Raw genomic sequence first — 288358 nt, 5'->3', positions numbered from 1 at the left:
AAAAAAATGTAGGCATGTATAATGTAAAAGGACCCATCGAAATTTCACACATAAATTCAAGTACAATGCAGTAATTGTAATTACCAGTTTATTATAATGCATAATAAAACCTCAGTGAATGAATGGAACTTCCGTTCAGTCTGAACTTGATTCTTGGTTGAGCCGATAATTATCCAAGTTCATTTAAATTTAATCCCTTCATCCGTATATTTGTCTCTGTAATTAAAGACATCCGACCAGAGTACGCGCTTATGAATATCGCAAGTGAAAATGAATTTCTGAAACCCAAAGGTGATTCGTAATAACAACATTATCAAGGACCTTATCCTACGTAAATTCAGGGAAAAATCGAGAAATTAATAGGATGTATTCCAACATTCCATTTTTCTAACAACATGAAGAAATCTTTTTATTTTCGTTTTTTTTTTCCTTATCCAAAAATATATGTCAATATACCTTAAACTCAAATAGGCGGAAACCATGTTTGCATATTTTCTATGATCATTTATACTAAGTTCCCTTTTCCATATAAATGAATGTATGAGGCTTTCTTTTGGCATAACAGAAGAAAAAATATTAAGTTCATTAACTTTCATTATCCAATTATTTGCTCTATGTGTTAGCCAAAAGCTCAAAGTACACCAAAAACCTAAATTCACTACAAAACAAAATTGATTTTTTTATCAATTCCATAATACTGTTCTTTGTAATTGATTATTAATCTCTTTTGTTCACATCTATGAAAATGGGTGTTTGTATCCAAAAGTTGATCAAATTTCATTTAGGATTCTTGTCTATCCGAAATTATAGAATTCAGTTGATTTTAAATTAACTGAACATTTAATTCCCGGGTTTTGCCTCAATGAAACATCCGTCTTGTCTGAATCTTTCACAATCGGAATAATCACCCAAGTTCATGGGAAAATAATCCATTCATCCGTGTCATTGTTGAGTTAATTAAAGGCATTCGATTTACTTGAACACTGACTAAAATCGAGATCAACCATATCTTCCTTTCCATCCCAATACAATACTTTACCTAATGTCAAATTGAGTCAAGTGACAACTACTTTCATAACAATAATAATTGAATCAAATATTATAAAATCACACAAATATGATTTGCTATTTATTTTTAGATAATTCTTTGATATAATTTGCTTTGATATTTTTGTTGTTTTCGCTCATTTCTCTATAACTTAACTTTAAAAAAATTTGGGTCACGTAACTTGGTTACGTAATAAAACCATATAAATTAAACCCGCATTTTATTCAAAACTGAGTAAATTACACATGTTTCCAAGTAAAATTGTACCTTCCTAAATAGATACTAAATGTTTATATTTGATAGTTCCTTTATTCTTAGGAATTTACAGATTCGCACTGAAATTTAATTTATGAATGAAATCATGGTTCTCAAACTCAGTCAATCAAATATTATATCGATCTAACATTCTTATGAATCTAATGCGAAGTATTTTAAATTTTAATGAAATTGATAAAATTTAAATGAAATTCTATAAAATTGACTTCTCCTCTCCTCACTTTAATTCCATATTTTACCCAATAATAAACAAATGTTCTGAATTCAGTTTTTTCTGAGTATTTGTAAAATAAATTTTGAATTATTATGCTAAAATTAAAATTTTCGTTTTTAAAATGAATGCACCTGCTCAAGTTTGAGCAATATTTGCATTATGCATTTTGCATCTTGCAAAAATGTTTACCGTTGGATAAATATTGAAACTATTCACACCATTTGTGCAAATATTTCGCAAAGGAAGCAAACAAAATCCTGGCATAAACGAGTCGCACGACAGCGATTTTGGCTCGTGCCATTGAATCGTCTATTGTTTGCATTGTTGTCGCGGGCGTAAATTATCAACAACGACGTAAACAATTATCTCTCAATGTCAACAATACAGGTTCAACGTCACAGGGGGAGAGAACGAATTTGGGGGGAGGAAGCGAGTACGAGAATGAGCGTGGGAACGTGAGAAACGGAGAGAGAGAAGGGAAGTTGACTGATAAGAGATTGCATATAAGTTGAGACACCCGCAACGAAAATCATATCATTCAATATTCAATCCAGTCATCTGATCTACAATTCGAACTATATATTTGCATCTTCCAAAGCTTACTGGAAAGATCATCATCAAATATGGCCTACGCCACCGCATATGCTTTTCCTCCACAAAGTTCAGCACCTAATTTCACCGGATTTGCACCACCAAGATGCGACAGCATGACATCTCAGCCAATTCACGGCATGGTTCCAAATGGACATCAAGCGGCATTTTTCAACCCTCATCACGGCATGGGACCGCTTCGCAACAGACAGAATCTTCAGGAACAAGTTTACCTCAATCAAGCTGCAGGTAAAAGTCAATATTTCCAGCAACATCATTCTGGGCTCGACTTCAATTTCCAAAATCAATACTTTGGTTATGGCCAAGCAAGCAACACTCCAAAAATCTTGTCTTGCAAATGGATTATCAAAGGCAACAAAGGTGATGAAAACTGCGTAACATGCGATCAAGAGTTTTACAGCATGACTCATTTAGTCGACCACGTCACCGTAGACCACGTTGGAGGTCACGATCAAACCGACCACACCTGTCATTGGAAGGATTGCCAAAGAGAGAAGGGATTCCAGGCAAAATACAAACTTGTTAATCACATAAGAGTTCACACAGGTGAAAAGCCGTTTGTTTGTCTTTATCCCAATTGTGGCAAAGTCTTCGCAAGAAGCGAAAATCTCAAAATCCACAAGCGCACTCATACTGGAGAGAAACCTTTTGTTTGTCCATTTGATGGATGTGATAGACGATTTGCAAATAGCTCCGACCGCAAAAAGCACACTTACACTCACTCAACTTCCAAACCATATGGCTGCCGAGTTCCTGGATGCAAGAAAACCTACACTCATCCGAGCTCTCTCCGAAAGCACATCAAGATGCACGAAGCTGAAGGAACAGTAGTACCTCCGGAAAGTGACGGCAGCGATTCAGCAGTTACTTCACCAACATCCAGTAACGGATCCTCTGAAAATAACAATAATTTGTATCGACACGAAACATCCCCAAGATCAAATGAAAGTGGAATGGGTTCATCGCCATCGCCACATTCGCCAACCAGTCCAGAACAGGCTCCTCCCAACGTTGATCTTGCTCGAGAATTCGTTTATGCTGCCGCTCCAATCAAGTATGAACAGACTATCACTCCACCACCGTCATCGTCCAATGCCGAAGATTTAACCCAACTACAAACAGAAACTATCGCCATGGAACGAACAAACTCTTATGAAAGGAACCCCGCTAGTCCACCTCCAGCCAAGAGACAGTGCATGCCACCTAATGTAAGCCTGGCACCGTGTTCATCAACTGCATTCAATGCGGCTCAACTGAGCCAATCAGGAATATTTCAAGAAAATAAAAGTTTGTTTTATCCGATTCCAACAATTGCTGAAACACAACCAGAATCAACATTCCGTACTTCACCCCCAATCAGCGCTCCCTCGGCTTCTGGATATTTCTACCAAGCACCAATGTACTCACACCAATTGAATATGCTTCCTCTTCAGCAAAATGTATTCGGGGGACCAAAGCCCGAAACCCAAAACACATCAAATCTTTACGATATCTTTGCACAACCACCGTCCCAGTATTATTGAGGAATTCATTAGACATAGTATTTCCAAATTTAACATCGTCCTATTTATTACTGACAATCATATAAATCACTTTGTATTTCGGTGCCTATCAAATATTGCACGCAATGTTTTGTTCTGTTGCATTTTATATCCTGTACATATTTGTAAAATAAAAATTAAACGATCAATATTTAGAGAATTATTTATATTCGATAGTGGAATTTATATTTTGAGTCTTTAACTTTGCAAGCAGGAATAGTTCTAGAATATATGTCTCCGGGTAAATCACTCGTAAATTCCCACGCTGTTACTGTAATTTTGCTAGTGTTTGCTCCGACTATTTCTTATCGAAGTACACAGAACAGCACTTTGAAAACATCAGTGTAAAGGTGAAGATATCTCAGTCAGTGATAAGAAACAATAATATAAAGACAAGGAAGGTAGGATTGTTTATGCGAAATCACTTTGCACGAAGACTTACTAGTTCCCTAGCGATTATCTGTACATCGACCATAAATTAATTATACACACTATAATGCTCCGAAACCATATAAGTCTTAAAACAAATTACTTGAAAATGCCCAATACCTCATTGAATCATTTTTGTTGACTTGACGATCAACAATTGCTTAGTTTAGTCTGTTTTATATAACATCATATATTATCACATTTCAAGTATAACACTTTTCTTCCGAGTCACCACTACGCCTCTTCTTCAAAGGAAACCTTTGTTAATTAAATGCTCGTTGCAACAGGTAAACAAGAGGGTAGTTTTACCCATTACGAAGTTAACACGACTTTGCTTTCACTGAATTCTATAACTTGGTTACATAAATTATAACCCTTGTTATTTCTTATCATGAAATTTTAAAAATAAAGCTTTGAACTTCAGTTGAAGTATTGACCAACAGATAAGATTCTCTTAAAATTGATAACGAATATAAATCAGCGAATGTTTCCAAACTGACAACATCACCAAATAACAAAATAGACACGATTGATTGCGGCAATGTCAGCAAAATGGCAGCAAGCCAAATGTAGAACCAAACATCACGAGAATGTGAATATCAGATGTCATATAAATGAATGTCCGTGAAGTAAAATGAAGAGCAAAGGTTGGGTTGAAATATTAGCCCTGTAGGAAACATAAAAAAAGCTATAGTATTCTAGCGGTCTTTTTTCGGCACTCCGGAAGTATTTGTACCAAGATGACGCACAACCTTAACAACCCTGTCCCGGTACACATACTATGTTCAGGTTGTGCGCCATCGTAGTACGAATACTTCGGGAGCACCCCTTTTTTCACTTTGGGTAGAGAAAATTGAAATCGATTGGTTAGCAGACATAGCCGATTTTTTCACATAAACAGCAGCAACTATTTTTACAAAGCGATAAATTGGAAGTGAAAACCCCGATAAATATCAATAATTGAAGCATCATATTGGAATGTTGCATGCTCGTCTTTTCCCCATTAAATCAGATTCACAGATTTAATTGTGGCTGTGTTTTTTTTTAAAAAGCAAAAGTTTTTCCGTGTTATCATTCTATTGTTTGTTTATGATAGCAATCAGTGGCCGTAAATAGAATCGGAAATCAGTGATAAGGCATTCATGCACGCGCTGGAGGCTGATATTTTCGTCAACACCTTTGACCACAATATTTCAACAAGGACAAGAATTACAATTGGTTTTGAAAGTTTTCAGTTTGTTTAAATGCTGCGTTTGAACCAGCAAAACAAATAAATAAAGATAATCTGTTTTTGGTACAAAATTTGATTCAAGGATGCTGGTATGACCTGTAAGAGTTTATTTCAACTTGCTAAATGAGATCATATTTGTTTTGTTTAGTTTTAATTTAAAACAAGATTTAAAAAGAACTATTTCAAATCACACCATTCGACCAAACACCAGAGAAAAAAATTTATATCAATATCCCCAATAAGTTGCTATAGCAAAAAGAATTGTCGAATTTGCTGTTGACACATTTTCGGAAAAATAGTTGGAGCATACATAAACTATTTGCAAATTTTCGTATATCCAAATAACGCACGAAAGTTACGCGAACAACACACGCTATGTTTACATTCTTACGGCAGGTGAGTAATGTACACAAAGAACGTAAACATTTTATCTCAATGTCAACAACGCAAATTCTACGCCGAGTAACAGAAAGCGGAAGGAATGACGTGAGAAAGTTGGAAGTGGATGAAGAAATGATAAGAGTTTGTATATAAGGTCAAATAAATATCTCGACCGCATCATTACATCGCTTCCGAGCCAAATAATTTGAAAAATATTATTCGCTTATGCAACCCGCTTACTCATACTCTGTCCCACAACCCAGAGTATACCGGGTGTGTCAATGTATCGCCAACGACCTTTTTACAAGTATACCAATCAACCGTTTTAACGAACATTTCAGTTGTGAGCAACAAAGTAATTTACGGTAACCGAATTCGTGGTTTAATAGAGATTTGACTGGAAATCGATATAAGCGTTTTCAACAATAATCCATCATTATCAACATCATTTTTCCAGTAGTAAAATATATTGTTTGTGTCTATATAGTTTTTCTTTTTAGCGAAGTTTATTGTTGCCGTAAGGACTTTTAGTAAAATATAACTCAATCTCAGAGAATGATAACCAATGTAGGGTGCTCCTGAAGTATGTGCACCAAGATGTCGCATAACCTGAACCCTAACCTGGTACACAACCTGAGTTCAGGAGGTGCGCCATCTTGGTGCGCATACTCCAGGAGGTCCCAATGTTGCCCACGAAATTATTCCCACGCTGTTTCTTCGAATGCATCCAATATCTTATCAAAAGGGAATATCAAAAATACTTTTCAACTTTATCCAGAGTGCCGATAAATAGATAAGTTTATCTTAGTTTGCGATAAGAATAAAATGCTTGATTTTTTTGACCTACATGCGTATTAGAAATCTCTGGCACCATGTTGATTCACTCATGCCTTTGTTCAGCTATCTTATTGAATGAGTGGGCATATTATATACAGCTAATACAATATTCATTCAAGTGTTGTACATACAAAACCAATCGATTTTATAGAGATGTCGAGCAATTTGTCAGCAAAATTAGAGGCAAATGTAATTGCAAATAACAATAATTTCACAAAGTCATTCACACTTTGTGCCCAATAAATTCAAAGTGAAAAACCATCTATATTTAAATGTTGCATGTTTATGACTATTATATTATATTCTCTTCGTTTTTCTCATTAAAATCAGAGACTTTGAAATTCCACAGAATATTTTGTAATATGGGTTTCAATTTCCAAAGACAAAATTTATTCTGTCAAGCAAGAAATGAAATTCCCACGCTCTTCCGTCTTATCATTCTATTGCTTGTTTATGATAGCAATCAGTGGTCGGAAGTAGAATCGGAAATTAGTGATAAGGCATTCAGGCACGCGCTGGAGGCTGATATCTTCGACAACACTTTTGACCACAATATCTCAACATAGTATTACAATTGGTTTTAAAAGTTTTCAGTTTGTTTAAATGCTGCGTTTGAACCAGCAAAACAAATAAATAAAGATAATCTGCTTTTGTATTTTGGTACAATGTTTGACTCAATGATGCTGGTATGACCTGTTAAGAGTTAATTTCAACTTGCTAAATGAGATCATATTTGTTTTGTTTAGTTTCAGTTTAAAACAAGATTCAAAAGAACTATTTCGAATCACACCATTCGACTTAACAGAGGCGAAAATTTATATCAATATCCCCAATAAGTTGCTATAGCAAAAAGGATTGTCGAATTTGCTGTTAACATATTTTCGGAAAAATAATTGAAGCCTACATAAACTGTTTGCAAGTTTTCGTATATCCAAATAACCCACAAAAGTCACGCGAACAACCCACGCTATGTTTACATTTTTACAACTTTCTTACGGCTTATGCAAGCACTTGCTCATATTCTATAACAAAACCAAGACTTGAAAAACAGAAAAACGAATAAAACACATGGAAAAGGTGATAGGAAGACCGACAAGTGTTGAAACCATACAAAAAAAATTAGTACGAGAATTATGTGACTGAGCCTGTGCGGAAATGCGAATGGCAATTATAACATCATTATAACATAAGGGATTAGCAGCCGTTTTGCTTAGTAAACAAAGCTGAAAATAAAACAACAAACATAAAACTTAGTTTCGCGCGCTGCTTCTTGTGTAGCAAAAGCTGCTAATTCCCCATTTGATATTTCCACTGTTCGGCCTATATGTCAAATGACGACAAAGAGTATAGTTGAAAAATACCTTGGAAATGGCCAAGCTAACAACAAACCAAAAAGCTTGTCGTGCAAGTGGATTATGAAAGACAGCAAGAGTTATGAAAACTGCGTAACATGCGATCAAGAGTTTTACAGCATGACTCATTTAGTCGATCACGTCACTGTAGACCATGTTGGAGGTCACGATCAAATGGACCACACTTGTCACTGGAAGGATTGCAAAAGAGAGAAGAGATTCCAAGGCAAGAACAAACTTGTTTATCACATAAGAGTTCACACAGGTGAAAAGCCGTTTGCTTGTCTTCATCCCAATTGCGGCAAAGTATTCGCAAGAATTGAAAATTTCAAAAACCACAAGCGCACTCATACTGGAGAGAAACCATTCGTTTGCCCATTTGATGGATGTGATAGGCGATTTGCAAGCAGCTCCGGACGCAAAAAACACATTCGCGTTCATTCACCTTCTAAACCATATGGATGCCGAGTTCCTGGATGCAAGAAAACCCACACTCACTCAAGGTCTCTCCGAAAGCACACCAAGATGCACGAAGATGAAGTAACAGCAATACCTTCAAAAAGTGACGACAGCGATTCAGCAGTTACCTTGCCAATATCAAGCAATGAATCCAAAAATAACAGTAATTTGTATCGTCACGAAACCTCCCCAAGATCAACTGAAAGTGGAATGGATTCTTCGACATCACCACATTCTTCAACCAGTCCAGAACAGGCTCCTCCCAACGTTGATCTTGCTCGAGAATTCGGCTATTCTGCTGCTCCAATCAAGTATGAACAGACTATCACTCCACGAACGTCATCGTCCTGTGCCGAAGATTTAACGGAACTACAAACAGAAACTATCGCCATGGAACGAACAAACTCGTTTAAAAGAAATCCCGCCAGTCCACCTCCAGCCAAGAGGCAATGCATGCCACCTGATCTCAGCCTTGCATCGTGTTCGCCAACTTCATTGAACGCGCCACAAACGAGTCAATCTGGTATATCTCAAGGATATAACCAATCGAATGTGCTTTCTCTTCAGCAAAATGTATTCCGGGAATCACCACCAGAAACTCAAAACATACCAAATCTTTATGATTTGTTTGCACAGCCACCTTCCCAAAATTATTAAAGAACTCAATTAAATAGACATGGTATTTTCATATTTAACATCGTTTTTGATTACCGACAATTATTTAAAAAGTTTTTATCCATTTTTTGAACACAATACATTGTTGTATTTTTTATCCTGTGCATATTTGTAAAATATAAACCAGACATCAAATATTTCGAGATTATTCATATTTAATAATGCAATATCAGAATATTACAACCTTGAGGCGGGAAAATTAAGAAATAGTTTTATAATATGTTCGCTCACTTCACTAGCAAATTCACATGCATTTCACTATTGTTGGCTTAGAAAATTTCCTATCACAGCACTATTCTGAAGTTCAGTGATTGTGTAAATAAAATATATTTCAGGTAATAATAACAAACAATAGTATATACTTTAAAACAAGGCGATGGGATTTTCCGTGTGACATCTCTTTGCACGAAGACTCACGAACATTGACCAATTTACCAGCAGCGGTTTATATGTACATTGACCAGAAAGAGGCTTATGTAAAGTTCTTCGAAATCATATAATTCAAATGCTCTTTGCATCAATTATTAGAATGTTTATAAACACTGAATTGACAAAAACAGAAAAAATATGAAAAATATAAAGTCATTAATTGTACATTGAAAATTCACAAGCGAAGTTTACATGTAGAACATTCAGGTGAGCGCAAGTGGTCTAAAATATACAGATGTGACAGTGCCCATGCGGAAATGCGAATGCCAATTATAATATCTGCGTCAATGTTTCTCAAACTTTTAAAGCCGCGCCCCCTTTTTAGAATTGTCAACTCTCGCGTTGCACCTAAAAATAACTAGCTTATAATAAGCTACAAATAACAGATATGGCAAAAGTAGGCTTGCACGTAATTGACAAAAATCAATTCCGTAATTACGGCCAAATCGATTACGTAATGACCCCGTAATTGCGATATTTTTTTCACACTTTTAAACCTATCATAACAACCAATTTAATCCACTTCTATTCCGAATGGGACATCGACAGTTTAGGCCGCGAGCCGAGGACATTTATCTTTCAGTTTCGTAGCGCACATAAGGTAACTACCTGAAAATGATTTTAAAATGTTCCTTAGAAATTTAGTAACAAATATTGCCTTGTTCCCACTTACAAAAGTTGCACGTTTTACAGAAAATACACTTTTACCACAATAAATATGTGTTACCATCTGTCCTACTTTCTCTGCTTATTCGGTATCATGGGCCAATGAACGCAGACATCTGCATGACGTAACAATCGAATTAGTCAGCTGTAGGTGAAAACCCAGTGGTCGGATGAATATCAGATGTACTACTACTGCTTGCTTTTGCGTTGAGTAGCCTTTCCATAGTTTTTTCAGTTATTATTAGTTCAGTTATTCCAAGGAGGTGTTGAAAAGTATAAGTAAGATATTAAACACTTGTATATCCTTACCATAAATAGCAATTTTAGTTGAGCACTAGCTCATAAGACGTTGTTGAATAGGTACGGTGCGGTAATTCCAAGGAAGGCTAGACTTAGAATAATATGTCACAAACAACGATATTTTCTGGCTTGCATGAAATGTTTATGATTAATTTAATGACTCTTCTTGACTATTCAGCAGACTTATACTGCTATATAGGCCACAGCATATTTGGAAATAGAAATTAATGGCTGTTTCTGTAATGCACGGTTGTGTGAAAGAGAAGAAAATAATCAATTTTACTAATGTCGGTTGGTCTAAATCTAAATTTATAGAGTCGACAAGAACCTGGGAAGCAATGATACGGTAAGTTATGCCGGAGTGGAAAGAAAGTAGCATTGGAAACGATTGAGAGGTGAGAAATCGAGTTGTAGACAGACAGTTGATGTTTTAAAATATAGTCTAGGCCTATAGTCCATATTCATACTGTCATAGGGCATTTCAGACTGTGATATATCAAAATTTAGTGTAGATATAGTCTAGTAATGGTATGCAAACACTGCTGGACTGTAGTACATACGCTCATTGAGTACATCAGATAAAATGCATTATTTATTCAAGGTATTAGTTAGTATTTAGTGGTATTTTTACACTCATGCTGTTCCAAATATGATTTTCTTCCTCATTTTAGATACTGTACGACAAAAGAAGACGGCAATGTTCCACCAATCCGACCTAATGCAGGCTCTAATCCCTGCTGCTATAAAATGGATTAAACAAGAAGTCTTGAAGCGTAAAGGTATATGAGAATCATAATAGTTGCAAACAGCTTAGATGGGCTATTCATATTGAAATACTTTAGCACTTTTCTGCAATTGGAACTGCCCATTAAACTCATGTTGGAGACTTCATTGTGGTTTTCAATTCATATTTTCTCAACTATGAAGATCTTTTGAGGTTAACGAGGCATTAATAAATAAAGCTGAGGAATTTGTTTGTTCACTGTATGAAGAGGATATGAAGAATGTAAATGATACCAGGGCACGTCTATTTAACACTGGCAAACATAAGGATTATACCCAACAATGATTCACTGAAGAAGCATGTGGCCCTCAAATCAGTTCTTGAGTTGGCAAACTGCAAGTGTAAAAAAAATAGTCAAAATAATTTATGCAAGTGTGCCAAAATCAACTTAAATTGCACAGATTTTTGTTTTTGTATTGACTGCAAAATCACAGTACACTTATAGAGGAAAAGTCGATTTTCAAGATAGTGGATTTCGAAAACAATTCAGAAGAAAGTGAATTAGATATTGCAGTTGATTTTTATCATTTATCAGTAGTATCATTTATTTTTTTCGAACATTTGTTAGTGTCGTAGTCCTGTTTCTAGAAATAATATTGCCTTTGTTCAAATACATAACCACATAAACTAAAAAAAGACTTATTGTAATATTTCTGTTCACTATGTTATGTACATATTGTACAATTTTCTTGACTTTTCTGGTAAATTTCTAAGTGAGAAATAACTGATTTATTTGTGTTTTCGTGCTCACGATGTTAATTTGTGACTTCATTGCTTAAAAATAAATACGTTTGATAGCTTCTATAAAATGGATGTAGCTTTTTATGCTCTTCTTGTTGTAAACTGCTTGTGGGTATTACATAAAATTTATTCGCTAATGTGAATCAGCGTTGTTGGTGTCGCTGCTTTCGAGGTCACTCGCCACTCCTGTCACACAATTAAAGTATTTTTTGTTGTTGGTTACACGTATGTCATATTTTTCATAATCTACCTAATAAATTATGATTGACTGAGGAAGTCCGATTTTGGTCAGGCAAAACATTACAGGAATACATTTGTGTTAGTGTGCTGTAGGGCTCTCGAATTGCATAGTTCTTATGTATGTGTTGTGAACTTATGGTTATTGAATTTCCGGGAACCTCTTATATTCAATTTCGCATCAGGATTGTGGAACAAGCTGTAATGCGTTCAGTATGTTCATTTTCACACTAAACTGAAGGATTTATTTAGTTACCAGATGTGCGCTACGAAACTCATTTTCTGGGCGTTTTCAAAGCTTCGTCTCACGGCCCATATCCGTTGTAAGGATCTACAAGAGTTTAATAACTTACTTATACATTTTTCAACAACGTCTTAGCATAACTTAACTAATAATAACTAAACAGGGCTATGGAAAGGCTGCCCAACTCAACGCAAGGTCGAGCAGTAATAACTAATATTCATCCGCTCGCTAACAGCTGATTCGATTCAATTGTTACGTCATGCAGAAGTCATTGTTCATTGTCGAAAATGTAGAGAATATAGGACAGATCGTAGCACAGATTTCTTGTAGTAAAAGCGTCTTTTCCGTAAAACGTGCAACTTTTGGAAGTGGGAACAAGGCAATATTTGTTACTACATTTTTAAGGAACATTTTTAAATCATTTTCAGGTAGTTACCTGATGTGCGCTACGAAACTCACTTTCTAGGCGTTTTTCATGGCCTCGGCTCGCGGCCTAGTTGGGACAGTTTGGTTTTCATATTTTCGCCAGTACTACACGCCGGCGACAAATGCTAAAGACAAATATCAAGGAGTGAATTCAAAATTAATTTTATTCTGATTTTTATCTTTTGTGTTAGCTTTGATTTTCCTTTATCAACTTTATCACCCAATTTTATGCGATCAATTTTATCATTACCAACACTGGTAAGTGGTAATATATTTATGAAATGATAGTTGACTTTTTTAAAATCGTATTAACGTATTAATACGAGTTTCGTATTAAATAAAAATTCCAGGTTTCTAATTTATAAATCAACGACGAGCGTATTCTCTCGTTTGATTATACTTGCGCTTGCCTCGCAACGAAGACTTGTTATTGTACCGTTTTTTTACATTATCCGACTTTACTACCTAGTTAGCATTTTATAATAATTATTGATGCCGACTTATTGACGATATTCCGATTACCATGCTTCATTTTACATTAAATCATTTCGCGGCCTAAATGTTATAACATTATTTGCGATAAATTTAGATCAAATATTAATTATTTGCGCATAATTTAAATACCGTACTTATATGACATGCCTTCTCCGAAAATACAAAGTTATATCGCAAAACAATGCATTTGGTGACATTTATTTTGCACTCTCGAAAATATTAATTTACCTTTCTAACTCAAGTCGACAATCCTATCGGCTAAGATTGACACAAGTTTGGCCGAGTGCCGGTGGTATTTGAGTCGACGATAAATCAAAATAAGTTGCCGCATTTGGCAAAGACTTAAAGATATTGTAAAGACTTATTTGGCCGAAATAGTGCGAGGCATTGTGAAAACAAGGCCAAGTCCGGACAGATATATAACGATAAAAGCGGTAACAGAACATCAAGATTTTGTAATAGAAAATGGATCTCGCGCAGAATGAACATGGGAAATCCCGACATTTAGTTGTTTCTCTGCTGTCTGAATCGCTTTACCGATGCCGAAAAGACTAAGTTGCGTTGGTTCATTGCGCAATTTCTCTCTCCGTCGTCATATTGCTGTTTGATAAGCGCGACATCAATTATCACGGCATTTACAAATAGACCATGTTTGGTAAGTTGTCTCTTACATTCTTTAGTCATTTCACCCGAAGAAGTTGAAACCAGGTGTGTTGGCGTCCATCGGTCTCAACACAATTCTATCCCATATCTACGCTTAATATGTACATTTGCCATGCTAGATAAGTTGATAATAGGTTAGTAAATGGCAACGCGTTATGCCTTCTCCATCTGCGTAACAAGAGAGATAAAAACGGCTGCGAATACCGGAACTCTAACTTCTTCTACCGATTAAACTTTAATTTTTTACAATCGACGGAATTGACTGCCCGTAAAGAGAGCTCGTTTCAATCGCGAAAGCGCTCCACCAATAATTACGAATTTACGTAATTCGTAACTTCGCTTCCGTAACTCGAAATAATTCCGTAATTCCGTAAATCCGTAAATTACGTGCAAGCCTAGGCAAAAGTATATTTTATTTTAAAAATAGTTAAAAATACGTAGATGGAACGTAAATATCTAAAATAAAGACATGTAAATATCAAAAATAGTGCGGGAAATGTTCAAATCTAACAAATATTTTTATTTTTAATTAGTTCCACCCCGCCCGGTTGAGAATCACGGACCTAAGTGATTAGCTGCCGTTTTGTTCATGAAACAAATACATTCAATTGGTTTGAGTACATTGGTGCTTGGTAGAAATATCCAGGAGCCGAAGGAGCGCTAATTGGAGGTGATGTCCGGAAGGTTGATTCTGGTTGTGTTTCAGCAATTGTTGGAATCGGATAAAACGAAACCTTATTTCCTTGAAATATACCTGATTGGCTCAGTTGTGTCGCGTAAAATGCAGTTGACGAACACGGTGCCAGGCTGACATTAGGTGACATGCATTGCCTCTTGGCTGGAGGTGGACTAGCGGGGTTTCTTTCATAAGAGTTTGTTCGTTCCATGGCGATAGTTTTTGTTTGTAGTTGGATTAAATCTTCGGCATTGGACGATGAAGGTGGTGGTGTGATAGTCTGTTCATAATTGATTGAAGCAGCAGCATAACCGAATTCTCGAGCAAGATCAACGTTGGGAGGCGCCTGTTCTCGACAGGTTGGCCAATGTGGCGATGGAGAAGAATCCATTCCACTTTCATTTGATCTTGGGGATGTTTCGAGACGATACAAATTTTTGTTATTTCCAGAGGGTCCGTTACTGGATGTTGGTGAAGTAACTGCTGAATCGCTGCCGTCACTTTCCGGAGGTACTACTGTTCCTTCAGCTTCGTGCATCTTGATGTGCTTTCGGAGAGAGCTCGGATGAGTGTAGGTTTTCTTGCATCCAGGAACTCGGCAGCCATATGGTTTGGAAGTTGAGTGAGTGTAAGTGTGCTTTTTGCGGTCGGAGCTATTTGCAAATCGTCTATCACATCCATCAAATGGGCAAACGAATGGTTTCTCTCCAGTATGAGTGCGCTTGTGGATTTTGAAATTTTCACTTCTTGCGAATACTTTGCCGCAATTGGGATAAAGACAAAGAAATGGTTTTTCACCTGTGTGAACTCTAATGTGATTAACAAGTTTGTATTTTGCTTGGAATCCCTTCTCTCGTTGGCAATCCTTCCAGTGACAAGTGTGGTCGGTTTGATCGTGACCTCCAACATGGTCTACAGTGACGTGGTCGACTAAATGAGTCATGCTGTAAAACTCTTGATCACATGTTACGCAGTTTTTATCACCTTTGTTGCCTTTGATAATCCACTTGCAAGACAAGATTTTTGGATTGATGCTAGCTTGACCATAACCAAAGTATTGATTTTGAAAGTTGAAGTCCAGGCCAGAATGATGTTGCTGGAAATATTGACTTTTACCTGTAGCTTGATTAAGGTAAACTTGTTCATGAAGATTCTGCCTGTTGCGAAGCGGTCCCATGCCGTGGTGAGGGTTGAAAAATGCCGCTTGATGTCCATTTGGAACCATGCCGTGAATTGGCTGAGATGTCATACTGTCGCATCTTGGTGGTGCAAATCCGGTGAAATTAGATGCTGAACTTTGTGGAGGAAAGGCATATGCGGTGGCGTAGGCCATATTTGATGATGATCTTTTCACTAAGCTTTGGAAGATGCAAATATATAGTTCGAATAGTAGATCAGATAAAAGGATTGAATATTGAATGATATGATTTTCGTTGCGGGTGTCTCATCTTATATGCAATCTCTTATCAGTCAACTTCCCTTTTCTCTCTCCGTTTCCCACGTTTCCACGCTCATTCCCGTACTCATTTCCTCCCCCCAAGTTCGTTCTCTCCCCCTGTGACGTTGAACCTGTATTGTTGACATTGAGAGATAATTGTTTGCGTCGTTGTTGATAATTTACGCCCGCGACAACAATGCAAACAATAGACGACTCAAAGGCACGAGCCAAAATCGTTGTCGTGTGACTCGTTTATGCCAGGATTTTGTTTGCTTCCTTTGAGAAATATTTGCACAAATGGTGTGAATAGTTTCAATATTTATCCAACATATTTGTCAGGTGCATGTTGTACATAACGCAAATATTGCTCAAACTTGAACAGGTTCATTCATATTACAAACGAATAATTTGAATTTTAGCATTTCAATTCAGAATTTATTTCAAAAATATTCTAAAAAAAACTCGAAAGTAAGATTATTTGTTCACTCATGTGTGAAATATGAGAATAAATGAAGAGAGGCGAAAACAATTCCATACAATGTATATCCTTCATTAAAATTTGAAATACTTCGCATTCGATTCATAGGATTATTAAATTTAGGTTCAAATCTAAGATATCCTAAAAATAAAGGAACGATCAAATATAAACATCTAGTATCTACATAGGCTGATACAAACAAATTCACTTACACATGTCTAATTCACTTAGTTCTAGATAAAATGCGTATTCCGCAATTTTTAATATGGATTTATGTCGCTTCCGAAGTATGTGCATCAAGATGGCCCAAACTTGAACATAGTATGTGTATCAGGTTAGGTTTATCAGATTGTCCACCACCTTGGTGCACATACTACGGAAGCGCCGGATTCATTACGTACCCAACTTCACTTTAAAAATTATGTTATGAAGACAAGAAAACTACTAAAATAAGAAACGGAAATAAAAAGCAAAATATGTTTTTTCGATTTTATTTATTTTTCGATTTAATTATAATTGTTATGAAAATGGTTTCTTGTCTTCTCACTCGATTAATTTTCGACGTCATAAAAAAGTAATATTGTATAAGGATAGAAACGAAGATATGAGTGATCCTAATTTTAGTTTCAGTTTTTAAAGTTTGTTAGAAATAATTTTAACTAAAAAATAATTGATGTTAAATTATTAGGCTTCAACTATCCAGAAAATTTAATTAATGCAATAATGATACGGATGAATGGATTATTTGTATCTGCTTATGTGAGATACCATATTGCGAAATTGGGCGCTCCCGAAGTATGTGCACTAAGATGGCGCACAACCTGAACCCTAACCTGGTACACATACTAAATTCAGCTTGTGCGCCATCTTGGTGCACATACTTCTGGAGATCCCAAAATTGTACCAGATTGCAAGCTCATGTTATGCGCATTAATGAGAATTTGCCGAAAGAGATGGAAAATGTAACTTTAAGTTACCTCTACGATCAGATACGAAAGACTACCAATTTTATTTTCAAATTTCCGCATTATTTGTCGATACTAATAAAATCAAAGTGCGAAGAAAACTACTAAAACAAAAATAGTCGTCTTTAACAAGTTATATGGCGCCCCAGAAAAAAATATGAGAAAGTATGAATGATCATAGAAATGTGCACATATATAGGAACCGCCTATTCATGTTTAAGGTATACTGACAAATATTTTTGGATAAAAAAAATGGTAAAAATGAATAAGATTTTTCATATTGTTAGCAAATATGAATGTTGGAATAGCGATTTAGCGAATTAGGGTCGGAGAAGGTTTTTGATAAAGTTGTTAGTACAAATCACCTTTGAGTTTCAGAAATTCATTTTCACATGCGATATTCATCAGCGGGTACTCTGATCGGATGTCTTTAATTACAGAGATAAAGATACGGATGAATGGATTAAATATAAATGAACTTGGATAATTATCTGCTCAACCAAGAATAAAGTTCAGACTGAACGGAAGTTCTATTCATTATGCAATACAATAAACTGGTAATTACAACTTATGCATTGTGCTTGAATCCATGTGTGAAATTTCTATAAGTCCTTTTACATTATGATTACATTTTTTTTTTTGGAATTTTTAATGCAAAAGGATAAAGACGTTTTAATGCTCGTGGAATGAATGTTATTTGCTATTTCAGTTATAAATATCGTAAATTCAATTTAAAGTAATTTAAATAGGCTTTTACGAGTACTCGCAATTTTGGTTTTATTATATTTTCACAAAGAATTTTAATAAAAACTTTTTCTTCTATCTCGCTGAAGATAGATCCTTAAGCTATTGTTCACGTCGTTTTTTTATTATATTAGCAGCTCACGACATCAGTGCAAAAAATATACGATTCAGTGGCACGAGCCAAAATTGTTATGATGTGACTTAGTTATACGTAGATTTCGTTTGCTCCCTTAACGCAAAAGGTATGAATTATTTATATTTTTGTCCATTGCTTCAATGTTATTTTTCATATTCGCAGCAGCGTTCAAGTAAATCGGATGCCTTTAATTAACGCAACGATACGGATGAATGGATTATTTCCCCATGAATTTGGGTAATTAACCCGATAGTGAAAGATTTATACCAAACGGAAGTTTTATTGAGGCAAAACCCGGCAATTAAATGTTCAATTTCTGTCAATTTGAAACCAGTTGGGGCAAGCCGAAAATTAGTCCTTTAGTACCTTCAGTAATATTAAATCGAGTTGCTCTTTGATAGACACAAATCCCGACAAAAATTTAAACTAAATTTTGAAATCGAAATTGGTGGAATTTTGGAAATAACATAAGCGTATGCAAATTAGAAAAAAAGTTCAACAGTGGTCGTATAGCAACCTTTATATATGAAATTAGCAAGAAGCCAGGACCTGGTTATATACATAATTTATACTAGTGGTAGATTGTGGAAGTTTTTCGACTGAAAAAAAATTCAGTATTAGATATGATTATGGCCTCATCAAAAAGATTTTTAGAAAATGGGAAAGTTGATACATATTTCATCCTATTTGGTACTTCTAACTCCGTATCTGCTCAACCAGGAATCCGTTTCAAATAATATAGACCACGAAATATTTCCCACGATGTTTCTTCCATCGCATACAATATCTTATCAATAGGTAATATCAGAAATACCTTTCAACTTCATCCAAACTGCTGATAAATAGATAAATAGCATATCTTATTTTGCGATAAAACTAGAAAAAACTAAATTAAATTTTCTATCACACGCGTATTTGAAATGTCACCCATCTTGATTCACTTATGCCTATATTCACTTATTTTATTGAATGAGTGGGCTTGCTAACGCGATATACATATAATTCAAATTATTCATATACAACCAGCTCATATACAGCCAACTAAATATACAAATTAAACTAAAGTCATATGTATAGTCTGCTCAATTTACATTCACATTTAATTCAAGTGATGTACAGACAAAATCGATCGATTTCTTATAGATGTAACGGAGTTTGTCAGCAAAATTCCATACAAATGTAAAGCCAAGTAACAAGGCTTGTACCGGGTGTTATATGAAAAGTTGGGACGGATTTCGATTTTTGCAAAGTTTGTTGTGAAATATTGGCATCAAAAAATTTTCTCCCTTCGAGTGATGAAAAGTCAGCTAGCGGGAAAATATAAACAGTAACAGTAATTTTATGAAGCCATCCACGTGTACACTTCGAGTCCATGTAAAAAATCAATCAATAATTAGGATGAACTGCATTTGAATGTTGTATGTTTTACATATGTATAGGGTGTTCATAAAGTCTTAACATTTTTTAAAATTGCCAAGAAAAATTATTAATACCATATATTGTTTTGGTCCTCACAGATGTATTAAATGATGTAAAAATATATACTTGAACAATTACTGATTAAAAACACAGCAAAACCTAGTTAAGATATCTTGAGAACTGACTTATTAACATAATTGTAATTGTAAAGGGACTTTATGGACACCTTGTATATATATTATTTTTCGTCGTTTTCACATTAAAATCATTTCAAAATCCCACAAATTTTATTGTAACTATACTATTCAATTTCAGGCGACAAATTTATTCTGTCAAGCAAAAAAATTTCCACGCTCTCCCTTCTTGTCATTCTATTGTTTGTTTATTATAGCAATCAGTGGTCGGAAGTAAAATCGGAAATCAGTGATAAAGCATTCAGGCACGCGCTGGAGGCTAATATTTCCGACAATGCTTTTGACTACAATATTTCAACAAGAACGAGAATCGCAATTGATTTTAAAAGTGTTAGTTTTACATGCTTTGGTTTTTAAACCAGCAATGAACACGAATACAAAAATCTGTTTGGAACCTCCACACAAATTCTTTGCCTCGTTTCAACTCAGTCTGTGATAACGGATGATCGTTTATTTCACCTGGTTGTTTTACAAGGTTGAACCAAAAGATTTAAGATTACATCGTTCGAATGAAAAAAAGATCACCAATTCACATCAATAACTTAAAAAAGGGGCTGTAGCTATTTGACAATTTTTCGCGACAGCAGTACATAACCCGTTTGTAAATTTGCGTATAGACATATTCAAATAACTCAGGCAAGTCACATGACCAACACACGCTATATTTACATTCTCACGAAGGTGAATATTGTAAACAAAGAACGTAAACAATTATATCTCAATGTCAACAACGCAAATTCAACGTCGAATAACTGAAAGGAGAGAAAGCGGAAGGAATGACGTGAGAAAGTTAGAAATGAAAGAGGAAGAAAAAATGGTAAGAGTTTGTATATAAGGTCAAATAAGATTCTCTGCGGTATCATTACATCATTTCCGAGCAAATCAATTGGGGACATATTATGGCTTATACATAGGCTTACCATACAGCCCGCTTTAGGCGGGACAGTCCCGCTTTTTAGCGTTGTGTCCCGCCGTCCCGACAAGTCAGCCAAAAGTCCCGCTTTGGCGTTCAGCCATTCAGCATAATACACGTACATGTTTTCGTTACTGTTGTTTCTGTGTAGCGCAACGCTCGCCTATACTTACTGAAGGTGAATGTGTTTGTTTTCCACTAACATTGTCAGCAAACGCATTGCAAGTAAAACTAATACTAATCAGTCTGAATTCGTATACGAATTATTTGTAATTCTTTAACGTCAATTCCCTTCTCGAACTGAACCCAATATTTGGACAGAGAATATGCGCATGAACTCTCGATGACAATAGGGTCAATGGAATGAAGACAACCGGGATAGCTTTAAATGTAGGTCTATGTAGTAAAATCGGAAACTGTAAGTGTAAACTTACAAAATAACAGCTGAGGGGTCGTTGTCTTTGGGGGCGTCCCGATTTGAAGTTACAAAAATATGGTAACCCTACATATATATACAACACAGCTCAGATTTGGTTATACCGAATTATTCACTGATTCGCCAGCAACGCTTTTGTCAGGAAACCGTTTTCAACGAACATGTGTCACGGTTAGATAGATGTTGTTACCGTGGTTGTAGAATGAATCAGAAGACTCAAAGGTTCCGGATTGGTTGTTTATTGTACGGCAATTCCAATATCAAACTTAAAACAACATAAACAGACAATACAACAAAATATAACTAAGGAACCGAAAACACGACCGCCCGCCAGCGCGGCAGCCGGAGGAGAAAGATCGAAAGACAGTTTTTGCCTCACATGTAGTGAGTGGTCGGAGTCCAAATCCGACAAAACAGCATTAAATAAATGTCAACATAACAGTCTATAAACATAAATATATATATATACACAAAACATAAACGCGGACACTTTAGTCCGCGACAGAGCCCTATTCTTGTTCAGAATGAAACTCAACAAGTTTTATTCTAAAAAAAAAAACTCCTACCCTAAATGTGAAACAGATATAAAAACTGCACTAATTTGAATTCAAAATTCACCAAATATCTAATTTTTAAAAACGTCTGTACCCCATCCCTTCAAACTAGAGGCATATACCAGAGAAGTTCTAACATGGTAGCACAAGTTGAAGAAAATCAAAGTTATCACGAATGAAATGGAACATGTTATGTTAAGTCGCCTTCAAACGCAGCCAGCATAAACATAGCCTAACTCAGATAGTTTTCATTCTGTATCCATGCGTTCGTCATCTCAGCAATTTGGGGGAAAATGTTCCCTCCTAGACTTACTCCTCCCCGCAGGGATCCCGCTCCGATATGCAACGGCTACTGGCCCATATTGACCACAAACAAAGGGATTCTAACGGCCCAGGGATCCACCACTGCAGGCAACACACACAATCCCATATCCAAAAACTGGTCACCAAAGTCCAGCCAGCCCCAACCACCGCCTGCATATCGAGCCACCATCATCACCCGAAATCTCACCCATAAAAACATTGTTCTACACCAAGGGGGGACAATTTCATTTTTTAACCTCTGCTGCAACTCGGAACACACACAGTCTTTCCACCACTCATCATTTTCGCCCGCCATATCGAGCTCACATGAACAAAACAGTCCATGAAATATTCTTGCAGTTCTTGTCAGCCAATTCCACTATTTCGATCTGACCTTGCTCTGTTCTTATCCATAAAAGGCCATTGTCACACTGTTTCCGGCACACAATTTCTCTGTGCTGAAAGTCGCTTCCTTTTCTGTTCTTCGAAATTGCCGTCAACAAAACTGTCCAAATCCTGGCGTGCTCGCCATTGTCACGGACCAAGATGTTGCTACCGTGGTTGTAGAATGAATCAGAATACTCAAAGGTTCCGGATTGGTTGTTTATTGTACGGCAATTCCAATATCAAACTTAAAACAACATAAACAGACAATACAACAAAATACAACTAAGGGACCGAAAACACGACCGCCTGCCAGCGCGGCAGCCGGAGAAGAGAGATCGAAAGACAGTTTTTGCCTCACATGTAGTGAGTGGTCGGAGTCCAAATCCGACAAAACAGCATAAATGTCAACATAACAGTCTATAAACATAAAAATATATATATACACAAAACATAAACGCAGACACTTAAGTCCGCGACACATGTGAGTCTTGAGCAGCATTATAATTTGTGTCATAATAGAAATTGACTATAAATGTGAATGGTTTACTGACGTTGACGGTAGCAACGAATCACTATGGAACCAGCAATTTTGTGCAGGTATTGAGGATAGGATAGGATTTACATATTTGGCTAATCACAGGTAAACAGATCACACTAATGCCTACCGGAAGGCCGACTAAGTCTGCAACTGGAATGAGGCGGGTGGCAGATCATTTAAATAACATAAAATAATGGCGGTCCAATTGTTGAACCCTGTGGCACCCCGCAGTTAGTATATATAACCAATTTAAACGTGTATTCTCCATTCTATATATATTAATGGCGTACTCTCAAGTTTGATGCGACGAGGTTGAATGTATTCCTCTGAATACTCCAATGACGTAGGCCTACCCTAGTTCTCGAAGTAGAATATCGTGCTCGAAAGTCTCATAAGCTCTTACGAGGTCTAAGAAAACAGAACAACCGACTTTGTTTTCACTCTTCTCTATTACCAATTTTTGAGTCCAGCTTAGCTATCTTCACAAAGCGGAAGTCAAGGCACATTCCGGCTTGTCAGCTAACGACTTTGTGAAAACTTTTCAACGATATAATTTCCCCTCCATATTTATATATATATCTGAAGCTAAGAATGCCTCATGCACTGAATTGGTCGACCAATACTATATTTTGTGAACGTATTTTCTAGCTGGAGCGATCGGTCTTATATAGCGAAAAAGTCGGTTCATAATTTGGTTCCAGTCCTGAAAATCTTAGTATCAAACTGTCTAATTGTTCGTAATCTATATATAAGATGCCAGGAGCTCTAATTTTGATTGAAAAGTGAAATCAAATTCTGAGAAAAGATCACAATTCAGAGGGGAAATTAGCTCAGCACCAAATCGAAATTTTATAAATTTGATCATTAAACGGTACTCCCGTAGTATGTGAACCAAGATGGCGGACACCGGAACGTAGTATGTGTACCAGGTTGGGGTTAGGCCATAATTTCAGGTACAAATACTACGGGAGTCACTTGGCTGGTCCCAAACTCGTAATAAAACTAAAATGAGGAAAATTGGAACAAAATTAATACCTCGCCCCAATCTGGAAAACATACCTACCATGTTCAGGTGTCCGCCATCTCGGTTCCCATACTACAGGGGTGCCCTTAAAACCCAAGATAGAATCCAAAGTACATGTGACAATGCATAAGAACTTTTTAATGATATCAAAAACTTTCTATTCCCCATCAATTCCCTATATTTACAAAGTACATATGACAATGCATAAGAACTTTTTAATGACATCTAAAACTCTCTATTCCCCATCAATTCCCTATATTTACAAAGTACATATGACAATGCAGACAATGCATAAGAACTTTTTAATGACATCAAAAACTCTCTATTCCCCATCAATTCCCTATATTTACAAAGTACATATGACAATGCATAAAAAAACTTTCTGTTTCCCATCAATTCCCTATATTTACACATTCCGAAAGATTCGTGATGGATTGAATTAAAATGAGCCATGAAATGATTGAAACAAAAAAAAACATAATACTCAAATGCGTGCAAGAGTCTTAACAGAATGTAACCAATGTTCAATTTTTTATTTGTGTCATCATCATTTTGAAATTTTTCGAAGAATACTACTGCTTACAGAGCAAATGCTAATTTTTTTTCACAAATGAAGGTCCTGTTTACAGTGTAACCTTGTAGCGAAATTAAGACAGGTATTAAATTTAAAATGGGTACTCCCAAAGTATGTGAATCAAGATAATAATAGGCCATAACTTCAGATACAAATACCACGTGAGTCACTTGTCTAGTCCCCGAACTCGTATTAGAACTAAAATGAGGAAAATTGGAATAAAATTAAGGCCTAACCCTAACCTGGTACACATACAGTACTACGTTCCGGTGTCCGCCATCTTGGTTCACATACTTGGGGAGTACCTAAGAATGATATAGATATGTTTTTTCATGTGCCAACTCTAAGAATGCGAAAAGAAATGCTGCGAGTACTATGAGTGCAGTTATCAAATAGAAAATAGTGGAATTACCACAGCATAGGTTCTTTGACATAGAAAGAAAAACTGTGCCCAAAATAACAAAAACAATGTTTTTTATGAAAGCAAAACGCTTTCTTTGAAGATTGACATTCCAAATTAACTATGATTTTAATCCATGATGAAATGCATAAAAACCTAAACGAGTAAAATAAGTTATTTATTGTCTATAATTGAGGTTAGCGATTTTGAAACAATTACTAAAAACATGATCCTCACACAGGTATACACACAATACATGATATGCCCAGGTAAAATGATCAATCTAATCTAAGAGCGTGTACTATACATCAAACGAAATATCAAGCAAACTTCACAAACACAAAAACACGGTCATATAACCGTTATTTTTCTCCCGTCTCATTTAGGAGTTAAAATACAGAAAATGACTGATTTTTCATATGCAGTGTATATGCTTGTCTAATACAGAAATGAAAATTACTATTATGGCCATTTAAAAAAATTCGAATCCACATGGAAAAAATTATATAAGTATATAATGTAAAAGCATGTAGTCAAGAATAGCTTTATTTCAACAATAAAACCTATCACATATACTAATGATATTTCCAATTGTTACAATGATTGTTACTTTTCTATATCAGAGCCCAGGATATGGATATTTGACCTCAAAACCAGGACCACAAAATTGATCTTAGCACCATGTGCTTACGTCTTCCAACCTGCTTCTAGTATTCATCAAGAGGCTCCTGTTTTACTACAACTCCAGTTAAGTTCTTTCTAACATCTCTTTTCTTGTAAGTGTAACACCTGGCATCAGCAAGAGCATTTTGCAGCAACTGAGAAGTTAGTTCTTTTGTAACATAAATCAGCACACAGGCACGTTTGTTTGCCAATACATCAGTAAATGCAGAGGCTTTGGTCACTTTTTCATCATCATAACACATCCACCTTCCAAATACTTTACAATAAGTGAAATAATGTTCTGTCTTCTGCGTTGGATCATCAACAATAACGGAAGCCAGGAAATAGCGTACATTGCAATATGCCCATTCGTCGGGGTAATGTACACTCGCATCAGTGAAGCTTTCATTTTTTTCAATTGTAACAATCAAATTATCAGGCATTTCTACAGGTTTCACTTTTGTCATTATGTTACATTGAGTGCATTGCATGGTGCACGTTATCATTAGGTCCTCTAGCTTTTCATTCTTTTTAGTCGGCGATACAGCCCAGTGATATGATTCACAGTTATTAATGCAACTGCAAGACTCTTTTTGCAGTTTAATTGTAAATCTAGATTTGGCATCGCTAGAATTGTGATGTGCTCTTTCATCAGATATGATTTCCCCTATCAAATCACTGATGTATACCTCAGGGTTGCCCTCTTCCTCCCCAATATTCAATTCTTCTTTGTGTAACACGAGTTCAAATGCTTTTATTGGAGAACCTTCGGGGCTACAGATGGCTCGTTGTGTGAAAGATAACATCCTGCAAAAGTAACATCTATCACTACTTTTACATAACTTCTTGACAACAGTAGCAAGACCAGTTTGTAGTAATGCTTGTAGGACAGCATTAATGCACGAATCCTTTCCATCATTAATTAATTGCCTGCACCTAAATAAAGCGACAAATCCATCTTCTCTCGTTCTTGGTGTCTCTTTTTTGGCAGTTGATCCATTCACCTTAATTTCATTATGATTTCTGTTAGTATCCAATTCTTGTGAATTTGCTGTCTTACAGTCGCCATACTCATATACTTGAGCATTAGGATTAGAAAGTAGAATGTTACAATCTGCTGTTTTCTCCGTGTAGATCAGTATGCAAGCACCTTTGTCGCTAAAAGCTTTGGACGCGTCTGCAACATTCGAAGAATTCTCAAAATATGAAATCCACATGTGTTTTACCCTCACATATGTGAAATATGAGTCGCCATCAGATACATCCTCTTCACAGACTACAGAACTTAACTGGTAAACTTTGCCTTTAACCATCAAAACTTCAGGATACCTAGTAGGGAAACCTGCATCTAATGTTATGACTAAATTGCCATGGGATGATGTCGGCCAAGATTTCGACAATTTCATACATTCACGGCATGATTTGTACTGAACTGGAAACAAATTGACGACATTCTGATTCAAGGTATGTTTGGAACATGTACGAGTCTCTGCATTGATACTTCTCACCCAAAAAGAATCTCGGACTGATTTTCCAGAATGAAATTTATCTTCATGTGAGATGAAATCATCGAGAAGCTTTTGAAAATATTTTACCGGATTATTTGAACAGCCTTCAAACTTGTTTTTCAAAAGAGTGAATTCAAACATTGAGAGAGGCACTGAATTACCACTTCGAAAGAACCTATTTTTCAAGGAGCAAAATCTACAATATAGACAAGCGTGGAATGCAGGACAAAGTGCAACACCTCCAGTTTCTAATTTGGTAGATAGCAAACTTCGCAAAACAGACACCATCCAACTGTTATTTTCTTTTTCTAAAAGTGGGGAAGCATCAGGAGCTTTCCCATCCAACTTTTTCGAAACATTGTCAGGTTTCTCAGGAGTGTTACTCTTTCGATTAGTTGTGGCAACATCGGTTTTTGTTGCTTCTTTGGCAAGGGACGACGTATCTGGTTTTGTCAAAGAACCTGTCAAAAATGAGTGATAACTTCAGTCACTATTATTATACGATAATAGTAGTCAGTAAAAAGGATGTAGAAAATTCATTGAAATTTTGTGCAATCAATAGTAGAAATGGCTAATTAACTAATGGATAATAATAGATTTACAATTACAGATTTACATGATTTTTTATTTTTTGGGGGGGGGGGGTCTTATTGGGTCACTATTCTTTTTCCATTTTTTCTGGGGTCGCCCATTTTTTGCATATGAGTCTTCTCAGCAGCGTAGAGTCTTATTGGGCCACTATGCTTTTTTCATTCTTTCTGGGGTCACCCATTTTTTGCATATGAGTCTTCTCAGCAGTGTTCACTCTAAGGAAATTATGAGTGCGAAAGTGCTTCACAGTTGAAAAAAAAGTGCGAAAGTTCTCAGACACGATTTGTGTAAACCTCATATCTGGATTGATATATTTTATAATGAATACGTGCCAAAGTGTCTGTCAATCATCTTATTTAATTCGACTTTGTACTGCCAGTTGGAATTTGTCTTTATTCTTTTAAAAAAACATGGTTCAGTGCATGGAACATTACTCCCTATTTATGCCAGATATCAGTACTTCAAAACGAAAACTGCTACCATGAGATGAAGTGATTGATTTATGACCCTTAGGTTTTGCCAATTCAAAAAAATTCACCCCAGACTGGAAAACACAGCTGTTAACTAATGGATTAAAGACCACAATTGAAGATTCTTATTGGAGGCTATGTGGAAAAAGTGAAAAACTACTTTTTTAGTGCTGAAAATAGGCTTCATCCTACTTGCGAGGTAGACTTATATTTTATTAACCGGAAATACCGTAATAATGTTTAAAATAAGGATAGGATTTACATATTTATCAGAGGTGGGGTGGCGAGCGTATTACTAACGCCTCTTCCTGAGCCACACCACTGTGCCAGTGCTAATCATACAATTACTTTGCATGCTAAACATCTTCAGGGTGTATTATATATCTGGGTTAAGATTATCTCAGAATATAAGAACTCTTGACAGTTGATATTATTTTAAATGAGGATGACACTTGTTGTAGTTTGGAGCCGCTCTGATTATTAATTATGGCTATGTAAACACACAAAAATTCATGGTGAAAAACGATCGCATAAAATGAGCCCACAGATATCTTGAAATAAATAAAAGTAATAGCCCTATAGCACCAACAACAATCTTTAACCACTAAAAATTTTGAAGCTATTGGGCAAATGTTTTAACTCGAGATATACAACAGGTGACACCGACTTAGTATGGACATATGCCCTAGCCCTGACATGGGCGAACTACGGCTTGCGGTCCAGATCCTGCACGCTGGTTAAATCAATTTGCGATTAAATTCAGTTTTGGCACATGGCTTATTGTTTGCTTTTGTAACACTGTAAATATTCACAAATGAACTTTTTACATCACACTTACATGGGTGAAATTTTTGTTCCCTAGTCCAAAAACCTTGCCTACCATTGCCCTAACCCAGTGGTTCTCAAACTTTTTTTGCTCGCGGCGCACTTAGAAAATTAAAAAAAATCGCGACACACTTGTAAAAATAAAGCTTAGCTTTGAGCAATTTTTTTCTGCTAATTGTAATGTGTGTGCCTATTTGGAGAAACAATTGAAATTCCGTTGTTCCCATTTCTGCTTTGAATTTCAGTCAAAGCAGGAAACCTACGTCCACAGAGTCATGGAGATGCAAATGGCTAGATTATTTTAATAGATTTGGACCGATGATAGAATAAAATTTGTAAGCAGATCGCCAAAACAACATGGTGGAAGGTGGACGTTTTGTTTACAAATACATTATAACTAGGGCTGGGCATTTTCAAAACATATCTATGGATAAATGGATTTAGGAAAAACAAATGAAATACTAACAAATAAGTACTTTCATGGTTCAAAATTTATAGAATCTATCAAAAAATGTATATATTGGTACAGGTACTACTACTATGGTGGCCCATCGTTGACACGCGTAAAAATTGAAAAAAAAAAGGAAAAATAAAATAAAAAACTCAAAATAGAAGTAAAAATAAAAAAAATAGTTGTGGAAAAACATAAAAAAAATTAAAAAAAAAATATAAATAAAATTAAAAATAAAAATGAAATGAAAAAAAGCAAAAAAAAAAATTTTTCAAATAAAAAGGTTCGCGGCCCATCGTTGTAACGCATTTTTATTTTGAGAAAATTTGCTTCTGCTTGGGACCAACGTTGGCATGCATAATCCTACGCGCACAAACGGTGTTCCCTGGGTTTCTAACTCACTACTGATTTTCTTAAGCGATATTCAATAAATTCAACACGTAAATGTTCTAAAAGTTCTCCATGCTACAAGTTCCACTAGAAGTAATATATTTATAATAATGAAGAATATAAAATAGAGTACGAAAATTCGGAAAATTTGTGTTTATGTGTAGAAGGTAATTGAATTGGAGAATGCTGCTCAACTGCTCAATTGTCCGGACACTCTTGCGATACCGGTACCGTCTGACCGTACCTGTACTGTACTCATGCAATCACTCATGAAACGAATGGGAGATACGGATAGTCTAGCTAGTAGAATATAGTGAATCGAGAGATGGATTGAGCGCAGCCAGTTACAGGTTGTACATACAGGCATACATAGCCGTATCGTACCGATCCAGACAAATGATAAATCGCGCGGGCTCAACCATTTATTTCAATCTATCCCTCGATTCACCATATTCTTCTAGAGCTAGACTATCCGTATCTCCCACTCGTTTCATGAGTGACTGTATGCTGGGTACCGGGTATGATCAGACGGTATCGCACGAGTGTCCGGGCAACTGAGCATTTAAGCAGCATTCTCCAATTCAATTACCTTTTACACATAAAAACAAATTTCTCGAATTTTCGTATTCAATTCTATATTCTCTTATCATTATTTTAAATATATACATATTACTTTTAGTTGAACTTGTATCATGTAGAATTTATAGAACATCTGCATATTGAATTTATTGAATATTGTTCAACGTTGTTGAACGACAACGACAACGTGGCGGCCCATCGTTGTCAACCTTTTTATTCACGTTTTTTTTTTTAAATTTATTTTTGCTTTTTTTTACTCCGTTTTTATTTTATTTTCGTTTTTTTTTTTTAATTTTTTTTTTTGCAATTTAGTTTTTTTTTTCAGTTTTTTTATGTTTTTTCACAAATATTTTTTTATTTTACTTTTATTTTAAGTTATTTATTTTTTTTTTTTCAATTTTACACGTGACAACGATGGGCCACCATATACTACTACACTGAGACAAAGTTCACTTATAATGATCAGTAATATAATTAGTACTTTATTTTTTCCCCATACTAAAAATACACTTTATACCAGTGGTTCTCAAACGGTGGGTCGCGGCCCACACATGGGGGGCGTAGACAATTTTTTTAGGGGGCGTGAAGCTGATTAAAAATAAAAATAATTGTTAAATTTAATCGTGCCTTATTGATTAATTGACTTATTTTGGATGTTTACATTTTTTCATTGTTTAGAGATTGCGATTCCATCCACGTATTTTCAATGTGTATTTAGAATAAAACATACTTTCGCCTTACTATTTGTTATCTGAACATATAGAATAGCTTATCGTTAGCTAGTTATTTTTGAGGTGGGACGGGAGACTTACCATATTCAAAAAAGGCGACTTAAAAGTTTGAGAACCACTGCTTTATTTGAACAATATGACAAAGAAACCTGAATATGGCATTTCAGGGTGGAGGAAGGTGCGATAAACCAATACTGGCTAGCGAGCAGCGACACACAATGAACATAAAAATATTTGCCTAACTTGGCATTGCGGATGGTTACTCATTCTTAATTAGTAAATAGGGATGGGCAATGTAGAATAATTTACTATTCTAGAATATTCTAGAATAGTTAAATCGAATCCAGAATACCGAATCCTATTCTATTTTCATACTTATTCGAATAGTGGGAATTCCCACAATGCTGGATTTAGATGTTAAAAAATTGTAAATGTATTACTATAAATGTATAATTTATTTGGAAATGTCCTGAACATTGGATTCCATTTGATACTAAACAAGCATTTCCCAGGACAATAAAATTTAGGAAAATTACAATATTTTTTGCCTTCAAATGTTCAAATAATCCCTAAATACTGAAATGCTAGATTAAGACACGCTTTATACACTTTAATAATAAGCGGTTAAATACAAAAATATGAAACGGCGTTAAATAATTTTCATTGTTAGTCTGCCGAGTATACTAAAACATACCCGCTGAGAATAATTAGGTGTAGGACCAGCGTGTGGCCACTGCAACCTATGCGGCCGTTGTAAAATATTAAATTTAACCACTATCAATCAAAATCAACTTTTTATTTCTGTGCGAGCAAGACTTGCAAAACAAAGTTCCCGTAAACGCGATTTCGTAGTTAGTTATTAGGTAATAACATCTAAAGACTAATTCCTTTTCTATGATTATCATTACATAGCATTATCTACCCAGACTTGGCCTTATTTAAACTCAATAGGTCACTATCTTCGCCAGATGCGGCAACTTTTTTTTAAGTTTATCGGCGACTGAAATACTACAGACACTCGATCAAACGTGCGTCTATCTTGAACGGTAGGAACGGGCGGAAAAATATGTAATCTTTTGAAAGTGAAATTCAAATGTGACAGATTTTCGCGTATTGCAAAATAACTTTGCATTTCGGAAAATGGTGTACTTAGTTATTTCGTACTTAGTTATTAGGTAATAACTTTTAAAGACGAATTCATTTTCTATGATTATCGTTACATATCATTATCTACACAGACTTGGCCCTAATTAAACTCAATACGTCACTATCTTAGCCAGATAATGCAACTTTTTTTAAAATTTATCAGCGACGAAAATTCTACAGACACTCGATCAAACGTGCGTCTATCTTGAACGAGAGGAACGGACCGAAAAAAATGTAATGTTTTGAGAGTGAAATTTAAATGGGACAGATTTTCGCGTATTGCGATATAACTTTTGTATTTCGGAAAATGGTGTAATACAATTCGTAAATAATATTTGATCTAAATTATTCGAAAGCAATGTTATAACATTTAACGCCTGGCTTTTGGTTTACATGCATCATTTTTTGGGAAAACTCGCAACTCGCGAGATATCATTTAATGTAAAATGAAGCAAGGTACGTCTGTAAACAATTAAAGATTGTTGCAATCAGATTATCGGAATATTGCTAGTAAGTCGGCACAAATATTTATTAATATTATACGTTGGCTATTAGCAAATCAGTAAAACGCAAAAATGGTGCAATAACGAGTCTTCGCCGTGAGGTATATTTCGCCGACTTCTTGTCCTGAATATGCCGATTGAGATAACAGTGTTTGATGTTTACCGATTTTACGAGCAGACGCAAGTTATATTAAATGAGAGAGATTTCCACGCGAGAAAAAACGCTCGTGAGATTTCCAAGCGAGAAAAAACGCTCGTCTTTAATTGATAAATTAGAAACCCGAAATACAAAAATTGACGCTTGGCGCCTCAGAGGCGGAAACCGAATCCTGTTATCGAATCCCGTTGGATTCGAATACTTTGGGATTCGAATCCTCCGGATTCGGTATTCTATATTGCCCATCCCTATTAGTAAAAGAAATAGAGCACTCCAGAAGTATTTGTACCAATATGGAGGTGAATAATTTTGTTCACCTATTTTACATCAAGCTGTGTAAATGGACTGAAACCTACTGGCAGGGGGCATATTCGCATGGCCAACAGACAGTCCCGGGCCTCGTAATAGAATTGATAAACAAGGAAAATCTGGATAAAATTATGGCCTAACCCTAACCTGGTACACATACTGTGGGAGTACCAAAAATAAACATAAATAACTCACTTTCATGCAGTGTCAGATTGCTGTTGAGTGTTAACATCTTTTCTTCAGTGTGGACCAACACATGCTTTTCTAATTCCTCAATAGTTTTGAAGACTTTGTTTTCCAGAGAGCAGTCTTTCCATAAACATTTTAAAGGTTCTTTCATGTCTTTTACTCTACCAAGATGGTGACCTATTAAATGCTCAATACTATCTTCGATAATAGAAAATTTTCTGTGACAGATCACATTCTGCTCCTGTGTGCTGTTTTTTCCTCTCATCATGAAGCGAACGACCCACATGCATGTGAATCGATAAAAGCTTAAAGCAACTGGTGTTAGCTCCGAATTTCCACTGGTTTTTACAGCTGTAACAGCAACACTAGGTGTAATTTTAATTGTTTGTTTCGTAATGGTAGGTTTTGGAGAATCTTTTGAATCCGAGCAAATTCTTTTTGGCTTTGATTGATTTTTTTGAGGCTTGCTGGGTTTTCGTTTCCGTTTTTTCAATAAAAACTCCTCGTCACTACTATCAGCATCGTCGGAATCTGAATAAATTTAAATCAGTATCATACATGAGAAAATGTTTCTAATCTTCTGCTATAATTTAATCGTCTCATGCAAAAAACATAATTTGATAAATAAAATTGCAATAATTATAAATATATATAAAAGCAAACTAGCACTGGCATGACAAAATGCTCTTTAACCCTTACTGTGCGGTGGGCACGTATACGTACCAGCGACAAAACTCGCTAGATCGTGGCGGGTACTCTAAGTTACCCATTGTTTTATTTAGCAATCGGTCGCAAACTGTTGGTCTAGTTTTTCCGGGTTTTAGTTTATTGATAAGAAGTCGTCTTCGAGTTTAACATAAGCGACTGTAAACCTCGCTTTCGTTTACGACGGGAATTTTATTTGCGGCGGAACGAGGGAGTGTTTTTGAAATTTATGCAAATTTCAGTGTTTTTTGGGTGGTAATAGAAGACATATTATCCCTTCCATCTACCAAAGTATTTTGAGTTAGATCACGATATTGCTACAGCAACATTATGCTATTGTTTGCCAACCACGAAGCGGTAACAGTAAAGGATTTAGCGAATATTTCTATTTTTTATCACGGTTTGAAGTTTCAACTCCCAAGAAAAAAAAAATGCGTTTTTTTCCATCCGGTTTGTGACTCAGACCACCACTTTTAAAAAAACTTTTTTTTTCAATCGCCAATTGCAAGCTCTTTAAATAAGCTTTCCAACGAGCGTTAACGAGCACTAACAACGTTAGTGGGCAGCAGAGGATCATTAGGTTTCGTTAGTCGATCGATTAGTTGTGGGGGTACAAATGCATAAAATCGGCGTAGCAAATACGATTATTTAATAAAAAATAAAAATCGCATGGAAAGGGTTAATGTGCAGCAAGTTTAATAGTGGAAACCTAAATAGACTTTCAAATTTCAATGTGAACTTGCGGAACGGAACACTGATATAGTGGCAGAGTCCTAGATTGCTACAGACACCTGATTGAAATAGAGATATAAAGCAGTTCACAAGGTTGATTGACTGATATAAACGTTGAATGATATTTGCGGGCCAGAAGAGTAGAGCGCACGCAATGGGCCACTACCAGAGTACCAGTATGTATAACTATGATACCAGTATAATAAAATTGTTAGAAATAAACATGTGCTTTAACTGTGACAATGATGTAATGATTGGCTGTGTCTAGAACGCCCCCAAAAAACGGGCCTTAATCGAGAGCCGCGGGTTAGGAACCATTGATGTCACCTATTCAATGTCAAATAATATTACAAGTTACCATATATACCTGTGCTATCTTTATCTTTTTTCTCGTTATAACTCTCATCAGATGAATTGTCATCATCATCTACACTACTTTTGTCCTCGATTGGTGAAAATGGAGAAATAACGGTGTGAAATTTTAGGTGATCCTAAATCAAAAAAAGTGAGTTGACCCATTATGTGTTTCATAAACAAACATTATTGTTAAAATTCAACCCAGCGATTAAACAAAAAATGGAAAATACACAAATAATGCCAAAGTTAAGGCTTTGCAACGCAAAGGGGTTGGAATTACTTGCATGTACCAAAAACTGAATTACTCGTTTTGCGGGCCGCATATGATCATACAAAATTGGCAGTTCCCTGCTGACCAGACAATTTTTCCCTATGGGCCGCAGTTTGCACGCCCCCCCCCCCCCCCCCCGATTTAGCCTATTATGAAAAGTGTGATTGATAGGTCAACATGACCAGGAAAGCAGCATAATGTTAGAGATTAGTAGAATAAGATATTTATATTTATCATATAGAACAATACTGTTATGTCTGCAAATCAATTCCTAATCATTTCATCTTACGAACTGCGTGCAATCAAGTTATCCATTCATAGTATATTCAGTCTGCAGAGTGCAGGGTTAGGACTTCAATTTAACCATTAATCTGAGCATCTTGTGTGTTAGTTTGCGTAATTGGGTTGGGATGCAAGGAGTGGGATTTATCGAATGCGATTCAAAAAAGACAAGGAATTTTGTCACACATGAACAATATGGAAGTTTTTAAGAAAGAATGCATAAAATTAGCATAGCAATGACTGTAACTAGAATCTCTATATATAAATATATATTTAAAAATGCATCACAAACCTTAAATTCATTTCTTGTGTTGTAATGTGAAACACTTCGCTTGGAACAATTTTCCCAACAACACACATATCCTCTTGTCCCGCATCGAGCATGGCTATCAAGTAAATGCTCAATCAATTCATCCGGTGAATCGAAATTTTCTTTACATATTCCTTTCGAACCAAGTTTCCATCTACATAACAAAACGCTATCCAGAGCCTCCAATTTGATGTTGTTATCGAGAGCAGGAGGAGTACAGTAATCTGTAATTGTGCCAGTCTCCTTCATCATAAACGGGTCAAGTGTAACAGCCCCCTTTGAAGCAGCCTTATCAGTTTGGTCACTTTTTCCTTTTTTCGGTGCAGTTTTTTTAGCATTCTTCGATTTAGATACTCGAGATGGAGCACGACCGCCTTTGCTCATGATGAAATATAAATAAAAGATCTGAAACAAGAAAATGATTTTTCTCCAATGAAATGGAATTGGTATAAAACTTAGGTTTGAAAAAAACAGTTAGGTTTGAGTATCATTCAATGCCAGAATGCTGTGACAGATGTTGGCTATAGCGCCGAGTTGCCTTTGGTGTTAAAATTAAATTGTTACTGATGGGTCCAAGTTTAATTTCTGATTTATATATCAGTATTCCTATTCAACTGTTGGAAGTCAAAGCAACAGCGCAAATTGAATTCAGTCAAGTCAAGTCTGTAAGTCTTCAAAGTGCAAGTCAAGTTTTAAAAAAGACAAAAAAAATTAAATCCACTGAAACCCCCTCACCAGAAGCAACCATCTTTCAGACTTTACTAATCAAGAATCTGAAAATCATGTAAATTGTCATCTGTGACTGTATTCGAAACTGCTCAAACTAGGCTAATATATCAAAATGTCTTATTGCAGCTTTGGTTTAATTATTATGTTTGTTGAAACAATTTACTTGTAATGACTAGTAAATAAACTAGTTTTGTAATGATTGCGGTGTTTGAATGTTTGTTATTTGGAAAGCCATTTATACATTATTGATTGATATACATTATTGTGGCATTATGGTGTCCTGCAAGTCATTGGTGCCATAATTCTATGGACCTGCCCAGATTCATAATATTCATATGACCTATCAACATATCAACTTACAGTTCTAAATTGCCGATAAGTATACATATTTCTCTTTACACTCATACTTAATTATTAATTTTTTGTCATTGGTGCTATATCAGTATATAGTAAGTTTATTTTGATTTTCCGTTACAACAAAACAAACAAATTTACACAAAATCAGAAAAATAGGCAAAATCTAAAAAGATTTAAGACATGTCCACCAGACTTATAACCCAAAACAACAGATTCAGACTTTGAAGTAATTTTGATAAATACAGAAATACCGTACACTAAAAAAATTTGGGTGTATGACAAGTACTTGCAGACTTGAGTGTGGATTTTGAACACACAACTGTACAATTTTTTATATATTGTAACTATACAATAAAACCTCAAAAATAAAGAGTAGTGTAGAGTAGGTACACAAACAGACAAACAAGCTATCCAACAACTGGTACCGGTTTCAAGGCATTTGATAGTATTGACCATGACATATTACTAGCTAAATTGAATAATATTGTTAGAGGTCAGAGATATAATTGGTTTAAAAGCTACTTATCAGAAAGGAAACGAGTAGATAATGATGTGGCATCCAGCACATACTCTAATCTGACTGTAGGCACACTGCAAGGTTATTTATATTATGTGATACCGTCACTGCTCAAGGATAGGATAGGATTTACATATTTATCCCGGGGGAGAGGAAAACCGATAAGACGGCTTAATCATATGGCGAACCACGGCCTCTCGTACCAGTCCAAATTGGGTATGGGATTATTTAGCCAGTTATTTGTTTTCGGAAGCATGGACAGATGGACTTGATGGTGGAGGAAGCCGTAACCGACCAGCGGAAGCCGTGAACCACCCTACGGCGGCGAGGAGTCCAGCAATCCTCTCGCACATGACCATCCCCGCATGGGATCCGAACCTGCGATCCCACGAAGGGTAATCAGAGATGCGGTGGCGAGCGTATTCCTAACGCTTAGCACGATGCGCCACACCGCCGAGGGTGTATTTATGTCCAAATTTTAAAGTTTAGTATTATTTATTTAGTCTATTTTGTGTGGTGTTATATCGTATTTATATATGTTGTCTTGTCTTACAAACTCCCTTGGATAGGATAGGATTTACATATTTATCCCAGGGGAGAGGAAAGCCGATAAGACAGCTTATCCATATGGCGAACCACAGCCTCTCGTCCGGTTACCATTCCAAGTCGGGTATGGGATTAGTTAGTTATACTGTATTGTTTGTTTTCGGAAGCATGGACTTGGTGGTGGAGGAAGCCGTAACCGACCAGCGGTTACGTGAACCACCCAACGACGGCGAGGAGTCCAGCAATCCTCTCGCACATAACCATCCCTGCATGAGAATCGAACCTGCGAACCCACGCAGAGTAATTAGAGGTGCGGTGGCGAGCGTATTCCCAACGCTTAACCCGTTGAGTCACACCGCCGCGCCTAGTTTTGTATACTCCACCCTTACCCCTATTACCACACCCACCCACACTCCTTGCACAACTGTCTGTATAAGGGACCATATTATATGTATTCGATTTACTTCATTTTTGAAAAATTTCAAAGGGTACCGGTACCGGTATGCATGCTGCACGTTCGTGTTTTAGGCCAGTACGGTATGGCCTTGTGCATACATCCCGTCTTCAGTAACGACAATCTATCTACGCTTTTGTTGCTTTTACGAGATAAATAAACATACATACATACCAGTATCTGAATGAAAACGTGCGGTACCGGTAATCTATGATTAACCAATCACTGCTATTTTCTGACTAACTCTATCAGTCTATTCATCATGTCATCAGTTACCGTACCTACTTTGTTTGTGATACTGGTACCGGTAATAAAATTTTCTCTATGACAATAGGTCAATGCCGGAGTTGATTAATAACATATCATCTGCCGATATTTATCACAATGATCTATGTACAATTTCTGTACAGTTTCAACTACAGCATTCCAGTTTTGCGTAATCAAATATGATACGGGTACGCACGCATATGGCATAACGAACTCTTCCGTTCCTTTCCCGCGCTTCGACCGACACAGCGCAAGCTCTTCTTTGCGCGGTATTGAAAAAGCAGTTCGATCGCAGTATATATTTACGGTTTGATGCGAACTATAGGTCTCAGCGCAAATTTAGGATGTTGGCCTGGCTCAACAATTTTTGCATATGTCAATCCTAACCCCTATCTGACTACGTCACCGAAAAATTACGTCATTCCGACGTCACAGTGGTGTAATAAGGCCCACCGAAGTATGCGGATGGTCGTCCAAAACGCGCAGACGATAACCCGAAATCGAGCAAGCTATTTCTCTCGTTTTCTCGTCGCAACGATCACGACAGGAGAGAGATCGCCGGCTTTAGCAAGTTCTTATCGTCGGCGCAGATGCCATTTCGGGCGATCGTAATTTTTCTCTGGCACTCCCTATGACGCGATGGTGACGTCGTAGTGACGTAATTTTTGGATGGCATAGAGGGTTAGGAATAACATGTGCAAAAATCGTTATGCTACGCCCACTGGAAGTACTTGTGGTACTAAACTATACTAGACCCGGTTACGGTTCATGTCGGGTACCGTGTGGTATTAGTCAACCAGTTATTTGTTTTCTGAAGCATGGATTTGATGGTAGAGGAAGCCGTAACCGACCAGCGATTACATGAACCACCCAAAGCGACGAGGAGTCCAGCAATCCTCTCGCGCATAACCATTCCACATAGGATTCGAACCTGCAATAACTATAGTAACAATCCCAGACTATTTCCTGTTTACAGAAGCTCATTATTGCGCCATAGGGAGTAAACTTTCCCACGGGTTTTGAGGATAAGGATATTAGAGATTCCTGTTTCTTTTTCTACTCTGCAGTGAGGATACTACTCTTCGAGTACTGCGACCGCTCGTTTAATATTGCGAATACAATTTAATATTAGCTTTGGATTTAGTTTGTCTCATAGATGCCTTTTTTGTGCAATCATTCGTATTAATTTAGCTTAAGACAGATTATATTTAGTTTTGGCTATTATTGCTTGTTATTATGAATGGTATTTTATTCTACTGCTAATTTGTGGTATATTCGTGTCTTCATAAATTGTCCTTGGCCTTCAGGTTACTTCGCTGTAGCAACATTTAATAGTTTGTGGATTTTGATAAATAGGATTCTGTCGCCCCTCTATATTTATACGTACTATTTTAGGTATAGGGCTGCGCAGTGATGTGCTGGAAAATTCGTAACAACCAGAACGCAACTGATTAGTGAAAATGTATTATATTTACAGGATGTCCACATACGCTTTCCCCGAGTTGTGTTTTTTTCTCTCCTAAAAATAGCATATTTTCATAAAGTTCATCGTCAGGTAAAACTTGAAATTTATCCAGCAAACCAGATACATTTTTACTCAGACAGTTTTTTAAGCGCGATTGTAAACCTTGCCTGGTTAATGTAGTTTTAGATTTTAATTATATTTTCAAAATATATTGCTAGAATAGACGACACTAAATCAGTTGTCATTACTTTTTAATAACAGCTGTTTGATTAATGTTAAATAAAATGTTGTTTTTGAAGCGTTCAACCTGTCGGCACACGCCGGGACTTGGAAAATATTATAATTATAAAGTATGGACGTTTTCCCGAACTTTGGCACAAGAAATTTTTCCTTACAGTTTACTTTTGCAAAAAAATGTACGCTTATTTTGAAAGTCTTTTCGAAGTGTTAGCTACCTTATCACTCTCAACCTTCCAATCCTCGGGCCACTACCTTCCTATACCGGTACTCGACCCACTGCCTATCTCCTTCAAGTCTCCAACCGCTGCCTTATCTCCCTAACCACTGTCCCACCACCCCCAAACCTTTCTATTCTCGACCCACTGCCTTATCTCTGTCCCACTGCCCTATATCTCTCGAACTCCCTATACTCCACCCACTACCTAACCCCCTCTCCTTGACCCACTGCTCTAACTTCCCAACTATTCTACCCTCGACCTATCTACTATCTCAAACTATCTATCTCAAACACGGTGCTTCCCCACGCTCCGATTGTCACACCCAACCTTGTTTGCTTGCGATTATGCGCACTCTCAGATTTTATACGGCTCAAGTATGCCAATGAGATGATCGAAGCGTACGTCGACGAAACAAGCCTTTTATAATGACGCATTCGCGATATATTATTCTAGGTATATTTGAATATAAAACAAACGTATAGCTTCAGTAAGTGTAAATGTTGACAAAAATGTTTGAAATCTTCTTATTTACATCATTTGCCAGGCCATTTAAATGCAAGCTGCATTGCTGCAATCCCAAATGGTAATCAATCACCATAATTGTTAGCTTGGAAACTTGCTACTTGTCAGGCCACCGATGTTCATAGGAGTGAAAGCCCGACTAAAGCTATTTTGAACACCTGTGCCCACTCTACGTGGAACTGAGCAATACTAAACAACGGCCTCACCCAAGGAATCAGTCTTGTCTTGTTCGGACCCTCACGCAATTCAAATAAGCAGTCACTGGCAACACCTGCGAATGTGACGACAAAAGCTGAAAGGGACGACGAAAGCTACAGCAACGGACAAATGAATACAATAATTCGGAATCCACTGATTGGCAGAAAATAAGTTTACTAAGCTACTGGAAAATAGTTTACCACACTCCACGAACCCAGAATTGAATAAAAAGCGAGGCTTACTTATTCGGTCATAAGAAGTGGAGATATGTACTGACAAGAAACAGAAAACGTCACTGGTTAATTCTTGCGGGCAATAACCGGCGGCAGTTTAAACATTATACGAATTAGCATCTTCGACAAGACATGCGAAGGCCGAAACACGCTAGCCGTTTTCAAGATGTTCGGCATTTTAAAAGCCGAAACTATTGAAACTAAGCTCAGACTTAACAGGAAAAACAGATATATACATCAACTTGACATAAACTGAACAGTAAAACAACCTAACTGTGACATGAGTGTGTTATCCTCCATTCAATTATCTGGGGGCGGGTTTGCAGGTTTGAATTCCGTGAAGGACAACCAGTGATGAGCTAAAAAAGTCGTCTGCGGAAGCTTACAGACATTTTCGTCTGGCCTAAGATAAAGTCGAAGACCTAAAATATGTCTGTGTAAAATGACAACTATATACTGTATATTTTTAGCAATTCAATACAAATCTTAATCAAAAATACCTTGCAGTGTTCTTAATAATATTCACAACGAGAATATCGGTCAGAGACCGAAAACTTATCGATCGAAAGTTAGGGGATCATCAAAACAACGCTCTTACTCCATAGTGACACCTTGGGTCCCATCACTAATTAATTAATAACTCGCTAATTATACGACATAATTCATTCAAAATCAATAGGCTTCTGGTACGACATATGATGAATGCACATGCAAAATCTGGAGCAGATTCAATCTCGCTTTCGTGAGATATCGCGTGCATCTAACAGCCAGACAGACAAATACCTATCAACATACTTACCGATTAAAATCGATAAGTAATAAGCATGAGAAATGTTATATTTGTAAGGTATGGAGAAAAGTTTCCTGAGTCCAAAGGTCGCGAATGCAAAATATTTAACAACAGCAACGGCGCTCCGGTGCCTTCCGGCTACAGATCATCTGTGGGGCTGCGTATGAAACCCAGCGGTGGTTGTGCACACGGTTAGTTCGGATAACTATAATTATTATTTGCATATCGGATATATCTGTATATATATATATTTTTTTTTTTCCCGTTAATCGGCCAGTTACTGCTAATTGTTCGAGAATAGATTTCACTAGATTAATGCGCTAGATAGGAACCAAAACCAAAATGTATCCACAAGCCGCGTAGGATAGGACTGAAGTCTTCCACCACCGACAAAGTCCAATCGATCATGCAGTATTGGCGTGGATTCTAGTTCCGAACCATAACACGCCCACATTTTTTTCGACAATATATTGAATTCCCAAATCCAAAAACGGTAACGGCTACAGAACCATACAATGGTGATGTGCACGTCCTTTACAGCGTTGTTTATACTTCCAAGCTAACTTCATTAAGCGAATGGGCACTTGCATTATACAATAATCACATATATGTTTGGCGTCTTCGGTGAGAAGTATAAATAAAAGTTGTTATAATATGCTCTGAGTCTGGGGAATGTCAGTCGCCACTAAACCAAAAAAGGACTGTAGGTCTATAGTAGCCTGCGAAAGCTATTTACGCTATAATGTGGTAGACTTCACAACAACACCGCGTCACTTGATTACAGTATCAATAGTTTTAATTCATACACACAAGGCGCATCCGGCTATAAGACTCGACGGGCTTTAAAGCCATATCGGTACTCATCTGAGTGCAGAAAATGAAGAACTACCTAAACATGCGTTAAGACTTAGGCGAACTATTATGGTGAGTGATCAATTCCTGAGAAAAAAAAAATGAATTGGAAGTGCGCCTTATGGTCCGTGAATACGGCGGAATTTGTGACAGAAGAGGAACAAAGGTAGCCTATTTCTTTAAAGATGACGATGGGTTAAGATTAGGACTGGGCATTTCGAATAGATTCGAATAGTAAATGATTTGATTCGGTTTAGAGCAAAATTTCGAATTGCTACCATCTTGTTTTTTTCTTCCCACCAATGGTCGAGGCGAATTTCCCAGTTTTTTTTATCGAAGCCATATTTTTTCAATGCTATTTTGACATATGACTATTTTCTTTGATGGATTATTGGAGAACAAGTGTTTTTTCATTGTGCGTACACGCTCAGTAATCTGTCCAAGTGATATATTCTACGTTTCTAATAATTCATTTGTTGACAGGACCAATGGCAATGAAAAAGTCATAATTTTCATTGACTACCAAGTATTCGAAATTCGATTCGAGAAAAATTTTCGATTCGATTCTGGAATCATCAGATATTCGAAAATACCCAGCCCTAGTTAAGATATGTGCGCCTACACTAACGATTGTCGGTTTCTTTATTTTTTCGGATACCCAATTTTAGGAACATAATCTACAAAAGCGAATCTAATGAGAACCGTTAAAAATGAATTGACGTTATCAAATATTTTGCATGTTGTACATAAGTTTTATATATATATATACTTGAAAATGCGTTTCGACAGATTATATTTTCTCTGAATTATAATGTCTTTTGACCACTGAATGCTAATAGAATGTTAAACGCCTTGTAACGAACCAGGAAAACCTGGTGCTATGCTAGTATGATGCATTTGGTGACACTATAGATTTCTAGTATTTGTACTTCTATTTCGGCTCAATCAAAAATAATTTTCATGAATGAACATGGTCCTTCCTGGTCCTTGGATGAGATATTGAAAATGGAATTGGAAGTGGAATCACCAACATTAAGTACATTGGCTACAATATTCCGCAACCATTCGTACCAGCTTCGTAGTGGATATCAAATACGTAAACAAAATTTAATTTAATAGCAAAGTTTTATCGTTTAACAACATAATAACTCTCGTATTGTGAATCGTAAGTCTTCCTTTTGTTGCGTGCTTTTAACGAATAACAAGAACCTATGTCCTGCAGAGACTACATCACTTTTTATTTATGTCTACCTTTATTTCTATTTTAGAACTTTAAATAAATAGGATAGGGACAAGCCCCTTCTGAGTCGGACAAAGAAATGAGCATGCTATTGTTGCTACATTTCAAATACATAGTCGAAAAAGTTTATAAATCGTAGTGTTATAGTGTATGTGATTCTATGCGAACTAGCATTCGCCGCTTCGTATCAAATATAAATAACATTTAGTTGTATGGGGTTGTTTCAGCATTTTTTTAAACATTTGCAATGCACCAGGACTTTTGTTAGCTTACATTTGCGTGTCGGCAGTTCAGGAGAGACATATGAGCTATCCAAAACGACGGATAAAACAATAAAAAAATGACTTTTAAAAATATGCAAAAATCTTACCTTCGTTAGCCAAGGTATGATTGCACGAAATTGAAAATAGTGCTGGAATGTATTCACTGTGCAATCCTGCCGAATTCTACCAGAATACGATTAGGTCTTATCTTAACGAGCCGTTGATATAAAACCACAATATTACCCCACTAACAAGCGTCTTGAATAAAGAAAATCATCTGCGAACAGAACACAACATTTCCGGAACATCGTATGATCAAGGTTTTATATTTCATAAACATGTTCTCATGTCATTCTATTTCAAACTAGGAACATTTATTTCTTCTGTGATCTCGAAATATTCACAAATGTTACAACAGTAAAATCTGCACGGGGTAGGACTAGAGAAGCGCAAAGCCGGATTTATTTACTTTGGTACTCACGAAGGATGTGAACCAAGATGGCGGACACCGGAACGTAGTATGTGTACCAGGTTATGGTTAGGCCATAATTTTATTCCAATATTTCTTATTTTAGTTCTATTACGAGTTCAGGGATTAGCCAATTGACTCCCGTAGTATTTGTATATGAAATTATGGCCTAACCCTAACCTGGTACACATACTGCGTTCCGGTGTCCGCCATCTTGGTTGACATACTTTGAGAGTACCTTTATTTTAAACATTTAATTTATTTATAGTATCATTCTCCTAAGGTCGTAGAATACAAGGTATGATTCTGAATGCAGTAATAGATCACGAAACATACATAAAATGGACTATAATAGGACTCTGTATTAGGCACTACAATCATACATATACATATACTAATTACAATAAATGTGTAAACATGAACATAAATGGGTTTAATTCACGCGAGAATGAACAAGAAAATAGTAAAAGCAGAGTTCAAATCTAATTAAGGTGTGAATCTAATATGGCGTGACGTTGCACTTCAGAAAAGTGACAAAGTAACTGTAGTTGTTGTTGTAAGCAGAATAATTCGATTGAGACAAAATTTAGGACTTGTCGCAGCTCTCTCCCTCGTCGTCGTTGTCAAGTTCACCGTACCTGAAAGTTTAAAGTATTTATTGCTTCATTGTGACCCAACAGCATAATACAAGCAATTAGTTGAGACTACCTTCTTCTATGTGTATTTATACTGTTTTTCTATGTTCATTACAATATTTATAATCTACCAAGAGCAGAATTTGATATGGGCTTGAATTTTTAGATATGAAAAATAGTCCGATTTCATAATATTTGTTGAATGTGAATTCAACTTACTTTTCCGCAGCTTGCCTCCATTTTGGAACGTCTACGTCTCTCCACTTGATGTAATTTTTCTCCCAGTCTTTGATATATTTGCAAGACTTTACCGAACACGACGCTTTTTTGACCTCAACCTATAAAGAAAGTTTTATGGACTAACGAGGGCATTTACTCGCTTCTGAGTGTAAATTTTGGTTAAATTTTTTATTTCACTCGAGTAAATATTGTGATACTTATGATTATACTTGTGATTATCATCATAGGTGCTTCCAGGCACTTGGACGCCAGTACTTAGAGCGACAACTAAGCTACTTTCGATAAGCTTATATATATATATCGCAAATCTTCAACCTGCCAACCCGCGACACCAACGTAAAAATAGTAAGTAATAGTGATTATAACCATTCATAACGCATTTATTGCACGCATTTACCTTCGGGCATATATCGTCCGACATCAGGTATGTCACTGCTTCAGACCAGATAGCCATACTTCTCGAAAAAAGTTTGGGTTTCACTTCCATCTTCTCAGAAATAACAAATGTTTCCATGTTCTCCAAAGTAAAGGGTGTCCAGGAGTCCACGGAGGACGGTTTGGCTGTAGGACCATCATCAGGATTTCTAAATTCATGTTTATTTGTACATAATACACTAAAAATCAATTATGGAACAAGCAACTGTTTAACACTGTCTAATGAACCGCCCTTGGTATAGCAATGTAAGCGAATACTTAAACTGTAATGCCGCGATTATGGCATTGATTTTCGAATTCCTATTTCAAGCAACTTTCCTTCACTTTTTCCTTCACTACTTGGGTTTTTGAAGCTCGCTATAGGAGAATGATAAAGGCATATATATTTAAAATTGGTTTTAAATTGTCTGATCACTACCAGCCCAAATCAACGTTTATGATTTAGTTGATATAATCAATTATTTAGCTATTGATTTGCAACCAGTTTTGGAAGATTGCCATAGCTTGAGAATTATGCGATGGCTAAATAGGACCACAAAGATATAGAACTGAACAAGAATTTCAAATTGAATATAACGCCAATACAGAAAAGAATTATACTAACCCAGAATGTGCAAAATTTGAAACCATTCGCAGATAATTGGCTGAAATATTCCTAGTCGAGCTCGTGTATAGTTCTGTCAAAATGAGAGGCATCCCAAGTAAATAACTTTGATCGTCACCATGAATCGGCATTCCTTCTAAAATTGACGGTCTTCCAGGTGCCATAGTAGATACATGAGCTTGGAATTTGTAGAAATAACTGTGAAGTTAAAAGGCATCGTGGTTAAAAGTATATATTTCAAACCAGTTGTGTGCGAGGTGGTCTTGTGGCTGATGGGATGGACAACGGTAGCTTGACATTGCATACAAACGATCCCAGCTCCAGTGCCCACCACCTAACTCAGGTTGTTTGAAATAGCCCATGCAGGTTTAATGGCATAAAAAATGCATTCTAACTGAAATCGGCTAAGCTTTGAACAGGGTGAAGGCGGGAAAACATATATCTATATCGTGAAAGAACAATATAAAGTAAGTTTCTATTCTTACGTTTTGGCACCTTCCGTAGTTGCTCTATTCGCAAAAGCGACGGCAGGTCCAATGTAACTGTAGTCATTTACAAGATTCAGGTATCCTTTCTGCAGTGCATTCAATTCGTCGGTCTCCGAAGAGGCTCTGATAAAATAACCATTTGTTAAGTTAAATGTTTTTCTTACAAATTACTGCTCTGTAGGTTTTCTTTCCGTCGAATCGTTTACATAGAAGTATTGATTGAATAGTTACAAATCAGGTTGCAACCGCTATATACTGAGATCTTTGTCGTAAGTATATACTTACACAGCTGATAGCGGAATATGTTATTACCAATCGTTCTACTTTTAGATGAGGGTTCGGAACCTTGTTTTCAACGAACATATATATATATATTAAATATTCGCCCACTCTGATATTTCCAAAATTTTTTATTGGCTTTATTTCTTTAATCTATCTCCACAAATTTGATTATGATTTTCTGTTTTGCTAATTGTCGATCTATACGGATAATAATTGTTAACTACTAACCGTTGACGAATTATGTTAATTTGTTACAATAATAAAAACAACTCACCTGTACTCAAAACTTAGAAAATTAACCAAGGTCTCGGGAGCACAGTGAAAATAGCTGTTGCTGGAGAATTCATGTCTGATAATATCATAGAGTGTTATGTTGTCGTCCAGTCCGTTCACCCATTTTCCAGCTTCGTTTTCAACCACACCAATCATGATATCGTACCTTAGATAAGAATTAAAAAATATCAAGTAGTTTGCTTTTATATATACTTATAGTTTATACAGTTCTTCTTACAGCCTTACAAGTATTTCACAGGGGGTGATAGGGAAATCAAATCATTGTTGGGATGTGACGGTTCCTAGCAGATCTTCTTATAAATCCATTATCCACAAATCGTTCGAAACGAGTATAACATTAGTCCTAACGTGCGGAAAAAAGATCACAATACCATCAAAACTTCAATAAATTGAACAGGAACGTAACATCATTTACAATGTAAAGTATTGTGAAAAAAGAATAGGCACATTAGCGTATCTCAATGAGTGATGTTTGTATGTCACTATATCACCTATATTTTCGGCGTGCTTAACCTACTTTTCGGCGAAGTATGCATTACCCCAACGGTATACAACAAATCTCCAAATAGGTAGCAAATTTGATAATCGTACCGTGATAAAAGTCCTTCTGAATCATTGGCAGAAAAATAATGGTTATCTCGTATTGGCCCGAAAGTCCTATTGTCTTTCCTTTCAAACGCGAGTTCACCAGCTTTTGTAATCAGTTTCACTGTATCCAAGTCTATTAAACAGTTCACAGAATCTTCTTCGCATTCAGAACGATCTATTTAAATAATAAATTTTTATTGAGTGTGTTTGTTAGTTTTTTTAAATAGAGTTTAATTGTTCAATATTTTACCTTCGTATAACGAACGTTCAATAGGCGAAAATGTAATACTGTATTTTACATTCCTGTATAATGAAGACGGATGTTTGGGAATGAACTACGTTAACAAGTATGGGTTTGATAACAAGAGTCAACGCACAACGGATGTGTGGAGAATTAACACGAAATAAAAAATCTTGCGCCAAATGTTTCATCAAATTTTCTTACCCGCGCCGACACCATGCTTTAATTAATACCACCATCCATATAATAGCTTTATACATATATGTACTTTACAAATAGTTAACAAAAACTTTACCGAGTTTAACTAAGGGCGCAAATATAACGGAACCCACCTATTAACTTTTGCAAAATATCTCCCTGTACTGCAATTTCTGCTGCCTCGTCATTGTAAAACATTGTTCCCTGTTTTGCCACACCACTTTGTAAAACGACTTTTTGAAAGAGATCCTTGTTTGTAGGATTGAGCATCTAGATAAGATAAAAAGACATCAGAGATATTTTTTGTTATTTGTATTCGATATGTAACGTAATACGTATGTCTTACGTTGGTTACTAATGTGTATACGTTAGTTCTCTCGTTCTGTCGTATGACGCTCTCACGTTGTGCGTTTGTACATTATCGTCTCGTATTTTCATTTTGTTACTTTATTCATTATATTCATTCCGTATATATTGCTTCACTTGCACTGCATATGTATCTAAGTACATCTGAGTTTACTTGTATCCGAACACTTGTAATACACTAGAGCACCGTTGTAGCGGTGTTGATATTTCTGACTGATTTATGTGTATATTGGGACAACAGAATAGCCGAGTATTTCGCCTGTATTCCAAAGACATTTCGATAGTCGTTAGCGAGGAAGACGGTCTTTTTCTACACTGTCGATCGCCGTCGCCTTTAACCCTCGCTACGTTACAGATACCGTAACTTGTTTATACGCTCAACTCAAGAATCAACAGCAGCGGCCTAAAATGTACCCTTACCTGCGCAGAGACACTCTCGGCTCCAGATGAAAATCCTAGTAGTGTGATTTGTCTAGGATCGCCACCGAATTGCTCCACATATTTTTTCACCCATTGAATCGCAACCTTTTGGTCATACAAGCCGAAATTTCCTGGAATAAAGTAAACTCCACAGTTTTCATTTGTTCACCATGCCAAATATGTGTATCTAATTGAAGAGAGCAAAGCCTATAAATGTGGAACAGAGTTTATGATTTGGTAGTTGATAGGGTAGTTCCGGGGTGGACAAGATTTTAATTTAACCGCAATCAACAAATTCCTTCCTATCTAAAACATCAAAATTTGGTTTACGTTTGGATGTGGCATCATCAGGCGGGCCAGATTGAATCACCCAACGGGCCGGATTTGGCCCGCGGGCCGTCTTTTGACCATGTCTGGGCTAGATGATTTACTCATTCCCGTCACGGACAGGGGAATTGGATTGAACATTCAAAGTTAATGCGGAAGTCAAACGAATCAAAATTAATCATTTAAGTTTTCAATACAACTATGTTGAAAAACGAATCTTACCTTTGATACGTTCGTCCCCAGAACTTAGAAAACCAAGAACGCCAGTACGATAATTAACAACGATGACAATAGCAGATCCATATCTAGCAAGAACGCGCCCATCAATACCTCGGCCTGAAAAAATACAAATTTTCAACCGTTACGTGTCGATAATATTTGACAACCTCCGATTGCTCCGTTTTTATGTATATGAAAATAATTCCATTAATTCATTTTGTGGTGGTATAATCTGTTTGTTGTAATTGTGACCAAATCCAAACTTTTTCCGTTTAATTTATATACGCATTTTTCTTTATAACATTACAAATATAGCCCGCAGTGTGAAAAAATTATGTTGTATGTGTGTAAAAATGATTTTTCGTTCGTTTCGTTCCAAAAAGTATATACACCATCCCTAGCAATTAAGACGAAGAGAAATATTTCATTCAAATTATGCAAACTCCAAATATGGCACCATCAATCGCCAGGCCCGGGAAATATCCTATCAGGCAAAAAATTTTATTGTACTGAATCTATCTGTCAGATATTGAAGTTATAATTTTTTTTAGATTACTTGCTGCATAAGTGAATTCCTCTCCCTGAAAAGCAATGATGACGGGAAGATCTGTGTGGAACAGGAGTTCGTCTTTAGCTGCCCATGTTGTTGTGGTCTCAGCGCTCGTAGTAGATGCTACTCTTTCCTCCGATGGTGGTACTTCGCTATGATGCACCTCTTCCCCAGAAGCAACATATTCATCGTATTCCATATGCTCCCCAGATCCAGAACCACTTTCCCATTCTACGTCGCGCTTTTTGCGGTAAGACTCAATAGGAGTTTGTTGTGACGTCACAAAGACGGTTCGTCGGAGCGGAACGTAAACATCAAGATACAAGCAATCTTCACTGTATTTATGGCCATTTTCATAATAATCTGAATATAGAAAAAAATTCTTAGACACGAAAAAAACATATCGTTTTACAATACTGTTGTTTGTTACTGTTGTTTGAGGATATTGTTATCGTAGTTGTTAGGAAAATTGTTTTCCGCGTCATTGCGTTTATTTTTTTCTTAGGTTTAATTCGACGGGAACCGACATTTCATCCATTTTTAACTTTATTAAACTTGAGTAATACAATTGTACTTCCTATAGGCGTCGTCTAAACAATAGTCAAAAAAGGCACACTGGCTTACTTGCTTTTTGGAGTGGGCCTAGTTTTGCATTGAATTTGGAGAGAAGCGGCCTCAAGCTTTTTCAAATAAGACTATAATGCAAGAACTCCCAACTAACGTTTTAGTGATACAGTACATGAACGGTAATTTTCAAAGAACAACTCACGATACATTTACGCCATTTCTTACGAATTGTTATAAATACGTATTTCAAACAAATATAATGTTCGTACAGATTTTATATTTTCAATATGGATGTACAAGGACTCCGTCACTTCACTTATACTAAATTCTTATTCAATACTAGGGCTGGGAATTTTAGAGAAAACACTTTAACCGTTAACCGGGTAAAATTAACCGGTTAACCGCCGCGTGACGTTTGACGTAATAATTATAATTTCAGCTTGTTACGTCACAATGGTTATAAAGCAATTTCGCGTGGTCCTATCCCGGTATCGCTCAAAATTATTCACCAATCGAGATAGTTTCATGATTCCTCTGCTGCAAAAGATAGGCATCGTGGTACGGGCATGTGGAAATATTTTAGAAAACCCTATTCCGTTGTTAAACTCATTTATGTGACAAATTTTTAGTGTTCGATGTGCAAATTCTACTTCGAGATATATATATCATAAGAAAAACGCCATCAACTGCACACTTGTTGTATGATTTTGCAATGAAATCGTGAACAACATATTTCGAAATCGACCGAAAACTGATTCTGAATTTATCATTGTAAATTTTCATTATCAGCAACCTTGGTGCTTCGCCAGTGGCGGCGCGTCAATAGGGCCAACCGGGGCAATGCCCCGGTTGTTTTTTCGGTATAATAAAAAATATTCGAAAAATACCTCAATATCGATTGCACAGACTGTCTACACTAGCCATATTCTCCCGACATGGTTCATTTTTCGCTCGCAAAGCCTTCGCCGAACGTCGACGGGGCGACGCCGATTTTGCCCTGGTTGCTAATTGTATATCGTATTCTCTCTTTTATCTTCCACTCGCCACGTTTGTCTCGTTTGTTTTCTGTTTCTTTTACTAAATCATCGGGGCTAGCCCCGAAATTATGACGACACAATGCTGACGTTTCTTACAACAACGTGTTGACATATTCACGCATAACTTCTCGTTCGTTGGTTGCTTGAAGAGTTGATAGTTTCTTCGCCTCCGTTTTTGTCGCTTGTTTCGCTATTTGAATCAGTTAGAGACCTTTAGTCCATTTGCTTTCGATTTTCCACATTCCTTTTGAGCTCCTCACTTCTTTCCGGCTTCGCATTTCTTAGCCTTAGACCTCATAATGAATAAGGTTGATGCACTACTTCGCACTCCGTTTTCGCAGCTGCCGCTGGAACAAAAATTAGAGGTACAACGTCCTGGGCCTTATCAACCAAAAAATTGTTCACTGGAACAATCCCATGACGGAGGAAAGCGTCGGCGTACATTCTGCGCAGAAACTTGGTATAAAAAAACACGAATGGTTGTGTTACAGCGAGGACAAAAATGCACTTTTTTGTTTTTATTGCCTACTTTTTGCTACCGCCCGTGACTCACGTTGGTGTAAATTTGGTTTTAGAGATCTTAAACATCTTTCCGAGCGTGCCAGGGATCATCAATCTTCTATGGAGCATCTGGACAATGCAGTAAAATACCGAACATTCGGAAATGTTAATATTGCAGCACAGTTGGATGAAGGACGCGCGGTTTCTATTCGTCGGCATAACCAAAACGTCGAGAAAAACCGCCATGTTCTCGGTCGATTGATAGATGTTTCATTGGTTCATAGAAGTTCATTGGTTGTCACGAGCTGTCCCTCCGTGGACACGATGAACGAGCTGGCTCTTCTAGTAGAGGGGTATTTTTGGATATGGTGGAATACACCGCATCCCTAGATACAGTATTGAGAGATCATCTTGATGCCGCAACTGTTTCGAAAGGGACATCTAAGGATATCCAAAATGATTTGCTCGACTCAATGTATAAAATTTATTTACAACATTTGGCTCTGGAAATTGAGAATTGCCAGTTCCTTTCGATTCAGTCTGACGAGACAACTGACATCACGTGCGTTTCCCAACTGGCTGTGATTTTTCGGTTTGTGAAAGATGGTAAACCTACCGAGAGATTTCACAGCTTTGTACCAATCGTTGATCGCACGGCTTGCGGGATATCGTCTGTACTGAAAGAAGTGTTACAGCCTTACAACGCGAAGTCAAAATTGATAGCTCAAACTTATGACGGCGCGGCAGTCATGAGTGGGTCGAAACATGGTGTTCAAGTTTATATAAAAGAAGATTTTCCTCATGCGCATTTTTTACATTGTTATGCACACCAATTTAACCTCGTTATTAAAAATATGTGTCTTGATACCCCTCTCGTCCGTATATTTTTTGCAAATGTTTCGGGGTTTTCTTCATTTTTTTCCGTTTCCCCGAAGCGCTCTGACCTCCTTCGCCAGATATGTATCCGCCGTCTCCCAGCGTGTGCACCAACACGTTGGAACTTCCAATCACGCGTGGTGCAGGGCGTGTCCGAAATTAGGTCTGAGCTCATTGAGTGTTTCAATGGCATTCAGAGCTCTCCGGTTTGGGACGAACGCTCTGTGAGGGAGGCGGCAGGTCTAAAGCGTCTGCTAGAACAGGGGTTCTCAAACTTTTGATGTCGTGGAGCCCTTGAAATTGTTGACTATTATTCACGGAGCCCCAAAATAAATGTTAAAATTGTAACTTCCAGATTTATATTCTTGAGCAAGTTAAAAGTACTTTACTCAATTTAAATGCTGAACCTTTTTTAATAGAGTTAATACAAGCCATAAATATATCTAAATTTCAAACATAAATTATATATACTAAAGCTGTAAATTTGACACTTGACAAACATACTAATAAATTCGGGTTCGAGTCTTTTCCCTTTTGACATTTTTGGAAGACTTAAAAGGCCGCTAATAATGTGCGCGATTGCATTTTGTTACAATCGCCGATTTTTTCCTCAGCATGGCGGCGTGTATTTGAACCTACAATCTTTACACCGGTGTTTATTCTCCCTAAATCCAAAATTGCCCTCGGCATATATATACATGTATTGTTACACAATGACGACGTTCATTGCTTTTTTGTTCTCGTGGGGAATTATGAGTTCAATGTGAAAAATATGTTACCATTTTATAGTCATCGGCGACGAACTGCTGAAAATAATAATTAATGAAGAGGTAGATCCGCAACTCAAATTTCTCGATTGAAAAGCGGCATTCCAAAATATTAAAACTTAAAATGAAAGTTCACACGTTTGGTTTCAGCAGACTCACCTCAGATTGAAAACGCTTTTATAGACATAGTAAATCACAAAATTTGCTGTTATGTTAGATTTTCATCGTAGTAACTGCGAAATCGTCATTTGTGCGTGCGTCAATTGTGCGTGCGATGTACCTTTTTTACCCATTTTGAAACTGCCGACGGAGCCGCACGCAATCAATTGTGCGCGCGATCCGCGATGTATCTTTTTTCATTCTGAAACTACCAACGTAGCCGAATGCAATAAAATAAATTTCATTTGTTCGTATTTTGCCCAGACATTGTGATTTTTTAAACGGCGATATCTTGCTTAATAATAATCTCAAGTACGGAAGAACAAATCAAGTTTGACAAATCCCAAGATCGCAAATATACGACTCCAATTTATTTATAGTTGGCAGTTTATCACATATTTTATGTTATTAGAATAGTATTCTTTCATTTTAGTAATCCTAATAGTAATCTCGAATCAAAGGTGAATAAAGATGAGCACAATTACATTATAACAATGAGACACTTTAAATGCTCGCATCGGTCATGGATTGAATATTTTACGCAACAGAAATCTCTTCATCCGTTTTTTAATCGCGAATGTTGCGCAGAAATTGAACCACCTCTCTCTTAAGAATCCTGGCTGCGCTCCTGCTTATAGATAATGTCATTTTTTAATTCCGTCTCTTTGCCATATTTCGAGGCTATATTGTTGTTAGATTTTATCAAAGCTGTTATTTCTTCTTTGAACAATTACAAAATTAGTCAGTATTTTGAAAAGTAATCGAATAGCTCGCGGAGCCCCTGGGTTTCTCTCGCGGAGCCCTGGGGCTCCGTACGGAGCACTTTGAGAACCTATGTGCTAGAAGATGGTCAGTTTTCATTTTTTCTCGCTTTTTTCCTCACAATATTCTATCACGTGGATGTATTATACGGCGCATTGCAGTCAAGGCTAATGGAGGGAGCGTCTGTGCAGTCGTGTATTTCAGACTTCTGCGATGCTGTATCTCGTATCCGGGAAACAATAAAATACGACGACACATGGAGTGCTTCTTTACGCCGCGGGCAAACAACGCAGCGTTTGATTTTGTCTGCAAAGGAATGCTGTGACATTCTGGTGAATCAAATAGGCGATCGTCTGCGCACTGAACACCTTGCCGCGTTCTCTTTGATGAACCCCAAAAATGTTTCAAAATTTGCACGTCAATTTCCCATCCATTTGTTGGCTACTGTCTCCAAATTTTTCCCCATGATAAACGTGGGTAAATTGGAAAATGAATTGCGATGTATATACACCAATCAAACTTTTTTGAACATCACATCAACTTGCGCGCTCTATGGGTTCCTCATAGATAACACTCTAGTAACTACCTTTGCGGCGTCTGCAAAATTTCTGGACATCATTTTAACGACGCCTATTTCTTCCGCCGACGCAGAGCGAACATTCAGCACGCTGAAGCGTATTAAAACGTATCTCAGAAACACAATGAAGCAAGATAGATTAAATTCCTTGGCTGTTTTATCCATTCACAGAGACGTTATTTCTGGGATGCATGACTTTAATCAGCGCGTTATTGAGCATTTTGCTTCCAAGAAACCGCGGCGTGTTGCATATATGTTCAAGCAGTAGAAGTCTAGCAGCATATATATCTATGAGTGAGCGACGCATGTCCTTATCTTTGCATTAGCTTTCCTTTCTTCATAGTAACGTTTTAAACCTTATTTTAGGTTTTGTCTGCTTTCCCGAAGTTTCTGTTAATATGTCATTGTATTTATCTGGGTAAATATTGCCTTTCCTTTTGAAAGAGGTTTCAAAATAAACTATGTCTATATTTATTAATCCCTTGACTTGGACCGGTTTTAAAGACACTTATCGTTAAAAATTGTCGCTTTTGCCGATTGGTTGTTACCGATGGAATGGTTTTTATACTCATAAAATGATGGGAGAACTTACAGCGCTCATCCTGTCCCCGTAGATGGGGGTGACTTGGTCCCGCAGTAGCTTGCCCCGGTTGTCAAAATGACCACGCGCCGCCACTGGTGCTTCCATTATTTTTCACATTTATTGATTCCTTACCCACACAGTTAGTAATATTTTTTTGAATTAAACGCCGCAAGAGATAAATTTGCGATGACGTAATCATATTTGACGATATTGTGCGGTATGAAGATGGTTTGTACCTGAGATGTCAGTTAACGGTTAAAATAAAAAATAACCGTTAGCCATCTGAAATCGGTTAACCGGTTAACCATTCCCAGTCCTATTCAATACTTATACACAGAAAGCGCTTGTTTTCGAACATTATATTATACTATAAATAAGCTATTTCAATAAATATAAGGCTCGAACAATAAGGCTCGATCATATTTATAACCATTATATATGTATGATTCGGTACTCTACTCTTCGGTACTATATGTATATATATATATATTCTGGTAATTTGTAACCGCCTGCCGTAACTTGAGAAGCACAGATTTCATTTTTATTTGAACTCAAAGGTAAGTTATTGAAATTCAGAGATCCATAACAGACGATTTTAAAGTTATTTTTCCAACGTATTAAGATTAGGGTGTGCCGAATTAGTAAATCTTGCCCATCCGGCTGATTTGTACTCATTGAAGTGAGACATTATCAGAAGGCGACGATGTCGCTTGAGATAAGTAGGCTACCATAAATGCGCGGAATCCCTTGTTTGTCTTTAAACATTCGAAATTGAAATTGGCTCATATTGCAATAAATTCTGCAATTGAGTTTACACGATGCAATCATTTACTTATTGTGGCCATGCTGGAGTCGAAATCTATAAAAGATATCAAATTTATGCGAGGTTACGCAAATTTTTTTTTTATTGCTGAATTGAATCAACGATAAATAATAGTTTTATTCCCTCCATTGGAGTTTACAAAATGAGTAGGCTACATTTACATGTGATATAAGTGGGTCGGACACCCTGAAAATTTAATATGGGTGTTAAAGCTATAATTATATATATATGATTTAGATTCAGATATTTCATTTCTATCGTGCAAGAATCTGACGTCAAATGCGGCTTCTTGAAAGCTATGAAGATTTATGAAACTCTTTATAAACTTCTTGAGATTATATAATATATATATATATATATATTGGTATATATTAATGAGTGCGAAGAAGGCGCACAAAAACAATATCAATTGGATATTCAAAGTTTTATTCTGAACAATGTGAATGATTGTTCAATGTTGAACTTGTTTTAAATGAGAAAAATCGAACCTGCAGAGGGTTGAGGACATGAAGGACCAGTCGCATAGGCCGTCACATCTAATCCATCTATTTTGTCCAGCATAGTTGGTTTCTCAAATCTTTCTGCCGTAGCGTATTTTATTCCACGAAACATCGCGACGTTGTATTGAGATGTTCCGTAAAACCCTCCCATGTTGATGTTCTCTGATGGGTAGCCTAGAATTTCCACACCTCCGTCAAACTCAAAGGAATTGAACTTGGCTGCTGCTTTTAGCATATCTAAATATCCGAGTAAATATGAAACAATAATCAATGTTAATTAGTTACGCAAAAGTAAACAGTGAAAATAATACATAGCAAATAAATATAGCATACTTTTTGCAATCTATGGCTACGAATTTTTTTTATAGGTTCTGAAGTTTGGTACAACCAAAATATTAATTCTTAGAATGTCGTGATTATCAGCGAACTAGATTTGTTATTAGAACCGTAGGTTCGGAATGATTTTCTGAAATTACCTGTTTACAGTGAGCTCGATACAAAAAAGAAACTGTTCTAAATTTCGAATTCCCATCACTGACCGAAACCTATGTTTTCGCACTATGTTTGAAGTCTCGAAAAAAGTTTAAACAAGATACTGATCATGGCTCAGAACAGAAATTGTTAATTTGTGATTGTGAGATATATATTATTACACATATTTGGGCACTACTGGGTCATTGCGGTCACATATATATTATGCATATACATATCGAAATGTTGGGGAAAGGTGATGTATACTGATTGGAAATTGTGTAACCATTGTATTCATTATGTAGTTAAAAAATTTCAAATGATACTAGTTAATAAAGATAATAATTACATGATATCACATTAAACTATTAGTTTATTCAAATTTATTATTTTTATTCTGCCTACCTTCGTATGATACTTTAGGAGGTTCGATCAACATTGGATCAATGTCATTTGCTGTTAAAAAATAAAACCCGGGTGAGGTATAAAATATACATTGTAACAGTAAACAATAAAACAGCAGGGTAAGGGCGGGGAGGGGAGAAGGAGCATGAGAGAACAAGAAGGATTTGAAGTAAAAAAGTAATTAGAGCTATATATACCTGATATGAATGTACCGCACATCAGAATCACTGCAAGCAGCTTCGCAAATCCAGACATGATTTTTTTTATTTATAGCCAAATTATGGCAACTTTATTTTCTTCCTAAATCACAATCACAAAAAATATTTCGTCGATGGACAAATGATATAGCACACTCTTCAGAACAACGACAAAAAATGAAGTGGCTTAAGATTCCCTTTAATGAGGCCTAGATAGCGTGAGAGGATGAGTGTTTTACATAGAAGTTTAGCGCACCGTTACATGGGGGCGTAACAATAATCCTCAATGCTGATATGCTTATTCATGTGCACTCAATAGAGTATGTTGTCATATCAAATGAATGGAACTTGACCGTTAAATAATCTAATCGCGGTTGGGTGTTACTCCATGAAATAATAATAATGATAAACTCGTTGTCATAACAGTCCACTTACTGTCTAAAAGGGGTGTCATTTGCACTCGTTCAATATGTACATTGTTATATTCTGTTAATTTGTTTTTCGAGTGGGGAAAGACAATTACAATGATGTTTTGAGCTTTTTCACAAAACACGTTCAAAGGATTTAGCTGTACACAAATCTTTAATTGACCTGGCTAATTGGTAAATACACTCAAAAAACAATCCACGGAAATTTTGTGCTTTTCACACAAAAAACAAAGAAATTCTTTTTAAGAAATTAAAGCCCCAATTTTATTCTGTTAATGAAAGTATTTAATAACGAAAGCTATCTAAGGACAGAAACGGTTCGTGGCCCCTAAACACGTAACCCACTGAACCTATAACATAAACTGAAATGTTAGCTAACGGTATATGAATCCATGCTCAGACGAGACAGATTGTTTTTATAAACAAGAAGCATAAAGAGACAATGTATAACGTATAAGAAAAAGTTGAAATGATTTCGTTCGACAAAAAAAGAAATCGTATAAAATCAATATGTGATGTAAGGAACGAAAAGCAACATTTAATCGTGATTCGTGGGTACCAATTTTCCGCGTTGGCCGTTACCTATCTGAAATTCGCTGGCCTAGTTAAATTTTCACTCACAGCTAACTTTGCTATTTTGAACGAGCTTTTCGAAATATAACGATATGTGGTAAACGCTAGCTACGATCGTGAGTTGCATCAGAGATGACATTGCTGTGTTGCTATCACCAACAATATGGTGCAATAATATACAATATCATCATGAATTTTAACTTAAAAATAAATGAAACAGGAAAAAATACGTTATGTATCTAATGATGAAAAATACTGAGAAGGGGAGCTGCAGAAAATTTCACGTTTCATGACCTATAGGTGCTTTCATGAGCTTTTACGAGAGGGTATATCGTCGATCGCTCCTTGCTACAGATGTTACTAAACTTTGAAACTGACGTCATATTTGCTTTTTTTTCCCTACAATCACGACGTATTTGAAAATATGTGTCTTTATTAACAGTTAATTATAATATATTCACAAGAAGGAATGGTCCAATGAATTAACAGAACAAAAATTAACTGGCAATCTACTTTTACCATTTTATAGAAGGTGCAGAAATATTATATGACGAAGTGAAATTAAATGGCGACGGCTCTGTCTTCACGCATGTAGCTCTCGCGGTACGCTAAACACGTGACATCAACCCCGCGAAAAATCAAGGCCTCAGTTGTTCAGAGCCAAGACAGCTAGAGGATTGATTGTTTGTTGTGTTGTTTCGTAGGGCGTTTGTATTTTGTTTTTCATTTGGTATACTTATAGAGCATTATATTATCGTCTTGGTTATGGCTTCTATGACTGGTTTCGATGATCCTGGAGTTTTCTTCAGCGATAATTTTGGAGGTCAATCTGAGGATCAAACTGATAACAGACATGTTCAGAGAACGCTGATAAAAAAGAAATTGAGGGATTTCTTGAGAGAATTTCATGTTACAATTGAAGGCGGAGTCACCTATGCTTACAGGTATTATGATGAACATTTACCTTTTTGATGGGGTTACTAGAATATCTGAATATGTTATTCTGGTTATTACGGTATTTCATACAGACATAAGTTATGATAAATATGTAAATCCTATCCAAATGCTTGAATGCCTCAATCTTAAAGATTTTTTGCTTTATCACTTTTCTGTCTGTCTGTTTGTGCAATTGCAATACCGGTATTGTATTTGTTATGTAAACATTGAACAAGTACTAATTGTTAACACTCTGATACTGCATTGTAAACCTGCCATTTCTGCATTTACATTTGAAAGCTTAGTCATTGTAGCATTACCGACACCGTAATATAAAAAATTTTGCTAACATTCTAACATTTGTAATTAAGACTCGTAGCTGTATGCAGGTATGAGTAGATGGGTGAATTGGGTATTTATAACAGCCAGAATAAATGTATGTCCCATCCTCTAACTAAATCTTATCCTAATGCAGTAATGCAGTAATGACTGAATGATAAATGAAAATAGCTATTTGGATATAGGCATGGATCTATTTTACATTTGCAGATTTGATCAAATGAAAAAAATCAATTAAGTTATACTGAAATAACAAATTCCCAGTCATTTATCATGTCAATTAGTGATTAATACGGTTGTATGTCCTAATTTCTGCCACAGTCGGATTCAAATCTTTATTTGTTTCAGAGATCAACTAAAAAGAAATTACAATCTTGGAGAATATTGGGTCGAAGTTGATCTTGGTCACTTGGCGTCTTATGATGATGACTTAGCAGATTGTTTGATGAAACAACCCGTCGAATATCATCCTTTGGTATAAAAGATTTACTTAACTATTTCAATTTGGCAAATTAAAGATATAAAAAAAATATGAAACTGATGGCTATCATCTCACCTGGTGTAATAAATTCAGCATGCGATGCCAAACTGGGAAAAGTTTCCTCCTTCCAGAAAAGTACCTTTTTAAATAACGGTGGCCCAAATACATATGAAAACACTTAATTGTTTATCACTGCTCATTGTCAAGCAATAGTAAATTTTTAAAGACACATGACTGAGATGGGGCGTTTATATATAATATAGCCTACATTAATACTGTGTTCATTGAGAATCGAATTTTGATTTCAATCTTGACTCAATTATTAATATTTCCAATTTTTTCACATATTCACATTATCATACTAGCTAAAGTGAAAAAGCATCATTATAGGTTTCTTTAAACTTTGGACATCTTTAATAAAGCTGAGAATATTTAAACTTTGTCTTTCTCTTGAATGGCTGGAGGTAACAAGAATATGAGACTTAAGTTTAATGCAGCAATTTTGCTTATTATTTTTATTCTGTCAATTGTAGTTGATATCAAATTTAGAATACTATATTTTTTCTCATATATATCACTGTGTGTGTTCACCTTATTTAGTTTGAACAAGCTGCAAAGGAAATTGCTGATGAAGTCACTCGACCACGACCAGAGGGGGAAGAAGTTGTTCATGCGGTACAAGTACTTCTACAATCAACGGCAATTCCAACTTCTGTTCGAAGCTTGAAGGTATTGAAATATTGAGGTTTACTCAGCATGAACTCATATCAACAGCCTTTTTGAATATTTATAAAACTTTTTTAAGAGTTATGTCAAAGATATGAACAAAACTATGGGTTCAAACTAGACTCTTAATAAATTTTAAATTCAATAGATTTATTTAATCATCTTCATTAAATGTCATTATTCACTTATTGTTCTTCTCAGTATGTTTTCCACTACTTGAAAAGTATGACAATATTTGCTCTGTCTATCATGTTTTCAATCGATTGAAACTGTATATAATATTAGCTGTATTTTGACAACACTTTGTCATATCTTTGCAGGCTGACCAGATGTCAAAGCTTGTCAAAGTCCCAGGAATCATTGTTTCAGCGACAGCTATTCGAGCAAAAGCGATTAAACTTGGCCTCCAATGTCGATCATGTCGAGCCACAATAAATGATGTTATAGTGAAACCTGGTTTTGAAGGATATAGTTTACCAAGAAAATGCGTAACGTCAGTGAATATTTTAGTTATTGCATTTTTCTTTTTGATGCTATATATATGCCATTCGGTATTACCCTGTGATACAAAAGCTATGCTTTGGCGTCAATGTTTGATTGCTCATCATTCTTCTAACATTGGACTGGGATGGCATCCTATTCTACACTTTCCAAAGTTGGGAGTCTAAGTTCTCATATCTCAAAGTCTGAACGAATTGAAAGAAAATTAACTTAGAACTAGTTCATACTTTATTCATTAAATTTCAGTAGTTAGTAACTCATTTTCAATTTTTTTACATCAGCGAGGCACAAGGAAGAGAACCCTGTCCACTCGATCCATTTTTCATTGTTCCTGAGAAATGTGAATGTGTTGATTTTCAAACCTTGAAGCTTCAAGAAGCACCAGATGCCGTACCACAGGTGAATAAGCTAAAGCAGATAGTCTACAAGATACATATTTGATTATTATATTTTCTACACATTTATTTGTTCCACCATCACCACCTATTTCTTCAACAGCAGTCTGCCAAGAATAGTGTTTTTTCATTGCCTGTAACAGGTCAAACTAAAGACTACAGTAGGCCTGATTATATGTTTACCTATTAAGGCTATTCCGGCGAACCACAAGTATTTGATTACAGTTATAATCAATCATTTCGTAGGAAGTTAATCAAATTTTGATTCTTTAATCAGATTTATCTGTTGATTTATATCCAATTTCTGAAATTTTATGGGATAAAATTTTTATTATATATATGCAGTACATACAGTTGCTCCACTCAACATCTCAGTATCATAATTTTGAGTTACTCATGGACATGCAATCGAGAGTGCAAAGTAATTTCTAAAACCACTTCGTTATTTTCGAATTAATCTGACTCACACTGGACTGGGTTAAATGAACATGATATTAACAGCTAGTGTGTCTCGACTCTTTTTTTTCACAACCCTAAAAAACTAGGTAATTGTGAAATAGGCAATAATTTAGGCATCCGGTTAAATTAGAATGCAATTTTTTGTAAAACATATTTTTACAGGGTGAAATGCCAAGACACCTGCAACTATATATTGACCGCTACCTCTGTGACAAAGTTGTGCCAGGAAATAAAGTGACTGTGATTGGAATATATGCCATACGAGGATCATCTACAAGTGTATCATCAAAATCAGTAAGTTTGTGTCTGAATAAAATTTATTCAAAATGTGTAGTGTTTTTTTTTAACTATCAATGTAACAAATTCCCCAGAAATACCAATAACTTCCCGGTTTGGTAATAACTAATAAGTTTATAATAAGATCATTAGTACTGCATGGTTGGCAATGTCATTAAAGATTGGGTACTCCAGTAGTGTGTCTACCAGTCACCATGTTAGGGTTAGGCCATGATTTTATTCCGATTTTCCTTATTTTAGTTCTATTATGGATTCGTGGACTAACTGTGCTAGCCAAGTGAATATACCCTTTGACCATCGGCTTCAGTTCCTTTACATAACTTGATGTAAAGTAGGCGAACAAAGTTAGTTACGTCCATATTGGTACACACACATCCGGAGCGCTAAAGATTGTATATATTAATTCGTTTCTTATTGTCTTATTAAACCGGATCTGACCAGTTTAAGCTGGAATAATGTACTTACCGGTAAATAAGGATATATTTTAGTGTTTTCAATAAAAGCCAAAATCTGTTTTGTTCACTGCTCTTATTTTCAACCATTTATACCTCTTCACAATCATAGAAAAACATGAAAGCGAGAGGTGTTGGTGTCGGTATCAGGACACCATATCTTCGAGTGTTGGGTGTTGAGGCTACTGCTGGAGCAACTGGACACAAAATGGGGACTTCACTTACTGCTGAGGAAGAAGAAAATATCAGACGATTGACACAAAATCCCAACATATACGATGTTATCAGTCGGTCGATCGCTCCATCAATCTTCGGAAGTGATGGTAAGTTTGCACTTGTAATAAGAACAAGAAGGAATGTTATTTGTTCTTGTGATGCAAAAACTTTTAAATGTATCAGGAATAGGAAGCTTAGTCAGCTTTGTACATCCAGTACTAAATGATTTTTTGGAGTGTGTTTGGAGTATTTTCATTATTAGGCCTCAAGTATTTTGCTGACCTGTACTGAATTTGGGTTCTAGTCAACAATCCCGTAGTATGTGCAACAAGATGGCGGACACCTGAACATAGTATGTGTACCAGGTTAGGGTTATACCATAATTTTATTCCAATTTTTCTTATTTGAGTTCTGGTGTCCGCCATCTTGGTGCATATACTATGGGAGCGCTGAGTTTTTAATACTGAATCCTTTATCGTACTACCAATCTTGTTAAGTTTTCTAATCATTATAAAATAGTTACAATGAACCAAAACTGAAGAGGCCCATCTAGTTGTAAATTCTAACCATCATTTTTTTCATCATAGATATGAAGAAAGCCATAGCTTGTCTTCTGTTTGGTGGATCTCGTAAACGACTTCCTGATGGATTGACGAGAAGAGGAGATATAAACTTATTGATGTTAGGAGATCCTGGAACAGCTAAATCTCAGCTTCTGAAATTTGTGGAACAAGTATCACCTATTGCAGTAAGTTATAATCATTGTGATATCAGTATTTTTGTTGTAACTTGTATGCTCATCTGTTTTGATGAAATCGCCTTTATTTTGTTGACTGTTGCTAGGTGGTTTATTCCAACATACTAATGAGGATTAAGGGGAGAGGGAGATCCCAATTATAAATACGAATATCCTCGCATATAAGACGACCCCTTAAAAAAACAGCACTAAAACAGTGAATTCATAAAAATTTGCATTAAAGCCGACCCTACTCGCTCCTTTTAAAATTTCTTAATTCCAGGTCTACACGTCTGGAAAGGGAAGCAGTGCTGCAGGATTAACCGCTTCTGTAATAAAAGACCCGAGCACAGTGAGTTGCATAATCTATCACACCCCTGTTACTTTTTACTGGTTCGGTAAACATATTGAGTTTCAATCATGTGCGGTAAATTTGATCGCCAATTTGACTTGTGGAGTTGATTAATTTGAAATCTTTGTTTTGCAGATGTAATTATATATATATGTAAGCCATTGGACGGGTAATAATCCGACCGAATGTGATTATGTTGAATTGACTGTTATGTTTTCAGTAATCTACTATTTAATGTTTTTATTTTGCAGAGAAATTTTGTGATGGAAGGTGGTGCAATGGTTCTCGCAGATGGGGGTGTTGTATGCATTGATGAATTTGATAAAATGAGAGAGGATGATCGTGTTGCTATCCACGAAGCCATGGAACAGCAGACTATCTCCATTGCGAAGGTTGGAATGTATACGACATTATTTGCAACAATTGTTAATCATATTTACGCATAATTTCTATTTGATTGGTATTGCAAAATGTTTTAGTTTTATATCTAATATTATATGCTGGTTCGGTGTAGTTATTAGTTACTGAGAATTTTAACTTTATTATTTATCGATCTTGATCGGTAAGTATGTTGATAGGTATTTGTCTGTTTGTTTGTTTGTCTGATAGATACATGCAATATCTCACGAAAGCGAGGTTGAATCTGCTCCAAACTTTGCATATGCATTCATATCTCGGACCAGAAGCCTATTGATTTTGGATGAATTATGTCGTATAATTAGCGAGTTATTAATTAATAAGTGACGAAGAGATCTAGATTTTTGCAAAGCGAGAGAACGTGTATGACCTGGATTTTTTGAGGCGAGAGCGTGCATGTGCTGAGTGTTTGTGTGCGATGCGCAAGTTTCCATCGAGAAAGTTTCCACGCTATTGAGTCTGAGCGATGGATACACATACACTTGTCACACCACTAAAACGATAAATCGGCGATCTCTGATCGCTATCTCATTTGGTAATTACTCCATTCAAACTATAGTGCGAATTTGTAAAGTTAAATTGTCATTATTATGCCTTCAGTTGGGTATATTTCTAGATCAGCAGATTTGTATCCAGTGTTCCGCTACCCACGACAGTTCACAATCAAATACCTTTTAGGTTTGCCGCTATTATCAAACTTGCTATACTCTCGAAGATCATATTGTTTTGCTATTATTAGATTTGCTTTTATATATATATTTATAGTTTGTACAATTCTTCTTCTTGTAGTCTTACAACTTACAAGTATTGCACAGGTGTTTCTCGAACCTCTGGATTGTTTTATTTAGTTCCTCTCCACCAAAAAGATTGAAAACCACTGTTCTAGATATTAATGCCACCAATGAATAATTCAACCAATATCTTATCTACGCAGGCTGGCATCACAACAACCCTCAACTCTCGTTGCTCTGTACTGGCTGCTGCAAACTCAGTTTATGGACGATGGGATGATACAAAAGGAGCACAAAACATCGATTTTATGCCGACAATCTTGTCCAGATTTGACATGATTTTTATTGTGAAAGATCAACATGATCAAGCTAGAGATATTGTAAGATTATTTATTTTGTTATAAAACTTAGTTATTCATGGGTTTTATATGAGATTTTGTAATGGTTCTGAGAGAGAACGGCCACTAACATACTGAATATGATATAGTTTTTCCTTACACACCTCTTTTGCTCCAAACAAGACCCTTACAAATAGCCATTGATATGTGATGATCCGTAAGGAGTTAACTTTAAATTTGGAGAATCCTGAATCTACCCATTTGCATACATAGCCCATTGGTTACATTTTGGGTGAGACAGAAGGCACAGCATTTGAATCTGCGATGCCGGGTCATTGCGCTGCCAAAAGGCGGCAAATTACACATAATTGACATGACTAAACTATCTGAGATGTAAATTTGTGAGAACCTGATACTTTTGTAAAATTTATAGGACCTTTACATGCGCACGATTCACACAGATTGTTCGAAATATCTTTCAAAATCTAAAAAAGGATATAAAAACCTTCGAAAAAAATTTATTTGGATGTTCAGTTTTTTGTATGAATGTCCCACCTTATTTTAGTTGTAATGGCATATTAATCATTTTCATTCAAGACACTTGCTAAGCATGTAATGGGAGTTCATATGACTGCACAAACTGCCAAACAAACAGCAACAGAAGGTGAAATCAATCTGCAAACATTGAAGAAATATATTGCTTATGCAAGAAAGTAAGATAACTAAATAAATTCATCTATATTTTCAAATGAAGAATATAAGAATTTGGGAGAAGCGGTGCTGTAAGAAAGACACATAGCATGGGTTGTTGTAGCTTGATGTGATTAAGCACAGTATAGCTAAGGCATGTGACCTCTTAGGGGGTCAAAGCACATCTGTATTTAATTAGGACTAAGATTTTCGCTACCAGTGTTGTCTCAGTGTTTGTTTGAATTTTGTTTACTATGTGATCAATATACTTGTCAATATCATTTGCTTCCTAAAAAGCGCCACTGTGTAGTTTTATGTTTGCTTCATGCATACTAGAACAATGACATTGATGGTCGTCAACGGGAGGAAGAGTAATTCCTGACATTGTGGGTGAGGGATGACATGGACCTCTTTCTTAATGTCCAATGGTTATCACCTCAAGATGTTAGGTTACAAGTCATTATTTTAGGTACTCCTGTAGTGTGTGTACCAGTTTAGGGTTAGGCCATAATTTTATTCCTATTTTACCAGTTTTAGTTTTATTACGAGTTCTGGAACTGTCTGTGTTAGCCAAGTGTATATACTATATACCCCCTTTTTACAGCTTGATGTAAAATAGGCGACCAAAATTAGTTACCTCCATATTGGTACACACACTTCTGGAGTGCCTCCTTTTAATTTTCCTGAATATTTAAGTTTATTGATTTAGAAAATGAAATTCAAATTTTCACTATTTTATTTCAGTAAATGTGGTCCACGATTGTCGGCCTCGGCATGTGAAAAACTAAAAAATCGTTATGTTCTGATGAGAGCGGGAGCCCATTCACATGAAATGGAAACTGAAAAGAAGACATCTATACCAATCACAGTAAGTGCAAATATTGTTATAAGGCTGTCCATGAAGTCCCTTTACAATTTCAATTTTGTTGTGAAGTCATTTCTCAATATATCTTAACCAGGTTTGTTGTTTTAATCAGCAATTGTTCCAAGTATTTTTACTTCATTTAATACTTCTGTGACGGCCAAATCAATATATGGTATCAATAAATTCCCGTTGCAATTTCAAAACATTTTAAGACTTTATCGACACCCTATATATTGAAACTGCTTTTCCGGTTTTATTCCATCAAAAAAAATTCAACTTTTCAACAGGTTCGTCAATTGGAAGCCATTGTTCGAATTTCAGAATCTCTCGCAAAGATGCGTTTGGCTCCATTTGCTGGTGAAGCTGAAGTGGACGAAGCTTTGAGATTGTTTCAGGTAATTGTGATGACTCGCTTAAAAATTACCGGAAACATTGGTTGCGCAAAACTTAGTCTCGGGCAACGTACCCAGTGTCACTTGTTGCACACTAACACTAATATACGTCTTTTCAGTAGACTAATTTATTGCCTCGTGTTTGGTAATGGAAACAATGTTTATACAGAACTTAACATCGAGCCTGATAGTTCCGAGTCTTCTGCTGCACACTAACACAAGATAGCTTGGCATTTTTCATTCGAGTCCAGTTTTTTTTTAACTCCCATCTTTTTCTGCAGAAATTCAAAATAAAATGAGTTGACGGGGTATTTCTAACATTCTATTAGATAATGCTTGCATATGCCAAAGTTTTCATTATCAAAATTTACTTTCCTTGGAAGTTAAAAGCTGAAATTGGAATTTTATTCAACTAAGAGAAACAAACTCAAAATATTTTTAGTCAAGTCAAAAGTTTTTTTCAACTTCAAGAGTCTTGGAAAATTCACAGGCTTGCTAAATAATATTACGGCATTTACAAATTTGATTTTCATTCAGGTTTCCACTCTTGACGCTGCAACGACTGGAAACTTAGCTGGAGTGGAAGGTTTCACATCTGATGCGGATCACGAAATGTTGAATAGAATTGAAAAACAAATAAAACGAAGATTTGTCATTGGATCGCAAGTATCAGAATATGCCATCGTACAAGATTTCACCAAACAGGTATGTACCCGGTTGGGACATAATATTTTATTCAAATTTTCCTCATTTTGGTTTTATTACGAGTTCGGGGACTAGCCAAGTCACTCCCGTAGTATTTGTACCTGAAATTATATCCTAACCCTAAACTGGTACACATACTACTTTTCGGTGTCCGCCATTACTGTTCACATACTACATGAGTACCAAATATTCAACAACACAAGGCATATTGCAGGCCATGTTATGCATGTGTACGTACATAAAGATCTATTTTTCGTGCATGGGGGCAGTGTTTTTGAAAAGCTTCACGCGAGTGCCACTTTGCTACACTTGTAGGACTGCCCCACTGTTTTGAGGGTTGATATAAATTGCAATAAGTTGACATAAGCCTATGAAAAGTAATTGAGTGATTTGTTCTGGGTAAGGATAGTATAGATATAACAATACTTTGATTGGCCGGAAGGTTAGAGCATTCTTATGAAGTAAGATTTATTATACTATAGATTATCAATTACTATTGATTGATTGATGAAAGGGCGGTACAATATTTTTGAGGGACTGTTTTGAAAAATGAATGATTCAAAGTTTATCTCAGTACTAATTTCCCTAAATTTGACTGACACTATGTGTTACTAACTGATATAGTATTTTATTTTTCATATGACCTGAAACATTGATTTACATTTTCAGAAATATCCTGAGCGTGCAATATACAAGGTATTGCAACTGATGATAAAACGTGGAGAAATACAACACCGAATGCAGAGAAAAATGATGTTTAGAGTCAAATAAGTGTTTTTGTGAATCTACCACTCTGTTGCCGGAAATTGTCATGTTCCAATCTTAGAAATCATGTTGTTTATATTTGTAAATATATTGAGTTTGTGCATTTCGTATATTGGTGTGACCTCGTATCATTGGAAACCGGTTTGGTCATTGCGGTTCAAACTTAGCCGTGGTCTGTTCGTTTTTTTTGCTAAAGCGATAATGAGATAGCTGTTATTTGTTAACATAATCTAACATCTTTGAATAGTTCAAAAATTTCGCATATTCGCGAGATCGACATGTGTAGGGTTAGTGACTGGTGTTTGATAAGGGTTGATGCTTTTCCCTGCATAAATTTGTGTATATTTCAGTTAAACGACTGCTCTTCGTCAGTACCTATTATTCACCTCTATACCAACTTGCACCATCCTGTGTAGTTTCAATAGCTCTTGGCAATGCAGAAGCTGCTTGCACATTGGTTTTGCTAAAGTCACTGTTACCTCTTCGTGATTGCACATGTGGGGAAATATTTGCTAAGCCGGGTGCGCTGCTTGCATTGCTATCAATATCCTAGTTCTTTTCGTATTGTACAGAACTATAGCTAGAAAAGAGGCTTTACAAGAAGTAGTAACCCTCGCATATCTCGTCAGTTTTATGGCTACTCCCATAGTATGTGCACCAAGATGACTGGAGCGTAGCATGCGTACCAGGTTAGGCCATACTTTCAGGTACAAATCTTTTGGAGGTATTAGTCCTGCAAATTTCCAGTGCACTGACAAAGCTTATCACTTAAATTCTAATAGAGTGAACATTTTACCACACCTCAATTTATATTCTGTACCAATGGTATCATTTGCTCTACCTTATTTAGTAATCAGTTTCTTATGCAGTCTGCTGAACAAACAACTTATTGCCAAGAAAAAAAACTTGGAACAGGAAATATTTTTTAAAAATCTCTTGGCAGATAAGAGAGAAACGCATGCAGAAAGAAGTGTTTTCTGAAATACATGGGCCCATACAGCGTATGAGGTATGACAAGCCAAGAAAACAACACTTTCAGCACTCTCGGACAAAGCACAAAAGCCAAAAAATATTTATGTGTGCCGAAAGGAGTATTTTTTGACACACGTAGGCCCATACAGCACATGACAAAATTCGCAAGTTGTGATAAATATATTCAGTGATACAAAAAACGTTGATAATATATATTGCACAGTGATGAAGTATATAATGCATTCAATTCAATCTGCTTCATTGAAGAGTGAGGGAAACCAATACCATCGTTGTCTATCAGGTGACTGATCATCCACCCAGGCCATTCCTTCTCTGACAAGATGCTCGAGAATATGCTGGGATCTTTCACCTTTCCAAGATAACGATTTCTCAATGTGGGCACAGTTGACTTTGCCATGGTTCTGAGAAGAATATCAATTAAGCTGAGCAACTTTCCTAATTAACACAAGTCTGGTAGAATCTAACTTGCTTAGATGAGTTATTTGTTACCTAGCATCTTGAGGTAACGACCATTGAACATTAAGAAAGAGGTTCAGATCATCCCTCACCCACAATGACAGGAATTTTATTCTGCTTCCTTTCGACGACCGTCAGTGTCATTGTAACAGAATGCGTATGCAGACTTGAAACTACACAGCGGCGCTTTTTTCAGAAGCCAAAAAAGAAAAAAAGTTCTATTCATTTTTACCTGTTGGGCAGATTCTAGCACAGCAGTGTGATCCATATTCAGTTCACCTGGGACAGACTGGACCATACATTTCGTTCCATGTCCTAAAATTGCGAATCCACTACCGAACGCCTAAAAAAATGATTTATATTGAAACTTGTGATATGTGTGAAATACTTGATAATCGAAAGCATTCGAATTATACCTTCAATTTCTTAATTGCAGTGACTATATCCTCTTGAGTTACATCTTGGCCATACTTTCCTCTACTCTTCAGAAGTCTAGAATGTTAAGATAACATATTTAAAAACCTTTCAAACAATGTCTGAATAATAAAAGTTTGCTTATGGTATATATGGGCCGCAGCAGTCTTGAGTAATGAACGAATTGAATTAATGTATTATGTTCCACAACATCTTGAGGTAATGATCACTAGACATTAAGAAAGAGGTCTGACCACCCCTCACCCACAATGACATGGATTTTTTCTCTTTCCTTTCGACGACCAACAATATCATTGTCCACGATGACTAAAAAGTCAGCAGTAGACTACACAGTGGTGCTTTTTTGGGAAGGTATCAAGGTTAGTAAAACGTTATAATTACAAATACAGACCTGTGATGTAATTCATGTAAAGTCATAATGCCTCCATTTTTCGGTCTTGTAGCGATGCACACTTCTATGGCTTGAATACCTATTTCATAATAAAAATCTCCAACGCCAAGCATTTCAGACCAAAAGCCTTTACTGGAAGCAAGTGGATCAACCTGTAAAATTGGATAGAGATTAATAATGTACTTATTTGAGTAAAAGTTATCAACTGTTAAATATAGAAAGCATACCCCAATTGCTGCACACATTTGTTGAAACTGATGTCTGAAAGTAGGATTCTTTCGGATTTCCTACAACAAAAACAGAATATTGAAACAAAATTGAAAAATTACCAAAAACCATCATATTGACAAGTTTCTTACTTCTTTGTGCTTCGCTGCAAATTCTTCCAAATTGTTATGGAAAGCTTCAAGCTGGTTGCTTAATTGCTGAAGCTGTTGTGCAGCGAGCTCATTGCCACGCTCCTTGTATTTTGCATCCGCAAGCTTTTTCTTCGTTATGGCTCCAGCTCCTACGCCACGACGGCGCATGATTTTAGTTTTTCGAGTCACACAAAATTAAACATATTACTAGCAGTAACTAAATGATTCAAGAGTGAACATAATATAAATAATTGTGAACTGAACTTTGGGTATTGATATAGAATAACAAGTGATTCAATAAATTGAAACAAGCGTCGACAGTATTAATTAGTTTAGTATTTGAAAAACATGATTACCCATTGTTTGAGAAACAATTAAATTAAAACTAAGTACTAAATTACTTATGCAGTGCAAAGTGACTTACGGGAAAAATAAGCAGCAACAAAACTACAATAACAACATAAATAAGCATTTGTCTGAGATTGCAAACTACAGAACGAACCAAATCAATTATTTTCAAATTATTGTCTCCGTTTGAACACAAAACAAATTGAGTAATTAGTTCAAGATAAATAGCGGCAAAAGTAACAAGATATAACTGTGTTCTGTCTATATTTCTGTATTTAGATATTGCAATAAATGTCTGAATGTGGGAAAATGATTTTCTTTGTGCTGGTAACTAAAATGAAAATATCTACATGGATTATTGAACCAAAAAACAATAATAGACACTTGCTAACAATAATACTAATTCTGATGGATGGAGAAATTATTCGTAAAGCCAGTCACTTTCACAACTTTTATAGTCTGAAAGTTCAGCGTCCTTAAACCAAAGCTTGATTTCTTTGTTTGCAGAATCAACCGCATCTGATCCATGACAAATGTTTCGCCCCACATGTATGCAATAGTCACCCCTGATGGTTCCTGGCAAAGATTTCGCTGGATCTGTCTCTCCAAGCATTACTCTTCCAGTTTTAACCACGCCCAAGCCTTCCCAAACCATAGCAACAACGGGCCCCGAACCCATGTACTTTACAAGACCGGGAAAAAAAGGTTTCTTGCTTAAATCAGCGTAATGTTCTTCAAGATGAGCCTGGCTTGCTTGAATCATTTTCATAGCAACCAATTTGAAGCCTTTTTCTTCAAATCTCTGAATGATTTTACCCACAAGTCCACGTTGGACACCATCGGGCTTAATAGCAATGAATGTTCTTTCGGTATTTGACATTTTATTTTTTGCAGGCTTCTTCCAGAACAGATAACCAAAAATTAACTGAAGAGTAACTATCATCAGGGGAACTAAAAACGATGCCTACCTCGTGAGTGGAGGGACAACACTAGAAGGCTGAAGGAAGAAACGGATGAAGTGGAAGAAAAGCGGAAGTTGGAGTGTTCCCAAAGGTGAAAAATTAAAAAACACTAAAAAGCTGAACACTAAAAGGAAGAAGTGGATGAAATTTCTTCCGACGGCTGGTGAGGTGGTTGAAGACACTAAAAAGCTGAACACTAAAAGGAAGAAGTGGATGAAATTTCTTCCGAAGGCTGGTGAGGTGGTTGAAGACACTAAAAAGCTGAACACTAAAAGGAAGAAGTCGATGAAATTTCTTCCGACGGCTGGTGAGGTGGTTGAAGACACTAAAAAGCTGAACACTAAAAGGAGGAAGTGGATGAAATTTCTTCCGACGGCTGGTGAGGTGGTTGAAGTCACTAAAAAGCTGAACACTAAAAGGAAGAAGTGGATGAAATTTCCTCCGACGGCTGGTGAGGTGGTTGAAGTCACTAAAAAGCTGAACACTAAAAGGAAGAAGTGGATGAAATTTCTTCCGACGGCTGGTGAGGTGGTTGAAGTCACTAAAAAGCTGAACACTAAAAGGAAGAAGTGGATGAAATTTCCTCCGACGGCTGGTGAGGTGGTTGAAGACACTAAAAAGCTGAACACTAAAAGGAAGGAGTGGATGAAATTTCTTCCGACGGCTGGTGAGGTGGTTGAAGTCACTAAAAAGCTGAACACTAAAAGGAAGAAGTGGATGAAATTTCTTCCGACGGCTGGTGAGGTGGTTGAAGACACTAAAAAGCTGAACACTAAAAGGAGGAAGTGGATGAAATTTCCTCCGACGGCTGGTGAGATGGTTGAAGACACTAAAAAGCTGAACACTAAAAGGAGGAAGTGGATGAAATTTCTTCCGACGGCTGGTGAGGTGGTTGAAGACACTAAAAAGCTGAACACTAAAAGGAAGAAGTGGATGAAATTTCTTCCGACGGCTGGTGAGGTGGTTGAAGTCACTAAAAAGCTGAACACTAAAAGGAGGAAGTGGATGAAATTCCTTCCGACGGCTGGTGAGGTGGTTGAAGTCACTAAAAAGCTGAACACTAAAAGGAAGAAGTGGATGAAATTTCTTCCGACGGCTGGTGAGGTGGTTGAAGACACTAAAAAGCTGAACACTAAAAGGAAGAAGTGGATGAAATTTCTTCCGACGGCTGGTGAGATGGTTGAAGACACTAAAAAGCTGAACACTAAAAGGAGGAAGTGGATGAAATTTCTTCCGACGGCTGGTGAGGTGGTTGAAGACACTAAAAAGCTGAACACTAAAAGGAAGAAGTGGATGAAATTTCTTCCGACGGCTGGTAAGGTGGTTGAAGTCACTAAAAAGCTGAACACTAAAAGGAGGAAGTGGATGAAATTTCTTCCGACGGCTGGTGAGGTGGTTGAAGTCACTAAAAAGCTGAACACTAAAAGGAAGAAGTGGATGAAATTTCCTCCGACGGCTGGTGAGGTGGTTGAAGTCACTAAAAAGCTGAACACTAAAAGGAAGAAGTGGATGAAATTTCTTCCGACGGCTGGTAAGGTGGTTGAAGTCACTAAAAAGCTGAACACTAAAAGGAGGAAGTGGATGAAATTTCTTCCGACGGCTGGTGAGGTGGTTGAAGTCACTAAAAAGCTGAACACTAAAAGGAAGAAGTCGATGAAATTTCTTCCGACGGCTGGTGAGGTGGTTGAAGTCACTAAAAAGCTGAACACTAAAAGGAAGAAGTGGATGAAATTTCCTCCGACGGCTGGTGAGGTGGTTGAAGTCACTAAAAAGCTGAACACTAAAAGGAAGAAGTGGATGAAATTTCTTCCGACGGCTGGTGAGGTGGTTGAAGTCACTAAAAAGCTGAACACTAAAAGGAAGAAGTGGATGAAATTTCTTCCGACGGCTGGTGAGGTGGTTGAAGACACCAAAAAGCTGAACACTAAAAGGAGGAAGTGGATGAAATTTCCTCCGACGGCTGGTGAGGTGGTTGAAGACACTAAAAAGCTGAACACTAAAAGGAAGAAGTGGATGAAATTTCTTCCGACGGCTGGTGAGGTGGTTGAAGACACTAAAAAGCTGAACACTAAAAGGAGGAAGTGGATGAAATTTCCTCCGACGGCTGCTGAGCTGGTTGAAGACACTAAAAAGCTGAACACTAAAAGGAAGAAGTGGATGAAATTTCTTTCGACGAATAATGAGGTGGTTGAAATAACTAAAAAGCTGAACACTAAAAGGAAGAAGTGGTTTAAATTTCTTCCGACGAATAATGAGGTGGTTGAAGTCACTAAAAGTGACGTTTTACATCGGTTTCTATTCGCATGAGATCACAAATTTTCATCGACATAAGTCTTGTGCCGCAAGGACGATAATAATTGCTTTTTTGCTCTCGCACAGAACTCTGAGTTATTATATTCATCACCGGCGAGATGATAAATAAAGAAGTGAATCCGTAACCTAACTTATCAAGATTAAAAATTGGGCAATATAAAATACTAAAAATAAAACGGAGAACACTATAAGTTTTGTTTTAGGATGGCCGGCGACAGGGTAAATTTTTTTTTATGTTTTTATTGCAATTGCAGCCGTCGGAAGAAATTTCATCCACTTCTTCCTTTTAGTGTTCAGCTTTTTAGTGTCTTCAACCACCTCACCAGCCGTCGGAGGAAATTTCATCCACTTCCTCCTTTTAGTGTTCAGCTTTTTAGTGTCTTCAACCACCTCACCAGCCGTCGGAAGAAATTTCATTCACTTCTTCCTTTTAGTGTTCAGCTTTTTAGTGACTTCAACCACCTCACCAGCCTTCGGAAGAAACTTCATCCACTTCCTCCTTTTAGTGTTCAGCTTTTTAGTGTCTTCAACCACCTCACCAGCCGTCGGAGGAAATTTCATCCACTTCCTCCTTTTAGTGTTCAGCTTTTTAGTGTCTTCAACCACCTCACCAGCCGTCGGAAGAAATTTCATCCACTTCTTCCTTTTAGTGTTCAGCTTTTTAGTGTCTTCAACCACCTCACCAGCCGTCGGAGGAAATTTCATCCACTTCCTCTTTTTAGTGTTCAGCTTTTTAGTGTCTTCAACCACCTCACCAGCCGTCGGAAGAAATTTCATTCACTTCTTCATTTTAGTGTTCAGCTTTTTAGTGTTTTTTAATTTTTCACCTTTGGGAACACTCTAACTTCCGCTTTTCTTCCACTTCATCCGTTTCTTCCTTCAGCCTTTTAGTGTTGTCCTGAGTGGAGCGTTGAAAGGAAAGAGTTTGCCGTGTGACGCTCAACGTGGACGTCTGTCTCCATACCGCTTTGTGTGGTTGAATTTTTTTTTCGCTCCATGTTAAAAATCATAATAAACGTATTGAACAACTTATTTTTATTCAAAAGTTTGCAATTTTTTTAAAAATTTAAAATGAAATCTATCTATCTTATACCTTTTAGAAAACCAGGCAATTCTACAACAGGTATTCCCTTTTACACCATACACTAACCAAATATTATAAATACATATTTAAAATAGTGAATATGAGGGAGCTGACTCTGATGATCGTATTATCGAAAGTCTATACCGGAAAACTTTGCATATGTTATTGTATATCTTTTCATTGTTACTATTGCACTTTTTTTTTTGTTCTGGTTGACGAAAATAAATCTCTCTCTCTCTCTATCAATGTTCATTCGGCCGTGTCATTACGTAACTTCGAAGTTGCGCAACAATTTCACTTGTCATTCTCAGATTTTATTTTTCGATCTTGGTTTGTACATTTTCATGATACAGTGATAGTAGTTTCTGAAATCCATGAGTTTTGACAAATGTGTTGGATTCAACGTAGGCGATGAGGATTTCAATTACTTATTCTGTTATCGGAATCTTTCCATATGTCGACATCTCAAAGCAAAGACACATAAGTATAAGTTTATTTATATTCATAATCAGCATAAAAGACGATAAAAATAATTATAAAAAAAACATAATAATTAAGGAATCGGGAAAGCGAACAAAACCCTACGTTTTCATGATAGTAGTTCCTGAAATCAGAATGTGTTAGATTCAAAGTAGGCCATGAGGATTTCAATTCTGCAATTAGGCTACTTATTCTGTTATAGGAACCTTTCCATATGTCGACATCTCAAGGCAAAGACACATAAGTAGCCTATAAGATTATTATTATTCATAATCAGCAAAAAAAAAACGATAAAAATAATCATAAAAACAAAATAATTAAAGAATCGGGAAAGCTGGAAAGCGAACAAAACCCTAAGTAAGGTTTAAAACGCATAGATTATAGAATAAAACTGTAAAAAGTGTTGTAATACCTGAATACAGTATTAGCCTACATGTTCGTTCTAGGTTTGCTCAAAGCGTATATATAATACAAGCGAGGCAACGCTAAGGCAATGGACGCCATCTTGTGCCTATTGTTCTCGGTCATCTAACAGGTGCCTTACGAAAAGTTTGTACACTTATTATTGAAACATATTGTACCTATTATTTTCACTAATATTTTAGGTAAAATGTTTCTGTGTTTGCCAAATTGACTTAAATTGTCTTTGAAGACAAGTATACCGGTTGCAGGGTTGCTAGTTGGGGTCTGGTATAGTTTAGTGCCACATGAACTTCTAGTTGGCCTGGCTCAACAGTTTTTGCATTTGTCATTCCTAACCCCCACCTGACTATGTCACCGAAAAATTACGTCATTGTGACGTCACAGTGGCGTAATAAGGCCCACCAAAGTATGTGGATGGTCGTCCAAAACGCACATAAATCGAGCAAGCTATTTCTCTTGCCTTCTCGTCGCAACGATCACGATATGAGAAAGATATCCGACGTCGTTATCGGTGCCGCAGATGCCATTTCGGGCGATCGTAAATATACTTTGGCAAACTCTATGACGTGATGGTGACGTCGTAGTGACTTAATTTTTTGGATGGCATAGTCAGGTGAGGGTTAGGATTAACATATGCAAAATTCGTTATGCTACGCCCACTAGAAGTACTTGAACTAAACTATACTAGTCCCGCAGGGGTTGCTTTCGGAGTAAGTCTGTAAGTTGGCCATTCGAATCATCATCATAATTAACCATTTAAAGATGGCGTTCCTTATGACGTCACAGATGAAAAGTTGTATTCATTCGTCGAAATTACCGACAGACTCAACTTCGCTTCAATGACCGTTTCTATTTTTGGTTAATATTTTTCTTCTGTCAAGCTCCATAATGCCCTACTGCACAGCTTTAGCTAAAAAAACAAATGACATTGTGGGATTGTTGCGGAGACATTTTAAAGCGTCAAATTCACGTATCACTATAAAATCTTTGAAAAAATGATCAAAAATGGTTCTACGTCGTGTTTGTGGTCAAATTCAACGCAATAAAAAGTTTTTTATTTTTAATTGCTGTTATATTGCTGCTATATTCAGGTAGCATGTAGCTTAAAGTTCAAAACCCACCCTTCAATTTCATTCTAGCTCTTATAACAGCTGACTTATTCGATTCGGTAAAACAACACAGTGAAAATTTTCTATTTGACTCCATCGTTTTGTGTTTCCCAAATATGGTACAAGTTATGGCGTCCATGAACTTGTTTAACATTAGGCAAGTTGGTTGTCGGCCGTTAGGTTTCCTCACCCAAGACAAGATTCTGCATCTGGAACAAATAGGTACATAAACTAGCTAACTCAGAGGCTGTGGTTCATGGTATTATTACTGTATTAAGCTGTCTTTTGGACTTCCCCCCCCCCCTCAAGATTAATGTTTGGATCCTATAATGGGCTTTCTCCCCCTCTTAAGGGTCAACTTGAGATCTTATCCTATACCGATTTTTTTGCAATGTTCATCAAAGATCAAACCAGATTCATCAGTCCATTAGGTACAGTCAGTCAGTGCTTTCATCATATAAAACTAAAGACTGAAAGATATATTTCTATGATGCTAACCTACACTTAACGGTATATACCATACTGATATAATATAATGAAGTAATATAGACTATACAGCTATTTAATCCTATAACCCTTGATTTGTTATTTTTCTCAGTTTTGTAATAATTGCCATATTGACCATGGCAGCACAAATGAAAATAATAAACAAGGCATTCCAAATTGATGATAAAGATATTCTGGATTATATTGAAAGTGTCTTAGAAAATGGTGCATCAGATTTCGATTCAAGTGACGACGTCTTCGAAGCTGTAGGTGAAATTTTGAGAGAATCGTGTATCGGTGCTAATGGTGATATCGACCAGAAAGTTTTAAATGTGTGTGAGCAGATTTACTCAACACTTTCCATTAATGATGATGAAGTTACAAATGGAGTCATTCGTCTCGATGCCCCCGTGCATTTGGCATCGATGGCAGAAGCAAACTTGGAAGATCAAAATTCTGCTAGTATTTGGTTGGCCAGACCTGACAATAAATCATTTGTAGACTTGAAAAAATTAGAGAAAGCTGAATCTAAAATTAAGCAAAAGCAAGACAAGAAATCTGAAAAAGCATCAATCGAAAAGTCCTCTTCAAGTAATCAATTGAATGAAGCAACTACGAGTCAATTAAGAAGTCGAAGGGAAAATAAAAGCGAGGTTGCAGGGACAAATAAAGTTGTCGATTTACACATTGAGAATTTTGATATTGCATTCGGAGCAAAAGTTTTACTGGAAAATGCGGATCTTCATGTTGCCGCTGGAAGAAGGTATGGACTGGTTGGCAGAAACGGAGTTGGCAAAACTACTCTTTTGAAAATGATGTCCACAAGAAATTTACATTTCCCATCTCATTTCTCTGTTCTTCATGTTGAACAAGAAGTGGTTGGCGATGACACCAATGCTATTCAAAGCGTATTAGAATCTGATACGGTTCGTGAAAGTTTACTTAAAGAAGAAAAGGAAATTCATTCAAAACTTGATTTACATCCAAGTGATGCTGCTCAATTGAACACAAGATTATCTGAAATATGGGCAAAATTATCTGAAATCGAGGCGGACAAAGCACCAATGCGAGCAGCTGTAATTTTAACTGGTTTGGGTTTCACAACCGATATGCAAAAAATGACAACTAAGGAGTTTTCTGGGGGGTGGAGAATGAGACTCGCCCTTGCTCGTGCACTTTTTGCTAAACCCGACTTGTTACTCCTTGATGAACCTACGAACATGTTGGACATTAGAGCCATTATGTGGCTAGAAGATTACTTACAAACTTGGCAATCAACTGTTATTGTTGTTTCTCACGACAGAAGTTTCCTAAATAGTGTCGCTACTGATATTTTGCACATGTACAATAAAAAATTAACAGTTTTTCGTGGCAATTTCGAACAGTTTATTGTAACCAAAGACGAAAAAATGAAAAATCTACAAAAAGAATATGATGCACAAAAACAATATCGGGATCATATTCAAATATTCATTGATAGATTCCGTTACAATGCAAATCGTGCTTCTCAAGTCCAAAGTAAATTGAAACTTCTTGAAAAACTACCGAAACTTGAGCCAATCGAAAAAGAAACTGACGCAGTTATGCGATTCCATGAATTAGATGAACGAGTAAATGGAACTATGATTCGATTGGACGAAGTTTCTTTTCATTATGTACCTGAGAAGGAAGTGTTTTCTGGTGTTGATATTTCTGCAAGTATTGACAGCAGAATTTGTATTGTAGGAGAGAATGGCTCTGGTAAATCAACACTCTTAAAACTGCTTATCGAAGAAAATGAACCAAAAAAGGGATTGAGGCATTCACACAGAAGTTTACGATTGGGGTATTTTAGTCAGCACCATGTGGATATGCTTGAAATGGATCTTAATTCCGTCGAACTGATGGAATCTAGATTTCCTGGTAAGAATATTGAAGAATACAGAGGACAACTCGGACGGTATGGCATCACTGGAGATCTTGCCTTACGTTCTGTACAAAGTTTATCAGGAGGACAGAAGAGCAGACTTGCTTTTGCGATTATGACAATGACAAGACCAAACTTTTTCATTCTTGACGAACCGACAAATCATTTAGACATGGAAACTATCGAGGCACTTGGAAAAGCACTTAATAAATTTAAAGGCGGTGTAATTCTCGTATCTCACGATGAACGATTGATTAGTATAGTTTGTAAAGAATTATGGTTATGCGGTGATAAACGTGTCACTTGTATAAAAGGTGGCTTTGAAGAATATAAAGAAATGCTTGAAAAAGAGTTTAAAAGATTAGGAATCAAACAATAATGTGATATACGTGAAAGGGCATACACCATAGTAGGAAATATCATCACTTATAAAATATTATTTGTGCAATTTCCTGATCATAGTTTTGATGAACTGTGATATTTGAACTAACCACAGGTCATATTAGATCAATGCTAACGGATTAAAATGTGCTATAACCTATAAGGACATGCAGCAGAAATCTACCACCTGAAAATAATGTAAATATGGTGTAGGGTGTGTAACGCAAATGAGAAATGTATTCAATGTTCCCAAAAACATGATTGTGTCAACCATTATGAGTTTTTCAAGCATAGTCATATTCTGTATAGGTCCATTTTTGGGTCTTCTGGCAATGCATTTACCGTAGCTAATTTCTGAAATGCTACTATTTGCAAAATTATTGATTTGTATATTATTACATAAAATGCTATGGCAACCTTGTCATAGAAACCCAGTCTTGTCATCCTTCATTATAAAAGTATCTGTAATTGTGGTGCGCTATGTAATTCGAATGCAAAGTTTTGCTGCTTAGCTTTTTTTGACAATAAAAATACTTGGATTTGAACCAATTTGGAATGTTTTTCAATAATTATATATCAGTTTGGATTGCTGTTATTTGCAATACATGTTTGATCCTACATAGTACATTCTGTTCTGTATCTACAGAGGATTTGTATGCTTTCTTGTTTTTTCAAATCTATGAATGTAACATTGTAATGATGTATTATTGCTTTAAAGTTATGCTGTACTATTTATTTCAATTAGAGTAGACAAATTAGGGTATTGTATTCAAATGAATAATATATTACAAATTATTTATCATGTGATGGCTCTCTTTTATTGTGACCCCTTGTATTACAACTGCATATTTGAACTTGTAATTTATGAAAAAAGAGTCCTAAATTTACATTCATTGTTATGGTGTTACAAATATTGAATTTATTGTTTCTCATTGATCCCAATTATCCGTACCTACCCATAGCAAGTTTTATCGGATGCCGGGGCTTCTAGCTCCGTATCAGCAACAAAATTTGTGGAACAGTTTTCGACACCTGAAATCAAGACTGCCACAGTGATAATAATATGCTCCAACTATTTGAATTACATACTTTGCTTCCATGCCTTCGCTGCTAATTAAGTGAGCCAATTATATATTTGAATCATGTGACTAATTATATCCAATCAAATGCCAGTAGTTAAGTGAAACTTTGTTTTATTTTAGTTAGGTGCCATAATATATTAAAATTTTCCATTTCGCAGCTAACATTACATGTGTGCCTTTTTTGCTGAACTATTGTTTGGTATGTTGTCTGCATATATGACCTCTTCCTTTGAAATAAAATCTATCTGATTATGAATTGTACTTTTCAGATGTGGGGATATAAAATTTAGCATTCAACTTAAGGGCACCTAAGTGTTTGAGACGGTATGGATTATTTATCGTGTTGTTTTGTCGAGAAAGATTCGCTTTACAGCAGGTCAAACTTCCATCCTTTGCATCTACATTCAGACAAAGTAAAATGGATGACTGCATTTGGGAGGTATCACCTTTTTAAATAACTTCAGTATTCGAGTCAAAATAAGATAAATATATTGATGTCTGTATCGATTACCGTAACTTGTTTAATAATCAAGTGTAATAACCACAGCATAATTCTATTCAGTTTCAGTAAGAAACACTCAGGGTTCAGTCTCTTTTCACCCTGATCGAGTTTGCGTCAACTTGCTTTTAAGCATGTGTTTCAGGATTCAAAACTGTAGGGAGTGATCAAGGTTTAAAAAGATTTGTTTAACATGCCCATAGTTTCTCTCAGAAAAAACAGCCGCTCGAACCCATAAACATTCGCGGATACTATTTTTTTGGGACTGGAAATTTTCTGGTCCACGTTGTGGTAGTAACACTGATTGAGATCACCACACACCACTATACTAATAAGGAGCAAAGATGTTTATTAATGCCAACTTAGTTAGAACAATTTGCTACAGATAATAATTATCATGAGAAAAATGGGTTGCGATTTGCAATTTTAATATAATGATTTAATACGAAATTCAAGAATCTTTTTCAATTTGGAAGAAAGTTTACTAATCCAAGCCTTTCACACACCTTTCTTGTTTCATGATTTACTTCTAAGAGTTCATTCTGCTGTCTGCTTAATCAATTATGTTCACTGAATGTCGGTTTAGGAACTTTGAACATGACAGAGCATAATCTCTCAATTTCTGGGAAGTATCAGAAATTTTCTTTCATATGTATTACTAGTCATTAGGGAGTAGTTACCATATCTTATACCAACTGTTTTTCAACACATTCAAAGGTCCGATTCCTCCAGCTTAATTGTGTCATTGTGCCCGAAGCGAAATGCTCATCATTCTTATCAAGACAAGTTATTTGTTGTTTTACACCTGGATCACCACCCGGAAATATACCCAAGTCCATCTGTTGAAATTGATGAGAATGTGAGAAAACAAGAAGAGATTGGTAAGTTTATTACACAGTGTCTGCAATCTTTTCACTCAAACTTCTGGAAGCATTTTGTTATCGATATACAAGGAAACTAATTTTATAAACACCTCAATCATTTATCTTGATAGGAGAGAAAATAAGGCCTTCACAGTTAACAAGCAAACAATGTTTGGTATTGTTGCAGCAGTTGACATTGCATTGCTTTTCACTTTGTGTAAGGTTAGCTTCAACTTTGTTCTAACTTTATTTTCGTGTATCATGTAACTCTATAAACTGGTCAACTATTGGAAAACTCCACCCAGAGTCTTATCTTTGTGAATAATTATGAATATCCTCACCCCGTCCTATTTCCAATAATATCTCATAGGTCATGTTGTTGTTCTAAGATTAGATCTTTCAAAATTATCCTAAGTGATATAACAAGGTCCTGCTGCACACTAACACAAATATATTTCTGTGACGATTCGTCTGACCAAGGTCAGACTTCTTAAGACATACATAGTTCAACTGTTGAACTATATTTGTCTGAAGAAGTCTGACCCGTCAGACGAAACGTTACAGAAATATATTTATGTCTGAAGAAGTCTGACCTAGGTCAGACGAAACGTTACAGAAAAACATTTGTGTTAGTGTGCAGCAAGACTCTTGAATCACTTAGGATAGTTATCTTTACTCTTGCTGCAGCATCCTTGCATTATATGCATACGGATCCGCCAACACAAAAGCATAGAAGAAGGATAAGTAGTTAGTCTCGCAGAAACCAAATCATTAGCAATAGTTTCAAAATTAACTTTGCTTTTTTACAGTTCCTTGCTTTCGACTTACTTTTATACTACACAGTCAATATTTAATAACATCTTTTTTTTCTAGTATTAATATCATCAGGAGAATTTCATCAATATTATGGAATTTCGAAAGAATCTACAGAATTATGTATTGCACAAATACCAGTATTTCCTTTGTCGCGAGTTATAATCTCTGCGAGAAATGAAAATACTTTCAACTGGGCAAATGATAAGGGCTTTGAAAGGGGTAAGTTGTATTTGAAGGTGCCCTCACATTTATTCGTGACAGTTACTGTTAAATAAAACTTATTTACCTTGACTGCTGTGGTGCTCTCATTCATTTATTCACCATGATAGTATTGCATTGTTTCAACAATTCTTATGTTGGTATATGTAAACTTGCTAATATTGAAATGAGGTTCTTCAATCTGTCAATTCACTAACATTCTCCTCTGTAATTCTTTATAGTGTCAGTAGCTCTTGACACTTCAGTGGTTGCCTACAGATCACCTCCTCTGTATCTGAGTGAGTGTGCTTGACCCTGTATCAAGTGAGATCATAGAAAGAAACTGGATTCGGATTCCAAATTTTCGGATTTCAAACTGCTTCGCGTCAGAATCTGAATATTGTATTTGTCTGAATCTCATACTTTCAATGGTGATAATAGGAGTCAATTATTGGTACAGAAACTGAAAGAACATTCAAGTTCATTAAACAAGGCTTGAACACATCAAAATTTTTATTATTGCAACACATTGCAACTCTATCACAACGGGGGAATAGTGTCAGACTAATATTTTTTTCACAGGATTGATGATTTCTGGAACACATCATAAAAGTCTCCTTGCAAGACGTGGAGATCAGTTTCTTGCATCACCACAGAAAACATTCGGGGATGATGAATCAGTTACGCTACTTCATTTTCAAAACCTGGTCACTCTAGAATGCTACCCGGTCAAACAAGGATATATTCATGCTGGCACTGAAGTTATCATTTCAGAAGGTTACCAGGTAAATTCATTTTTCATACATCGCTCAATTGCGCCTTTCGCTCCAAATAATGCCTCATATATGTCAATGATATCTAACTACATATAGGGAGTTACTATTATTTTGATGGACTGGAGGATTCAGATTAAGATTCAGCATTGCCTTCCAAATTTATTAAACCCTAGATGAGGTGGGACATGGGATTTGAACCAGAGATGTGTAATCGGTACTCCCGTAGTATGTGTACCAGGATAGGCCATAGTTATATCCCGATTTCCCTTATTTTAGTTTTATTACGAGTTCGTGGACTGTCTGTGTTGTTAGTGTTAGGCTTCAGTCACTTTACACAACTTGATTTAAAGTAGGCGAACAAAATTAGTTACCTCCATATTGGTACATATACTTCTGGAGCGCCGTGTAATCTGCAGTGCTTACTCTGTCAAGTCTCTCTCTCTAATTTATTTTATAACTCAAATGGTGCTATTTTATTTATTTTAAGGATAAAATGATTGAAATCAACACTACAAAATCAAAGGGTGGATTGAGATTGATGTTGGCAACAGAACAACATTTACAAGGAATATCTTCAACTAAAAAGTTTGATCAACAATGTGAGGTTCTGTGCAGGTTTGTGATCCAAGCAATGATAAAAACTTGATTATAGTGGGTAATATTGTTATGCTGGCTTTAAATGAGACTTTCATAAGTGGCACGACATTGGTTGCCCTTTCATGGCTAAGGTATGGAATTCATTTTTTTGTATTTTATTGTGCTTGTTTCCCTAAATGGAAAATAAAAAAAACAATTGATTGATTACTCTGTGGTCTATATAAGTTTATTGTATATATTCCATGAGAGAGGAATACAGGTGAGACAGCCTAATTTTATGTTATTTTATGTTTATGTTGTGTGTTCTAGAACCTCAATATGTTAGATAAATAGATGTGTTGTTATTATATATTTCAGGGAAGAAACTGCACAAGATTTAAATATAGAAGATGGTGATTTTATTGTTCTTAACATTTCGTTTCCACAACAAAAAAGAGAAGTGGAGAATGATTTTTTAACTCTTAACATTGATGATGAAAACTCACAGGTTTACTTACTTCTTACTGCTGTTACTATATTATTTATTCAATATATTAAGTTTTGTTCAGAGAGAGAGAGAGATTTATTATTTTGTTGAAAACAAAAAACAAACAGTCATCGATACGAAAAAAATACATAACTCAAATAAAATTGCTTTGGTATTGACAAGAGGGAACGATACGACCATGAGGTCATCGAGGTCAACTCCCACAAACAAGGCTCCTAGAAAAAGGGGGTTTTGTTTTGAAAGGAACAGAATCTTTACAGTTAGTCATAATAAATGGCCCACGCAACGTATCACACCATGATTAAATTTATGATTTCTAGTTCTAAACCAGGGGTGTGCAACCTTTTTCGCAGGCGGGCCAAATATCAATAACTGAGTGAAACCGCGGGCCACACCGTCATTTAACATGGGCTTTCTATTAGTTGCAGGCACAAAATAGCTCATTTTAGAAATAAATATATTACCGAAAAGTGCCATATTTGAAGCCATTACTCTTTTAAAATGTGGAAAGTTTTCTTGGTGTTTTCGGTAAGATTCATTTCCAGATAATTTTCTGTCAAATCTTATTCAGTTGATAGGCTAGAACCAAAACTCATTTAGCCTTTCTATCTATAGAATATTAATTTTATTTAAACTGCTTTTCAGTTGCCTAATCTTCAATTGCCCGTTCTTACAAATTCATTAGCGTCTGCTCCGCATTTCCTTGAATTGTTTGCTGCTCAGCAAAGGACAGATTTGTGAATTGCGTTGTTCGCCTCGCTGTCAGGGCGCTGTAGCGTCACAGGCATAGATAATAAATTGAATTTGGATATAAGCTTTGCAACGAAAGAGGAACTGGATCCAACTAAATTTCAAAACTAGTTTAGCTGGCCGCGCACCATTCAAAAGTGACACTTCTCCGCGGGCCGCACAATTTCCTCTTGCGGGCCGCACTTTGCACACCCCTGTTCTAAATCATGAAACAAACAAAAAAGGAGAGAACTCACACTTTCCTTAACATCTCGAAAGTAATTTCGTACCATATTTCAACAATAATGTTCTTACAAAATTATATGATATATCTTCATACTTACAAGGGACAGATTGATGATTAGTTTTCTGATAAAGTTATTGCAAATAGCAAATTGAAAGATTTTGCAGTACGGAGTATTACATTGATAGCAGTATAGAAAATATTAGTCAGGTTTAGGTTTTTTGTTGATATGCATGACATTAGGAAATATTGATGTTTCAGGCCTTTGAGTACTGTTCACTTCATATTAATATTGTCAAAATGGTCGACCCAAGTTTAGATATATTTTTATTTCTAACTAGATATGCTATGGCGTGCAATTTGTACTGTGTGAGAAATAACAGTTGACATATTGTGTTATTTATTACCAAATTCGTTACATGATATCCATTATCAGATATGAATCTTTTTTTCAGGACGAGGGAGAATATTTTTCTATAGATATGCCTCGTGGCAATAAAGAACAACAGGTAGTTGTTTGCTTCAAAACTTACTGTTTCTACGAATCTGAATAGCTTTACCTAGTTATTTATTATGGAGGAACTTTACAACCATTTCTCATGAATTGACTTTGTGTTAATCAATGTTACAGCTATGTGTTTATATCCAATAGTGGTAATAGTGGTAATAGATTGAACCTAGGAAGAGGAGATGCAGCTTTAATGTTGCCATTTTCTTGTTTTTGAAGGTTACTCAAAATGAGCATGCCATTTGTCGTCTACGTGTTTGTCAGAACCATCCTGCGAATATATTTTCTTCAAAAGATGTCATAGATTTGAAACAGGACGCATTATATTTGAGTTCCCTGCTTTGGTTCAATATGACATCTTTCCGTGGCAAGAATTTGGATAAGGCAACAGTAGAGGTGGGCAGTGTATTTTTGAATGTCATTTTTATAATAAAAAGTGAGAGTGATATAATTATTGTTCCTCTGTTAAATTATAGAATAGGATTTACATATTTATTCCGGGTGGAGGGGGAGAGGAAAGCCGATGATTCGGCTCAATCATATGGCGAACCACGGCCTCTCGTCCGGTTACCAGTCCATATCGAGTATGGGATTAGTTAGCCAGTTATTTGTTTCAGATGCATGGACTTGATTGTGGACTAAGCCGTAACTGACCAGCGGTTACATGAACCAACCTACTGGGGCGAGGAGTCCAGCAACCCTCTCAAACATAATTTTCACAGCATGGGATTCGAACCCACGCAGGGTATTCAGAAGTGAGGTGCGAGCGTACTCCTAACTGTCAGCACCCTGCGCCATATTAATTATTATCAGATATAGGAATGAACTGCATAAATTGGTTGATAACCCTTTTTCACAAAAAGTATTTATTTTTTATTACCAAATTATTCTGTTCAGTCTTAATAAAACATTCTTTTCCCCAGTGTAGTGAATGTATGATTTCATGGCATTTTTATTTTATATTCAATTTACAAATTAGTTGGAAATCTCAAAGCTTTACACAAACATTATTCTTGACCTGCTTATTCAAAAAAAAATTATTTGTTTGATTCGATATTAGTATACTGTTTCACAGATCAAACCTTTAGTCAACGATCCTCCATTTGCAAAAGAAATTCATCTTTCATTGATTCTATCGCCAACATATTCTCCTGGAGCTCAATTTGACAACACTCTGGTGAAACATTTGTCATCAACGAGAATCTTAAAGCTAAATGATGTGATTTGTATAAAAACTCAAGGTAATTCTAAGTGATTCAAGAGTTCCAATCCTCAGACATACATAGTTCTACTATCAGTCACCTGCTGTCATTTAATCATGAATTTGCCGATTTTATTGAATATTCAACATACACGGTTCTACCATGATTGTTTAAATATGCATGCAACTGCTTTTCTTGTTATAGTTGAACTATGTAGGCTATGTCTGAGGAAGCTTGATTATGGTCAGATGAAACGTTACAGAAATATATTTGTGTTAGTGTGCAGCAAGACTCTTAAGTCACTTAGGATTGTTATCTCTACTCTTGCTACAGCATCCTTGCAATATATGCATACGGATCGACTGGCACAAAAGCATAGAAGACGGATAAGTAGTTAGTCTCGCAGAAACCAAATCATTGGTGTTAATTTTAGTGTTTCAAATTTTTATATTAAGTAATGTTAAGCAGGTATATGTGTGACCATGCTGCTATATCGTTGCTCAAGGAAGAACGGCATTACTTTTTACTTCAAGCCATAAGATGAAATTTGACAATAATCATGGTCATAGGAAACTTGAAGGTTTCTTTATGATAAGGTGAACCATGGCTTTTTGCCTAATTACTAGTGTAAGTCAAGTGTGAGAATAGTAATCCAGTTCAATTATGCATGATTGGTGAATGAAGCCCTTCTTGACCTCCGGTTCGTTTAAAGATATTATTGCTGCAAGTTGTTATGTTTCACTAATAGTCAGATGTAATCAGACAGAGGGCTGTGTTCGGCCATATTATCGAGACTATTTGTTGGCTTTCATCTCCCCTTCATTGATATGATGAGAGCAATTCTGTCACGCATTTATTCATTACCATCTTTACGCCAATTCAATTTATGTTATCATGATATTACTTTATTAAAAATTGTTTTCAGGTAATTCAGACTTCTTGTGTGAATGTACAGCCAAAGATGCAAGGTTTGATTATTTTTTTATCTCCGTGTATATCAAGTTTATTCCTTGTTCTTGCAACATTTAGAGTTTTTTACTTATTGCATTATCCCTGCCTCACCATTGTCGGCGCTCCACTGGTGTGTGTAACAATATGGAGGTAACTAATTTTGTTTGCCCATTTCACCTCGAGTTGTGTAAAGGGGCTGAAACCTATGGACAGGAACTCATAATAGAACTAAAATAGGAAAAATGGGAATAAAATTATGGCCTAACCCTAACCTGGTACACACACTACGGAAGTGCCCCATTGTCAGTACTTGGTGTTTGAATATTCATAACAGATTGACCCACAGATTGTTGTTGTTGAAGAAGTTTGCCTTTTTCTGCAATTGATGAACCAAACAGTTTAAAATTTTCAATACCAACCGAACGAGAGGCCGTGGTTCATCATATGATTAAGCTGTCTTATCTGCTGTCCTCTCCCCGGAATAAACATGTAAATCCTGTCCTATCTTTTTGACTCGTGCGTCGTGCCCATATATTTGCGCATTACTCCCTGGTCACAAGTGCTTTCATATTGTTTATTACCAGGTGCTCAGCACTATATTACAAAGTTATGAAACTTGAAGGAAAAGAGGAAAACAATTCACAAATATATTATCAAGTCAATGTCAAGAACACTGCACTGTATCAGGTATTATCAACATAGACTTGTTCATTTGATAGCTCTGCATTTGGCTTCAATTCTCGATAGTTTAAGTAGGCACAAGATAGATATACTGGGTGTCCATAAAGTCCTTTTACAATTTCAAGTTTGTTATGAAGTCAGTTCTCAATATATCTTGACCAGGTTTGTTGTTTTTTAATCAGTAGTTGTTACGGTAAGTATTTTTACTTCATTTCCTTCCAGTGAAGGTCAAAACAGTGTATGGTATCGAAAAATTGCCTTTTCAATTAAAAAAATTTATGGCTATGTAATATTGTCTTTTTCTGAATAATAAATTATCATCATTATGGGATGTAATTTATTTATATATATATATTGTAAAAACCTAATGGCATCCTCTCTGCAAGCTTATTGGTGTGTCTGCTTGAGGAATAATCTTTTGCAGACAGAATGTTCAAGAAAGGATAATAATTAATCGAAATTATTTTGGGGAAATAGAAGAAAACAAGATGGCTAAATTATATAATGAACAATGGTTATGCAAAAGTCCTGACCCTGAGTTGTACTAACCCCATCACTTTAAAGTTAGGGATGAACCAAGCCATATTAAACATTCAAAGTAGTTAGAATTGAATGGGATTTAACTATCTTCGCATGGGATTCAAACCTGCGAACCTACTTGGAGTTTTAAGAGGTACGATTGCGAGCGCATTCCTACTGCTTAGCATGATGCGCCCCACCGCCTTTTGTTGCCATTTGACAACATGCCATGCATTTCTTAATCCCAGATATACCATTTCCCACCTGGTTTATGAGAATGTAGTAGATTTTTTCCAAAATGATAATGTATGCTTATTGCCTTTAGGATGGAACCACGAACAGTTTTGTTCCGAGATTAATGGCTGAATCAATAAATGCAGACTATCCATTGGGATTATCAAATTATGTTGAAACATTGAAAGATATCTTGTCACCGTACATTGCGCAAGAAATGTGAGTCTTGGTTATTTATTTATTCGAAATATCTGTTGTTGCCATGGTTACATTGCTTGTCAGTGATTGATGTTGTTTTTTCAACCGAGCGAAGCCATAACAGAAACTAGAGTTACTGAAATGCTTTTATTCGTCATTTTTATTATTATGTGATGCTTAGGGTAAGTTTTTAACAATAGACAAATTTAGTGTCACTGTCAGGCATTTCAATGCTGTTACGACTCTCTCTTCACCCTGAAATATCATTTTATATTTTATTCTACATTATGCATGTATTATGTATGAAAGCATAATACCGCTAAATGAAAGTGAAACTAACTATTTACACTTATTATTGCAATTGTTAAAATTGCTTTTCTTTTTAGGGACAGTTCGGTTGCCACTGTTCTCTTGTCAGGAGGGCCAGGCAGTGGTAAATGGAGTGTTGTGTCCACTGTTGCTCAATTACTCAATATACATGTGATGAAGATAAGTTGTCATGACCTAATGTCAGATTCGAGTGGAGCTACAGACGCAAAAATTAACACGGCAATACAGAGAGGTGGATTCTTTTTTTGTTTCAGAAGTTACAAATTCCAAACAAAGTTTATACTAGTAGCATTTTGAACATGAGCATGCCCATAAAGATGAGAGTCTTTACTTTATTCTTCACTCTTTGCTAATGATGTTGGGACGGCAAGTTTGTCTACAATTCCTAAATGATAGTCATTGACTCATTAATATGTTACATGTAGGGAACATGCCATATTCTATTTTTTTATAATGTCAAAATTTAATTTGAGTCTATTTATTGTTTCATTAAAATTTCAAATGCAACAATACATTTTTAAACGAAAATATTATGAATTATTTCCAAAAACATTATATCTGTTACTTTATCGAAAAGCACCGGTTCTGAATGTATTCGAAAATTTTATTCGTTCCATGGCAAATGACAATTTAAACATTTCTGTTAAACTTTTCGATATATTTATTTCAGCTGTTTTATACTCTCCTTGCATAATTGTCTTAAATTCTATCGAGTGTATTGGAAGGGATACTGAGACAGGTCAAGCTGATCACAGAGTGTGTTCAGGTCTACAAAATGCAATTGAAAGCTTGAAATCAGACGACTTAGCTGTTGCTGTTGTTGCAATAACATCAAATGTGAAAGGAATGGTTCCAAAAATTAGATCCTTGTTTCTTCACCAAGTAAGACTACGTTTGTATATTGCGACTCATAAATAATGTCGTATTTGAATTACCGCCTTGTTACCACATTTCAACACTTCAGTTGTCAAATTTTGTTACCCCCGTTATTGCTTCTTTAATCAGTTACAAAATTAGCTAAGTCAGTTCTAAGTCATTTTAATAAGTGAACGAATATCTCGTGGCAATTCCTGTGGTGCACTTGGAGAACATAATTGGAATAGACAATCTACACAGTTGAAGGGGCTAATTATTAATTTTGAATTATTTCAAGATGAAAACGAGAGACCAATGATTTGAGAACCCCTGCTTTACACTAACAACAATTTTATTTGAGCTATTAGATTTTTTATCTCTACAAGATTATTGTAATTTACAGGTTGAAATAAATTCATTGTCTGAAAAAGAGAGGAGAGCAACATTACAGCAACTTATTACCATGACGCCATCTGGAAAAGACATCGATATTCAATGGATTGCGAAGCATACAGTAGTATGATATATTTTATACTTTGAAATAAATAAATAAAATTTATAGGATTACTTTCATTTTTTAGCCTTGACATCAGTGTTCACTATTAGCGCACTTTTTTGCGAAAATTGCGAAGCACTTTCGCAACTTTTTTTAGGGACTGCGAAATAGCACTTTTTTCCGATTTTGAAGAGAAATAGCACTTTTTTCCGATTTTGAAGAGAAATAGCACTTTTTTTCTGATTCCGAATGGAATAAAAATTCAAAGTTAACAAATATTTTCGAGTATTAAGTTGACAAATAAGTAACATACTAGTACTTTTATAACTCAATTCTGCATATCATAACGATATTTACCGGAATTCTAACCATTGAGATGCAGACATAGGAGATAAAGCTTTTGCATAAACGGCAAAATTCTTGTTTATAATATGATTATTATACAAGCACACCGATTCCGCTTCTCCCGCAAAAAACGCTTCCGTGATTGAAACCAGATGTTGGAATAATACGCAGTGCGTTTCTTTGAACGAGAGTGGTCATGTGACTATCAATGATATCGATGAATTCAAAATGACTATGAAAGTGTTAGGTGTTATGGTCACTTTGGATGAATTGTGACCAAACTGCACAATTTTCAAATCAGACGAAACTTTTAGCAGCATGTCACAGATTTGCAAAATCACCAAATTCACAAAATAACATTAAGTGCCATTTTATTGTAATCACAATGTTGAAAGGACGTGGCATTTTCCGGAACTTTGCGATATTTACACAACTATTTCTCATTGATATGCGAGGTTGGGTGGGCAAAATTCAATATTTTTTTGAATCGAATATTTTTAAGGAGTACCGAATAAACGTGGTGTAAACATTAAAAAATCGGCAACAAAGCCTTTTTACTGGTTAATTACGTTGTAATCGCTAATTGTTCTTGTCACCGATCGTTTTGGCGGCGATATCCAGGTTTTGGGTAATCTATATTCCCGCCCTCTCTTTTTTACAAATATGAATTCTTGTGGGTCGGCGGACATCGAAGTTTTATATTTCGGGTTTACCCGTTCGTTCACATCGGCAACAGCTGTTGACATTGAGGACTCAAATTAACATTTGCGTTGGCTTTAATATTACCTATCAAGATTTGTAAATTTACCGTCCTAATTTTATGCGAATGGTAATATTATTGTCCATACCGTGATGCAGATATTTATTAAGACGATAATTAACTTTCTCATGTATTTCTATGGTGATAAACTTCGCAAGTCTGAAATTGTGCCAATCCTGAATATTGATTTAAAATAGTGATTGAATAATTCGGCATTTCTGCGTGGTCATAAGACGAGATGACGTTAATGAACAGCACTTTTTTTACAGGATATTTTACGAATGCGACTTAATGCTAAAAAGATTGGGCTCGAGTGCTTTTTTTTTTGAGTGCTCGAGTGCCTAATAGAGGTCAGGCGCTAGTTGTAACTAATTCCCTCAAGTTTCAACGTGTTTTCAACAAAACAATACCCCGGCGATAATTATAGCTAAAATGTTACCGAGCAATTCACAATTTTATTTATGGAATTTGCAAATTCACCAGTTTCTTGACGATTTTGATATTGTCACGCCCTAATTATTAGTGCAAAAATACTCCCCTTTTTCCGCGGCGGTTTGAGGGTTCTTTGTTCCATTCTTCAGAAAGTTCTGACACGGGGGAGATAGAATACTGAATCCGGAGGGTTGAATCCCTGTCCACTTACTGGTGATTTTCCGTTTTGAAATGCGTGAAACATTCTCTATTTTAAATTAAATGACGTTTCGCGGACGAGTTCTCCCCGTTCCAGCGTTCCAGACGTTAGTTAGACGATAGATAAAACATTAGATTAATAATTTTCGTGACTCTCCGTTTTCGAAAATACAAAGTTATATCGCAAAAAATGCGTTATGATACATTTGGAATGAAACATTATTTACGGTTAATTCAGATCATATTTTACTCTTCATTCAAAATACAGTTGTATCTCGAAAAATGTGTTTTGTTACATTTAAAATAAAACCTTTTTGCGATTAATTTAGATCAAATTTTACCTTTCACGGCAACCCGTTTCCGAAAATACAAAGTTATATCACAAAAAAATGCGTTTTGTTACATTTATTTTGCATTTCCAATAAAATACATATTTTCCCTAATTAAGGTCGTCGATGAATCTGTTCCTGTCGTTCAAGCTCGACACACGTTTGGACGAGTGTGGGGCGGTTTTTTGGTCGACGATAAATTAAAAAGTTGCCACACGTTATTTGTATAACGATAATAACTGAAAATTAAGATTTTATAATAGAAGTGAATTTGTCTCAAGATGGTATTTTACGATTCCTGCCCACAGAAAATAAACACGCTGACAGGCTTGGTTATGATTGATATTCGTTTAATTTATTTTACACTATCAATAAACGCGCCACACCAATTGCGACCATATAAATTGCAGTCGCATCGGTATGGACTGTATGTTTTTGGCGCTCTCACATTAATAATAATTTTCAACAAAACAATACCCCGACGGTCATTAAAGCTGAATTCGTTACCGAATAATTCACAATTTTATTTACGAAATTTGCAATTTCAAGATCTCACTTGACGATTTTGATGATGTCATGCCCTAATTATTACTGCTTAAATGCCTCAAAATACAACAAATGTAATCATTTTCGACGATAACAGGCGCAACAATTCGTAAACGAGCCGTTATAACGAAACTCGCGATTGATTTTACCTCTCTCTTGTTTACAATTTTAACATCCCGCCGGCCATGTATGGTCGAATAAAATGTTCACATATTCGAAACATGACTTGGCCACGGATGGAAGGGATCACTAAAGAGCTAATAGAAAGTACATACGCGAGGGTATGATATTAATATCGAGAATATTTGTGAGCATATCACAGGGCGGAAATATTTTGCACCCGGCTGTTTGTTGGCAGAACAACGATACGCTAAAGTTAATTGATCGAATACAGGGAAGTATTTATTTATCATATACTTGCGAACATCGAGGTTTTGGCGGAATTGTACGATCATGTTGTCTTTCTTAAATAATAACTTTTTCAATAAATGTTCATTTTTCTTTTGCGTCTTTATTATATGTCGGGTTTTCATTTATTTTAAATTCGAAATTGTCCGAAATACTCCAACAGGTGTATAAGTACAATAATAATAGTACTTACCAGGAAAGTTTAATAAACACGATGTGTAAAGGGCGTCGTAACTCCCGTTTATTATAAAAAATTTTACATTCTGCTTAAAAAACAACGCACGTAACTCTCGCGACCAAATCTTTTTGTTTTGTATGGCATCGTCTTGGCGACGAATTTATTGCCGACTGAATTTTAATTGTGTTTTAGGATAAGTTATTTTCTGTTTGTTGGTTTCTAAACTTCACAAACTTGGGTAGCAATTACTATTAATGTGAGATTTGTGCATATAAACGATTGAATATCGCGACTGGATGTCCGATATCTGAGAATGCGTAATTCTTTTTCAACATTATTTTTCAGGATATCAGCGGTCATGTGGTCGAATAAAAATTATTTATCAAATGGATTGGTATTTCGAGACACTCTCAAAATTATTTGGGATCCACTATCATATCATTCGTTTATTTTTTATATTCATGTTTTTCTCAAGAATCACCCTTTATATTTAGTGTACCTTAGCAAAAGAAAACTCTTTGGTGTCATCGTTCCTATTAGTGTAATTGCAATATATGGAAACCTCGCAAGTGGCGTTGTGATGCGAATATTTGATACTAGGTCAGCAGCATTACAAAGAGTGCTATTTATGAATGCTGAAAGTACATGACATTACTAAACATTTTGCCAATATATGATGTTTTCTGCCCGATTTAAACTAACTCGCATGCAAACCAAGGCATGTCGACATATAAAAATTACTTGTCTTTGGGTAAGCTCTGAAATAGTATAATATAAATGTAAATGAGAAATTAGGTCACGCTAGCTCACGAAACGGAGGATTTTCAAAGTGATCTTGTGTAATATTTCGGAGAAAAAAGTTTGAAAGAGTAGGTCAACCTATCTCCTAAAACAGGGTAATATATAATAATCTTGCAGTAATATTTTCGGAGGGAACGTAGGTTAACCTATCTTTCAAAACAGTGGGTGGCGACTTTCAAAGTGGTTCAAAATCACAAATTAATATTTATCAGATTAGGTTTAGGGGTAAATCGAAAAGTTGAATTTCCAGCGCACCTAACCCTAATTAGTTGATTGCTATTATATTTGGGGGGGGGGGATTTATTTTGCACGGGATTTGTACAAACGATCCACCCTGTAACTAATATGGTTTCCAGCCTGCCTCGTGTCTGTTAGATGGAAGGAGTAACAAATGTGAAGTCTTTGCTGTTTACGCGAGTAAGCAACTGACACCGTGATACATTGCATGAAAGTTTTGTCAGGGCAGGTGTTAGCAGATGTCATTTCGTTGCCGATGAATTCGCTTGTTTTGATTAAACACAAATTCGCTTAAAGGGAACTGGAAAAGGCTTCTCTTTAATTCATAATATTAACCGGAGGAGCGCTTTTTCGAGTATCTATGCCGTTTTAAATGGGTTATATGGAAGGCTAGGGCACCTAACTTGTTAAAATCGGCAAAAGCACTTTCGCACTTTTTTTTTCGACTGCGAAGCACTTTCGCACTCATAATTTGCTTAGAGTTAACACTGCTTGACATAGCATTGCTCATTTTAATATTTTCAAATAAATACGGAAAAGGTTTGGATTGAGATTTGTTGGATATAATTATAATATTCTGGCCATAGGTATCCTATAACCAGGCCTATGAAGTCGAGGTTCGTTGGTTTCATTAATCAGTTTTATTGAAATTCGAACAATTAAAATCTCCATCGACCTGGAGCAATTCGGCCTGGTAAAATGGCCAGAAATTTGATGTTGTGTGGATTTTTATCTCTGCAATCATGCTATCTTGATTTTAAATGTTATGGGTCAACCCATGTACGCTCATCAATGATATATCAGTGAAGGCACACTCTGGAATGACTTCGGTACGATGTTCATATCGAAATAGTTGAACAATAAAATAATTTGTCCAATGGTTCTAAACATATTCATTAACCTACAACAGTATTCTGCAATGTTTTTATATAATACTTTGTTTTCAAACAGGGATTTACTTATGCAGAGTTATGGGAATTGCTTAGAAAAGCAAATGAAAACGCAAGAGAGAGAATTACATCTGAATGGTAGGTTAATTAACAGTATGGTAGCCAATTGAATAGGGTTAGGGTTGCTATATCGAGGGCAATTATCAAAATCAAATACTTCCAATATTTTTGAAATTTATTTGGTAATGTTTTATTTTAGAATATTAAATATTTAGAGTGAATTTTGGTCATTATTCATATTAAATTTTGTATTCTCCGAACTGTTTCATTTGTGTATATTTCCTTTGCTCATATCATACCAGAGCACTTTTGAGTGCATGAATATTTTATATTTAGGAATTGATTTGTCTTAGTTATTGCAGCAAAGTTTTAAAATTATTACATTTGTTTTTTTAATGTAATCTTTATGCTTTATATGAACGTTATATGAATGAAAAAATCACAACCTAAAAATATTGATTTCATTCAGTGCAATTGGGAGTCGTTTGAGTTGGATAGACGAAATGAGTATCTGTGCTGCAGGAATAACGACACAACATTGTGATTTTACTTGTGCACTTCAATCAATGCAGTCTCAACGTGCAGATATCATTGGTGTACCAAAGGTATTTTTAAGGCCCATTTCATTTACAACTTTAAGAATATACTTTTTACTTTTTATAGAATATGGCAGTACCTTTTATAGAATTCTTTAACAATTTACAGCCCATGGTTATAGGAATTTTGGATCAATTCTGTTCAAATAGAGTTCCCAAACCACAACCCGTGAGCCAATTACGGCCCGCCAAACTTAACTTGAATAGTTCAGCAGCATGTGTATATTCGTGACAATTCAATTATATCGGTATATTAATTATATGTGTCTCTATCGGCCCCTCGCGGTAGCTCTCTTCTCCTGGCCCGCGAATATCCTTCTGCTTCTAATTTTGGCCCCCGCTCAATCAACTTTGGGGAGTAACCACTGAGATAGAGAATCATTTACATTATGGTGGTCCCTGTGGTTTGGCTAATCTGACCATTTTTGGGGGCTCATTTTACTGATGTGGTTGTTTGGAAGTATCAAATGTGTTCGGAGTTTTGCTTTTTATGCTGATGTCGGATTCCTATTTTCAAACTGCCAACATTCGATGGCCAAAACTTGTGAATCATAGAAATAGAGGCTTGTATAAAGTTTTTGTGGAAAGGGCGATTTTCTGAATTACTTGATGTAATTTTTCTCTGGTATGAGTCTTTTAATTGACCATTTCTCTTCACCTTCAATAAATTTATTGGAAATGAAATACTTCATTGAGTTTTATTCTCAATCAAGTAAATCTGATTTGCAGATCCCAGATGTGAAGTGGGAGGACATTGGTGGACTAGAAGAAGTGAAAAATAACATCAAAGATACGATTCAACTTCCACTTCAACATCCAGAGTTAGTTGCATCAGGTCTACGACGATCTGGAATCCTGTTATACGGTCCACCTGGTACGGGGAAGACATTACTCGCCAAGGCAGTTGCTACACAATGTTCATTGAGCTTTCTAAGTGTGAAAGGTATGCGGCGGAAGACAAGAGAGCAATGCTCAAATATATGGACACTAAAGTCGGTACCAGTATGATAAGGCCTGGGAGCACAGGGTTAACTGTAAAATCAATATGGAATAAAAAGTGTTCCCCTTCAATTAAAATCTGAGAGGAAATTTGAAAACAAAATGAAATTGATGGCCTTGTAGCAATTTTATTTTATCTTTAATTACTGGAAATTTGAAATCAATCAATCCATTATTTTTTTATCCGAACGTGGCCTTATACCAGCAGTTACTGATATCTAAAGATATGTAATGAGCCGCTAATATTCGGAAGGACAGAAATCTTTTTTTTTGCATTGCGGTATTACGAGTGCTTTTGGGGGTTGTATTTGAGCCTGATATGGGTAATCTGCGCTGCTGACACAGTTAAGTCTGAGCGCTTTACCAACCAACAAGAATTTAGAAATATATTCTACAGGTGCACTTTTTGTCCTATAAAGGAACTCAGTGTTATAAAACAAAAAATAATGACTTTTTTTTCTTCTGTATCAATCCAGGACCAGAACTGATAAATATGTACGTTGGTCAAAGTGAAGAAAATGTACGAAAAGTGTTTTCAAGAGCTCGAGATGCTGCTCCCTGTGTTGTTTTCTTTGATGAATTGGATTCACTTGCTCCTAACAGAGGTCGAAGTGGTGATTCAGGCGGTGTTATGGACAGGTACCAGCTCCACATTCCTTGTTTTGAAATACCTTTCCCAAAGCTATATGTAGAAGAAAAGACTACAATGCATCTTGACATACAGTGAATTCAATCAATAGTTTATCTGAAAAATATGAGCAATCATTTTACATTTATTGCCACATATTTAATGATTGTTGAATGCGCAAGTGACCTCATGTTTCAATATTTGTTGTCATTTTACAGAGTTGTGTCTCAACTTTTAGCTGAATTGGATGGATTAGTTGAAGCCGATTCAGAGAAACAAATATTTGTTATTGGAGCATCAAATAGACCCGATTTAATTGATCCTGCTCTGCTCCGTCCTGGAAGGTAAATGGATTTTACTGTTTTGAATACCGGTACATGTTAAGTTTTAGCTTTGTGTAAATGCCCGGTACCATCAACTTTTGCCACCTTCATCTTAAACTGGATATTATAGAATTTATCTTGGGGAAAAGAAAAGCCAATAATATGGCTTAACCACATAGATTTTGACTTGTACTCAATTAATCGTCAGTGGAACTGATTCAGTAATTGCCCCGACTCTGGACTTGCATGAATCATTACTCCACGTGATGCGATCTTAAATTCAAGCCATGGCATTTATTAGACTCTCGATACAACAATTCAATACATATTTGTTTTTCTTCCGTAGTGACATTTACTTGTGTTGTATTTTACTTTAGATTCATTTTGAGTGTACTTTAAATTTAAGTTGAATAAAGCAGCCAGGCCATGTGCTTAGTTGAAATGTATTCAATGTTTCAGGTTCGATAAACTGCTTTATGTCGGAATAAATGCAAACAAAGCAGACCAATTAAAAATTCTGGAAGCACAAACAAGAAGAGCTAATCTTTCACCAGAGGTAAATTTCTTGTGAAATATGCAGCGCTGCTAACTTTAATTATATATTGTTTGAAAACCATGCAGAAAGAGGTTGGACGGTTTGTTGTTGCGTCGAACAGAGGCCAGAAAATTCTAGAACATAGCACAGATTATTCCTCTTCAACTGTGGTATACAGACAATGCATCCTTATAAATACTTGGTTATTATCTCATTTCAATTTGTTTCCAACCTGCATGAAATAGTTGATTTTCTTTACATACCTTGCTCAAGTTGCTTCTATTGTCGCATTAATCATATCTTTAAATATTTCATTTGGTGATATTTTTTGTACAATAGGTTCGTTTGGATGAAGTAATTGAAGCTTGCCCTGACAATATGACCGGTGCTGATTTCTATGCATTGACGTCTGAGGCACTAATGAACGCTATTAGAAGACGTATCAAGTTGGAAGAATCATATGAAACAGAGGAGACGGAAAAGACAATCGATCCTTTAACAGTAGAACATTTAGATTTTATGAAAGCTGTGAGGAACATAAACCCTTCCGTTTCAAAGAAAGAATTGTTGAGATTTCAAGAAATCAAAAATAGGTTTACCTCGCGTAAATGAGTCTATGAATGGATTGCTACTTGATTTTCTATATAAAGCATACAATAACAGCAATCATGATGAATATATATTCCGTGCATATATATTTTTCCGTGCATGTACGACTTCTGGGTTCAAATATTCATCTTTCAATTTTGTGCAATAATTAATAAAACTGTTTCTGATACAATAAATAGCGTTGTTTAATTGTGATTTTTATTACACGTTTGAGAATAACCAGATTTGACCGCTTCGCTTCGACTTCGGAAGTGGGTACAGAAATTGGTACTCCAGTGGTATATGTGTCAGGTTAGGGTTACGCCATAATTTCATTCAGACTTTCCATTTTAGTTCTATTACGAGTTCGGGGACTGTCTGTGTAGACAAGTGAATATAGTAGGTTACAGTCCCTCTACACAACTTGACGTGAAGTAGGCAAACAAAATTAGTAAGCTCCATATTGGTACACGTACCTCTAGAGCGCCGTTTTGTTCAACCTGGATTGCGAGCATATTCAAAAATATATAAATGGAGGAGATGCGGTGCTCCAGAAGTATGCGTACCAAGATGTCGCACAAGCTGAATCCCAACCGTTACGCACATACTATGTTCAGGTTGTGCGCATACTTCTGGAGGTCCGGAGATGCAATTCTTTTTCAAAACCTCAAGTCATATTGCTCGCTGAGATTCTCACGAAAGCTTACAAGTTGAAATTAACTTAACTGAAAAAAGTAACGAGTTTTATTTTTTTTTCAATTAATTACTTGAAGCTTTCGCGGGTAGCGTAAAGATTCGTCACCACCCGCCATTACATTTCTTTCTGCCTGAATTCTTCCCATTTGGTTTCAAGAGTATTTATATATTTTTCGGTACTCCTAAAGTATGCGCACCAAGATGTCGCACAACCCAAACCCTAACCTGGTACACAACCTGAGTTAAGGTTGTGCGCCATCTTGGTGCGCATACTTCCGAAGGTCCTATTCTTCTTTGAATTATTGTTGGTAGTGTATAAGCATGTGGGTGATCTGAGCTTAATATTTATATTATGTTTTAGGAAATTTTTTAGTGCTGTGATTGAAGTTTATATGAAGCTTTTCATGTAATAACGATCACTTGGATTAGTTAGAAAGTTGACGGAGTGAAATCTTACAGATGTTAGTTCCTTACAAAGGTGCAGGTTTTTTCGAGACAATTTGCAAATCCTATCTCACCTACTATGTTTATGTATGTTATAGGCAGTGGAGGAATTCAAATTTTTTGTCAGCCGGTTCTATCATAAAAGTCATATTTTTTAGTAAATAAACCAGGCTGAATCCCACTACTGGTTATAGGTGTAGCATATGTGGAATATGACTATGGGTTTAATGTCATTTAACACATTTATATTAATAGCATGTTGAATTCTGCGAAAATAGGTCATTTTAGCAATTACCCTGATGGTGATTTATTGTAGTAAAGGCTTTACTTCTTATGCAGAGATTTTTTTTGTATCGACCGATCTGTGACGTAATTTCCAGCCTACATTCAAGAGTTGAAAATTTAGTGTTTTTATGATTTGCATAATTACTGATTTGGATTTCAACCGTGTAACTGGTATTAAGATTTAAGTGTATTTATCAATATATCTGGCTGGATTCAATTCGATCGTGCAACTTCACTATATACGAACATTGGCGTTACAATTTACATCCATTCCCTACATGGGGATATATTATCATTTTTATCCCGGGAAAGAGAAAAGTTATAAAAATGCTGCAGCTACTTAATACACTAAGGGGACCCATTTCCATGATTAGTCAAAAACATGTATCTGGAACGACTACGCTACGCTTTACGCGGTATATAATATAGAATGTGAGATAGTGCATGCAGATCTAGGTATCCTGCTTTAAACCTCAATTGAAGTTTACTGTTTAGGCATCTTTTCTGAATTCACGCCTGTCTGTGTCTTGCGTATTGAAATGCTGTACCATAATACAAATGAAAAGGTTACATATTATATGACCACGCATGTTATAGGCTTCCGCTCGCCTGGGATAATTTCTAAAACCCCAATAAGAAATGCGAGATTCAGAAATTTTATTCTGATCTCGCCGCGTCTCTGAACCATAAGTCGATGATTTTTGTCTCCCCGACAGTCACTGCTGATCGCTACAATACGGCGGCTCGCCTTGTAGCTTGATGTACCAAACCACTGGTTAGCTACGCTTTTCCACTACCCAATCCCATGCACATGTAAACACTAAATGGTTAGCTTGTCGCATACCGCGCTTGACTGTTAATCTACAGGACGACTAGGGAATGAATTATATTCTCAATAAAATTTTCTCACTCGCATTTGATTTTGCAAAGTATTCTTCAGTTATGCAGCGCAATAGGAATAAGAATATGCACACCCAACAGCTTGCTTTTATTAGAAAATAATATTTATATCGATTTGCGGATAAAATGTATATATACAAACAAAAAGAACGGAACCAACATAACAATTTAATAATATAATACAACTTGTTACAATTTCCCCAAGATGTCTTGATGAACATTGCTTGTGAAGTTTCTTCTTCTTCAAAAAGGAGAGGTGCGGGGTGCCTCAATGCATACGTTTTCTTCGGTAGCACAATTCTGATTATCAGGTTATATATATATATATATATAGTATTGCTAGCATATAAAGTAATCTATAATTAAATCTGTAAAGAGATAGAGCAATATAGAAAAATATAGCAATTTATTCACGATATCGCCATTCAGTCTGGGAGTGCTCTGTAATAACCAATCGGGAAATGAAAAAGGACTAAGTAGTAAGTGGAGGGCTACGTCAGAAAGTTGTAATATAATTGCAAGTGTCGGTGCGCAAATAACGCCGGATATGTCCAACAAGTGAGGTCGAAATGTAAATATGAAATTATATTCACCGCTAAAGAAATAAATTTATCGATTATTTTTAAGCAGAGTGAACCCATCGGAATTAAATAATAAGGGAGACAAAGCACATTGCCACATACCTCGAGCTTCGTATTTCAACGGATTCTAACTTTTCAGCAGAAGCTTTAGGAAAGCAGATGGTTTCACCAAGCTACAACTCGGGTGGTCGTAAACAAGAATATTATGATATTAAAGAAGTGGCCTAACTAAAATGGTCAACTCGGTGAGTTATTATATGCTATTTCATCGCTTTGGGAGCCGAAATAAATTTATATATATACATATAAATATTTTGTTAAAAATGTGTGGGAAATCGTACTTGCGTCGATTTGACGATAACGTTTTTGGGGTCACGAAATTCGGAAGCCAGATACTTTAAAATGCTACAAGACTATGTCTCACGCTGCGAAAGACACGATGAGCGAATATGTGGCCTTACCTCTGGGGATGTGAATTTTTTACCGATATAAAGCTAGTTGAATGCCACCGGCAAAATGGAACTGTGGATCGTCCTGCTACATTCGTGTTTGCGTGATTGTTGCAATTTTTTTTTTTCCGTTAACATATAGCCTACATTTTTTTGTACGTTGCCCTATCCCTTCGAGTCGTTTCCCGTCATTAATTTTAAGTGGTATCTGCGACTTAGCCGCCCATTAGACTGGGACTGACGTTTTTTTTTAACAGTAATGAAGTTACGGTGAAATGCTATTTAAACGTTCAACGACTGACGCCATATAACAGTATTAAACTTGGTGAAATGCCGTAAACGTTCAACGATTGACGCTTTTTAACAGTATTCAACAACTGACTGAAGGCCAAATTATGATCAAATTGCACGATTTCTCGTGCCTACAAACATTCATTTAGATTTAATTAAGATGATACATGAGAACAACGAAAAACAAGCAGAATTTAATTTTAACCGGGCCAATATTGAGTTTCCGAGTCTTCAGATCAAAACGAACTATTTCATTAAAACCGAGGCGCCATTGAAAATTCGACTATGGAAATTTCTGCGGTATCCCCTTTCCTTTGGTGCCCCAAGCACGTGCTTACTTTGCTTAATGATTAGTCCAGCCCTGGGATAACCTTCATCCTAAACATATATATTGATTAACTTTCCAGCGCTTGCATCATACTCACGCTATATCAGGACAACACAAAAGGTGTCTACTACACAACTTCGCTGGCTTGACTACCACGTTGACATCCTCGATAATAGGATTTGTCATCAAATCGTGGAATATAACTTTATATATTTCTTTCCCAAAACGAAATGAAGACCTGCTAGCAGAGACACTTTCCAATTTCCAAAGAAATCGCACGCACTCTGTACCATGTAGAACATACTAGAGGCAAAAAAACTTGGACTCTTTTATGCATCTTTGTCCGAAGCAAGGTCGCAATTCTCAAACTTCATGTAGCCCCGGAGATGGCAATCAGGAGCGATAGCCTCCGCACAATACGGCAGATCCAGCAGAACAAACAAATATGTTTCAGAAAAAGAGGAGAACAGTTACGGCACAGCATATACGTTACACACCTGGTCGAAGTCATATTTTGTCGATTTGATACTGTTGCAAACCAACCTTATTTATAACTCTATACTATGACTATAATTAATAAAAAATGAAAAACCGCTGCGAAGGCATTGGCTCAGAATAAGAATGTTTCATTGATAAGCGCACAGGAGTCTATAATCATCTAAGGACGAAAGGAAGAGATCCGAGGTCATTCAAGGTTTCACAGAAATGGTCGCAATGACAACGCCTGGGCATTTTCACTGGTTCGTTTATTTAGACATCAATGTGGTAACAATAATTGCAGACCGCTATCGGATGACGAAGAAATTTTTTTCCCTCATTCGATGACTACGGCTAATTTTCCAGAATAACATGTATCAACTTTTTTAATTCCAAATACGAGTTTTGGGTAGCTCAGCTGATCTTAATTGAAATGGCTTGTCGACATTAGCTTTGGTGGTTTATATCCACTGCTGCCAAAGCTCGCACTCCAGTGACAGAGTGGAGTGTGACGCCAACGATGCGGAATGAGTTGCTTCGATCTTTGCGATGCAAATCGCCAACTCGGAGTTAACGTTGAGTCGCCTGAACGATTGTACGCTCGAGGTTATTAATATTGACGATAAACAGTCAAACAGTTCTATGCGCTGGCATATATATGCGACCTGAAATGTGTTCTTGCTTGAAGCGGCGTCCGCATATCATCACACTTTTTAAAAAAATATACATTCTATTTTTTTTTAATTAGGAACGATAACAACCTTGGGCCAGGACGTTTCGTGTTGAATAACTTCCAGAATAACTGAAAGCAAATAATAAGATCTCAAAAGTTTGGTTACCGATTTACTTTTTCATTCAAACCTAGAACTTCGAATATACCTGCCCAATCTTTTTGACAACGGAGAGACGTGCGTGACTGATGGGATTATGAGTCTCTGTTACATCGTTACTTATTAACAAAGAGCTTGACTGGATGACCTTACAAGAATTCTGATAACTGTCATAAAGGGTGAACTGCAGTGCAGCGAAGTTAAAATTACGACACCATCGCATATCATTCAGCACAATACCCACACAGTTCTATGTTTATTCGAATACGATGTCGAACGCATTTTACTGGTGAAAGCATAAACAAGCATTGTTGTAATCAGGTGACGATAACCTTAATAAACTTGCAACTCGGCGATCATACCATACACTCCAAGATACGTACCCTTTAAGAATTACAGTTCGTGATGTTGCAAATGAGAGATCCTGGCTATAAGCCATGTCGGAATCTGTACGATAACCGTGCGTTAGTCGCAATATCGCCTACCTACGAGGGAATCGAAAATAGCGTTGCAAAACAGCAGTTCCGAAAGTTGGCTTTTGCTAAAATAAAATATATATATTCCCGGATTAAGGTAAAGGTGCAACTTTACCGCGGGATCTACCTCAAGCTAGCACAACTAGGGTTATGTCAGGTAGGTCTACTGCAATAATTTGCATTGCATCAATCGATGTCAGGCCAAGTAGATACTGGAGACTGCACCTGGGTGAACGACATATGACGGTGCACCTCACGCGAATTACCGAGTTCTAAACCGCGATTTCCGCCAGGATACTGAAGCTGGTGATGCCGCAGCATAACCAATCATACCTGATACACTCCTATTAAGGACTGCTTCAACTGGAAATACTTCGAATAGGCCAGCTATTGTCACAACGGACTGTTGTTCAAAGCATAGTTTGCATCTTTTTCTCTTTTGACGTAGCCTACATCTGATAAAATCCGTAGTTGTAGAAGCGACAACTGCGATGTTGGCATTTTCTCCGGTGAGAAGTCAAAGAAAAGACTACTCTAGCTCCTTGGTAAACACTGAATTTGACCACTTGCGGTTCCTACTAAACCATCGGTGTTCCACGAAACATCTAAACCTCGCAATGTCGGCATTCTGGCTGACTGGGTAATATTCAATTGACGGCGGTCTGATTGCGCAACGAGATGCATATAAAGAAAATTATTTTGTACTCACAATAGATGACGTGCACGTTCGTGACACTAAGTAAAGCGGAAAGGTTTACGCTAAATTTCTATACAGTGCAGATTACGATTCATTTGAACACCTATTTCCCCGATTCACTCTGTCATGTTGTCGAGAAAAAACAGATTTGTGGTCAGATTCGTGCAGATGCGTAATATAAAAGTCCGCTACGATGACGTATACAGTAACAGAAAAAAATGGTTGGATAAAATTGAACTTGCGTCAACAGCTTTGTGTTGCCTATCTGACGAATTGACTTTTTATGCCATACTGGCGTGTCGCGATTCGCATTGAAAAAGTAGAATCATTTTACTGGGGGAAAAAAAAAGAGGCCTTAATGGATAAAAAGAAAGTCGCTATTCTATTTGAAAGCCAATCTCATTCCGCAGCTGAATATTTACTAGTACGACGGGAACCGCATCTTTATATTTCCTCTTTTCAGGAAATTTCGTCTTCTCTAAAAAGTGGGACAACACGTGTAATTTCGGCACAGCTCGTGTTCGACCATGGGTGTTAACATTGTTATCTTTATTGACCAAAAACATTCTTTCACATTTAACAATTTGGCACGACGCGACGAATCACGAAGCAATCGTGCGCAAGGCGATCACAAATCCGACGAGATGCAGAAAAATCGATCTTCTGAAATATCACCTCAAGAACGAATTGTCAAGAATACGTGGAAAATCCTAAATCTAGGAATGAATGTACACTGACGCTATTCAACTTTATTTAAAGCACAGCTACAATAAAAACATGAAAAAAATTTACAGATCATCATGACAATGTTTACTTGATAAGAACGCCAAGTTACTGTTTTCCTCATATTACTGCTTTAAAACTAATCAATGTGAACACTAATAACCATGATTTCATATAAATTTGGTTCGATTCAAGGCTTGATTAGCATGGGAATCACCATCCATCATACGGCTCCAGTCAGTGTTCCCTACAACAAATCCAACTTCTCTCATCCTGCGTTGGGCACTTTTCTCTTCAATATCTGCCCAACGAACCTAAGAAATTATTTAAATACATTAGTTGACAGGCAATTCAAAAATTATTGTTTCAAAGCTAACACACCTATCATGTGAGCTCTACAGTGACAGTTATTAGTAAAAATCCACAGAAACAAATACACCCCCATTCAATTCTATCACAATGCGGCATTCACCATAGTTACTGGTTTATGAAAAATCAGATTTGCAATAAAATACTAATAAACAAGGGGACCATTCGGTTAAACGCTCCAAATCGAGCTTTAATAAAGAGCAAGATGCCCAAAACAAAAAACAGTGCTTAAATGAAACAAAATCTAAAAAAAGCAAAAAACAGGTTTTACAAACCAGTCCAAAAACCTGGGAGCATGTCCAGAAAAAGTATTCCATCAATTCTCACGTCAACACAGATGCCTTTATAAAAGAATAGGTAGCCTATTTTATCATAATACTGGTACACATGATAATCAATTTACCCTTTTCTTCCCAGGAGCTGCAGTTCGTTGAACATAATCGTCTGTAACGCTGAGAAAGTCTGCCATATGCTGTTGGCTGGAAGTCGGCTTTTTCTTCTTTATACCATCCAGTTTATCTACAAGACGCAAACGGAGCGCAAAATATGAATTCTTGCCCTTGTACAAATACTCAAACAAAACGATGTAAGATCTATAGACTTTTATTCACAAATGTCAAAATATATTTTTATATCAGATTGATTCTTAAGACAAAGGCTATATTTTTAATACTTACCATATGATGCTCATCGGTTTGATTCAATCTGCAGCGTGCATCCTATCATTTCAGTTTAAGCTTAATAAGTGTTTTTATATTTTAGATAAAATACCTACCTAGGCGTTCATTTGTTTCCATGAGCTCCCACTTGCTTTGAGGAACTCCCTGCAGTGAATAGGAACAGCACAAATAGAATTAATTTTCTTTGGACTAATGTTCTTTTTTCATCAACTGGAAATTAGCTCAGAAAATAATATTAATTATGACGAGATGCAAAATATAAAATAAGGACTCGTACAATAAGAACAAAGCACAATTTTGGCTAAAAACGAAAATATTAATTCTATCTCCTGAATACATATGCCTAAAAAGCACAATTAAAAAAAAAACGGAATTAAGTATTTTATTCTGTTTTATTTATTCTAAAGGTATATAAATCAATTCAGGACAGTTTCAACTCTTTGATCTGTCAATTCTTAACTTTACAAAGCATTACTACTCAGCGTTGTTGCCTTGTTGGTAATGTTTAAGATCTGTGAATACCAAACACAGAGAGTACAAGAATAGTTTGAGATTATGGATCTGAGACCTTGGTCAATGAAGTCATTATAAAATTGTTCTTGCTCCCAAAATATACTTTTTACCTAAGTAGAGTTTAAGATAAAAGCTCCTATCAGCAATCGTTGGAGCGCCCTTTGCTGAGCTGCAGCCGTTTATGCCCAGTGAATATCTCCTGTGCGTTTTTAATGATTGCACCCACCATATTGATTTTGTTGTCAAAATGGTTTTCATCCTTGGAATTTCCAACGTAAGTCCCTCACCCTCGCATCAAATTTATAGAATAACGAAATCGAACACCCAATGTTATCAAACACCTATGACGACATGATTCCTGCTAGTCACTCGCACACATATTTCAGTTTTTTAAGACTCTTAGATGGCAAGACTTCTGCTGAAGTTATTCTTTTATTAAATTGACATTAATTGATAGTAGTTTTATAATACTCGTACTGATATTTTCATTATAATTATGTAGATAGTGAATAAAATGAGTTCGCAAGGATTATCCACTTCACAACTGCCAAATCCTATTTTCTATAAGTTATATGCGTCTTGAAATAAGTACAGCAATGACACTAAAACTTCTAGTCATGACTGTATCTACTGTACAAGTATTAGAAGCATCATAAAGTTACAACCTTAAATTTATCGTTACATTTTCACCTATGAAAAAATGTATTGTTCACACCAACTTAATTATAATTCTCTATAGTCTTTCACAAATTGCTTTTTCAAACAAGGAGCAAAACAGAAGATTGGCAGAATTTGTACAGTATGTGGATTTATTTATTGCATCCTATATAGTTGTTTGGTAGTCTATTTCTGCTTTTAATTATTTTTTTATTTACTTGTAATACAGAAAAACACATTTTGTAATTACATTGCTACAAAACAATAATTATTTGAGTCCTGTTTGTTTATTACCTCATCTAAGTAGTCTCAATGCATACAAGTGGAGGTAAATAATATTGCTGTTAAACATTGAACTGCCTCAAAGGTCTCACTCCCTTACAGGCAAATATCAAGCACATTATACTTTATCATTGATCTAAATAAGCACTCAATGTTAGAACAGTAACAATGATTAAAACTTGGATTAAATACTTATAGTAATAATTGAGACAAAGGGAATCTGAGAACTAGCCTAAAATTTGCAAAATATTTCAGTGCCACTTGGACTGTGACGATATTTTGACAAACAGTTACAGACACCGTACTTCCAAAAGTTTCTACCAAATAAAAATATTAATTTCCTATCTTGTATATCTACATACAAATAGATCATATCAGTTACAATTTAACTCGCCAAACATTAATTTCCTATCTTGTATATCTACATACAAATAGATCATTTCAGTTATAATTTAACTCGCCACTTTGCCTTTGAATGAGGCAAACTGTAAATGTTATCTAAATTACAGAGATTTTATCTGAACAATAGACTGTCATGCTCTTACTAAAAGCCTGATATTCTAATCACTGCTGAGTTATCATAATTCTAACTTCGGGTAAATAGGAAAAAAACTAGCCTATTGCAATGGTAGCAGTAAAAATATTGTGAAATTTGTGAGTTGAAATAGTGACTTACGGTATATCACAAATCCCATTAAAACATTGCTTAACATAATTTTCTTGTTGTAACATCTTGATGAAGACATAAATCTAATAGAATAGTTTTGGTTTGAGCAGTTTGTTGAACGAAATCTACCAGAGATAAAAAAAAAATAGGTACCTATATTGCACCCCTCACATGTTAAATATGTAGCCTAGCGTAGCGTCTCCTGGCAGGGAGTTGTTTCGAGTGAAAAAAGCAGCAAAAATGTAGAGATCCACTGGCCTAGTGCAAAGTACGTGCATTCAAAACATTATTGGAGTTAGAAATTACACATTTCAGATGCTAAACCTCAATGTTCATTCTGTGTGTGCTGATTTTGTGTCAGCAGAAAACGTAAATACCCAGTAAATAACATTGACTGATGCTGGATGCATCACTGGATATGAAAACTATTAATTCTTTCCTTAAACTCTCTTTTCAATTATACAAGGTAATATCTTTTTACTAATTTTTTTCATTTAGTCAAATCTAAACATTGGGTATAAATATTTTAAGATGAATCAAAGCCTTACCTATTACTTCTTTCTATAATAAAATATAGAAATTGACATTAATTGAAATTAGCTTAACAATTATCTGATATGCACCGAATAGGCCGTCTCATTGATTTTGCTCTCTCCCTGTCTGAATATATAAAAATCCTATCCCCATTTTGAATAGATTTCAGTGAAACATAAAAAACCTCCATCATTTTGGATTAACCGTTACAAACTTCTTCTAAGTTCCCTATCTGCCTGACGATCTGAATTGATATTTACAACAACAATCTATTCCCTAATGTGACTTTGGCCCTAGAAACTATCTTCCTCTTCCTCACCATTGTGTAGTTTTTGGTGCTCAATTTGGGAGTGTTTTGTAAGCTGGTGAAAAACTGCTTCTAGGAAAATTTGCCACAGAAAATTTCTCCGTATAGGAAAAATCACTGTATGAAAAATTGCCTTATTTAAAAAAGATTCGTTATTTAGGAGCATACCCTAACTCTATTAACCTAACTGTTTTTATCACAAATACTTGTTTTACAGCAAAATGTTCTTGCGATTTTTCTTATGTGGCGAGATTTCCTACAGCGAATTTTTAGGACACGGTTGAAACTGGTTTAAATGTTTATAAATAACATTTTGAGTCCAAATATTTAACTGCGTGGCTTTTAAATGTACGGTTAACTAATTTTTGCTTAGCTTGGCTTTTTTAGGACTTAAATTTATTGCAACAAAATAAAAACTCCACAAATAACAAAATGTTTGAACTTTTACTGATAAGCCAGTGTTACCGATGTAAACAAGGCAAGCTCAGAGAAACATCTACAGAGAACTCGCTTTAAAAGCTTCTATATTTCAGGCTATGTTGTTCAAGCTTCTCCTCCCTAACTTATCAAATTTTTTGCAAGAATCAATAAATATCTTAAACATTGGTCCAGCAATATACTAAATAATTTTTCTATCATTTACTACCAACCAAATACAAATTATGATTCACTTAATTATTTACAAAAATGAAATTTACCAAACATTTTTCACAATATTAAGATTTAAACATCCAAACGACATAGTATATCAACTATTTAAACCAGTGGTTCTCAAACTTTTTAAGCTGCCTTTTTAGAATTTGTCAAGTCTTACGCCCACCTCAAAAATACTGTTGAAAATACATGGATGGAATGTAAATATCCAAAATAAAGAAATGTAAATATCCAAAATAAGGCGGGCAAGATCAAATCCAACAAATATTTTCATTTTTAATCAGCTACACACCCTCACCGTTTGAGAACCTCTGATTTAAGCATATTAAATTTACTAAAGCCATCAGTACGGTCTCACATGAAACCTTAATTACAAACCATTCTCATAGACCTTACCGCCAGCTGTTCCGGTGTTAGTTTGTTTTTCTTCGAGTCTCCACTTTCTTCTTCATCAGATACATCACCCATCTCAACCTTCATTATAAAAACAAGAAAGCAATGCTCGAATATTGACATTAAGGTCATACATTGTTACATTTAAGGCTTCAACTGTCTACCGGAGCACCGAGTTTACTAAAAAGGTTGGCAGGCATGTTTGATGGCACTTATTCACATATTTCATAAATAAGTGTTCCCATGAATTAAAATAAAACAGCAAAATTTTGGGAGAAATATCAGACACCGCAGTAGATTTTCTAACAGCTTCCTCTCTACCATCTTTGGGTACTGAATATTTGAGATTATTTAATTCGCCCAAAGTCAACAAAATCTCAGCAAAATGGTCCACTTAAACTTCGAAAAAATGAATTGAATATTTGTCAAAATAGCAGACTGCAACATTGTTAGGATTCAAATGGGCACTAGATGTTATTAACTATTATGATCCTGCTGTCAGTGTAAACAGCCAAGATTATACAGATCTCACAGTGCAATATCCAATTTTACCCTAAGATATTATACCTCTTGTATCTCGGAATCCTGTAACATCTGTCTGACATCGAGTCGAATCATATGTGAAGGAGTTTCTTCCCAGTCGAACGCTAGTTTTTGTATTTCATCTAGTCGACGTTTGTGAATGTTTCGTTTTGCACAAACATGAACATCAGCAAGCAGTTCAGCAACATAAACCTTAGAATAAAACATTAGCTTAGTATAACTTCTGTAGTAGAACTACGAGTATTTGTTAGTTCAGAAAACAAATTATTCAGTTCTGCAGTAAATGTACTATATCACAAAAAAGTCTATGGCAGTGGTTCTCAAACTTTTTAAGCCGTGCCCCCTTTTATAGAATTTGTAAGGTCTCACGCCCCAATTATAAAATAACTAGCTAACAAAAGTAACAATAAGCTACAAATTAGAAATATTAAGCGAAAGTATGTTTTATACAAAAAAAAACGACTTTAAAGAACGTAAATACCGGAATGGAAAAATGTAAATATCTAAAATAAGGCTGGAAAGATCAAATCTAACAAATACTTTTATTTTTAATTAGCTCCACGCACCACTGGTCTACGCAATCGGTAAAATTTACACCAAACTACCACTCTAAACGCCAGCCATTTAAAAAACAGTCTGGCTCTAATTTCGATAGAAAACTTGTTTGACTCAAGATTGCGAGAAAAAAAAATTTCAACAACAAAAACGGAAATATGCAAGCCTTAAGTCAAATATCTCCTTGAAATCCCCAAACAACTTTATTCCTTTTCAGTTTCTGTCAGAAATTGTGAGTCCGATTATCACAAATAAATTACAATTCGGACCCCCACTTGAGGAGATTTAATAGCTGAGCTTGGCTTTGAGGGTTCGAAAATATGACTTCCGCTCAGAGCCTCAGACTCCAGAGTCCAAATATTGAATGAAGAAATAAAATTCCAGAAGGAATCACCTCAAAAACAGCTTTCTTTGCTGCTGTCCAGAATTCAGAAAAATGTGAAACTTTATCATTGATACTATCAACAATAACAAAATTGAAATATCCATCTTCAAGTGTCTTTTTAAAAGATTTTAACAAACTATCTCTGTACGATGGTTCCATGGCAGCTTCGTATTCATATTCATGAACCTGGCAGGAACAATATAATTTTTAGTATAGGCTAAAGATATTATTGAACACCAATGTTGGCCATTAAAAACAAACTAATATACGATAGCAAAAATAATAAAAAAAACTGACTATATCTGCAAATGAAAATTCATGATATTCTGATGTGAAAATAAAAATAAAGACAACAAATGGGGAGGTTGAAAACTAATGAGCAAGAAGAGATACCAAATTTGGAAATAAACTAATAAACTTTTTGTCAAGATATAATTCAAAGTTATTCGGCCACAATCCCAAGCACGAACCAACATCTGACCACTTGAGGAAGCAAGTCATTTAATTGTACAATTGATTATTAAGGAAAAGTCATCATTCATTTTGGAACGTTAACATATCATTATCTGTTACCTTTCGTTTCACTATTCTCCCAGTTTCAGAATCCTTCTCAAATTTTTCGTTCTCGACTAAGAAATAATCATCGAGACCAAGCACTCTTGGAGTGACACCTTTGGTAGTTTCAAGATCCTGTCCAACGAAATATATTAATTACAATGTGAATAATATAATGTAGAATGCAAAGCAATAACACACCTTAATTACCAAATGAGTAGTAGCTTAACTTTTTCTGAATTCATAATATATTATTGTCATCGTTCAGGTAAATTCAATTGAGCTATATTTCATAAAGTTTCAAACTATTCAAAACATTTCAGGCAGTTAACATATTGCAGCAATTAGAATTAACTACTGTGTTGGTATACTATCAGGTACGTACTTCAATTCTGAAGTAGAAAAACGATTGATTTATGAACTAATGTAGTTCTTTCTCTTAACACCACAATTTGAGTGTTCTCGAATGAAATAACAGCATATCCTAGTAATTCTATCCTAGTATTTGAAGTCTCTTTATTTTTTTTGCATTAGTAGGGACATTTTAAAAAAGTTGGCCAATATATTGAAAGCTTTTGACCAGTCTTTCCAAAAGCACTAGCATTTTATCTATCACTGGAAATTTGTACCGGGGTTTGTTTGGAACAAAAGGCACGAATGAACGTCATATGAAGCAGGTACAATCAGCTAGAAAAGTATATTCAGATTACCCTGATTAACTTTGCAATGTGTGTCTTTCCACTACCAGGCAAGCCTCGTAAAATGATGACAATCTAAAAGGAAAGTTCTATTAAAACATGACTACTCGAAAAGTTTAATAAAATCACGACTTGAAAAAAATAAAGTCTTAGATCGATTTTTAACTAATACAGATTTGATTAATGAAAATACTCGTTTTGGACGTCGCTGTCTCGCAGGATCATTTAACAAATCTTCAACACGAATCATTACAGGTTCAATCTTCATTGGCTTCGGCAATGCTTGTTTGAACCTGGCAGGCGACCTGAGTATTGATAAGGTAATGTATAACTTTCACGAAATAGTAAGAAAAGGAATTTAAAAATTAGGCACTGATATGAAAATTATTAAAGTCAGAATAGAAATGCATAGTTTTATAAACATTAGCAAAAATTTGATTTTATGTTAGACATCACATCAATATAAGCACCAACAAATCTGGATAATCATAAAAACCATGAAAACCAGTTTTTAAAAGTTGGTCATTGATGTGAAATCAAAAATATATCGCCAAAATATACATTATTCAGAATTAAGAGATTCAAAAAGTGGTAGATAATCTGAAAATTGTAGAGTTCTTTTTTATTCAAAAAACAAAAAAGGTTACGTGCAAGGTGTGACAGATTAAAAGAGTGAAAATCGAGGCACAAAAATTCAACCTTTTTCAACCAACAAATGAAATCTAGAATAAAACACAATGTATAATGCCACCCAGTTGAAACTTTTATCCAACTAATCAGGCTTTCTAATCATTAACAAAATGCTATATTTCTCCATTTTTCAACTTAATTATAAACATACATTGTTCGAACTGGATCTCCAGAAGGACTCGTAAATCTTCTGCGATCTCTGAATTCTGTTGGACGATGATCAGGCGATTTCGACCTCCTTTCATTCCTTCCTCCTCGGTCACGATCCGGATCTCTTCGTCGAGAATCATTTCTGGGAGGACTACGTGCTCTTGGTCTACCCGGATCTCGATCTCTCCCGCGATTTGTGTTTGGACTTCTACTTCGGCTTCTACTGCGAAAACGTCGGTCACTAGAAGAATTAAATGATGAAAAATATGCAAATGATTTTACTTTAAGAGATTATTGTGTTTAAAAACGATCACTTTTATTTACAAAAGATTCTAAAATAGTAAATGAGCCAGAATAAATAGCAACAATAATTATATTTGTGCTTATGAAATGGCGTCCCAAGTTATAATCTCATGTTGCCCAGCCTCCAGGGATAAGGGGGTAATACTGATTCTAGAATATACTGGTCCTTCCAAGATAAAGCACCAAATTACATAACCATGTCTGCTGGTGCAGAGCGTTGATCAGAGTAAAAAAGCATATAAACACATCAAATGAAAAAAAATTTAACCTAAAAAAGTTTTTATTTTATATTTCATTTTATGAATACAAACGGGAATTATGTCAACGGGATTATGTAAAAATCAAAAACAGTCATACAGAAACAAACAACTGCACCTTCTTGGTCTCTCTTCTTCAAAACGTCGTCTTGGTGGACTGCGAGAAGACGGCCGACCTTCAGCTCTCCATTCTTTTCGATCTCTCTGCAATGATCAAACGAAGGATCGTTAATCAATAAACAGAGAAAATATGAAAATTCTTTGACCTTCTTTCTAGACTTGACGTAACACTCAAACAGTGGGATAAAATGTTAACTAATTTACATTCAAAATATCATATTGGATGTTTCCACAAGCGTAAACAATTAATTTTCAACTCAAGAATAATTGTGAAAAAGGTAAATCAGATAACCCTGCCAATAGTGTTTTAGTTCAGCTGCAGTAGCCAAAAAGTCCTGAGAAACGTGATAGACTAATCTTTTAAAATCGACTGTCAGTCTTTTTTGATGAAAGCAGCTTTGGGACAAAATCTGAAGATATAAATCAGTTTGCATGTGCCTCCCCACAAAAATACTCTCAAAATAAGCTTTGAAAATTTCGCAATGGCAAAGTGTTGGAACAATTCTTTTTTGTCCAAGGATTGGGGAAACATCCGTTACCATGAATTGTACAATTTGAAAAGAGTCTTGAATGAAGTTATAAAACCCAAAATAGCTTACCCTGTCCCTCGACTTCCTTGGAGGAGTCTTCAAGCGTTGTTCCCTTTCATTTAAAATTCTCTCTCTCTCCATGAGTTCTCTTTCCATCTTTTGCAATCTCTCTAAACTTCTTTCTCTTTTACTTCTCTCAATTTCTCTCTCTCTTGAGTCCGCAATTTTATTCGCTGTGTCACGCCTTCGTTCCATGGACTCTTTTTCACGATCCAACATTTTCCTATGTCTTTCCATTGACTCTCTTTCTCTTACAACATCCTCTTCGACCACGAACGAACTGTTAGGATCAACGGGCGATCGCTGGCGTTCAAAAGGTGGGGGACCAGGAGGCCATCCTCGCTCCCGCATCATTTCAGGATCCATTCCTGGGGGTGGCAACCCACGTTCTCTCATACGCATTCGTTCGTCCATGCTAATTGGTGGAAAACGACGTCGTTCGTAGTCAAATGTATCGGGTGGTCTTCTATCGTAAGGGATATTTCTAAATTCGTCTCTTGTAGGAGAACGTCTCCAATTATCTCTATGTGGAGATGATCTTCTTTCACCGTCAAATTCATCCTTCTTATTACCATCGGTGTTCTTCAAACCTAAGAAAAATTTAAAAGTAAAACAATCATGCACAATACCAAACAATTCTTGTGATCATATACAGTTTTGTAGCAGAATTGTGGAAAATACTAAGTGTATAATGAAGTTTCAGGGATGTCTAATACGAATTGGAATTTTAATTGAATCGAAATTTAAACTCTTGATTGGAGCAATAAGTGAGAATTAGACAATTTGAGAAATTATCATTCCAAACAATAAACGCAGCATGGCTCACTTTCCTAAAACAGTAAAAAACTGAAAATCGACCAAATCCCTATTTATTTTAACTTTCCTGCATTTCTGCTCTTTCATTATTATAGTACTGGAAACTCGAAATCTTAAAGTTGTGTGACAAAAACTCACCGTGACTATAATCAATTGTTTCTACAATTTTCTGAGCTTGTAAAATAGGTCTCTGTAAACAAAGAACATATTTCAGTTAGAGTATAAAATTGGGTGGTATCATTCGATGAACATTGACAAAAAGTTGTCAAAAAGTTATTTAACATATTATGTTTGTATTAATTTCTCATAGAATACAAAGAATACATCTTTGGAATACGAAAAACATTAAAACACAAGATTATCTTATAATGAAAATTTATGCTGTTATATATAACTTTCTGACAAAAAACAGTTATTGGGTTTTCACAGGATTAAAATCTAAAATATTGATGTCTTTTTTTCCGCAGTTTTGGTTGTGATTATCTAAGACCCCACATCGCTGCTTCGAGTACACAAGTTAATACACAAACAGGTTGCATTCATGAAACAAATGAGGAAAATACTCACAGCAATATTTTTACGAAATTCAGCTTCCCGTCGAGCTAACTCAGCTTTTCTTCTAAGAGCTTCTCTATCTCGAAGTTCACGTAGAAGTAGTTCTTGCTCAAGGTACGGATCAAGCAAAGGATCTCTAATTCCTCCACGTTGTAACATCGGATCATATAACTGAAATATAAAATATGAATAATTGAAATGAATGACTTAATTATAATGAACTTCAGTTGTTCACTCATGCGACATATTAGGCAGTACACAAAATCAGCGGCGCTCCAGAAATATGTGTAACAATATGTAGGTAACTAATTTTATTCGCCTACTTCTCGTCGAGTTGTGTAAAGGGGCGGAAACCTATGGGCAGGGGGTAAATTCACTTGGCTAACACATACAGTCCCCGAACTTATAATAGAACTAAAATAAAGAAAATTGAAATAACCCTAACCTGGTACATACACTACGAGTACGATAGTACCAAATCAGCATAGCAGACAAGGTCGTTTTTTAGAAAAAATAGCCGCACAGAAATTGTTACAACAAAGCAAGTCTCTAGTTTGCGCGAAACCGCTTTTACAAAAATTATTCAATTGATCATTGAGAGAATTGAGAGACTAAGTAAACCTACATATTCTTGCAATAGTAAGTCCTCATCGCGTAAACCCAGGGACACAGGATCGAGGCCAGCAGCAACCAATTCAGCTTCGGTGAGAGGAGCATCAGTGGATAGTGATTTAGCAGCAGCAGAAGAACCTGCAGAATCAATCTCTGAAACAAGAATGTTTGAAATGAACAAAAAGTGCAGATTTAATTTTTTTATACAACATATTTATATGCTTTACATTCTGAATAAGGCTCTGCATGTGAAGTCACTGCTAAGTAAAGAGCTACCATAGTTTGTTTGAACTGACTCAGCATGGCCCAATCAATTTAAGCCCAAGTTGAGGTGATGAGCATGGGATTAGAACCCATAATTTTACCATGGGACGCCATTATAGTTAAGTATGTATAACGCCTTGAGCACTTGGTAGAGTTGGTACAATGATTTTTCGAGGTAATAGACAATTGTATTTTAATAAGAGCTATATAGGATTCCCTCAGTTTCATATAATCAAATATTATTTTGTTATGGACATAGTAAAATTCTATAAAAATAACTTTACATACACAAAGCTAAGTGAATGTTGAGCTAACTGAAAAAAAAACTACAGATGTAGACTTTGTTAAATGTTACTAGCATACAGCGCCTTTTAAGGTGAAGACGCATAAAATGTTGTGCAAAAAAATCTTTTATTATCATCTTGTTATACTTTACTTCTAAAATATAATTTTACATACAAACCTCTAGCAAGTCTGTTATAATGTTCCTCATAGGCAGTGTAAGCAGCTTCGTCAAAATTCATTTGTGAGTCGCTGTATTCTTCGTTCCTCCTGGCTGTCGGAGCTAATTCTGGTATCTTGGAACCCTCTTTATCTGGAGACCTACGGAAGAAATAAAAATGTTAGTTTTCAATGTTAATTATTTCTACACTAGGAACTGGTTACACCAGCGGTTCCCAACTTTTGCCAGACTATCAGGATGAAAACTCACGGCACACTTACAAGAAAAATGTACTAAATGTGTATTTTAGGCCTTTTAAAATTTAAAATTATGTAGCCCTAAAGAATAAAGACAAAGTTAATCATTCCATCATAAAGTTGTAAATGGTTTCAAAATTATCAAATTATCTTTTTCACATGTTACCACACAGTGATAAATTTCATTTTCTTACTGGTCGAAGCGAATATACCATGTATTGTTTTAATCTAAATATTACTTGAAAAATCCATAGCACCCAACATATTATGCTGCGTGTATTACACATGAAAATCATAATCTTCACTTACTCAGTTTTGACAGTATCTGATGGATTCTTGAAAGTCTTGACAGCAGACAATAAATTTTTTATATCTAAAGTACTCAATTCTTTCGCTTTTTGCATGATTGTTTCAGAGTTAATTGGTCCAGATGTAGAAGTAGTTGGTTGTGCATCATTATCAGTACCATCCTGTGGCTTGGTGGGCATTTCATTTCTGCTGCTGATTGAGTCATTGCTAGCACTCGGAATACCAGCCACTGAAAATATCAAATTATAAATACAAATAATGAAGAAAGAGAGAGAATTCATGGAACTTGATACAATTTCTATTATGGGATCAGTTCTAACCAGGTTTGTTTTACTTTGTTCTAAGTTTTCACTTCATTTATTACGTCTTTTTATGCCAACAATTACGGTAGTTGCATGAGGCACATCAAAGTTCTTTTACCCAATCTATTACTTTATGAACACTTTATATGTATTAGAATAAGAGAGATTGTCCTAAATCCTAATAATTTGTACTCTGATATAATATTTCAATTAACCAAATTTGAAACAGTTATATTGTAGCAGCAGCTTCAAATAAAAAAAAAATAGAAAACATAGATACAAGGTGGCTCAACACAAGACCTCAATCATTGGGAACATATTCTAGAAAGAACATAACTTTTGTGCAAAGCGTGACTTCTAGATTGCTGAAACTTTCGGGTACAAACATACAGAAGTTCAAGCGTTACAACGTTTTCTTCATTTTCGTAGAAGTAATCAAGAAATTGATGAGTTCTGATTTTTTTTTGGGCACTCTGCGCAACTTTAGAACTAAAATCTGGATAACTTACTTGCAGATAATCTTTTCATCAATCCCTCATTAAATTGTCCTTTTTCATTTATCAACTTATTAGCTGGCGTAATTTCATCACCAATTGATTCCCCAATGCTCCTACCTCGACCAGCGAAACCTCTACCCCTGCCCCGATTCGGTCCATAATCGCCACGACCCCTGCCACGGGCAGACCCTCTACCCGAAAATGATCCCCTGCCTCTGAGCAAGTGAGCCAAACCTGAACACAGAATTTTAATATATTTTTACTTCGCAAAAAATATACACTCATTAATTCCGCATAGCAACTGTTTACACTTTATTCTGCCTATCATATCATCGTGAAAAAGGTACTCACAAGGTATGTGAACCAAGATGGCGGACACCTGAACGTAGTATGTGTACCACGTTAAGTTCAGGCCATAATTTCTGTACAAATACTACGAAAGTCACTTGGCTAGTCCCCGGACTCGTAAGCCGTAATAGAACTAAAATAAGGAAAATTGGAATAAATTATGGCCTAACCATAACCTGGTACACATACTACGTTCCGGTGTCTGCCATCTTGGTTTACATTTTTCAGGAGTACCCCAAAAAAACACCAACCTCTACCAGATCTAGCTTGATTTTCAGAAGCAGGAGAACTTTCATATTCTTCCATATAATGTGAATAATCATCTTCAGGATTAATCTTCACAAACATAAAAAAAAAAATGAACAGATGAGCAAAGATTTTGAAATAAATTCATAAAATAATTAGGACAGAAAAGTCAATATCTAGGGACGATTCCACGTTCCAGGGTGTAATGAATGGCAATCCAAACTGAAAAAATTTTTATTCTTTAAAAAAATATCAGTGGCTGTACAGAGCCTTGTTCGAAGTGACAAACATGAATGATCACTGTATTAAATAAAAAAAAAAACATTACATGGAATTGCACCATTCTATGAAAACATAAATAGCTTAGAATGCTGAATGCATGGTCATTGGTGGTAGAAAAAGACACAAGCCGTATTTTCCTTGAAATTTGGCGCTTCAGGAGTATGTGTACCAATATAGAAGTAACTAATTTTGTTTGCCTACTTTACATCAAGTTGTGAAGTTGTGTGAAGGGACAGAAACCTATAGGCAGGGGGATATTCACTTGACTAACACAAGCAGTCCCAGAACTCGTAATAATCAGAATAAAATTATGGCTTAACCCTAACCTGGTACACATACTACATGAGTATCGAATTTTCCAGTTACTTAAGCTTTTCATTGATTAAGTACATAAATACAATCAAGCTTTCTTGTAAAAACTTTTTGTAATACTACCTTTGATGTATTATTGTCAGTTGTGAAAGATAGTGCATCTTCTTGATTGGTTTTAGCATCATGCATTGTAAATGTATCTAAACGATTCGTTGTCTTATTACGTTTGCTGGCTCCAAAGCTCATTGGTACCATATTTCTTGTGACTTTATAATCTGCTGTCTCTGTGCCACGCCCTCTCCCTGAAGTTGGAACAAAATTTGACAAGTTGAATTTTAAAGATTCTCTATGAAAACTGTCGAACTTAAAAATGGACATAAGGCACTATCTAAACTAAAATAGTATAGCTATGAAAACTAGACGATAAGATGACCCCTGGTCCATAATCAAAGAAGATTTGTTCGTAAAAAGTGTGACATAAAGTAGTTTGATTTAACTGCGGTCTTACTTTACCTCTGCCTCTCTTGTTATTATCTTTATTTTGCAATCTTGAAGGTCCAGGCGTTCCATCCTCTACTTGTTCATTAAAATTTTCATCGCCTTGAAAAAAGTTATTTGAATCGAAAGTGTCTTCATCGAAACCAGAGTTGGCTGTAATATTTCTGTTCTGACTATTGAATCCCTCATTGTCATAATACTGTTCTTCATTTCCAATATCTTCTTCATTATATGATGTCATGTCTGGACGACCATATCTGGGCGGCCTCGGTCCTCTTGGTCCAGGTAAACGTGCCTGGTGACCTAAACGTAAAGAAACTTATTAAACGAAAGACTCGAAGCCTAAATCGAAATTTGAAAAGTCTGATCAATTTTTTTGTAAAATAATAAGATACCAAGACTTTTATTCGTTTGTATTTTTAGAGTCTCATTTGCCATGTGAGAGAAGTCGATTCCTGGCCAATACAAGTTGATAATACCCCCATTTGCTGGGACATCGAAATAGAATTTATTTGAGATAGCTGAAAAACTTATTTGACTGAAGTTTTATGAGTCAACATAATACAATGGATAGCCCTTGGACTTCTAATCCTTAGGTTCAGGTTCCTATCCCAGCGAAGTCGGTTTTCATGGTTTGAGCACTTTTTGCATTCAAATTATGATAGTTTTACAAGGTATCGGACCAGGAGCGTAGCCATGGAAGGGGGGGGTTGAGGGTCGGGACCACCATTCAATATGTAAAAAAAGCATTTCTCTGTATTATAAATAGCAATTTTTGTTGCTTGAAACGCTTTTAAGACACTCAAGAGTAAGACTCTTGGAAACCCATGTTTCCAGCTTCGGCCAGACACGCAAGATGTTACAGTCTAACTTGGCAATTAGAAATTTCAGAACCACCCTGTGAAATTTCTTGTCTACGCCTCTGTTTTGTTTATTAATTAAGAACAACGAAAAAAATTTCTACTCCTGTGAATGTGAATCTTCAATGTTATCACATGCACATCAACTGTCAAAACACAGTTGTTACTAATACCAAATCTTCAACAAAATAAAATACCTGAGAATCTGGGTCTTGGTCCTCTGAATCTTGCATCATTTGAAAAACCAGGCCGTAATTGTCTTGGTCCATCAAATCGATTTCCTCCCATCCCACGGCCTCTCTGACCAAACCCAGGCCTGAAACCAGGTCGAGGACCTCTCATTCCCTAAAGAAAATATATCCGATAGTTAATTACTAAAAATATGTGTCGCATCATAACCCCACACACCGGGAAAAATAATGCTATAATTTGACAAATCAGCTCGCTAGTCAGCATATCTCGCTAAACTAAACATCTTGCCATCACACCACTTATCACCACAGGGTCAATCAATACCTGTGGCTATAGAGTACAATGATAGGTTAAAGTCATTGGACGTCTCTCGCTGTTGTGAGCGTTGTTCATGTAATAACCAAGCAGGAGTCCAAGACCAATTGAAGAATAAACTTTGGTAAATAAATTTTGGAATAAAATATGGCTTTGGTCAGCCATGTGATTAATAAGCTGTTCCATTCAAAATAAGAGAAAATCCAAATGCTAAGACAAAATGATTAGTATAACTTAAATATTGTAAGTTAGAATATAGATACAGAATTTCTTCATTTCAATCAGGGTGTACCAACTAGATAAGTGGTAGATGGGATCGTAGACAATTTTTTGAGGAGGAATGGAGATAATTAAAAATTTTGTTTGATATAATCTTGCCTGCCTTATTGAATATTTACATTTCTTTATTGCTTACATCACCTTATCGCCTTACTATTTGTTATTTGTAGCCTATTGTTAACTAGTTATTTTAGAGGCGGGGTGCGTAACTTGGCAAATTCTAAAAGGGGGCATGGCCTAAAAGTTTGAGAACTACTGAACCAGATTGCTTGTAAAAAGCTTGTAAGCAGTTCAGAAAATGAAGCGATGATTATTGACTACCTTCATCTATTTTACCTGGTTTTGATGCATTTGAGTGTCAAATTCATTATTTTCCTCTTCAAAATATTCTTCTTCAGATGGGGGTGGTGGAGGGGCGCGGTTTCGAAATCGTGGAGCACCTGAATTAGCTGAGAATTGACCTTTTCGACCCATATCACTTCCAAACCGGGGTCTTTGCCCACGATTTTCATTATATGCCCCAGGAGTTTCAAATCTGGGAGTAGGATTTTGAAATGAACTATTGTCCATAGCACCAGGTGCTGAAAACCGAGGCCCTTGTTTAGTGGCCATATTGGTTTGATTATTTTCGAAGCGTTGTCCTTCAAACCGCTGGTTATTGCCAAATTGTTGGTTATTATCATAACCAAAATCTTGATTTCCACTTTGATTAAAGTCAAGTCGTGGTCTCTGCTCCATTGCACCAAAAGATCGGTTGAATTTTTGTTGATTCTGATCCATCCATTGTCTTGGGACTTGCTGTTGTTGAAATGGATATCTGGGATTTTGTTCCGAAATTTGTTGTCCTGGTATATTAGGTGCAGACTTCGGTTGTGCTGATAAGTTTTTCTGCTGCTCCAAACTATTAATTTGAGCTCTTATTGATGCTAAATTATCGTCGAATTGTTTTTTCTGATCAGACATTTGCTTCTGCCAGGTCATCCACTGAAATACAAAAACAACGAGATAGGTTATTTAAATTACAACAATTCAGCGACAAAAAAGTTTAGAATTACCTGGTTTTCGTACTGTGCGAATTGTTCTTTATTAGGATGAGCTTTATGTTTATCCTTCCAATCCTCAAACTGCTTTCTCCATTCTCCATATTGCCGTTCAAATGTCTAAAGAATATTTCTCACGGATGTCGCAAACATGGTTACATTAATTAGTCACATACCATATTGGCATGTTTTGATACAAAATTTTATCATCTTTCTAACGCTACTATTCGGAAAGAAACACTAACTAACAAAACCGACAAGCCATTGAAGTTTTTGCTATGAGGTGGAATACTTATGTTGAAAAAAATATGAATACAGAAAATACACAACATATATGTTCAACAGTGCAGTGCAATAGCGTATTAAAGTGTGCCATGACAGCAGTAACGACTAAATACAAATTCATAAAGAAGCCATAATAGGTAGGCTATGCGGTACAATGAGCGTCAATTCGCGGCGTAACTAGGTTGTGCAAACGATGCATCTATAGGGTATTTCTTAGATACTATCGTGCCGCAGCAGCCAAAAAAAAACAGGCCTACGAAGCTAGGAAGTAAAGATGAGAAACCATGTTGAGTTTACCATAAGCTCGCATTGAGTTTTTTTTCTACCATTAATACAGAAACTATGAAGTAGACATTATGTTTAGTGTTATCAATAATCAATTGTATTTCCAGTATTGATTTGACACACTAAAATGCTATAAAATTATACATGTTCAAGATACCTTATTGCCCTATTTAAAGTAATTTCCAAGTAGTTTTACATTCATAGCATTTTTTCAGTAGGTTTTTCAGCACATTGCAAAGTACGAGATTCTACGAAGAAAATTCATGCAATGGCAATATACTTGTTAAGTCGTCATAATTAACAGCCTTATTCCGAAATTGCATATTTTTTAGAGCTCCAGAAGGATCTACTCAATGTCAGAAAAACTCAGAATTATTGAAGATTCCCTATTTCAATATCACAAGCACAGCACTTTGACCCAGTATAGTGATTAAAATTCTCCTAGTGCACAGATCTGCATTTCAATTCCTTCTAAACTCCTATGTAGCCTAATACCATTATGTTTTATAGTAAATGTAAATGCGCAATATGTCACCAGCGTAAGCAGAAAAATTTTAACACAGTGATACAAAGAGCAAAATACTGGTAGTAAGCAGGAACAGACCATTCCTATATTCCATTGGCTATGTGAAATATACATCACAAACCAACTGACAACATAACTTGATGCCAGTACTCAAAAAACAATATAAAATTGCCACTGAATGAGTCAAAAGTAAAAAAGATAGTATTTAATACCAGCATTCATTAGGATTAAGTGTGAAGGAAAATCGGATAACCTTAGAAACAAGAACAATGACTCCGAAGTAGTATAATAAATTTTCTTACAGTATGCCTTATTTCTGGTAAGCCAACAGAAAATACCATTTTTTTTTTACCAGAACTTGTTGTTTAATATTTTCCTCTTCTTGTTTAGCTTTCATCAGATCTTGTTCAACATCACCAGTCTAGAAAAATCATGCAAAAATACAACAGTTAAATATAATGAATATGCACAGAACATTTTGAACAATAATGACCTTTGCTCAAAAACAAGAAGTGAAAGTATAGATTCAAATTTAAAGCAATGACAACATTACTACAAGTTGTGCTTCCTATATGCAGCCAGTTGGAGTTGTAGACTTCAGGGATAAGGAGGTCAAGAATCAAGTCATTCAGACGGTACTAGGATATTAAATTATTAGGTAGCCCTATTGGAGAGCAAGCGCTTTCTGGTTTGGATGCATACAGAGCAATAGCCACAAGGATGCTTGAACAAGACTGAAAGAGAAGGCTCAATAAGAAAAACGAGATGCCTTTCTACGAAATAAACAGTATATTTGTATATATAATATATATATATATATATGAAACAGTGTCGTAGAAACATTAAATTTAATCATTATCATGGAAATTACCTAATACCTAGTGGGGGTTCGAACCCCAGAAATATATCCTATGATACTATACCGAATTGGGTACAAAGCTTAAACAATTATATTGCCAAACCTGAAAATTTTCCGAAGAATTCTAGACAACTCTACAACAGTTAGCCCTTTTTTACACCATTCACTAACCGTCAGTCTTATATACATAATTAAAATAGTGAATATGGAGGGAGCTGACTCTGATGACCGTATGGTCGTATCGATCCCCTGCCTATATCGAAACACTTTGCGTACATTGTTGTAAGAATTTTTATTGTTGCAATGCTTGTTTTTCCTGGTTGACGAAAAATAATCTCTCTCTCACAGATAGGAAATACAGAATGAATTACTGTTAGTGATGGCTACTAGTGTTACCTGTTGCATAGGAGGTTGGGGTCTCATAGGTGAAGGAGCGGAGACTGAAGGTGCAGGAACAATAGCTGGTCTAGATGATTGAAGAATGCTTTGTGATGAAGTTGATATCACTTGTTCATTGTGAATTGCATTATTGTTTTGCACTAAAACAAACACGTATGGTGTAATACACACTTGGATATGAAAATTTAAAAAATTGATGGTGTCGATTTCTAATAATAGTATATCTTAGGGAGAGAAAAACTATTAATAAGATCAGTTTTCTGTCCAAGTTATGTACAGGGATAAGTAAACCAGTTGTTCTTTTAAGATGCATGATCTTCATTCTCATTTCGAGAGTGGTTAGGCTAGTTAGATCATGTAAGAGGGTATGCATCTACAAAAATCCAATTTTGTTTGAAATAGTTAAACAGCTTTGCCACACAAAAGTACTGATAGCTATATTTAAGCCAGTGTATCTCAGCTTCTTCTAATTTAACAGAGAAGTCAATTTTCGGGGTAACATACAATGAAATTTTTCTTCTAACAACTATTATTAACATTGTTTGCCTTGTGAAAAAGTTGAAATGCAAATTAAGTTTAGTAACCTTTTTTATAAATAATTCAGCTTTTCCAAACAAGCCCTCGTAAAACTGACAGTCCATATATAACATTTATTTGAAGTGAAATGTTAAACCAGTCTTCAACTCAGATTTGGACTATTGAGAAATGGGATAGATATAAAATAAATCACCTTTTTTCTCCTTATTAATAAGTTGCAGTTTGTGTTGCCAACATTCAATCTGCTGACTTGTATTCATACTTTGAAACCATTTTTCACCAGATAATCGTTCCAATTCATTTCTATGATGCATATTTTGCAAATTCCGCATTTCAGATTCCCACCACTGAAATTAAAATCATCAAACTGTTATAATAATATCCTCTAAGGCAGTGGTTCTTAAAGTATGGGTCGCGACCCAAACATGGGTCGCGGAAGGTTTAAAAATGGGTCGCGACAAGGTCGTCAATGCAAGGGCAATCTGAGAGGAGAAGGACGAATTTTCAGCTTTCCCAATGTTTCAATTTAGCTTCTAAACTCTGGTATTTAAAAATAATGAAATAAAAAATTTTATTCACGGTAAGAACAGTCTTGAGCTCATTGTTACATCACAATTCTGATATGCCAGTCACGTGTATTATTTTTATGGTATCGGTAACCATGCACGTCGCTTGTCGATGTGTTGACCGCATGGAATGTCGTCTTAGTGGATTAAAATAAACAAAAATGGGTGTCTTTTTGGTAATGAAAATTGTAATAGACGACGCAATGAAAAAGCTCGCTTCTCGACATTAGATTATTCAATATCTAGAGAAAATGTGACTTCATCTCGAGGCACCATTTACCGCGAACGAAGCAGTGCGTGCACATGTGACGAGTAAAAAGTTGTATATTGCGAGAGATACGGAAGGCCAGCTAGGATGTCGTGTTTGCGACGGACAGCGGACGCCTTTTCTGCTACAATTAGCGACAAGGAACTTGTGCGAGCGAGGATATTTGGCACTGACGGTTATCAAAACTAAGCTCGCAATCGCTTCGATACCCGTGACAACTTACGTATTGCGTTAAGTAAAATAGAGCTGTGTATTGAAGATATAATGAAAAAGGAAATTTCAGTTTCATCAATCTCACTGAGTCAATGGACTGTTTCTAATAAATAGTTGTCTGTATTTGAGTCAAACTGTACTAACATTAAAAACACATTTTGCGTTTTTTAGGATTGGGTCGCGAGTATTCATAAAACTCAGATTTGGGTCGCGCTCGAAAAAGTTTAAGAACCACTGCTCTAAGGTCTAAGCATCTTGTCTTTTTCATAGACTTCATGTCAGTGGTGTGCAAACTATAATACAGAAGGGCCAGATAAAAATATCTGGGTAAAACCACGAGCCGCATTTTTATTTAACATAGGTTCTCTAGTAGTTGCAGCTTGCAGGTACAAAAATTTTGGTTATTGCTTGATATGCGCTGTTCGCTTCGCTCAAGCTAGCTGTAAGGGCATTATAATAGGCACGAATAAAAAAAATTGAACGGTATAGCCTCATAGGCATGGAACTACTTGCACATACCAAATTAAACTAAATTGAAAACTTGTTTCGTTAGCCACATAATTTTCCTCTGTGGGACGCACTTGGCCCGTGGGACGCAAGTTGCACAATACTTCTGTATGTCAGTAAGATTGACCATGGAGTACTTTTACATCCCATGTTTTGAACTTGATTGTTATGGCAACTTTCCTGAATTTTCATCCAATGTGTTAGTTTTTTATACATTGTCGAAGAACCCGAATTATCCTATTTGTTTCAAAATTCTTCTCTATAACTCTCTCTGTGTTCATAATTCTAGTCTAAACTCGTTGCCTGTCCAGCAATATATTAGGCAAATATTGCAAAGAAAAAAGCATAATGTGTTTGAATGGGCCATTTTCTAGTTAACTAGTAATTCAACTAGCAGTGAGTGAGTGACTAAATTCCCAAATTACTAAAACTATTCTAGGTGATATAAAGAAAGCCTTACCTTCTGCTCAGCAGCAGGGGGAGCTGGAGGGGGTTCGTCATTGGGTAATGGAGCAGGTGGTGATGGAGGAGGAGGTTCTGATGGCTCTGGTGGTTTGTCTGCAATTCCCATCATCATCTAAAAATACAAGTTGATTAGGTAATTAGATTAATTACTAGTCATTACAATGGCATATTGTATTAATTAATACTTGTATGCCAATGGAATACAAAAATACAGAAAAAAAATACAGCTGGTAATTCTCTCAAAATGTGAAACAAAAACATAGTTAAGCACAAAATATACATAAAATGGCACTGATTTAAGTATACAATGAATTTTCCATGAGTGGTGAGATGAGCTGCCAATACGGTCAAGCTTTTTATTAACAAGAAATGCAAAAACATGACGATAAATTGATCAGCAGAGCATCAAAATTTCTCTATACGGGTATGTCAAAATTCACATTGCAATTTTGACATAAAGAACCTCCCTCTCTACAATACAGACAAATTTAGCACAAAAACAGAATATTTATAATATCATTAGTTTTGTTTTTATTCGAATCAAATCTTTGAAACATCTACCATAAGCAACTCACTTGTGGGTTTTGCATTCCAAAATGTCCCATCATAGGATGAGAATACATTTGTTGTTGATGCATCATATGCTGTTGATTCCAATCAAAGGATGGAGCTTGTTGATTGTGCATCATCATTGTATGGGGATTCATTTGTTGGTGGTGACTATACTGTTGCTGCTGATTCTGACCCATATGATTGTGCCTCATTTGCCCTTGGACATCAGCAACTTTTGCTTGTCGTATTTGGTTCCACCCCATCGGCATCATATTGCTATATTTATATTAATACGCTTGCAATATTATCCAGTGTTTTATAGATTTGTTTTAAAGCATCCTTAGCAAACACATTCAAAGTTTATAATGATAGTCCGTCCGTTAGTCCAAAAATCAATACAACAAATTGATTATGGATATAGTAACCACTGCAAATTGAAGTATGAAAATATATTATTAAATTGGCTGAAATAGAAATACGAGAGCTGAACTACTTTTAAATTGCATCAAATTATATCCATAAGCATAAATCAGCAATTTAGTAGGCCTAGTAAAATGAAAATTTTCCATAATCATGACCAGCTAAACACAACTATTATTAAAGGAGGAATGGCATAGTTTATTACAAGAATACGTCATTGCGCTGTTTAAAAACAACTATTATACCGAAAAAGATGTTAACATGATAAGATTTGCATAAAATTTAAGTAGTTAGTGTGATTCCATCGAAATTTGAAATATCAAATTTATTGTGAGCTGAAAAATTTGGGTATAAACATGACTTTGAAACCAATACTGTGAGGGCAGCAGCGGTTAAATAGCCTACTCAATAACTACCATAAATCAAGTTTGCATTTAAAATTTATTCTTTCTCTCAGTAAAGAATACTGATATCTAAAAAGGCTTAAAAAAGTTTATTCCTTAATAAGAAATATTCAACTTGAAAATGGATATGTCCGAAAAATGAACATTTATCAAGGTTGGTACAAGATAATCAATGAAAAGTTTCAGTCAGGTCTTCCATTGAAAGAATGAACATCTTGCTTCAGGATTAGTTTTATGTCCATCAGGACGTCGACAACAATAAAATTGCTTTCCTAAGTTTGGACCTTCTTTTTTAACTGTTCTAAGAAAACAAGGTTCGTTGTGACCTTTACATAATGGAGGAGGTTCAGGGCCTTTCAGTACTGATTTCCAAAAGTTTGAAACTTCACTTGAGCTTTTTGTCGTGAAAGATTTATCAATTTTTGGCATGAATTCGAGTTTTTCTTGAGAAAGAGACAAAGTATTCGCTGATTTTTTAGTGTTTATTTCCATATTTACTTTAGGTTTTGAAGATTTATTTTTGGTAAAAAAATGTAGTTTCGTCTGTTTGCTTACAGTATTACTGCTGTTTTCATGTTTCCGCTTTTTGGAATTTGAAACAGATGATTTAGAAAGTTTCTGCGTAGAGGTCTTTAGTGAAGAAGATACTACTGTCTTTACAGGGCTTTGACAAAGCTGCTCATCATCATATTTTGATTTTGCTTTTTGAGAAAAAAAGGATGACAAAGTCTGCTGTCGGCCTCCAAATTCTGTCATATATTTAGTACAACATGGCGGACATTTGGATGCAGGTATCATAGTTACATTGATATCTGCTTTGACTGGACAATGATCAGATCCATGAATCTCCGGTAAAATCTCACAATTTTTAACATAATTTATATGAAACTCAGAATTCGCTAAAATATAATCAATTCTCGTGCCGTAGTTCGTTTCTCGACAAGATTTCATTGTGTTCCAACAAGTGAATGCATTTTTTCGATGTGGGAAAAAGTATCTGAAGGTATCGATGAATTTTGCTCTATTGTTGTTACAAATATCTATATTTTCCGAATCCTGTTTTAAATTTTGTTGTGTAGATTCCTCCGTATTTGATTCAGTTCCATCAGTACTAGAATCTTTTTCGCATGAAACATTTTTTATATTTTCAAATCCTTCGCAGAATTCTGTCTGGATAGAGTTTGAATTTAAATGTATTAGAGCAGAGTAGTCACCTTTGTTATATAGTATCCCATCCATCCATTCTCGGCATGGATTATCGTAAAACAATTCTGGATCATTAGGATCACAATGATCAATCCTTCTATGTGATGTATTGATATCCCCACAAATAATAACATGATTTCCCGAATTCAATATTGCGTTTGCTCGAGTTTCTAACATTTTGTAAAAATCCATTTTGAAAATTTGTCGCTCTGGTTTTTCTGGATCTGCCCTCGGACAATAGACATTTATAACAGTTAACTTTTCATTTCTTTTCTTCGCTGAATCATAAAATTCATGCTGAGTAATTATTGTTCTCCCTTCCTTATCAACTTCATACAATCTCTCCTGCGAGAATTTTGAACTTAAATCCCCATAATGCATAATGGCTCCATTTCCTGCAGACTTTTCTGCAAAATCAAATAATCCTTCTTGTGCTAGAAATGGTGTAGTATTTGCTTTACAATATGTGGCCACGCCAGAATAACCTTGGCGTGTTTGTGAAAAGCTGAAGTATGAAGAATATCCATCAACTAATGCTAAATCGCTCTCAATTTGATCTTTTGTTATTTTAGTTTCTTGAAAGCATATAATGTCAGCGTCAAGCCCATCAAGAAATGGTTTAATTGGTCCTTTCATTGATCTGAGGCCATTAATATTCCAAGTTACAAGCTTCATATTTTAAAACTAAAAAAATAACATTTACAAATGTAATGGCAGGAGAAGATATTATCTGTCAGTCTATACTTGTTCGATGAAGTTCATCAATCACAGAAACACTACTGCACTATGTTAATTTCACATTTTCAGTATTTTACCTATAAATTTCAATTTACCTTGGAACCAAATAGTTGAGTAACAGTTAATTAGACAATGAATAGTCACGAAAATAGAACAATTAGTTTCAAGGTTATTAATGCAGTACTGGCTTAAATTAGAACAAATAGCTGAAGAGTGAAATATCGTAATGTCTGCCATATATTCTCACCCTATGTGTGACATCGGACACTGCATATGCAGTTTTACATAACCGCAAGCCGTATGCTAGGAGTTGATACAAATCCAATATTTTTCTTCTTTTCTCTGCACACTAATATAATAGCCTAGTACTGTAGTAGTTAAACTAAAACAGTAAAAGGTTTGGCGGAGTTTCAAACTCCATCTTCAGGTCTTTCACCTGAATGCAATCAGTGTCTGTGTTATGACAATAAAAAATATTCAGTCCTAGTAAAACATACGTTCAGACGTTAGTCTCTACATACTGACATACATCGATGGCTGCTTTTCAAGAACCTTGTTTCCGTAGAAATGCAATTTAGTACAGCAGTACCGGTAGTCTACTAAAATAAAATTGATGGATTAGAGTACCGGTACCGGTACACCATATAAACAATTCAGTAATCTCAGAATCTGGTAATTTTATAAGTATAAGTATAATTTACCGTACCTAATTTTACCTTTCACCGATTGCAGCATTACACACAAGAATTAAACAAACAAATCGGCGCAAATATAAAGAGTAAGAAGCACGCACAATATTCTAATAAATTATTCCAAAATTTCGACAGGAATGTCTCTACTGAATGTGCCACATCAACTCCTACAACAAGCGAAACGTAAAATAATATCGATTTTAAATGAGTTACCCAAGCCAGCAAGCCCGCACTCAAGCTGCGGTGAACCAACTATTATATTCACTTCATAAACGTTATTCCATAAAAATACTTGGTTGCTCTGATAATATATATACCCTAATAGCTGATAATCCCACGCAAATGCAACAGCAAGCTCAGTCACCTCAATATGGCCTAACAACTATCGATGGCCTAACAAAAACAGTGTTGGATCACTTGGATGGCGAGTGTGGCGTCACACGAGTGTGATGCTGTGAGCTAGCACCATGCGAATGTGATCCGGCATTCTGACAATGTTAGGCGCAAGTTAAGAAGTCCTACGCGTCCACAAACTACTAAATTACATCAGGCAGAAGAAGGCCTCAATTTTCTCAAAGGCCTCGAAAATGTTTGCCGCAACATCAATTTCCCCGTTTATTTCTGCAAAAATGGGACGGACTAAAAGTAGGCCTTTATGGCCTTAGTAGTAGGCCTTAATACCTTTTAAAAACATAATTAATTAGTTAAAAATGGTCAAATTAAATGTTGAAAACGCAAATTGCAACGGGCAAACTCAATAGCAATATTTAAAACGCAGTATTAAAGGCAGTCGCACGCGCTTGGTCACCACATATGCTAGGCACATATTCAGGCACTTCGAAAAATAAATAAAATGGCATATTCACTAATAAAAGACGGAGAAATAAACATATTAACCACACTGATTAGCCTGAGTAAATATCTAAGAGATGCACTTGAGTCTAGTACTGGAATTTAGAAATAATAAATTGATACCGGTAGGCACTTATTTAGGCACTCCGAAAAAAAAGGTGAAATGGACGTAGTAACTCCTAGAAAGATAATGAATTAGTTCAAAATATTTAAATTAAATGTTGAACGCAAAAATTGCAACAGTTAAATCCCAATACTGTAATGATTTTAAAACGTAGTACTAAAGGGAGACGCACGCGCTCTGTCACCACATATGCTAGGCACATATTTAGGCACTTCGAAAAATAAAGAAAATGGCAATTATCACTAATAAAAGACAGGGAAATAAAAATATTACCCACACTGATTAGCCTGGGTAAATATCCAATAGATGCACTTGAGTCTAGTACTGGAATTTAGAAATAATAAATTGATACCGGTAGGCACTTATTTAGGCACTCCGAAAAAAAAAGGTGAAATGGACGTAGTAACTCCTAGAAAGATAATGAATTAGTTCAAAATATTTAAATTAAATGTTGAACGCGAAAATTGCAACAGTTAAACCCAATAACGATTTTTAAAACGTAGTATTGAAGGGAGACGCACGCGCTCTGTCACCACACATGCTAGGCACATATTTAGACACTTCGATATATAAAGAAAATGGTAATTATCATGAATAAAAATACAGAAAATGAAAATATTAGTCAAAATAATTAGCCTATTTGAATATCCGATGAATGCACTTGAGTCTAGTAGTGATATTTGAGAATAATAAATTGTTACCGGTAGGCACTTTTTAGTCACTTATTTAGACACTTCTAAAAATGCGTAAAATGGGCGTAATAACTTTTAAATAGATAATGAATTGGTTTAAAATATTTAAATTAAAAAATTAATATGCAAATTGCAACAAGTAAACCCAATGATATCGGTTTTTATATTTTGCATATTTGAAAATATCGTAATTCTTTACTTTGTAATTTTGTTTTTGATAAATTAAAATATAAGACATCCCCCGAAAAAAAGCCCTAGTGGTAATTTTAGGAAGAAATTTGAAATAGGACACTGTCTTAATTTCGCGGAAACACGGTAAAAGGTGTCTACCGGTAACAATTTATTATTCTCAAATACCACTACTAGACTCAAGTGCATCTATTGGATATTCACCCAGTCCCAGGCTAATCATTTTGACTAATATTTTTATTTTCTTTTTTTTATTGGTGATTATTCCCATTTTTTTTTTCGATGTGCCTAAATATGTGCCTAGCATATGTGGTGACAGAGCGCGTGCGTCTCCCTTTAGTACTAAGTTTTAAAAATCATTATTGGGTTTAACTGTTGCAATTTTTGCGTTCAACATTTAATTTAAATATTTTGAACTAATTCATTATCATTCTAGGAGTTACTACGTCCATTTCACCCTTTTTTCGAAGTGCCCACCGGTAACAATTTATTATTCCTAAATTCCAGTACGAGACTCAAGTGCATCTATTGGATATTTGTCCAGGCTAATCAGTGTGGGTAATATTTTTATTTCTCTGTCTTCTATTGGTGATAATTCCGATTTTCTTCTTTTTTCGAATTGCCTAAATATGTGCCTAGCATATGTGGTGACCGAGCGCGTGTGACTCCTTTTAAAACTACGTTTTAAATATTGTTATTCGGTTCACATATTGCAATTTGCGTGTTCAATATTTAATTTGACAATTTTCAACTAATTCATTATCATTTTAAAAGTTATTACGCCCATTTCACCTTTTTTTCGATGTGCCTAAATAAGTGCCTACCGGTAACAATTTATTATTTCTAAATTCCAGTACTAGACTCAAGTGCATCTATTGGATATTTACCCAGGCTAATCAGTGTGGGTAATATTTCCATTTCTCTGTCTTTTATTAGTGATAATTGCCATTTTCTTCTTTTTTCGAAGTGCCCAAATATGTGCCTAGCATACGTGGTGACAGAGCGCGTGCGTCTCCCTTTAATACTACGTTTTTAAAATCGTTATTGGATTTAACTGTTGCAATTTTCGCGTTCAACATTTAATTTAAATATTTTGAACTAATTCATTACCTTTTTAGGAGTTACTACGTCCATTTCACCTTTTTTCCGAGTGCCTAAATAAGTGCCTAACGGTAACAATTTATTATTTCTAAATTCCAGTACTAGACTCAAGTGCATCTATTGGATATTTACCCAGGCTAATCAGTGTGGGTAATATGTTTATGTCTCTGTCTTTTATTAGTGATAACTGCCATTTTCTTTATTTTTCGAAGTGCCTAAATATGTGCCTAGCTTATGTGGTGACCAAGCGCGTGCGACTGCCTTTAATACTACGTTTTAAATATTGTTATTGAGTTTGCCCGTTGCAATTTGCGTTTTCAACATTTAATTTGACCATTTTTAACTAATTAATTATGTTTTTAAAAGGTATTACGCCCTTTTTACTTTTTTTCCAAAGTGCCTAAATAAGTGCCTAAAAAAGTGTCTAATTTGCAAGTGCCTACTTTTAGTCCGTCCCTGCAAAAATGTCCAATCAGCAATAAGTCTACGATAGGGTTACCATATCTGAAAAGACAAAATCCCTGACAAAATATTAATGAGCCACATTGACCGATTTTGCAACCAAAACACTTATATTATGGTATAAATTCACGATGTATCCAAAGGCACAAGCTGTCTCCGCTTTCTCGTGAGAATAGAATAAATACGGAACAAAACGAAAGGATCATAATTGTTGCTATTTTTAGCGGTGTGGCTCAACGGGCTAAGCGTTAGGAATACGCTCGCCACCGCACCTCTAATTACTCTGCGTGGGTTCGCAGGTTCGAATCCCATGCAGGGACGGTTATGTGCGAGAGGATTGCTGGACTCCTCGCCGTCGTTGGGTGGTTCACGTAACCGCTGGTCGGTTACGGCTTCCTCCACCACCAAGTCCATGCTTCCGAAAACAAACAATACAGTAAAACTAATCCCATACCCGACTTGGAATGATAACCGGACGAGAGGCCGTGGTTCGCCATATGGATAAGCCGTCTCATCGGCTTTCCTCTCCCCCGGGATAAATATGTAAATCCTATCCTATCCTATCCACTAGTGACTAAAACTAAACCCTAGCATGGAATAAAGTAGGCCTACAGGTGAAGGTAGTTATAAATAAATAAAATAAATAAGTTTATTTCGACTCCATAATCAGCAAAAAGGCTATAAAATGGTTCAACCAAAATACCGATTACAGATGGAAATTCAGGTTATATGTGACATTATTACAATTATCTGAATGCGACGAAATATCTGAAAATTTGAGGATTTGTAGCAGGGATTCACTGTAAACCCCTTGACACTTAAGAATTTTTTGAAATTGCTCCCTTACGCAAGTTTGACCACTAAAATCCCGGACATGTCAAGGAAAAATATGGCGTATGGCAACCCTAGTCTACGATGACGCAACAACGGAAATTGACGCAGTCGCTCAGTCACCTCTTTCACTAAGACAGATATCCAAATAAACATGGTTGCAAACAATCGACCCGTGTTCGCGATTTTGTGTGCAATTTGTCAGTTTTCAATTGTGTTTCAAAAAATTAGTCGTACATCAAATACTTAAATTATCATTAGTTGCAATTATCAAAAATTAGTCCCGAATAAGCTGCAATAGACGAGACTAAAATGAGCTATCTGCAAGAGGCACGTGGTGACGTGGATGAATTCTTTGTCGATACTCTACCACCTTAACTAATTTTAGAATATATTTCCAGAGATCTCAAATTCTGTTTTCCTTTCAACTTTTTATCAAGGCAATGGAAAGAAATGAAAAATGCATTATTTAATTGCATACGTACCGGTATTTCAAATTGCCACGTTTTTATTTCGACTCACTGCCTTGTTGAAATGAAAAACATACAAAATATTGACAAAGAAGATAATTCTGCTAAATAACCGTTGATCTGGAGAACAAAAATGGAACACCATTATTATAACAGTTCTTTAAAAATATGTTGAACATCTTGGCGAATCATTTGGATTATGAACCGATACAGGTTTACAAATCTCCCCCTTATTATTGAGTGAGCACATGCTTTGTAAGATAGGATTTACGTATTTATCCCGTAGACAGGAAAGTCGATAAGACGGCTTAATCATATGACGTTCCACGTAGGGTTGGGATTTCGGGACCAGTTTTTAAACCCCAACCTTTATTTAATATAGCGGTACACTATTTAGCTATTTAAGTATTCGCGGCACATTCATCACAAAAAGGAACATTTTCCACCCATAAAGAATGCGATAGTCGAACGCGAACAAATGGTTAATAGTTAACGATATTAGAACAGTTTTCTTACATTGTAAACGAGAGGTCTTCGGAACACCTCACATTATTGTAAAAGTTGCGCGGCCGCACGAATAATACGTGGTCTTCAAAGTAACCGCTGATCACGTGCTTCGGTTTTGCTCGCCCTTCCCCGTTCCACGTTACGCACTCATTATTATCGCATGTATTCTTACTTTTTCACAACCTAAGTCATTTTTGTTACAATTCAATATGTTTTTCCCATTGCCAAAATCATTCAATAGTGTTACTGTCGGCAGTTGCGATAGAAATGAAAGTGGCAAACAAACTGTATTTCATTACAGCAATTAATTATTATCGCTAAAAACTCTAAATAGGTTCAAAGTAGTTATAAACAATTTTCACAGCTGGACGTATCTTTTCACGTTATGAAGTTCGCGCAAGACCCGAGCATAATTTGATGGCAAAGATCATAGCATTTACTAAGTCGAGACGCTTATTCGACTCTTCAGACCACATAAGAAAGATAACCGTTTTTGTGTTCGAGATATGGAATGATCGTCAATTTCCCCACGCTTTCGTGAAGTAGGCTAGTGCAATTTACTAAATTCATGAAGGTTTTATTAAGTTTCATTGCATCAGTGTTTGGACTGCCACGTGTTTCGCCAGATGACTGGCGTGTTTACTGATCGCAAGGGTGGGCAAAATAGTATATTTTCATCGAATCGAATGATTTTAACGAATTGTCGAATATCGGGTTAAATTCGGGATTTTATTCCGATTTTTAACTTTTGGGTCGGCTTTGATCTTTCTTGTCACCGTTTGTAAATTAACTGTCCCAATTTTGAGCTACAAAATACAATCATTTCTGACGCCGGAATGCGGATATTTATGAAGACGATAGTTGATCTTCTTGATTTTACTTTTCAAAAGTGTGGCTGTTTTATTTCCGTATTAAATATTGAATAAAAACCCTGCAAAGCTCGAATTATGATTAAATAAGTCGTCAATAATGGCAATTCTACTAGTCAAGTAATAATTCCTTGGTACAATTTGAGAAAAATTTCGCACAATAATTCCACTTCCACTCAAACCTATAATTTGTTAGAATATCTAATCTTGATTTCTAATCTTGATAACAAAGCCCTAAAATCCCGGGATTTTTAGGAAATAATTGCGGGATCGGGATAGAAAAAAACAGTCTAAATCCCGGGATTTCGGGATCGCGATTTCCCGGAATCCCAACCCTAGTTCCACGGCCTCGTTTGTTTACCAGTCCATGTCCGTTATGGGGATTAGTTAGTTAATTGTTTTCCGATGCATGAACTTGATGTTGGAGGAAGTCGTGACGGATCAGCCGTTACGTAAACCAACCTATGGCGGCGAGTCCAGCAATTGGATTCGAACCTGCGAACCCATGCAGAGTAATCAGAGGTGCGGCGGCGATGGCATTCCTAGCGGTTAGCACAGGGGTGGGCAACTTCTCTAGTCGGCGGGCCAAATGTGGGAAAATGAAGTACTCGGCGGGCCGGATGGTTACAAAAAATACTTCGACATCCAATCTTTATTAAATGCACATGGTGACGCTCTGGAATATTATACTGTCTATCTTGATAGATTCTGGTTTAAACAAAGAAGTATTCATAATCTTTTATTCGGATTAATCAAGGAAAGCATGCAGAGCGGGAAAAGCACGCATGCTGATTTCCAATTCTCTGAATCGTGCGAGATTTGACGGAGCGCTTTCGCGATGAATCGGAACCGAAAAAGCAAAAAGTGTGATTACTCAGCGCCAAGACGTCGCCGGGCCATTAATACCGCACTTATCAAACACCAATATGACGGTGGAAGAGAAATTGCGTAATAAATAAACCAACTTAACTTCGACCTATTAATCAAGAAAATCATGCAGAACGGTAAAAGCACGCATGCTGATTTCCAGGCTTCTGAATCTTGCGAGATTTGACGGAGCGCATTCGCGATGAACCGAAAAGTATGATTACTCGGCGCCAAGACGTCGCCGGGCAATCCCGCACGTATCAAACAGCAATATGACGGCGGAAGAGAAATGGCGTAATAAACCAACGTAACTTCATCTTTACGGCTTCGGTAAAGCGATTGAGACGGTAGAAAAACAACAGAATGAAATTTTCCGCGGACCGGCAAAAAAGCCTCGCGGACCGGCACCGGTCCACGGACCGACTGTTGGGAACCACTGATCTAAAGCATACAGAGCTTTTATTGTGTAAATGAGTTCTCAATAAAACATGTTCTTCCCCAATAGTTTTCTGAGTCAATACCAAAGCAATTTTATTTGTGTTATGTATTTTTTTCGTATTGATGACTGTTTGTTTTTGGTTGACAAAATAATAAATCTGTTTATGTGGATATGGATTATGTTTATGGAATGTTTACAACGCTTTCTGCTTTGACCTTATATTGTTTGTTTAACAAGTGTGCTAACGCAATTGTTGTTCACTAAGACAATTGTTTATTTTACCAGCTCGCACTAACAGTGCGTTGAGAGTAGGGCGATCGGCAACTTTCAGGAATGATGCGTCGGACCACATTATTAGATGGAAAAAGATACAACGCACAACGGTTCGGCGGCGTGGTGCATCGTGCTAACCCAGGGGTGGGCAACATACGGCCCGCGGGCCGGATCCTGCCCGCAACGAGATTTTGACCGGCCCGCTGACCGTATCCAACAACACCATATAGAGTCCGGAATGATGTTGTTCTATTCACAAAGTAATAGAAAATGGATGGTCATAACAACCCAATTACTGTATCATATTCCACGATTATAATTATTATGATATGATATACGTTTTTAACAAATATTAAATTATTTGGTGAAGTCATGAACCGGCATGATGTAGGTCTGTCTATTCACAAAATAATCGAAAATGGTTGGTCATTACAACCCAATTACTGTATCATATTGCACAATTAGACAACATTCTCAAAAACGCCACTTGATAGCAGATGCAAGCAAGCTTAGCCAAGCAAGCCATTGACGTATATCGCACATTTTGTATGTGTTTCTGGACAAGAGAACCGTAGAATTCATCCATTTTTTTGATAATGCGAGGTGGATAGAATACGTAACTAGTCAGTTTCAGCGATATACCGGACAATAGTTTCTTGACCTACTTAGGAATTTGAAGAGGGTCGCTGACATACACGACTGGTCATACGATATGTGAGAATTCATTTTCTTTCTTGAATAAAGTGGGTGGAGGTGAAAAAAGTGGTCAAATACTAATGGATATATACTAGCTTCAGAAATTAATAATCTTCGTGCTGTCTCAGCCAACGGCCGACACCGCTTTATGTCGTTAGGATATGAAATTAATTTTATAAGTAGATTCAGTGGCTCATCTACATAAAATGGCAAAGTTGCGCCCTATTGAATCCTTTAAATGCGCCCTCTTCATCGCTAGCTGATAATTTTAACGACTTTTGTTGAATTAAGATACTTGTCGACACTATTTAAGTAAAAATACGAATATTTATTAATTCCAATTCGAAATTATTTTACCATTCAAATTTCTGTTTTTTTGGCATCCCTGTCCAAACGGCACACATGGCACGAGCCATGACTGGTATACATCGGCCTAGATACGCCACTAAGTAGATTCAGCGATGATGTTCGATTGAGTTTAGTTAGCCTATATTTTACCGTGGGCACGATAAACTGTAGTTCCTTATCTTCCAGCCATAGAAATGGTTTGTAAAGCGCGTGTAGTAGAATGTTCAATTTTTGTTGTACTTGCTATGTGTTACTTCAGCAATCATGCCAATGGATTTTGCTCTAGTGATTTTGACAACGACGATGAATATCCTTACAAATATTATCAAACAAAGACTTTGTACACAACAACGAGAGGAGATATATCTCATAAAGATAGGCCTAAGAGTAAGTTTATATATCATAATTTCCAAATGTTATTTATGTAGCGTATGTTATTTACCATCGCGAGTAACTTGTACACATATATATATATATATATATTGTGCTGTTTGCGATGTATCCCATTGCAAGTTCTCTGTAAACGTATGATATGGAATCTTTTGTACAAACTCCCGCCACTAATGCAGAAATGTGAGATTTGAGAAAAAACACCACCGCCACTTTTTAAAATAACAAATTAGTATATAATTAACAAGTTGGGGTTAGGACTGATTTAAAAATTCAGATTTCCATCGCAATCTGCATTTCTAATTGGATAATTACTAAATTTCTCAATTTGAGCGTAGGCCGTGGCTTTGTACAAAAGATCCCCTAATATGTTACATACAGCATGATTACCAAAACATGTACCAGAATTCTATTTACCTCAGAGTACCACGTTTCAAAGCAATGAGTCGTAATGCTCCCATTCAACACTCACTGCTCTTATTTCAGATTGCACCCCTGAGCGTATTGTAATTTTGATTCGACATGGATCAAGGCACCCGGGAGAAGATGAAACGGATATTTTTGAGTCATTTGTAGAACTTGCAAAGAAAGTTAACATTACTGGAAATGCTGAAATGTGCCAAAAAGATTTACAGGTGGAGAAATAATTACTAAGCTTCATGTCAATAAATTGGTATTTTAACCGTCTCGCGAACTTGTCATATTATACAATCAGAATGTTTCATGGACGTGACGTGATGGTTCATGATGATGTGAGGGCGTAGTGGTTAAAATGATGGACTTGATCTGTCTAATCCAGGGTGTAATAAGCTGGGCATGCAATGCAGAATCGAGAAAAGTTTGGCATAACTTTATTTATTACCGCTTTATATAAATCCGAAAGTAAAGCGTGTTTTCAGTCAATAGTTGCAATGCTATGAATAAACTTTTGAAAATTTAATTCAACGCAACAACATACGTCTTCATTTCACCCTGTCTGTCAAAAAATTGCTATAGATTGGATTTTTGTTCTTACATAAGGCGACTTTCAGGCGCAACCGGTACTGGTAGGCAATAAAGCACGACCTCATTCATACATTAGACGAGCCAGCTTATAAGGCGTGCAATAGATTTTCGAGAAAAAAGAGGATTCAAAGTACGCATTCAGTAATTTTTGAGAAATTAAATCTGTAAAAATGATTGTTTCATGGTGATCATTTAATTTTGACGCCATAAGAGCAATACACGCTGTTCAGCATCTGAGCATATTCTTTGGTCGCGAGATTTTACAAAATTATTTTTTTTAAATTTGGGTTGCTTGAAAAAAAAACGTTGAGAACCATTGGCCTAATCCCTACAATAATCATTTTTTAATTGCGCATTAATCACAACCGGGTCAAGTTTATCAACCAGCATGTAACATAAGTATCCGGCCGAACAGTCTTTCCATTATAGTAACAAATATTATCTCGAAAATATTTATATGTAACATTTAGAAAATCCAGAAGTGGAAGAATTGGCATGTACCGAGTCTTCATAAAGACCTTGCCGTAACAGGAGTACAGGAACTACAAGGATTGGCTCAAAGGTTTTCTAAGACTTTTCCAGAAATTTTTTCCGGAGAAAACCTTGACTCAACAAAACATAGGTACAGTCTAAGAATATATCACGAATAACTCGACCTAAATTTGTCGAAATGATCGAAAATGGGATAATGGGACTAATCGCGTAACTGACTGCAGCCTACATTTCAAAGCGGCATTAATTAGTATGAGAATATGATATGTATTCTGAGAATTGTAAAAAATTGAACAACTAATATTCATTATATAGATAACAATAATTCAATTTTAATCATATTTTTTATTTGATGCACAATTATCTGAACAATCATTGATGCGTTTGCTCAAATCATCAGAAATGAACTCGCACTGTGAACAAAAAAGAGAACATGTTTTAAGTGATGTTCAAGCTTTGCTATTGCATCTAGAAATTCTTCTTATTTAATTTTATTTAATTTCAGATTCATTTCGTCAAATACAAGAAGAACAACACAATCGGCTGATGCTTTCATCAATAGACTTTACTTAAATTCGACAAAAACTCGACCCACAGTCGAAATCAATGACGAGTTGATCAAATTTTATGATTATTGCAAAAAGTATCTCAGAGAAATAGACAACAATGACACCGTGACGGAAGACGTCGATACATTTATGGAAGGTTTTCAATTATTTTTTACTTGATGCTGAGAGAAAAAGGTTTAACGGGGCAGAAATATATATTCAAATGGAATCTCCGAGATGCAATGCAATGAGGATATTGATTACCATTTATAAAATGTTTAAACTTGGCTTCATCCAGTGTCCCTATTAGTCCCATTTTAGATTATTTTTATTCAAGTAAGACGGCTAAGTTGAATTCCAGAGTTGTCGCCGGGCGCTGCTTATAAATCAAAATTTCCACTTTTGATCTGTGTGAAATAATTAGGATTCATCGGCCATCCGTTCGGTTTTTACCTTTCTAAAAATATGTGCGGCCCGCCAAGACAATCTACGAGTCAACTCGCAACTCCTGTGGTGCCACACTGTGTTTTATGACACTAATGTTTCATCTCTTTGCCTAGGTCCAATCATAACTCGTATTGCTGATATGGTTGCACGAAGACTTGGAATTCCGCGGAACGATATCACAAATGAGTTGGTAGATGAAATCAGAAAAGAAGGGTGCGCGGAAGAAGAATGGGCGACGGGTCAAGACAGTGTCTGGTGCAAAGCATTTACCAAAGAAGATCTCCAGGGTACAATTTTATATGGAAATATACCGTTAGATGTTTGTTATTCTTAGATGTCTATATATATCAATCAATCATCATTTTTTCGTCAACACGAGCAATATAAATATATCACGGAAATATGGTAAGATATAAAGTAAATAAAAGACGAACTTTATATGTGTGACAGGAGTCGCAAGGGAGTCGCGACACCTACGACGCTGGTTCCCCTTAATGAATAAATTTAGTTAACGCAAATGCTTCTAATTATTATTTATAAAACATAAAAAACGAGACACCAATACAATTGAATAATATGTGTAGCCTATATAACAAATTTGAGAAACAATGTTAGATTGCGTCCAAATTATGGTTCTTGATACAAGAATATATTCGCACTCTGCAGTCAAGCGCGAATAGGCGACATTATTAACATTAATATTTAATCGAATTCAATCACTTTATATAATATTACATAGTTCAAACTATTAACAATCAAAAGATACAGTTTTCAAACTAAGTGGAAATGTCACAAACATTACTGGTGAAGTTAGGCTAAGTGTGTATCTCATTGTAAAATTATTGACTTTTTCAATCCTTTTCTCCAGCATTTGAATACGGCGAAGATATGGACGATTATTTGGAAAAAAGTTTTGGACACAAAATCAATCATAGACAGAGTTGCAAATTGAAAGATCTGATTGTATCATTCTTAAAGGAATCATTACCTGACGAAAATAATAAAGATAATATTGGGCTGTTCGGATTTGGGCACTCAACCACGATGATGTCGTTACTTACAGAAATGCGACTTATACGGGTAAGTAAAATTTGTTTGTTTTAAGTATGACTGTCCTGAAGCACACACTAATCATTGTGATTGTTTTTTACAAATGCCAAGTGCCAAGAAGAGAAGTTGTAATTTTCCTACCGTATCACAATGAATTCGGAAACACAACAATCTTCATTCTTAAGACACTTCAAATCTGAAAGGCAGTAAAAGCTTTTAAAATTCTGAATAAATATTTGTAATTTTGATCTCAATGTCACAGCGTAAAAAGGCTGCATGATATATTAAGTACGGTAATACACTATTTTCCTATTATCATAGTTGTATCCGATCGCCCTCAAAGTAATAATATTGTACTTGATGACAATGTTTTCAAAATAATACTGAGTAAGAACTAGCAATTGTGATTACAGGACGAAGGTCGACTTGGTAGTGATGAATATCCGGAGAAACGAACCCGAACTTTCCGAGCGTCTATTTACACTCCTGGAGCAGCTAACATAGCTTTCGTAGTATATAAATGTGCTGGTAGGTCGTGTGATTCAAATTTGTTTGTAAGTTAAATATGAATGATTTAATGAAGACCGATATGCTTCGCATTCTTGAGCAGTGATCCGTGGTGAGTCATCTTGCGATTCTGTTTGTGTCGCAGAACAACACAATTAGGATCTTTTTACAAAACAAAAAACGCCACTAATGCAAAAATGTGTGATTTGAGAAAAAATCACAAATTAGTTATTATCCAGTTGAGGTTAGGCCAGCGCAATTTGCATTTCTAACCCTAATTGGGCAATTATTAATTTTCTTATTTTAAGCGTTTGCGGAGTGTTTTTTTTTTTAGCGGGAGCCTTGATCCCATCTTTTTATAGATCAAGTTCTCACTTTTGAGTTTCTCAACTCTAAATGTAGAATATTGTTAGTATGCGTTTTTGGCTTAGTTAGTGGTTATTTTATATTGCATATCTGAAGCCAGCGGTCACGTGTGGAGTAAAGCCATGTAAAATGTTTTAGTTTTCACTAGCTAATGTGGTGGAATTACGCAGAAGGTCTGTTGTGTTACGGTCTAAGTTTGCCGTCATTCGTCAGCTTTTAGACCAGACATGGGCAAAGTACGGCCCGCGGGACAAATCTGGCCCGTAGGTTAATTCAATTTGGCCCGCCTGATGCTGTCTCAACCAAATTTTGATGTTTTGGCTAAAATAGCTCAAGGAATTTGTTGAAATTGCGGTTAAATTTAGTTTTTGCACGAGGCATATTGTTTTCCACCTTTGCTTTATAATACTGTAAATATTGTTCCTAAAATGTACTTTTTACGTCTCAATTACATGGCCCGCCTAACTAAATGGGCGAATTCTTTGGCCCTTGGGTAAAAAACCTTGCCCGCCCCTGTTTTAGATGGTGTTCGCAATAGCCTAAATTTGACATATTCTGGAAACAAACCTATCGCATCGAGTATTTGTTTTATGAATAGCTTTTTGTATTTGTTTTATGAACTGCAGTAGGCTAGCATTTTCTCACTTTCGAAACTCGAATTTTACCGTTAATTGTTCACTAGTACAAATAAATTATTGAAATTAGTTTCATGTAAAATATTTCACAATTTCAACCGATTTGTCTTGAATTCTTCTTACAGAGAACGAAAGGAAAATTCAAATCTTTCTCAACGAAAAACTCATACGGATGCCTCTTGATCATCCAACTAATGACCCTGACGGCCTTTGGGACTTAGAGGAATTGGTTCAATATTTTGACGGTGACGATACGTGCAATTGGGATGATATATGCGAGAATGAAGAACAAATTCTACCAACAGTGACGTCACAAATAACAGGAAATAGAGCCAGTATTTCGATTGGTGTGGTTGTATTGGTTGTTTCGATACTTTTGCTTGTCTTAGTTGGTGCTTTTGTAATGATTCTATAATTTGAAACAATCCTAAATTCCCGATAAATAATCACCGGAGTTCTTTGTAAAAAGCAAAAGCTTCATATCCACCAAATTTGGGTCCGAAAGTAAACATATTTTTCCACTTGTTGTACATAATTTATTTCTTTATGATCTGTTACAAAAAGAAATAGTGGAATTACTAAAATGAGTATCGGGTAGATAAAATTAGAAATATCCCACTTTGCTTTGAAATGTTAAAGAAACAAACCGAATTTCGTGTATTTTGCTATTCTCAAGAACCCCATTTTTTCGATTTCGTCAAAATTAAATTTCGAATTTTTTTTTATTTTTGCTCCACATGATTTTTCTTGGTAAAATTTGATTTGTGAAACCTCAACTGATAAATATAAAGCTACAAACTTTTAGTATATATTAGGCCTACCTCATATAATCAAGAATGAATAAAATGCACTGGACTTTTTTTCGAGTTCTGAGCTCTAGTTTTTACAGCACGGTATCGTGAGCATTGAGCGTCTGACTGAAATACTGCATCCTAGGTACTCCCGTAGAATGCGTACCAGGTTAAAACATAATTTTATTCCTATTTTCCGTATTTTAGTTCAATTACGAGTTTGGAGACTGTCTGTGTTAGCCAAGTTAATATACCCCCTGCCAATAGGTTTCGGTCCCTTTGCACAACTTGATGAAAATAGGCGAACAAAAATTAGTTACCTCCATATTGGTACACATACTTACACATACAAGCGCTGTATCCTAAGTGCCATTCAGAATCACCAATTTAAATTTTTCATTTATAAAAACGTGGGAAACAGAAGTCTTGGATTCCCCTCGGCCGAAAATGTACCTTCATAATTGCACTAAGCTCGTTTGTCCAGTAAATTGGGTTGACTTTGTATTTTTCGAGCATTACACGCGTATCTTAGGCAGGGCTTATATAAGTCGGTAATCAGAATAAATATAGCGAAAACTTAATTGTTCCAAGTACTTTTAGGGGTACTCCCGAAGTATGTGAACCAAGATGGCGGGCACCGGAACGTAGTATGTGTACAAGGTTTACGTTAGGCCATAATTACAGGGACAATTACTAGGGGAGGCTCTTGGCTAGTCCCCAAACCTGCAATAGCACTAAAATGGAATAAAATTATGGCCCAACCCTAAACTGGTGAACATACTACGTTCCGGTGTCCGCCATCTTGGTTCACATACTTCGGTAGCACCCTTTCAAGTATATTCACTGCCGCCAACGCCAACTATTCACTGAATAAATTTTTCATCGTACGATATATTATTTTGATGCTACTCAAAATCCAGATTTACTTTTGTTTGCAAGAGACAAGAGTGATTATAGCTAAATAAATAATAAAGTAAGGAGATAGGAAAGCCCAACTAAAGAGCCACCGTTAATTGTATACTTAGTTTTTTATTATTATGTTTATCCTCTGGATAAAATAAGCCAAAGCAAGGATACACCTCAAATACAAAGAATATTTCGTAAAAATCAGGACGGTATCCAAGCCCTGAGAATTCGCAGGCCAGGCCAGTGGCGATTTCTGGTGGGCCAACTCGATATTATTAAATTCTTTTGTGAAAAACATGCAGTAGCATAAATATGTCGAACCTAAAAAGCTTGGGTAAATATGTTCATGGTTTCAAAAAGTTTGAGGGGTAATTCCCCTCTAAATAAACTATATTCCGCTCAGTCCCACTTTTATTTCAGATGATTTATTCCAGAAACCAGAGTAAACAGATACCAACATGTAGACGCAGTTGGGTACGATCATGACAATTTTTAGATTGTTATTAGATTGAATTGAGGCAGGCCTAATCACCAATTTACTGTCACTGAAATGCCAGTAGCTTTATGGTTTTGTAAGGGGTTATTTTACCTCCCATTTTTAAAACCAGTGGTCGTGTATGGAGTGAAGCAAGGGTGTGCAACCTGCGCTCGTGGTCCAAATGCCGTCAACAAGATAAAATTACGCGACCCGCAAAACGAGTTTTTGTTTTAAATCTGGTACGTGCTAGTTATTCTAATCCCGTTTCAGTCTATTATATATACTAGAGCAGTGCTCTTCAACCTTTTTGTTATTGTGGAACCCCTGATATAATTTTTCGTTTTTTATGGAACCCCAATTAACAAAATTTAAAAAAAAGTTCTAACTTTGGCAATTGAATTACATTTGGTTCGCTTCGGAGGAGGAGCAGATGCCCCTTTTTTCCATTTGAACTACTTTGCTCATTGCCGTCCAGACCTTCACCATTGTTATTATTTCGCCTCACATAAGAAAATATACTATTTTGCTTCATCTGTATTGACTAAATATTAAAAAGTTGGGTTTCACACTTTTTTTACTATATTCCAACAAAAGCTGAACAACAACTCTAGTTTGTAGTATACACTCTCTCTAGTCTCGAGCAATATCTACAAACTTTGAAGATAATGTAACTATGGTGCAACAATAGCGTTCTTGTTAGTTGCATAACAATAACTAAAGTGACGCAACAACCGAAAATATTTCCTTTTTTTATCTTAACTGCACTGTGCCAAAACCTCCTGTTTAACGAACTGGCCTACTTGGAGTTTGAATGAGATACGGTGGTCTAAGAATATTTATAATGACGCATCAACATGCTGAAGCAAGAAATGATTTCCCCACGAAAAAAAAACGCGGAACCCCTATAAACTGACGGAACCCCACTGCATGTATTGCGGAACCCTAGGGTTCCGCGGAACATATGTTGAAGAGTACTGTGCTAGAGTCAAATTCATTATCTAGGTCTATGACGTCACAATGCCCTAACAGCTAGCTTGTGCGAGGCGAACAACGCATGTCATGATATCAATACAGTAGCCAAAATTTGTATGCCTGAAACGTAGTAGTATATATCTACGCTGAAACTACTCGAAAGCCTACGTTAAATAGAGGTGCGGTCCGCGGTTTCACTCTGTTATTTGTATCTGTCCCCCATGTATTAAATGTTGCACACCCCTGTAATAAAGTGTTTAAAAGGTTTTGGTTTTTATTAGCTGATGTGATAAAATGACTTGCAAAGCATACAAGTCTGTTGGTGATTCGACTAAAGTTCGCCATTCCTCGTCAGCTCTTTCACGGTGTTTGCTATAACTCTGACATATTCTAGAAAGTCAAACAAACCTATCGCATCGACTAATATGTATTTGCTTCACGGACTGTAGTATGCCAGCATTTTCTAATCTATTACTACGTCGCGATGTCTTCTGAAGAAAGAACCAATCTTGCAGCAATTGTTGAGGGCAACAGGAAAATAAGACTGGTAAGTGGTCATGATTTAAATTGAAATAGCACGAAATGCTATTTTGCGAAGTGATTTTTATTTCTCCTTTTAATAAATAAAAAAAAAATTGACTATTTGACTATATATATTGACTTTCCATGTTTGCCAGTCCAATGTGCTATGTTGGTCGGAATAGTATTCTTTTACAAACAACTAGAACCGGGTGTTGCTTTGTTGGGAATCCAGCTTCAAATACTGTTCACGAAATGTGCCAATCCTAATCTGTTAAAATGAAATGGAGGAGTATACTTGCCACAGGCTTTCTCGTTAACCACTTATTACTCTTTCGCGAATCAACGATGTCCAGTATTGCATTGCATTGGTTATATTGAAGTAACCTGATTGTATCTAACGTTAGCATTGAATTCTTGAAATGTTATGTCCTACTGTAACCGTCGTACCGGTAGCCCATTGGACTTACACTGAAAATCTGTTATAATTGCAAGTCAAGACCCTTCGTAGCATCACATCGGTTGAGTGTCTGGGTTGTCGAAAAGATGGCGGACTAATCTGACATGAGGTCACGTGGCGGCGTAATATTCGCTGAAAAATTGTACTTGAATTATCGATCCTAATATGACAAAGAAAAACTTTGGAAAAATAAAATCAATAGCTTTTAAAAACTTTGAAATCCGGTAATAAGAAAGTTTTTCTCAACAAGCAGAAAAAAATGGTGTGAAGAAAGAAATAAGATTATTGTCAATTGATTTTTAACGACAATAGTCCACACGGCATAATTATTGGAAAACTTTAAGCGCCGATTCGAGCATGTTGCAAGCAGGGATGCGAGACAATTTGAACAAACAACGAAATTGACTTGTCAATACTTATATTAACGAATAGTAATAATGTTTATCATAGTAAGACACATATTATGATTTGTGTACCTATTTCAGCAATTTCGAGCAAAAAAATATGATATATATGTGCGAATTTGAAACAAAAATCGTTGTATCATAAATTGCACTCAACAAAGTGAGGGATTTTGTAGAATGTACTGAATTTTTATCATACCATACTTTATTTGGAATGCCACAATACTTAACATTACTTGAAAATCAAAGTTTATTGGGAATCAGAAATGTGATAATTTTTTTTTTTTAAAACTGTAAGGGAATAAAAAAAATTGAGTTGTGGACATCCCTGCTTGATGTTCTGATTAATTCCTCAAATCATACTTTATAAATGATCCAAACAAATACAATATATCAATAATTGGATGATTTGAACAAAACCAGGAACAAAATAAGAATATTAATTAGACAGTGTTTCGCTATCAACCTACAGCACAGCAATAACAAATATGCTGTTGCTACTTGACGATAATTAAAACAAAATAAAGCAGTCGAAAGAATTATGTTTGCGAAGCAGCTTTATGACATCATAATATGGAAATACAACGCTTGAAACTACGAAGAACAAATAGTTTTTCTATTTTGCTCTTCTCAACGCTCGATCTTAGTTCAAAATCGAATTTACTTCCGAATCTCGAAACGTTATAATTCGGATAATGGGTTAGCGTTAGACATCATCGAGAGACAATCATCTCTGAAGATGACCTCTTGCGTTCGACAATACAAGGTTGACGTTCAAGTCAACAAAAAAGCAACAGTTATCATTGTTACTTGAATTAAAGTTCTCGAATTCAAACTTCGGGTTTGTTGTAAAAAATAAAACCACATTGGACAATGCAAGCAAGTAAAACGTCCTTCAAACAAGGTCGTCCGAACAAAACCGATTTCATATCGTCTAAATCTGGTCTAAATAATGTCGGCCACCAACAGATTGAGATGTTTTCACTGTTCATATTATTCTCACTCTCATGCTGACAGACACTGAAACAAATTAGAATATTTGTTAATAACTTAGTATAAATATATAAATAGCCAAAAGTTACTTTAGTGAAAAAACCAACAGAACTGAGCAACAACTCTAGGGAGCAGGCGGTCACGTCACTCCCACATGTGGTGATATCATGATCAGTCAACTGATGACATCACTGACTCAGTCATCTTGGAAAAAACTAGTTGCCAGATGTACAACTAAATTACAATTAACAACACTGTGTTAACACATGTCGGCATCGTGGGACAAAAATTCCTGATTCAAATCCCACACCTGTCACCCAACCTTGGATTTAATAAATTGAGTCGCAAATTTCCAGTCGTTCGAAAATATAGTAACCCCCCACCCAGCAGCGACTGGTTTTATTGAGCTTTGTTAAAAGCACATAAAATAATATCCAGTCAAGAGTGCAATAGCTTATTTCCACCAGCTCAGTCAGTAAACCTGAACGTCTTTATTTCTTGGCGGTTTTTATTGGCGAATGGTATTGTTTACAATTATAGAAGTTAGAAAGCGAGACTTGGCAATTGCTTACTCAAATCACAAATAGAATGCCAATGGTCAGAAACATCCATATTCTTAGGCTCAGCTGCTATTTTCGACTAGAAAATACTTTTCCTTGTTAGTAGAGCAAGATGTCATAAACACAGCTTCTTAGTAGAGCAAGATGTCATAAAAAATCAGACTTACGTGTTCAAATATTTGCAGATATATTTAAAAGTAGCATAGTGAGATTTAGGTAATTTTCTTATGACTCCTCGAACAGATAAATTTCGGAGTGATGGATCAGGCATATCTGTGAAAGGAGAAATGTTAGATTAGTGTGATTAAAATTACGAAGAAGTCTAATTAACGAAGAAGCGTAATAGAACATTTTGCATTTTTAAATGGTTAATGCAGAATATTTTGTTTCAATCCTACACATTTTTATTTGATTGCTACAATAAATTATTTGCAAGGGTAACACTGAAATTTACTATTTGCAAATACCTATGTACAATTCTATCAAAAGAATAGTAATTCCAAGAAAATTTGCACGTTTCTATCCTTTGCGTGAGGCTAAATGTATACGAGAATGAAGCTCCAAATTTATCGATTGATTATTTTGTTTACCGCAATGAAATAGCCAGACTAAAAAAACACATTCAACAAAACATAAAAAAGGACCAAAAACATGTATTGCATGTTTTATGCAAATAGGAATTACTTTGAGACATTCTGTCTACATATGATAATCAGACCTAAATTGATTATCCTAAAATGTAAATAATTGAGATCAATTTTTGAACATTTTCAGTTATAGCTTACATCCATAAAATTAATCATTTTTTTACGAATAATATCAAAAAAATCGAAATTACATAAAACTTTTCAGAAATTCACACATAATATACCCAAAATATAATTATTATTGATCTGAAGTAATCAACTTTCATCAGAATTTAAGTGAAAACCCTCTTCGAATCGTCCATCTGATGGAAGTTTTGCTGCACCAAAATGGAAACATTACAAATAAATATGTGAAAATATAACAATATGCAAATGATCAATATAAAAAATGTATATTTGATCGATTTAGTATTTGTTGGAAAGCACTGCTTTACATTACAACATGATTCAATTATTTGCAAATTAGCCTAATACGAACCGAATAATTTGCAAATCGATTTGTTTCTACGCCATTATCCTCAGCTTACTTATGGCTTCTTCAAATTCTTCATGAAGGTTGTGCGGAATGAGAGGTTCTGGAAGATTTTTGTGGCTGAAAAACCAGGTCAGACATCCAGCTATTGTTTGCACAGTGACTGACATAGAAAAGAGCTCAATGGTATTATCTGAAACAAATAAAATAAAATCTTTTCTCATGATCATAGGTGTTAACCGCTTGAACCCGGCAAGCCGGTTTACCGGCTTGTTTGAGTACGCTCTGTGCCCCGGCAAGCCGGTTTACCGGCTTGTTTTTCGTGTCGGAGGGAATCAACTTTATGATCTCGTATCTCAAGAACCACAATGAGTATTTAAATAAATTTTATATTGCATGAAAGCTTGTTATTGGGACTAATTATATTGTGATGATCGGTGCTCTAATATACGATGTTTCAGTAAAATTGGCAATTTGAAAGTGCGTATGAAATTATTGTATGATAACAAATATTTATTATAAAGAATTTCGACTTCTTGCCTAAATAGCCACATATTCAATCGGCAATATATGTGGAGAATTTGAATAGCTTTTTATATACGTATCCAAAACGATTTTACGATGAGCCATTCAAATTTTATGACCAAATATATTAGATTATCTGTAGATTTAACAGCGACGCTGCGTCAAATTGATGTTCTCATTGAAGAGAGGCAACGTCTCGTCACGCACAACTTTACGCATATTACGCAAATGCACCTAAACGTGACGATATCCGCAATAACGTTACGTCGAGATGTTATTATTTAAATGTCCGCAGGAAGTAATTAATTAACCCGATGCTACGCATTCAAAATTCACACTACGCTTTGACTTTGACTGCCCGCTCAAGCCCCATGAAGTTGTGGTTACGTATACGCAATATGAACAAGACTGCTTGCTAAAAATTTTAAATTGAATATTGCACTTTGTTGTGCCCGGAACAATGAAGAACATGAAAATATTAGGCAGACTAAATCCAATATTGCACTTTGTTGTGCCAGTTATACCAATAGTTGTTGGTTTCGTTACCTATACATAGGTACTCATTACAGTATTTGTACTTATATACTGTCTCGCATCGTTTCAGCAACGCTTTGTCTTTAGCAGCTGGATTGTTTTTTTGGCAATAATGTAAATTTTGCTGCATACGACGCATCTATTATTAGAACTGGCGTTTTGCGGTGGGGTATCTAGTTCTGGCGACGCATATGATCTTGTTGGAATAAGAGTTGCTCTTTCTGCATTATTAGTGCTCTCAGATATTATTCCATCCACTTGCTTCGCCTAACATTCGTAAAATCAGATATTTTGATCTGCAGAGCAGGCAAGTACTTATTTTGGTTGATATTTGAACAAATACTCATGGGCGAATAAAAGATTTTCCACGTGAAATTTTATATGACGATATTAACTTCACTTCGCTATTACTGCACGCATTACTCGACGTCGGTACTTCAATCCAAACAGGGTTAATATCATATCGAAACTCGGCGACCGATGTCCCGCTGAGAACGTCGTCGTGAAAGTTATCTTGCGCATTTTGCCACGCAATACGTTCCGAACGTACTTATCAACATCTTCATGACGGTAGTCACGTGATCGGCTTTTGCGTAGCTGCGTAATCAGTGCGTCATGGCCGCTTATCGATGTTGTTCACCCGATACAATGTTACACAATTAAATATTTAAATATAAAATTGGTTATATGGCAGCCACAATAGTAATTCGAATATCAACAAAAAGCTTATAAAAAACTCTTTATGAACATCAAATATTGGCAGTATATTTTGTACCAAACTAACAAAATTTCAAGCCAAAACTCACATACATGCAGAAAAATGACTGTTAGATTGAGGTCAATTTTATTAATTTTGACAAAATGTATTTTAAAATGAAAAATACATTCTGAATGCACGATAAAATTTCCTTTCGATTGAAATGTCTCACAACGTGCTACCTATAATTGGTAAAAAGTTACAAGCGTGCCAAATAGCCAGTATTTAGACTTATTTTATTGTTCTACCAATACGGCGCTGCGAACCTTCAGGGTGAGCGAGTAACTTCGCTCAGAGCCGTCAGAGTTCAAAGAGTTAATAGGTAAACGTGTTTATAATTAAATGTTAAAAATTTGTGATGTCATATTTTGTATATTGCACAATGGAAAAATTCAATTTTTTGAAAATGTGTTTTGATGTCATAATAGATTTTCTATATCCTAATGTAATATGATTCATAAAAGAAATTTTTACATCTGTGTAAAGTACAGGATTGCAGTTGAGAAAATATATACCTTTGATATTAATAATTGAAACAAATTAAGAAGCTCAAAATTCGACGCTGACTAGTGGCCCAGATATGGATGTTTATTAGAACATTTTAAAACAGTGCATGTAAGACTAGATAGATGGGGTCAGTATAAATAATTACTTCTAAACTATAATCATAATTAGGCGCTCCAGAAGTATGTGTACCAATATGGAGGTAACTACTTTTGTTCGCCTATGGGCAAAGGGTATATCCACAGGCAGTCCCCGAACTCAGAATAGAACTAAAATAAGGAATGGAATAAAATTATGGCCTAACCCTAACCTGGTACACGGTATTACGGGATTACCCAAAATTTTTCTGGCACAGGAGTGAAATGTGACATTCTAGTTTTTCTTTACCGGAATGATAAGGCTTAATTGTAAAATAATAATTGAAATTTATATGCAATATTTGGTTCAAATCAGAAAGAATATTTGAGACAAGCATAAAAAATCACCTTCGTCAAATTTTCGCAAAATGTTTTCTCTTTCTTGCGCGTTCGCTGGAATTCTGTAAAGCCATTCAGTCAAGATTCTTACAAATTAAAAAAAAAATCAATAACCAAAAACCAATAAAAACGAAGAAGAAAACATCAATGAGACATTCCATGAATAACATAACCGATCAAAGCCAACTCCACGTAATGCAAGTGTATTCTGTCAAATTTATTGAGTCAATTGTCATATGATGATAGACTGAATGACCCAAATACCTGTCACGTAAGCAAGTGCATCAGAAAGAACTAAATTAATTAAGATGATGCATTCGTCATATACAAAAGATGAGTAAATTTTCTATCACGTTCACAAATTTGAGAAATATCTTTTTTACGCATGAAGGAAGCTTATTCGCACTTTTCGGTTCAGATAAAGCCGATAAAGCCTGTAAATGTAGCTACTGATATCATACGATATGTTCGGAAGGAGAAGTTTGATTATTAATTAGAAAAAATTTGCCATTTGAAACCTTAAAAAAATACTTCCATGCGTTTAAACATATATCTGTTATACCAGTGATAATTAAACACTTAAATCTAACATACCAAAATGCTCAATGTATCGTACGCATTTTTCCACGAAAAGTGGTGTCTTGTGATCCAATTCTTGTATAATATCGTCGTGTCCATGATTAAAATATTCGGAAACTGTGTGATTAATGCCGATAGCAATAGCAAACGTTTGCCGTGGATACCGTTTTTCGGAGCTTTTTCTTTTAATCGTTTTTGTCGGTTCTTTTCCTGTAAGATCATGAAATTTATCAACATTTCCATTGCGCTTGCTCTGTGGAAACTCCTGTGAGAATTCAGTTTTGATTATAGTGAGTATTGCATAGCAACGACAGGAAAAAATCAGCAAGCTTAGAGTAAGACAACAGTTACTATGACAACACTAAGTTACAATGCAATTAAGATGATATATGCGAGAATGAAGAACAAATTCGCCAATAGTGACGTCACAAACAACAGGAAATAAAGCCAGTATTTCGATTGGTGTGGTTTGTTGGTTGTTTCGATACTTTTGCTTGTCTTAGTTGGTGCCGAAGGATCCGGCTCGCGGAGTACTATAACCCGGCCCGCGACGCTTCACTGAATTATAGTAACAAAACAGCTGTTTTGACGATTATATTCTTTGCGTAACAGAATTTATTGTGAGACGCGTGCAGACTAAATTATATCATAATCTAACAAGTCTAAAACTCACAATGACTCGTTTAATGAGTCTATAATTTAATTATAATTAGACAAATGGCAACAAAACAGAAAAGTTGGTGTTAAGTGCAAAGGGTTGACTGGCGCCGAAAATTGTCAAATGGAATTTTTGAGATGCAATGCAATGAATAAATGAATCTATATTCTATTCGAGAAATATATCACTGCTTGATCTTCATTACAAAAAGTATCATCCGTTTGGTTTTCAACTTTCTAGAAATATGTGCGGCCCGCCAACAAGGTTCCCTCTAAGCTGCGCAACTGCGCAGTACCATCAGAACATTTGCGCAGTAAAATCTCATTCTCGCGCAGTTTTGTTTTTAAAGCGTGGCTTATATTTCATATATCATTTTTATTAACGCTTAACTAGATTTCTCATTCTATGTTTCACGCAACGACTACGCGCATATTGGTGATCACTGGTTATTGTGATGTCACATACGTGTCTGTCACGCTCAAGCACCTTTATTTATGTGTGCCAGCGCGGGACATGTGAAGTGAAGTTTATCTGACATGTGAAGTGGCACCTGATAGTAAATTTGAAAAAGCAAATCGTGGAATGGGAAGTTGACTATTTAAAACGCCATTTAAATCATAAAAACACATTGACTCACTAGATGCATTAACTCAGAAGCGAAACGTGGAAGCAAGAGGAAGTTGTTCAAACTTTTTGACCACAGTGCCAACCGCTGAAGAGAGTGAAGTTTTAAACCGCCAAGTGAAATAAAGCCTTCCATAGATAGTGCTGAATTCATCAATATTGTACCGCAAAGTCGTATGTCAAAATACACTAAATTGTCACATTCACGGCGAAGCAAAAAGTGCGCCTTTGAATTTTTAAAGAGCATAGAAAAGATTTGTCGCCAAGGAAAATATCACGCAGAGCTAGGCTTACCATACGTCCCGCTTTAGGCGGGACAGTCCCGCTTTTCAGCGTCTTGTCCCGCCGTCCCGACAAGTCAGGCAAAAGTCCCGCTTTGGCGTTCAGCCATCCAGCATATTACACGAACATGTTCTCGTGGGACGGACTAAAAGTAGGCACTTGCAAATTAGGCACTTTTTTAGGCACTTATTTAGGCACTTTGGAAAAAAAGTAAAAAGGGCGTAATACCTTTTAAAAACATAATTAATTAGTTAAAAATGGTCAAATTAAATGTTGAAAACGCAAATTGCAACGGGCAAACTCAATTGCAATATTTAAAACGCAGTATTAAAGGCAGTCGCACGCGCTTGGTCACCACATATGCTATGCACATATTTAGGCACTTCGAAAAATAAAGAAAATGGCATATTCACTAATAAAAGACAGAGAAATAAACATATTACCCACACTGATTAGCCTGAGTAAATATCTAAGAGATGCATTTGAGTCTAGTACTGGAATTTAGAAATAATAAATTGTTACCGGTAGGCACTTATTTAGGCACTTCGGAAAAAAAGGTGAAATGAACGTAGTAACTCCTAGAAAGATAATGAATTAGTTCAAAATATTTAAATTAAATGTTGAACGCGGAAATTGCAACAGTTAAACCCAATACTGTAATGATTTTTAAAACGTAGTACTAAAGGGAGACGCACGCGCTCTGTCACCACATATGCTAGGCACATATTTAGGCACTTCGAAAAATAAAGAAAATGGCAATTATCACTAATAAAAGACAGAGAAATGAACACATTACCCACACCTATTAGCCTGGGCAAATATCCAATAGATGCACTTGAGTCTAGTACTGGAATTTAGGAATAATAAATTGTTACCGGTGGGCACTTCGAAAAAAGGTGAAATGGAAGTAGTAACTCCTAAAAAGATAATGAATTAGTTCAAAATATTTAAATTAAATGTTGAACGCGGAAATTGCAACAGGTAAACCCAATAACGATTTTTAAAACATAGTATTAAAGGGAGACGCACGCGCTCTGTCACCACATATGCTAGGCACATATTTAGACACTTCGAAATATAAAGAAAATGGTAATTATCATGAATAAAAATACAGAAAATAAAAATATTAGTTAAAATAATTAGCCTATTTGCATATCCGATGAATGCACTTGAGTCTAGTAGTGATATTTGAGAATAATAAATTGTTACCGGTAGGCACTTTTTAGTCACTTATTTAGACACTTCTAAAAATGCGTAAAATTGGCGTAATAACTTTTAAAATGATAATGAATTAGTTTAAAATATTTAAATTAAAAAATTAATATGCAAATTGCAACAAGTAAACCCAATGATAATGTTAAAACGTAGTATTATAAGGAGGCTCACGCGTTCTATCAACGCATATGCTAAGCACATATTAAGCACTTCGAAAAATAAAGAAAATGGGATTGATGGGACTAGTTAAACGCATTATAAAACTTTCATTATCTTTCTAGGAGTTACTACGTCCATTTCACCTTTTTTTTTCGAAGTGCTTAAAAAAGTGCCTACCGGTAACAATTTATTATTTCTAAATTCCAGTACTAGACTCAAGTGCATCTATTGGATATTTGCCCAGGCTAATCAGTGTGGGTAATATTTTTATTTCTCTGTCTTCTATTGGTGATAATTCCGTTTTCTTCTTTTTTCGAAGTGCCTAAATATGTGCCTAGCATATGTGGTGACCGAGCTCGTGTGACTCCTTTTAATACTACGTTTTAAATATTGTTATTCGGTTCACCTATTGCAATTTGCGTGTTCAATATTTAATTTGACAATTTTCAACTAATTAATTATCATTTTAAAAGTTATTACGCCCATTTCACCTTTTTTTCGATGTGCATAAATAAGTGCCTAAAAAGTGCCTACCGGTAACAATTTATTATTTCTAAATTCCAGTACTAGACTCAAGTGCATCTATTGGATATTTACCCAGGCTAATCAGTGTGGGTAATATTTTTATTTCTCTGTCTTTTATCAGTGATAATTGCCATTTTCTTTATTTTTCGAAAGGCCTAAATATGTGCCTAGCATACGTGGTGACAGAGCGCGTGCGTCTCCCTTTAATACTACGTTTTAAAAATCGTTATTGGATTTAACTGTTGCAATTTTCGCGTTCAACATTTAATTTAAATATTTTGAACTAATTCAATACCTTTTTAGGAGTTACTACGTCCATTTCACCTTTTTTCCGAAGTGCCTAAATAAGTGCCTACCGGTAACAATTTATTATTTCTAAATTCCAGTACTAGACTCAAGTGCATCTATTGGATATTTACCCAGGCTAATCAGTGTGGGTAATATGTTTATGTCTCTGTCTTTTATTAGTGATAATTGCCATTTTCTTTATTTTTCGAAGTGCCTAAATATGTGCCTAGCATATGTGGTGACCAAGCGCGTGCGACTGCCTTTAATACTACGTTTTTAATATTGTTATGAGTTTGCCCGTTGCAATTTGCGTTTTCAACATTTAATTTGACCATTTTTAACTAATTAATTATGTTTTTAAAAGGTATTACGCCCTTTTTACTTTTTTTCCAAAGTGCCTAAATAAGTGCCTAATTTGCAAGTGCCTACTTTTAGTAGGGATGGCGGAATCGAGTCCGGATTCGATTACAGAATCGATTCTTCGCGGAATCGACTAGAATCGATTCCGATGCACCGGAATCGATTCTCGAGTTTGAAACCTGGATTGCAAACAATGTGTAACGTTTTGTGGCAATTTCTTCACACATATATATGTATAAACTGCTTCACTGCTATGTTGAGTTGCTACGACACCGCAAACTTCACTATATATAATATATATATATATTATAAATATCGCTAGTAGGCTTTAACGTTTATTTATTTTAAAAATCTCTGTGGGTTCTGAAGGATTCGTTTTTTTTGTGCGGTTTTGTCTCATGTGGCAGATTGGATACCCATACTACTTAGTTTCGGCCTTCTTGTCCGTCCAGAATTTGAACATCGTTGTCTTGCTTGATTTCATATGGTATTGCTTGGTGGGTATATTTTTTCGGCAATATGTCGAGGAATCGAGATTCGGAATCGAGAATCGGAATCGAAAATTTAGGAATCGGATAAGAATCGAATACTTGTAAGTACTCATACTTGGCATCCTTAACTTTTAGTCCGTCCCTGTTCTCGTTACTGTTGTTGCTGTGTAGCGCAACGCTAGCCTGGTTATCGAAAGCGAATGCGTTATTTTGTTTGTTTCGTTATTTCCCGCTAACATTGTTAGCGAACTTATCACATGTGAAATCAATTCTAATTGGTCCTGTTCGGACGTTCATGTAAATGTAACATTGAACAACGTCTTTTTGAAGGTGTTATCTACAGAAAAGCATGTTTGGGCGAATAAGTAAATTCCCAATGCTTAACAGCAGACTATTTCATTATTCTTTATTCCCTTTGCTGTACAAAAAAATCTACACTTGTATCGTTAGCGTCTATTCCTTTCTATTTTTCGAACAGAACCCGATATTTAGGCAGAGAATATGCGCATGAACTCTCGATGACAATATGGTCAATGAAGACAGCCGGGATATGGCTTCAAATGTAGGCCTATGTAGTAAAATTGAAAACTGTAAAGTTACAGGATCACAGCTAAGAGGTCGTGTCTATGGAGGCGTCCCGCTTTGAAGTCAAGAAAATATGGTAACCCTACGCAGAGCATAAGACAAGCAAAATTCCATACCCTGATTTTGATATCTCAACAACAAAAATGTTGAGATTATATAAAAAGCACGAAAAGAAGGAGAAGCTATTTCAGTTAAATGTGTGCTTTGTTCGCATTCCGATAATATATGATAGGCTACTATTGTAACATTTCTCAAAGTTCGCAAATAATTCAGGATTCTGCTCAGCCTTAAAATAGTCTTGCTCAGTAAAAAGAACATTTGCGCAGTGTGAAATTTTCTTGGAGGGAACACTGCCCGCCGATGACTTGCAACCCTTACTTTTGGCCCGCGAGTGACAAAAGGTTGCCGACCCCTGTCGTACGATATATATATATTATTTTGGTGCTACTCAAAATCCAGATTTTCATTAGTTTGCAAGAGACAAGAGTGATTATAGCTAAATAAATAATAAAGTAAAGAAATGGGAAAGCCCAACGAGCCACCGTTAATTGTGTACTCAGTTTTTTTTTTATTATGTTTATCCTCGGGATAAAATAAGACAAAGCAAGGATACACCTCAAATACAAAGAATGTAAAAATCAGGACGGCATCAAAGCCCTGAGAATTCGCACTGCAGGCCAGTGGCGATTTCTGGTGGGCCCACTCGATATTATTAAATTCTTTTGTGGAAAAAAGGCAGTAGCATAAATATGTCGAACCTAAAAAGTTTGGGTACATATGTTCATGGTTTCAAAAAGTTTGAGGGGTAATTCCACTCTAAATAAACTATTTTCGGCTCAGCCTCACTTTTTTCAGATTTTTTCCAAAAACCAGAATAAACAGATACCAACATGTAGACGCTGTTGGGTACGACCAGGACAATTTTTGGATTGTTATTAGATTGAATTAAGGCAGGCATAATTACCAATATTCTGTCACTGAAATGCCAGTATGCTTTTTGGTTTTGTTAGGGGCTATTTTATATCCCATTTTTGAAACCAGTGTTCGTGTATGGAGTAAAGCAAGGGTGTGCAACCTGCGCCCATGGACCAAATGCCGTCAACAAGATAAAATTACGCGAATCGCGAAACGAGTTTTTGATTTAAATCTGGTACGTGCTAGTAATTCTAATCCCGTTTCAGTCTATACTAGAGTCAAATTTATTATCTAAGTCTATGACGTCACAATGCCCTAACAGCTAGCTTGTGCGAAGCGAACAACGCATGTCATAATATCAATAGCCAAAATTTTTATGCCTGAAACGTAGTAGTATATATTTACGCTGAAACTACTCGAAAGCCTACGTTAAATAGAGGTTTCACTCTGTTATTTGTATCGGCCCCCCATGTATTAAATGTTGCACACCCCTGTGGTAAAGTGTTGTAAGAGGTTTTAGTTTTTATTAGCTGATGCGGTAAAATGACTTGCAAAGCATACAAGTCTGTTGGTGTTTCGACTAAAGTTCGCCATCCCTCGTCAGCTCTTTCACGGTGTTTGCTATAACTCTAACATATTATAGAAAGTCAAACAAACCTATCGCAACGACTATTATGTATTTGTTTCACGGACTGTAGTATGCTAGCATTTTCTAATCTATCAATACGTCGCGATGTCTTCTGAAGAAAGAACCAATCTTGCAGCAATTGTTGAGGGCAACAGGAAAATAAGACTGGTAAGTGGTCATGATTTGAATTGACTATTATTTTAGATATATTGTCGTTCCATGTTTACCAGTCCAATGTGCTGTGTTGGTCGGAATAGTATTCTTCGTATTCTTTTACAAACAACTAGAACCAGTTATTGCTTTGTTGGGAATCCAGCTATAAATATTGTCCACGAAATGTGCAAATTCTAATCTGTTAAAATGAAATGGAGGAGTATACTTGCCACAGGCTTTCTCGTTAACCACTTATTACTCTTTCGCGAATCAACCATGCCCAGTATTGCACCCAGTATTGCAGTGCATTGCATTGGTTATATTGAAGTTACCTGGTTGTATCTAACGTTAGCATTGTATTCTTGAAATGTTATGTCCCAATGTGGCCGTCGTACCGGTAATCCATTGGACTTACACTGAAAATCTGTTATTCGATTATCCAAATCGAAATTGCAAGTCAAAAGTCCCCTTCGTAGCATCACATCGGTTGAGTGTCTGGGTTGTCGAAAATATGGCGGACTAATCTGACATGAGGTCACGTGGCGACGTAATATTCGCTGGAAAATTGTAGGTGAATTATCGATCCTAATATGACAAAGAAAAACTTTGGAAAAATAAAAGCAATAGCTTTTAAAAACTTTGAAATCCATTGACTCATTATTTGCGAAGTAAAGCAATTTTTACAACAATACATTTTATTCATTCATATTCATTTCGTGCCCAGTAATTTTTTTCATTACAGGAACACAGGGATATTCCTACTTTGGGGACAAACGGTGAGTGGACAATATTTTTCAATTTGACGCATTGCGAATTTTTCATTTAAATAATAGGAAGGCATATAAATTTAGCACTCAAAGTTGATATTATTTCCTATTTTGACCAATCAAATATATCCAAATTCTTAACAGTAGAAAGTTATAAATAGGAGCACATAATTTTAGCCTGATTTCATTGTTGAAACAAGAAAGACAAAATACGGATAAAACCAGTGGCGAACCCCTTCTTAAAATGTTGTGATGATCATCGAACCGCCTCTTGTTTCTTTTCGCCACCCAAAACCATCATTACTATTGGCTATTGTGTATAGGTTGTAGATCTCAAAGGCTTTGCTCATGTAGTCAAAATATGTTACATTATATATTCCATTTACAGATGTGTTAATCTCTATATCTTCCGTTGGAATCTGCGGATCAGATCTAAAATATTGGGCATATGGAAAATGTGGTAGATTCAGCTTGAACGGCAAGTCGATGGTTATCGGTCATGAAGCAGCTGGTGTTGTTACTTCTGTTGGTAGTGGTGTGAAACATTTAAAAATTGGAGATAGAGTAACTATTGAACCGGGCGTTCCATGTAAATCGTGTGAAATATGCCAGGGTGGAAGATATAATTTATGCAAGAAGATGAGATTTTGTGCGACTCCGCCGGTTGACGGAAATCTCTGCAATTATTACGTCCACGACGCTGACTTTTGTTACAAGTAAGCTATTTAATAGTGATATTAGTTATTGGCGTTGGACTGAAATAATGGCAAGGATGTGATATCTTAATCTAAAGCTCGTGTGTTTATTACGATATTACTTTGATTCATCACTGGAAGACGTAACAGACTGCCAGCGCGAACATAATCCATCTCATACGCTTTTCCTCAAGTAAAATGACAATATTTTGGTTCAGTTTAGTGATGAATAAGGATGCCAAGTATGAGTACTTACAAGTATTCGATTCTTATCCGATTCCGAATCTCGATTCCTCGACATATTACCGAAGAAATATACCCACCCAAGCAATACCATATGAAATCAAGCAAGACAGCGATGTTCAAATTCTGGACGGACAAGAAGGCCGAAACTAAGTAGTATGGGTTTCCAATCTGCCACATGAGACAAAACCGCACAAAAAAAAACGAATCCCTCAGAACCCACAGAGATTTTTAAAATAAATAAACGTTAGCCTACTGGCGATATTTATAATATATATATTATAAATTACATTGTTTGCAATCTAAGTTTCAAACTCGAGAATCGATTCCGGTGCATCGGAATTGATTCTAGTCGATTCCGCGAAGAATCGATTCTGTAATCGAATCCGGACTCGATTCCGCCATCCCTAGTGATGAATGGTCAACACCACCATTAAGTATCACAACCATATTTCTGGATCGTTTTATGTAGACCGAACAGGCATAATTTTAAAAGAACCCCATCTGATTATGATAATTAATCAAGATTTGAACAAAGTCGGCAAAATAATATTATCTGAAATATATGAATACAGTTTTCAAATTGGAAGCTTTTTCTTATCATATATTTTGTTTGTTTTATTAAAGAATTCCCGACAACATAACGACTGAGGAAGCCGCAATGTTGGAACCGTTGAGTGTCGCTGTTTATGCATGTGAACGAGCAAATATTGGATTAGGGCAATCTATTGTTATATTTGGCGCAGGGCCGATTGGGATTCTATGTGGACTTGTCGCTAAAAACTCTGGAGCTTCAAATATATGTATTGTAGGTCGGATACTTTTGTTCCGTTGGAACTGTTATACATTTATAAGAAACCGAACTAAAACAAAATAGATTTTTGTAAAAAAAAATTCTGGTTATACTTTTCTTCCTAGGATTTGCTACAATCATACGCCTACGTTTATTAAGCTGATTTGGTTTGCTATGGCGGAATTTTCAAATTCTGACTTGATTTTTTTATTTCTCAATACTTTCCAACAGATATCGACGAAGGACGGCTGGCATTTGCGAAAAGCCTTGGAGCGGCCAACAAAACTTATTTCGCTACATTGGAAGCCTCAAAAGATCCTTCGAAAGTGGCGGATGACATTTTGGAAATTTTAGGATCCGATTTGGGAGCGCACTCAAGCTTAGAATGCAGTGGTGCCGATAGCAGTTTAGCTACCGGAATACACGTTAGTAAAATAAGTTGTAATGTTTCACCGTGCTAAATTTTCTCGTGCTAAATCAATATACAGATTTGTACGGAGCTTGCGGTTGCTCGAAAAAATTATCATGATTGGGGAGAAAAAAAATTCTCAATTAACAATGAGCAATTATCGATAATGCAGCTAATTTTACAGCTAACTACTTTCAATTTCGCAAATATAGTGTTGCCTACTTGCGAGTTACTGATGAGAACACGTCGTAATTTTATTTCATATGGATTATATTAATTTTCGAAATATGATTATGTGCTCAAAATAAATTTCTACGGCAAACGCAGATGGCGGTAAAGATTGTTATATGCCTGATTTCTAAGCGCCTTACCTATTCTTTCATCTGCCTACTTTGATCTGAATTCTCTCGCTAAAGCAAAGCTCTTCCAGCATATTTTATTCACAGGTTACAAGACCTGGAGGTTCTGTAATTCTCGTCGGTCGGGGATCTCTCAGTCCTTCAATACCTATCGTTCTCGCTGCTACTAAGGAAGTCGACATTAAAGGTGTTTTCAGATACGCCAATAAGTAAGTTAATACATTCTCTTAGAGCAGGGGTCGGCAACCTTTTGTCGCTCGCGGGCCAAAATAAGGGTTGCAAGTCATTGGCGGGCCGCACATATTTTTAGAAAGTTTAAAACCGAACGGATGATACATTTTATAATACAAATGAAGCAGTGATACATCTCTCAAATAGAATATAGATTTATTTCCTCATTGCATTGCATTTTCGGCGCCATTGAACCTTTTGCACTTAGCATCAACTTTTCTGCATTTTGTTGCTATTTGTCTAATTATAACCTCAATAAACGAGTAATTGTGAATTTTATACTTGTTAGATTATAATATAATTTAGTCTACACGCGTCTCACAATGAATTGTGTAACGTGAAAAATATAATCGTCAAAGCAGCTGTTTTGTTACTATAATTCAGTGAAGCATCCGTCTCGCGGGCCGTGGGTTGCCAACCTGTGTCTTAAGAGTATATATGGGTTTGCAACATTCAATACGGGGGACCAGATACAAATAGATGGGTAAAACCGTGGGCAGCACCTTCATTTAACATAGGCTTTATATTATGCGCAGGCACAAAAATTTTGATTATTGATCTTGTGACATGCGTTGTTCGCTTCGCACAAGCTAGTTGTCGGGACATCGTAACGTCATATGCATAGATAATGAAACGGACTCAGGTATAGGCTTTGCATCGCGAAGGGATTGGAATTACCCGCACGCACCAGATTGAACTAAATTAAAAACTCGTTTCGCGGGCCACACACCATTAAAATTGACACTTCTCCTCGGGCCGCACAGTTTTCCTTGTTGGCCCGAGGGCCACAGGTCGCGCATCCTTGTCTTAGAGCATTTAACACGATTTGACTTTTAAATTTGTGATTTCTCGTTACAGTTACCCTCAATCGATTTCACTGGTGTCTTCAGGAGCAATTGACGTTAGTAAACTCATTACCCATCGGTTTACTCTTCAAGAATCGGAAAAGGCTTTCGAAGTCGCAGCTGACAGTCGTCAGAGAGCGATAAAAGTGATGATAAATTGCTGACAGCAACGATGATAATGAAGAGACGATGACCAATGATCTCCCAAAGCATTTTATCTAATTTATAAGCCAGTCAAAGACCTAAGTCGACAATGATTTGATATCATAAATTGACAACCCTTTAATATGGAAAATACGCCCAAGATTTCGCAAACGGCCACCACGAAAGACAGTGATTAACAGACTTTAATTCAACCAATCCCATTAGTCTCTCTACACTCAAACTCACTATTCCAAGCCTTTATAAATCAATAAGTCATGCTATGACCGGACCATAACGCGAGAGCACAGGAAGGTCATGCGTATTTTCTACATTGCCTGAATGCGGAATTCCACCCCGCTAATACTGTAAATGTATTGCTCTCACGTTTCAGTTATAGTCTCCGCAATTTTAGGAGTCCAACTGCAACTGTAGCAATTAATTTCGGATTTTAATTCATTTAATTGAAATAGTAAAATAAACGGACCACTGTAAATCAAAAAGCACAATCATTAGCATTGTCATATTTGCAGTATAGACATTATAAGAAAACAACTTCCAGATTGCGATCACCATATTTGATACAATGAGACGACTTAGCAGGAATGTCACATTATTAGGAATTTCTCTGCATCAAAAATAGTAAATTTTCTAAAGACTTCATCAGGCAGTTTGGGAACGATATATACTACTATACCTAGTTCTATTGCTCTGACAAATGCATTACAAAGAGATCATTGGTCAGTATGGTGCATATGGGCACGGTAGATATTGTCTCCCTAATGAAGTGGGGCATCAAATTTACAAATAGATTTTGGGTTATGATTAATTGACAATCAAGTTAGATACAAAAATTTGAGCACTGAATCAAATTCAAATATTGCGAAAGTTTCAAATTGAATTTTCTCCCATAAATCTAAAATGAAAAAGATATTCAGAAATCATATAATGCAAAAACATGCCTGGTATAAGCCATTTCGATTACAATAAAGATCATAAATGCCCATTGATTGACGTGCTTAAGAAAACAAACTGCAAAAACTTCATACAAAAAATTAAATGTGTTTCATGGTTTTAGCGTTCTTAGAATCTAGCTGATCACAATTAGAAGTTAATTAGCCTGATCGAAGTTCAGACATAACAGTATGTCCTATGAAATTCGGTTTCAACACATATGGCAAACTATAAATAAATTAAGCGAATTGTTACATCTCACATAATAACATTTCCATATTTTTTCAACGCTTTACACATTGTTTTTCGAACATTGACAAAGGTAATAAAAAAAAAATGTTTCAACAAGCAGACAAAAATTCTGCGAAGAAAGCAAAAAGATTATTGTCAATTAATTAACGACAATAGTCCACACGGCATAATTATTGGAAAACTTTAAGCGCCAATTCGAGCATGTTGCAAGCAGGGATGCAAAACAATTTGAACAAACAACGAAATTGATTTGTCAATAGTTATATTAACAAGACACATAATATGATTTGTGTACATATTTCATCAATTTTGAGCGAAAAAAGTATGATATGTGCGAATTTGAAACAAAAATCATTGTATTATAAAATGCGCTCAACAAAGTGTAGGATTTTGGAGAATGTACTGAATTTTTACTATTGAGAAGACTTTATTTTGAATACTAAACATTACTTAAAAATCAAAGTTTCTTGCGAATGAGAAAACTAATAAATTCTTCAAAAAATAGCATTTTCTTACAAGGATGACTTTTTTAAAACTGAAATGGACAAAATTTGAGCTGTAGACATCCCTGCTTGATGTTCTGATTAATTCTTCAAATCATACTTCATAAAGGATCCAAACAAATACAATATATCAATAATTGAATGATTTGAACAAAAAATAAAATAAGAATATTAATTAGACAGTGTTTCGCTATCAACCTACAGCACAACAATAACAAATATGCTGTTGCTACTGGACAATAATTAAAACAAAATAAAAGCAGTCGAGAGAATTATGTATGCGAAGCAGCTTTATGACATCATAATATGGAAATATCATGCTTTGAACTACAAAGAACAAATAGTTTTTTCTATTTTGCTCTTCTCAACGCTCGATCTTAGTTCAAAATCGAATTTACTTTCGAATCTCGGAACGTTATAATTCGGATAATGGGTTAGACATCATCGAGAGACAATCATCTCTGAAGATGATTTCTTGCGTTCGACAATACAAGGTTGACGTTCAAGTCAACTAAAAAGCAACAGTTATTATTGTTACTTGAATTAAAGTTTTCGAATTCAAACTTCTGGTTTGTTGTAAAAAATAAAACCACACTGGACAATGCAAGTAAGTAAAACGTCCTTCAAACAAGGTCGTCCGAATGAAACCGATTTCATATCGTCTAATTCTGGTCTGAATAAAGTTGGCCACCAACATATCGAGATGTTTTCACTGTTCATTTTATTCTCACTCTCATGCTGACAGACACTGAAACATATAAGAATTAATACTTGTTAATAACTTACCCAAGGTTAATTCAGTAAAAAAAAAACAGAACTGAGTAGTGAGTATCAACTCTAGGGAGCAGGCGGTCACTTCTCTTTCACATGTAGTGATATCATGATCAGTCAACTGATGACATCACTGACTCAGTCATCTTGGAAAACACTAGTTTCCAGATATACATATTATAATTACAATCTACAAACAATTTTTATTATCACAGATATTTTTGCTCTAATCTATGATAAGACAAACCTAAGCTTTTCGCCACTTGACACTATGTTATCATCGCAAGAAAAAAAATAAATTGAGTGGCAAATTGGAAAGTTTCCGATCGTTCGAAATATAATAACCCTCACCCAGCAGTGACTGGTTATATTAAGCTTTGGTAAAAGCGCATAAAGTAATACCAAGTCAAGAGTGCAATAGCTTATTTCCACCATCTCAGTCAGTAAACCTGAACGTCTTTATTTCTTGACGGTTTTTATTGACGAATGGTATTCCAAGTTTTATAGTGTGATAGTAATTAGGTATGACCACACAGTTTGGGTATAACGAATGAAAAATGATTGAGAGTGGTAATAAACAAGAAATTGTTTTTAATTATAGAAGTCAGAAAACAAAACTTGGTAATTGCCTTATTCAAATTACAAATAGAATGCCAATGGTCAGGAACATCTATATTCTTAGGCCTAGCTGCTATTTTTCCTAGAAAATCCTTTCCTTTGTTAGTAGAGCAAGATGTCATAAACACAGCTTCTTAGTAAGGCACGATGTCATAAAAAATCAGACTTACGTGTTCAAATGTTTGCAGATATATTTAAAAGTAGCATAGTGAGATTTAGGTAATTTTCTTATGACTCCTCGAACAGATAAATTTCGGAGTGATGGATCAGGCATGTCTGTAAAAGGAGAAATGTTTGATTAGTATGATTAAAATTACGAAGAAGTCTAATTAATGAAGAAGCATAATAGAACATTTTGCAATTTAATGAACACAGTAACACACCATCCAATAGTTAGAGGTAATTCCATATTTAAATCAAAAATATAAAAAAAAAATTTTAAAAGGTGAATGCAGAATATTTTTGTTAATCCTACACTTTTTTATTTGGTTGCTGCATTTAAATTATAGGCAAAGGGAAACACTAAAATTTACTATTTGCAAATACTTATGTACAATTCTACCAAAAGAATAGTAATTCCAAGAAAATTTGCACGTTTTTCATCCTTTTGTGAGGTTAAATGTATGCAAAACAGAGTTCCCGAAATAACCTATTTCATTTAGCGATTGATTATTCTGTTTACCACAATGAAATAGCCAGACTAATAAACACATTCAACTAAACATGAAAAAAAAGGAAAAACAGCACGCTCACTGCATGTATTATGCAAATAAGAATTAGTTTAAGACCATTTGATAACAGTTTTGCTGCACCAAAATGAAAAATTTACAAATAATTTTGTGAAAAAATAACAATATGCAAATGATCAATATAAAAAATGTATATTTGATCGATTTAGTATTTGTTGGAAAGCACTGTTTTACATTACAACATGATTCGAATATTCCCAAATTAGCCGCAAAGTGATTTGAATAATTCGCGATTCGATTTGTTTCGATGCCCTTATCCTCAGCTTACTTATGGCTTCTTCCAATTCTTCATGAAGATTGTGCGGAATGAGAGGTTCTGGAAGATTTTTGTGACTGAAAAACCAGGTCAGACATCCAGCTATTGTTTGCACAGTGACTGACATAGACGAGAGCTCAATGGTATTATCTGAAACAAATAAAATAAAGTATTTTCTCGTGATCTTCGATGTATTCATGATCTAAGCTAACGGATATTAAAAATTGGCACCTCCTGAAAGATGCGCACCAAGATGGCGCACAACCTGAACTCAGGTTGCGTACCAGGTTTGGGTTCAGGTTGTGCGACATCTTGATGCGTATACTTTCGGAGTACCATAAAATGTGATGTCATATTTCGTATATTACACAATGAAAAAATTCCATTTCTTCAAAATATGTTATGATGTCATAATGGATTTTCTATATCTCAATTTTACTGAAAAAGGAGTAAAATGTGACATTCTAGTTTGCTTTACCGAAATGATAAGGCTTAATTGTAATATAATAATTGAAATCTATATATGGTAATCGGTTTAAATAAGAATATTCAGAGACAAGGATAAAAAATCACCTTCGTCAAATTTTCGCAAAATATTTTCTCTTTCTTTCGCGTTCGCTGGAATTCTGTAAAGACCTTCAGTTGAGATTCCTACAAATACATAAAAAAATTAATAACCAGAAATCAATAAAAACAAAGAAGAAAACACCAATGAGACATTCCATGAATAACATAATCGATCAAAGCCAACTCTACGTAATGCAAGTGTATTCTGTCAAATTTATTGAGTCAATTCTCATATGATAGACAGAATGACGCAAATACCTGTCACGTAAGCAAGTGCATCAGAAAGAACGAAATTAATTTCGATGATGCATTTGTCTTATACAAAAGATGAGTAAATTTTCTATCACGTTCACAAATTTAAGGAATATCTTTTTTTCGCATGAAGGAAACCTATTCACACTTTTCGCTCCAGATAAGGCCTGCAAATGTAACTACTGATACCAAATGATGTTCGGAAAGGGAAGTTTGATTAATAATTAGAAAAAATTTGCCAATTGAACCTTAAAAATTATATATTTTTTTTAATTTTGTTGGAACGTATATCTGTTTTACCAGTATAATTAAACAATTATTAAATCTAACATACCAAACTGCTCAATGTATCGTACGCATTTTTCCACAAAAAGTGGTGTCATGTGATCCAATCCTTGTATAATATCGTCAAGTCCATGATTAAAATATTCGGAAACTGTGTGATTATTGCCGATAGCAATAGCTCCGATAGTTTGTTTACCGTGGATTCCGTTTTTCGGAGCTTTTTCTTTTAATCGTTTTTGTTGGTCCTTTTCCTGTAAGATCATGAAATTTATCAACATTTGCATTGCGCTTGCTTGGTGGAAACTCCCGTGAGAATTCAGCTTTGATTGTAGTGAGTATTGCATAGCAACGACAGGAAAAAATCAGCAGGCTTAGAGTAAGACAACAGTTACTATGACAACACTAAGATACGATTACAATATAGAATTAGGGTACAAGAAATCTCTGTAAATGTCATAAATATTATACATATATAGTCAGAAATTGTTCTCATACTCATCCGCAACGGATTAATTAAATATGTGGACAGAATCATGGTACAAAATATGATTTTCGAAATTATTCGAAAAATATTTTCCAGGATAGTTAACCTTTTTAATAATGGTAAATAATATATTATTACTACTCTAATTCAAAATACAGTCAATACTCAATTTTTAAACTGGTTTGTGAAGTCATGTAGATAGTGTTGTGGTCACAAATAGTGAAAGCCCAAAGACTGAATTGCAAACCACAATTAGAATATCAAATTCGATCGTTATTGAAAACATTTACGGCAAGTAATCATCATTCTGTTCTCAATGTAGTGATAGACGCAACAGTTATTCCCTTTCTTTATACCTATTGCTAAGTTGAATAGTACTGAGGTAATAAATGACGGCTGGTGAATAAAAACATCACAACAAACAGATTCTGAACTATTACTCGAAAAGAGTTTCTATCTGAAACTGAATCACTTCTCTTTCTCTCCATTCATCCTATTCACAGCAACTTGATTCTCCCCAGAAACAATGAAGGATTTGTTTCAATGCACTAAGCGCAACTAGTGCATATTAAGCTCCGGTCTGCTGCAACAATCCTAGTAGCTCACTCACACACACACACGATGACCAATTTCCGCAGTGAATTACTTCCAAGTATCGCGAGTGTGAAGATTTTCTCAGTACGTATCTTGACCTATAGTTAACTTTCTAACACTCAATTCAATTTCATAGATTTTGAATCATAATTCATTGCTTAGTATAGCAATATGCTCTCTGATATAAAGATAATTATCTCAAGATCTTTAAACTTTATTGATGTACACATTAACTACAATCCCTTAAATCTATGTTCTTCGACTGGGGATGAAATCCTCAAAAATTTTGTCGTTCTTGGGGAGGCTTATACTATGTATTTGATGTAGTATTCTCTAGTTTATTTTGTTGCTATATTACTTATTTAAGTGCTCCCGCAGTATTCGTACAAAGATGGTATGTGTACCAGGTTAAGGTTGTTCAGGTTGTGCGTCATCTTGGTACGAATACTTCCTTATTTATACACACATTATAAACTACTCAAACTGTTTAAAAACGGGAATGCGATTTGTGCATAACACTAGCTAAAGATCCACTGAAGATTTCAAAAAAATAACATAGTTTCTATGCATAGTGAGGGAGAAAACGAGTTCAAAATACGCCAAAGGGGGAATTCAACAAAAAAGATTGGGAACCACTGCCTCAAATCATCTGTACTGCGCTTCCTTTGTTCTTTCTGTCCCTTTGGAATGACTACACTTATTAATATAAAAACAATAAGTCAAATGTGACTGTTTTATGATGATTCTAAGCAGTATTGATGCATCATCACATTCATCAGTATCATAAGACTAATTAATAAAAGTGAGACATTAATAAAGAGAGTGTGAAAAAGCATCGGCACTTTGATAACAAATTCCAGGTCGAAAAAATATATTTTCACGCGATTTACTACTATGATAGCTACAGTTATAAAAATCATTTCAGAACTTGGAATAGAGGTAATATGAAAAACTAAGATATAAGTCAATAACTTACAAAAATGATATTTCTCTTCAAAATTTCACAAAATATTATACTTGAAATCTGAAACTTTTTTTCTGAAAATTATTCACATATTTTCTCTAGAACTCGTTGAAGTTTATGCATCATAGGTTATCTACAAATACACATAATCAAGCACAGAACCACTACCGACAAAAGAGACCATTTAAATATGCCTGTTGCCTGTATAAACCTTAAACCACACCATTTCGTTAATATAATAAACTACATAAATACCTAGGTATATACATACACTAATGCTTGCCTGCCTCACGTATATTCTTGAAAGTTATTGGCAGTAGATGAGTTTACATCATCAACCTAATTAGTAAATAGACAATATCAATGCAAAGCTTTCAGTCAGACTCAAATCTCTAGAGTAAATGTATGAATGATACCATACTACAAAGAATGTATCTGTGCTATACAACAATTAACGTGGGAAGCTTTACATTTTACAAGATTTTAACAAGTTTTTGAAATTGTTCATATATTTAAAAAAAACTCCATATGCAACTATCAGGAAGAAATACAGTTGTAAAGACTTCCTAATACATAGAATGACGCACTGTTCCGTGTTTCAAATCCATATCTAGTAGAAACGAGATTTTAAAAAATCTTGACAGCTCATGCTAGTAGTCTGATCTGACTGTCTGAAATCCATGGTTGACTGACTAAAATTACGAGAAAATAATTTCGCAAGATATGGTGGCCTGCAGCCATCAATCAAAATAAGGAAACGAAGTCATATATGTGGGCTGAAAGAAAAACATCATAGCGAGTATAAAAATAAACAAAATATTTTATAAAAATATAACGAAGGCTGTTACTAATTACCGTATTATCTGAGTTACTTTATATAACTGGACAATGATTTAACATTTGAAAAATGTGACTGAAAATTTGCTGTGGTAGACCACATGATATCAGACCTATAAATATCAGACACCTCTACAGCCAAACCAGAGTGTTACTCATTTTCTGATCAATGAATTTAACAAAATTTGTCTGAAATACAGGCAGACATTTGTTAGCGTTCGAGACTAATTGAAACATTGTGTGGCAATATACTCATTAGCAAAAACCAAGCGCCATTCTCCATGCTAGAATATTATAAACAAAGTGATGCCACCCAGATTAACTAGTTGCTATCTTATTAAAAAACTTAAAATATTGAAACAGATATTTTTCTGAATGAAGCTGTTCATACGATGACACTCTACCTTATATTCATAGTTCTATTCTCTGTGAGCGGTTTATGAATTCAGATAGTTGACTTTTTGGATTAGTCAGAGTTATCAACTCTTATGACAGAGTAATTAATGTGATGACTACAGCATGAATCTGGTACAAAGTTTGATTATCACATAGTTAGCGCCTCCCCTAGTGAACGATACTTGTTCCATTACGAGTAGAATCCCCAAATAAGGGATATTTAGGCGTATTACAAGAACAGCAGAACTTTGGACTACAGATGACGTTACAAGTAACAGTACTCAGAATATTCAGTGGTTCAAGAATCCTGCATCAAACTTTCACAGGATATTTCAAGGCGTTTCGATTTTTGCCACAGTATCCTTGCAGTCAGTGCATATGAATCCACTGACTGACATATAAAGGAATGATACGAATACGCTACTCTAAATTTGCGAAAGTGTGACTCAAAAAGCTGTTTTTATTCTAGATACAGTATCTTGTCAATATAAATGGACACACTAACACATAGGCAAAGAGAAAAGAGCAGTAGTTAGGTATATACACTACTCTTAATTACCTATATAGGTTTCGAGATACTGATTGAAAAAATATATTGTGTGGTAATAGCCATGTGAGGTCTACATGTAGGCCTCCTATATAATAGAAATTGTTTTGAAACACAAATCCACATTTATAAAAATATTTACATGACGTCAAAAGGAAGCAGACAACTTGACTATCGTAAGGGAATTACTTCTTCATAACTATTCTTTAGTATCTAAAATTAAAATAAACTGATGATAATTCTATCTTAAATATTTTATTTGACTTAATTTCATACAAAATTTGGAAATACCTGGAAATATTGTGGTAAATTTTCAAGAAATACATTATTGAAATATTGATATACAATTCACTATATTCAAATAAAAATAAATTCCCATTTCGCAAATTTGTATACTGGCAAAACAATATTGCTCTACACATTTCCATCGGCTGACAATTCATCATTAGTTTCACATGATGATATGGATAGACTCACGATAAAGTGTAAGTGTATCATAATCTAACAGCCAAAATAATAAATGTGACTGATACCGGAATGTGCACACAATAAATATAGTCCACGATTGATCGAAGAAAATGACGAAACATGAAAATAGATATTGATTTTTTATCGTGGTAACATAACAATAATACGACACTAAATACCAGAATTCAATCTCAACTAAAAATAACTATAATCCTAAGGCATTTCTGTGTATAAGATTTCATTCTAATGGCCTCTAAAAAACAGTAGATTATGTCGACCAAATACCTTGATTTTATAAAATATAATGGAAATGTATATGGCTAAATCACTATTATACTTTCTCCATAATCTATGATATTGTCCAATTTCTACTTTCAACTAGTTTATACTTTGAAATTATTACAATCATAAATTCTTTTCAATACACCATGAAACTTTAACACAGACTAAATAGAATACTAATAGTACATTATTTCATTTAGAAATGAATTTTCCTTGGTTATCTCATGTAAGATGTCTAAATAAATTTAAAACAGTACTAATCGCACCGGCACTACTAGCATCGTTACAAGAAAATACTCTTATAACTGAATAACTACAGCATTGTAATTCTTCGAGAGCACAAGTTTGTCATTTTTTTTCGCACTTGATTTAAGATAAGTACTTTTAACGCTGAATCTAAGGAGAGAATAGACGATGACTCAACTTCACTTTGGAGCTTGTAAGAAACGAGTAACCGATATAAATTATTCATTTTGCAACTTTAAATAGACAAGCGAAGTCGATTTGAAAAAGGAAGGTTATTTGAGAAAGGACAAGACGATATCCTGGTGTAGTATTATATTTTGCGAGAGAAAACTTTTGCGCAATTTCTAATACATGAACACAAACAAGGTATCCTATCGTCTTGTCAAGTACACAGCCAAAGAGGCCTTGAAAGATTGAACCATTTCCTCATATTTAAATCAATGATTTCACTAAATTTGATTGTTCTTGTGACATGCGACAAAGCGCATTCACGATATGACGCAGAGTAACTTTTCTCACCATATAAAGACAGTGATCTATTCTAAGCATTGTCGATAAAGTATTCCTCAACTACTATAAATAATGTAACAACATCCAACGTGCGCTTCTGAAACTCATTATATAACCAGGAATAAGAGCATCGATACTTCATATCCTTCCTGCATAAGCTAAAACATACCTGAACCTTACTTTGAACATTACTTAAAGACTTCGAATCCATGAATAACCCTGACATATATCAAACAGCTAAAGAAAGCGCTAGAATAAAAAAACAGCAGCGTGCATTCCTATCGGCCATGGTAATGCATATTTGCTTCTGTAACTGGTATGGCATTCTCTTGAGACTGACAAATCGTCCGGCCACAAAACTATTTTGAGTCGCAATAAATGAGTGTTCACTATCATATTAAACACATCATCTGGTAATGACAGATTATCCTGGCATTTGTTAAAGCTGTCATAACGAAAATAAAGTCCTGGTGAATATATCCTTGGTAGTCTGTATTACAATATTAACATGATAAAAAGTAATTGGTATAAGCCCGTTTTGCTGAACAAATTCAATTTTGAATTAGATATAAGGGCACAGTTATGCTCATGCGCATTCATAATATCATTGGTTACAAAATTAAGAAAAGGATTCAATCAGGTAAAATCTTGAAACAACACTGATCACATTAAAATACCTTCAATTTCTTATTGTTAAATTATTTTAGTTCCAAATTTACAGTTCACGTTTTGAATATTAATAACATATATACAAAAGATTACAACAAATATTTTTTTCAAATGAGCAACCACAATAAAACGGACCTAAATAGAACCAGATTCTGAACCTATGAATTGAAACCATATAAAAACCCCAATCCATAAACATAATCACGTCCAAAATTATTAAAAAAATATCTACTGTCCAAACAACCCTCACGAATACCGCTCAAGCACATCAACGTCATGCTTCAAAAACGTCATCCTTCTCAAAAGATTTCTACATGACGAGTATCACAAATGAAATTCTCGGGATTTTTCTGCAAATCCGTCTAAAACGTGTCGGCAATCGAAAAAGTCCAAAAATTTAATCGTGAAATGACACGTTTCCTGCGCAACAACGTGCATGACCTGGTGATATGACATAATAACTTTTATTTCATCTTCGAGAAAGACGTAAAGACATCTTAATTTGATTGAACATTGATGTCAGCATTAACTAGGTGGTTAGCATATATGCAAATTTAATCAATAGTACATTAAAATACACAAGGGCTATTGTTAGTTCAAGCTTGATTGCTAACTAGAAAATCAATCAAAGACAATAAGTGCTTATTGATTAGTATTGCACCAAGAGGTTTTAATTAAATTGAATGTGATAAATTAGAAAAGGGACTACAAAATACCTCTGACCAATCAAACCTCACTAAATGAATTTGAATAAAAATACCTATAGCAGCTAAAGATATTGAAACAAAAATCATGTTTGAATAAAATTTTTGAATCTGAGCAGTGAAATACATACAAGAGATGCAAGAGATTGCTTACTAATACATTTAATTGAAATTTTTTCTCTTGTCAGTTTATTTATTTAAATTTTTTGAATATGCTCATGTCAATATATTATTTTAATTTATTATGGCGCAGCTAAGCTTCTTGCCATTATCATGTTTGTATTCTTGCTTGGGTATGACAGAAGTAACAATATTTTTAAAATACCCCTTTATTATCAAAGTTTAAATATGAACAGCCTAAAAATTGAAACTAATTCTCTCTCATACTTGCTATATTGATTTGAAACAATACAAAATATGATTATAACCTTCCAACTAGTGGGCCATATTAGGTAACTTGAAAAATTCAACTGAATTATTGTGTTTAAAAGCACACATTCCTAGACAACTAGAGGTAGATATAAATTCCAATTAAACATCTTCAACCTGGCATATTATTGATCCAACAATATGAGCGACTCAATCTCAAAGTCAAACTGACTCTAGTATACAGTTTCACTTCTAAAGACCCCAGCTTTGTTACCACTTATGGTAGCAAGCACTGTTCATTCATGAGAAAAATCCAAACTGAAAAAAATACAACAGGTTGGGTCTCGTACTAAGTTCACCCCCATAAACCCCTAATCCCTAAATAATAAGATTATATAGTATAATTAAACAGTGAAGCGACAGTGCCTAACCAAAAAAGGTATCTTCGAAATATTTTAGGTAATAGCAGTAATAAATTTGTCCCGTGCATGGTTTCTTTAGAAGGCATGCATAAAATATGAATAATTCGGACTAAATTCAGATCTTTGTTAAAATAAAAACATTTTAACATATTTGATACAATAGCATGAGATAGTATGAAACATAACATCCATTATAGATAACCCTATATTATTAAATACTCCAGCAAGAATCACAATTTCTAAAACAATCTGATAATAACTAGGCTACATAAAACTGAAAGTATAATGCTTGCAAAATTAAAACTGAGATTAATCCTTTCACAAAATTCAGAATACACAAGCCAGTATAATTGGGATTTCATCAGACCGCAATTGTATAGCGAGAGGTATATAATACATATTGAACACAAGTGCACTCATCTAAAAATACCTTCAATTTTGTCCTAACGTCTATTACGGTACTCCCTTGTATTTAGTATTCAAACTCAGCATCCCAATTAATAAATTAAATTATTTCACTGTATTGCCATGACCACGTTTCTAATCTATATGAATACATTTGACATCTTCAAGACACACTAAATAACAATTAGCAATTACTTAATCAAAATTAACTATGCAACAGTTTATGACAAAAAATTATTTCCTATGTTTAGTTATTAAGTTACATTGTACATTACTTTCTGAGTAAAAAAACTAATAAAACATCAATCGAAGACTAAATTCAGAATAAAGTGACATATAATATGATATTCCTATTTATAATAATATTTTTTATTATTTATAAATCAGTAAAATGAACTGAATTTCTTCAAACTTTCTTTCTGAAATCTTCGATCAGCATTTAAAAACAATCTTCTATTCAGAACACAATTTCTTATCAATATGCAATATTCAGATATGTATGTAATATACAAAAGTCCCATAAAAACATGAAATGCTACATTTGCCAAAAAAATTAACTACTTACTGCGTGAAGAAGAAACATGGCAGCGAACCAAAACAATTTGTGAAGGTGCATTTGATTGCGTCACAAACGCCATCTCAGGAAATGTTTGACATTTTGATGAATGATGAAAACAATGACATCATGTTATTGGTGAATATGTATTGATATTTTTTAATAGTTTTTTAGGATTTTAATATTAGAAGATCAATTTGAATGTAGACATGTTTTCGTGTATGGACAGATTGGTCAATTACGTTAAGTGTTATCTATATAACGACGCATGAAATCCAAATTGGGCTAAGTCCATTTTTCTAGTTTTGAGAAAAACGCAAAAAACGTTTTTTTTTTGTTTCTTTTTCTTATTTCTCTAATACCTTACATCGAGGATGTCTAGTTTTTATGGTCCACCAAAGTTACAATGAAGGCCATATTTAGATGGTATAAAAAAATTTGTGCTCCGCCCCAATTTTTTTTGGGGGTTTTTTTTTTGGACTTAACCCTTTTTGGCTCTCAATTTTCTGGACCAGAAACAATTTTATTGGACTTAGGGCCCTTTTATTATGTTTTTATAGAGGCTGGTATGGACTTAGCGCTTTGTATTATATTTTTTGAGAGGAGCTATGTCCAAAAAAACGGACTTAGTCCCAACTTACAATGCAGTTATCCAGAGCTAAGTCCACTATAGTAGACACAGCTCTGTTTAGTTCTCAAATGCCCTAAAAAAAGCAGGGTATGTCCATAGCTGTCTTGAGATCTAGAGCACCTAGAGATAAGGCAAATAGACCAAAATGTAGAGCTAAGTCCAGGAAAATCAGCAATTGAAAAATGTCATTTTTTGGAAAAGTGGACTTAGCACTGTTTGGTTTTGAGGTGTCGATAAGGGCAATTAGGTATTTTACAATTCTTTAGCCATTTGTACTAAATTATACTATTTTAGACCTATCAATCAGCAAAATCATTGAGTTGAAGACAAATTTATTAAATCTTGCAAACTTTTAAAATTTTGAGTATAATATGATGCCAATAAGATGTCCAAATTTTTGAATTAAAAAAAAAATTGACAGATTCAATTTCGCTATAGACCAATTTTACATATACAGTTGGATAAATTTTTTAAAAAATTGAGTAGAATGAAACAATAGTTAAGCAAATGCATTTATGCTGTTGAGGTTTGAAATCAACAGCCATTACTAATCCTATTTTTTTTTGTAATCTGTTGAATTTTCAAAACATCTGCTCAAAATACAAACCAGACGATCATGATTGAACCCACCCAAAGGGTAGACATCTTGACGCAAAAAATAAGGGAATGGCAACCTTTAAAACGCTCAATATTAACTCGATTACCATCTAAAAAAATCTTGAATTCCCGTCTGAGCTAAAATTTTAACAAGGAGTACCTTTATCACCTGCCCTCAATAAATGTTACATCTCGTCCCTTCAGTAAAAGATATTAAGCACACAGATTTTGTTTACCAAGAGATGTGCTAGTGTTATATTGACAGCGAATTCAAATACTAATGTCAATGGGTAAACCATATTGAATCTTGTTTAAACATAGGTCATGTCTATATTGGTCGGTCCAAAGAATTTGATCACAACAAAAATAAAAAGTAATTCAAAGTATTTAATTAAAGAAAATATATTGGAAATAAAAAAAACGTGTTGCATTGAAATCATGAAATTGTTAATCATAAAAATGAATAACTAATAATAATAATAATAATGAAAAAAATGTTTGTGTTACTCCAATTTTAATTATTTAGCATAATTCAATTGTCTGCAAAATCTTGTTATATGCCATATTTTACTTAATAAATTTTTCTACAAATTAATTATTGGAGATTACCTTATTATTTTACTAAAACTAGACATTTCATACCAAAATTTTGTGTAATATTCAAATTTTGGACATTCAATTTTAATGTGAGAATTTCCAAAAAGTACAAATTCAATGTAACATTAAGTTAATAAGCTAAGAATTTAAATTCTTTCTACTATTCTGGTTTATACTATTCCTTATATTATGTATGTGGTCATAAAATAGGACATGACTATGAATTATAGTAATGAGATAATTAAGAATAGAAAATGAATAAAAACAACGAGTAGATGTATATATGTCTCTCTCTTTGACTCTATTTCCAACTGAAACCCAGTATATATAAAAGCAAACTCCACATTTCAACAACATGACATATAAATATTCCTTAAAAATAACCAGTAGGCTATGCATAATGAATGTATTGCTGCTTAAATTCTAACATACAGACTACAACACTTCACTGACAATGTAATAGCAAATGCATGCAGAAGCTTATAACAACGCAGTCATAAGATATTCAAAGAGACTTATTTCCTGTATTTGACGGCTTCCTATTTCCTTCCTAATTGTGTCGCATGCATGTATGCCCGCAATTCAATGCAATTGAAATAAATTACAAAGTGAGAATAAGGAGAATTATGCCATTAGGTCGGCATTTGATACTCGAGTGCTAGTGTTTACAATTGATTGCTTTCACGAAATACGACAAGCAAATTTGATATGCAGAAGCACAAGAAATAAATATACAGGGCGTCCATAAAATTCCTTTACAATTTCAAGTTTGTTATGAAATCAATATAATGATAACCAGGTTTGTTTTTTGGTTTTAATTAATCAGAAATTGTTCAAGTATTTTTACTTCTATAAGGTATTGATGAATTCCTATTGCAATTTTGAAAATTTCAAGACTTTATGGACTGGTCCTTGTCCCTATGGCCTATATAATCATGGCTTCCACTTCATATTCAATCCAATTCTATATTAAAATATAATTACTGTAATGACATTCAAGTTGAGTGTATCATACACAAATTGAAGATGTTTTCTAATTAGATTCCATCCAAGCTGACGTTATACAAACTTTAATCTATGTCATATTATTGATAGCATCACCAAAGGCATCATTTTATATAAAAAAAAATCTTGGTCAAAAAAATCACTTTTCTAGACCAATACTGACAAGATGCTTACAAAAATTAAGTACAAAAACTGAAAACTATTCTATGCGAGTCATTGTTATTAAAATAATTATTACCATTGAAAAGTGCCTGTTTACAAATACTTCAGAAACTCCATCTATCCTAATACTATATATTAAAAACATAGCTAATTGGCTAAAGTAAATATACATATATTTTTTTATACAGCTAGATGGATCGATTCTGCAGCTCCTATATTGATGATGTTGTGTATAACTGAATTATAGCAAGCAGGAGCATATCACTACATAATGAAAACATATCCACTTGACTAGTAGATATTTATACAGCATACGGCTATTTATAATGCAAAGCAACATATTCCACATAGTTTCTTACATCGGCTCGAACATAATCAAGGTATGTTAAAATATGACTCATATAATAATCGGAAGTTGGTGATAAAATCCCACACAAGTGTTCAATAAAGGTTACTCACTCTTCGTTTTTCCTCATCCTTGCGTTTCTTCTCTTCGTCTTTTGCTTTTTGTTTCATAAGTTTTTCTTCTTTGGGAGTATAAGCTGATGTAAACTCACGATAACCTGCCATACCAGGATGCAACAGTTCATGACTGGTTCCTCGCCTCATACCCTGTAAGAAATAGCTATGATAATATTACGCCTATATGAGAAATTTTATATCACAAAGTTAGCATAAGATGGTGATAATAATTTATATTCAATGTCATTTCTCAAAGTACACTTTGCAGCCAAAAATATTGAACGTAAAATCAAATTACAAGGGAGCAGACAAAACTACGAGGTTTGCTGATTCCTAAGGGAAATTATAACTGTTGGCTGTTAAGGTTCAGGATAGTTCAGACTCAACACCATATTTAGAACTTCAGATTAATTCTGTCCTATTTTAACTTGATAAACTCTATATTACAATAAACTTGATACTGAAAAATAAACAAATCAAGAAAACTGGATGGTTAGTTCAATTATAGATAGCAGGGCAATGGAGTCAGGGTTTTGCATGTTTTTATTGATCCTGGAGTCAGAGTAACTCCCCAAAAACAGTTGTATTTTTGGGTAGAGATTTTCAGATCTTCAATGGTGCAACAGTAACTCGAGGATTGAGTTGACCTAGCATTTTTAACAAATGCTTCGAGAAGGCTCGAAAACGCCAAGGTTTATATTATCAATGTTTGGTTTTCTTGCAGTTCAGGGGTTTTCTTGATAAACTCCGAGTTGTAAGTCAGCAATCATGTTAAAAACACTTTGTCCAAGCGAGGGAAATTACCACCCCGGAACTTCCAACATCATTAATTGCACCAATAAACAACTAAAATTATTTAAAACGAGTCTGAATATTAGAAAAGTAAAATTAATAATAAACGATATTTTTGATGCCCAGGTTGACCAAATTCTGAATGTATTTGGATTTTTAAAATTTTAAGTTACATGTGTACTGCTAAAAACAATTCATTCAAAACTGTACTTCAAATCAGTCAGATACATATACTATATGCTATATATGCTTGCTGTACTTTTAGTAAAGACAATCACATTAACAACTTACAGCATTGTGATGTTCCACGTCCAATTTGGATTCTAGAATGCCAGCAGTAGAGTATCTGTTACTTCTATGATTTCCATTGGTGCTTGAATCCCCTGAATCGTCAGCACCTTTCAGCGGAGTTTTCTTCGATTGTTTATATGGTGTTGGACGTCGAGTAATAACACTACTGAGAGCGCTAGTGGAAGCACCGTGTTTGGAATGAAAAAATTTGGACAGGCTGTGCGGAGATGCGGCAGATTGAATAGATTGATGGCTGTGAGTAAAGAAATTCAATAAGAGAAAACAGTATTATAAGGTTAGGTTACGAAAGCGTATTTCGTACTACAAACAAGATTTAATACCCAATATAGAAGCAGGAATAATGTCTCCCGATTATTTAATTATGGCAATTACATTTAACCGATTATATAAAACCTGACAAAAATCGCAAAAATTCAGCAAAAAAACGTGACAAAAATGTGCAAAAACCACGAGAAAGCATCAGAGTTACTATGTTTTTGATGTTTAGATAATTTATGATTCTAAAATCGTAGTTTGAAACAACATTTATCAAAGAATTTCATTAAAAAGTTAGGCAAGGTAAAAAATCCCCCCCCCAAAAAATTTTTTTTTATTTACTCAACACAGATTTTTCAGGTTTCATCTTTCTAAGTCCTCAGACACTAAAACAATCAAAGAGTACTCCCTAGAAAATCCCAAATAAAAACATGAAAACATTGTTATTAAGTGCTTACCCTGAATCTTTTGTATCGTTTTTCTGTCCTGTAGGAAGATCTAATTGAGGCAGCACCCTTTGACCTGTCTTTTTGGGATCAAAAACCATGTATGGAGGATTGAAATCTGTAACTCCTTCTGTGAAACTTTTTTGATGAAAAAGTTGTTGAGACTTGGACTGAAACAAAAGGATAAAATGAAATGAAATATCTTGTTGAATTGGGGTAAATTTTCAATAGTATTCAATTCTAATGAATGTTCCCTTAAAAAACACAGGTTCACTATGCTGAAAATAAATCTTGAAATAGACGAAAAACTGCTTAATGGTTATAAAATTTTTCAAAACTTGGAATTTTTTGAAATCTCATTTTTATGTAAAATGTCAAAATTTCGCATTTCGAATCATGTCACTCTCATCCAAAATATTTATTCAAAAACAGCGATTAGAAGCTCAAACAGCCATTTAGATCGATTCAAAAGTCATGTTGCACACTTGTTATTATGACTGCCTTTAGCTCTCTTTATCCGTCCATTGCCAGGCCTATTTAGTTAATAATGTAATTCAATTTTATAGCAAGGAAAACAATTAAGACAATGGTTACAAATTTCATCCAATCTCTGTGGTTTGTGCATACCAGGGCTATTAAAGACTCTTATTGACCATGTTTTTAAAAAAAAATTAAACAGTTAATGTCTATATTGAAATTACAGGCTAATGCAATTCAATTATATAGGAAGAAAAAAATTGACATAATGATTTTTATCATTCGTCATTCAATGTTCCCTCCAAATAAAGCCCCGTATATAGCGTATACTAGGGTTATTAGTCACCACGAGGGTAAAGACCTGGTAACATAGTGACAATATTTCAGAGTTTATATTTATATATCATACACATATTATAGCGTCATATTACCCGTGGTTTTCCCTGGATCACTGACGCCACCTTGTTGACAAGATCTGGGTTTAATTTGCCAGGCATTGAACCGCTAGATTGTGAGCTCGAGGTTGAAGATGGTTTGTTGTCTGTTGTGAAATTATTGACAGCAGGACCCTCCTGTGAAAAGATGAGAATAATGTATTTTAATCTCATGTATTTTATAAGATTCTATAAAGTTGATGATTTTTTGAACACTATTCTGAATGTTACTCACACATTCATTCTGAACAATTCTCTACTTATTCAAAAACCAATTTTTGAATAACCATTATCTATATAATTCAGTCAGTACAGCTGACACAATTACATCTAATTGAAGTATAAGGCATGTCTGGGCTAGGCTGACAAATGCATTTAGTAGGAGCAACTTTAAAGTTGAGATGATTGTCTGATATATAGATTTATTACACTTCAACCACAAATTGACTACTGTATTGAACCTAAACTGCCTACAAAAACTCACACAATTTATGAAGTACAACCAAAATGAATGACAAAGTATAATGATAAGAGATGAGAAGTACGAAAATCCAATTTCTAGTAAATAATAAAAACAGGCGAACCTTAATGTTAGATGTGTAAGAAATGCTATAATAAAAAAAGTTAATATTACCTCATTATCAAGTAACCCAGCAGTTGGACTCGTATTCGGCGTCTCTGGTCTGTAGTCTCCAGGAACTGAAAGACAAAACATTACATTGGCAATATAAAAACGAACAAATAAGATGTATGGAGCCAATTCTATTCTATATCAACTTTATATACAAAAATAGATGTTATTAATTGAGACTACACAATGTATTCACAACAAACAGATCATTTCAAAATGCGAAAACGTCTAAAAATCATTATCTCAACTATTTCTATTTCATACACATTCAGCTCACTTCGTAAAGTACGGACCGATAAAAAAGGTTGCAAGTCATAATGGCACACAAAGAGTTCAATTCAATAAGTCAACACTATTTAGAGAATACCTGGGTAATAGAATTTGAAAATAACTTTTAAATGCAGCCCATTGCATAATGATTCACAATATAACATATAAGAAAAGCTGATATTTATCAGCAGATATAGACAGTGCACGAAGTAAATTACCGTAATTACTGAGGAATTACTTGGAAGTTTCCGTAATTAACCTCCGAAGGGAGAAATAACATAAAAGAAAAATGATATTTATTACCAGGGCTGTGGCCAACTTCAAGTTTCTTAAAATTATTTCGATGGCTTCTGAATACGGATTGCGAATTCTTTTAACTATACTCCAGCTCTGAACTACGAGAAACCAAATTGTGGAAGCAAAAACTTCGGCGCATGCGGGTATTCTTTATTTGCCTGATGAGAAATCTTGAAAATTTTGATGCTTTTTAACATTCTTTTGGAATTTCAAAACTGATCATAACCAATAATTCTGACTTCAATTCCGATCTCGTAAAAATCAAAATTCCATATCCAGCTCTAACTATGGTGCATTTAAAATTAGCACTCTGGCATCCGACTCTAATATCAATAAAAATATCCCAAACTTTAGACTCCATAGCCATGCCTAATACAGGATATGATGCAGATACCGTATAAAATAAATGGGAATTACCACACCAGTGCCAGTTAGTTAAAATATTCAAGAATGAAAGTAATTTACCTGTAAGTAAAAGCATAATCTTGATACAAGACTTATATTCCCAATTTATTTCACTAATCCAATATCACAAATGATATTCTACTATTAGGATATGGCATAGTATCATACACTGTTGGGTCAGTATGAATGAAACAAATTAAATAGTGGTAACATACCAAAATGATATAATATATACAGGAACATAAAAAAAACTTGTATTGATGAAATGTCAGTGGTTTCACCAACTTTTCAATAGTGTTACATCTAAATCGAATTACCAAGAGCTCATTCACATCTTTCATAAAATACAGTAGTCATACAGTGCTAGACTTGCACGTGCTCAGCATTTTGGCCTACAATCTGTATGGGGAAGTATTGTTATTATGTCCGTATGAACTCGGCAACTAGATGACTATTGACTAGGCTCATTGACTAGATGCGAGCATTGAATGACCAGCTTTTCCGCAGACTAGTCAAAAGTACATGGATTATAAAAGAAATTGTTAAAACAGTGAGAAAATTACTCCCAGTTGGGAATCACTGGGTTAGAGTGTTGTATTTATGCTGGCATCCTAGGTTAAAGATATCTCGTTAAATTCTTATCCCTTGCAACTCACAAATGACAAACTAAATCGAGTACGCAATGCTAAACCAAAAATATTTCCACTCTTCCAACAATTATAGCTCGTTAAGTATTTGTCTATCAGTGGATTCTCATCCTCATCCTTTTTCGAAGTGTACATGAGAATATTTGATAAAAAACTCAAAATATTCTGATTTCAATTCGAATATCTGTTACAGTTTTAACTATGAAGTTAACTTTACAGAAAATTTTAATAATAAAAAAAAATAAAAATCTGTTAATGTTTTTCGATCATAAATACAGATATATATTTCAGTCAATTTAACGTATTCTGAATTGATCAAACAAACTGAAGATATATGTCTAACTTATACTAACTTTTGAAATGCAAAGTCTGATGTCTATATTCTAATCTCAATGTCCTTTAAATGACTAAAACACACTAGACATAGCCTATCATTTGCAGAAAACTGATATATTATGACCAATATATTATAGATATATAGGTATTACAGGTAACACTAACCTTTGCATGTAAAAAAAAACCAGGTAGCATACATTCCTAATACAACCTAATTTCTTCCTATTACTTAAGAATACTTTAATCTCATCCACATGCCTAAGGATTGCATTAATAACTTTTAATCCCACCTCTCGTTAACAAAAACAATCAATGATATGGATTATTATAGCAAGTGGAATTAAACCACATTGAATGATTGTGTCATAAATTAGGCCATTACCAAATATGTGTGTGAGGAGCGTACCTATCTTGCCATATAGTTGCACAACCGGTACTTCATGCAATTGCAGAAATGATCCATTATGGCATCATAATGCATTTATATAAACCCCCTATGACACCACAATGAATTCCTCACATTTAGTAAATAGCCTGCTGAACTAAATCCTGTGTACGCCACTAAATTTCTTACATACCAAGCACTAAAATTTCCCTTCTAAACTCAGTTCAAAGTCACATAAAGCTTTCTATTTTTAACAAAAACAATCGATATCCTCGAGTAGGAGATTGACTTCCAACGAGAGAGAAAAATCTAAATTATTCTAGTCAGTCGATTTCATTACATGCCAGTATATTTTGTCTTGGAAATGAGATCCCAAGGGAGACATGTTCTGAGGGAAATCAATAGTTTTTCTGATGAGAAAGAAAGGTTCTCATCATAGGTAAATGGTAGAAAATGTAATACACAGTACGTGATCCGAGACAGGTTTTGGATTATTCACTTTCTGATTTTGTTTATAAATAAAGTCTTGTTTATCAAACCATCTGTTTATCAGTAGGAAATCGCTTGTGTCCCCCCCAAAATTGTCTTACGTGGTGTGCTTGGACAAAATAAGTAATGTAAACTGCGAAAGTACGGTAATATCTTTTCGATCAAATGTGAAAGATTTGGAACCAGTACTGAGACCAATCACCACTGAAATCGAGCCAAAATTCAAGCTTTTGTGCAAGAATATACAAGCATAAAAGTCTTGTTGAAGGTATTATCAATTTTACCATCATTTTTTTTTAATATTTCCTGTATTATAAAACTTTATTTTCATTTTAGTTCCGGAGGGTTGCAAAAAAATGTGGCCGTGCCAAGTGATGAAGTGCGAAGAACACTGACATAAACTTATTGGACGATCTTGTCACATTCCAATATTCATTCAATAGAATACCAACTCAATGAATACCCAAAACTTTTCCAATACTTACTCTATTGATGGATTTTAGAACACTAAAATTGTATGTATGACTCATTTGGAATCTATAGCGATAATAAAAATACCATATCTTATTTTATAAACTAAATATACATGGTATGGTAATTTATAAAAGAGTATACGTCTAGCATTTCCTGACAGAAGTTTAACACAAAGCATACTGAATAAATACACTTATACGAAGCGCAAAATTGATGTAAGATATAATAAGTTGAATACTAGAAATGCCTTGAAGAGGAGATAATAGATTTCAGTACTGGAGTGTCAAGTTGAAATGTTTGCTACGCTTCTCATTGATTGACTACCCGAAATGAAATAATTATTTATTCAATTATTGTAATGATTACAAAAATCAGTTTTCGTCATAACTATTTCTCCACGTAAGCAATCACTGTACACCAAACTGCATATTGTTCCAAAAAGATATGCAAATTTATATATATTTTTGGCAACTAATACTAGCTATGGCTTTTCAATCAATGCTACCGGTTTTGTATTAAGTCAAAATCTATTAATCAAAGAACGCAGCCAGATTTTTGATTAATTTGGAAGTGAAGTAAACAGAGTGTCAAAGGAGTTTTTCATTAATCACCTTTTTGGATGTAACAATTTTTTATACACAGTGTTCACTCTGAGCAAGGGTCTGTATAAGAATACAATGATATGCAGGGATGTACATTGGCTATTCCAACCAGTGTGCCATGGCCCACAGCAATATTTTCATGTGGTCCATAAACCTATTAATAATTGTAAGAGTTATTGATAAATTTAGTTTCATTTGTGAGACTATAGTAAAATTTTGATTGTAGTAGCAATGAATGATGACAATGTTTTTTGCTACTGCAAGTATTTTACATTCTAATTATTAAAGTGTGGACATAGCTTCTGCTTTTCTTTTAGTTTTCCCTTGCATGAAAAAGTTAATGGGCCACGGAAATTTTTGTCCAACGAAAATAGGCCATGAAAAAAAAGGTTAAGAACCAATGGCCTATCCAATTCATCACAAGAAAGTGATCAAGTTTGAAACTTGATTATCAAGCTAAATTCCAAATCCAATCAAATAAATTTGCCTTAATTATGCTCCAGTGATGATAATGCATTTATCACAAATTTAGGAAAATAAATATTGCATCACTGTCGAATCCACCATCGTTTCAAACTTTCAAATTCAAGATTCATCCATCTGTTAAAAATGCCTTTTTGTAGCAAATTGATATATTCTACCCCATGAAATTTGATACGTACTACAAAAACAAACTACTTCATAATATACTACATTGATATGACGATATGAAACCCAAAGTGGTATTTTAACATTCTAGTCATTCATAGGCATTCCTAAATATAAATAACCTAACTACACTGAATTTTCAAATAAACTAAACTATACTCTCGATCTTCAAAAAATTCCCTTGCTTTGATACGCATCTTACCTAGTACAGTACCCTCGATTGCGCTCGAATTTAACGCTTTTAGTTTTCTATTGAAAGCGTCAAGCTTGCATCAGTATTCAGGTCGGCTTTTCGATTTTAACAATGTTACGTCATTTCCTTGGTTGTCAAAACATATTCACGCGAATCAACATGACACTGTTACGTTTGATGGTGTATTTCTATACACCGAGCACGCTGGTTCTTTTTAAGTACGACTGACAGATTGAGAATGCGAATCAATAGAAATACAGCCAGGAATAGATAGGACATCAATAAACAGATCATGCGTGGATCATATTAAAATAACATCACAGAACACATGAGATTTAAACATGATACATTCGATAAAACTGCTTCCCGTTATATGACTTGACAACGCTGACATGTTGTTGGATAAATGACTTCAATAAGCAAGATCATGAACGGATCACAGTGAAATGTCATAATGAAATATCTAAGGCTTAAGTATGATCCATCAAAAAAACGCATTTTCATTAAATGAATAACCGAATTGAAGATGTTGTTACTTTGACCAAATGTGCTTTTCAATTTTAAATTGGATTTTTTGTCAGGCTGGAAATTTCAATGGAACAAGAAATACAATCGCAAAATCAGGCTTATAGAGGAAATCCCTGCTACCGCATTTATATTATGAAAGAACAAAAAATTGAGTCTTATTTATCATGCTGTTGACTGGTCAAAACATTATTCTGTATTCTAAAATGGCCTGCCTAAAGAACGCCATATTATTTGTTTTTGATGTACGGGTAATTCTGCTTGAAGCAAAGCCAAATGATATTGCTCAAGTTAAAATAATTACTAATAAGACAGCTAGGGAATTCTCATACAATTTAATTTAATATCCTTCATACTATAAGTTGTTAATTGCTATTTGAAATAAAAATTGAGTGTTTTACAATTATTTGTATACTCTCAGTTACACTGTTTTAGAGTGAAATTTTCATATCAACCCAAACTATTATTTTAATTCAATATTTTAAATAGTCACAGGGCACAAACTATCCAAAATTGATTGACGAAAATTGTGCACATCAGTGTAACTAACAGAAAACCAGGGCCTCCGCAGATATTGTGATAAAATAAAACTAGTAATCATGGAAGACATTTCCATCTCCAACAAACAAATTTTAAAAGCGATTGGTCCGGTAGTTAAACTAGTTTGGCCCCATAAATATGAACCCAACAATATGGCAATATTAGGTTAAGGTGACACATATCCTGTTCAAATCCCATACCCTCCACCTCACCCAGAATGTAAAAAATCACAAGACTTCAATGACTGTACAGTGCTTGCGCAGTGCCTTTTTCAGAGCAAAAGAAAAGCGCATCAAAACATTGAGCAACTTACCAATCCAACTAGATTCAGATTCGGTTGCAGGTGACACGGGAGTGTTGCGAGGCATTGGTACAGGTAAACTGACGTCACTCGCAGGTGATGACACCGATCGATCCATATTGAGCACAGACGGCCTCAACATTGGCAAAGATTCAGTGCTCGATGTAGCCGGAACACCGTTGACATTGAAAGATTTGTCCGGTGTGATCGGTCGAGAATGAGAATTTTCATCCTAAATGGAATTTTTGTTATAATTATCATATTATTGTTACCTCTCTCTTACAGCTGCTTATACAGGGTTTTATTCATAGAGCAAATAACATTATGTATTTTTACCAATGTGAACACCTATTTAAACATAAGTCAAGTTATGATTGTTGACAAGTGCCACACTAAATGGCTTGGCGAGCCAGGTTATGGCCTGTCTGTCTGCACTCCCCTGTCTCATAAGAGCTAATAAATTTGATATCATACATTATTCTGCATTTTCATGACAGAGTACATGTTAAAGACACATTCTTTCTTGCACTGCATAAGAAAATGCATTTTGCCTTGTTTAATCAAAAAATTCAAATTATTCAAATGTTGAATGTGGTTGGGGAAAGATATCCACTCTATTCTGGAATCACTTATGTAATATTAACAAAAATCTGCATTGCTAAATTAAATTTTTAAAAATTAGTATTATTGAGTAAATAGACGAACCGCATTTGTAGATTTCGACAAATCCATGGCTAGTTCTAATCCACAATCATCGTCCATTTCAGTAGAGTTTCCTCCCTCTGCGACTGCTCTTGCAATGCTGGATAGAAAAAATTCATAAAGTTTGGCATTCAAGATTTCAGCCATGCTATTAAGGTAGATTCCGTATTTTCAGAGTACGATCGTTCAAGAAAATTCTGACATTTTCAATATCCTACTTCGTAATATCATGTGTTGTATTTAAAAAAATTATACACTTCATACTATCAAATGACATTAACCACTATGACAAGCGTCCTTGTTGAATATTTCCGGGCATTATTCCAGTCTAGAATGCATCTCAAATAACAGTGAACAATCAAAAAATTCCAACGAGCTTTATGAAGTCATAGACTTTCATATAGGTGTTATAAAAAATTTCCTCGAAAATAAAGAACAATGCCCAAATATAGGGCACAAAGGTACAAGAGGCTACGACCTCAACAGAGCATGCCGAAATCAGAAACTGACCAGTGTCACAGTGTGACAGAATGAAATTTTCCCAGATAAATAAAAGTGTAACCATGAATTAAAAATAAAAACTCAAATTGTCGGGTCTTGAAGAACAGGGGAAATTTCAAAAAAATTAATTGTTCAATAAAATGAAATAAGACAAGTACCTATTTATAGCTTCAGTTTGATCCTTATGCTCCCAAGCATCTTTAAAAAAAGTGGTATAAACTTCAGTTTGCTTGTTATGATTTGGTGAAACAGTCATGAACCTTGCCTGTCGAAAAAAAAGCATACCATGATTTTCACTTGGAGAATTGGAGAATGCAAAAAGTAAACAAACTGTGATATTGAATTACTAGATAAAATTTTAGCTGTGCTCATTGAAAGTAAAATATTTAATAAAAAATTAAAAAACAGACATAACAATATCAATATAATCAGATATCAATAACATAGGAACGATTCCGCAACTATAAATTCTTGAGTATATTTACCTGTAACTTATCAGCAAGTTTGTTGGCCTCAATGACAATTTTTTGAGTTTCTTGGTCGCGGAAAAAACTGCTCGAAAACGAATCTTTCGATTTGGATGACATACATACTATTTGGATTGGATAGGCACTGACAGTGTATTCGGCAAAAACCTATATAAATAGAAGGATGGAAAAAAATATTGAAAGCTCATATGATTTCTTATACCATGGGTGAAGTGGTACGCATCCATTGGCTATTGGTGGGCCAAACTGGAAACATAATGCTGGCTTCGGACATGCAACCCCTAACTAGGTTATTATTATTTATCAGTGAAACTGATGGATAATCTGTTAAAGATTGATATCAAATTGTTATAATTAGGTATACAAATGCTCAAACTGTGATAATGACGAAACAATTGGCGGTGATAGAATGCAAAGAAAAAAAAGTGTTATGCTATTTTACTCAAGTTCGACGGGACATATTGAATCATTAGTCATTACCAAGCCCGAAATTATTCGCGGTTTGGGAACCACTGCCTTAGGTGTTTGAAGCAATGATCTTAACCTGCGATGCCAACATCAAGATGGCGCACAACCTGAACATAGTATGTGTACCAGCTTAGGGTTCCGGTTGTGCATCATCTTGGTGCACATATTTCTGGAGTACCAAAAATTCTCCATATAACACTGAAATATTTACCTTCATAACAGAAAATGAAGCCGGTCTTCCTGTATCAAACAGCAGTAAAAATCCATGCACAGTTTGTCTTCTGTTTAAAAGATGTCTTGCACTCTGGTAGGAAGTCATTGTAATATGGATCCTACGACGTTGATTTCCGAGATACGTTTCGACGACGAGGGAATCTCCAACTTCGATTGCGTCTTCTCGATCATCGCTAGCAGTTGAAGACGCGTCTTTGTCTTTATCGTCTTCGTTAGGCGGCATGATTTTGCACGAAGAATGATTTAGTAAAGGTAAAAGGGCAATGTCAGCACCGGTACGGTCATCTGAAAAAATATGAAATACAAAAAATGATTACTTTTTAATCAACTGCAAAGATTATATTGTGCAGAACACCAAAAAGTATAATAAGCTATTCCAGAATTTTTCCTTCAATAAAAGATCAATGAATATTAAACTGTTTTTTAACCCCAAAATCCTAAATTCTTGTTGTTTTTAGTACTTTATACTCAAAAAAATCAGTTGATGACATATGATGATGACATATGCCATAATTAAGTATGACTCCATTGCTAAGCTGGTAGAAGTTAAAATAATAAGCTATAATTTTGGATCTCAAGATTTCTAATATTAATAATGATGAACGTACATTTGTACCCATACATTTGCACCCGTATATCCGCGAGTTCAATCTATATGAGGGTGCTAAAATCCATGGGTTAGGGTTAGTATGAGTTCAAATATTCGTAAAATTCAAAATTTCCATAGGTGCAACTGTCGTGGGTTCAAATGCACGTGGATTCAAATTTACGTGGGTTCAAATGTAATGGAACCATTTCTAATACAAGTTACATTTTTTTAACATCTACAGAGGATTTTTTGCAGGTAAGTATGTAGCAAGAAATTCTAAATTTTCTTATTCATAAGCTTCATCAAACAAGTTCAATAAAATCCGTACCAGCCATTGTACAAGCTACAATTCTTATATCAGGATCAATATTGTCTTCACATATTTCTATGACGGTCCTGGAATTTCTGCTGCTTCCTGCTCGTTCTTTGATTCCGTTGATTAATGATCTCATGGCTCGTCTGATTTGAGACTCATGAAATCTACGATTGTAAGCGTATTCTGGTTCCATTACATCGATAAAAGGACATCCAAGGACTGCCGCTAGGTTTTCACCTTCGCTGCGAAGTTTAGTGACCTGAGAAAGAAGGATAAGAATACATTTGAAATCAATCATTTTTTATTTTACATAGTTTCAGTATCTGGAGGTCAGTCGCCTATAAAAGGGGTTCTTGAACTTTTAGTGTTACGGAGCTTGTGAAAAAGTTGACAATTATTTATGAAGCCCCAAAATAGAATTTAAATAATAGAAACAAAAAACACATCGTTACATAACGAAAGTTCCTTAAGTAAACGAAAGCTCACAGACCCCTGAGTTTCTCCCACGAAGCCCTGGGACTCCATATAAAGCACATTGAGAACCATGGTCATAACAATAGCTCAGAGATCAATCTCTTTTACCACTGAGTGTGTGAGCACGAATTTGCAATTAGTAAAATTTTCATCCTGGATTATCATATAAACCATGTATGTATGGAGAAGAACAATTGAAAAATGTATAAACTGAATTTTATTTCATAAAAATTATAATATCCTACATAAACACATCGACACACAATACTCGAGTGAGATATTTATGATCAAATTACCTCTTGGTTTGATCCAGCCTGACTAGCAAGTAGGATAGACACGGGAAGACCTTGAAAAGGTGGCGAAATCAATAAAGATCCATCAGATGGCTGCATCACTGTCTGTTCAAGACTTTTTTGGACATATCTGAAAAAAAAATGAAAACAATATATTTGTTATATTAACACTTGTTAAAATTAGGAGCTCAAAGACTTTTTTGGGTGAATAGATATTATTTATTAATATTTGCTAACCACTTGAAAAATAATATGAAGTAAATCACACATGTTTTAAATAAGACATGCATGAAAAAGTGCAAAAACAATGTTTCATTTAGAATTATAAAAGGTAACACAAAAAGATTGTTAATATCGAATATGATGAGACTGATATGCTAGATATCTTTCCAAAAATTTCAAGAAGCTCAAAATGATAAGCCGTGAAGTAATAATATGGGGCTCTCGAAGTATGCGAACCAAGATGGCGGACATCGGAATGTAATATGTGTACTAGGTTAGAGTTGGGCCATAATTTTAGGTATAAATACCACGAGAGGCTCTTGGCTAGTCTTCGAACTGATAATAGGACTAAAATAAGGAAAATTGGAAAGAAATTATCGCCTAACCCTAACCTGTTACCCATGTTACGTTCCGATGTCCGCCATCTTGGTTCGCATACTTCGGGAGCACCAATAATATTTTGACAAACTGGGAAATCAACTCAGTAGGTATAGTGAAAATTATTTCTATACTACTTATTTAAATCCCTGACATTCTTTGTGTCTTCCGAGTCACTACTACCTACTATAACCATAACTATTATATCAACAAACAAAATCAATGCCAATAATTTGAAACAAATTTTCCACTTTGGTAATGGTCTTGACTTTGCTAACATTGTAGGTTGAAATGGTCCGGCCACACGCAGTATACAATATATGGACAGGCTACATAGGAAATAACTAGATAGATAGATAACTCCCTAAACATCAGTCCTAACTTGCCTAGAACCTTATTCGGAGCAAAATTGTAGATCGTTTCAAGAAAAATTGAAACGTACTGTAGAGATTCTAGAGAGGAATACACAGCAATACATCCATGTGGTGAAAACTCAGACGTTTTGAAAGAATTTCTCGGGCTACGGACGTCGCCGTCGATACATCTCAATCTAAGGCTGTGAATACATCCATCCAATGTATAGGCATCCTCTGATGATTGAACCTGAAAAAAGTATTGTTATTAAAAATTTCTGAAAAATATGAATAAGAAAGAATAACAATTAGCCTATTTCTAAAGAAAATTTTGAAATTGGGTAATCTCTAGTGCTTCATACATAGAGATGACAATATTCAAGCAAATACGTATTCAGAAATCCTTGATTTCAAAAGAAATAAGCAAAATATCATCATGGTGTGGTGGTCTAGTGGTCAAAAAGTTAGACTTGATGGTGGACTCAAAGTTCACCACCTCACCACTGTACAATAAACTGAGCAGGCAGTGTTGAAATGGGAGGTTTAGAGCCTTTCCCGACTTTAGCTCCTCACTTGCAGTCGCTGTTTGTAAAGAGCCTCGTTCAGAACAAAAGAGAATAAAAATGTTGAAAAACCATTAAATTTTTTTTTCAAGTTTCAAGCCTGCGCATTTAATTTCCTGGACATTCTGACCCAAGGGCGTGTGTCATTGCTTTATAGCAACTCAGAGTTGAGCTGGCAAGTGCTCAACTGTAAGCTGATTCCTGAATTTTGTCTTGAAGCGTAAGTTTCGAAATAACATACTTACAACAGCAGACATGATGCCGGAATAGAGAGATTTCTTTTTATATGCATCATTTTTTAGAATGCTACCAAGTCTCTAACAGACCATGAAAATATATTGCATCTGTCTGTTCTAAACCCATTGTAAGGCAATTCCCAACTTACCGTAATTTCGTTAGCTAATTCTCTTGATAATCCATCAGCACCAAGCAACACAACGTTCAAGGTTTTTGAATCAGGTTTCAATTGCCATTTGCTGCTTGGCAATGGCTTGTCTCTTGGTTTTGTCTTCTTAATTTGAGAGACGAGACGCTGAAATAAACATTTTTTACTCAGTTATTCAAAACGAAAACGTAGATAAAAAAGGAGTGGATTGGGAAAACATTTATAACTATAGATTAGTAGAAACTACTCCGTTCTGAAATAAAAGAATACAATAGCTAATGTATGATAAAAGGCTAATAAATCACGGTTGATAAAATGATTCATTTAGTCTTTCCACATAAAATTTTTTTGATAAATTTCTTTTTTTTTTCGACCTGCTCAATGCTCAATTCGGTTTAATACTGATCAGTAATCACATTACAACATACTAGCAAATACTAGTAAACATACTAGTCAGTCTTATTACCATTCAATGACGGAATTAAATGGTAAGGCAGGTTGCAGACCAGCTAACATCATCTTACTCAAGGTGTGATGAATTGGTTAGGCAATGCAGAACCGGGAAGATTCCAGTCATTCCAAAAACAGTAACATCCTATGCGTAAAGTAGCTGATTGTATCTAGCTTTTGAAGTGAAGCGCATGAAAGAGTGTCATATAAAAAACATATTATATTTTAATTTATTGAGATCTATTTTTTGTAAAGAATGAATAATGGCTAGTAATATGTCTCCACTAGCTACAAAAAAAAAATGTGAATAAAGTGATATATACCTCTAAACATCTATGTCCCCATTCATCTTGATTAGGATACAACATGCTAGAGATATGTCTGTTCAAAATATCATCCCGATCTTTTAGAAGTCTGTCCATGGCAACATATCTGTTGATATATAAAAAAATGATTTAATAACAAGCAGTAACAAATACTCACTACTGGTATAGTAGGATAGGACCTTCTAGATGAGAAAAACTAACAAAACGAATCAATAATATAACTACAGCTTCTCATTCAGTCCGAGTATCTACATGAGTCGAGTAAAAGACAATCGTGAGATGAAGATATGCTAATACATCAAAAATAATGTATATATTGATATATTTTTACAAGATGAAATATTTTTTCTAGTTGCAAATATGACAGTTTTCATTTTCTAAGTCGAAGGTTACCAAACATTTCAAACTCACGACACTCTCGCTATAAGTAATACAAATCCCAATGCATGGAAAGAAAAATATGACTTAAGAGCCACTGCTATAAACTGTAATTCAAATTTCCATATACTAAACAATTAAAGTGATAGCAGACCTTTTGTCAATTCCCAGTGCATCATGAATACCCATGTGTGTTGCTCCAACAAAAACTTCAGCTTTTTCATAAAGAAGTTCTTGGAAATCCAATTTTGCTTTCGTTGTGATATCAGCCTGAAATTGTGTGTTAAATATTTGTTAATAGATTGTTGAAATAACTAATATATATATAAGATATTTGTTAAATGCCAATACAAAATTAACATTTTTCTGCCGTGGGAAAAATGACCCGGTGCAGGAAAGGCAAAGATTTCTTCACAGAATATGTCAGATAATATAATCCTTACATAAAAAAAGAATGGAGGTAATAAATTTAGTCAATGCATGTGTCAAAAACATGGCAGAGAAGTGGTTCAGGTTAACCATCAAGATTACACAGTTGGTGAATTGGAACTCGCTCTTCGGTCAAACTCAGATGCCCCTTACCTAGGCCATAATAAAAATGAGCGGGCTTTGGTGAAAGAAAAAAAGATTCTTATTCTCCTCAGGCATCGATGACTTCTTGATTGGAGCCTCATTTGAAGAGAATACATACAAACCTTCCATTCAAATAAATATCCACGAAATGAAACTGTTTTGGTTGTTGAAGCATGTTTAATTCGATCTTAACCGCATTTAACTGCATATCGGGTTGATAGACAATGATAAATTCAACTTATTTCAAATCAGGTCACATTTGAAAAAACGTTTAGGTCTTAGGAAAACAGATGCAGCAACAATCCACAAACCTGGAATTGCTCATAAATAGTTGAAACTTCGGCTTCTGTTAATTCGCTAATAAAATCATATTGCCTGAAATATCGAACAACATCGCCCCACTCGCATCCTGGAGTCACCTGGTGTGAATTAAAAAGCGAAGTTATTTGAAAAATGAAATAGATTTGACATATTGACTATGGATTCTTGTAAATATCTTAATCAAAATTACATTAACTAATTTTCTTTGTTTTTGGGTGGATGAGCATTAAATATCTCATATATCATGTTGTCAGCAATTATGAATAGCCTACAACACAATAATTTATTGTCACAATTAGAAAGTAACCCTTTTTTAAGAGAATTCATGCTAGCAATTTACTTATTTTCTCAGGGTATTTATATATTTTGACTTGCTGAGACAGTTTAGTATTCTTGAACTGCATTATGTTACTTCCAGAGAATGAAGTAATGTGTGATTAATTATTCATTCCACAATAAATCATTACACTTGTAGTTGATAAGACAAGAATTATTGTATTGGCAAGCTGGTGATACATCATGAATAATTAAAGAATGAGCGTGCAAGGATATGCAACACATTTGTGGTGAGAATGTCACCAATATTTTTGAACATTACAGAATTTTGTATTTCAATTCGGGTATAATAAACATTGCTAGAAAAGCTAAATTTATTTGAGTTTATGAATTTGACAAAATTACCAAGTTTGTGGTTGAGAGTCTTGCATCATATTTTTAGAAAATTTTTGAAAGTCGTTTTGATTCTTCCTACAGTCAGTGCATAAAAATCCACTAACACACAAAGGCAGTGGGAATGTGGCAGTAGTTAGGCATGTGTTGCATAATTTAACATAAAAAGGTATCTGTACCACAATGTTATCTTATTCTTTTTGAAAAAATAATTCATGAACATTCATTTGGCATTTTCTTGAGCATCAGATAATAGAGACTTATAATGTTAAATTTTCAAATTAAAATACTGTAAGATATCTCCTAAAAATAAGAATTGATTATATCCAACTTCAAATGTACTCTAATATTCGATTCATTTCAAACAACCCTGATCGTAGTGATGAAAAAGTATCATTACATTTATTTTACTCCATAAAGCCTCTTAGTCAGTTAAGAAGTTTAAGATTGCGGACATCATGGCAGACCCATAATTATTAGCTTTTAATTATAATTTATATAAAAACAAACATGTCATTGCTATATAAGTACAATCATCCAGACATAATTAGAAACCTAAGTCATCTGCATATGAAAATTCTAAACACATAATCTTTAAATTTAAAATTATGGTTTATCCCCAAGGATGATCAAATCCAATGCAAATATTTCAAAACTTTGCCTAGCAATTATTTTCTATTTTGACTCAAATAATTCGAAGGATTATAATTTTACACTGTAGGAGGATAATGATGCATTTTAAACATTAACTGTATTAGTAAATTTGGTATTAAAATTATTTTCACAGCAAAAAATACCAAATTTCATAAACACAAAAACGATACAATTTATTTGAATAATCAAAACCCAATTTCAAAGTATCATAAATTTGGAATTGTTTCAGACAGACAATTCGGACATTTATATATCAACAACATATAATTAGGCTCGCGGTATCAGAAAAAAAGTTACAACACCAAGCCAATATTATACTGAAGCTCTTACCTGTGGAGATTTTAGCAATGTTTCTTTGAAAGCGAGTTTCATGTCGTGCCTATGTTGTTTTAATTCCAATTCTCTTCTATGATTTAGATACGCATTCTCTGCATCCACTGTTCGTAACAATTCTAAAGGTATTCTTCTATCTTCTAGTGAATTTACATGATCATTTTCATACCATGGTGTAGCGCTACCTTCCAGTTGTATAAACCAGCTGAAAATAGTAATAAAAATCTTTTATTATTAATGAAATCGATTATGACAATATTATGAAAAAAAATCTTTTGATGCCATATAATAGATTAAGTACAGTCTAGCTTATACTTATTTACATCCATCAAAAATCCTTTGTATACAATTTTACTAGGTCAGTGATACATTTATTTATTGGTTTGGTGTTATCTCAAGTATTGAGATCCTTCGAGAATCCATCAATGTTTTATCTTGTGGACAGGCAGATGTTCTTCTACATTGTACGCAATTATTCTTTCGCATATGTATATATGTGAGTAGATGATTTAGAAATTTAAATTTACACTTTAGTTGAGGTTATATTTACACAGTGAAAGTATATTATCAAATTTCACAGTACATAATAACAGATTTTATATATAAAATGCTAAATCTAAATCGCCAATATTTTTATAAAGGATTCGAAAAAGATTTGTTGGAAGTTTCAAGTTGAACTTAACAGAAATGGTTGGTTTTGATCAAAAGGTGCAATAGTGATTAATTTCAGCCTTTTCCTAGTTCGACAATTGTCTAATTTCATGATCTGCGGAATAGCATGGGAATTACTTTGAAAAATTTCCATTTCCATACACAAAAAAAATCACGTAAATATGCTTTCTTCCTGCAATTATATGAACTGTTTCATCTATAAGCTATTAACGAAAACTATTTATCATAAAACTAAAAGTACAGCCATTCAACCATAGATAATAATGATCAATGATGCATACCGACAAGAAAAACAATTTATAACAATTTTAAGACAGTTTGGTGAAGGAATGAATTCCTACATCAAATAGGAGAAAATAAATGCTGTTTATATCGTACTGAAAAAACTTCTGATTGCTTGGGTCCAAAGGAAAAAATCTTTATCTAAATAACATGCAACAAAATGCTATATAGAAATTAAGTTTTTGATAGTATAAATTGATCTGTTTGTTTCTTGCAATATAACGTATAAGCCAAAACTACTCCTTATCCAAAATATTTATCACTGAAAATATATTATGAAACCCCTTCAGAAGCACCCTTTCAAAATAGCATGAATTTGTAAAATTTTCCAGAGATAAATTTTTCTGCAACCATGGTTCAAAGAATGGACTCATAACTAATTAGGTGGATAAATGATTGTTTCAGCAAAATTTTATTTATACTGTTTGTTTTTAAATTGGCATCCTAGTGCTCGTTAATTCACCTTTTTTTTTTAAATGGTACTATTGGCTGCAAGTGCCCAACAAATATTGTGGTACCGTTACTACCACTTTCACGGTCATATTTTTGATCAATTATCCTCTGTTTTCAAAATTTTAATATTTCAAAGTGCTAAAAATATTTATTTGCAACTGAAATTTTCAAAAAAGAATGATAAGTCAGTATCAATGAATCTCAGGCCTTGATTTCATGTTGAAATAAAATAAAATTGTAATAAAATCATTACAATTGAACTCAAATACCTGTTAAAAGTGGGTTGTTTTGTCATAATGGAAATTGTATCCTGCCATGTAGCACCGAGTAATGATAGATCTGGTAGAATCATACGAAAAGCTCTTGACAAATATCTCAAATAATCGTTTTGCATTGACATTCTGTATTCATCTCGCAGTCTATTGACGTGTTTGCGGAAAATTTTTGATGCAAAGTTTTTACCTTCAAAATGAAATGTGGAAATTAAAATATATATATGGAATCCAATCGTCATTGCTCATCATTGTAAACTGCTTGTCTGAGGAAGTCTGATTTTGGTCGGGCGAAACGTTACAGAAATACATTTGTGTTAGTGTGTAGCTGGACTCTTAAATTGCATTAATATATAGATTGTAAATTGAACACTTGGTTACATATTCTGAAATTCATACTGTTTTAATTTAAGTTTTTTAAAACTTTTTTCTATGGTTAGGAAATGAAACCAGTATTTCAAATATACAGAAGCACTACTCAAATATGCAGACACAATGGTATCACATCTGCGCCGGTACAGCCCTAGAGTTTTCTGAAAAGATCGACAGAAAGTGACAGTCAAAAAAAAATTGTTTCTCTTCAATTAAAATGCGAGCAAAATTTCTGGTGAAATAGCAGATCCATGGAACTCAGAGTAAAAATAAGGTAAATAGCCTCCTAGTGACCTCAATCTGAGTCTCTCACTTTTATCAAGAACTGAATATCTGAGTTCGATTGGAACATTAGTTGTGGAAAAAAGAGATCTCTTCACAACAATAACAATAAGACAAACCTTAACAATAACAACCAACAAAAATTTAGCCAAGTGATCCATATATAAATTTTGTGTCAAATAACTGAAGAAAGCTTACCCAGAAGTTCAACATATCTTTTATATGCTGGCTTATCTTCCAAATTTTTCCTGGCAGTTCCCCAATTCTCATGATATGATTTCACGACCTCCGAAAGCAGTTTTTTCAAATCTTCTGATGCCTGGCCTAAGATATCTTGTCGTACCTTTGATGCATCTTCATATGAAACATTCTAAAAAGAAAAGAGCAAAGCTCAAATACATGGATGCGAAGAGCGCACATCGGTACCAGTAGGATGAAGTCCGAGAGTAAAATGTTCGCTGAGAAGAACAGTGGACAAGCAATATGAAATAAAACATGCTTAGATTGAAATAATAATTTTGGATAAAAAAATTTGGTCTTGAAGGACTAAAAAGGAAATTTGAAAATATAGGTTTTCAACTGACTTATTCCATCTTTGAGTACTGAATATTTGAGAGCAATTGGTCAATTCGTTGCTGGGTGTGGTGATGGGCATTGGATCAAAATCAAATATTTTCAATCTGCGATACCAACATAATTATATCTAACCCTTCCCCCAATTCCAGTTTTATCATAAAAATCTCACCTTTGTCTTTGACCTTGCTTTATCAATCATTTGAGCCAGAACCATAAAAGCAAGTTCCACATTTATATTTTCCTCCGCAGAAGTTTCTACGATAGGAATCCATCCCTTCTTTCCACCAGGAGAACTTGCAAATTTCTCTGCCTCTTTCGCATAAGGTTCTACACGTTCGTCACATTTTGTCAGCACCAATACTATCGGTTTCTTGGTTTTAGACAGGTAATGATAGCAGTTCTGGATGAATTTCACCTGATAAAGAAAATTGAGGATTTTGAATGTGAAGAACTGAGATTTTATCAAATATATATGAAATAATATCTTCAATTCGATACAATTCAATTCGAGTTTAAAATGTCAATTCATTTTATATTTTTGAAAACGTTCCACTAGTTCTGTGATCAAATCTAAATACTAATGTAACACGGATTTAAAATTCACTATATTCTGAAGATATGCATTAAACCCAAAAATATGTAAAACGAATCAATTATTCGAATGTATATAAATTTCATTATACTTGATATAAAATAATTTTAAGTCAAGGAGTGCTTTAAAATATTTTTATTTGAAAATTAAATATTTCGAGATGTCAGACAAGCAGATTAAAACGTACGTTATCTCAACTGAAAACAAAAAACACAAAGAAAACAATGACATTTATATATAGATGTCGTTTTAGATGTGATCAACATGAACATATGTGATTTTCCACATAAACTTGCCCCCAATTTGGAATGTATTAAATATTTTTTTCAGAATGTTCAAAAAAAAAGCTAGAATGAAATCTATTAAACTGCCAGGAATCCAGACATTACAATTTAGTATACTCTTAGCAACCTGTCTTTTCCTCATAAAATTAATCTTGCTACACAACGTGGTCACAGACTCACCATGGTTAAAAATATTATATTGAATTGCTAATCTTAACAGAGCAATCTCGATTTATCCTTGATGTATTGAACATAGGTATTCAATATAATAACCAAATATTGAGAAATTTAAAGTAAACACAACTGAACATGTGTCCCCATATTGTTGTTTTACAGCGTTACACGACCACACCCATGATGCAAGAGCATATCTATTGTACATATGATCAGAATGATGTGAAGCAAATGTACTAATGTATCAGTATAAGGTCACCTATATTGAAAGAACCCATATGCCTTCATTAAATACACATAGACACGATTCTTTATCAAAGAAACCCCACCCATTAGTCTAGTTCAACCGATTAATTCAACGTACAAAGCTTTTTTGACGTAGCATTACGTAGTGTATTTTATTCAACATAAACCCCATGTAGAGTACTCAATGGAGACAAGTATACTTGACTTAAAGAAAATACCAGATCTTTAAGTTTAGATTGCACAAGTTATGCGATAATATATAATGTCAATGTCAAACTGGCGATGTAAAATAAAAGCTACATTATTACAACATAATTCAAAATACTCTTTTTAGAATGCATTCAGTAATGTTAAAAACACAGAAAGGTAAGAGATTATTTCATTCATGAAAGACTGCTTGCTAGTCAAATCGAAAATATAAATGAGTAGTTTATTACAAAATCTTGTTCTAAAGAGATTTCTAATGGATTATTTTAAGAATGATTCTGACAAGCAGATCCATTTAAATTATACACACAAGACATTCAGTCAGTTTAAACATGGGAATCATGTAAAATCATAATATATCCATGATTTGGACTAAATAAACGCTCGTAAAAATGAGCTATGTCATTTTTTTCAAGCATTATAGAATTTTGATTTGTACCAATATTTCAATTTCTAAATTTTTTTAAAATTGCATTCATAATGTCTGAGAATTCTGAACTAGCCATCAGGGAGACAAAGACCTAAATTTTTTTTAAATTGCATTCATAATGTCTGAGAATTCTGAACTAGCCATCAGGGAGACAAAGACATGATAATGATGATAAATCACATTCAGAAGGTCATATTTTCATCAGTTAGTATGGTAGAATTGTTTCCTAATTGCACTGCAAATCAATAATGAACAACTAATGACAAATTGCCTTTACAAGATAGCTGAAATGATCATTGATAAATAGCTTTCAAAAATCCCAAACCTTAATAAATCAAACCTTCAAAAATCTCTGGTTAGACTTCAAATTTCATGGTTGATTTAAATAGTGTATCACTATCAGTGAACCACTCAATTCAGATTTTAATATTATGAATTCGTAATAACAAATGTGATTTGGGGGTACCCCTTTGTTTCAAGACTTTCTATGACTGCATTATTTGAATATTACCGGTCTAGAGGATGTAGTTATGAACAAATATGCCTTCAACGACTTTCTAATGTGGAACAAATATTACAGCTATTAGGAAGTCGTTAATTGTAATTGCATTGTTGGTAGACAGACATTATAGAAAACCTATGAAAGAAATAGTTTACTGGCTTTTATTAATGAATTTAGAAATATGGCAATAATTAACCATGAGTGTGGCTACCCATGATCAGGCTCTTGGGAGAGAAAGGTTTCTGAATAAATTGAAATTCATAGATTTTCCTGGCAACCAGAAATGGCCATAACTGAACATTCTATTATATTCGAAAAAATATTATTGGTCAGTTCAAGCACAGGAATTTGCCCACTGTAATTTGACAAATGGAGAAATGGCACATAACAATTCCAGCATACAATCAAATAAAATCATGATGTAGGTCTACACCAGTGGTTCCCAAACTTTTTCGAAAAAATTGTCTGACGGACCCCTCGCAATTTTGTTTTTGTTTCGCGGCCCTGTGCACTAATTGACTAAAATAAAACATTATCAAAGAAAGACAGAAAGATATCACATAAAACAAGATCGAAACAAAAATAAATGCTCCACATGGTGTAGTTCAAAACATATCTTCACCTGCGTTTATCACGATAAAATTACATACGATTATCTCAATTTTAATTTTAGAAGACATTTTAAAATTGATAATACAGAGTTGAAAACGTAAAAATATATGCCTACCGTTACCGTGTGTCAAAGACTAAAATTGACATAAAAAAACTAAAACGTAGTGCCTCTCTGACTGCGCTATACTTACCGCTATCTACCTTTCAAAACAAAAGCGTAAAACAGCATTTAGGAACGGAGTGGCATACTTTATGAACTACGTACTGTAATTCTCTCCTATAACAACAAGCATGCAAAAAGGCAGCGCCATCTACACCTCCAAGTGCAGTTTTAAGTATTTAGCGGGATTTCCAAACAATGGCCGCTATGGCTAAACGGCGCTCCAGAAGCATATGTACCAAGATGTCGCAAGACCTGAACCCTAACCGGTACACAATACCATGTTCAGGTTGTGCGCCATCTTGGTGCACATGGATTACTTCTGGAGCTCCGGCCAAACCACGGCAACTGACTTTTTAGCTGCCACTAACCGGTACCACGGCAGCAAATTAAAAAACCATGTCGGGTAAACTTTTGATGTTGTAACCAAGGCATGTCGGATGTATTGGCAGGGCTGCCCCTGTTGATGACAAATAATGAGTAGGTTGGTACTTTTTTTTATCGATAAAGTTTTAATGGATTTGAGGTTTGGTTCCAGATTTAAAATTCTGTATATTAAACTAAAATCTGGCACATGACTTTGTTAATATGCCGATAATACTGATTACTAAATTATAGCGCCTTTAAACCATGGCATGAGACGCCGCGGTTTGTTCGTGGCAGGAGCTGCCATAGCTTTGTGACGTCACAATTGGGAAAGCGTAATCGAAACAGACCGTGAAGAATCAGTGTCCTCAGCAGAGATTGTGAAGCATCAAAAGGCAATAAATGTGTCTTTACAAATTTAAGCAGTTAATTTTTGCATTATCAAACTTTGAGCCATATAACAGATTTTTTTTGCGGACCACCGGAAAGTGCTTCACGGACCCCAAAAGGTCCGCGGACCCTAGTTTGGGAACCACTGGTCTACACTAATACTCTCTTTCACGGTAAAATTGAACGATTTTCATGAAACGATAATATTAGATGAAGAGTTTCTCACTTATTATCATTTTGAAATCTAATATTCCTTTGTTATCAAATATATTTCGAGTGTTACTTCACTCCTTCTTGGCGGTTATTTCGTCTGCCGCAGAATATAGCAGCAATATAACGATCGACGGAAATAATCAGCTTGTTTGTTGCAATTTCGCGATTGCGCAATCAGCGGGCAGACGACTTTCGATAACGCAAATAGGAAAACTAGACTTTTGCCTACGGCCGTAAATGAAATAGTTGTTATTATAATGGGCTATAACGCTATATAAAAAGGCCGTAAATACTACGAAATACATACACATCAATCATTTTTACATTTTGTAGATAATGCTGTATCAACCTTACCATACTAAGAGTGTTTTGGTTTGATAACTTGGGCCGATTGCAGCATTACGACTAGCTTCAATTCCGCCCGGGGCGTTGCCTTTTTGTCTTAGAGCTACTTAAATGATGATAGCAAAGCAATACAAGATGGCGATATTGTTTGTGAAAATCCCAGACTAAACCATCACAAAAATATCCGCTGAGTAGCAAAACTAAAGCGCCGGTAAAGTTGTTTTACTCGCTTCAGAAGCATTTAACCACAGCCCATAGTAAAATCGTGGTTCAAATTGCCACGTCTCGCTGCGGTAGCTGAAATGTTGTTGCTCACAATTGTTTATTTCACAAAACCATATAGCTGTTGTAAAACGAAAGTCGTGCTCGTACATAAGGAAATTCACCGCTATCGACGGACTCGTGAAAACTGACGCGAGACAGATTCCAATTAACTTGAATGAAAGCACGCGCTTTCAATTTAATGACGGTTACAATTACAAGTGAATGAAACAGAAAATGGCATCATATTGAGAAACCTTAGGTTATTATACTAGCGTTCATGGGCAAATTGAAATTATTTGGTGCATACAAACATTTAGTTGAAATTTGTGACTCGAAGTATGGAAATCCCATTATTGGTTGTTCACGAAAGTTTTGTAATATTATGATGAAGCGACGCAATGTTTTCCGACTTAATGCAAAAAGGTCGACGAAATTTACTCTTAAGTAATGATAATTCTATTAAAATTTTCACTTGGAATTAAATAAATATATTTGCATATTCGAAATCTAACTTACAAGAAAAATAATCACTGATAATATTAAAATGGAGACCTATAAGGAAAAAGTAACAGTCGAAGAATGTCATTTTTTAACCAAGTTTTTGCAAACATGGCTCTGTAAGGCAACCACCGATACGCAATGATTTGAGTACCGGAGGTACCGGAATACATCCGAAATAGTCCAATCCAACGCTTTAACCATTGAATGATTGCGCCTATGTCTCGGCAAATTCCCGTACGATAATTGTATATCTGAAACTCACAGCTTTGGTACTACTTCGACCAAATAAAAACCAAGACGATTAGCAGATTTTGTATGCAAATGCGATTATTTCCCTCTAGCTATTTACATGACGGGTTCTCAACAACACGGGTGGTCAGATGAATTTCGTCTGCCCATTATCATATGACAGTCTGAATCCGCTGACCAAATTAATCTTATGCACGATTTTCTCAAATTCACCAATTCATCAAATTTCAAGCATGTTGTATTAATACTCGCAAATATAATGTTTGATTATCTTCGTGACTTGCATGTTATAATGAAGAAAGCGACGGTGCAGAGTTAAGTCGCAGCTAAACATGAGCAAAAAGTAAAATGAGACTTCACAGAACACGTAGGTATGCCTATAACTTTCTCATTCAAGTCTTGTACATAATTTTTATAACCTATGACCTCTATTTAGGCGAATAATACAATATAAATCATAACATAAGTAATTTATGCGGTTACGCGCCATATTGTCAAAATTTGCAAAGAGCGAGAGTATTATCGAGAAAAGGCTTCGGAATTTTCTTGTTATTTGCGTCATCAGTTACGCAACATAAAACAAAACCAAACAAACAGGACTTTACGGCAATTCATGGTATGCGACGTGCCTGTTAAAATTGTGAAAAATATTTCTACACGGCGAGTAAATGCCTCTGTAGTATTTCCCTTGATATTTAGATGGACTATTAGTATTAGGACAGCAAAATTTGGTCCATTTCGGCACAAGTCGACACGACTTGGAACGGGGCGCCGATGACTGAAAATCATCACAAACTACCAAGGTCAATCCCGTCTGATTGTAGATGACAAATGCACCATAAGTTGCGTAATAGCTTTCCAATAAATCGATTTCGACCGTTATTTCCAACATGTCATCAACAGTCCACAAATTTTCAGATTAGTCTCATGAGGGTGAGTATGGAACCATAACAATCGATGAACAATGGTAAAATATTGTTAACAATACAGAAGTTGGTCATAAATATCGTACACATTCATATTATCGAAGTTCGAGGCGCAGACATGGAAGTAAGATGGACAACTTTTCTTTAGTGTAAAGAAAACTCGCGAAACCTGCACATGCGAATAAACAAGACTTTGTACTTCATTAATCTGCCATTCTCATTATCCATTTCAAAAGCGTCTGAAAGTTTATAAAAATAGGGCATAGGCAGAGAAGTACCTAAAGAAGTTTCAAAGATGACTAGGGATGACTATGTTCAAATACAATGTTATTGCACATTTTCTATTTGCAATTTCGAATTGTTTCACCCAAGAATGGCTACTTCTCAGAAATCATGGTAATTCCGATTGTAGAATTCTTTAAAAGGGCAGTTTTTAAAAGGAAAAATTGTTTTGAACATTTAGACCTTGACTGAATTTTCTAATTGATACATCATGCATGAACAAAAAACTGAATTCATTTAGAAATTCTAAAATGTGGCCGAATTATGATTTGTCAATATGTTGACACAGCTGTAATCGGTACGTTACTTAATTTAAATAATGGAAAAATAATAAAAAAGACTTCTCTAATCAAATAGGATTTTAAATAATAGTGTCAATCAACAGATCATTCTTTGCGCGCTACACCGGATATTTGGCAGAGTTTGGTGAAGATATTTAAAAAAATTCTCCTAAATGGCCAATCTTCTTTAATCAAACAGGGCTTCAAATAATATTGCAAATCAAATAATCATTCTTTGCGCTATACACTGGATATTTGGAAGAGTTAGCCTTGGAAACTCAAAATACACATCAACAGATATTTATGAAATTCGTGAGAAATGGGACGTTTCATACAATAGCCCATTCTACATTACTTGTTAATCATCAAAGAAATCGACTAAATGTATCTAAAGTAAATAGATCAAATTTTCAGACCAGACAAAAATCCAAGTCATTAATTAAGCGATGGCCATTCAAAACCCTAAATGCTTGTTATATGCGGCCCAAGTTTGATCTATCTACAGTCATAGAAAACTCAGACATGATTTATGCATGGTATGGACTTTGCTGGCAAAATCTACTTTAGAAAGACGTGATGCGGCGTAATATGACAAACAAAAGAGGTGGTTACAAGGGGCTTAGGAGAAAATCCCTTTAATCCGTTCTTTTGTAAGATCGATTAAACGAGTGTATGGTACTCTTTCAACATATGACATGGTCGTCGTGCGATGTTTCGATATAAAATCTAAAAGCTTGAACAAAAATGATACCGAAATAAACAAGGACAAATCACTACACGTTTTGGGGTATCAGTAACCAGACAAAAATTAAAAGGTTGGGTTTCAATAAAATCACTCCTATAAATTACCACGTGAGGCTAAACTAGGATTGCTGAAAAGGCCGTCGCGATTTCTGGCGATACACCAGCTCGGTAAGGCTAGTACCAAGTGAAAACAATTTCAAACAAATTATTCTTAGTCATTAATTTTGTAGAGAAGATCGCACATGCTACCAAAGACGAATAAACTCCTTTTAACGATCGGGCTATTCAAGTTTTCATCGTTCTCAAATAGGGATTAAAGTTAATCAATTTTACGGTCTGGAATTGTAATTGATCGCTGGTTCACAGCTCCAAAACATGAGCGAACTTACAATCCGGAATCACATATTTACTTGTGTGGCAACGGCGTTTCATGATCATTTTATGAAGTCCTCAAATACGTCAATTTGTGCAATATAAAGATCGGCTGAATTGAAAGTCAAAGAATTTACATTACAACACGGCAATTATTTTCAACAGCATTCCAACAAAGAAATTCCAAACTGGGCAAATATATACAAACTGTTGAAATTTTCGGGGTTATAATTTTGCATGAACGGTGAGGGCACGAGCGCTACCGTGAAGTTTAATAGAATAAATTTTGTCTATTTATAGTGAAGTGACGTAAGCCCAAAAGGCGGAAACGAACATTTACAAGCAGGAAATTACGAAAGCCGTTCTAATGAATTGGATAGATTTGTGAAATTTCCGTTGACAAAGAATTTTGCAAAATTAGCAATTCGTAACTTGATAAAATACTTGGTTATCATTTGGTTGTATAGACAACCGTTAATAGAGATTTATAGAATCTATTTATTGCAGTAATAACTACAGCTATATTTCCCTATATAATATTCTTCTACACAATAAATGAACTTGCAAAACGATAAAAGTTGGTAATATTACAAATTACATTATTGTAATGAACTTCAGTTGGCCAACAAAATAAATACGCAATGATTACGGTAATTCAGTCAGTTCATTTCCTCAGGTGACAAATTGGATATTCCTAAAAAATGTATTTCTGTATTAGTAATACAGCATTCGGAATTCTCCGATTGCTGACAAGCCCGTGAATATTCTAATTCAAATGATTCAAATCTCCAGCCGTTTCACGGCTTATTTACGAGACGCATCACAAGCCTTGCATTGGAGTACACCGGAAACTCGGCACGGCGATTTCGTTTCGCTTTTTTGCAATCGAAAGAAAAACAAATTTGGTTCGAGTTAAAAGCGCCCGGCTAAGATTTAGGGGGTCGACACGGGGTGATACACCTGGAAACCCAATACGGGGTAAAAAGCTTTGGTGTTACTTTGTCTGGAAAATTAAAACGCCGATACAAAATGAAAGATCAGCAAACGGACAAAGCTTTTACAAAATGGAATGGACCAGCAAAATGCCGCTTAAGCTGGTAGATTTGAAACGCGCAATTTGGAAATATCAACTATTCGTGGTTTGAAGCGAAACATACCAAACTGTGTAATTACCAGGAAAACACAAAGTGAAGAATAACTCGACAGTGGAAAGTTTTTACGCACGCGGTATAAGTCAGTTTGTCGGTGATTATTACTGTTTCCCAGTGTTTTGTGTACTTGGGGTCGAATAAAAATCAATTGGATCGGAAGATTTGACGTCTACTTTCGGGCATAGGGCCGGAAATTATCATCATATCGTGGTGTGAGAAATACAAAAGTACAACATACATATGAGTACCTAATTATTTGCTAATATGAAATAAAATAAATATAAACACAGAGATATCATGATAACCATTTTATTATCACACTTGCACAACTGAGCAATAACGGTAAATTGAGATGTGCTTCGCCTCTACCAAGGCCAATTTACAATAATACAAAAGAATGTTCGTGAAATCATTAGCTTTAATGGGGCGTCTGGGAGAAATGGGTGCATCGTCATTACACCGCCTTACCGATACTTTTTGAATAGAAAATAAATACCGCAAATATAGGTATTCACCCTTTCAATGAAAATTAAAAATAACAAACGTCTGGGCGTGAAACATGATGAATCGCCCTGCGTGGCTCAAATCATTTATCGCACATAGTAGTTATTTATATAAAAGACGAGTAAATTTCCGCGAGAAGTTCATTTATGTTGAAGCTGTGTAGAAGCGTCTGAAAAAACGGAAACCTATTTAAATGGGTGAAATGAGAAAAAAATGCAAGTGAAAGGGAGAAAATATAATCAACTCAAGTCGAAATATCTCATTTACCATTCCTCCGTAGAATTATATTTACTTGATCAAATAACTTACGAAAAAACAACAACTCCAAATTTATAATTTAAAGAATAACAACCCGAACTATTAAAATATTAGATCGAATTTATTATCATGCAAGAATATTCACTTGGTCGGTGATAGACCGTAACAATTTCTGGCGAATGGCAATAATCAGCAAAACAACATTTTAACAAAATGAATCAATCGAATTTAACTCAGTGCTATTATTAGTATCACGAGTGATGATTTAGTGATTATTACAAAGCAATCCACGAACACCCGTCACGCTTATTGTGGCCTAAGTTTTGAAGTATCGCAAACGCAAATTGAAGATTGACGATACATGAATAGTAATGTACGGTGTACACAATATGACAAAAAAAGTTGAATTGTATATGTATATGTATATTTCGAAAAATAATTTACCATGAAATAGTCTTGAAATAATATTGTACCAATACGTTAAGAACATTGTTGATAACAGTTATGCTTAAGTTTCTAATAATCGATTAATCATTATACAATCCCATATTGAAAAGGGCCAATTAAAAATCGTTCATTGAATAGTATACTGTATAAGTATGTATGCACGTTCTGATGGCCGATCAAAATGTATGACTAATTGATCGACACATGCGCGATATATCTTTGGCCAATCCACCTCTGTATATGACGCTTAAATGAGCACTTTACCTGAGGTGGAATCGCAGTTTGTGATTATAACGTACTTGACAATCAGGCCTGCAGGGCGTCAAAATAAACATACTAATACAAGCAACGGCGGTGAAATTTACAGCAGGTTTCACGTGGAAATGGCAAAACGAGCCTAGACAGCTTTGATTTAACGAAAATGGCAAGGAATATTAAAGTAGTAAGTCCACACATGTCCATACTGGACACGAAAGCCGAAACAAAGCAGTGTACCCTACCGTGTTTACAAACAAATAAGCTCTCGAGTTTCCAATAGCACGAATTCGCAAAATTATAACGAAAAGCCGTCACGCCAGACAGATTGAAAGTATTTTCATGAATTAAAAATAATACAGCGAAACTTATCAGATCTCACAGGATTCACAGAAAACTTAGGAATAAATATAAGTAATACCCTTCCAGCGACAACAATAAATTTACCTATTCACTACAATAAATAATAAAGCAATATGTCCATATTGACCGAACATTAAATTATAAAAAAAATTGTTGTGCAAGATATTTTATGCCAAAACGACGTAGAACTATCTTTGTTGTTGTATTTCAAGTAAACCGCAACCCTATATGGATAATTTTTTTCCATTTTCATCGATCCTAATTCATTAACCATTATTTTATTTTCGAGTGTAAACACTTATTAACAGGAGTAAAAGGTTTCGCAATTTTGGATTTCTGAATTCACATTTCAGATTAAAAGATATATAATTTCCGTTTCGTGGCTGGGCCGATTCGGCGACATTGCAATCACATATTGTAAAAGTGTGAACGGTATTAAACATTACAAAAGCGAAAAGGCATGAACATTCGATGCATGTCACCACATGACAAATACGACGAGTAAACATTACGTAGAAACCACTGTTTGATTAATTATTCAGTTTCACCACGTGTCTAGGTGGATGGATATTATAAATATAACGCCGTGCCATGGCAACAAACTCTCCCCAGTTGATTAATTATAACAAAATGATGTAATTCTAAGAAACCTTACAACGTATCATTGATTTCTATGTTAAATAAATGTAATAATAGATATTAACAGCGATCTAACAGACGTAATTATGTAAACAAGAACTATCAATTTCTGTGAATTGTCATGAGACTGTTGGGAAATTTTCATGAAGTGACCTTCAGACTGCTCACAAGGAAAAAAGTTTCGTGAGGTTGCGGTTGCCCCTTTCGTTAGGAATAGAAAGATATAAAACGAAAGTGCAATATGTCGAGACTTATTAACATATTTCATAACCTACCAATATACAAATTCAGAATATCTCAATATCTGTTCTTTTTAAAAAGCACCAATATTACGACTAAATCTTTAATTTAATTTGATTATATAAAATTTAGTAGAGAATTCAGCATATATTATGACTTTTCAGGATGATACATAAAACTAGATTATTTGAAACCGAAATGGAAGCATATAAGTACTCTGAATTCTAGTACTAATCATATATGCGGACGTCTCAGTACCTAGTAATGAAAATACTCAGTCCGAAAATGAAGTAATATGACCCCCACTTATCTGTAAGTTTAACAAAAACAAATATATTTTTGTCAAGACTTATAGATGCTTCAATCTGTAACATTTGGTCTGGTATATTTTTTCAAGCCAATCATGTTTTTTGAATACAAAATAGAGATCGAATTCTAGACATGAAATCATGGTTACTTAGTCATAATTGCAATTGAATACCAATTCATTCATGTAAAGCTAGACGGGATATGATCTCGTAGATGGGTATCGTATACATGTAACGTCATAATGATTTTCCTGGTGTCCAATTCCACACCAGAGGTGGAGAAACATTCAATAGGCAGGTTAGTCAACAATCACAACAAAAAGTTTAAAATATAATTTTTTGGAATGATGCAAATTGTAAACGAAGTTAAAACAGGCATTGCCGACCGGGGAAACAATCAATAGGAACGCAGGATACACAAATCACACATGTATTGAAGAACATTGAAGCACTAACTGGCCTAACAAACATTGATATTAAGTGTAGTATTATACACAAAAATTACTTTTTGTAGCATGATGTTCCATAAATAAACCAAGCGAAAATCAGCACTACATTAATGTACTCGGCCATACAAAAATTAAGGATGTTTCAAATAATATCCAGCTTAAGTTAATCTTTTGTTTTGTCAATACTTGCTTTTTGTTGTAATTGTGAGGCAACAGAGGGCCGTTAGCATTAAGATCTAACTCGGAATAGCATATTTTAATTTTTTCTTTCAACTGGCCGAGGGTCGAAAAAAGACGAAATTTGATATTTAAAAACGATGTTTTCGGTCGCGGTCGGTGCATGCGTGTAGATAAGTATATTTCGCGTCGATGATCGCGCCTTATTTGGAAGCTTAAAACAAGACAACCACATCGATGCCGGTGTTGCTAGTCTGTTGAATATAAATACAAAGAAGAAAAAAAACTGTTCCCCATGTAAAATTCTCATTAGTAAACCTAATTATATCGCTGAATTCACCATCTATAGAACAACCAACCTCGAAATCGCAGATTAAATGCATATAATCAAAATAACTCATAAATGATTATGAGAAAAATAGTATACGGCATTGACAATCTCCATAAAAAAATGTTGAGGGGTAACACTGCAGTATATCAACATACATTGAAAGAAGCCGAAGGTAAATGAAAATTATATCCAACCAATGTGTCTTTCATATTTGACACATGCATTTTTAAATGCAAGATCATCGACAAATCTACTAAATTACTATTGACAACTAACAAATTGCAAAGAATCATGATACAAAAATCTAGTCTATCATTGAGTAATTCACATTTAAAAAACGCAATCCAGACTCAATTATTTATTGATATATGATATGATCACAGGAAAAATTGACTCCCTTTTTGAACTAGTTAGTTTTATCCACAAAGCTTGAGTTAAGGGCTATAAATGAGACTTCCACAAATTATAATATACAACTGGGTATGGTATGTAAGCAACTAATTAAATAATCTGTCCTCAATTCTCTCAAATAAACTGAATCATAGTCATGCAACAATACCCAAGAGTTAAACTTTCATATACGGGGGAAATTCCATTTTATATAGATAATAGTTAATCTAAAAAGGGTAATCTCTTGAATGCATATAATAAAATTTCTGGCTACTTTGTTTGAATTCCTAATGCTGCATCTAAAAATCTGTTCCTTACATAGACCGGCAGATCAATACAGTATTTGAGAATCAAATACTCATCAACATCGATACTGATAAAGTTTCTAGTGTCTAAAAAAAAAATCTTGTCCTAGTGCTTCTAATTTGTAACTAAAATTTTACAAATACTTGAAAATGCAACCTATATGCTTCAAATACATAAAAGTGAATTATATTTCAATTTTGAATATACTGTATGTGTGTGAATAGATATTCAACTCATTTACCTGATCATCAATTGTTCTGTTCGTTACGTGACTGACGTCGAAACAAAGTAGAAATCCATCGATTGTTAATTTTCCTTCGGGCATTGGTTTTTGCTCAAAATCTGATTCAATGCCAAGTTGATCAATGCAAATATACATCAATTTTTCAGCAGATGTAAGCTGTGGGTAAAAGACAGATTTTTGTGAATTTGAGTTAAAATAAATATAGATTGAGATGAAGAAATAAATAGCACAAATTGCTGTTTAGTGTTTACATTCCAATTAACTTAGATTGTATATCTTAGAAGAATGTAATTTGAGAATTGTGAATAATCCAGCAAGAATATATTTGAACTGTACTTCATGATATTCAAAATTATGTTCCCAATCATGCTCTAACAGCAACATCCAACATTTGTATCTTAAATCAGCTGAATTTGCACTTTTTTCGGAGTCTGGTGTCCAAATTTTAATTTTGAATTCTTTGGAAGTCAAAACTCGAGAGTCGGAAGTTGGGATATAAAAATCTATATTTGTGATCAGAATATCATAATTTGAAGGGTGATAACCTAAATTGAAATTCCAGACTGAAACTTAAAAGCATCGAGTTGGCTACGCATTCTCAAAATAAAATAGATAAAAAAGCCTTGCATACACCGAAATATTGTTTTAAAAATTCTTCTCCGTTTCGAGTTTGGTTCTGGAATTTTTCTATAATGGCTTTGCAGCAAGGTATATATCTTCCCTGAATTCGCATCACTGCCCGATAGTAACGAAGTTTTAACATAATCTTACTTTCACTGAAGCACATCTTTTTACATAGTTTTGATTTGAAGATGATCTATGTGGTTGATATGATTGGTCATCAATAAATTCAGTTTGTTCAACGACATTGAATTTATATTCAAGGCCATTATCATCCTGAAACAATACAATTGTTAAATCTTTTTCTAATTTATTCAAATGTCTGATTCAGATAATCAATTATTAAAACATCTGAACTTTTAAAGATGTGAAATATTTACAGCAGGACAATGCTACCACAGAAATTCCAATGGATGGAAGATAAAAAATCAAATTGTACAATTTCTGTAACAGATTCACACTGGCTTCTACCATACTATCATTTATAAATAAGGACAAGGTTCACAGCTTGCAGCAAATGTACCGGTAATTCAAACACAGATGTTGGTAAATTGTGAAACTTAAAAGACAAAGATATGTAAAAATGTCACAGCATGAAATTAATTTATTGCAGTTCTCTGACATGGCGTAATCAGAAGTGTGCATTACATGTTTTATAGGTGGGCCATATAACCAACTTCAGACATCTAGAAGAGTCACAAAAAAATGCACAATGCACACGCCTGGTGTAAACTATTTAGCTAGTGAAGTCTGATTTGGAACGAATGAAATGTTACAGACTAAAAGTTGTCGAACCACTCAACTCAAGTCTTTTTGATGGAAAATTGCATTAGAATAGTCAATTATTCAATTGGCTATCCTAGCACAGGGTATGTTTAAATAAAAAAAAATGTTAATATCATCAAAGTAGGAATATAGGAAATAAATCTCACTGTTTTTATTGCCTCTCCCCAGTATAAAAAATGATCATTACTGACAACTCTTCCTGCAAAATCTGATTGGCTTAGAGCGGATGTATGTTCCGGGTAATAATCATCGGCCAGTGGACGAACAAATCTATTACAGAGACATGATTTTCCAACCCCACTTGATCCTTTGAACTAAAGAAAACAAAAAGGTGTTTTTAACGCAAAATAGAAACATGGACTAAGCTTAAACTGGGGGCCACAGAGCAGTTTTTGCCATGCCTACATCACACGCCATCATGCGCCACACTGTTATACCTGATTTTGTGGTTCACCCCACAAAAACAGGCAGCCACTCACTGATAAGTACGTCTCAACAAAGGTAATTCCATATTTCTTATCCTTAAGCATTCAATTACCCAAAAATTGAAAAAAAAAAACAGTGAATGAATAAAGACATATTATATCCTCCAAAGAAACATATTTCCCTGAAATCGATCATTTATGTACATTTATTTTAAAAAGTCATAGATCAATCTGTATAATCACATTCTAATAGCTTTAGCCTACAGTACAAAAACTTCCATTAGCCTATTTGGCAATGATAAGTACGGTATTCACAATATACATTGTCAATTGAATATTGATTAAAATTCCATGTACGAAAGCTCTGAATATTATGACGAATGAGAATTGCATGACTTCGCCATTAATCTATTTTTGTTGTATCTACAAGGTATGCTTAACAACTTCTATTATATATTTCTGAAGAACTTAGTATCCACATTTTGTATTCATACTTCAATATATACAATAAATACATGTGATCTTATTTAAACTTGATATGATATTAGGCTCTGAACATTCTAAAAAATAATGATTACAGGATTAAATGATCTAGTTGAAGTATTCTGCTCTAAATTCCTTCATCATGACTTGGGGTTCCACAATATACTGAAATTAAAAAAAAAATCTAAAACAAATGTGACCATACCGTTTCGCTTCCAGATAATCCAACAACAGATATGTTAAAGACAGACTTGTATTTTTCTTTCTCCTTCGACATTGTATCGAGATAATGAACTTACAGACAAAATGTATAAATTTAATGAATAAATAATAAGAAATTTAGCACCAAGTAGACATTCTTAATCTACTACCGATATCACACCCTGCAATGGAAAAAATCAATAGAAAGAATTAGAATTCAGGAATTGGTCTTACTGTCTTAGGGTTTACAGGTTTATCTCAAAATCTGCAAAAAAAATACCTATCAAAATGAAGTCTAAAATTATCTAAAGGCCTATGTCTGCGTGTTAATTGTGCATTGTTGGGCCAGGCATGAGGTCAACTGATCAAATACAGGCATGCCAGAACGTAAAATCTACATCCTGACACAACTACTGAACTACGCATGAAGAGAGCAAAAAATTTTTAATAGCTTAACTGACACTCACAGAATATCATCCCTTATATCAAATGTTCAATTTTGCCTACCATACCGTACTGCCATACAGCCTAATTTTGACATCAATCCTGACATTCTGACATTAGTCTGAACAATTCAGCAATTACAGTACCAGGTATTATTTAACAACCAGTCATGTCTATCAGACTAACTTATATAGGAAACAATGCTCCGTTTACCTATGGTAATCAATGGTACGGTACTGTATTCGAGTCTATTCCGACATGACCGTCACTGCGTCACCAATTGTAGAAATTGCTGAATTGAACAATACCTGAATACCGTACAATGTACCGGTAACACTAATGCAGTAATGTGAGTGAATGAAAAATTTAATTTGCGTTATCAATACATGCGTATTTTCATGAAACCCGTTCAACTTTGCAGTCGTTCTAAATTGCGTCATCGATCAATTTTGCAGATGAAGCGACAAAACCAGCGCACTGGCGTCGGTGGACAGACAATGGGTGACTCGGACAGCGAAGACAGACACCAGACATCGGCGTGGGCGGTGCACGTCGAATGTTGAAACATAAAACTTCATTTACACATTTGCGCCGCCGTGTGCCCATCCGAATATTTGAATTGCGAAGTCGTAAGATTGTCAGAGCAGAGGTCTTGCACAATGGACCTTTCCCCGAGCATCGACTTCCTTGTTTACTTCGTGACATTGGCCAATCATCAAGATGCAAAAAGTGACGTGACAAGGGTCGCTTTTCGCATCCGCTCAGACACTTTTCTCACTCAGACAGATTTTCAAGCGTGGTCGTAAACATTACCTTGTTTTCGCGTTTTTGTACTCTATTCGTAGGTTTTCTGTTGTGTTTCGGAAACTTAAATATAAATCAGATAATTCAATGATCACTCTGTATTCCTAAGAGTATTAATTTAATTGCAGTAATATAAAATTAGTGTAGAAATAGGTGTGATAGACTAGGCTAAAATTCTTCACCGGTACTTTTAAAAAACAGATTGTTGTATGCGATGAATCATAATGACGGTTTGTAACACATACCCCGTTTTACAGGCGCCAACTCGCAGAGGCACTTTTAAAATAGCCCGAAAATTTTGCAATGGTAAAGTATAGGAGGAATTTTTCGGGGGTCAAAGGTCGGTGAAAGGTCCATAACATTTTATTTTGAATTGTGATGTACAGTAAATTAATGTGTTTTTCCTCATATCAGGTCAATCATGCTATTTTGTCATTGAAGTTAAAAATATACGGTGCATCTCTGCATTTTAACGAATACTTTCATTGAATCCAGATAATTGTTGAAAAGCAGCTAGGCCGCGAGCAGAGGCCATTTATCTTTCAGTTTCGTAGCGCACATAACGTAACTACCTGAAAATGATTTTAAAATGTTCCTTAGAAATTTAGTAACAAATATTGCCTTGTCCCCACTTCCAAAAGTTGCACGTTTTACAGAAAAGACGCTTTTACTTCAATAAATATGTGTTACCATCTGTCCTATTTTCTCTGCTATTCCGGTATCATGGGCCAATGAACGCAGACTTCTGCATGACGTAACCATCAAATTAGTCAGCTGTAGGTGGATCCCCAGTGGTCGGATGAATATCAGATGTACTACTTCTGCTCGCTTTTGCGTTGAGTAGCCTTTCCATAGATTTTTTCAGTTATTCTAAGGAGGTGTTGAAAAGTATAAGTAAGATTGAACACTTGTATATCCTTACCATAAATAGCAATTTTAGTTGAGCACTAGCTCATAAGACGTTGTTAAATAGGTACGGTGCTATAAGGAAGGCTAGACCTAGAATAATATGTCACAAACAACGATATTTTCTGGCTTGCATGAAATGTTTATGATTAATTTAATGACTCTTTTTGACTATTCAGCAGACTTATACTACTATATAGGCCACGGCAACGGCAATGTTCCACCAATCCGACCTAACGCAGGCTCTAATCCCTGCTGCTATCAATGCTATAAAATGGATTAAACAAGAAGTCTTGAAGCGTAAAGGTATATGAGAATCATAATAGTTGCAAACAGCTTAGATGGGCTATTCATATTGAAACACTTTATAGCACTTTTCTGCAATTGGAACTGCCCATCAAACTCATGTTGGAGACTTCATTGAGATTTTCAATTCATTTTTTTCTCAACTATGAAGATCTTTTGAGGTTAACGAGGCATTAATAAATAAAGCTGAGGAATTTGTTTGTTCACTGTATAAAGAGGATATGAAGAATGTAAATGATACCAGGGCACGTCTATTTAACACTGGCAAACATAAGGATTATACTCTGCCACCCAACAATGATTCACTGAAGAAGCCTGTGGCCCTCAAATCAGTTCTTGAGTTGGCAAACTGCAAGTGTAAGAAAAATAGTCAAAATAATGTATGCAAGTGTGCCAAAATCAACTTAAATTGCACAGATTTTTGTTTTTGTATTGACTGCAAAAATCACAGTACACTTATAGAGGAAAAGTCGATTTTCGAGATAGTGGATTTCGAAAACAATTCAGAAGAAAGTGAATTAGATATTGCAGTTGATTTAATAAGTATCATTTTTTTTCGGACATTTGTTAGTGTCGTAGTACTGTTTCTAGAAATAATATTGCCTTTGTTCAAATACATAACCACATAAACTAAAAAAAGACTAATTGTAATATTTCTGTTCACTATGTTATGTACATATTCTATGCTGTTCTTGTTGTAAACTGCTTGTGGTTATTACATAAAATTTATTCGCTAATGTGAAACAGCGGTGTTGGTGTCGCTGCTTTCGAGGTCACTCGCGACTCCTGTCACACAATTAAAGTATTTTTAGTTGTTTAGCTGTAATGCGTTCAGTATGTTCATTTTCACACAAAACTGAAGAATTTATTTAGTTACCGGATGTGCGCTACGAAACTCATTTTCTGGGCGTTTTCAAGGCTTCTTCTCACGGCCCATATCCGTGGTAAGGTTCTACAAGTGTTTAATAAGTTACTTATACATTTTTCAACAACGTCTTAGCATAACTTAACTAATAATAACTAAACAGGGCTATGGAAAGGCTGCCCAACTCAACGCAAGGTCGAGCAGTAATAACTAATATTCATCCGCTCGCTAACAGCTGATTCGATTCAATTGTTACGTCATGCAGAAGTCATTGTTCATTGCCGAAAATGTAGAGAATATAGGACAGATCGTAGCACATAATTAATATTTCTTGTAGTAAAAGCGTCTTTTCCGTAAAACGTGCAACTTTTGGAAGTGGGAACAAAGGCAATATTTGTTACTAAATTTTTAAGGAACATTTTAAAATCTTTTTCAGGTAGTTACCTGATGTGCGCTACGAAACTCACTTTCTAGGCGTTTTTCAGGGCCTCGGCTCGCGGCCTAAGCCAGTCTTGAAAAAATTTGTCCCGTGTAACGGGTGACGCACCGCTCAATTCTTGTCACTTTTCTAAGTATTTGCAATATTCCAATTATAATACTAGTTAGTATGTTTATATATTCACGACAAATAGTCAGGGGAATGTTGAAATTAATTACATATATATTATGCTTCTCTGGTAAGGAAGTTTAGATATTCTGTAATCTATCAAATTTAGTGTTGCAAATGGTTAAATAGTTCTAACTTCTTAGCAAAGGAGCTTTCTCCGACCTTGGACCCACGAGAAAATTCTTCCTATACTTTACCATTGCAAAATTTTCGGGGCTATTATAAGAGTGCTTTTGCGAGTTGGCGCCTGTAAAATGGAGTATGTGTTTCAAACCATCATTATGATCCATCGCATACAACAATCTGTTTTTAAAAGTACCGGTAAAGAAATTTAGCCTAGTCTATCACAGCTATTTCTACACTAATTTTTATTACTGCAATTAAATTAAAACTCCTAGGAAAACAGAGTGATCATTGAATTGTCTGAGTTATATTTAAGTTTCCGAAACACAACTGAAAACTAACGAGTTTAAAAACGCGAAAATGAGGTAATGTTTACGACCACGCCTGAAAATTTGTTAGAGTTAGAAAAGTGTCTGAGCGGATGCGAAAAGGGAGCATTGTCACGTCACTTTTTGCATCTTGCTGATTGGCCAATGTCACGAAATAAACAAGGAAGTCGATGCTCGAGAAAATTTCCATGCTCTCTAACATCGCATCACCAGTGTCCCAACCTTATGACAGTTAACGCTGATACGCAGGGGCGGACTAAGCCCCTTTGGTGCCCTAAGCACTGGAGGCTTTGGTGCCCCCATATCTGTCTTTTAAAATACATATAATTAAGTGTATTATCCATCAAAAATACTCACAACCAACAGTAAAAAAATAAAAATTCTACGAACATTCTTAGGTTTTCTTACAATTTTTTGACTGTGAAATTTTGCTCATATTCCCAAAACTAATCCTATTCTTACATAATACATCTTTTACATTAAATAATGAACAACACAAAATTTTGAAAAGATGAAATTGAAATAAAACAATACCAACAGTAAGGAAGCAAACGATGTTTTTCGGTACATTTACTTGAATTTGATTCTGATAAATTTTCTCATATTATAAAAACAAGTCTCTCTCCATACTAGATACTACGCCACTGACATTACAAAGGCACCACTAACATTTGAAAAGACAGAAGTCTTTCACTTACTTTTGAAAAGTTTTTTCCTAATTTTTTTAGCTGCAAAGTCTTTGATTAGATCCTCAAAACTAAGCTTATGTAACACATCTGCCTCTATCTATACTCAACAGAGATAAAGCATCTAGTATTCTAGTCTGTCTTGTTTCATAGTTGTTCTGTATGGGTTTTTAATATACTTCAGCTGAGAAAATGAACGTTCTGCTGAACAATTTGTGATCATTAATGTTAAAAATATTCGAAAACTATTGTCTACATTTGGAAAGGCGCACGCAATGTTATATTCTACAAGAATTTTGTAAAGTTCAGCATGACTGAATCTTGATTTTTTTTCCTGTGTCATTGAATTTATGGAGCACATATAAATGAAACTGCTGAAGCTCAGCTGAGAAATTACTGTTGAAATCTTCTGGGTAAGCATCAATAAGCTTTTGACAACCCTGCGAATACCTGCCCTTCTCAGCAGATGAAGAGACATTTGGTTGCAGTGGTAGCGTGAGCGCTTCATAGCGTTCAAATTCATCTCGTGGAATGCGCAGCTGGCCTCGTAATGTTGCATACAGATGCGCGCATGTTTGTAAGTCTACATTCTCACTTTGCAGAACTTGACTAACTCTGTGAAAATTCTGTAAAATTTCATTCCAAAACAATAACATAAAACGAAATCCAGCTCTTGCATTTTATCTGCAATATAAGTAGTCTAGCTGCCTAGGTTTGCATCAACTGGCTTAGCAGAATATGATTTCCATATATTCTGGGAATTGTCACGATTAAGACTCATGCGTCAAGTCTCAACGTGAATCGAAATACCAGATGAACGGAGTACAAACTGCAGTTTAAAATTTTACCAGTACTTATTAGTCTAGTCTACCTTACCAGAAAACTCCCCAACTTCGCTGACCTCTAGATCGCTGAAATGCGATCGCGGAACCGCCACATAGTGCACCATTTTTAATTTTGATGTTGTCGCTACACCAAACTTTCGACAAGTAAGTTTCATTGTTCATCACTAATGTACCTTCCCCGAGCATCAACCTCCTTGTTGACTTCGAATAATTGGCCAATCAGCAAGATGCAAAAAAGTGACGTAACAATGCACCCTTTTCGCATCCGCTCAGACACTTTTCTCACTCAGACAGATTTTCAGGCATGGTTGTAAACATTACCTCGTTTTCGCGTTTTTTATCTCTATTCGTTAGTTTTCAGTTGTGTTTCGGAAATTTGAGTATAAATCAGATAATTAAATGATCACCATGTCTTTTTATAAGTTTTAATTCAATTGCAGTAAATGAAAAATTGGTGTAAAAATAGCTGTGTTAGACTAGGCTAAAATTCCTTACCGGTACTTATAAAAAGGTGATTATTGTACGCCATGGAACATAATGATGGTCTCAACAAATACCCCATTTTACAGGGGCCAACTCGCGAAACCACTCTTAAAATAAGCCCCGAGAATTTTGCAATTGTAAAGTATAGGAAGAATTTTTCGGGGTCAAAGGTCGAGGAAAGGTCCATTGATGTACACGATTTTTTAAAGATAGTTCGCAAACCTCCAAACATTGATCGAGAAGCTTAATATGATGCTTGAGGAAAAGAAAATACGAACGAGTCTGAGTTGTCTGTTCAACTCGTAATATTTTATTAAACACCGATGAACTATTGAAAATTCTGTTATAAAAATTTCTGTGGTGCCCCCCTTTGCTTGGTGCCCTAAGCACGTGCTTATATTGTTTACTGGTTAATCCGCCCCTGCTGATACGACTGATGAGGCTTCGTTATTTCAAGTTTTACTCTTATGCATAAAACTACATCTGGAGCGAAATATCAGTAGTGTTCTAGCCATTATATCAATATATTTTCAGCCAAATTAAGAAATTACACAGCATGCATTTAACAACTTAATGATTAAAAAAACAATGGATAATGAATCAATTTAAACTATTTAGGCAATAATGAACAACCACGGAAAACTTTCATAAAAATTTCTAAAAATTAATCTTATATATATTCGATCGGAACATATATATAAGACTCATCAATAAGGATATATTTTTTTTTATAATGAGAAATATCTGCATGCAAAATGGTGCATGAAACATTCGGTTAGGTTCATGTCGAAAAATACTTCAAACTCAATCTAGAGTCCTACATTTATGAATGTTTACTCAAGATGGCGGTATTCAACACCATCACCCAATGAACCTTTCACATCGTTTCTTTCAATTCTGTATCCGACTATTATATTTTCGGTTAGATTGAAATGATGTTTAGATTGAGTGATGGCTTTTTTGCACCATTTACACGGTTCGTGGTTGCTGTATATCAATACTGAGTCTGGTATACAACCGTTGTTATTAATCAATTTTCCAAGCTCCGAGTCGTCGAAAGATACTTTTAGCGCATCTCGTGGTCTTTTAGGATTGCCAACAAGAAGAGCTTCTGCGTGAACAGTGTAAATTTTGTCTTGTTTGACATCGAACCACCTTGATTGGCATTCGGCATATCTCTGAAAAATCGAGAACTAGGTTAAATATATTTTTGACGTATTTTTGTCAAATAGATCTCGTCACTAATAACATTGAAGAAAGGTTAAAAATACCATTTCATACTTGAATTCACCCGATGAGTCAAACCAAGTTTATGATTTAAAGCCAGTAAAAAAGTTAATCTTACACAAAAAAAAAACGAAGGAAAAAGACAGTTACAAGACAGCCCTGGGTAACCAAAGCTGGTTATCGAACAATGGCACCCACGTTCTAATATCAAATTGATAGCAACCATTGTGGTTATCGATGAGTAGTTTTGGCAAATTGTCCGCTCAAAATCGCTAGAGATAGAGAATTATGTAAGACTACATTGAAGAGCCAACGGGCATAAGTGAGCAATCCCCACTTCTTCTTGCTTGAATAAAAGAATAGTTATTTTTCAATATGACGTAGTCTATCCATCCACGTGGATACAATTATGAGATATTGAACGTTGAGCACTAATAAAATACACGACAGAAAATATCGGGTATGATTACAATAAATCAAATTGAGTTAAATTGACACACTGGGTTCCATAATGAACTGTATTGACATTACTGCTATTGCGTAGAGTGAGTCATTATAACTTTAAGTCCTTATATGAATCTAACAATGACACATGAGTTCTATCAAAAACGTTTCTATGTATGCCTATGCGTGTACTAATTCCTTGCGTTGCAATAATGTACAGTAGTTTGCTGCTGAAAACTCAATTCTAGACAATGATCGAATAATAATAAAACATTTGAAATTACCAGAAAATATTCATCATTTGGTAAACGAGCATAGAGTACTGCATATTGATGGAATTCCGAAGGTGATTTCTCTCTTCCCCATTTTTGCATTTCATTTAAAATACGATTTACATCACCTTAAAAAAAGACATTATTTTCATTCAATGCAACAGCTAGCAAAACTTAGAACCCATTTAAGAATGGAGAAAGCCAAGGACAAATTTGCCACATCTCACTATGTAACTTCAATCTTGATTGATGTTTTGTAAATTTTCTAATATATATAATATAGAAAGAATAGTGCAATTTTCTTCCTAAATGTATCTAACTCCTCATCATTATAGATTTCAGTCTAACACAGATAATTTGAGAGTGGACATATCCCTCATTCTACATCTCTGTAGAAATGACGGTAAAGAAAGTTTGATAAAAGACGCGAAACAATTCGAATTATTGCATGAATATAAGAGGGGCATGTCAGCAGGGTATATGACTAATTTATTTTGAGAATAAAGACAAAAACTTTGAACTTTAACCAGTTATGTCATAGACGTTAGGCATTTGAAATATCTAAAGCAAATGATTTTGCTTCCCCATGGCTTAGCTAGACGAAATAATGGTTTGTATTTCACAAAAAATATTCAATTTGGCATTATTTACTTTTCCTTGGACTGGTGTTTGCTTTAATTTTTCTCTATCAAGATGGCAGAAGTAATTTTGTTGGAATAAACCTCTGCCCGGAATTGGAATAGAAACATTTCAAAAGTGAAATGTCACATTCAAATTGATTTATGGAATACCATTGGTTGTTCAGAAGTTTATATAGACAAAAACGCTTTTACCTTCCTTTCTTCCAAGTCCATGAATATGTAACGATCGTTTGGTATTGGTATATTACTATCTGACTCGCATTGGTAACGTAACAACTGCCTATGGTTCGATGAATATATGTGTGTGTGTGTGCGTGCCGTTTTATTGTATTTTATCTTCCAGAGATAATTATGAAATATCCTTTGAATTCCGTACTCCCGAAGTATGTGAACCAAGATGGCGGACACCGGAACGTGATATGTGTACCAGATTATGCCATAATTTTATTCCAATTTTCCTTATTTTAGTTATATTACTAGTTCGGGGACTAGCCAAGTGTCTCACGTAGTATTTGTACGTGAAATTATGGCCTAACCCTAACCTGGTACACATACCACGTTCCGGTGTCCGTCATCTTCGTTCACATACTTCGGGAGTACCGAAAATTCTAATCGTTTCAAACGAATTACATAAAAAATATCCCCCACTATTGGATAATCTCAAAATAAGACTTACCAGTTTCCCAGTGCAATACGTCGTTCATCACGAATTACGTTTGAAGGTAGATATATCACAATATCTGCACAATGGAAACAATTCTGTTGTCTGACGTCTCGACCTGTACTGTGCATCACTCGCAACTATACCGCATTATGAGCCATTTGAGGAAACAATAAACTAGCGTCTGCGTCAATGCGTAGATAATTTATTGTAAGAATCGTAGACTACATTGTTGGTTGTTTAACTCAGTGGTTCCCAACCGCCGGTCCGCGGACCGGTGCCGGTCCGCGAAGCTTTTTCGCCGGTCCGCGTGAAATTTCGTTGTTTTTATTCCGTCTCAATCGCTTTACCGAAGACGAAGTTGCGTTGGTATTATTACGCAATTTCTTTTCCATCGTTATATTGCGACGTAATTCGCGACATCTTGGCGCCGAGTAATCACACTTTTCCCTTTTTTGGCCTTGATTCATCGCGAATGCGCTCCGATCGCTTTACCGAAGATGAGATTGCGTTGGTTTATTACGCAATTTCTCTCCCGCCGTCATATTGCGACATCTTGGCGCCGAGTAATCACAATGTTTGCTTTTTCTGGTCCGATTCATCGCGAATGCACTCCATCAAATATGGCAAAATTCAAAAGCTAAAAATTGGCACGCGTTCTTTTTCTGTTCTGCGTCATATTCCTGATTATTATGACCATTTATATAAAACGTTATGCATATTTCCTTTGTTCAAACCAGAAAACAGTCAAGAGCAGTATAATATTCCAGTAAGATATGAACTTGTTGCGACACTGCAGGTGGTCACGAGACGCGCAAAAAAAATGGGCGGCAGAGATCTTTTCCAATATTTTGAGCAGACATAGTAGGATTTTGATCCTGGTGCCAACTTGCCAGTCAAAAAAAAAAAACTTAATTAAAATTGTGATTCAACTTCACAGTCCAGATTTAAGAAAGAATCACTGTCACAATTTTGGATATCTCTTGATGGCGAATACCCATCGCTATGTAAGCAATCAAACTGTTGTCCGTACTTTCAATCAGTTACTGCGTTATGCGAAAAAACATTTTCATCACTAGCTTTAATTAAAACGAAGCAACAAAATCGGCTACTCGCCTCTGCAGAGCTACGTGTTGCAGAAACTTCTTTGAGGCCTCGTTTGCAATCCAATATTGGAAACGAAACAGCAGCAAAATTCTCACTAGAGTTAATTGTGTTTATACAATATTTGGCATGTACATGTTTTTTATGTGAAATGTTTTATGCGTGCCTTTCTCAGTGACATAGCATCCAGTGACATGACCAGTGACATAGCATCCACCCCCGCAGTGGCGGGAGGGCCCACAGCGCCGAGGGGCCCAAGCAGTTAGAATTTAGAAATGTAAGCCGCAAAACCAAAAGTTACATTGCAAAACCAGTAATGCACTTCTAATGTTGATGTTAGTTCTGCTCAAATCGTTTTGTTAAGTAACAATGTCAGGGAGTCGTCGATTTTCGGCGTCTTGTGGTTTGATCGCACCGGCAAAATTGCAAAGGCTGTCACAATGATGTTGAAAGCAAAACCTCTCAGTGGCGCACAGAAACGCGGAAAAAAGGCAGAAGAGTACGCACGTATGAAAAAAATATAAAGTAACTAAGATAAACGGCAAATTTTTTGTTACCATTGCCTTTTAATAGCGACATGTTATGCTTTTTGACGAAATAAAAAAAGCGTTGTTTTAGCTTTTGTCCGAGAGTTTTTAGGGTCATTTCCTCAAAATATTTTTGCGGGGTCACGAGAGTCTTGCTACGCCATTGCCCAGTACTGCATTTTATTACGAAAGAGATGGTATTAAATTATGTTTCAATTTTCCATTTCAATTTTTGGCTGGCACATTATTTGATAGTTTTTCTTCGTGTGAAATGTTTTTAAGTGTGCCTTTTTTGAGTGCCCGACATTGCATTATATTATCTGTTCCGGTTATTTCAATTTTTTGCCGGTCCGCGAGTACATTTAATTTAATTTTACCGGTCCGCCAGGATAGAAAGGTTGGGAACCACTGGACTCACTTTAACTCATAGTACGTTTAAAGCATTGACGTAGAAAGAGAATTCATGATAATATTACATGCGTCATGGTATGGTTATTATTAGTTTATTTCTTTCAGTTCTAAAGCCTGGCTTGAAATGAAATTTCTAGCTTGCAGGAATGTATCAAAATGAACCGAAATAAAAGTGACTAAAATGTACAATAAGAGTGTCCAATCAGTTTATATTTAGATCATAAATACAAGTCAAATTGCAGCGATGTGGTTGTTACTTATCGATCTTAAGAGGTATTTGTATGTCTGTGTGTGTGTGTGTCTGTTAGATGAACGCGATATCTCACGATTAATTATGTTGTATAATTAGCGAGTTATTAACTAATTACCGATCTAAGATCGATAAGTCTTCGGTCTCCGACCGATATTCTCGTTTACAGTCTTGATAAAGTTAACACGACCTATGTGTCAGGAGCTCAAATGCAAATGTAATCATATCCCCGATATTTCATTCCTAATGGCATTCGAACATCCATCACGTAGGGAAATTTGTTTAAACGAGGAGAAAATGGTAAAGCTTTCTCAGAAGCATGTAGGTTACTTTTATTCAATTTTATTGTTCAACGGTTTGCTACGGATAATCTTACTTGTTCCCATTTAAGTCAAGGTTTGAGAACTAGATTATGCGATTTACAGGGAATATAAATGCCCAAAATATATATATTTCAATTCATACATTTTACATATTACTGATCATTGCTTACGTTTGACTTCTTTTCCCAGCAATTCTTGTCTGTAAACAATTATTTTCACTCTAGTTGAGCAATTATGATAACATGTGTTAAAAAATTTAATGATTAAAAATAGCAAAAATGTACCACACGATATTTTTGAACGATAAGAATTGAAAATGATTGTGATATCGATTTCTATTTTGAACAAAGTTATGACACATTTTTACAAATAAAATATAAAATTGCTAAATAAGCTTCAAGTCACAAAAATACAATAATTACAATGCCATAATGTAGTAACTTCTGGCTTTCTAACAGCAAGTTGTAACTTGTTTTCAAGAGAGCATAAATGGCATTAGGCATATTTCAACTTCGTGCACTATAACAATGAATAAGGGTTGATGATGGGAATGTACAATTTTATTATACATATATTTTCAAATAACTTGTAAATGTTCGCATCCATGCTAAAGAAGATTTTGCACTGTCAGGTGAGACAATTGTTTTTAAAATTCACAGTAGATAAAATTAAGTAATACCCAAAAATCCATTTCTTCTATGATGCACGTTGTTTCACATGAAAATTTATAGTTTTTTTTCTAATGGACGTCGAAAATGTATTTTTTCACATGCTTGATTTTGACAACTACGTGATCAACGAGCACAATGTTTCTAGTCCACTACCGATAACGTAAACGTTTTCTATTATGGCAGAACACTCCCGATTAAAACTTCTGACGAATAACTCAAATGTCCGGTTTTGACAATCAGCGATAAGCCAAGTTTCAGTGGATTCTTCTGGTTGGTAATGAATTGTGCAACTGCATTCTTCTACTGCGCCTGGCGTTACTGCAAACGCGACGCTCTTATTTGCTCATAAATATTAAGGCAGTGCAGCATCTGTTATTACTTCGTCGGAATAAACCTCAAATTTGATCATCTAAGTTTTGATCTTCTCATAAAAATGTCAAAAATGAACGTATAATAGATGTCTACCGCAGATGAAAATGTTCAACACCGTCACCATATGAACCTTTCGTCAAATCGTTTCTTTCAATTCTGTATCCGACTTTTATATTATCGGTCAGATTAAAATGATGTTTAGCTTTAGCGATGGCTTTTTTGCACCATTTACACGGTTCGTGATTGCTGTATATCAATACTGAGTCTGGTATACAACCGTTATTTTTAATCAATTTTCCAAGCTCTGAATCGTCGAAAGGTACTTTCAGTGCATCTTGTGGTCTTTTAGGATTTCCAACGAGAAGAGCTTCTGCGTGAACAGTGTAAATCCTGTTTTCTTTTGCATCGAACCATCCTGATTGGCTTTCCGCATATTTCTGTCAAGTAGTAAGTGATATTATCGGTGACGGTAGTGAAACCCTCTATGTAGGGGGTGAATACCCTCTTTAAAAGTTTAAACCTTAATTTTCAGGCGTGACACTCTATTCTTAACGTAAATAAAAATGTATTTGAATATCCAGTAAGTGGCTCGTTATGTCGACGGAGAGGATCAGTCAAATACAAAACATATTTTCATAAGCTACAAATAGTTTAATCAATAATACCGAAATATCTACCACCTCCTATTTGAGTTCTATTACGTATTCGGGGACTAGCCAAGTGACTCCCGTAGTATTTGTACCTGAAATTATTGCCTAACCCTAACCTGGTACACCTACTACGTTCCGGTGTTCGCCACCTTGGTTCACATACTTCGGGAGTACCGAAAAATGTATGTAGGCAGCTATGAAAAATGGCAATAATATGTAACGCTTCATATAAATGTAATAGTCATACACAACATTTGAAACGCCGAATATAATCAATGCTGGTCGTCATCTGCGACTCATTTCATGCGTCGTCCAACGTGAAAAACAAGTACGGGTTCAACGATTATCAACACCACCACTGGATATAACGTAGTTTAGGTATATAGTTCTGTTCAGAGTACTCGGGCTCAATTTTGGCTCAATAAACTGGGGTACCGAAGATTAAGAATATGAGGCGTGAGCATCAGTCTCTAACTTACAGTAATTGACGCAAACGTTTGCAGACATGGGCAAAGTACAGCCGGCGGGCCGGATATCGCCCGTTGGTTGATTCAATCTGGCCCGCCTGATGCTGTCACAACCAAAATGAAACCAAATTTTGATGTCCCAGCCAAAAATAACTCGAGGAATTTATTGAGATTGGGGGTAAATTTAGTTTTGGCACGAGGTTTATTGTTTTTCACTGTTGCTTTTGTAACACTGTAAATATTGTTCATAAAATTAACTTTTCACGTCATATTTACATGGCCCGCCAGTCTGGGTAAGCAAAATTTTTGACCCCTGGTTCAAAAACATTGCCCACCCCTGCGTTAGAGTCTAACGGTTAGACTGTTTTCTTCCTCATGTACAGTACTAATATTGTATATTGATTGGTACGGTGCTTCGAAGTAAACTCAATCATTTCTAGAAAGTTAATATTTGAATGAAAAGCATTTGGAATTACCATACAATCTTCATCACTTTCTGAACGAACATAAAGTACTGCATATTGATGCATTTCTGAGGGTGATTTCTTACTTCCCCAGTCTTGCATTTGGCGAAAAATTTGCTTTATATCACCTTAAAAAAAAGATATATATAATATTAAAACATAGAGAGACAAGAACATGTGATACAAGCGAATTTTTTCCGTGAATGCCACAGAAATTCGTTTTAGAGTTAGTGTTGGTGTATGTATATATATGTACTAACACTATACGGGTAGAAAGCAAAATATATTTATTTTGTATAAATAATTATTGATATTGTCTCGAGAATATTTGCATTATGAAGTCACATATTGTTCGTTTATATTGCGTCGCATGTTGCTATTCCTGTGCTACCGGTACTGTTCGACACTTGGTATGCTTTCGTGATTTGGAACCAAGTGCTGGGATTTGGTACACCTTAATTTTTGTTCCTATATTTTGAGCTGGCGGATATAATAATGTCGAGACGACTATGCTCATAATACAGCCGTCCGAGTTTTTTTTGTTTGGTTTGACGGCGCTCGCGTGAGGACGTCTGACGGAGTCGGGAATTACTTCATACCGATACTACCCATATACTACAAGGAAAATTGTGAGTTGTATTTATTCCTATTTCTTATTGGGAAACTTAATATTTCAACCCATTTTATCGGCTGCGGCCGGTAAAGTGGGATATGTATGGAATCGAGGAACAGACAAATAAACGTCGGGGCGAGGATGAAATTGGGCCTTCAATCAAATTGAGAAATGTTGCATTAACTAAAACGACAGAAGCGGAAAGTCACCAATTCCGCGTTGTGGTGTCAGGTATTGACCGTCCAATAAGGACATACAATCCTAATGCAGTTAATAAAGGGTTACGTGAACAAATCGGTGAATACAAAGTCGTGAAAGTTTTGGCTAGTGGAGAACTATTGGTAGATTGTTGTGGAAAATCCCAAATGACGAAACTGTCAAATTGTAAACAATTGGGTGACGCGAAAATTCATATTAAAGCGGAAGAATATAAACAAACAAACGTTCAGTCGAAAGGTGTAATTAGTGGAGTGCCGATTGACATATCTGACTCCGAGCCATTAAGCTTTCTAAGCGATCCAACACGTCATAAAGTCGCAGAGATTTGAGGTACGAAAGACAAACAATACTTCATTAAATAATACTGAAACAACTCCAAGTTTATCCGTTCTATTATTTTTCGATACTACCCGCTTGCCTTCAGTCGTACATGTGGGGTACTTAAGATTTGCAGTACGAGTATACAATCCGCCACCTCTAAGATGTTTTAACTGCCGGTCTTTTGGACATATTTCCAAAAATTGTCGGGGATCAACGCGGTGCGCGAGGTGCGGAATACGTCACCTTACCAATGCATGTGAAAAAGCAGAGAGAGTATGTTTACATTGTAAAGGAAATCATAGTGCGGCATATGGCGGATGTCCTAGATACAAAGAAGAGTCACATATACAAAAAATTCGTGCTCAACAAAGCGTCACTTATTGGGAGGCAAGATCAATTGCCAGAAAAAACAACATTGCAGCTGGTCCAATTTTTTCAGAGGAAAATTTTCCCGCTATGCCGGGCCCCGAATGTTCTTCTAATCTAGAAATATTTCGTCATACTATGTCTCAGCCAATACAGTCAGTTGATCTGTCACAAACTACAAGTTGTCAACATAGAATAACGCGGTCAATGAAAAATCAACTGCCTTTCCAGCGAGGTCCACAATATGACGGCATGAGTATACGTAATACTGATGAGGACATTCAAATACCCAAAATAAATTCATTATCGTTTTGTGCTTTCATAGCAGATATCATAAAAGTCACTTTAAACTCGATTTCTAAAGAATCAGAATTGGACATGATCTCAGAAATAATAAAAACGACGCATAAAAATATTGGGATGATTTCAGATAAACAGAAACTTGTTTCCTTAGTTCATCTGAAATAATGGTACTCTCACTAATGTAATGAAACTGCATAGGCATATATAGAAAAATACACGAATTCAAACATTATATAGATATCTTGTCTTCAAAGCCAAATGTCATTTTGCTCTAAGAGACTTTTTTAGCTAGCAAATACACGCCTGCTTTATATGGTTATACGTTAATTAGACAAGATCGGAACACTTTTGGTGGAGGGCTATGCATGTTCGTGGATAACTCGTTACCACACACTCCCCTGCCGTTAACCACCTATCAAGAAATAGAGATACAAGGCATTGTTGTCGAAGATATCAAGATTGTTAATATATATATTCCGCCGGATGCACACCTTGATGAACATGAATTCAAGTCAGTATTCGTACAACTACACTCAAACACACTTGAGAGATTTCAACTCACACCACACACTCTGGGGCAGTTCATACTGCAACACATCTGGGCGTATACTTTCCAAGTTGATTGACCTACATTCCTATGTCGTTCTGAATAATTGTCCAACTAGATTGAATATCCATCTCAATGCTACTAATCATAGTTCGCTATTAGACCTCTCTCTCGCCAGTGCTAATATTGCACACAGATGCGTCACTCGTGTATCAGACGAACTAATCGGGAGCGACCATTACATAATTACAACATCTGTTGATATTAGGATGTCAATGTCACCCCAATTCAAACCAAATTGGGCATTCAAACGAACGAACTGGGATAAATTTAATCGACTTTCAGATACTCATATATCAGATGTAATAAAATCTGAAGACGTTGAAGTTTTTTGCGACAATTTCCCAAATTCGCTTGTCACGGTTGCAAGAATGTCTATCCCCAAAACTAAACCATATAAAAAACCAGTAACCCCTTGGTGGAATGATGAATGCTCCAAACTTATAAGACTGAAACGAAAAGCTTACAACAGGATGAAACGATCCATGTCACCTATCGATATAATTAATTTTAAACGTTGCAGAGCAAACGCACTTCGCGGAATATTAGAGGCAAAAAAGACCTGTTGGCAAAACTATTGTAGTTCTCTCAGCAAAAACTCAAACGTTACACATCTATGGAGAACAGTTCGTGCAATGTCAAATATAGGTAACAATCAATTTAAAATACCAGCAATAGTTGACAATAATCGTACTTTAGTTGATGATTCCGAAAAAGTCAATGCGTTTGGACGTTATTTTACATCAGTCAGCTCATCCGATAACTATTCCACGAACTTTTTAATCAGAAAATTACAGTTTGAAAAATCTTGTCAAGTTGAAGTAAAAGATACGAACGGCATTCCAGATGTTCCTTTTTCGGAATGGGAACTAGACAACGCTTTGCGACCGAGAAAGAATACATCTCCCGGATATGATGAAATATGTTATCCTATGCTCAGACACTTGCCCCATAAATGTAAAATAATACTCCTACAACTTTTTAATCTTATTTGGGTAAAAGGACAATTACCAGCTCATTGGCGCCACTCCATCGTAGTTCCCATATTAAAATCTAACAAACCAAATAATCTTATATCATCATTCCGACCCATTTCGTTGACGTCCAACTTATGTAAGGTAATGGAGCGACTAATTGCAAACCGGCTCAAATGGTATCTTGAAAAGTTTAGTTTGATAACGACGAAACAATCTGGAATTAGAAATCATCGCTCAACAACCGATGATATCCTTCGAATACATGATGATATCTAGAAAGCTTTGGCAAATAAAAGAACTGTTCTAGCAGTGTTTCTCGATATAGAAAAGGCTTACGACATGGTCTGGCGTTGTGGTCTCTTATACAAACTGTATAATATTGGGATACGCTGTCGATCTTTTATGTGGATTAAATCGTTTTTGTTGATCCGTACCTTTCAAGTCCGTATCGACAACACAATGTCCGATATATTCAAGCTCGATAACGGAATTTCTCAAGTTAGCGTTTTATCCCCACTTCCTTTCAATGTTATGACAAACGATTTGCCCCATTGTGTTTCTTCAAACATAGCGCTCTTTGCGGACGACTGCAGTATTTGGGAAGTTGAGTTACGTATTGATCATCTTTTTACAAAGGCCCAAACTAATCTAGACAATATTAATTACTGGTGCAATAATTGGGGGTTTCGCCTCTCGAAAACAAAATCAAAAGCCATTCTTTTCACGAGACGAAGAAAACTGCCACATACAATATTGAAAATAGAAGGATCTAGTTATAAAATTGAGAAGGACTGCAAATACCTGGGAGTCATATTCGATTCACGACTGACATAGAGAAAACATATTGAATACATAGAAAAAAGATGCGGTAAAAGAGTGAATTTGTTACGTGCATTATCGGGTACGAAGTGGGGTGCAAAGAGGAATACCTAGCTCACAGTATATAGGGCGATAATAAAACCAGTTATCGAGTATGGCATGGAAGCAATTTATTTTACATCTCCGACTATATTGCGGAAACTGGCCGTAATCCAATCACAATGTTTACGCATTTGCTTGGGTGCAATAAAAAGTACTTCTATTATAGCTTTACAATCCCAGTGTAACGAAATGCCTTTACATATTACACATTATAGAAAATGTCTACATTACAAATGCAGAATGATCCCTCATGACAGCGAAATTACAGCACAATTATTTAAACAGTCGTGGGAAGAATATTTTCCTGACAAACCATCATTTGCAACGTTTAATATGAAAACAACCAACAGCTTTTTCACCGACTTTTCTGTTGCAAAAGATGTCAATTTCGAGCTTCCTCCCTGGATAATGAAGCCACCGCAAATTGATACATCGTTAACGATTTATGGTACAACATGTTCACCAACAACACTTCGAACGTCATTCCTTACCATATACACGAAAATTATCGAGACTCTATGTGCGAGTATTCACTGACGGTTCGAAAAACCCATTTGGCGTGGGTGCTGCATATTATGTGCCTCAAGCGAAAGTAGAGAAAAACTGAAATAACATCGTTTTGTCTCTTCATATACACCGGAGCTATACGCAATTCTGGGTTGTCTCAGATGGATCGCAACAACAAGACCGGAACGTGTATTGATAATAACAGATTGTCCCAATGCCCTTTCAGCTCTTCTTAATTATTCAGCATTCGAAAACATATTAATTGCGAAAATAGCTACAATAAACTCGATGTTAACAAAACAAGGAATACAAATTACATTCCTATGGTCACCAGCTCACGTATAGGAATTATCGGAAACGAAATAGTGGATAACCTGGCAAAAGGAGCAATCAACAAACTTTCCCTTGATGCAATTCTGCCACTTTCCGTCTCAGAAACAAAATCATATTTTGATACATTGGCTCAAGAAAAATGGAATACGGAATATGTTAATAGTGAATCAGCAAGCCATTATAAAATATTTCATCCTACCACGATGTCACGACTAGAAAACGAAACTTTGTCACGTAAATATCAAGTTCTTTTATTCCGACTGCAAAGTGGTCATTGCGCCCTGAATGCACATTTACATAAAATTGGCTGTCATTCTGACGGATTTTGTGAACAGTGTTTCGTACCTGAGACCGTAGCCCACTACCTATTGCATTGTTAACGATATAATCATCAAAGAAGCCCAGTCATTAGCAAAGCCAGAAAACTTAAACTGGAAATGACTTTGGAAGAAGTGCTTAGTAACATGGACATTATTGTAACTGTTATCGAATTTGTTTTTTCTACGGGCAGAAATGTTTAGAAATAATTACCTATTGTAATTGATTCAATTGTATAATTATATATTCGTAAATATTGTATTATATGTTAGTATAGGATTTTTAAATTCAAAATGATCAAAGGCGCAAAAGACCACTGTAGTTACGAGCGCCATAAAACATATAACAACAACAACCGTCCGACACAGTACTGTAACATTTTTGCTCGATATTCCAAAACTGTTGCCATCGGCTGTTACGAGGTTGACATTGGTTTTAAAAGTATGCAGATATCAATAAACTTTACATTCAATCGTGACGTGGTGACATATCCAAAATTGGGTGCTCCCGAAGTATTCGTACAGAGTAATATATAATATATTCTTATTAATTCTCAGTGTTATATGACCAAAAACAATTCTCCCTTCAACGCAGTTTAAAATGATCTTAAACTTAAGAATTGTAAATAGTTATTTTTAATTCTTACCGGTTTTACAATATAGTTTGTCGTCCATTTTTGAATCCGTAAATAAATATCTCAGTTCTGCACATACAATACAATTTCTGCCTCTCAATGTCTTTTCTTTTCTTGTGATAAAGTACCTATAATATCTTTCGTGAAATGCGCTGCGTACCAATACTGTGGTATCACTTGTTTCAGAAATACCTTATCACGGTCGACTGCCTCGCGCTTTGGTTGCGTTCTTGTATTGCTTAAGTTGTGAGGCAGCGTCAATCAGCGATTATTATTGTTTGTTTCGAATATGTAAGGGACTATGTATTACAAAAACGAATATTATTTTGGCATTGTATTTGTTAGAACCATTTCACTACCTGGTATTTGTGCATAAGTAAGCATTACAATATGGTGCTCCCGTAAGTATGTGCACCAGGATGGCGCACAACCTAAACATAGTATGTGTACCAGGCCAGGGTTCAGTGCTCATCTTGTTACACATACTACGGATGCGCCTAAAAATATACCGACTGTCAAAGTTTTGCTATTTGGCTTAAACCGGTCCGAACAGAGATAATCAAGCAGAACTTGAATGGCAGCCATGGCAGTTTCTTCGCCGCGAGAGTACTTCCTCAGTACAGCGAATATATAGCAGTAGGCCTACTGTTGCCTAAATTTCCTGAATTGTTGTTTATGGTGACTGTATTTCACATTACACAGATTTTGCTTACGGTTCGATATGACTCTGCCTCACAGAATAACATATATATAGCCTACTTGTTTTCTTGCTATGCCTCAAACACGGTTACGCAAAAATGTTTACAGTTTTTCTGAGGATCACCTTACTTGGCTAAAAGTTCATCCACATAAAAATAAAACGTCAGCACAAATTTGTGTATATTGAAATTTATTAGGCGTTGGTCTTATATCCACTCAGGACCAAACGAATACAAAGTAAACCGAGACCGTTTTTTTCTGGGTTAATGAAATGAAAATAAATAAAGTCTCACTGGCCACACACAACCGTGCTTTAACTTGCATACACAGATGAAATATAACATGCATAGAATATAATACAAGTATGTAGCATTTGAATATTCATTCCAGAAATATGGAAGTCCGTTTTAGTCCAAATTTGAGGCATGTTTGTTTGAAGTATTTTTCACGTCGCTAAGTTTTGGAAACTGGTAGAAATCTATGCTTAGTATGAGTATTCCGTGTAAGCAATAACCAACCACATTTCGTACAAGGTGTCACGAAGAAAAATCCTTCACATTAATTCAAGAAATGTATGTTAAATATTTTAGTCTAGTAGCAAGCCTACATCATGACTGAAAAATAATGAAATCAGTGAACTGAAATAATCGTATCTCGTGGCAATCTGTGCATTAACAATTTTTTCGAGTCAAAATAGAAATACAGGGAAAGCTGTATTTAATGATATACATCCAGTCTAGTAATCCATTAGGATTCTATTGGTTATCATGTCCTGCATCTTGAAGGACGCAAGTTTATAGATCAGACTCTCCATAAAGGCCAGATGAGAAGCTTTCGTAATCCAAAGCTTCGTCAGGCGCGTCGCCTCCAGTATATTTCGACATCCTTGAAATGCAGTATTCGGCTTGGTCTGGTGGTAATTCTCTACGTATTTCGTTAGGCAGAATGTATGGCTGAAAAAATATAGAATCTCATTTATATAAACGGAATGGGATAATATTCCATTCAAGTCGCAACAAGAAATCTCTTATTGTCCGATTTAGTGTGTAGGTGGTTATTTTATCTACATCGCTTCAGAAGTGTATGTACCAATATGGAGGTAACTATTTTTGCTCGCCTACTTTACATCAAGTTGTGTAAAGGGACTGAAGCCTATGGTCAGGGGGTATATTCACTTGGCTAACACAGACAGTCCAGAACTCGTATAGAACTAAAATAAAGAAAATCGGAATAAAATTATGTTCTAACCTACACATACTACGGTAGTACATTTATCAACTCTATCAACGTTAGATTAAACAGAATATAAAATTGCCTCAAACTAGTTATAAATTTTTCAGCCGGATCATGCCTTTAAAGGCCGTTATCACTCAAGACTTTGGCAACCTATATGTGTCATTTGAATAGAAGTTTCAAAATATTTTTTCAAATAACTACTCCATCAAATTTGTATATTTTACCTTGTCTCCGGCTAAGACACGGAATGAATCAGTAACTTGCGCTGCTGTATCCTCAACTCTGACGTCTTTAGCCATGAAATCCATGAATGCCTCGAATGTTACATATTCCATGCCATTTGGATCGACCTCCTTCCATATCTTGTCGAAATTTTCGTCGCCCTGGTTACAGATTAATGGAGAAGTTTAGTCATAGAATAGTTTCCATAATATAGAATAATAAAGTCTACGAAGAAAACATCATACTAATATATACATATATGATTTCGAAATCCGGAATTTTGATGTTTTACGGATATGATTAATAAATTTATATATTACATTGAGAACCAAACTTTTTAAGCCGCGCCACCTTTTTGTCAAGTCTCGCTCCCACCTCAAAGATAACCAGCTAACTATGAGCTACAAATAACAGATAGTAAGGTTTCACGCTAAGGATAATAAAGATACAAGAACAACAGCGATCTGCAATGTCTAAACAATAAAGATATGAAAATATCCGAAAAAAGGCGGGCACGATCAAATCTAACAAATATTTTTAGGTACTCCCGAAGTATGCGCACCAAGATGTCGCACAATCTTAACCCTAACCTGGTAACAACCTGAGTTCAGGTTGTGCGCCATCTTGGTGCGCATACTTCAGGAGGTTCTATTTTTATTTTTAATTAGCTTCCTGCCCTCAAATAATTGTCTACCTCCACCATTTGAGAGCCACTGATCTAAAGGTTAACAAACATTTCAAACTATAAACCACGGAGTTTAGGTTTTCAACCTTCCATACTCTCTCATCATTTTTAAATGCAGGTGATAAATGTGAATGATATAACCATACTCACTGACTACCAACCGAACATAACAACAAAAAAATGCAAATCTAGATAATGAGTTCTGGAAGGATTCTATTACAAACATTGTATAATCTTTATATTTCTGGCAACATGGTTAAATTTCACGTAATCTATTCAGGCACTCTGTCATGAATTACTGCTCACCTTTGGTTGTTTACTATCAACATCATGGCCAAGTGACAGTAGACATCCTCTGAATTCACTCTTCTCCAATTTGCCAGATCTATCCTATTAAAATAGAAAAACGTAAAGACTCAATTATATGTGATCAAATGTTTTTAAACACCTTATTACGGACAAAATGGATTGCGCTTCGATGTCTCACACCGCATATACAAAGGCCATCTCGGTAAGAAAGGATTGTCATTTGGTTATTACCTATTTAGTAACTTACGTATGCAATCCCAAATAAAGAAATTTAGTTGGATATGGATATGCTAAGTGTATTGGCAAAAGGTAGCAAGTTGGTACAACATATGCAATAATCTCGGAGGCGGAAAATTTTTACTTTTTCTAAATATATTATGACATGCATTCAATAAATTTGTAGGCTACTTTTCTACTGTTTTGTTCAAATCAAATAAGTAAAATTTATTCGAGCCGTGTCCAAGAAGATTTCTTTTATTATAGACGAAATAGAATATGATGATACTTTGAATTCCACAGGAAAAGTATAACTTTGACTTACTTTATCGAAGTGATCAAACGACGCCCTGAATTCTTTGATTTGATCTTCGCTGAGTGACAAAGCATCTCGTAGAAGAATTTGGTTTTCGACTTCGTTGATGGTTCTACCGCAAGTAGAACGAAGATGATCCCATTCTGTGCGAATATGTTCCATCGTCAGTGCAGTGTGAGGGTTGTCGTATATTCTAGCAAGATTGATCGCCTGAAACAATTTCAATGTTTGTCATTAGGAACGAACCTTTGTGGGAATCCGGTTTTTCCACACACGCATATATATATATCCTTATTTCAAGGGCATCCAAGGCATATCAGTCAGAGCTATATTTTATGAAAACGGCGATGACATCCTTGAACATGAAATCACGAAGTCACAAATCAAGTTTTTGTCGTATTTCACGAACAAGAATGTTAAATTCCACAATGATATAGCAGTCAGGTCAGGCTTATTTTTTTCAACCAGTAAAAAAGTCAGTTTCGCACAAAATACGAAGAAAAAAGATAATCAAACATTTTAACTGGGGAAGGGAAGCAAGCAGTGACACCAAAGGATCTGATATCTAATAAAAAAAAGATCGGGAAGTTTAGTTTGGGAACTACTGATTTACCGAGAATGTGGTTTTTATACTGTACTGTATAGAAAATTAATCAACTAATATATTCAGGGATAGTTATATATTTAGGATTAGATTGGAAAGTCATCAGACCATAAGATTGTCAGGGTATTCTCCACTTCAGCAGCATGGCTTGAAATATAGTTTGGGCAATTTTTAAAGGTGACCTAGGTCAGTAGGTATAGCCACAGATATAACAATAATGTCGTACATCAGTCATAACCAAATTTAAATGTTTGTTTCTGTACCTGGTGAGTTGTTTCCATTTCTTCAATGTCTGGTTTTCTTTCTTCAATACTTTCAAGATGTTTCTGTAAGGTTTCTAATGTTTCTTCCAAAGATCCAGATGAACTCAGAGAAATTGTCCTACATTTCTGAAAAATATATGTTTTTTGTAGCTAGGGTATTAAGCTGTCAGTTTGGATACGCATGAAGGTTAACTATGAATATGATAACGAAGACGACTTAGTCCATAGACTCAACTTGATAACTATCCGCAATAGTTTCGAAATTGTGCCAAGAGTTAAGGGCGAGTATATGGAGTCGTTGTTTGGCAAGTATTCATTGAAACCCGAGGGTATTTGTTTACTCGTCGAATGATTATTTTACATCCGACTGGTAGCGTCACTGCCTCCATCGAAACCAAACAAATATGAATATTATTGACCTATTAAGGGTAAGCCATGTTTGGCGCTTCATCGGCGAACATGAAGCTTAATTCACATCAGTAAGAATACATCTGCTTACCTCGTTTTGTTCTTGCATCCATTTGTCAGAAGCATTTGCAAGTTCAGCGAAATGAACTCTTAATTTCTCATGTTCAGTTTGTACTTTCAATTCTTCCTCCAAGTCTAATTTACGCTTCTCACTCAGTTCCACGAGTTTTCCCCAGTTTTGCTCAATTTCCTAGTGGAACAAACCATCAAATTGGAAGAAAAATGTCACAAGCACACAATCTCAAAGGAATTATGATTTTCCACATAGTAGAGTAAATTAATGCTTCTTAATGTACGATGTTCGAAACGCTTTACAGCAGTGGTCGACAAACTGCGGCCCGCCGGCGCACAATTTTTTCTGACCTTCCAACTACATTAATTTTATTACACAGAAACAAAAATAGGTCATACGTTATGTTGTAACAGGGACTGTTGTACGGCCTTTGATTTGTAGTAACGAGAATAAGTGAAAGCACATGTGCCTACCGTTACTTTTAATTAACACAGTAGTAAGAGTTGCGGCTGTGTCACAATTTGAAGTTTAATATGGCGATTGGTTACAGGAGGAAATTGGTGTTTTACGCACCTACTGGAAATGTATAAATTTGGCCCAGTAGTAAGTACATAAAGCTTGCAGATACTGCTTTACGGTATCAAAGAATACAGAAGTATTTGAACACCCAACTTGTGATATCATAGTCCTGGTTCGCAAAACTACGCCAGTTTATAAGCACCATTCAAAAATAATAATAATACAAGAGAAATATATTCTAAGACACTCTATCAACATTTACTTACGTTAGGTGACACAGAAGTGTAATGATTTCCTGTTTCGGGATCCGCAGCTGTTCCGCTGTATTCCATGATCGAATTTTTTTCATTTTCTGCGTCTCCGATGCTTGCTGTAAACGCTTCGTGCTCTACGATTAATTCCTAAAATCAAAACAAAAAGAGTATTTGGGTGAATGTAAAATATAGAAAAGTTGATTATTTTGCGTTGATAGACCGGTGCCTCAATAATTGTGTGTCCCACTTTGCCGCCTTTAACGCATTGCCCCACTTCGCCACGCCTATTTCATTTGCCCCACTGTTCTGCGTTAGGGTAGGCATTTATTCTGGAACATATGGTTAAGGTAAGCATGTGTTCTGGATTACGATAAATATCAAATTTTGTAGAAAATCGCGAGTATTCATACAAATCAAGATCGATACAATTCGGACAAGTGCAAGGGGTATGTTAGGTATATATATACCAGGCTGTAATACATTTTGCGCACTGCCTGAATGTAAACACGGTGATAGCTTCATCTACATCTAAGCAAGTGTTTATGTCAGTTATGTCTTGGTAAAAATCAAATATTTACGAGAACCGATTTTAATCGAATTGTTAAACTACGTTACGATTTTACTGGTTTAACTTGTGATTTCCAATAATTCAGAAACTACGCTTTGTCTTACATTACACTCGTCAATTGAGTGAACAATATGAGTATCTTCCATATCTTCCATTGCACTCAACATCCAGTTGTTGAGTTTTCCAGCTCTCTTTGCGTATTCCAAACATTGATTTTCGAGTTCTTCAAGTTCTGCCTCCTTTTCCTGTATTCAATGAAGATTTATAATTTTATATAATTAATTATTTCCCACAATGAAATGAATTATGAAAATATGTAGTAGATACCAATATCCAAAAGATAATTCGAACTTCGAAATCAGGAATGGGCAAATTACGGCCCATGGGCTGCATGCGGACTGCCAAAGTATTCTGTGTGACCCACTTCTCATGAAAGCAAGTTGTGAAAATTTCTTACAACTACGTGCAAGATTTACATTTATTCTCAAACTTCATTTAAAAAATATAAACTGTGAGTTGTTAAAATAATATTTTTTTTTATCTTCATTAATGTCACCCACTATTAAATGCAACACTATCACAGCATATGGGAATAGTAACTGTGGCACAACGTATTTGAAAAAAATAAAATACTTTTCTCATTGCGGCCATTTGCAAAAAAAAAAAATTCTCTGAATGCGGCCTACCCCTGGATTAAATGAAACACCTTGCCCCAGTTTTTTTTTTACATAATTAGCATCTTGTATCGTTTTAATCTTGCAAGGGATAATTTTTTTTGCGTCCCCCGGATCTAAAATAAAAATCTTACGATACCTTCAATGCAGCTGTTCTTTGATCCATTTCGGTACTTAGAGTTTCCCAGTCTTGTTTCACTTCATTGTTGATGTTCACGATAGTGTCAGCATCATAGTAGTGGAGTTTACTGTAAAAAATATTCACAAGGGTTTGAATTTCATATTATGAAAGCAGAATCAACGAACAATTTATTATTTGTCCATCAAAGGAATGCTAAAACCTAAAAGTGGTTTAAAAACGTAAATAATATAATGCAAGAGATTGTCTATTACAGTGTTTTTCGACCCACTCTTTCGCGGCCCTCGGGAACTAAAATTAAAATCCGGGGTATACTTGGGTGATAGTGGGTCTCAGTATTGGTTTCAAATTTGATCGATTTTAACGCTACCCATCGGAGCCTTTTGCGTTGCATCGGTGGGTCGTGACCCCCATTTTGAAGAGCCCTGGCCTATTATATCAGAGTCTTTCTAATCATATTGCAGTTGTGTATATTAGTGTTATGAAAAACGATTCCTATTATGTCTGACAACGGTATTGTTAGGGTGACAGGGTCAAGGTTAATTCAACTAGATATTGATTTATGATATTCAATATTGAAACTCAGCAATCTTGAGTTCGTGCTAAAATTATAATTGTGCAGAGGAAATCAACTCTTAATATTCAAATGCTAAAATTTTTAATCCTTACTTGAGCTCCTCAGCAATTTTATCGATTTGTTCAACTCTTTCGCTATGAGCTGCATAGTCGCTCTCAAATGCTTCATGTTTCTTCAGCAAAGCCTATATAAACATGAACAAAATTTTTATTTACGGATTAAAAAAATTCTTTCAGAAGTTGTGATGATTTCTTACCTTGCATTGCTGCAGAGTACATTCTTTGTAATCGTCACTGTTCAGCACTTCGTGTTTCCCTTCAGCCCATCCTTTATGTACAGCTACACGATGATGGAATTTTTTAGCAAGATGTTCTAAACTTTCCAATCTAATTAAAAAACAATTGTTATTGAATCGTATTTTAAAGATGCATAGGTACAGGGTTTCGCAAACTGCCACCTAGGGAAACGAACAAAGATCTCCATCAAGTACAATTTGCGATGTCTACTTTAACTATTTTTTTAATTTGTTATGATTTGAATTTTTTGCATTTTACCTTTAGCTTTGGTTTTTTTACGTTTTTATTTCTAAACGTTGCGATCAAAATGAATGATGTGAATAGGTCAAAGGCGAAATAGGTAGTTTAATAGAAATGTATGGGGCAGACGGTTTTGGGAAGAGGCGCATATATATTTTGGAAGTTTGAGAACCATTGTATTCACCCTGTTATCACAAGACAAAGTTTTCAAAATTTTTCATTTAGAAGTATTTGATATTTTACCTTCTCATTTCTGACAGCAGCCATTCCTCATATCCTTTCTCCGCGCCTTCAAGTCCTTTCCACGCTGATGCAATGTCCGAAACCAGTTTCCCTTCTGATGGCATGTAAGCAGGTCTATTACTCAATCTGAGCTTAGTTTGCAAAGTGTTGAAAATACTTTCTAGCTGGCCTTTTTCCTCGGCCTGTAAAACATATTTTTACCTTGATTATTAAGCAAATAGCAAGTATATTTGTGAGCTTTCGTTAGATCATTGTCCAATTTTCTTCAGACAAAACATGATATACCATAATTAAAGAAGAATAATGAAATAGCAGATTCTAAGATGCCCTCTTCTTGTGGCGATTGACGTGGTATAACCCTCTACCAGCATACCCAATGCAAAAGAAATATTATTTTCCAAAAAAAATGTTGCATGGGAGAAAAACGAACACAAAAAGGATTCACTCGGCAACCAAAGCGGCTGAATTATGGAAAAGAAGCCTTTAGTCCCCCAGATTATTTGGTGGTCTTCTAATTGAATAATTGTGTTTGGTAGCAGCGCCTGTATTTTTGATGTATTTTAAAATGTCCATTCGTAATATATGATATATTCTGATAAAGAGTTGGAATAATTAGGTTCCGGCGTTTGTTTTGCACCGACCTTTGGGGGTTTCTGTGTTCTTCTGTAATCTCTAAAATCCTCTAATTTCTTTTGAAGATCTTCCATCGTGTTGTCGGATGTTCTATTTTCGAGAGTGGGTTTAGTATTTTCAATCCATTCGAGAAGCTATAAAAAAGGAGTAACATTTTAGTTAGCACACATTTTTTTTCTATCGTTCTATCTACCGTTTTCTATCGAAAACGGATAAAATTGTTATTTCATTCAACGTATTTCATCTAAATTTATGGATAATTATGGATGCTGATATACATTTCTAACTTGTTGTTAAAGGAGTTTGGTAATAGAGTAAGAAACAATAGTACAGAGTGTCATCAGAGCCATCTTTTTTGTGACAATATAAATGTTTGATTGAAATATTGGCAATGTCGATTGAATTGATTTATTTGTCAATGAAGTTGATGGTATGTCTAACTACTCACATCACTGGCCAGCTTCTCATATTTGTCCATAAGTTCTTCATTCTCCTGATGAGCTCTCAGAGCTTGGTTGATCCTGTTTGCTGCTTGTTCAGCCTGATCGTTCGAAAATGAAAAAAATATTATTATGAAAAAAATTTTCAAACTTTTTTCAAAAATAATATTTTTTTCATTGTATTTATAAAAATTCCTGCACAAGTTTACTACGACAAGATTGAAAAAGGCTATTTGTGTAGTGGTGAACTAATTTTGAAAAAGGAGAATGAAAACCCGGTCGATTTGAAAAATCCCCCATTTAATAGCACAGTCAGCAGCTGACTGAAACCTTCAATTTTAAAACGTGAGAAACGTATCATATTATGATGTCGTTGCATATATTATAACAATCTGTGCCAAAATATTAGTCGGGGCATGTTGTAAATATTTGTATACTTACAACCGCTAAAAATATTTACCTTCTGAGCTCCAGAGAATGCATGATAATAGCAGGAGACATACGTCATGACAGCTCTTTCATCGGGTTTAGCAATGTCGATCAAATCTGCGTGAAAAAAACTGTTAATGGTAAAACTGTAGAATACGAATCGTTATCATAATATTATCGATTTGTATTGTCAACAATAAGGTGGTGAAAGTATCATCTGTTTACTTTCTGTTCGATAATCAACAACTAGAGAACTGGTAAATATGGATATTCAAATTTGGACTCTAGACATACTGTTGACTTGTGTTGTAATCAGATATTTGACACGACATATGGTATGTTATCATATACGCTCCATTAGTTTATCAGTGGCAATATTTAAGCTGCAAATATGACCTATAGTGTGATTTGTAAATAAATATATATTCCCCAAAATGTCTTCATAAACTCATCATATCGCTGAATAAAGTATGATTGACTAATCTTTATATGTGGTACTAATAAATACCTTCTGGGTCCAACATTCTAGGAATGTCCAAATGTTTCTCAGCAACTTCGAAAGCAGTTTCGAGATTTCTGCGAGGGTCTTCCTATAATGACGTTTTGCAACAGAATATGTAAATTTGTTACGTAAAATATTAGTTCATGTGAAACTACATGGCTTTGGGGTTTGGTAGTTCTGCCTATAATTAACTTGAAGTCGCGCCGCTGGTTGGAGATTTTAGATTCAAATTTAATGCTCAAAAGTGATTGATTGAATGAATATAATATATCAACTTATCTGCGTTTTTCGAGGCAGACATCTAAAAACCTCGTAAAATGGTACAGGAAGAGTTACAAACTTCCAAATATATATAAGTTTTACTGATAGATGAATATTAGTAGTATGGGGAGAGATTTGATGCTGAAACATTAAATATGAGGTAAATCACTGATGCCCAACTTAGCCAACAGTAATGGCTGTGTACTTGATCAACAAACGCAAGGGGGTTTCAAACCGCTGTGATGATGCGACGTACTTGAGGTAAATGACACCGATATTACCAATTGTGTAAATATTAATAAAACACATGGATCCAACATCAATTGGAATCTTTGGAATTGATTTTACGACCTTAACAGCCATAAGTCAAGTCATAATACAAATGCAGGGTCGTGCTATGCAAACCTGGCCAATGTAATAATTCGGCCATGGAATGTCAATAAAATATTATTAGCCTTCAATCCGAAAGGGTATTACAAATTGGGAACAGCGTATTATTCCGAATCAAAAACCGCATTTTAATACCCTTGAAATATTATTATCCCTTCAACCGAAAGTTTGTGTGAATACTTTTATTTCTAATCAAGTACCGGTATAACACATTAATAATAATTTAATATTGCAATTTCATATTTTCTTCAAATCCAGTTATTGATATGAATTCAAGTACTAGCATATTAAAATACCTTTGAGAGTGACTCGTAGTTTGGAATCAAATCAGGACGATGTCTATGTATAAGAGCACAGAATGCCAATCCATCTTTCCAACTGAAATCAAAAAATATCAATCAATTGCATTGTCATTTGATAGGAGTTTGGCTATAAATAATCACCCAAGTCATGAATAATTGAAACAAGTTTCTATAATTAACACGAAAGAGGATGGAATCTTACAATTATAGACTGAATTGCAGCTAAGATCTATTGTTTTACTCAATGCCCGCAATATAACGGATAATAAAATGAAACAGCTCATTGCTAGGAGAAAAATAGACGGGTGACATAATTAGTGATAGTTTTGTCGCGTTGAGATGCCAAATTAGCGATATAGATTTCATATAAATTTCATATTATTTTAAACACTGCCGTAACCCCATAATATTCTGAATCAGTTTCGAAACTTAAAATGGGATAAACTAACTCCAGCTTTGCGGGAAGACAGTCCTGTTCTAAATTTCGATGTGTTATACAACGTTTAAAGGCCATTCAAACACACTTCCCATAATACTATTAGTAGGTATAATTCTCGCCAAAAAGAGCTCATGTTTTTATCGATATGTGAATAAGATATATTTTGTTTGTACATATGCTCATGTTCATACACAAAGATATCCATTGGAATTCTTGCAACACAAATTCACAACCACAACATTATAATTGTGGCCAGTTAAACAATATCGATGCGTGGTGATTGTCCTTAATCAGGAAATAAAGTTGCGGTTTATATTATGAGTCAACGGAATGTAGTGTATGATTCATATTATAAACATATAATACAGTGTGTATTCTGCACAAATATACTTCACGTTAAGCTAGTATTGTCGGGTATTTCAATAACGCTGTTTCTAATTTATTTTTTAATGAACACAATGTTGAAGAAATTTATGGATAATGATACATTATCACAATTACAACTTCTAAACCACCGAGCGGGTACTCCCGTAGTATGTGTACCAGGTTAGGCCATAATTTTATTCCAATTTTCTTTATTTTAGTTCCATTACGAGTTCGGGGACTAGCCAAGTGACTCCCGTAGTATTTGTACCTGAAATTATGGCCCGACCCTGACTCTAATACATACTACGTTAATGTGTCCGCCATCTTGGTTCACATACTACGGGAGTATCTGGCTTTCAGAATAGTCTTTTTGTCACATCATTCAACGTTATCACATAGTTTCACGTCGTTATATATACAGTTATTGGAATCTTATTGATAAATTGTTCATCGGGCTTCAAAATGATGCGTTTCCGTGTTGTGACTTATTGCCGATTATTGTGCTTACATCGTCGAAACCCGTAAAAAGAAATTGCTGAGAGTGTAACAAAATCAGCATTTATAGTCAAGATCGCTGCTTAAGTAGAATTGGGAAATCTGATCCAGAAGGCCTAAAGTGCTAACGATCTCAGAAAAATGAATGTAATAACGTTCACTTTACAAATCTGTGTTCAACGAAATGTGTGTTCGATGATTGACTATTGGAAATTGATTGTGTGTTGTATCTTTCTATGCAACACGAAGCAAACCATTTACGTGCGTACGCCGGGGAAATCATTGCCAAAAGTTGTATTGACTTCCTCGTCAAACTATGAATCCAAGAAAATTACAAACTTTTGATTTTGATTAATTTAATTTGACAACGGCATTTTCGTTATAATTCCCATTGGTAAAGAATTTGGTGAAGTAATTTCTTAAAAATCGAAATCATATTACAATTTCACATGTCTTAACAAATATGCAAAACAAATCAATAAATATAATCTACATATCAGTTACTGATACTAAGTATTAATATTGCAGATTACATCAAATCAACAAATGTTTAATCACAAATATATACACGCGTCGTTAAACTGTGATAAACAATTACAATTCAAATCATTGAGATTGTCATAATCGTTTATAAAATACTACATTTCTGCAGCATTTCTACTATAAAGTCAACCTGTGATCGATAATCGTGATTTAAAGTTATAAATATATGAATCATTTGTGGTGACATCATGTTTGCTGCAGAGAATACTTAGACATCGTTTCCATATAAGGCAACTGTGTATTACTATGCGTGTGTTGCAAGTACCGTGGACTAAATATAGGTTTTCTGATTTGCTATGCACTATACTACAAAACGCCGCATTGAAAAATTAAGTATGGATCGTCCTCTATTCAGTAAAATAAGGCACCAACTAGAAACCGTTAATCTTTAAATGCGGTTCTATATACCTATTTCAAGTAAAAACTTGCGGATATTTCTTATTATTTTGCTGAATTTTTCAAATCGTTTTAATATAATTATATTCAATTAATTTAACAGAGAGTCGTCGACACTCAAAAGAGCAGTCAATTCTCTCTATCTCAACTACTGTGTGATTATTCCATATCTAAAATCTATCATATTAATAAGCAGCTCATGAAAATAATACCACCTCAGTGTATTTTAGTGATTTCAGGTGGTAATCTTTGTTTTGTGGAATAATAGAGTAAATATGTCCAGAAAGTAAGTTAATCGGTATTTAAGAAACACCATCCACGCAATATTTTTGATGCTAGAATTGCGACCATGTTATTATTAATTTTTGGTAATGGCTCAATGTGTCTGTAACAAATTATATGCTTATAATAGAGTGAGATTATAAGTTGCCCTTGTAAAACAAACCTCATATGAAAGTTTTGCACTTTTACATTCTTGTAAGGTGCGGTTTTCTTCTGACACCATAGCAACAGACCTTCCTTAGCAGACGATTCTGAAATACAAAGTATATATAATGAGTTACAAATTAATTTAATGTTAACTATACTAATTTTTGCTCTAGACAAATTGGATAATTTATGTTAATTCTAAATGATGATGATAATAAATGAATAATTGATAATAAGCTAATATCATTACAATGCGATTTATAACACATGTCTAACTTTTATCAGTCTTTGTAATAGTCAAATTTTTTTTTCAGTCAGTAAAATATAGCTAACAAAATAAAGAGAAATGAAATTTGAACACACAATTTTACCGGGGAGAAGCCGTGGGGAGTCAAAACTAGTTATCAGACAACAAAACCTAAAACGTTGATATATAAATAAAATTATTATATAATAATATTAAAGTATTAGTAAGAATGAAATCTGATCATCAGCACAGAGTCTGATTTATTTTGCTAGGGTTCACATAAAACGCTGGGGTAATTAATATTTGAATTATCTACATCAGGGGTGCGACCTTCAATACAGGAGGGCCAGATACAAATAACTGGGTGAAACCGCGGGCCGCATATTTATTTAACATAAGCTTTCTAGTAGTTGTGGGCACAAAAATTTTGGTTATTGATCTTATGGCATGTGTTGTTCTCTTCGCATAAGCTAACTGTTAGGGCATTGCAACGTCATAATAGACATCGATAATAAATTGGACTCGCGTATGGATTTTGCAATGCGAAGGGATCGGCACCTCTACGCGGGCCGCGCAAATTTTTTTTGGGCCGCATTTGGCCCCTGGGCCGCAAATTGCACACCCCCGATCTTATTATAACAGACTCTGGATAAACCTTCCAATCTTGTTACTAGATTGAGTGAAATTCTTCATACCTTCAACAGAAATGTCCTGGATGCTGAAACGCAAAATCACAGTCCAGATCATGCCAAGAGTCATCTTCAGGTTTCCATCTACAATTTCTGAAAATGTTTGTTTGAAAGTTACAAAGTTTAAATTTACACCGGTTTAAATGTCTGCAGTATAACATTCAGCCATTATTGAAATACTGAATATAATGGCATACAATTTGTTTGACAAAATAGCCTAGGGACTGTGCACCTTCAGAGGACATAAAAAAAACTTCATAACAACTATCAATCTGTTCATCATTGTTATATTCAAAACGGCTTTCAGTATGTTAGTGTTTTGTTTGGATAGTATGTTTGCATTTACCATCTCTAGTTTCGAAACGATCATAGTCACTCGTCGCCAGTATGCTCCAATCGGGCACCTCCGACTTGGCTCAAATTGTCAACTAACATGTGCTGGTATTTGATGAGAACGACTTTAATAATATTTTTTAGCTTTTGTTTTGAGATTTCAGTGCTTAATGTTATTCTCTAACATTGAGGCAATAAATAATGTGTCAGTTACCTTCAGCTCCTATTCCAACAAGCCTGACGCCTTGACTTTTAATAAAGTTGAGGGCCATGTTAACGTTAGAAACATGATGGACACGCATTTTCCCTTTCTCTGGCTTCCCCAATTTTTCATCAGAAATAATCTGCAAATAATATTCATATTAATATAACATGTCGTTTAAATTATGCAACGATACTTTGGTTGTAGCCGAAGGAATATTTTTCCAACAAGGTTCTAATTGGAAATGAACAATGACGTGGGTAATTTACCGTTGGGCGCACTATTGATTGCTTTCCAAAATTCAGCACCAATTCGTGACTCATATATGAATGATATATATATATATATATTTGATATTCATAAACAATTAAAAATATAGTCTTGGCGCGATGTCTCAATTAAAATATTTCTTTTGATTCGATTCTAAAATCTGAGTTTACTAAGATGAATCAAAGAGGAGAATATTGGGTGCTCCAGAAGTATTGTACCAAGATGGCGCACAACCTGAACATATTATGTATACCAGGTTAGGGTTGTTCAGTTGTGCGTCATCTTGATACGAATGCTTCCGGAGCGCCGAATATTGTGTATATCATAGCTTACCTCCAATAAAGCCAAAAGCTTCAATCCGCTTCGAAAATCTTGGTCAATTTCTTCGATATTTAGTTTACGTTTTCTTAGATGGGAATTGCACCAAGCAGTAAATGTCTAGAATTAAAATATATGAAAGTATATTCAATTCATTATTATATAAAGTTACTTGTTAACATGGGTCATGCAAAATATTTTAAGTGGAATTCCTTTTGTTATGTATGTCTATTCAACAGTTATGGGACGCTCGAGCGCGAGACCACAAAATATACTATTACTCAATTATAAAATAAAATATCACTTATTGTAAGCATACTCGGGAGTAAAAAAATTTGAAGTCAATTTCTTGAAGGTGCAGTGGCCAAAAATTTGTTTATTTTAAGGCTGACCCTGTCAAAATAAGGTCAATAGAGCAAGCCCCAACTGAAGTATAATCAGCTGAATATTACGGAATATTTACCTTTTTCTGCTGGCGCTCCCAAGCAAGATCCATAATCAACTTTTCGCCTTCGAGTTGTTGCTGATCTTCCGCCATCTTTTTTTATTTAGTTATATTCCAACGAAGAATGCTGCATGATTGGGTAAAAACAATCTATTTAAATGAAATTTTCACACCTTGTCATTGTAAGATATCTTACAAATGTCGCTCCCATTCTTCCATAATGATATGGAATCCGACCTCGTTCGAAGAGACTCAAAATAGTAACCAATGTTATATTGGGTATTACTTATCATTGGGAACAATTTGAATTAAGTCGTCGTTAAAAGAAGCACGTTTACATTGTATTAGATTTAGTCTGTTTATATTTTGATTGGTGTTTAAAGACTTGATTTCCTGAGCTGTACTTGAACGCATTGTTCATATAAATAAGTGAACTGAACATCGAAATCTATCAAGTATAGAAAAAAAAAATGAACTAAGACAAACCACTTTACGCTACTACACTTGGTATAATAACTTCTACGATATTTCTGTAGTATTTAAACACTAGAATTCTAGCAAATCAGTAACTATAATGTTACTTTACAAAGACTACAACTGCTCCTAAGTACACATTTGGTCGAGGAATTAATCACTACCTGATGATGGACAAAATCGTTTCATATATCACTCAAACACCAAACAACTTTATAAAAGTCGTCAAATAAAGCAAGCACGCAAAGTTGAAATTACTGAGTATACCAAGCTGAGGATCAATACTTTCCTCAATTTGATTCGAAAGCATTTACAAAATGCGTCGTGCCAAAATTCTAGGTACGCAAGGCCTACGAGGGCATGAGGCAATTTCTCATAGCTTCTAAGAAAAATGTCAATTAAAGGAAAATTTATGAAAACAGCAGGTCGACTGTGAATGGTATTTTTAAAATAAAAACTTGAAAGTCACTCGAGAAAATTAAAATATAAAAGTTATGCGACATGTTTGCAATCTGGTGTGTAAGATAGTCATGATCTATGCTATAGCTGTTTTCGAGAAGTGTCAAAATACGACGCCCTAAAGAAGAAAAATTTCCGCCACGTACTGCTTTTACTAGTGCAGACAAACGAGCCTTTCTGACTCAAACTCATTTCTCTGCACTATATATCCCGCTCTGTATACCATCAATTCCATTAATTAATATTACACAGGCCCTCTTCACTGATGTAACTGATTTTACAAATTATACACGAGCTGTCGTTATTATACTTCGTCATCGCGGTTACAGTTGTAAATCCTTAACAAGCGCAAATACCTATTACCACGCACATTTGAACAAATACTGCTTTGCTGTTTAATTTGTCATATATCTGTCAATAACTTCATCGCCGCCTTTAGGTTGCGTTGCGTGTTTCCTCGTCCACACCCAAATCTCCTACAACCAATAAGCAATATCTAACTTCTTCCAAAGCCGGTTATCCTGATTATGCCCCTGTGTTTTTCTCTCTTCAGCGTTGAGAAGAATGACTTCCTCGTACAGAATAATGCAATACGTCATGCCTCATACTTCCTCTTAGATAATAGAACAGGAAATGAGCCATGCTTGCCTTGCAGGCAGCGCGTGTGTTCTTCTGCGCGTACACAAATATACGCTGCCTGAAAGCACGGACAGTTTCTAGGCTTGTTACATTACTGTAAAAGCCTTCTTAATACTGTGAATCTTATAATACAGATATATTCACACAGGCTATATAAAAACGTCATTTCCCAAATACCTCTTATGGTAATATAATGAACTTATTTGCTCCGAAACAGCAGTACATTTTTCTTTATTTTCTAGTATGTAATATCAATCACATCACTCTTACAGTAAAGCCTTCGTGCAATGTGTGGCAAACGCCGGCCGGCGTCGCGTGTTGTATATATAGTATATTGAATGTCGTTAGCATTACCATAAAGTATCGAAATAGACGTGGTTTTATTGATAATAATAAATCATCTTTATTTTCTATTACAGTATCATATTCATTATGCGGTAATAACCTATCTACCGTTTGTTATTCATTTTTTTGTTTTAATTTCGACTTTCTGATCAATAAAACTGACTTTGATGAAAGCCTTATTTCAAGTAACTGAGTGGGGTATGAATTATGTCTTAAAGTCAAGAGTATGCGCCCTTATACGCTTACAAGCTTTAATTCCATCACATTTAAGTGCACATTCGAAAATTACTATAAATAGGCCTATACTTTAACAATAAATCTAGTTGTTGTAATATCCTAACTAAAAATACGACTCTGCTGATGTAATCAATTGCCGCATATATTTTCCAGCAATGCCAAATTTGTTGGTGGCCAATAATTTCATTCAACCAAAAACGCGAACTCTCATAAAGAGGAAGTCTTAAACTATCTAACTTTAAGACTCACGCCCATATGGATCTTTCTAAACTGTACCCAACCTACTTTACGTATCGACGACGTTGGTCAGTATAAGATATATTACTCACAGAACAGCTTGCTTTATTGATATTCAGATCGATTTATATCAAATTAACTATCTTACATTGCACCGCGAAGATACACAAGATTGAGTGTTCACCTAGCGCAATTTACTGAATAATCCACAACGCAGAGATTGCTTCATTTGTATAAATATATACTTTGTTAGATTTTTATCACTTGCTCAAGAATGTTTGATTTTTTCGCACTGTTGAGGTTGTTATTCCATTATTGAAAGTTACCATTTTGTCGAAAATATGTGAACCATTGCATTTTCTATTTCGCTTTATTTACTGCCTGTAATCGTTCTTACTGTAGCTATCCTTGATATGTCTTATGTATCAACTTGATTAAATTTGAAAATCGATAACTCATACACTGTTTGTTCTCCTGTAGATTTACGCGGCTTTTTATCGGCTTCGACATATGTGCCTTTTATTACCAATACGATGAATCGCGACAATTTATAAATATTTATTTTGTACAGTTACAATAAACTCATTTTTACAATAGATTGCCGGTAGCGAATCAGGAAACGCAAACATCCAGTCTAAACATGCATCCAGTAAAATGCAGCGATAAATACCAAAATTAAACGAAACAAGGTGCGCAATTCAAAATTTTGATGACGTTATCATACACCCAAAAAACGAATCCCATACAGCCCACGGAAATTTTTAAAATATATATATAAAAGTAATTATAGCCTTCTAGCGAAAAGTACAATTTTAGCCACTGAAAATTTTAGAGCAATTGACCCAATTTTATATATATATATATATATGAAAATGGTTTCATTACATTTGAACCCGTAATTTGAACCCACGACGATTGCACCTGCATACTATTGCACCTACGGATATTTGAACCCATACTAACCCTAACCCGTGGATTTTAGCACTCGCATATAGATTGAACCTGCGGATATACGGGTGCAAATGTATGGGTTCAAATGTGCTGTCAGCATGAAAACACCAACAAGAACAGCAGCATAATAACAAAATGATCCATATTTACATTTTGTGTCCAATAATTCCAACTCTACATGGTGTGCGTTAGGAAGAAAAATTATGATCCAAGCCGACCATTACAGATGAATTCCCCACATCAGTCTTATATTGCCGCAATTGATGTTTAGAAAACCAATTGAACTCGATCTTTGCTCCCACCATGTTCACTTGCCATACACGAATTGGACCAGTGGATTGTTTTGCTGAATTGTTGTTGTATTCGCAACTAATGGACAATAAGTTTCAAAATTTGGGAACTTAAAATGGGATAAGCCTCTAGAGTCTAGAGTCTAGACCAGGGGTTTCCAAACTTTATTGGCCGCGGGCCAAAATTAGAATCGGAAAGATGTTCGCGGGCCGGAAGAATGTAGCGCCCAAAACTTTCATTTGACATTTTTTTGAAACATGCTCGTTCGACTCATAATAGCGCTCAATGTTGTATTCCTTCAGAACTGGAATAGTTCGTTGGCAAAGTGGACAAATCTCTATAAAGTTTGATACTTTTCAATGGAGAAATACGAACACTGTCATTTATTCAAGAAACGTCAGTTTTCTGAGTCTAGTTTTCGTTTGATTTTTGACATCTTTAAGCTTTCCTATATGACTGATAACTAAATTACTTTCCTTTGTAATTCTAACACCGGTAACCATAATTGATATACTGGTATAATTGAATTGTTACGATAAACACGTGCTTGAACTCTGATAATGACATAAATTAGCGGTATCTAGATCGCAAAAAGGTAGAAATAAAATGAGTTGAACAGTATTTCACGTAAGATCGGCGGGCCACTTTAAATCGTTACGCGGGCCGGATTTGGCCCGCGGGCCGCGGTTTGGGAACCCCTGGTCTAGACCAATGGTTGGCACGGTTTTTGGATCAGGGGCCAAAAAATTTTCCCACCTAGACCGGCGGGCCATGTAAGTATGATGTTGCAGTTATATTTTATGAACAATGTTTACACTGTTACAAAAGCACCAGTGGAAAACAATGAACCTCGTGCCGAAACTATATTTAACCGCAATCCCAACAAATTCATTACTTACAGCTACTTTTAACTAAAGCATCAAAATTTGGTTTCAGTTTGGTTGTGGCAGCATCAGACGAGCCAAATTGAATTACCTAGCGGGCCGGATTTGGCCCGCGGGCCGTACTTTGCCCATGTCTGCGCTAGACAGATATTACATATATATAAATTTAATCAATTCCGCCAAGAGTTGCTTATTTCACTATATTTTCTGCTGTGAATTAGCACCTAGGTGTCGCTGACTATATGATATTTTCGAGTCTTCCACGACACGTCATCAACCATGGAAATAAATACCTGAATCAACATTTTATTTCTTTGAGCATATCGCGCCACCACGTGGCATTACGACCGGCTAGCACGTTATCTATTTGACAAACCGCTGCTGAACTCTTAGGTTTCTCTACCTGTAGCAATTAAACCGTATTAGTATATATTTACGATTAAACTGCCACGGCGGCATATGACATGATAAAGGTGGGATTTGAGTTGAAATTTTGATTCAAGGCACAAGAATGGTGAGATAATTATTTTTTTGTGAGTCGAATAGGTTACGTCAATTAGTTGTTTTACTTGTATCTTCGTGTTCATGTATTTATGCAATGTTCTCTTGTTTATCATACCTTTCAAGGTAATATCTACAGAGGTGCTCGTAAATGTTCTTCTTTCAGCGTTGCGGGTTGTTATGTATATTTTAGAAACGCTAAAGGAAGTTTCAATACCAGGGGTTAAAATCTCTACTTTATGAACCATCGTTGTCAATGTCTCAAGAGTACGTCTTAACAAGTGAACTTGCCGTTTGCCGAAAACAGCAATTCGCCTGTAACACATTAGTTTCAATTTAAAAAGTACAATGAAGGTGGAATCTAAGCCGTTGATAAATCGATCTTTTCACGTCCCCTATGACTAGGGTTACCATTTTTTTGTGACATCAAAGCGGGACGCCTTCAAAAACCATAGCTGTGATTTTTTCATCTTTAAATTCACCGATTTTACATTGGGAGCCTACATTTGATACCATCACGGCTGTCTCCATTGACCTGGTTGTCATAGAGAGTTCAAGCGCTATCTGTCTAAATACCAGATTCAGTTCGAAAAATAGAAAGAACAAATTGTAGCAAATATCCGCTAACAATGCGGGAAAACAAACAAAACCAAACTTCCACCTTCCAGTAAGTATAGGCTACCGGTACGCTACACAGCAATAACAGTATCTAGAACATGCTAATTGGTAATGTTGGTGTATTATGCTGACTGACTGAACTACAATACATGAGATTAACATCAGGCCTGTTACGTGGCTAATGGAATATTTTCATATTAAAATGTATTCATATGAATCGCGCCGCTCTCTAAGAGTTAATTAAGCAGTCAAAGGGTGAAGACAGAACAAAGGGCATTTCGTCGCCATTTTTGTCCAAAATATCCAACAACAGGCGAGATCAATAGATTAATTGCCACAACTGAACTCAACTTTTATTCAGTAAATTCGTTATATATATATAATTTCAACATATCATTAAACGTTCGGGCAACATATAAATGCAATATATTAGGAAAATAGAATTATTTAAAAAGCCTAACCTAACCCATAAAAAGACGATTTCGCGCTTGATGGCCCTACTCCTCGCGCAAAAACGTAATGTAGCCGGCTGTAGTAAAAGATTGCACACCCCATTGCATTACATGAACCCCGAAGAGAACGACATCGAATATATAGTGCGAATTTTAGATTTAAGTATGATATTATGCATTACGTTGAAATGAGAATTTTTAAATAAAATGAATGCCAGAGTTCTGAAATGCCATACCTTATGAAGTATGATCCTAAAAAGCAAACGGGTGTTAAACCTAGCAAGTACGTGGATTATAATCAACAACATCAACTGTCAGTTCTGGCAATAGGCACAGTTGATTGAAGTTTAAAACGCTTAATTCAAATCGAATATTTTAGCCGCACTGTTTCTTTCAGTGCTTGATGTCAGATATAATTGTGTTTTGCGATTGTTTCTCCAGTTGATGCTATTTTTTATTTCCATCAATTGCTTCATTCTCGTATTTAAATCTTTTCATCTCCGGTTCGATGCTGACAGTAAGTATTTGAATAATGATGAAAAGAATAAGAACAATGACGTAGAATTGCACTTTTCCAAATTGTGTCATTACTGCACGAATAATAATAGGGAGCAGTACACAAAAAACACTTCCTATTAACGAAACTAAAATCCCCTGCGTAGATTCTTGTACCGTGGGGTATACATGTTGCTTTAACATCTCTTGTATGAAAGGATAGAACGACATCATTGACAGTCCGTACATGAAGTTACTGATATATTCCAGTACTTTAATATTATATATGAATGTCAGCATTGTCAAAACTACGTTAACACAAATGGAAAAACTTATTATATTGGCAACTGGATTGTAGGATTTCAATCTATCTACTATGGCGCCCATTCCAATAGAGCCAACGATCCCGCCGATAGAATACGATGTCAGAACAAAACCTCTATTAACGGATATGTCAGCGGCATCGTCAGACAACAAGGTGCTGTTTCCCAATTCTAACTCTGATTCGTTTGCTGGTACAAGCATATATTCAGAAACAAAAACACCTTCGATTATGGAAAACATCAGGACTAGTGTAAAACTTGTTCTGTCCGTAATGACGTACTTTGTTTCCTTTGCAAAGCGCAGTAATGTTGTTTTGTAGCTATCTTGGTCAGCTCTTTTTGCTATTGATAATCTTTGTAATTCAGCGTGAGATGGAGGAAGTTTCGGCAAATTTGGTATAACCAAGCATACAATCAGTGAAGAAATACCGCCCAGTATAGACATTGCCAGTAGCAATAATGCAACACGGTTCATCTTGTCTGATAAATCGATATTTTCACCAAACAATACAACTGGCATCGAGGAGGCCACAATCACGGCGGCCATGGTTGCGAACCAACCAATACCCAAAACAGTCGCTTGCTCCATTTCTCCAAACCAAACTGTCGCAGTCACCGGCCCTAAAGCATAGAACACGGCACATACAAAACCAACCGCAACCTCTGCTACAATGCAAATAAAAACATATTTCCCAACGTAAATTACAAAGGAACATATGGCGAATGTTACAGTTAGTACGCTTGTCGTACCAACATACCATATTTTCACGACAGTGGGTTTTAGAGAAAATAGATATCCAATAACTGGTCCTGCTATAACTTCTCCGACGCCAGCACTTAATGTTAGCCAATCTATGGTTTTTTGAGAAACTCCGAAGTGTTCTGACAAAGTTTCGTTAATAACTCCAAAAAAATGCCAAGCGAACTGGACCAAGAATCCACTTAAAAACAGTAAACATGCCACTAGCCATCTCTTCATATATAATTCAGTTTCTTTGGCAACTAACGGTGTGGAGTTATCTGCTTCTTTTCCGGCCATCCTTGTTCCAGATGAAGATTCAGAGAATTGAATCAAATGTGCATTACAGGCGAATGCTTTCCGATTCTCTGCTGACTCTTTTTTCGAAGCTGTCTAAGCTATCTTATCATATGTTAAGCACGCACATGGGAAGTAAATATACAGTGTAAACTACGACGAATAGTGTAAGATGCGGGAGAGAGAGAGGACGTGGCAGGAAATATAACGTTAACTGACACGAACGGCTTTATGAACGAAGTGAAAATTAATATGCAAATTTCCGGCACGTTAAATGTTTTGATTAATTAGTGTTCGACTTGGGATAAAGGCGCGAAAAGACGCCATACTTCTTTTCTGCATATAAGAAGCGGCACACACGTACGACCTATAGATAGTTTTTGTTATGTTGTTGCTATTTGTCATAGAATTTTATTGTTATGAAAAAGTCGCTTTACTTCTTGATTACTGGACCAATTTTCAGTGATTGAAGATTTAATTTTTTGCCAGAAAGCTATTACTTTTATTTATTTCAAATGTTTCTATGAGATTCGTTATTGTGTGGTATGACGTCACCAAAATTTGCCACCTCGTGGCGGTTCCGCCAGCGCATATCAGCCGATCCATCTTCAGCGATTGCCGGTCTAACTGGTGTTTAGCAAAAGAGAGAAGTTTTTTTTTATGTGGAACGGTGGCCTGTGGGACTTGATGTGGCAATACAGAAGTACCTATTTGTCCGTTTAGTCGAGTTTTTCGTTTGGTGTAGTCAAATTGTTCGGTTTCCGATACGGCTACTGGTAAGTTACCGCATATGATTTTCGGGGAATTGGTGGTAAAATATTCAGTTTTGCCTCCGTGTCCACATATTTGAGCATAGCACCCTTGTTTTCATTTCTTCTGTATGTCTATCTGTGTGTAAAGTTGTTGCTCCCAAAGAGCTGGACAGACCTATAAATGAAATTTTCTCACGTAGGTTATCCTGTCACCCCAGTATTTGCGGGTTACCCAAAGTCAGGATTGATGCTTTGGTTCCATGGCACCAACGAAAAACACGTGGATCGGTAAAAAATTTTCCGATTTCCTCATAGTTTTTTGCAATTCTCTAGTCAACTAAATCAAATATTAAAATTCCGATAACGCTAACCTCCGCTGACGACAATTCGCTTTTGAACATGCCGTCCTTCATCTCGGGACTCAAGCATCAGCGGAGATCCTTACTGGTCCTACCTGCTTGTTGTTACATCCTTCTCAATTAGCAGAGGTGTTGCCGAAAGATTTTTGCTGCTGATTTGTTCAATTTAGTTTTTAAAACTTCATGTCAGAAAAATATTTGTCGTTTAATTATGGTAAGTTATGAGTTAAGTTACAAACTTTATTTGCAGGCCGACGATTTTCAAATTTTTGAGAACGGCGTCCTATAGAACCCGTGCGACTGTTTGCGGATTGAATACGCGACATCGCTGTGGTGATGCTGGTATTCATGTGCTCCGCCATTGGAAAATTTCCATGCTTAAATAGGTAAACTTTGGACAGTTTCTGAACAGCTCAAAGGCTTTACCGGTGCATCATGAAATTCTTTCGACACTTTCGAATATACGACGCAACTACTGCGATTCAGATCCATTAGATAGGGTATTTGGTGTGTGTTTCGATGAATAACCGATACGTTTTGTTACAAAATTTGATTTAAACGTATGAGTATATATGTACCGAAATTCACGAACAAAATGGTGAACCTGGTTGTATCGCAACCCTTAGATATGGTAGTGTAAGAACTTTCGATCACTGTGCAGTCTTTTTGGGCAGCCCTTCATAAAATTAAAACGATTTTGGTAAATTCAAATTTTGAATTAACCTAAATTTCAACGTTGTTCTTTAATAAATACACGATTGCACTGTTTCGTTTACATTCAAACTCGTTTTTGTTCAACCTCGTTTTTGTGAACCCAAAAGTTTGGGAGAAATTTGTCGACAAAAATGGACAACAATTGTTTATACAAATACTATATTGAATGGAATTTAGATAGTCATAGAAAAATTGCTTATTTTTCATATCCATTGAACTCGCTTGTCGTTGATTGACGCATCCGGTAAATCGTTTGTGCTATAGTCTCAAAGCAGCCGCGATAAGAAATCCTGAGTGGTGAGCTGTAGCCTGAACGCAGAATAGACCTTAGTCATTCAAAACCCATCCTACGCGCGAAAAATTGAAGTGGCATAAACAAAACGATTTTAACATTAGCTCTTATGGGGAATGTGATCACCAGAGCAGAAATATGCATTTTTTGTAATTATCTAGTTATCTTTCATTGTAGACGTGTGCAGTTTTAAGGATAGAATATTATTATTAGATTAGAATATTATTATTTATACACTTTTTGATATTTTCATCATGATAAACATGATCAAGATTTTTGATAATCATTCATTGAAATTATAATGGGCGTGGTGTTTCCGCTGGCGTCTTTCTCACTAAACCATGACATTCTGCCAACGGTTGTGGTCTGTGAAATATGCGCTCCAACTGCTCATGTTTCTTTAATATGTGATAACAGAATACCGGAACCACAACTTACCGTGTTTGGCGTTTAAAGAAGGACCCATTTTAGTTAGTAAAGTTTAGTCGGAATGGCAGTCTGTTCACCTATTCAGTCAGATTCACTTTTCCTTACTGGCTTTGCGCATATCCTACCGGTAAATCGAGCGGCTTTTCTCTGAAGGCATGCTGACGTGTTTTTTCACCTAGTTGGGGTGACGGTACTGTTATTGAATTTGATGTAATAGGTTGGAGATATTTATCTTTGTTTTTGTATGCAACTTATCCTATCGGGACCTATTTGCTAACAATTCCGTTATGATTTAGTTTTCACCCCCTTGGTACGGTACTGGTAGTTTAAAATAAATAACACGTCAGCATGCCTTCAGTAGATGGTTGCTAACAGTACAGGTATAAATGCGTAAAACCAGTAAAAAAAAACGCGAGTGAAATGACTGTAGATAAAAGGCTCAATTTCAGGCTTATTCCTTACGCCCATTCCTATTATAGAGCCAATAATCCCGCCGATAGAATACGCTGTCAGGACAATACATCTATTTACGGATATGTCAGCGGCATCGTCAGGCAACAGGGTGCTGTTCCCCAATTCTATCTCTGATTCGTTTGCTGGTACAAGCATATATTCAGCAACTAAAACAGTATCCATGATAGAAAACATCAGAACGAGAGTCAAACATATTCGTTCCGTCAGGCCTGATTACATGTCCATCAAAACCAGTCCAGCGAACCGGTTCGGTCAAAGTGGTCTCGGAGACTACTTAGTGGCCTCGATTACATGTCCAAACCAACAAGCTGAAAACAGTTTTGGAGTTGCCGGATTAAATCAAATAAGTCATGGTTTGCAAACACTGCATATATTTTATTTTCAATAAATTCAATACAAATGTTAATTAAAGCATTAAAATTATATGCACGTTCTTGAAATTCTTTGAAGTTATTTGCAGAATATGATAAGGGATGGGTCGCTTTCCCGTTGAAATTTGCCCACAATCTAAGAACAAAAACGACAAATTTATTGGGGGCATAAAAGATTTTTTAGACGATTTAGATAATTTTGGCCGACCATCCAGCGTTCAACGCTGCAGACTACTGGCACCTTACGCCACACGATCCATTCAAAAATCACAGTAGGCCTACAGTTACCAGTAGTCTACTGATAGACTGGCAACCAAATTAAAACAATTACATTTTATCAACCAAACACTTGTGTGAAGTGGGCTCATCATATGTAAACAGAAGCACTTTCATTATTTAATATCGCCCTACTACTGCAACTTTACCGACACTGAAGCTTTGTATTTATGCTGGTGCCGGTATGTACAGTAAGGGTACCGGTACCAGCTAGCTAGGATGCGGTATGGCTGTATAGTGCAATTCCAAAAGAATTCTCAATGCAAACTGAAGTGGTACTGCGCTCAGTTTATACCAATAAATCTTTAGACATCAAGATTTAATTCTCTGTTTCAAAACAACAACCTATCATGCCAATATGCCGGGATCCCACCAGTACCGGTATTTCAAATTTGTGTTCAGCAGCGACACAATAGATGCGGAAGATGTTTAAATTAATCTTGCCCTATCTAGCTGAATTTTTATTAGTTAAAAAAAGCAACTCACTTACCAGAGATCCAAAAGAAAACAACTGCCGTACCTCCTTCGATCACGGTGATTCACGATTTCTCGAGTAGCACGGCGAAGCAACTGAGCAAGACCGGTTAGCTCACTCCCAGACCTCCTAAATAGGAGGCCTGATGTTCTGGACCGATAGCATGGATTTGAATCGCAGGCGAACCACTGAAGCGTGAATATGTGGTCTGCTAGACCGGTTCCAGCGGACATGTAATCAGGCTTGTTAGGCAGTCAGTAGTGTTGATTTGTAGCTTTTTTGCTCGGCTTCTCTTACTGTCGTTAGTCTTTGTATTTCAGCAAGCGATGGTGGAACTTTTGGCGAATTTGGTATAAACAAGCACAAAATGAATAAAGAAATTATTGCAAGTGTGGACATGGCGTAAAGGCATAGCGCCACATTGGGCATTTTTATTGACAAGTCAGTAATTCCAGTAAATAGTAAGCTTGGCTATATTGAAGCCGCGACCCCTGCGGCCATCATAGCGGACCAACCGATACCCATGACGGTTGCTTGCTCCCTTTCTCCAAACCAAACTGTGGCTTTCACTGGGATTAGGGCAAAGTACACAGCGCATACAAAACCAACTACAACCTCTGCTATCATGCAAATAAAAAGATACTTTCCGACATATATCACCGTAGCAAAAATGGCGAAGGCTATTGCCTAAACACTAATTGTGACAATATACCATATTTTTACTGCAGTTGGCTTATGATTGAAAAGATAACCAACAACTGGCCCTCCGGCGAACTGTCCAAGTGCGGCACATATGGTTAGCCAATCTATAGTTTGAAATGCGATGCGTGTCATGCAAACATGATGAAAAATCTACTCGAAAATAGTAAACATGCCACCAACCATCTGACTCTATACAACTCAGTTTCTTCACTCTCTAAAAGTGTCGCTGTTTACTTTTTTCGTGGTCCATCATAGGACTCTAAGTCTTCTCGTACTGCTTTAACAGTCGAATGTGATAACAGTTTCGTACAAGTATTCATTTTGCCAACGAATTCTTCACGAACGTTGGATGAAAGTTATTAGCGGAAGGAAATTATATGCACCTGATATTAAGACGGAAAATGCTGGGAGTTGGTATCTTCCTTTTGAAAAGATATATATATATATATCAGTACGTAAGAAATATCCCAGCAGACGTATAATTTTGTAGTTTCTATGACCCTGTTTAAGTAACCCTAGAAACTAGTACAAACTTTCGTCGATGAATTTCCAATTTGAAAAATATTCGTCTCCGCATTTCTGAAATGAGGAAACTTGTTTTTAGTGAGTTTGAAACAAAAGCCAAACGGTGTTCAAAATTTACAATTACTGTATATTAGTACTCTTAGTTTGAGTTGGCGACAACATGATTTTGTAATGATCGTTTTGTTAAAAAGCTCAGAAAATAAAATGATTGAGTTAGAGGAGGAAGTAAGTAGCATCAGTCCGTCCTAACGACCTCTTTCTTTCAGTAGAAATGAAAGCTGGTGATTGGATGCTAGTCAAAGTAAATAGTGGCCTCCGGCATACCACAACATACTGCTATGTTATACAAACCTTGGAAAGCTATGACCCGGATAAAGACCGGCCATCGATAAATCAATCTAGCAAAAACTAAATTCCGAGTTAAAAAAGTGGCTTCTTTGAAATAGATTTGGATGATGTTGTCTGCTCTTTGGAAGATCCAGCACTCACCAGAGACAGAGCAGTCAAATACAAATTTGTGGGGACTGTGGATGGCAGAGAGGCATAGCTGTGCTGTAAATTTCCAGAATATAAATACTGGCTATTCGATGATTTATGACAATTCGTTGCAAATTACATACTTTTATTTATAATTTTATGAAGAAAAAAAACAGCTTCATTGATTGTAGAAATCTTGGTAAAATTATGTTTTACAATACGCATTGTGTTCTAGTTTTTTGACACCCCTTGGCCCATACCTCACATGATAATTTTTTTTTGTAAATGACATTTTTGTGAAAAAATTCACTTTTCTCCAAGACTGGTTCTGAAAACCCAAAAACAATGCTGGGAATGGTTAGCTGTTTTGTCGAACATTCAAGGAGTGGACGAGTGATTATTTAGTGCAAAGGACCAAAACAGTATGGCTTACCAAAGTTTGGTGGCCTATACATCTCCACTTTTCCCCTACTTAGTAGCAATCCATTGCCTCTCCTGGTCTTTTCATTATACTTTTTTATTATTATACTGTTTACAAATGTTTCTGGAGCCGTAATCCACGGTCAATTGTTTTTATCTATTTTGACTCATTGACTGACTTAATTTTTGTTCACTTATACATACCTGTCCAGTGGCGGCGCGTCAATAGGGCCAACCGGGGCAATGCCCCGGTTGTTTTTTCGGTATAATAAAAAATATTGGAAGAATACCTCAATATCGGTTGCACAGACTGTCTACACTAGCCATATTCTCCCGACATGGTTCATTTTTCGCTCGCAAAGCCTTCGCCGAACGTCGACGGGCGTACATTCTGCGCAGAAACTTGGTATAAAAAACCCGAATGGTTGTGTTACAGCGAGGACAAAAATGCACTTTATTGTTTTTATTGCCTACTTTTTGCTACCGCCCGTGACTCACGTTGGTGTAAATTTGGTTTTAGAGATTTTAAACATCTTTCCGAGCGTGCCAGGGATCATCAATCTTCTATGGAGCATCTGGACAATGCAGTAAAATACCGAACATTCGGAAATGTTAATATTGCAGCACAGTTGGATGAAGGGCGCGCGGTTTCTATTCGTCGGCACAACCAAAACGTCGAGAAAAACCGCCATGTTCTCGGTCGATTGATAGATGTTTTGAAGTTCCTTGGTTGTCACGAGCTGTCCCTCCGTGGGCACGATGAACGGGCTGGCTCTTCTAATAGAGGGGTATTTTTGGATATGGTGAAATACACCCCATCCCTAGATACAGTATTGAGAGATCATCTTGATGCCGCAACTGTTTCGAAAGGGACATCTAAGGATATCCAAAATGATTTGCTCGACTCAATGTATAAAATTTATTTACAACATTTGGCTCTGGAAATTGAGAATTGCCAGTTCCTTTCGATTCAGTCTGACGAGACAACTGACATCACGTGCGTTTCCCAACTGGCTGTGATTTTTCGGTTTGTGAAAGATGGTAAACCTACCGAGAGATTTCACAGCTTTGTACCAATCGTTGATCGCACGGCTTGCGGGATATCGGCTGTACTGAAAGAAGTGTTACAGCCTTACAACGCGAAGTCAAAATTGATAGCTCAAACTTATGACGGCGCGGCAGTCATGACCACCTTCGCCAGATATGTAGCCGCCGTCTCCCAGCTTGTGCACCAACACGTTGGAACTTCCAATCACGCGTGGTGCAGGGCGTGTCCGAAATTAGGTCTGAGCTCATTGAGTGTTTCAATGGCATTCAGAGCTCTCCGGTTTGGGACGAACGCTCTGTGCAGTCGTGTATTTCAGACTTCTGCGATGCTGTATCTCGTATCCGGGAAACAATAAAATACGACGACACATGGAGTGCTTCTTTACGCCGCGGGCAAACAACGGAGCGTTTGATTTTGTCTGCAAAGGAATGCTGTGACATTCTGGTGAATCAAATAGGCGATCGTCTGCGCACTGAACACCTTGCCGCGTTCTCTTTGATGAACCCCAAAAATTTTTCAAAATTTGCACGTCAATTTTCCATCCATTTGTTGGCTACTGTCTACAAATTTTACCCCATGATAAACGTGGGTAAATTGGAAAATGAATTGCGATGTATATACACCAATCAAACTTTTTTGAACATCACATCAACTTGCGCGCTCTATGGGTTCCTCTCATAGATAACACTCTAGTAACTACCTTTGCGGCGTCTGCAAAATTTTTGGACATCATTTTGACGACGCCTATTTCTTCCGCCGACGCAGAACGAACATTCAGCACGCTGAAGCGTATTAAAACGTATCTCAGAAACACAATGAAGCAAGATAGATTAAATTCCTTGGCTGTTTTATCCATTCACAGAGACGTTATTTCTGGGATGCATGACTTTAATCAGCGCGTTATTGAGCATTTTGCTTCCAAGAAACCGCGGCGTGTTGCATATATGTTCAAGCAGTAGAAGTCTAGCAGCATATATATCTATGAGTGAGCGACGCATGTCCTTATCTTTGCATTAGCTTTCCTTTCTTCATAGTAACGTTTTAAACCTTATTTTAGGTTTTTTCTTCTTTCCCGAAGTTTCTGGTAATTTCCTTTTGGAAGAGGTTTCAAAATATGCTTGAAATTTAACTGAAATCTGGGTGGAAAAATGTGATTCATTGGCCATTCCTTCGGTTTTGAACTTTCTAAAAATACGTGCGGCCCGCCAATGACTTGCAATCTTTAATTTTGTCCCACCTGCGACAAAAGTTTGCCGACCTCAGACTTTAGAGCCAGTGAAGTTATACAGTCATCCCAACTCAAATCCTCGACCTACTACCCTATCTCCCTCGACCCACTGCCCTATGTCCCCCCGCTCTCCTACTCTTGATCCGCTGTCCTGTCTCCCTCGCCCAACTGCTCCATCTACCTCAACCTTCCTATCCTCGACCCACCGCCCTCCTTACCACAACCTTCCTATCCTCGACGCACTGCCCCCTACCTCCCTCAACCTTCCTATCCTCGACCCACTGTCCTATTTCCCCCAACCTTCCTATCCCCTTCAACCTTTTTATCCTTGACTTATTGCCCTATCTCCCTCAACTCTTCTATCCTAGATCCTCTGCACTATCTGCCTCAAACTCCCCACCCTCGACCCACTGTTCGACCTCCCTCAACTTACTTATCTTCGACCCACGGCGCTATACCACTCAGTACCTAACCTAACGGCGCCATGATCACGACTCGATCGTCAAAATGAACTTTATTACCTTGTGCCAAACTTTCATGTCTTATACTGGTCGAGTATGCCAATGAGATGATTCAATCGTACGTCGACAAAACATGATTGACGGCATTCGTAAATGTAGGCTGGAATGTCAATTGGTAATCAATAACCATAATTAGTGGCTTAAAAATGTGCTACTAAACCGGAGTTCAGTTTGTGCGCCATCTTGGTGAGCATATTTCAGGAGGTCACAAATTTCTTTTAAGTGACTGAGAAGGCTGAAAAGTCAAAAACAGTCAAAAAGATAAGTCGCTCAGTACATAGGCGTAGCCAGGGTGGCAGAGGGGCCATGGCGCCCCCCCCCCCTTCAAATTTTCGAGAATTCCATTTGTAATCCACCAGTTTTGTGGCAATCTTGTCTTGTCACGCTTGCTGATTGTCATTGTTACGTCACAAAGGCTGTTCGCTGTTATGAGCAGTTTGGGAAAGACTGTTTCGTTAGCTTTCGGTCAGTTACTCGGTCTTGATTTGTTCTTGCCGGTTTTATATTCGATACGCTTGGATTTTGATGACCAAATTACTTCGATGGCTAAATTTAAACATGCGAAATGCGATAGTTTTTTTCAGCGAAATAAAGAGTCGCTTTCGTTAAAAACATCAATAAGCGCTACTCAGGCTGTGGATGCACCGGTTACGTCAGTTACGTGACTACGTCTATCACTTCTATTCCCGAAGATAAACTAATATTCAAAGAAGGGAAAACAAATGATCTTGGATTTTTTCTTAAGAAACATATCGATGCGGAGAGATACAGGCTTCTAACTACGAATGGTCCGAAAAACGTGACGATTCTGGATACCGTTAGACAAAGTCGTCGTAAATTTTTCAAAAAATGGCTTGACGATGACAGATTTTGCAGTTGGTTAGTTTGCACCCAACTCTCTGATGGGGGTGAATTTTGTATTCACAAAAAGCCAGCTGAGTTGTTGAATCAGTTTGCTTATTGATAAATTGTTGTTGGTTTCGCGCTTGAAGAAGGGGTGTCTTAGACCCAATATAATTTCTAAAATTTTCAAATTTGCCCCCCCCCCCCCAAAAAAAATTTTGGGCTGGCTACGCCACTGGCTCAGTGAGTGTAATCCCTTCAAACTATTTTTAAGCCATTTCGTAGCTGACGTTTCCAGCTGCCCTTTAATTCCGCGTATAGTCCCAAAATTGAGCTTATCTTATCTGTAACTTGATGAAGTTGCAAAAGACGCAGTTTGTACGTAACCTTTGGCACCGCTTTTACTATAAAATGTTGAAGAAAAATACTTCATACGGACTAGAGCACTATTGCTTATTTCGGATCAGCATCATATTGTCACAAGACTCACGACACGGCCAATTATTAAGGGCATAAAACGGCTTGTTAAAATTTAAAAAACCGACATTCCTAACATGGAACTATCAGTAGCCCAATTAGTAACACATTTTTGAACTGCCAATTATGGTTAATTTTTACCATTTGAGATTCCAGCCTACATATACGAATGCCGTCAATCATGTTTTGTCGACGTACGATTGAATCATCTCAGTGGCATACACGACCAGTATAACCCATGGAAGTTGGTCGCAATATAGTAAAGTTCAGTGTGGCGATCGGGTCGTGAATAAAGCGCCGTTAGGTCAGGTATTGAATAGTATAGCACCGTAGGTCAAAGGTAAGTTGTGGTAGGTTGAGGGGGATAGGGCAGTGGGTCGAGAAGAGAAAGGTTGAGGGAGATAGAGCAGTAGGTCGAGAAGAGAAAGGTTTAGGGAGATAGAGCGGTGGTTCGAGGATGGGGAAAATAGGGAGATAGGGCAGTGGGTCGAGGATAGGGAGGTTGAGGGGGATAGGGCAGTCGGTCGAGGATAGGAAAGTTGAGGGGGATAGGGCAGTGGGTCGGGGATAGGGAAGTTGAGGGAGGTCGGGCAGTGGGTCGAGGATAGGAAGGTTGAGGGAGATATGGCAGTGGGTCGAGGATAGGAAAGTTGAGGGAGGTCGGGCAGTGGGTCGAGGATAGTTAAGTAGATGGAGATAGGGCAGTGGGTCGAGGACAGTTTTCAAGTAAACAAATAGCTCGTGGAGGCCCTAAATGTCTTTAACGGAGTTCTGAGGCTCCGTACGGAGCACTTTGAGAACCTAAAGTCTACGTAGTAGAATATAACAATGCAAACAACTAAGTAACGAATGTTTCCCCGACTTTTGATCTCTTGAATTCTTCCTCTCTACACTCTACCATTGCAAAATTATTGGTACCTATTTTGTCCTAATAACATCTTTAGTTGATTGAAATTTCAGACAATAATGAGTTGAAAAGAGTCTGTGCGATTCATAGGGTAGCGGTAGCTACTTTGGCAATCTTTTGGGCAATACTGCTATCTGAACACCCCGGCATTGCAAAA

At 35.5% G+C, this 288358-nt stretch overlaps 18 protein-coding genes and 2 long non-coding RNA genes across 22 annotated transcripts; 6 read left to right on the top strand and 14 right to left on the bottom strand.

Moving 5' to 3' along the window:
- The first annotated feature begins 2075 nt into the window (after positions 1-2075).
- Positions 2076-9192, top strand: LOC120331401 (uncharacterized). Its single transcript, XM_078113356.1, has 2 exons — positions 2076-3668; positions 7824-9192. The coding sequence occupies exons 1-2, from the start codon at positions 2162-2164 to the stop codon at positions 9035-9037; spliced, it is 2721 nt and encodes a 906-aa protein (XP_077969482.1). The 5' UTR covers positions 2076-2161; the 3' UTR covers positions 9038-9192.
- Positions 9193-14438: 5246 nt separating this feature from the next.
- LOC120331414 (uncharacterized) lies at positions 14439-16187 on the bottom strand. The gene has a single exon (XM_039398486.2). It carries the CDS (start codon positions 16047-16049, stop codon positions 14628-14630), a length of 1422 nt encoding a protein of 473 aa, XP_039254420.2. The 5' UTR covers positions 16050-16187; the 3' UTR covers positions 14439-14627.
- Positions 16188-21662: 5475 nt separating this feature from the next.
- Positions 21663-36793, bottom strand: LOC120330733 (uncharacterized). The gene is made up of 4 exons (XM_039397636.2): positions 36371-36793; positions 35536-35659; positions 33738-34262; positions 21663-27851 (listed from the first exon to the last, which is right to left on the bottom strand). The coding sequence occupies exons 1-4, from the start codon at positions 36770-36772 to the stop codon at positions 25927-25929; spliced, it is 2976 nt and encodes a 991-aa protein (XP_039253570.2). The 5' UTR covers positions 36773-36793; the 3' UTR covers positions 21663-25926.
- A 9373-nt stretch (positions 36794-46166) lies between these two features.
- Positions 46167-60047, bottom strand: LOC120330734 (neuroligin-4, Y-linked-like). The gene is made up of 14 exons (XM_039397638.2): positions 59861-60047; positions 59664-59714; positions 58776-59024; positions 51642-51998; positions 51089-51202; positions 50540-50670; positions 49888-50023; positions 49318-49489; positions 48707-48871; positions 48148-48273; positions 47663-47860; positions 47021-47207; positions 46603-46721; positions 46167-46386 (listed from the first exon to the last, which is right to left on the bottom strand). The coding sequence occupies exons 1-14, from the start codon at positions 59916-59918 to the stop codon at positions 46335-46337; spliced, it is 2115 nt and encodes a 704-aa protein (XP_039253572.2). The 5' UTR covers positions 59919-60047; the 3' UTR covers positions 46167-46334.
- A 1454-nt stretch (positions 60048-61501) lies between these two features.
- On the top strand, positions 61502-71764 carry LOC120331617 (DNA replication licensing factor mcm5-A-like). Its single transcript, XM_039398715.2, has 16 exons — positions 61502-61805; positions 62485-62611; positions 63218-63346; positions 63664-63836; positions 64126-64243; positions 64861-64992; positions 65560-65770; positions 66251-66411; positions 66683-66751; positions 67003-67143; positions 68103-68279; positions 68835-68950; positions 69672-69795; positions 70080-70187; positions 70722-70889; positions 71559-71764. Exons 1-16 carry the CDS (start codon positions 61627-61629, stop codon positions 71658-71660), a joined length of 2235 nt encoding a protein of 744 aa, XP_039254649.1. The 5' UTR covers positions 61502-61626; the 3' UTR covers positions 71661-71764.
- Positions 71765-72791: 1027 nt separating this feature from the next.
- On the bottom strand, positions 72792-74459 carry LOC120331100 (vacuolar-sorting protein SNF8-like). Its single transcript, XM_039398130.2, has 6 exons — positions 74289-74459; positions 74157-74216; positions 73930-74081; positions 73520-73595; positions 73336-73446; positions 72792-73048 (listed from the first exon to the last, which is right to left on the bottom strand). The coding sequence occupies exons 1-6, from the start codon at positions 74454-74456 to the stop codon at positions 72875-72877; spliced, it is 741 nt and encodes a 246-aa protein (XP_039254064.2). The 5' UTR covers positions 74457-74459; the 3' UTR covers positions 72792-72874.
- Positions 74460-74505: 46 nt separating this feature from the next.
- LOC120331101 (nucleoside diphosphate kinase B-like) lies at positions 74506-75633 on the bottom strand. Its single transcript, XM_039398131.2, has one exon. It carries the CDS (start codon positions 75577-75579, stop codon positions 75058-75060), a length of 522 nt encoding a protein of 173 aa, XP_039254065.1. The 5' UTR covers positions 75580-75633; the 3' UTR covers positions 74506-75057.
- Positions 75634-81584: 5951 nt separating this feature from the next.
- LOC120330780 (ATP-binding cassette sub-family F member 3-like) lies at positions 81585-85128 on the top strand. The gene has a single exon (XM_039397694.2). The coding sequence runs from the start codon at positions 81631-81633 to the stop codon at positions 83776-83778; it is 2148 nt and encodes a 715-aa protein (XP_039253628.2). The 5' UTR covers positions 81585-81630; the 3' UTR covers positions 83779-85128.
- On the top strand, positions 84760-105095 carry LOC120330779 (peroxisomal ATPase PEX6-like). Its single transcript, XM_078113507.1, has 23 exons — positions 84760-84898; positions 85132-85301; positions 86079-86242; positions 87098-87259; positions 87821-88023; positions 88502-88629; positions 88969-89098; positions 90527-90580; positions 90799-90975; positions 91655-91820; positions 92707-92749; positions 93317-93419; positions 94258-94385; positions 94751-94926; positions 95365-95576; positions 95953-96066; positions 101231-101307; positions 101699-101834; positions 102555-102768; positions 103301-103463; positions 103671-103796; positions 104235-104331; positions 104650-105095. The coding sequence occupies exons 2-23, from the start codon at positions 85189-85191 to the stop codon at positions 104920-104922; spliced, it is 3159 nt and encodes a 1052-aa protein (XP_077969633.1). The 5' UTR covers positions 84760-84898; positions 85132-85188; the 3' UTR covers positions 104923-105095.
- Positions 105096-112081: 6986 nt separating this feature from the next.
- On the bottom strand, positions 112082-136281 carry LOC120330646 (uncharacterized). 2 transcript variants are annotated; one of them, XM_039397522.2, is made up of 29 exons: positions 135889-136281; positions 135309-135425; positions 133488-133641; positions 132755-132897; positions 131852-131920; positions 130419-130523; positions 129700-130347; positions 128775-128922; positions 127733-128020; positions 127343-127521; positions 126631-126715; positions 126044-126265; positions 125233-125461; positions 124688-124827; positions 123974-124113; positions 123361-123519; positions 122932-122983; positions 121987-122567; positions 121386-121471; positions 120709-120948; positions 120061-120172; positions 119880-119942; positions 119188-119304; positions 118624-118800; positions 117699-117866; positions 117135-117212; positions 113220-113268; positions 112848-112963; positions 112082-112389 (listed from the first exon to the last, which is right to left on the bottom strand). In XM_039397522.2, exons 1-29 carry the CDS (start codon positions 136135-136137, stop codon positions 112246-112248), a joined length of 5058 nt encoding a protein of 1685 aa, XP_039253456.2. In that variant the 5' UTR covers positions 136138-136281; the 3' UTR covers positions 112082-112245. The 2 variants fall into 2 exon arrangements, with proteins under 2 accessions (XP_039253456.2, XP_077969536.1); XM_078113410.1 differs by lacking the exons at positions 135309-135425; positions 135889-136281 and having other exon boundaries at positions 132755-132899; positions 133489-133628.
- Positions 136282-136292: 11 nt separating this feature from the next.
- On the bottom strand, positions 136293-139188 carry LOC120330647 (DNA-(apurinic or apyrimidinic site) endonuclease 2-like). Of its 2 annotated transcripts, none has more exons than XM_039397524.2 (2): positions 138881-139188; positions 136293-138579 (listed from the first exon to the last, which is right to left on the bottom strand). In XM_039397524.2, exon 2 carries the CDS (start codon positions 138568-138570, stop codon positions 136876-136878), a length of 1695 nt encoding a protein of 564 aa, XP_039253458.2. In that variant the 5' UTR covers positions 138571-138579; positions 138881-139188; the 3' UTR covers positions 136293-136875. The 2 variants fall into 2 exon arrangements, with proteins under 2 accessions (XP_039253458.2, XP_077969537.1); XM_078113411.1 differs by having other exon boundaries at positions 139131-139149.
- Positions 139189-148224: 9036 nt separating this feature from the next.
- Positions 148225-154345, top strand: LOC120330955 (multiple inositol polyphosphate phosphatase 1-like). Its single transcript, XM_039397949.2, has 8 exons — positions 148225-148432; positions 148922-149070; positions 149911-150062; positions 150438-150637; positions 151041-151214; positions 151796-152007; positions 152391-152505; positions 153611-154345. Exons 1-8 carry the CDS (start codon positions 148240-148242, stop codon positions 153898-153900), a joined length of 1485 nt encoding a protein of 494 aa, XP_039253883.2. The 5' UTR covers positions 148225-148239; the 3' UTR covers positions 153901-154345.
- A 2895-nt stretch (positions 154346-157240) lies between these two features.
- Positions 157241-159027, bottom strand: LOC144424646 (uncharacterized). Its single transcript, XR_013476867.1, has 3 exons — positions 158826-159027; positions 157622-157743; positions 157241-157422 (listed from the first exon to the last, which is right to left on the bottom strand). It is a non-coding gene; the product is annotated as an uncharacterized LOC144424646 (long non-coding RNA).
- A 698-nt stretch (positions 159028-159725) lies between these two features.
- Positions 159726-163626, bottom strand: LOC144424321 (uncharacterized). The gene is made up of 3 exons (XR_013476620.1): positions 163493-163626; positions 160743-160880; positions 159726-159841 (listed from the first exon to the last, which is right to left on the bottom strand). It is a non-coding gene; the product is annotated as an uncharacterized LOC144424321 (long non-coding RNA).
- Positions 163627-170811: 7185 nt separating this feature from the next.
- On the top strand, positions 170812-175761 carry LOC120331883 (sorbitol dehydrogenase-like). The gene is made up of 7 exons (XM_039399051.2): positions 170812-170960; positions 171688-171721; positions 172101-172428; positions 173278-173462; positions 173675-173868; positions 174299-174420; positions 175301-175761. Exons 1-7 carry the CDS (start codon positions 170898-170900, stop codon positions 175449-175451), a joined length of 1077 nt encoding a protein of 358 aa, XP_039254985.2. The 5' UTR covers positions 170812-170897; the 3' UTR covers positions 175452-175761.
- A 97-nt stretch (positions 175762-175858) lies between these two features.
- LOC120331400 (rho GTPase-activating protein 5-like) lies at positions 175859-231477 on the bottom strand. Its single transcript, XM_078114060.1, has 30 exons — positions 231303-231477; positions 230336-230503; positions 229554-229679; positions 228780-228938; positions 214750-214995; positions 214203-214374; positions 213348-213540; positions 211669-211876; positions 210006-210113; positions 209276-209391; positions 208741-208849; positions 207968-208114; positions 207109-207269; positions 206070-206196; positions 205312-205558; positions 204372-204679; positions 203690-203839; positions 203363-203469; positions 202707-202803; positions 202014-202233; positions 195893-195957; positions 195256-195396; positions 194360-194517; positions 193626-193878; positions 192540-192692; positions 180685-180886; positions 180105-180182; positions 179544-179681; positions 178697-178802; positions 175859-177885 (listed from the first exon to the last, which is right to left on the bottom strand). Exons 1-30 carry the CDS (start codon positions 231372-231374, stop codon positions 177696-177698), a joined length of 4725 nt encoding a protein of 1574 aa, XP_077970186.1. The 5' UTR covers positions 231375-231477; the 3' UTR covers positions 175859-177695.
- A 6678-nt stretch (positions 231478-238155) lies between these two features.
- LOC120331466 (uncharacterized) lies at positions 238156-241115 on the bottom strand. The gene is made up of 3 exons (XM_039398553.2): positions 240957-241115; positions 239652-239767; positions 238156-238874 (listed from the first exon to the last, which is right to left on the bottom strand). Exons 1-3 carry the CDS (start codon positions 240982-240984, stop codon positions 238530-238532), a joined length of 489 nt encoding a protein of 162 aa, XP_039254487.2. The 5' UTR covers positions 240985-241115; the 3' UTR covers positions 238156-238529.
- A 2275-nt stretch (positions 241116-243390) lies between these two features.
- On the bottom strand, positions 243391-252679 carry LOC144424324 (uncharacterized). Its single transcript, XM_078113515.1, has 3 exons — positions 252312-252679; positions 246193-246308; positions 243391-245036 (listed from the first exon to the last, which is right to left on the bottom strand). The coding sequence occupies exons 1-3, from the start codon at positions 252337-252339 to the stop codon at positions 244689-244691; spliced, it is 492 nt and encodes a 163-aa protein (XP_077969641.1). The 5' UTR covers positions 252340-252679; the 3' UTR covers positions 243391-244688.
- Positions 252680-253171: 492 nt separating this feature from the next.
- LOC120330932 (alpha-actinin-1-like) lies at positions 253172-269145 on the bottom strand. The gene is made up of 22 exons (XM_039397922.2): positions 268988-269145; positions 268540-268644; positions 267949-268078; positions 267408-267494; positions 266482-266569; positions 263792-263873; positions 262851-262932; positions 262374-262459; positions 261922-262014; positions 261482-261607; positions 260841-261022; positions 260318-260447; positions 260154-260245; positions 259485-259593; positions 258776-258916; positions 258116-258250; positions 257349-257507; positions 256850-256975; positions 255992-256192; positions 255448-255531; positions 254459-254617; positions 253172-253951 (listed from the first exon to the last, which is right to left on the bottom strand). Exons 1-22 carry the CDS (start codon positions 269060-269062, stop codon positions 253793-253795), a joined length of 2631 nt encoding a protein of 876 aa, XP_039253856.1. The 5' UTR covers positions 269063-269145; the 3' UTR covers positions 253172-253792.
- A 6359-nt stretch (positions 269146-275504) lies between these two features.
- Positions 275505-276914, bottom strand: LOC120331039 (choline/ethanolamine transporter flvcr2b-like). The gene has a single exon (XM_039398058.2). It carries the CDS (start codon positions 276912-276914, stop codon positions 275505-275507), a length of 1410 nt encoding a protein of 469 aa, XP_039253992.2.
- Between the last annotated feature and the right edge of the window lie 11444 nt (positions 276915-288358).

Source organism: Styela clava, chromosome 6 (genome assembly GCF_964204865.1).
Source record: "Styela clava chromosome 6, kaStyClav1.hap1.2, whole genome shotgun sequence".
NCBI lineage: Eukaryota > Metazoa > Chordata > Ascidiacea > Stolidobranchia > Styelidae > Styela > Styela clava.
The sequence above is the reverse complement of the archived record's forward strand: the minus strand, read 5'-3'. Positions and strand labels throughout refer to the sequence as shown.

Bases quoted from the DNA above. Each gene is read 5' to 3' on its own strand.
- LOC120331401 (XM_078113356.1), top strand. From the start codon at position 2,162: ATGGCCTACGCCACCGCATATGCTTTTCCTCCACAAAGTTCAGCACCT. The intron at 3,669-7,823 runs ATTGAGGAATTC...CATAAAACTTAG, and splicing joins ACAACCACCGTCCCAGTATT to TTTCGCGCGCTGCTTCTTGT.
- LOC120331414 (XM_039398486.2), bottom strand. From the start codon at position 16,049: ATGGCCTACGCCACCGCATATGCCTTTCCTCCACAAAGTTCAGCATCT.
- LOC120330733 (XM_039397636.2), bottom strand. From the start codon at position 36,772: ATGAGCAAAGGCGGTCGTGCTCCATCTCGAGTATCTAAATCGAAGAAT. The intron at 35,660-36,370 runs GTTTGTGATGCA...TTTTTGATTTAG, and splicing joins ACACAAGAAATGAATTTAAG to GATCACCTAAAATTTCACAC. The intron at 27,852-33,737 runs GTGAGTTATTTA...CATTTTTGACAG, and splicing joins CAATCTGACACTGCATGAAA to GTTCTTTGACAAAACCAGAT.
- LOC120330734 (XM_039397638.2), bottom strand. From the start codon at position 59,918: ATGTCTGGATTTGCGAAGCTGCTTGCAGTGATTCTGATGTGCGGTACA. The intron at 51,999-58,775 runs GTTCGATTTTTC...TTCTATATTCAG, and splicing joins ATGTCCTCAACCCTCTGCAG to ATTATTATGAAAATGGCCAT. The intron at 51,203-51,641 runs GTAATCTAAAAA...GTATTTTTTCAG, and splicing joins GGAATTCACTTATGCAGCAA to GCCGAGGTATTGATGGGCGC.
- LOC120331617 (XM_039398715.2), top strand. From the start codon at position 61,627: ATGGCTTCTATGACTGGTTTCGATGATCCTGGAGTTTTCTTCAGCGAT. The intron at 68,280-68,834 runs GTAAGATTATTT...TTTTCATTCAAG, and splicing joins ATGATCAAGCTAGAGATATT to ACACTTGCTAAGCATGTAAT. The intron at 69,796-70,079 runs GTAAGTGCAAAT...ACTTTTCAACAG, and splicing joins AGACATCTATACCAATCACA to GTTCGTCAATTGGAAGCCAT.
- LOC120331100 (XM_039398130.2), bottom strand. From the start codon at position 74,456: ATGCGCCGTCGTGGCGTAGGAGCTGGAGCCATAACGAAGAAAAAGCTT. The intron at 74,082-74,156 runs GTATGCTTTCTA...CCAATTTTACAG, and splicing joins AAATGTGTGCAGCAATTGGG to GTTGATCCACTTGCTTCCAG. The intron at 73,447-73,519 runs GTATAATTCGAA...TCATTTTTTTAG, and splicing joins CTGCAATTAAGAAATTGAAG to GCGTTCGGTAGTGGATTCGC.
- LOC120331101 (XM_039398131.2), bottom strand. From the start codon at position 75,579: ATGATAGTTACTCTTCAGTTAATTTTTGGTTATCTGTTCTGGAAGAAG.
- LOC120330780 (XM_039397694.2), top strand. From the start codon at position 81,631: ATGGCAGCACAAATGAAAATAATAAACAAGGCATTCCAAATTGATGAT.
- LOC120330779 (XM_078113507.1), top strand. From the start codon at position 85,189: ATGGATTATTTATCGTGTTGTTTTGTCGAGAAAGATTCGCTTTACAGC. The intron at 89,099-90,526 runs GTTTACTTACTT...TCTTTTTTTCAG, and splicing joins TTGATGATGAAAACTCACAG to GACGAGGGAGAATATTTTTC. The intron at 92,750-93,316 runs GTTTGATTATTT...GTTTATTACCAG, and splicing joins TGTACAGCCAAAGATGCAAG to GTGCTCAGCACTATATTACA.
- LOC120330646 (XM_039397522.2), bottom strand. From the start codon at position 136,137: ATGATGCCGATGGGGTGGAACCAAATACGACAAGCAAAAGTTGCTGAT. The intron at 122,568-122,931 runs GTGAGTTTTTGT...AATTTTTCTTAG, and splicing joins AACAATTGATTATAGTCACG to GTTTGAAGAACACCGATGGT. The intron at 113,269-117,134 runs GTAAGGTCTATG...TATTCACTGCAG, and splicing joins TAACACCGGAACAGCTGGCG to GGAGTTCCTCAAAGCAAGTG.
- LOC120330647 (XM_039397524.2), bottom strand. From the start codon at position 138,570: ATGAAGCTTGTAACTTGGAATATTAATGGCCTCAGATCAATGAAAGGA.
- LOC120330955 (XM_039397949.2), top strand. From the start codon at position 148,240: ATGGTTTGTAAAGCGCGTGTAGTAGAATGTTCAATTTTTGTTGTACTT. The intron at 150,063-150,437 runs GTACAGTCTAAG...ATTTAATTTCAG, and splicing joins CTTGACTCAACAAAACATAG to ATTCATTTCGTCAAATACAA. The intron at 150,638-151,040 runs GTTTTCAATTAT...CTCTTTGCCTAG, and splicing joins CGTCGATACATTTATGGAAG to GTCCAATCATAACTCGTATT.
- LOC120331883 (XM_039399051.2), top strand. From the start codon at position 170,898: ATGTCTTCTGAAGAAAGAACCAATCTTGCAGCAATTGTTGAGGGCAAC. The intron at 170,961-171,687 runs GTAAGTGGTCAT...TTTTCATTACAG, and splicing joins GCAACAGGAAAATAAGACTG to GAACACAGGGATATTCCTAC. The intron at 171,722-172,100 runs GTGAGTGGACAA...TTCCATTTACAG, and splicing joins TCCTACTTTGGGGACAAACG to ATGTGTTAATCTCTATATCT.
- LOC120331400 (XM_078114060.1), bottom strand. From the start codon at position 231,374: ATGTCGAAGGAGAAAGAAAAATACAAGTCTGTCTTTAACATATCTGTT. The intron at 209,392-210,005 runs GTTTGTGGATTG...ACACAATTTCAG, and splicing joins CTATTTATGAGCAATTCCAG to GCTGATATCACAACGAAAGC. The intron at 206,197-207,108 runs GTACGTTTCAAT...TTTTTTTTTCAG, and splicing joins TCCTCTCTAGAATCTCTACA to ATATGTCCAAAAAAGTCTTG.
- LOC120331466 (XM_039398553.2), bottom strand. From the start codon at position 240,984: ATGAACGACGTATTGCACTGGGAAACTG. The intron at 239,768-240,956 runs GTAAGTCTTATT...TCTTTTTTTAAG, and splicing joins CGTATTGCACTGGGAAACTG to GTGATGTAAATCGTATTTTA. The intron at 238,875-239,651 runs GTAATTTCAAAT...TCGATTTTTCAG, and splicing joins CAAATGATGAATATTTTCTG to AGATATGCCGAATGCCAATC.
- LOC144424324 (XM_078113515.1), bottom strand. From the start codon at position 252,339: ATGGACGACAAACTATATTGTAAAACCG. The intron at 246,309-252,311 runs GTAAGAATTAAA...CTTTTTTTTAAG, and splicing joins CAAACTATATTGTAAAACCG to GTGATATAAAGCAAATTTTT. The intron at 245,037-246,192 runs GTAATTCCAAAT...ACTACTTGACAG, and splicing joins AAAGTGATGAAGATTGTATG to AAATATGCGGAAAGCCAATC.
- LOC120330932 (XM_039397922.2), bottom strand. From the start codon at position 269,062: ATGGCGGAAGATCAGCAACAACTCGAAGGCGAAAAGTTGATTATGGAT. The intron at 263,874-266,481 runs GTTTGTTTTACA...TTTTGATTTCAG, and splicing joins GTGCAAAACTTTCATATGAG to TTGGAAAGATGGATTGGCAT. The intron at 262,460-262,850 runs GTATTTATTAGT...TTTTTCACGCAG, and splicing joins TAGAATGTTGGACCCAGAAG to ATTTGATCGACATTGCTAAA.
- LOC120331039 (XM_039398058.2), bottom strand. From the start codon at position 276,914: ATGGCCGGAAAAGAAGCAGATAACTCCACACCGTTAGTTGCCAAAGAA.